This window comes from Cnephaeus nilssonii (assembly GCF_951640355.1).
Source record: "Cnephaeus nilssonii genome assembly, chromosome: 4".
NCBI classification, from domain to species: Eukaryota; Metazoa; Chordata; class Mammalia; order Chiroptera; family Vespertilionidae; genus Cnephaeus; species Cnephaeus nilssonii.
The window spans coordinates 69,965,715-70,176,447 of NC_137075.1; the positions used below are offsets into that span (position 1 = coordinate 69,965,715).

A 210,733-nucleotide genomic window follows, 5' to 3' on the forward strand; every position below is an offset into this window, starting at 1 on the left:
GAGGAGCAAGATGGGCATCATCATTGTCCTAGCTTACTGTCTGGAGAGGTTCCAGGCCACAATAAAGGAAGAGGAGCCCAAATAGATCCCAGTGGTCTCCCTGAATTGAGCTGGCAGAGGGGAGAATTTAGGGAGGCCAATGTAATGAGTTCACTGGGCAGAGTACCAGAGAGAGAGTGCTGTGCAGAGCAGGAGGGAGGGGGAGAGGAGAAACAGAGAGAGCACACATACGGTAGGTTCTTCTCAAGTCCGAAGCTGAGTGCTGATCAGCATACACATGTGAGGAAAGCATTTGGAGCTGGGGAGAGAACTACAAGAAAGGAGCAAAACAATCCCTGGAGCTCACATAGGGCCAGAAGTAGTTTGTGTTTCCACCAGCTAGAGTGAAAAGACCTTGCACTCTGTGGGCATATTAAGAAGTTCTCAGAAGGGCATTTTCCAAGACTGACAGTTGCACCGGTCCTGCCTAACAAAGCTGAAAAAGCAAGCCTTTTTTAATATTGAAAGAAAAGTGCTGTTAACTTAAAATTAATTTTATAAGAAAAAAATTAATTTTATACCCAGCAAAAATCTCTTTCCAAAAAAATTGAAAGAAAGACTTTTTCAGGCCTGCAAGAGCTGAAAGAATTCAGTACCAGCAGATCTACACAAGAAATGTTAATACAAGTCTTTCAGGAAAAAAAAAAACACAGGAAAAACTTTATGTGCATAAAGAATAAAGAGCCTGTGAAATGATAAATATGTGGGTAAATATAAAACACAATTTTTAATATTTTAAATTCTTTTAAAAGTAATTGATCATATAAAGAAAAATTTAAAACATTGTATTACAGAGTTTATAATATATGTAAATAGTAAAATGTATGACTGCCTTAGCAAAAAGGCCAGGACAGGGAAATGAAATACTCTACTGTTATTTCTTGTGCTATATTTGAAGTGATGTAAAATTACTTGAAGGTGGACCATGATAGTTTAAAGATTCATACTATAAACTCTAAAAGTAAAGAGGCATAAGAGATAAAATAAAATAATTACTAAATCAAAAGAAGGCAAAGGGAAGGGGGGAGAACAAATAGGACAAGTTAAAAAGAAGTAGAAATTTGGTACATTAAAACTCAACCATATCAATAATCAATTAAATGTAAAATTCACACAGACATTTATAAGAAATAGCCAAGATTTTTTGGAAATATAACCCAATGAGAACATATTTACTTTTCCAAATGCAGAGCACACTGTAGAGTGTCTGTTATTAATGATACTGACTCAAGGGTTGGCAATTTTTTTCTCTAAAGAGCCAAATAGTAAATATTTTAGGCTTTGCAGGCCAAGTGTTCTCTGTTGCAACTACTCAACTCTGCCTGTAGAGCATGAAGCAGCTATAGATAATATGGAAACAAATGAGCATGGCTGTGTTTCAATAAAACTTTAATTATCAGTCAGGAGGCTGACTCAAGACACAGATTGTGATTTGCCAATCCCTGATTTAGAGCAACATAATAGACCAGGAGCAGACAGTATGTAAGAGGGAATTTAGGTGGCATCAAATCATAGGGGAAAGAATGGATTATTTTATCGTTCAGAAAAATGATCTGTACTTTTGAAAAATAAAATTAGATCTCAACTTTGTACCATTCACAAGTATAGTTAAATAAAGAGCTAAACATTAAAACTATAAAAGTATTATAGGGCAATAAATAAAAATATGTTTATAAACTTGGAGTGGAGAAAAGAGAAACATGTACTATGGTCTGTGTCAAATAAACACTGGCACAATCTTATTGTGGCACAGTATGAAGCAGTTAAAAATAAGTGGTTTAGAAGTACAGACATTAAAAGATCTTTATCATATGCTGTTAAGTATGAAAAAGGCACAATGCCTTTTTTCACTAGTTATAAAAATAGATAAACTATGTAATTATATGTGTGTGTTTTAAGGTAAATAAGTGCATGAAAAATGACCTTGAAGGACATCTAACAAACTAAACTATGGGTAACTGAAGAAGGGAGTGATTAAAGACAGGGAGGAATGGGGACTTGGTTTGTTTGTTTATTTCTTTACTTTAACTCCATATTCTTCTCAGAAAAAAACCAGAGACAATGTAGAGAATAAAAATACTGTAGAGAAAACAACCTATTATTAATATTCCCAGAGATATAGAAAATATTGCACTCAGAAAATTGGAAAACACTGCTGGTAAGAGCTCTTCAAAATATGATAGCCAAAATAAATGTTCCAGTGGAAGATAAAGGAAATCTCTCAGAAAGCAGAACAAAACATCCAATGGTAGATGTTAATATACATGCATACAGGCAAGTAGACAGCTTATGTGCACGCATACATTAAATGAAGAGGAAAACTTACAAGAAAAAATTTCAGAACTTGAAGACATGCATTTGCAAACTGAAAAAGAAATGCAAGGAATGCCTAGAAAATGAGTGATAAAGACTAATCCAGGATACTTCATCATAAAATTTTGAATACTAGAGATAAAGAAAAAAAATCCGAAAAGCTTCCATATATTCCTCCGACCCCTGTTTGGTGTTTTGGTTTTTGTTTTTTTTTTTGTTTTTTTTTTTGTTGTTGTTGTGTGTGTGTGTGTGTGTGTGGTTTTTTAGACTACTTTTTGAGAACAGTTTAGGTTCACAGCAAAACTGAGGGGAAGGTATAGAGATTTCTCCATGTACAGAGGTTTCTTGTATACTCTTTGCCCCCACACAGAATAGGTTTTTTAGAAAAAGGAAGGATGGGAGAGGGGAAGGAAAGGGAAGATAGAAGAAATAAATTTATATATAAGCAATCAGGACACAGAATGGAATCAGTGTTTTCAACAGTAACACAGGAAGCTGGAAGACAATGAAAAAATGCTTTAAAAAATTCTGAGGGAAATGATTTTCAACCTAGAATTATATAACGAATAATCAAGTATAAAAGTGCAATAAAGCCATTGAAGTTTTTTTAAAAAATTATCTCTGATAGATTCATACTCAGAAAGGTACTCAAGTATGTGCTCCCACAAAATGGGGGAGTAAATCAATTAAGAGGAAGTTAGATATGAGATCCAGTAAACAGGAGCCCCAGTACATGAGGGAATTGAAGGGAAGACACAGGTTTAAAGCTGAGCAGCCAATCCACATAGGAGCAGGGAAATGAAAGGTTCCAAGAGGGGTATCTCGGTGGGGAGCGGGGAGAGGGGTGGGGTCAGGGGGAGATGAAATAAAACTCACAAATCACTCAATGCATTTGACCAGGTAGATTTAGTAATGAGAGGGGTTTTATAGTTCTGTGAAGAACATGAGAAATTTTGATGATACTAGTATATACATAGAATAACTGAACAAACTAAAAGAGGAAATTATTAACTCTGAAAACAAAAAATTGAAGAAAAACATAATAATAGTATCTAAATGGGCTCAGCAGTGAACACTCGCACCATCATAATGTAAACACTACTGTAATATCGGTTGAATAAAAATATGACATAACTATTGGGAGGAGAGGGAAATTCTATGTGTGGTGGAGAGTGAATGTGTGAAGAAATGCTAGCTCCTCATCTTCAGTAGGAAATTGACAGATAATATTCCAAACTGAAAAGCAGTATACAAGGGTTATAAGAATGTTACTTAGAAATATAGAGGCAAAAACTTTTCTTCTGAACCCAACTCAAGAGGTGAAAGTGTTAGGGTCTGTGGAGGGAAGGGAGAAGAAATTACTCTTTGTTGTTGTTGTTGGAGGCTATAGTACATTTGAGTTTCAAATTATATAGATGTATTACTTTTTTAAAAATATTTTTTATTGATTTCAGAGAGGAAGAGAGAGGGAGGGAGAGATAGAAACATCAATGATGAGAGAGAATCATTGATCAGATGCCTCCTGCACGCCCCACACTGGGCATTGAGCCTGCATCCCGGGCATGTGCCCTGATCTCGAATCGAACCACGACCTCTGGATTCATAGGTGGATGCTTTACCACTGAACTACGCCAGCCGGGCAGATGTATTACTTTTTTAAAAACGTTTTTAAATTTATTTTCAGGATGACAAAAATTATTCCAGTCACCAGCATAGAACCCTGGGCTCCCAGAGACCATAAAGAGAGAAGGACCAGCAGATGGAAGCCAGGTGTGTTGAGCAGTGGGCTGTGAAATGTGTCTCCAGTGAACAGAATACATGGGGGCCGAGCCCAGGGGGAGGACTGGAAGAGTGAGGCCGCTGTTCCTTTGGAAGTGGGCTCCTACTGACAGCGCATGCAAGCTATTCCGGGAGGTGTTGAGATATTAATGAAAAGAGCTTTGGGGCACCACGAGGGAGTTGTGTGTAGTGACAGCGCCAGAAGCGGGGAGGACCGCTCTTGTTCCCTGCACACTGGGAAGTGCGGGGCTGATGCCCAGGGAAAGTGATCTGGCTCTCGTTTCCCCGGTGAGAACAGCCAGCAGATGGGTGTCTGGTAACCCAAAGCCTTTACTGAACCGGCCCACGTCCATTGTTCCACCAGGCAGGAGGCCGGGGCTGACTTAGGTTTCAGCCGCAGGCCCCTGGGGACTGATGACAACCTGTGGGGCAGACGACGGAACCTGAGGCCTGGCATTGGAGGAGCGGGTGGAGACACAGAGGGTGTCAGGGTGGGGGGATAGCTAATTAGGGGGCTGTTCTTCCGTCGATCCCTAGTTCAAAGGTTCACAAACCCAAATGATTAGCAGAAGTTCCAAAGAAGCTTTTGAAAGAGATAGCTCTATCTCCCGGCCTCACGCCACACTTGCTGATCAAAACCTCCAAGGGGGAAGCCCCGGACTCTGACACACCCATTCCTTCTTCTAGCCACTCCTGACCATGGGCCAGGTCCAGAGCACTCCTGCCTGTGGCCCTAAAGCAACCAGTCCTCTCCCCCTCTGAGCTGTTCTTCTTCCTTCTTTGTAAGCAGTTCAGAGGCAGAGAGAACGTGCCGAAACTCAGATGTAAAGGTCTGCTTTCTGCCAGGGGTTGGCAGCATCTGCCAGTTATGAATTTGGGCTGCAGGAGAGCAGGTGCTTCCTGGGAGGGGTGGGAACAAAGCTCTTCTATAGATTGTTGCTGTTTTTCTGCATCATGCATCTTCAGTGAGAACCTCTGAAAGATCTGAGACGTGGGCAGGGGGCCATCGGGGCTGGCCAGGCTGCTGTGCATTTTTTTTTTAATACATGTTTTTATTGATTTTAGAGAGAGAAGAAGGGAGAGGGGTAGAGAAATAGAAACATTGATGAGAGAGAAACCATCAATCAGCTGCCTCCTGCACGCCCCCTACTGGGGATCAAGCCGGAAACCATGTGCGCTGACTGGGAATCCATCTGTGACCTCTTGGTTCATAGGTCGATGCTCACCCACTGAGCCACACTGGCTGAGCAGGCTGCTATGCTTTTGTTCAGCACCAAGAGATGGAACCCACAATGGCAATGGCTGGATGGGCTGCATGCAGTTATGGAAGACATGAGCTCTGCTTTCAGAATCCATTTCTTCTTCTCACCCAGAACTGGGATAGTGCGAGAGGAATGCTGGAGAGCCAAGGGGATCCTAGAGAGTGAACAGAAGCTCTTTCCCCTCAAAAGTGGGCATAAAGTGGTGGCTGGATTTTATTTTATTTTTAAAATCTGAGCCACTAGGAGCTGTATTCAGGATGTTGGGGCCTCCGTAGCTGATTTTCCCATTGGGTTTAGGTATTTGTCGTCACAAAAGCTTCCTCACCAAGGCCATGCTGATCCAAAATCTTAGACTAGGTTTTCTAAGATGAAGATACGTGGTAAACTTAGGAACTGAGGAAGTTTCAGAGAACCTAATCTCGAAAAACTGCACCAGGTTATATACTGCATGAGGGCAGAGCGATTTCTTGTTCACAACTGTATCCTGAGGCACCAGCATCATGAGAACTAGGAAAGGGGCTTAATGAATGTTGAGCAACGAGTGCAAGTTCGGTAGCCATGGACCATGGTGCCAGGTAGGCTTGGTAAAAACCACAAGGAGGTCCTCTCTACCTGAAACCCTCTTCCTCTGGTCTGTCTCTTCACCCCACCTCCAGACCCCTGGACACCCCACCTGAAACTGGCTTCTCCATTGCACCTGTAGCCCTGGTCATAATCTCCAACTCTCTGACTCACTATTTCATTTATACATTGTTCTTTGATTTTCTGCCTCCTACACCATAATGTCGGGATTAGGGCGATGACCTCATGCACTCACTAAGCCCTCCCAGAGCCCCTAGAATAGGTGCTTGGCACAGCAGCATTCCATGAATTTGAGTTGAATGAATCAAGTAGGAGAGAATTTTCTTAATTTTAAAACATGCCTTTTATTGATTCTAGACCTGGGCTGCACCTTCCAGTGGGTGTGCGTATTTGATATCGGATTTTGCTTCACTCCTCCCCAAAAAGCTGTGAGTACATCAGGGGGCTCATGTTGTAGGTGGTTCTTAGCACCAACAAGAACACACAAGGGTTCTCTTAAGCAGAGCACGAAGCTGCCTCTAATTCCAGGATGCTGTTTCTGAGCAGTGAGGAGGAGGGAGGAACATCAAAGGGAAAAATAAGGGAACCAGCGCCCAGAAGGAACTCGAGCAGGAAAGGCACTGGGAGCAGGCAGGGCGGCCTGCTGTGGTCTTCATCCTGCAGGGGCATTAAGAATTCTCCTCCACCGCCAGCCTCTTCATCCCACGTCTATTCACGCAGCCAGGAGTAGCTGTGTCCCCTCAGGATATACATCTGATGGCCTGCAGCCCTGAGGACTCTGCCTGAGTCCTGGGCGTGGCACGAAGCCAACGGCTCTGCGTTGGGACTGGCCCCAGTTGAACATCTGCTTAAGCATCATCTGTTGAAGTGTGGTCCTGCACCACCTGCAGCAGAACCACTTAAGAGGCTGCAGAGAATGCAGATTCCTGGGCCCACTCCCACCACCCCAGAATTGGCCTCCACAAGCAGGGCTCAGAGTATGCTTTTAAAAATAAATATATTTTTATTGATTTCAGGGAGGAAGAAGAGGGAGAGAGAGATAGAAACATCAATGATGAGAGAGAACTTGTATGCATGCATATAAGCATAACCAATGGATGCAAAACTCTGGGGGGTGGGGGCATATATGGGAGTGGGATGTGGGGAGGGCAATGGTAAGATATGTACACATATAATACCTTAATAAAAAAAAAAAAGTAAAAAAAAAAATGATGAGAGAGAATTATTGATCGGCTGCCTCCACTGGGGATCGAGCCCACAACCCGGGCATGTACCCTTGACCAGAATCGAACCCGGGATCCTTCAGTCCGCAGGCTGACGCTCTATCCACTAAGCCAAACCAGCCAGGGCTCAGAGTCTGCTTTTTAATAAGCTCCTCCCTTCTCCCCCTCCATGATTCTGAGGTGCGTGGTCCCCAAACTTAACAAATGGAAAGGAGGGGATGACTTACTTGGGGACTAACTCAACTCCCGGCAGCTTCTATTGCAAATGGGAAAGGAATCCCACAGGCCACTTGTTGACTCAGCCTGGCCGAGTTGGGGTGAGCTCGCTGGCACGTGGGGCGGGGCCTGGGGGAACATGGACAGCGCTCTGCTTTGGGGTGTCCACTGTCTGTTCTTAGCTGCAGCCTGACCCCTGGTGGTCAGCGAGTGGTTTGGTAGGAAGAACCCAGAGCCTCTGACTTTTTGGTATTCTGGGGAAAAGTTATACCCTTATAAACTCCACCTCCAATTGCAAGGCTCAGTGGCCAAGCCTGGGATGATCCGAGGAGGGAGTGATGTGCAGGTTATGGATTTTCCAAATTCCTTGTTTTGTCTCCATTATGTACTCATTTGTTGGCACGTGTACCCCTGAATGTCTGTAGGTGGCACTTTAGCTGCATGTCTGCATCTCATCTGAGGGAGGAGAGAGAGAGAGGGACGGAGAAAGAGAGAGAGAGACAGAGAGAGAGAGAGAGAGAGAGAGAGAGAGAGAGAGAGAGAGGGAGGGAGAGAGAAAAGAAGGAGGAGGGGGAGGAGAGTGTTTTCAAAATACATTAATTTTTATAAAAGTTTTTTTGGGGGAAGGTAGCCAAGGTGAACAAACTGGCAACCAGACACAGGTAAGCTGTGGCTTCTGCCGGTGACGCTGATTGGTGCCTTTTCCTCGGTCCAGACCCGTCTGCTCCCCTGGCTGGCGCCCCTGAGGGTGGAATGGGCTGCTCCCCTGCTGCTCCCCTGTCCCTCTGGGTCTGGGTCTCAGCATCCGGACCCTGAACCTGGTCAATCAACTTCCTAAAGCTCAGTCCCGCCTAGGGTGCTAGTCGATCTAAAAACAGGCAATTTAAAGACGCCTCTCCAGTGATCACCTCTCTTTTTCCTTCTTAAATCTTGGGAATTTGGATTCCATTGGAATAGATCACCTGACTTTAATGATGAATAATAATATGCTTTTGTGTTTTCAGAACTGAAGACAGGCATACCTCAGAGCTATTGAGGGTTCCATTCCAGGCCGCCACCATAAAGTGAGTATCACAATAGATCGAGTTGTTTCTCTTTGCTGGTGGAGTCTTTTGCCTTCAATTTGTAAAAAGGGCAACATCTGTGAAAAATCCTGCAACGTCCGTGAGGCGCAATAAAATGAAGTGCAACAAAGCGAAGTGTGCCCGTATAGAGCCCAAATCGGGGAGTTGTTATTCTTTGGCCTAGTGACCACAAAGAAAGATTAAGTACTGTCACAGGGTAGCAAGCACAGCGAAGGGGCGGCTGGACCGGGAGAGACTGTGGTGGAAGGGAAACGCCTCCGAGAGTCGGGAGCCTGAGCTGCTGTCGGGCTCACGCTGCGCAGCCCATTTATCCAGGCATGGAACCCCCTCTACTGGAGCCCTCCATGAGGCAGGCATTGAACTGGATGCCGGGAAGACAAAGAAAATAAGACATATGGTTCCTGCCCTCGAGTTATTTTCAGTTTTGTGGGAGGCAGTGGAAAGACATCTAAACCAAAATTTGTCACACTGTTTGGGCCGTGAATTTAACTGGCATATTTAGCTTTTTGACTTGCTGCATGATCATCAGCGTCACTCATTCATAGAGTACGTAGAATCATATTTAATGCTCACAGTCACCCTAAAAGAGAGGGGGAGCCCTATTATCTCTCCATTTTATAAATGAGAAAATCGAGTCCTTAGGGAGATCAGAGTGTACCAAGGTCAAATCGCTGCTCAGTGATGGGACGGTAGCCGAATCCAGGTCAGCCTGGAATCCAAGCCCCTGCTGCTGCCCAGCGGTGGCAATGTCCTGCAGGGTCTTCCACCTCTCATCTTGGCCCTGCTGTTCTCTTGTTTAGAGTCAGCTCCTCACCCTCTCACTTACAAACTTATCTCTGCCCACCTACCCATCCCGGCACCCTTTCCTCCAGGCTCGGGGGCTAAGGCACATCCTCTTGTCGAAGCTCACTCATCACGCCGCACATCTCCTCCAGCCCTCCTAGGACTGTGTCCACTCGTCTCCTCTCTCCTGGGCTTTCTAGTACTTACCCGCTACTCCCTCTTTCTCTGCAGCCCATAAACATAAACATAAAGGCTCTCCTTTGCTAACGAAACCCATAGACAAATAAAACAACAAAACAGAAACTCCCTCTGCCCTCTAGCCAGTTCAGCCCTGTCCGGTCCCCACCCCACCGGCCACCATCCCCATCACCCATCTCTCTCCTCCCCTTCTCATCCAGTGCCATCCAGAAGGTAATCCGCCTTGACCGTCTCCATTTTCTCAACGTCCCTTCACTCTCCTGTCCACTGCCACCCCCTTCTGCAACAGGGTGTGGGGCGTGGCAGTCTCCCCCTTGCCGGCCTCTTTGCTGCATCTGAACCCATTGAATCCTTCTTCCTCGAGGGTCCCTAATCACGTAGTGTCTCTGGCAATGCACTTCCCTGCTTCTGCTTACACCTCTCTACCATTCCTCCTGTGTCTCCTTTATGGATGTCTCTTTCCCTTCTGCTACTTATCCCTTAAATGTCGTTGTTCCCAGAAATCTCTTCTTTACCACTGCTTTTCTCCCTCTTCACTCCGTTCCAGGACAGTCTCCTCCACTCTCCTGGTTTGAACTGTACCTGTCTGTTGCTGTCTCCCAAATAAATACTGCCAGCCCAAAGCCTTCCCCAAGCTTCCCCTGTGTATATCTGCCTGCTGGTCGTCCCCACCTGGATGTCCTTGGAGCACTTCAACTCAACAGGCACAAAACCAGTTTTATCACCTTCCTTCTAAGGCAGTGGTTCTCAACCTTTCCAATGCCGCGACCCACACGTTGAGAACCACTAGCAGGGTCGCCTAAGACCATCGGAAAACACAGATATTTACATTACAATTCATAACAGTAGCAAAATTACAGTTATGAAGTAGCAACGAAAATAATTTTATGGTTGGGGTCACCACAACATGAGGAACTGTATTAAAGGGTCGCGGCATTGGAAAGGTTGAGAACCACTGTAATCTAAGTCAATTCTTCCGGCTGCTGCCATTCCTCCTATTCCTGTGGACTAGAAACTTAGAGTCACTCTAGATCCCCTGCATTCAGTTGGTTGATAAGCTCTTCTTGAGTGAGCCTTGTAAACGCTCCTCTCTTTACCGTTCCCACTGTCCTGGTCAGGCCACCATCATTTCTTGCCTGAATTATTGCAGTCGCATCCTAGCTAATTTCCCTACATACAGGAATATCCTTCCTAAATCTGTCCTGCACCTTAGGGGTTCTATTTAAAATATGAACCGTCTTCATCAAACTCTTCTGCGGTTGTCCATCACTTAGAGCAGGAGCCCTAGCCTTTCAGTATGGCACACTAGGGCCCTATGTCCAGCAGCTGCCTATCACAGGGCTGTTTCTTCAATAACTCTGCAACTCACTCTCTGGCACAGCAGAACTGCCTATGCCATGGACGGCATTTTGCTCTTCCTCGCTTTAGGCAATCAAGACATTCTCTTGCTTATAACGTGAGATTTATGAGCTATGGAGGAGGCTTTCCAAATGCATGAGGCTCAGTAATATGCTTTTTATAAGCCGTTTAGCTTCTATGTGAGGAGGTAGGACGTGGAGAGAAATGATTGCCCTATTTGTAGAGGGGCTACATGGAGCCATGGCTCTGAGACTAGGCAGGATGCCTACAGCCCAAGCACAGGTGTATCTGAAGTGAGATGGAAATTAATTCCACTCCCGTATTCCTTTACTGGCATAACAACAAGAAATGATGCCTGCAGTGAACATGCAGTGGCAGAACATGGGAACAATGTGCCCTTGCCGTTGTGGGGAAAGAGCTAAGGAATGCACTCACACTTCGTGGGAGGAATTTGGTGGTTTTAATGTGTAGTCAAGGTTCAAATAAACGCTGGATCAGGAGCAGAGACCCCTGGCCTAACCCATTTTGAAGTTAGAGCTCTGACAAGGATATGGCCACAGAAGGAGCAACAAGGCCAAGTATAAACACCAAGACGGCAAATCTTACAATTTCCAACCAATTCTCCAGGTTCTTCCCAAAACAGTCTCCCCTTCTCCCACTGTCTCCTGAGCCTCCACAGAGTCTCCTTTCGTGATCTTTGGTGTTTCTGTACCATTTTAAGAGTGAGGCAAGCAACTTTTAAAGCACAAATGCATTTTCATCTGATTTGAAGCAGGCCTGACTTCAGACTTCCACTGCCTTGCTAGCCTTTCTCTTCTGAAAGAAGAGAGTCTTGTGCCATCTTGTGGTGGAGGGCCGCCACAACAACAGTTATGCACCCACAGCATCCCGCCCAGTCCAGCACTGGGGTTCCCGGGTGTAAAGCTCTAGAAAGTGTTTTGGTTTAGGGGCAACAGCAATCAGAGAATGCACCTTGGAGAGGCACTAGGGGCTGAACTAGTCATTAATAGCATTGGTTTATGGTCTAAAGAGATTTTTCCTGGTCTCTCACTAGTATGATTTCATCTCTAGGTGCCATTTCCCCCAAGTTAATAAATGAATTCTGATTCGTGGTGTTTCTTTATTTTAAAAAAAGGAAAGAAAAAAAAAAGACCTTGCACAGTGGCAAGAACACCAGAATGAGCGCTAAGACCCCTGGTGCCCCATCACCCTTCTGCCACAGACAGGTGAGCTAGCAACAGAATACAATAGAAAGGGCATTGGCTTGGGGCCAGGAGGTGCCTATCCAAGCGCTGCTACAAAGTAGTGTGTTACCTTACTGAGGGAAACTTACCGAGTACTTTCCTGGTGCCAAGTGCTGTCCAAGGTACTTCTCATGTTTCTTCGGTTTCTCACAGCCAACCTACAGGACAGTGGCTCTGTAAGTGAGGAAACTGAGGCTCAGCAAGGGGGAGTGAGCTGTCCAAGGTCACAGACCCAGTGAGTGAAGAGTCAAGGTCTGATCCGAGATCTGACTCCAAAGCATATAGTCCTTCTTTTTCTAAATGTACATACTTTTATAATGTTTTATCCTGTGGATGTGTGTGTGTTGGTGGAGGGGCAGGATAGGGGTGTTCCCACCCAAGCCAGATAGCTTGAATGTATTGGGTCGCTTGCTGATCGGGCAAGCTGTCTCCACCTGAGTGCTCAACAAAGCTACGGACGCTACGTTGGTGCTTTTGAATTCCCCGTGTGTTCTCATTTCCCCCCTCATCTGACGTTGCTTATAAAGGCATCTTAAGAGATGAAAGTACCTAAGCTTGAAAACTCATGTTCTTTGATTTCTGAACATAAAAGATACAACCTAGAGAGAGAACCCTGACTGAGGGATTAATAGGAACATGAAGTCCTTTCCAGGGAGGACGAGACGCCCTACTGGCCATTGACGCTGAGCTTCTCTAAAGGCTGTCGCTGCTGGGTCTCACCTGATGCACCACCTCCTTGAGATGTTTATTATTGTCCCCGTTTGGCCCCTGAGGGAACTCAAGTATGGAGAGTCTAAGAAACTTGTTCGAGTTCACACAACTATGATTTAAACACAGTCCTTTTTATTTTATTTTTAAAAATATATTTTATTGATTTTTTACAGGGAGGAAGGGAGAGGGATAGAGAGTTAGAAACATCGATGAGAGAGAAACATCGATCAGCTGCCTCCTGCACACCCCCTACTGGGGATGTGCCCGCAACCAAGGTACATGCCCTTGACCGGAATCAAACTTGGGACCCTTCAGTCCACAGGCTGACGCTCTATCCACTGAGCAAAACCAATTAGGGCAACACAGTCCTTTCTAAAAACAACTTTAATTAAGTATAATTAACATACAGTGGAGCTCACATGAAGTAAAATTTGGTAAATTTTGACAGGTGTAAAATGATAAAACCATCACTACAATCAAGATAATGAACATATCCATTATCCCCACAGATTTCCTCAGTTCTCTTGGGGGTCCTTCCACCTTCCCCACCCCCAGCTTTCTCTTCACCCCCACACTGCCATCCCCTGACAGCCATTGATTTGCTTTCTGTACTATAATTTTAATTTTATACAATTTTATATAAATGGAATTATTTATATGGCATGTACATGCATTCCTTTTGTTCTGGTTTTGTCCATTCAGCATACGTACCTTGAGATCCGTTCATGTTGCTGCGTGTATCACTAGTTCATTCTCTTTTATCTCAAGGAATATTCCTTTATATGGATAAACCACAATTTATTTATCCCCTGATGGTAGATACTTGGGTTATTTCTCTTTGGGACTATTATGAATAAAGCTGCTGTGAACATTTATGCCAAAGTTTTTGTAATGGACACGGGCTTTCATTTCTCTTAAGTAAATACCTAGAAATGGAATATCTAGGATAGAAGAAAGGTATGTTTTTAACTTTTTAAGAAATAGCTAAGCTGTTTCCAAAGTGCTTGTACATGTCGCATATCAGCAGTGTATGAGACTTCCAGCTTCTCCACATCCTTGCCAACACTGGGTATGGTCAGTCTTTCCCATTTGACGCATTCGCATAGGTCTGTAATACTATCTCATCGTGGTTTCACATTACAGTTTCTTAATGACTAATGATGATGTTAAGTGTCTTTTCATGGGCTTATTAACCATTCATACATCTTCTTTAGTGGCGTGTCTGTTTAAATCTTTTGCCCATTTTAAAAATTGGGTTGTTTGCTGATTATTGAATATTGTGAGTTCTTTATATATTTTGGATATGAATATTTATCAGAGATGGGATTTTTCAAATGTTTTTCACATTCTATAGATTGTTTTTTTTCGTCTCTTAATGTCTTTTGAAGAGTAGCCCTTGCCTGTTTGGCTCAGTGGATAGAGCCTTGGCCTGCGGAAGAAAGGGTCCTGGGTTCCATTCTGATCAAGGGCACCTACCTTGGTTGTAGGCTCCTCCCTGGCCTGAGCCTTCATTGGGGCTCGTGCAGGAGGCAACCAATCAATGTGTTGCTCTCTCATCAATATTTCTTTCTGTCTTTCCCTCTCTCTTCCACTCCCTATAAAAATCAATGGAAAAATATCCTCAGTGAGGATTAAAAAAAAAAAAAAGAGTAGAAGTTTTAAATTTGATGAAGTCACAAAAGTTCTAGAGGTTTTATAGTTGAGGGCTTTACTTTTAGGCCTGTGATTTATTTTGGTTATTATGATTTTTTTAACCAAAAAATGATATGAGATATATATTGAGGTTCTTTTTATTTACCCACCTTTCTTTTCTTTTTTTGCAAATGGATGGATATTTAATTATTCTAGCATCACTTGTTGAAAAGACTACCCTTTCTCCACTGAATTTCCTTTGCACCTTTCTTGACTATCAATTGGCCAGGTATGTGTAACTCTATTTTCATAAACTCTATTCTGTTTCACTGATCTGTTTGTTATCTTGATGCCAATACCATACTGTCAATCACTATCCTATATAATAAAGATGTAATATGCAAATCAACCATCATGCCCTCACAAGATGGCTGCCTACAACCAGACCGGCAGGGGGTTTAGTGAGGGACAACCAAACGACTGAACAGCAGGCTGCATGGGGCGACCAGGCTGGCAGGGGGTTTAGTGAGGAATGACCAAACAACTGAACAGCAGGCTGCGTGGAGTGACCAGGCTGGCAGGGGGGCCATGAGGGGCAACCAGGCCGGCAGGGGGGGCAGTTGGGGGTGACCAGACCAGCGGGGGGTGGGGCAGTAAGGGGTGACCAGGCTGGGGGGGGGGCGGGGGCAGTTAGGAGCGACCAGAATGGCAAGGGGGGCAGTTAGGGGTGATCAGGTCAGCACACAGAGGCAGTAAGGGTCAATCAGGTCGGCAGGTGGGGGGCAGTTATGGGTGACCAGGCAGGCAGGCAGGTGAGCGATTAGGAGCCAGCGGTCCAGGATTGTGAGAGGGATGTCTGACTGCCGGTTTAGGCCCGATCCCCGGCAGTCGGACATCCCCCGAGGGGTCCCGGATTGGAGAGGGTGCAGGCTGGGCTGAGGGGACACCCCCCCATGCACGAATTTTGTGCACCAGGCCTCTAGTAGCTTTACAATAAGTCTTGGAATCAGGTCATTTAAGCCCTCCAGTTTTGTTCTTTTTTAACCTTTTGCACTCGGATGTCGAGTGTGACTCGACACGGTTAGCATTAGAATAAAAGAACTGAGAAAAAAGCAAGCGAGTGCAAAGGGTTAAAGTTGTTTTGACTATTCTTGGTCTTTTGCATTTCCTTACCAATTTTAGAATTTCCTTTTCAATTTTTATAAAAAAAAGGACACTTGAGATTTTCTTTAGGATTGCATTGACTGTAAGACTCACCTCATTTTTATTTTATTTTATTTTTGTTACCATTTGTCAGGAGTTGTAGTCCTTTGTTCCCTAGTGTTTATATTTTAAAAACCACTGTTTCATTTTTTTGTAATTTTTTTTGGCTGTTTCAGACAGGAATTGTAAACCCAGGATTTTTATTCCATCTTCTCTAGAAATGGTAGAACAACAAACCAAGGCCTTTGACCCCCAAATCCTATGTTTTTTCCAGAAGAAGCCTGATATAAGAGAGGGTGGATGTAGTCTCACCTTAAAATATATACATAAAAAATTGTTTTACTCCTGTTTCTGCCTTCAGTAAATGCTTAAAACCATGCCCCCCCCCGCCCCCCGCCCCACACACACACACTCCCTGACAAGATTGGGTCACTACACATTAGTTTTTAAGTTTCCAAGTTTTGATTCTCATACATTCAATTTATTACTTTTATCCATTTTTCTTTTTAATTATGGAAAGTCACAAAAAACCTGATTTGGTGGCAAATGTACTCATTTGGAGAAGATGGAGAAGGTGCTGTGTCCTCTGAAATTTTGATGGTTAAGTGATTTCCTGGTGTGGAGGACATAGCCATTTAGTATGTATCTATATACATAAAAGCCTAAGCGACCAAATGACCAGACGACCGGTCGCTATGATGCGTACTGACCACAGCGGGAGTGCCACTCAGCAATCTTACTGAGCGGTGGTGGCAGGCGCAGCAGGACTGGGATGAGCGGGAGCAGCTCAGTGCCTGGCCTGGGCTCAGGCTCCTCCTCAGTCGCCTGCCACTTCGTGCATTACTATATCCCCCGAGGGGTCCTGGATTGCGAGAGGGTGCAGGCCAGGCTGAGGGACCCCACTGGTGCACGAATCTGTGCACCGGGCCTCTAGTATCCTAATATATAAAAACCCAGGGTCCGTAAACATCCAAAATGACCGAAGGCTCAACCAACCGGAAGTCAGTCCTGCAGTCAGTGCTGGGTTGCACTTCCCCAAATGGAAAGTGAAATCCAGGGCTGTGGGGTGGTTGTACACAGAAGCCCTAATAATCTACCATATGTACTTGTCTTCATTAACTTTTTGGAAATGAACCTGTTGGGAAAGCTAATCTAATGTCATCCATTATATAAGAAAAACAGAAATTAGATCATTAATGTGAATGTGCTGGTGCCAAGGCAAAAGTAATGAAAAATGCCTTATGACTATTCCTTCCTTCAAAGCAGCCCTTTAATTAAGATTTCTCCCACCTGCAAAACTAATTTCATGTGAAGCATTTCAATTCACACTTCCAGAAAGTAACCCTTTTGCATTACAGGAAATTTATGTTTATTATCCGGGAAGGAAACGAGGCCTAAAGGCACAGGGAGATAACTCAGCGTGGTGTGAACAGTAACATTTTCAATTCCTTGGACTAAATTTAGTCTTACTGATTTTTCACATCGACAGTCAGCCCAAGAAATATTGTTGGAGGTTATGAGGCTGGCTGTGGGTTTTATCCTGCCCCCCCCCTCCTTGAACGTATTGATGAAAATAGAAGCCTGAAAACCAGTAATGCTGCCAGTTGCCAGCTTCCATGAAGATGGGGCCCCATAAGCGCGATAACCACTCAGATTATTAATTATTCACCCTGACAGCCAGTGATCACTAGAACATATAGTACTGACCCAGCTGCTCAGCTCTCTTAGAAATGACTTAATTGCACAGTCAGAACAGCTGCTAGCGCCAGCCAACGACACAGCGAAAACAAAAGGGGGGCGGAGGACAGTTTAAGGAGAAACAAGGCAGGATTAATTTGTGGTCTAGCTCATTAAGATCTCCTGCTGTCATCCTCTGCTGAGCCGCCGAGCCTTCGTTTTAGCAAATGATCACCTCCCTCCAGTTACATTTATTAGTTCCCTTGATTTTGCAAAAATCATAGCAACCCGTAGGAGTCATTAAAAGTACTCGGAGCATGTAATTCTTTCAAAGTGGGAAAAGCTTACCCAAGGAGACCAGGGATGGTCCACAGGCTATAGCCCTTCTCTCTGGTGGGGTTAAACCTCCCCTTAGAAATGGCTACATATGCCCAGGGTACCTCTCACATTCCTTCCATTCTCCCCTCCCCCTTTTCCTTCCCCTCCTCTTTCCATCTTTCCTTTTCTCGTCCCTTGTCACCCTCTGGCCACTGGAGTGAACTGGATGGGGTATCAGGGACATGGATCTGTAGGCCACTGGAGTGAACTGGATGGGGTATCAGGGACATGGATCTGTAGGCCACTGGAGTGAATTGGATGAGGTATCAGGGACATGGATCTGTAGCTGCTGTCACTACACTTACAAGCAGTGTGCATGCATCATTCATTTAATCCTCACAATAACCTTAAAGGAGGCGTTTCTCTCCATTACACAGGTAGAGCAATTGAAGCTTAGAAAGGTTGTATAATTTATCTAAGACCATTATACTGGTTCTCAAGCAATTTCTTCCTGTTTCAAAACCACTCTTCTGTGCCCTCTGAGACAGGGACTCTGCAAACCACCTTTCTGCTTTGTCAGTGGCTCTTTGTTGGCTAGAGAGACGTGAAGGCTGGAGAAGGTGCCTTGCCCTATTTGCTTCCTGGTACTATCACCACCACCCCCAGTCATGTTGTGTCACCTCAGCAACAGCAGCTTTCCACATCCCAGAACCAGCCCCTCAGACGTACGAGCGCTGGTCAACCAGCACCCTCTTCCCCGAGGTCCAGGTCCCAGTTATAAAGGGCCCTGCTCGGAGCCTCCAGATTCTGAGCTCCTCCTCTTGTCTTTGTTTCCACTTGTTCAGGGGCAGTGGCTGCTTCCCAAAGTTACTATCTCTCTGGTGGCCCAGTGACCCCTTTTTACCCTTTTGGGTCTCTAATACTCATACTCCAATCCCCTCTCTTAAATTATTTTCTGTTAAAATGACTGGTTTGGTTGCTGACTAATACACACACAGGAGCAATGGGATTCAAAAGTGAGTCTGTCCGACTCCAAGTCCAGAGCCCTGTTCCTCCTCTGTGCTGCTCCCCCGCCTCATCTGCAACCTGCTGACGAAGATGCTTTGCTTGACCAGACTTTCCTTACGCTCCTGAGCCTTCTCCTGGGGGCATCTGTGCTCTGCCTTGAAAATCAAGTTTAAGCAAGAACCTTGTAGTCAGTTTAACCAGAACCCCACCCTCAATAACTAATCAGGTTCCTCCTCCCCGACATTCCCCAGGTGATGTTGGCCTGTCTTCAGCAAGAATCCCCTTAGATCGGTTTAGCCAGAACCCCCTTCCACCCCTTACCCCTGATGTTTCCTCTTGGTAACTTTCCATCCTCTGCTCTCCCCCTCTCCCCCCTAGCTATAAATTCCCACTTATCCTCGCTGCATTGCAAGCTGAGCCCTCACTCTGTCCCCCATGGCAAGATTCCATGGCAGTAGTTCCCATACCTTCACAATGGCCTTGAATAGTCAGCCTTCCCACCTTTAACGAGTGCCATGAAATATTTTTTCTTTAACACGGACACGTGAATAATACTTTGAATCAGCTGTAACTGAGAACTCCAGTTGTAGTCTTCCGTACATTTCTTGGGGTAAGTCCTAAACATTGTTGTATTGATAACTGAAGTTTCCATCCACTATTAAATGGTTTGGGAAGCACCTGGCATCGTAGAAGCAAATCTAAAATCCTCAGCTAAGTAAGGTGGGAACTCTGGTGAATCGATTCCTAAAAAGATCAAAGAAATGACGCATTTGCAAGTCATAGGATTAAGGAGAACTTCACAGCCCTCTGAGTTTGGATGGGAAGAAATCTCATTTCTCTAAAAGCACAACTTACATATTTCAACCTTGTCTTGCTGGTCATTTCATTATGCAGAGGAAGAGGAAGAAACAAAAGGAACTTCTCTCCTAGATTTCATTCTGACCTCCCAGGAAGAACTGGCTATTGAAGCAGAAGAACAGGGACCCCAAGGGCTGGGAATCTGGGAGTGTCTGTCACATGGGGGATTAAAATGACCACGGGAAACCATTCTGAAGAGCCTCTGACAGGGGTTCTGAATGTCAGTACACAGCTCTCAGAAGTGTAGTCTAATCCTATAAACCAGACACTCTGAAAAAGAAACCAGTATAAAGAACTGCAGGATCTCAAAAATAAAATCCTGAGGATACAAGAGGGTGGCTCTTGATAAGGAGGGAAAGGGATTGGCCTCCAAAAATGCCAGTGTGACTGCACAGAGAGCAGTTTAATGAGCTTAACTCTCCAAGGCTGGGCAACAGATGGGGGAAGTGCACAGCTCGTGACCTGTGGGTGCCGCTGTTTCAGAACTGTCTAGCGATGAACAATCCAGCTTGCTGCCTTGCAGATGCTTCCGGTCCTCGGAGGAGACAGACAGTACACCAATCAATAAACCAATAAATGTGTGAAAGATGACAGGTAAGTACAATGTGGTGAACTCATTAAAGTTGACAATATTCTACCATTTTTGACCTTCAAAAGTGGCAATTGCGTGCGTTGCAACCTACTGTGTTGCGGGGAGGGTGAGATTTTACAGGAGTAGCGAGAAGAGGCCTCTCAGAGAAGGTGGCATAGGATCAGCAACCTGTGGACAGTGAGGGAATGAGCCATGCAAAAATTCTGGGAAGAGTGTTCCAGATTTAGGAGGAAGTACGTTTCAAGACTGTGGGGTGGGAATGCTGGGTGTGTGTTAGCAACCTGTGGGAGCCCAGTGTGGATCCAGCAGAGGTCTGGGGGCAGAGAACAGTGAGAGAGAAGATGAGAGTGGCGACAGAGACAGCTCACAGAGAGCCTTCCATGACCCGCAGGTCATGACAAACTCTTGGAGCTTTCATATGGGAATAATAGGAGAAGCCCTTAGAGGTATGAGAACAGAGGTGATGTGATTAATATTTTTTAAGGATCAATCTTGGGAACCCTACAGAGATGGGACTGTAGAGAGGTAGGCATGAGAGCAGGACACCCGTTAGGAGGCCGTGGCCGGAAAGAGCTGGCGGTGACAGGGAAGGTGGTTAGCCAGGAAGGAGGTGAGGCGTGGTAGGCTTTCGGGTGTATTTTGAAGATAAAAGTGACAATGTCTGCAGATTAAATTAGACGCAATAGCTGAGAATAAGGGGTAGAAGATCATAATAAGAATTCGGGCCTGAGCTACTGGATAAATGGTCTCAGTACCAAATTGCAGGGCATTCCAATAGTTACCCGAGAGGAGCTGTCAAATTATGCCTCCACGTCCCAGTTCTTGCCACAGCCCTATTTGAAAGAGGGACCTTTCAGAAGGCATAGGGGAATCTGGAGGAGGACCCACAGGAGAGTCCTCAGGCAGCATCCGTTCAAATAAATATGATGCTCAACTCCAGAGAGTCCCTCCCTCCAGGAGAACGAGCCCCGTGCTACCACTGCCCCCTCCACGGACATGGTCAGCTCTACAAACCAAGCATACGCAGGTCTGTCACCCAGATATATCAAATGTGAAAAAAACCTGGCCTTTCAGATGGTATGTATGTGTCATCACATAATAATTTTTGCATGGATCATCTTCAAGATTCTATTTCTTCCGTGGGTGTATATGAGAGCTATAAATTCATCAATAAAATGACAGATCTCAGTAGAATTTGGATAGCTAGGGGATAGTATTTCCAGGTGTTCTTGAGGGGGAAAAAAAAACACTGGACTTTAAATAATTAAGCCAAAATGATTGCATTAATTAATTTATATCCTTAATCACTAATTTCATTTTTTATATTTCCCCTGACTTTTGGGGGAGGAATCGTCTTGGTCTCAAAAGCAGACTTTAGTGATCAAAGGGTTTGAAAATCCACCAGAGATAACGAGTCAAAGATATTTAAATGGAAGGAAACATGCCAGCAATTATTCGGTAATTGAAAGTTTTTCCCATGTTGGCCCTTGGTTAGCGCTTGGCCTGCTGGGCTATCAAGTGGGCAGGGAGAGGAGCGGCTTTGTTCCCTCCTTTCTTTGGCGGTACTGACGAAGTAATTTTAAAGTTTTTATTAAATTAAAACACTGTTATAACAAAATCATCTAACAGAATTAAAAACCTGTTATGCTTCGGTAGAAGAATTTTCTTTTTAAAAAATTTTAGATATAAGTAGCATATAACATTGTATTAGTTTTAAGTGTATGACGTGATGATTTGGTACTATTGCAAAATGATTACCACAATGAGTATAGTCACCATCCATCACCACACAGTTACAAAATTAATATTTCTTGTGATGAGAACATTTAAGATTTACTCTCTTAGCAACTTGAAAATATACAGTAGAGTATTGTTAACTATAGTCACCATGCTCTACATTATTTATCTTATAACTGGAAGTTTGCACCTTTTGACCATCATTACCCCCTTCACTTGCCCCTTACCCGCTACCTATAGCAACAACCAATCTGTGAGTTCAGGTTTTGTATGTTTTTTGTTTTAGTTCCACATGTAAATGAGATTATATTTTGTTTGTCTTTCTCTGCTGACCATCCATATCATTGCAAATGACAGGATGTCCTTCTTTCTTATGGCTGAATTATATTTTTATCGTGAATATGTGAATATCTGTATCTTTACATCTCACATTTTAAAAAAATATTTTTATTGATTTCAGAGAGGAAGAAAGAGGGAGATAGAAACATCAATGATGAGAGAGAATCATTGAGAGAATCATGTGCCCTTGACTGGAATCGAACTGGGACCCTTCAGTCTGCAGGCCGATGCGCTATCCACTGAGCCAAACCAGGTAGGGCTACATCTCACATTTTTAATCCATTTTTCCGTCAATGAAAATATAAGCAGTTTTCACATCTTGGCTGTTGTAAATAATGCTGCTGTGAGCATGGGGATGCTGATATCTCTTTGACATACTGATTTCTTTTCCTTCAAGTATACCCCCAGAAGTGGGACTGCTGGATCATATGAGAGTTCTATTTTTAAATTTTGAGAAATTTTCATACTGTTTTTCATAGTGGCTGAATATATTTACATTCCCACCAAAAATGTACAAGGGTTCCCCTTTCTCCACATCCTCCTCAACACTTGTTATCACTTGTCTTTTTTCTAATAGCCATTCAAACAGGTGTGAGGTGATTTCACTATGGTTTTGATTTGCATTTTCCTGATGCTCAGTGATGTTGGACATCTTTCCATGTACCAGTTAGCTATTTGTATGTCTTCTCTGAAAATTTAAAAAAAAAAAAGTCTATTCAGATCCTCTGCTCATTTTTTAATTAGATTATTTTGTTCCTACTGAGTTTATGAGTTATTTGTATACTTAGGGTATTATTTGCAAGTATTTTCCCCCATTTCCTAAATTGCCTTTTCTTTTTGTTGATGTTTCCTTTGTTGTACTGAAGCTTCTTAGTTTGATGGAGTCCCAATTGTTTATTTTTATTTGTTGCCTTTGCTTTTGATGTCAAATCCAAAGAGATTGTTGCCAAGACTCATGTCAAGAAGTTTACTCCCTGTGTTTTCTTCTGGGATTTTTATGGTTTCAGGTCTTATGTTCAAGTCTTTAATCCATTTTGACTTGATTTTTGTTTATGATGAAAAATAACAGCCTAGTTTAATTCTTTTGCATGTGGCTGTCTGGTTTTCTCAACACCATTTATTGAAGAAACTTTTTCCCATTGTATATTCTTCACTCCCTTTTCATAAATTAATTGACCATATGTGCATATGTTTATTTCTGTGCTCTCTGTGAGGTATTTTCTAAGATAACTCCATGTGAAATTAGGAATACATTTCTACTGGCATAATTTATTGGTGGTAGCTATATAATTCCCACAGAATGCAAAATGAGGGGTGGGGGAGCATATTATCTTGGTGCAGAAAATATAGATACTGCCTGGTCTTTGTGGCTCAGTTGGTTAAGCGTTGTCCCATGCACCAAGAGGTCGCTGATTTGATTCCAGGTTGGGGCATGTGCGCAGGTTGCAGGCTTGATCCCTAGTCGGGGTCGTGCAGGAGGCAACCAATTGATGATTCTCTCTCATTGATCTTTCTCTCTTTTCCTCTCCCTTCCTCAAAAAAAAACATATATTTTTTTAAAAATGTGGACACCTCCATCGAAACATTGACAATCTAACTTTCTTAGTTAAAACCCATACAAAATATCTGAGACTATTAAAAAATGGGTGAAAATTGTGTGCAAAAATATTTTATAAAAATTGAACTATTATAATATGGATGTGGAATTTTAACTGAATTATTCTTGAATTCTTCTGCATATCCTACCTAATAAAGAGGGAATATGCTAATTGACCGTCACACCCTCACAAAGATGGCGGTACCCACACCCACAAGATGGTGGTGCCCAGTCCCTTCAGCCCCGCTGGGGTGGCAGGCAAATGGCACAGCCTGCCTCCAGAGTCCCCCAGTCCCCTCAGCCCCCCACCCCCCCAGGGCCGGCCCGAGGTGCAGGCAAGCCTCGGATGTCGGCTTCTCAGCCGCCCAGGGTTGGCCCGAGGGATGACCAAACTGAACAAGCAGGCTGCGTGGGGCAACCAGGCCGGCAGGGGGGTTAGTGAGGGACGACCAAATGACTGGACAAGCAGGCTGCATGGGGCGACCAGGCCGGCAGGGGGACCATGAGGGGTGACCAGGCCAGCAGTAGGGGCTGTTGGGGGTGACCAGGCCAGCAGTGGGGGGGCAGTTGAGGGCGACCAGGCCGGCAGGGGGACAGTAAGAGGTGACCAGGCCGGCGGGGGGGTGGGGGGCAGTTGGGGGCTATCAGGCTGGCAGGGGGGGCAGTTGGGGGAGATTAGGCTGGCAGGGGGGGCAGTGAGGGGTGACTAGGCCAGCGGCGGGGGGGGGGGGCAGTTGGGGCAACCAGACCGGCGGCGGGGGGTGCAGTTAGGGGCAACTAGGCCAGCACAGGGGTGTAGTTAGGGGTGACCAGGCCCGCACGGCAGGGGGCAGTTAGGGGTGATCAGGCCAGCATGCAGAAGCAGTGAGGGGCGATCAGGCTGGTAGGGGGGCAATTAGGGGCGACCAGGTGAGCAATTAGGAGCCAGCGGTCCAGGATTATGAGAGGAATGTCCAACTGCCAGTCTAGACCAGCAGTCAGACATCCCCCAAGGGGTCCCAGATTGGAGAGGGTGCAGGCTGGGCTGAGGGACCCCCTCCCCCCCACACCATGCACAAATTTTGTGCACCGGGCCTCTAGTTTTTTATAATCGATATTTATGGACAGACCACATTGTAAAACCTTACATGGAACTAGGTAATGTTTCTGAGTAAGAAAGTAACCTTGTACTCTGTAATCATGTATGCATCTTATAATCTTGTATACATTTTACTAATAAGTATTGATATGCATTTTAATCACATTTCAAATTAACCAAATTAAAGCAATAAAATTAAAGTTAAAGATTTATCAGAAACCCTTCAAAAGCTGAAATATCTGCCAAAAAAACACACAAAAAAAACAAAAAAACAATCTGAGCAGACTTGTTTTGCCTAGTAGGTTATACTTCTACATTTAACATTTCTGAAGAATGAAGTCCTTTATTTTATATCTTTAGTGCCGTTACAACCAATCATTAAAATAAAATAAAATACTCCTCATTAAAAAGAAGGCCAAAGGATGATATAGCACAAGCCCAAAAATAAAATGAAAGAATGTTACCCTAAACTTCATATGTTATAAAGACTCTCCAGGGGTCATGGCAAGGGGCAGGAGGAAGTCTTTACACAGCAAGGAAAATAAAAAATAAAAAGAATAGGAAAGAAAACACTGTCAGATTTTTAAAATATAGGATAGAGAATTGATATCTCACAAAAGATGATATCCAAATGGCCATGCAATATATGAAAAGCTTTTAAGTTGCATTTGTCCTAAGAAAAGTGCATATTGTAATACCACTATATACTACCAGTATTGACTATAGTGTTAGTGATAATGTGGATAAATATCTAGTGTTAGTGATGATGGGGATAAAACGGAATCTTTGGCATTACTGATGGGTTTGTAAATTGGCACAACCACTTTGGAGATCTGTTTGGCATTCTATTCTAAAGTTAAACATATGCACATTTTTGTCCCCAAGCATAGCCTCTATTCCCTACTATTAAGATAAAGGGAAAGAAGAGAAGAAAACAAACATTAGGAGGACCTTTTGGGGTTTAAGCCAGACTCCCTAGGACCATGGTCGGCAAACTGCGGCTCATGAGCCACATGCGGCTCTTTGGCCCCTTGAGTGTGGCTCTTCCACAAAATACCATGGCCTGGGCGAGTCTATTTTGAAGAAGTGGTGTTAGAAGAAGTTTAGGTTTAAAAAATTTGGCTCTCAAAAGAAATTTCAATCGTTGTACTGTTGATATTTGGCTCTGTTGACTAATGAGTTTGCCGACCATTGCCCTAGGAGAATCTCGACCAAAGGACTGTAACATGCTATCGGAAGTGGGTCTTTGATAACTCTAGAGTGGACTATCTTAATGGTGTAAGTGTTAGCCATTATGACGGTGGAAAACATTCACTTGATTTTCCTTTGGGAAATTCAGTCACATTTGTGGAGACTTATTTTGGTAAAATGACTAGTTTTCAGCTCCAGGCTTAAACCAATGAGCATCTTCCATATTCTCTTGCCACCGTGATTCATTCAGGTGTGAGTGTCTGACGTAAAGAGACAGAGTAAATATGAGCCAAGGCTTGTAGAAAAGAGATCAGAAGATTGTGAAAATGGGCCTGATGATAAAGGAAAAGCCAAAAACAGTATGTTCAGAACGTTTTCAGGAGGATACACACAAAACATGAAACTTACAATACAGTTGCCTTTATGGAAGGGCGCAGGGAGTCTAGAGGAGGAGGAAGACTTAATTTACATTGTGTGTGCATATGAACTGGTATTTTTTGTTTGCTTTTTACTATGTATGTACGTCTTTTTCAATTAAAAAAAAAAAAGAAGCTAAATTTTTAAGTGAACATGTGTTTGCCAAACTTAGGGCTAGTTGCATTCAAATCACCTCCAGGAAAAGACAAACAAACAAACAAACAAACAACAAATCACATCCAGGAACTAGTCAAAATCCCAGTTTCTCCCTGGAGAATCTGACTCAGTTGGTCTGGGACAGGACCCAAGAACCCATACCTTTTAAAGTTCTTCAGCTGATTCTGATAGCCAACCAGCAAGGACATCCTGTTTCCCAGCCCTGGCTGCACACTGGAATAACCCGGGAGAGCTTCTAAAAGTATGGATGCCTGAGTCTTGCCCCAGAAGAATTACATAAGGCTCTTGGGGGATGGTATTTTTAAAAAGCTCTTGGCTAAAATTTTTTAAATTAAATAATATCAACTATTGGAGATGACATAGAGCAGCTGGAAGTCCTATACATTGCTGGTAGGAATATATATTGATACAGTCATCTTGAAAAATGTCTGGCAGCATCTACTAAAGCTAAACACATGGCTTCCTTATGACCCAGCGCTTACACTCCTAGGTATATGCCCAAGAGAATTGGATAAATATGGCTTCAACAGACATGTCCAAGATTATTTATTCCCAGAAGGTTCATCCATAAGAGCCTCAAACTGGAAACAATCCAAATGTTTATCAACAGTAGAATAAATTGTGATATACATTGGAATACTACACAGCATATATGATATAAATTATATATAACTAGAGGCCCAGTGCATGATTGAATCATGCACGTGTAGGGTCCCCTACACGCTTTTGCTTTTCGCGGTGGAGCTGGGTGCCTGTCCGCTGGTGCACCAGGCCTGAGCAGACAGGCACCCAGCTCCCCCACTTTTGATGGTCGGCGGCCGCTGAGGGGGGCTGCCGTGGACACCTGGCTACCCTGCCATTGAGAGGCGCAGCTGGGTGTCCGCGGCAGGCCCCCTCAGCGGCCGCAGATCTGGCTGTTGAGAGGCGCAGGGGGCGGGAGTCCCGCCCCCTGTGCCTCTCAACAGCAGGGTAGCCCCCCTCAGTGGCAGCGGATCCGTGCCTCTCAATGGCTGGATAGGCCACCCCGAGTCCCGCCCCCAGCCTCCCGCCGCCCAATCATGGGCGTAGCGGAGTGATGGTAATTTACATGTTACTCTATTATTAGATAGGATATGAAAGCATAAATAACATGTACAACAACATTGATGAGTCACACAAACATCATTCAGTAAAAGAAGCAGATCATAAGAGTGCATATTGTATGATCAAATTTATATGAAGTTTAAGAACCAAGACATTTGTCCCAGTGATAGAAGTTAGGAGCATGTTACCTCCAGGGAGGTCCGGGTGGTGCTAGAAGTGTTTTATATCTTGGTCTGATGGTGTATACAGGTAGGTGGCCTGTAAAAATTCAGCCAGCTTTATACTAAGATCAGTGCACTACACTGAATGTATGCCCTATTTTAATAAAAAGCAAAAGTGAAAACAAACAGGGAGAAATGTCCCTATCAGGACTGAAACCACTGTTTTGAAGCCTCCAGCTTCAAATGGTATTTAACAAATAGGTCACACTCTGCTTTGCTAATGGTTTGTACCTCGGCTCCCTTCTTTCAGTGGACCCCACTGAAACTTGCCTTCTTATGGGTTACTCCCCCCTGGCCTGGGGGTGGGAGTACATTAAATGCTGTAAAACTACTTCTCTAAACCTCTATTTTGAATTGTAAGAATTTCTTATACAATGACACCACTGGAAAGGATAACAAATCCAAAATTCATCTGGGTATTTTCCGGTCCTGTGATATTTTCTAAGCTGCAGTATGGATGAGTTGCTTTTTAAATTCCGTGCAGTAAAGAGGTTTCTTAGCAGCCTAGGCTGAAAGTACAATTTATCTCAAAATATCTGTTCCAGCCTTCAAATTCTGCTCACAGCTATCTGACTAGGAAGCCAATTACATTAACAGTATTACAGCTCCAGTTCCACCTCAGGAGGGAACTAGTGTAGAGCTGCTATTCCTCGTCCAAGGCTGGCCGAGGCGTCTCCATTCTTGCCCAGTGCCAGCATCTGAAATGAAAACAAGAAGCCACATTCTACCTTGAAATGCCCATTCAGTTTCTGGAATGAACAGAAATCCTGTTCAAGATGGGAATTATAACATTCTTAAGACTCCCACTATTTAAAGCTGGCTGTATCACAGACCCTAGAAAATACCTTTTTCCTTATTTTAGCAATAAACATTTCAAGCTACTTTCTGTAAAGCACTATGGTCAGAATACAAAGCAGGTAAGGCCCAGTCTTTATCTTGATGTGGTGTATCAAGGAGGAACACGTGCAATGTGCAAATGTAAACATACTATGGTACAGATTATGTCAAGGGTTAAAAAAACAAAGTTTAAACAAAGTGCCTTGAGGGTTCAGAGGTGGCCGAGATCATGGCAGATTGGGGAAAATAATCAGAACTCCCTCTTGCCAAGTCTCTGTCCACTTTCTACATTTAAATAAAGAGCAGTTAGAGGGCAAGAATAATTATAAAGAAATTCAAACCCTACTGGAACCTCTTGAAGAGTTTCAAAGGGAACACCAGAGATTGACTATAGTTAACTCTGTGTCCCCTCCATTTGCCTCTATTTCCCACATACTCTGGCTCCAAGAACCAAGCTAGCAAAAGGATGGAGAGTGGGAGAGATAGCGACAATGCTATGCTAATACTCTTACCCTGTAAAAGATGGCTTATGTCATTCCCCACCTTTGATTTTGTTGCTCCTTCCTCTCTGCCCATTGAAACAATAAAAATACGAATATCTAGTACTTGGCTGATACTAATGATATGGTTAGTCTAACTATTTTGTCATCATTTAACTTTCACAACTACTCTGTGAGAGGTAGATGTAACTCATGTCCATTTTATAGAGGAAGAAACCAAGGCACAGAGGAATCAAGTAGCTTGCCAGATTCACACAGCTGGTACATGGCAGAGCCAGAACCTGAATCTGGATCCTGAGCCCATGCTTCATAACCTCCAGATTATATTCATAACCCAAGGCACTGCTCTCGAGAAAAGCTTCCATGACAATAGGAGCTCACTGCCCATACTCTCACTTAGCCTCAAAGTATCTCCTAACGTTAACATGTCATCTTAAGCCAAAGCAATCTTGAGTTAGAAGAACAAAGCAGGAGGCATCATACTGCCTAATTTCAGAATATACTACAAAGCTACAGCAATTAAAGTACTATGATACCAGCATAAAAGCAGACATTTAGACCAAAGGAACAGAATGGATAGCCTAGAAATAAATCCATGCATGTATAGTCAATTCATCTTTGATAAGATGCCAAGAACACACAATTGGGAAAGAATGGTCTCTCCAATAAAGGCTACTAGGGAAACTGGATTTCCATATGTAGAAGAATGAAATTGAACCCTTATCTTACACCATATACAAAAATCAACTCAAAATGGATTAAAAGACTTAAAACTATAAAACTATTAGGAGAAAACACAGAAAAAACTTCTTAAAATTGGTCTGGCCAATGAGTTTTTGGATGTGACCGTAAAAGCACAGGCAATAAAAGTAAAAATAGACAAATGGTACTGCATTAAACTAAAAAGCTTCTGCACAGCAAAGGAAGCAATAAAATGAGTGAAAAGAATGGGAGAAAAGATTTTCAAATCAAATATCTGATACAGAGTTAATATCCAAAATATATAAGAAACTCAAATAACTCAAAATAAGAAAATAACCTGATTACAAAATGGCTCAAGGACATGAATAGAATTTCTCAAAAGAAGACATACAAATGGACACCAGGTATATGAAAGATACTCAACATAACCAATCATCAGGAAAATGCAAATTAAAATTATAATGAAATAATACCTCATGCCTATTAGGGTAGCTACTGTCAACAAGACAAAAGATAAGTGTGGAGGATGTGAAGAAAAGAGAACCTTTGTACACTGTTGGTGGAAATGTAAATTGGTACTGCCACTATGGAAAACAAAATGTTCCTAAAAAAAATTACAAATTGAATTACTATATGATCCAGCAATCTCATTTTATTGCAGCCACATTCATAATAGCCAAGATATGGGAACAACCTAAGTGTCCATTATGGAATGAGTGGATAAAGACAATGTAACACACACACACACACACACACACACACACACACACACACACACACACTGTGACTATTATTTATCCCTTTAAAAAAAAGGAAATATTTTCATTTGTGACAATGAACATGAGGATTTATGCTAAGTGAAATAAGCCAGACCCAGAAAGACAAATATTGTATCTCACATATCTAGAATCTAAAGGAGTCTCACTCTTAGAAGCAGAGAGTAGAATGGTGGTTCCCAGGGTCCTAGGGGTGGAGACATTGAAAAATGTTGGCCAAAGGGTACAAGTTTCAGATATGCAGGATGAATGAGTTCTGGAGATCTAATGTACAGCAGGGTGAGTATAGTTAATAACACTGTATTGCGAACTTGATATTTGCTCAGAGAGTAGATTTTAATTGTTCCTACCTTCCTTAGTCACTATGTGAGATGATGGATATGTTAATTAGCTTGACTGTGATAAACATTTCACAATGTCCACACATATCAAACATCACATGGTACATCTTCAGTATATACAAGTATTGTTTGACAATTAACCTCAGTAAAGCTGGAAAAAATATGGGTAAAATGAAAATGTTATCTATTTATGTCTGTGTCATCTCCATATATATATATATATATATATATATATATATATATATATATACCTAAGCGATGCTATGACGCACACTTGACCACCAGGGGGGAGACGCTCAACACAGGAGCTGCCCCCTGGTGGTCAGTGCGGTCCCACAGCCAACCTCCTGGGTCGGCCAACCTCTCATGGTCCCCCCCCCCCCTCTCCAGATCCCCCCAGATAGCCAGCACTAATCACCCAGATCAGCTCTGATCACCGGCCAGGCTGAGGGATCCCACCCGTGCACAAATTCGTGCACCAGGCCTCTAGTCTATATTATAAGCTATTGAGGACAGATTGTGATCTCCAGGTTCCATTAGAATCTAATATTGTCAGGGTGCCTCAGCCAGCATATGGGCTTAATAAACATCTGATTCTCTTTTCCTATATCTCAGCCCCGCTTCCTCAGTGCCTAGCACAGTTCTAGATCTATACTTCATACTACAAAGACACTACTTGAAAAGAGTAAGAGCTCACAGTTACACTACTACCACTTTCATCTCTCAGACTACACTTTGAATATTTTGTGCTGTAAAAAAAAGAATAAATAATGGCAGGAAAGCTTATTACAAAATGTCCAGATAAATTATGGCAGACTAATAGCAATAGCATCTGAACTAATGCAATGGTATGATTACTCTTAGCCTCTGAGTGAATTTAAATCTTTTTTTTTTCCTTCCTCTCACTCTTTGTGAGAGCAATGATCAACCTGTTTGTGTAAGAAAGGACCTGGAAAAATAAGACTCGCAGCCACAGAATATGACTAATGGTCAGAGAGAGAGAATAGCAATACCCACAGAGGTCTGTGCTCAGCTCCCAGTTCATTCCTGCAGCTCCGCCCCACTCCCCTCCCCATATGGTCTGTGCTTGGGGCTCTGCGTTCTGTTGTGTGTAGCAGGAGCTGCTGGATTCCCTGCACAGGCTCTGCAGCTGTAAATCATGCCTCTCAGGGCGGAGTGTGCTGTGTGCCATGATTGGAATTGCCAGTACCCAGAATCCTGCAGAAAGCTTCTCCTGTGGGCTTCTCCTTTGAATCAGAAAGGCGCTCTTGTAAGAAAGGGTACTTAAATATTGGGGTCCAAGGCTTGATAGGATAAAGTTGAACCACTAAAAAATTAGGAAAACTGAACTTTAGATGATTTTTGAGATTACCTTTTAGTGTAGAGGATATGGAATTCCAACTTTACAGAAATAGGGGTTCTGTCTTAGGGGGAGCACTTCCTGAAACTGACAAAGACGGCACTCTCCCCTAAAATATTCCTCACATAATCAGCTAAGTTGAGGCATTTTGGTGCAAGGGTGACTCCATAGGGCTTAAATGAATCCTTTCCTCTAACACCTGTTGCCTGGAACCTAAACCCGAGGCCCAGCCTGAGTCCTCTGTGCTCTGTACTAACTAAGAACTAGGTCCACCATTAGTGTTTTACTAATAATAGATAAGATTTATGAAGCACTTACTGAAGCCAGGCAATGCTCCAGCACTTCATATCCACTCACTGAATTCTTACAACAACCCTATGATGTAGGATGTATGCTCCCACCTCCTAACTAAGGCTTGAACAAATTGAGAGACAGAGGTATATAACTTGCTCAAGCTCAAGGGTAGGTAGGTGGTAGAGTTGGGATTTAAACATGGACAAATCCAGCCCTGGAGCCCACCCCTTAAACACTGTAATGTGGCTATCTTAAGTTAATGTTGGTAGAGATGGGGAGAATAAGGGGAGAAAATACATGGAAGAAATGAGATGGCCCAGAGAATTAAAAATGGCCACAGGGCCCTTGCTGGTTTGCTCAGTGGTTAGAGCATTGGCCCGAACCGAAGGGTCTCAAGTTCGATTCCCAGTCAAGGGCTTGTACCTCAGTTGCAGGTTCCCTCCCTGCCCCAGCCAGGCGTGTACAGGAGGCAACCAGTAAATGTGTCTCTCTCATCTCTCTCTCTCTCTCTTTCTCTCTCTCTCTCTCTCTCTCTCTCTCTCTCTCTCTCTCTCTCTCCTCCCTTCCTTCCACTCTCTCTAAAAATCAATGGAAAAAATATCCTTGGATGAGAATTAAAAAATAAAAGAATAAAGATAAAGATGGCCATAGGGTCTTTGCCACCCTTCCCTTCAGGAAATGGAGTATCCCTGGGCTGGCCCTGCAACTTGCTTTGACCAAGAGAATGTGGCAGAAGTGAACGTGTGCAGGATACAGGCCTAAGTTTTAAGAGGCACCATAGCTCTGCTTCCTCCTGTTGGAAGCCAGATGTAAGGAAGTGTCACAGAGCAGGAAGTGTCCGTCCATCTGGTGCTACAGAGCCAAACACTAGACACGGAGAATTGCAGTGGAGAAATATTGGCTATTTTATTATGAATGCTTCCATCGAGGAGAACAGGCAGCTAATACTCAAAAGCTTGAACTCCCTGATGGCATGTGGGTTGCAGATTATATAGGGAAAAATCACAAGACACCGTGTGTTAGGGGTTGGGGGTCATGCTACAAGCTGATTGGTCCGAGGTGAGGTAAGGGTAATGAATCATGTCTTGAGGACAGCTCTGAGGTCTGTTCCTACATCTCTGTCTGGTTTCATGGGAAAGAAGCCAGGGGGTCATTCTACCTTAGGGCTCAGGAAATGAAACATAACTTAGGTCAGGATGTTGTGTTCAGCCTGCCATAGGTCCCAGCATGTGACAATTTGTCAGGTCTCAGCTACTGTCTTCTACCTTAGGGGTTGCTAATTAACCAGGGGAAAGGCTAGATTTCTGAGGGATATATATATATGGAGAGAGAGAGAGAGAGGTGATTTCTAGAGCTAGGGCTTAAAACTCAATTTAATTAAAGTCATGAGGACCCTTCGTTTCAGAAGTCCAGATTGTCCCACTGGGGAGGAGGTCATGTGGAGACGCCTGAAGGAGAGACAGCTCTCAGAGGGAGGCATGTGGAGGAGCATGGTGGTGCCCCAACTGACAGCACAAAGCCCCCAGTCATCTTTTCCTACATCCACTACTTAGCTGACCTCAGTAAGTCCCAGGGTATTAAATACCATCCCTTTGTTGATGACTTGCACATGTATATCTCCAGAAGTCTGACCTCCAGGCTTATTAGTAGATAAACAACTGCTTACTGAGCATCTTAAATATCTAAATAGGCATCTCAGACTTTTCATTCCCAGAACTAAAGTGTTCATCCCTTACTCCCGAAATGCCCTCTCCTCACAGTCTTGTCATTTCAAGAAATGGTAACTCTTTTCTTTCAGGCCAAAAACCAGGGCAAGTCATTCATGACTCTTCTTTTCTCACATTTCGGATTTTCATCCACAAACTCTAATTCTTTTAAATGTTTTCTAATCCTAATTATTTCTCACTATTCCCACTGTTTACCGTCCATGTTCAAGTCACGGTGCTCTCATTCCTGGACATTAACAAGAGCCTCCTAACTAGTCTCTGTGATTCCACCCTGGTCCCTCATGGTCTTTTCTTGACACTGTACCCAGAAAGGTTTTTCGCAAAGTCAGACCATGTTAATCCTCTGCTCACAATCCTCCAGTGCCTGCCACAGCCTGCAAGGCCTGGCCACAGTCTCTGTCCTTTGCCCTCAGCTTTCTGATTTCATCATACCACTTTCTCTTTAAAAAAATATTTTTATTGATTTCAGAGAGGAAGGGAGAGAGAGAGATAGAAACATCAATAATGAGAGAGAGTCATTGATCAGCTGCCTCCTGCACACCCCACACTGGGGATTGAGCCCACAACCCAGGCATGTGCCCTCACCGGGAATCGAACCATGACCTCCTGGTTCATAGGTTGACATTCAATCACTGAAGCTACACCAGCTGGTCCACTTTCTCTTTTCTTACTCCAATCATTCACTCCACCCTCTTTGCTATCCCTTAAATACTCCATCACAGTCCTTCCTGTGCACTTGCTAGTCTCTCCTCCCAGAACACGCCCCTAAGATAGCTCAGTGGCTCCCTTCCTCACTTAGGTTTCTTCTCAAGTATCACAGGATGAAATAGGACCTCCCTGACTTCCTGTGGCTCCTATAATGACCACAAACTGGATGACTTAAATCAACAGAAATGCATTCTCTCATACATCTGGAGGCCATGAATCTAAAATCAGTATCACTAGACCAAAATCAAGATGTCCGCAGGGCTGTGTGTCATCCAGAGGTCCTAGGGGAAAATTGGTTTCTTGCTCCTTAGAGCTTCTGGTGGCTGCTGGCAGTCTTAAACTTGGGGCCACATCACTCCAGTCTCTGCCTCTGTACTCACATTGCTTCCTCCTCTTCCGTATGCAATCACCTCCTTCCTCTCTCATAAAGACATTTATAATTGGATACAGGGCCCACCTGGATAATCCAAGATATTCTTTCCAGGTCAATAGCCCTAACTTAATCACATATGCAAAGACCCTCCTTTCAAATAAATTAAAATTAACCAGGTTCAGGAATTAGGATGTGGATATCTTTAAAGGAGCATTGTGGTTTTTTGTTGTTGTTGCTGTTGTTAGTCTGCCTCAGTTCACCCTGTGGCCCCCAAAGACTCATTTGCCTCCCACATGCAAAACACAGTCACCACATACCAACATTTGCAGAAGTCTCAGCCCATTGAAGCATCAGTTCAAGACCAAATCTCAACTAAAGTTTATCAGCTCAAAAGTCCCATATCTCATCATCTAAATAATCTAGACCAGCACTGGGGGACACTCTGTGTCTGACCCTTCCTGGTATAAAATTTCTCTCCATGTGGACCTGGGAAATAGGAACGTAATCTGCTTCAAAATACAGTGGTGGGACGGACATAGAATAATGGCTATGGACATTCCTATTACAAAGGAGAGGAAATTGAAGGTAGAAGGGAGTCACAGGTCCTGAGCAATATTAAAATCCAGTCAGGCACATTCCATTAGGTTTCTAATTAATCCTGGGAATAATCTTCTGTGGCTCAGGATGTGCCTGTGGCTCTGCCCACCCCCACCCCCACAGCCCACCATGGCCAAGGTTGCCTCACCACCTTATCTAAAATAGCACTCCCAGTCACTTTCCGACTTACCCTGCTTTCTTTTTTTTTCCGTAACACTTGCAACCACCTGGCATATATTTATTTGTTTATTGTGAGTCTTCCTCCTCCCCCAACCATGACTATTAGAACCTAAGCTCATTGAAGACAGGGACTTCGATACTGTAGATATAGTACATTCATGGATGAGCAGGACTTAGGCTGATGGTGGTGGGACTGAGAGATGTTCTGGGAAAAAGAGAAAACCTTATCACAGAGTTCAGAACCCAAATTCTATCAAGAAAACTTGTTGAGCTGGGTGGGTACTTACTATGTTGTGAAGGTTAAACAAAATTGCTCTCATGATAGCATCATAGCATCATTGCTGGCACAGTGCCTTTTATGTGCCAGGCACTGTGCCAGCAATTACATTCTATCTGTCTTCCTTGGCCTATTTCTGCACGACTAGCATTTCTTTTGACTTGGATTAAAGCATGAGAGATATTTTTTTAATAGAGAAAGAGTTGAAAACTTCTCATTAGAGAGTGGACAAAATATTAGCCAAACCCACACCAGGCTGGAGTTGAATAGAGCCAAAGAGATTTTTACAGCTCTGAAGTCTTTTCAGGGTCCACCTGAATTCAAGTTCTCTCTGCTCTTGTATCTTCTTTCAGATTTGATAAAGTTATTAGAAGTACCCTGCTCACCCTAACAGGGTTCTAAAGTGGTCACACACATGCATAGACCATGTTCAGCTGTGCGACTACAGAAAAATTACTTAATCCCCGGGTCCTACCTCCTCATCTTTAGAACAAGAATTACAATAATGATATCTACTATACAAAGTCATTGTAAGAATAAAACATGATGGCACATATATAGTACCTAATGCCATGCCAGTAATAATTCATATATGTGTATATATACATACATACACACACACACACACACACATATATATATATATATTAAACAAAAAATAGTAGTATTTATTTGTGATGCTATATTTAGGACTGAAAACCCTTATAGTTTCTGCATTCAGACCCTTGCTCCCATTACATTGTGTTTTGTTGTTTTGTGTGTTTTTTTGGTTAAGTTTCTTTTTTAATCAAATTTGCAAGCTAGAATCTGTCAGATATGTTGCATTAAACATGAGGTACTTATTTATTAGGGAAGAATGTCCTGTATCTGCTCTCACTCTAGTTATCCATGCAATTTATTCATTAGATGCACAAACATGTATTGAGTACTTGATTATGCTTCACTGTGCTGGCTCCTGGCCACTCACAGAGGGGCACAGATCTCAGAAAAGGCGAACACATTTAAGTCCCCTGTGGTGATGTTCAGGGTGAAAGTGAGCATACGTGTCTGAATATGATGCCGCTTACGAAGCAAGTGTAATACGAGAATAAATGTAAGAACATAACCCTTCTTAAGAGGGCACACCTTGCAGAGAACCTCAAAGGCAAGGCGGCATTTGGTAGCTTTCTCTGGAACATACTCTCAGATTGTCTCACCATGAGTGGGTGAGGGACGTGGCTGTGTCTCTGAGACGTTTTAAGTTCATTTTTGAAGGATTTGCCTTGGCAATGGTGCGAGACTCATGCCATCTTCGCAAGGACTAGAACCGGCAGCGTGTGTTTAAGTTCCGAGTCCCTAAACAATATTTTGGAAGGGCTCTCTTCTAGATCACAACTAAGAATGTTCTCGGATTAAAGTTTTAGCGTGGGGGTTGAGGGGGTATACTGCAGAATGTTTGTGGACTAATTCAGTGACCTCACACAGGGTACCCTAACTCTCTCCAAGCCCCCTGCACAGTTCAGCTGTATGCAACAATGGGCCCTTGAACAATGAAGAGAGGACGATTTATTTGTGATTCATGATGGTGCAGGAGGGGGGGGGCAGTAAAAATGGTGGCATTTGCTTAGCCTCCATCATTTACCCACTGAACCCATATTTTTGAGTGCCTTTTATGTGCCAGGCACTGTGCCAGCAATATGAACCTGGTAGGTTTGAAGGCATTCCTTTCCATTGGGATGAAATGACTCCAAGACGTAGTACTAATTAATTAATTAATTAATTAATGATTACTATTTGCACCAACCACAGCTCATTCTCAAGAGTCCCCATCTTTATGGTACCAGAGGGGGCTGGGAGAGGGTTGGGGGTCAGGGAAATACCGACAGCAGCAGCCCCAGTTCCTGTTACAAAAGGATCACTGATCTCTCTCCCTCAAGTCTTTTTTTTTTAAAAATATATTTTATTGATTTTTTACAGAGAGGAAGGGAGAGGGATAGAGAGTTAGAAACATCGATGAGAGAGAAGAAACATCGATCAGCTGCCTCATGCACCGGAATCGAACCTGGGACCCTTCAGTCCTCAGGCTGATGCTCTATCCACTGAGCCAAACAGGTTAGGGCCCCTCAAGTCTTAATGGAAGTGTGAGTGTTAATTCTCAGTGGCTCATTTCCCCCTACAGCCCTATCAGAGACAAGATCATCTGTTATTATTGGCTCAATTTCTCTGCCTTACTTAGGGACATCAGTTTATCAAAGTGTTCTTTTCCCTGGGTCCAGTAGACCAGGACAAAATCAACACTGGCCTCAGGACAACTTTTGAGCTAAACCATTGTCTGAATCTAAAGCTTCTCCTTTAAGAGGGAGGAAATAGTAATATTCCATTTGCAAATGCTAAATCCACAGGCTGATGCTCGATCTACCTTTTCCTATAAAAAGCTAGAGTTAGATAATCACAAACAAAACTTTTGAAAATACCCTAATTATCTGTAAAGTAGCTTTCAGGGCCAAGAAACCAAGCCCCAAACTTAAACTGCATTAAACAATAAAGGAATTGACATTGCAGGAGCCAGGAAGGGCGAGGTTCAGGCAGCCGTCAAGGGTGGCTGATTCAGGAGCAATAATGCTACAAGGAGCCAGGTTAGGTGTGTCTCTTCCCCCCACCATCAGGGCAGTGGCAAGGTGACTGCAACAGTCCCAGGTACCAAACCTGGACATGATATTCACAGGAAGGAGAGAGAGGCAGACTCTTCCTGCTGCTTTATCAAAGGAAATGTTCCCCCAAAGCTCCAACAGATTTCAGCCCCCATGCCTCACGTTCCTTAACTCAACACTGGCACGGGCGATGGGACTACACTTGGCCAATCAGTGCCACCCCCAGAACTGGAGATGAAATCAACATCACCCAAGGCACCTAGCTGAGTGGGGTGAGGGATGGATATCTAAATAAAGTTGGGGTTCTTCTAGTGAGAAAGTGGGGGATGGTTGCTAGGGAAGTTATATTTACTTATTAAAAAACAAAACAAAACACTCAGCTTATAAGGGGCCAAAAACTTATTTTTCTCTTATAAGATAAACTAGAGGCCCAATGCACGAAATTTGTGCAAGAGTAGGCCTTCCTTCCCCCGGCACCAGCTTCCCTCTGGCACCTGGATCCCGGGCTTCCCTCGAAGCCCTGGCTTCGCCCAGAAGGTCATCTGGAAGGACGTCTGGTCTAATTGGCATATTATGCTTTTATTATTATAGATTATTGTATTAGCTGGCTACTGACATTGATTCAGCAGCTTGATGACATCATGGTTAGAAACTTAGTGATGCTCTTGACCTTTCCCTCATGTTTGTCACTCCTTGGAACCGAGGTGACAGCTCGAGTTCCATATATCATGTCTGGACTCAAAGCAGGAAGAAAGGGGAAAGGGCAGAGGGTGTATAAAGTATGGTGTGCTGGAATCTGCAGGGCAAGCGAGAAAGATTCAATCACCCTGTCTTACAGGGTCCACTTTTCACAGGGGGAGACAAAACTCACCCTAGGAACCACACACAATGTCAGTACCAAGAGAAGTATGTAGACAACTATATCAGGGATAATAGAAAGGGCGTCATGGCTGCCTGCCCCTCACCACCACCACCACCGCCCCCCCCACCCCCCCGCCGCCGCCAACTAGCGCCCCCCACACACACACAGATCTGGTTCACAGTCCTGCTGTGTCACTGGACTCATTTGGGTTCCAGGACAGCTTCCAGAAATCATGGCCTGCACATCTGACGTGAGCAGATCTGTGTCTACTTGTCCTTTAAATGGACACTTCTTTTCTGTTGGGAAGACAGATACATGTACTAGAGGCTCTGGGATGACAGTATTATCCTGGCAGGGGTCCAGGGCAGCTGAGAATAGAGAGCGTTTAATGGGTCTGGCAGCAGAGCAGCTGAGGTGTGACTGAACGGAATGGAGGATAAGGACCTCTTTGGCAGTGACATTATCTGAGCTTGGGTAGGCTCTCAGCTCAAGTTTCAGATGGCCAGGCATCTATTGCTGCCGCCATCCAATGGACACGTTCCAATCTATGAGCATGAGTGCAATTGGGAAGAAGTTTAAGAAAAGTCATTATTTTTTAGCTAGTCATTTGGCTGTCTCCCATAACATTTGACATTCAGGAAGGTCAGGAAATGCATATCTCACCTTTATGCCATTTTCCTACCCTCCGGCACATGTGGGTTTCCTCTTGACTTTAGGGACACACTCCTGGACCTTAACAGTGCATTCACATCACACTTTCCCCTCTCCCCACTCCCATCTTCTTCCCCATTTCTTCAGCTTTTCTTCCTGCCTCGCTTGCCCTGCATACACAGACTGGATAGAAGGTCTGACTCCTCAGTGGTGCTTCACTCTTACTCTCCATAGCACTCAGCACCATTAGCACTCAGCAGTTCTCTCTCCCTTGGCTTCTGGACCTCACTCTCCTGACTTTTGTTCCTTAAGAGATTCTTCTCGGGTGCCTCATTAAATGTTTGTTTTCTTCTGAGCCCTGTCCCAGGCTCCTGGCTATATTTCTCATTCTCTACATCCTCCCTGGTCCTTCGTCTAAACTCACAACTAAAACCTCTGCTTCTGTCTCCAGCCCCATCTCTCTCCCAAACTCCTGCATCACATCTCCACTAGGATAGCCCACAGGTACACTGAACTCAACGTGGCCAAGACTGGAGACAACCATTTGCCCCCAAATGGGATTTCTATCTTTTTAAAGGACGCCAGATCTATGATCCAAATCATCCTAGAATCCTTCTTGTGTATGCATTTCATGAAACATTCACCTTTATTAAAATATGTGACGTAATTAGCCTTTGCTTCAAGCCTTCCATCATGCATGTCATTATTTGGTGTCCCTCATGTGAAATATGCCCCTCCTGCCTCGTCCCTTGTAAGCCAGTCTGGATTAGTTGCCCTGCCTCTGGGAACCCAATCACACTTAGCCTCTTCTTCTACTGTAGAACTTATGATTAGATATTTTAATTATGTGTTTCCTTCTTCATCACCTTTACTGGGCTGTGGTTTCCTCCAGGGCAAAGACTATGCCATAACAATTTTTGAAATCTCCAGCAACCAGCATGCATAGGGCCTGGCACACTGTAATTACAAAATCAATATTTATTACATGAATTATTTGAAAAATGGCTTACAACATTTTATTCTATAAAAGTTCATTAATACATTTTGATCCACATAGAAGAGAAAAAAACTATCTACAGTCCCACCACCCAAACTGAATTATAGTCACATTTGGGTATATTTTCTTATCTTTACTTCCATAGATAACATTTATTTTTACCTAAGCACAATCATATTGTACTTGTAATTTTGAATCTTGTTTTCCACTAAGAATATCATAATTTTTTTATATTCTATATAATAAAAGGCTAATATGCAAATTGTTCCCTCGGGAGTTCGACTGGGAGTTGATTGCTGGCTATGACACGTGCTGACCACCAAGGGGTGGCACGGAACATGGCAGGCAACCAGCGGTGGCAGCAGAGTGCTGAGGGAGCGAGGGAAGGAGAAGGCGGGGAGGCTGGGAGGTGGGGAACCTGATCGGCCCTGATTGCCAGCCAGGCCTAGGGACTGTACCTGTGCACAAATTTTGTGCACTGGGCCTCTAGTTGTTAGATTTTTTTTAGTTTATCGAAATATAATCAACATATAACATTGTATAACTTTAAGGTGTACAATATGATTATTTAATATATGTGTATATTGCAAAAATGATTACCACTAAGGTTAGTTAACACCTTCATCACCTTACAATTATCTTCTTTTGTGTGTGGTGAAAACATTTAAGATCTACACTCTTAGTAACTTTCAAGTATGTATATAATGCAGTATTGTTAACTATAGTCATCATGCTGTACATTAAATCCCCAGAATTTATTCATCTTCTAACTTGAAGTTTTACCCATTTCTCCAACCATCCAATCATTCTGATGTTTGTTTCTATGAGTTGGGCTTTTTTAGATTCTACATAAAAATGAGATCATACAGTATGTGTCTTTCTCTGTTTGACTTATTTCACTTAGCATAATATGCTTGAGTTCCATCCTTAGTGCAAATGGCAGGATTTTCTTATTTTTTTATAGCTGAATAATATTTAATTATACACACACACACACACACACACACACACACACACACACACTACATTGCCTTTATCCATTCAAACATCAACAGACACTAGATAGTTTCCATATCTTGCTTATTGTAAATAATGCTGTAAAGAACATGTGGATGCAGGTATCTCTTTAAGATAGTGATTTCATTTCCTTTGGGCATATACTCAGAAGTCGAATTGCTGGATCATATGGTAGTTCTATTTTTAACTTTTTTGAGGAACTTTCACATTGTTTTCTATAATGGCTATACCAATTTACCTTCCCACCGACAGTGCACAAGGGTTCCCTGTTCTCTACATCCTCATCAGCATGCATGTCTTGTCTTTTTGATAATAGTTATTCTTACAGATGTAGGATGATATCTCATTGTGGTTTTGATTTGCATTTCCCTGATGATGAGTAATGTTGAACACCTTTTCATGTACCTGTTGGCCATTTGTGTGTCTTCTTTGGAAAAATGTCTCTTCAGATCCTGTGTCCATTTTTAAGTCAGATTATTTGTTTCTTTGCTATTAAGTTGTATGACTTTCTTATATATTTTAGATATTAACCCCTCACCAGATATATGGTTTGCAAATATTTTCTCCCATTCTGTAGTTTGCCTTTTCATTTGGTTGATTGTTTCTTTTGCTATGCAAAGCTTTTTAATTTGAGATAGTCATATCATAGAATGTTAAAAAGCAAATATTTATGGTATCATTATGAAAAAAACAGAGGCCTGGTGCATGAAATTCATGCACGGGTAGGGTCCCTAGCCCTGGCCGGTGACCAGGGCCAATAGGGGCCTTCTGGCTACCGGCTGGGTCCTCCCTTCCCCGGCTGCCGGCTGCTGGCCGAGGCATTCCTTCATTTCACACCACCCCCTGGTGGTCAGCACATGTTATAGCGAGCGATCGAACTCCCGGTCTCCCGGTCAAACTCCCGAGGGGACACTGCATATTAGCCTTTTGTATATATATATATATATATATATATATATATATATACACATATATATATATATATGTTTCTTATTACAAACAGATATCTAGTGATGGTAGATAATTTTATAAGTACAGAAAGTATAAAGAATAAATAACAATCAATAATAACCCCACAGTTATTAATATTTTACATATTTTATCATGCTCTGTAAAAATGAATTTTTTCATGGCTGAACTATATTTTATACTGTTGCAGATTCCTTTAGTCATTATGAAATCGGGAACAATTTTCTGTTTCACTTGAAATATTTCCCAAGTAATTTTTAATGACTGCATTAAAATCCATTACATGGCTGAAACCGGTTTGGCTCAGTGGATAGAGCGTCAGCCTGTGGACTGAAAAGTCCCAGGTTCAATTCCGGTCAAGGGCATGTACCTTGGTTGCGGGCACATCCCCATTAGGGGGTGTGCAGGAGGCAGCTGATCAATGTTTCTCTCTCATCGATGTTTCTAACTCTCTATCCCTCTCCCTTCCTCTCTGTAAAAAATCAATAAAATATATATATATTTTTAAAAATCCATTACATGGTTGCTTCATAATTTACTTAACTGCTTCACTAATGGTGGTCTTAAAGATTACCTCAAAAAATTGTTAGAAATTATTGTAAATAACATAACATTCTCATATATTCATTTGTGTGTGTTTCATAATAGAAATTCCTGGTAATTGAATTAATCTGTCTAAGGATGAATATTTTAAAGGCATTTATTATATATTGTCAAAACGCCTTCCAAAAGTTTTTACCAGTTTTCCCCCCACCAAACATAAGAAGGCATTTCTCACTTCACTCTCCCACAATCTTGAGATGTTATTGTCTATCAGACTGTCAAATCTTAAAAAAAAATAAAAAAGACCTCCTTAGATCTTTTTATTACTTTTATTTCTAATGAGATTGAAGCTTTAATATTTATAAATTGGGTTATTTTATAAATTGCTTGTTTATGCCTTTGGGGTATTAATTTTTTATAGAAATATTGCTATTTTTTATTGACTTAAATAAATTCTCAATATCAGAGTAACTCTTATTGATATTTCACAAACATTTTCTTAGCTTATTGTTTACTCTTTAATTTTATTAATATTTTACTTATAGACAGATTTTGCTGTTTATGTAGTCAATTCCATATTTTCTTATAGGGTTTCTTTAATTGATTGCAACCTTAGAAAGGGCTTTTCTATCCATAAATCAGATATATATTCAGCTTTTTCTTTTCTAATAATTTTATGTTTTGATGGACTACATTGAATGCTTCTATCCATTTATATTTATTTTGGCATGTCAGGTGAAATAAAGGTCTAACTTGATTTATTTCTCCCCAGAGTTAAGTAGTTGGATAAGCATCATTTTTGATAACATTATAATTTTCTGCATGGTATTGAATTTCAAGACAAGATTGCTAAAAGGAAATCAGGATAATGCTTCTGATGAAATTAAACCTCAAAATGTAATTTAGAATATGGGTAAAGGGTATGTTTTGCCAGGAGGCAGAGGCAGGGTGTGGCCAAATTCGAGTTAGGCCTTGGAAGCAGAAAAAGTCCCGTTTTTGGAAGTATCTTCATGCTGGTGCAGGTGCAAAAGAAAAAGTAGGAATGTGCCTATGAACCTCAGCCCCAGGGGCATGCATGCATACAAAGGATCAATTTAGCAATGCCTAGGTAAGATATTGCACTTCCATTTCTATGGAGGTCTATAAGAACAATGAGATGGGAATAAGAGAGAACAGAAGGGAAGGTATTATTTTAATTTGTATCACTTCATACCCAAATCTCCATCTTGACCCTAAGTTAAAAAATAACTCATATCTCCACAAGTTCCTAATATTTTAAAGACTATCAGCATACTATATAAACTGAATGCAAATTTTCAAAAAGCTAGGCTGCCATCATTAACATGTGCAATTCATATGTTTATTCAAAAGTCAGGGTGACTTTCCAATAGGAAAGGAATCACTGAGACCACTCCCTCAATCATGGGTGTGGATCAAGAGTGTCAGTACATAGAGCGGTGATCTGCTTTCACTGAACAGATCTGGTTTTATTTGTAAACTCAACTACGGCACCTAGCACCAGTTGCCAAGTACCTCTGCTTGGTTTGTAGGCCAAGGTCAGCTCATGTGCCCATGCACAGTACTGGGAAATTTGCCTTGTGCCCTTTGCCATCATCATAACAGAAAGACTTTACTTCTCATAATATCAGCATTATCATTTTGCAGAACTGAGCGCATCGGAAAAAAAAGAGAGAAAATGTTGCAGCTTGCATACACACACGTTTGGCACAGCTTCACTGGGGTGAGCTCTTGACTTAGAAATGAAACAATTTTGTAATTCATGCAATTTAAGAAACTGACCCAAAAAAATGAAAAAAAAACAACAACAACACACCACTCAATAAGTAGTTGCCAGAGAAACATAACAAACCCTTATGTTATTCAGCCACAGACTATATACAAACTATCCAGATTTTTTCTCCTAAAAATGGTAGAATATTCACCCTGGAAGGAACTCAAACGGTATTGCAGTGCAGTTTCTTGTCTTACCTTTTGAGGTTTCCCACTTGATTTTACAATGCTTCCTATCCTTTTCTGATTGCTAATAACTGCTTAGCTTTCTTTCCCAGCCTGCTTACAACTCCTTGAGCGCAGAGGCTGCGTGTCTTTGTTGCATGGCTCCCAAGCCCGAGTGCCTGGTGCATGAAAGATGCTCAGTAAATGTTGAGGGCGGCCCTGGCGCTTCACCCACACCTTTCAGTACAACCCAGGTAAGAAAATACCACACGTAAATTTATTCCATGTTGTCTGAACAAGACAAGCTTTAATCATAGTTAATATATGATGGTGGCAAAAATAACTGGTGTCTGGCAAAACATGAGGTAATTAATTCATTATTCAAAATAATGATCCAGTTTATGGCTCATCCAGGCCTCTGGCTTTTTTTTAAGGGGAAGTGAGAACAGAGGAATGCAGACTTTTCTGTCTGGGTGTTAATGCCAGTTCCTTTTATCAGTCTGGTCAAACACAGTGTTGACCATCCTTGTGAACTACTTGAAGTTCCCTGAGGTCTTTTCGCTCTGTGTGTAGTAAATGATTGGTCCTGGGGGTAAGGGGAAGCGTGGTCATTTCTTACACCATTTTTGAAAGTCTTTACTCATGTTTTATTTCTAGCAATTAACAATGGAAATTTGGTTTACTGTTAATTTCAAGAACTATGAATTAACTTTTTTTGCAGTTTGGTCAATTTATAATGAAAATAATCAGCTTTAGAGCATTTTTATCTCCTCAAAGTTTCCTCACGCCCATTTACAGTTAATCACGGCTCTCACCCCCAGCCCTAGGCAACCGCTGATCTGTGTCTCTAAATTTGCCTTTCTGGCACACTCCACATAAATACAATCAAACACAATATGCAGTTTTCTTCACCTGGCCCCTTGACTTAGGATAATGTGTTTGGGGTTCATCCCTGCTGTAGCACGAATCAGTAATTCTTTCATTTTAATTGTTGGATGTTATTCTATTGTATGAGTCTAGCATATTTTGTTTATCTATTCACCCGTTGATGGGTATTGGAAAAGTTTCCAGTGTGTGTGATTATGAATAATGCTCTTAGGAACAGTCACATCTGCATCTTTATGTGGACATATGTTTTCATTTCTCTCGTAAAGATTCCTAGGAGTAGATTCGCTGGATCATATGGTAAGTTTATGTTTAACTTTGTAAGAAACTGCCAAAATGTTTTCCAACATGACTGTATCGCTTTACATTCGTACCAGCAATGCACGAAGGTTCCAATTTCTCCACTCCTTACTAACATGCGATGCTATCTGTCTTGTTGATTATAATCATTCTGGTGGGCGTGGGATGGTATCTCATTACGGTTTTAATTTGCATTTCCCTAATGATGAATGATGTTGAGTATCTTTTCATGTTCTTATTTCCATTCATATATCTTCTTTGGTGAAATGCCTATTTAAATCTTTTGCCCATTTAAAAATATTGGGTTGCCTTTTTCTTATTGAATTGTAAGAGGTTTTTTATATGTTATTTAAAAAAAACTCAGTTTTTCTCTTCTTTTGTAGGGAAAAACCTCAGTTCCGTCTATATCCTGTGTTTCTTTTACTATTCACACAAAACACTTGACTTCCGATACTTCTGGTCACCACATGTGCATGGGTCCTCCCCTCCCCCCTCCCCTAATAAGCAAGTCTCAAGCACCAGCTGGGTGCCCTACAGTTTAACTCCATTCTGACACTCCCTACCTGTTGATAGCAGCAGATTCCACAGGTGCGAGGTGCAGGCCCACAAGACCATTCCCTGCCTTCTTCAGAGGCCAATTGCAAGTAGTAGGTCCCCAGGTTGCCCACAACTTCTGTCAGATTTGGCTACAAATCAGAGGTGCCCACAACCCCCCTCCTCAGGTTAGATTGATTTGCTACAGTGGCTCATAGAATTCTCGGAAACACTCATTTATGCTTACTAGTTTATTAAAAGATACGATAAAGGATACAGATGAACAGCCAGATGAAGGGATTCATAGGATGAGGTCTGGGTGGGTCCCAAGTGCAGGCGCTTCTGCCCCCATGAATCTGGGGTGTGTCAACCTCTCAATGTACACATACTTGCCAACCTGGAAGCTCTCTGAAACCCGTAACTTTGGGGTTTTGTGGAGGTTTCATTACATAGGAATGATAGATCACTAACTATTTTCAGCCCTTCTCCCCCTTTTTTTTAAATTAAAAAAATTTTTAAATGTGCCTCAGGCATGAGACAGCTCTGGCCACCAACACCATCAAGCTAGGATGAACTAAGGACTGCATGTCTGCTTTGCCCCTGATTGATATAAGAGCAACGCCACCAATCAGGTGCTCCTTTCTTTAAAAAAGAATTTATTGATTACAGAGAAGAAGGAAGAGTGTGAGAGATTGAAACATCAGTGATGAGAGAGAATCATTGATTGGCTGCCTCTTGCAGGCTCCCTACTGGGGATTGAGCCCGCAACCCGGATATGTGCTCTGACCAGTGATCAAACCATGACCTCCTGGTTCATAGGTTGATGCTCAGCCACTGAGCCAAACCAGCTGGGCATCAGCCCTTCTAATCATGGCTGTGTATCAGTGACCAGCCCCCATTCAGGAGCTATCCTGGATTCCACCCAGAGTCACCTCATTAGAACAAAGATGCCCCTATCACCCAGGAAATTATGGGTTTCGGGAGCACTGTGTCAGGAACTGGGGACAGTGACAATGATTATTTTCTACCAGAGGCCCGGTGCATGAAATTTGTGCATGGGGAGGGTCCCTAGGCCTGTCCAGTGATCAGGGCCAATCTGTGGGGCGACTGGTGAAGTAACTGGGGGAGGGCCCACTGGCACCCCCCTTGGCCGGTCTGGCGCTGCCCACTTGCCAGCCACGCCCTCCCACCACCACCTCCGGTCGCCTCCCTCTGCGGGGCAATGGGGAGGGGGGCCCACTGCCACTGGCCTTGGCTGGCCTGGGGCTTGCAGGCTGGAGGCAGCTCCTGCGTTGAGTGTCTGCCCCATGGTAGTCAGTGTGCATCACAGCGACCAGTCTTTCTGCTGTTCGGTCTATTTGCATATTAGGTTTTTATTATATAGGATTATCTCACAATTGTAAATACAGGTCCTTTACAAAGACACAATCTGGCCCTGCTGACATGGCTCAGTGGTTGAGTGTCGCTCTATGAATTAGGAGGTCATGAACAATTCCTAGTCAGGGCACATGCCTGGGTTATGGGCTCAATACCCAGTAAGGGGTGTGCAGGAGGCAGCCGATCAATGATTCTCTCTCATCATTGATGTTTCTTTCTCTCTCTTCCTCTCCCTTCCTCTCTGAAATCAATATAAAAATATATTTAAAAAAAGACACAATCTCTAAATATTTTTTCTCAGTCTGTGGCTTATTATTTTCTTTTCTAAATGGTGTCCTTTGGGGTACAAAGTTTAATTTTGTTAAGGTCCAATTTAGCAATTTTTCCTTTTAAGTACCATGCTTTTGATATCAACTGTTTTTTATATTGTCAATATATAAATTTTTACATATATATATTTAGTTGGGGATAAATGTAAATGCATAATATATTATCTTACCTTATAATAGAGAAACATGCAAATTGACCGCACCTCCGCTATGCCCACGATTGGGCCGGCAGGAGGCTGGGGGCGGGACTCCGGGTGGCATATCCGCCATTGAGAAGATCAAGATGGCGGTGCCCAGTGGCCGGGCCCATGCCTCCGCTCCCGGGGGTGCCTGGGGCGATCGGCACCCGGGGGGGGCGTGGCCGGGCCCATGCCGCCGCTCCCCGGGGTGCATGGGGCGAGATCGGCACCCCGGGGGGCGTGGCCGGGCCCATGCCTCCGCTCCCGGGGGTGCCTGGGGCGATAGGCACCACGGGGGGCGTGGCCGGGCCCATGCCGCAGCTCCCCGGGGTGCCTGGGGCGATCGGCACCCCGGGGGGCGTGGCCGGGCCCCTCCCGGGGGTCCCGGGGGCGATCGGCCACCCGGTGGGGCGTGGCCGGGCCCCTCCCGCCCCTCCTGGGGGTCCCGGGTGTCGATCAGCCACCTGGGGGGCATGGCCGGGCCCATCCCGCCCCTCCTGCTGCGCACGGGGGTCCCGGGGGTCGATCGGCCACCGGGGGGGGCGTGGCCCGGCCCCTCCCGCCCCTCCCGGGTTTTCCGGGTCGATCGGCCACCTGGGGGGGCTTGGCCGGGCCCATCCCGCCCCTCCCGCCGCTCCCGGCGGTCCCAGGGGCCGAGGCTTTCCGGGCCTTGGGCACCAGCGGGGAGCCTGCACCGATCGCAGGAAACCACTGGGGGTTGGCTCCTGTGATCGGTAGCAGGAATGCTGGGTGCGGTGAGCCCAAGGCCAGGAAAGCCTGGGGCGGAGGCTTTCCCGGCCTTGGGCACCAGTGGGCAGCCTGCACGGATCGCAGGAAACCACTGGGGGTCGGCTCCTTCGATCCTTAGCAAGGATGTTGGGTGCCGCAGAGCCCAAGGCCACCGCCCGGGGCCAAGCCCAGACCCTGAAAAAGGCAGAAGGCGGTGGCCACAGCCAAGGCCTGGGTCCCTGGTGCCGGCAGAAAACTGGTGCAGGCAGCCAGGTGAATGAAGGTCTATTGCACGAATCTTCGTGCAAAAGGGCTACTAGTCCTATATAATAAAGAGCTAATATGCAAATGGTCATCACACCTCACACCGTCATGCCCTAACGGCTCAGACACTCAACACTGGGAGAGTGTTTGAGGATGGGGACTAGCCAGGCACAAATGAGCTCACAAGAGAGAAATGGGGACCAGCCAGGCTGTGGCCTGGGAGAGGAACAAGCCACCTGCCTTGCAGTCCCGGGTGCCTGCGGCTGTGACCCAGGTGAAGCCACCTACCCACAGTCCCCTGCGGCTGCGGCCAGCCCAGGTGAAGCCAGCTCAGGTCCTGGGTGACTGTGCCTGGCCAGAGGGAGGGAAGCCCAGGTCCTGGGTGCTACGACCTGCCAGAGGAGGGAATCCTCGGTCCCAGGTGTGGGGTGAGGCAGAGGCGGTTAGGGGCAATCAGGCTAGCAAAGGAGCAGTTAGGGGCAATCAGGCGAGTAGGGGAGCAGTTAGGGGCGGTTAGGCAGGCAAGCAGAGGTGGTTGGGGCAATCAGACAGGCAGAGGTGGTTAGGGGCAATCAGGCAGGTAGAGGTGGTTAGGGGCAATCAGGCAGGCAGGAAGAGGGGTTAGGAGAGATCAGGCAGGCAGGTTAGGAGCCAGCGGTCCCGGATTGCAAGACACAGTCAGACATCCCCGAGGGGTCCCGGATTGGAAAGGGTGCAGGCCGGGGTGAGGGACCGCCACCCCCCCCCCCCCCCCGCACAAATTTCATGCAATGGGCCTCTAGTTTTATATAAATATGTTTACTATTATATTAAATAAATGTATGTTATGAGAAAAATTAGTACCAAACCTTTTCCTGTTATTCCTCCTGACCTACTTTGTCTTTTGAATAAAAACAACAGTATTCTGTTATAAATTAGTGTTAAGGATTTTGAAAGTCACAATGAAAGTAATTGACTACACATCACCTAGCACTGGAGACCCAACCTGACACCTGGGCCACAGTACAAATGCAAGCACACTTCCTGAACAAGCTTTATTTAATTGTCTCAGTTGAAAAAACAAACTACACAGATGCTCTTCTGTCTGCCTTGTTGACTTCCTTCCTGTACTGTGCTTCCTGTGTGAGTTTTTGTCATTTTCCTTCATTTTTCCCCCCCCTGCCTCTGCTGGAGATGTCACCATGTGAATAGGAGACCCTCAAATCCCCTAATAACTGCTTTCCCAAAGTGTTGCTGAATTTGGGTTTGGTATTTCTCCATTGTGCTGACAGAACTATGTGCCTGCCTTTTGTTGAGCAGTAATTACATGGTGGCAGCAAAAATATGATAAATATAATGCTTTATGCTTTGGAGGCAGCTTCCTCCTTAGTGCCTAGCATACTGAGCAAAGAAGTCCCGGTCCAGAAATAAAGAAAAGTGCAGTATTAAGCATGCAAGCAGAGTCCCTACGTATGTGGCATGACAGGAGGTAAAGAAAAGAAAGAAAGAAACAAGAATTCTGAATACCAAATTCAAAAGCCCTTAAAGTTGGCATCTGGAAGAATTTACTCCTCCTCCTGAATCTGCCTCAGTGGGCAGCGAGCGTTGACAAATGGGAGCTGCGGTTGTACATGAATGAGCAGTAGGAAATGAGGGGGAGGCAGAGTCTAGAGGGATTAAGAGTTGAAGCAGAGCCAGCAGAGAGAGGATGGTTGCAGGGGTATGGAAAGAGCACATAATTCATTATGCTAAGTGCCAGCTAAGTGTGGCAACTCCTGTGGGAGGATGGAGGCATTGGCCTTGAAATGAGATGAAAGGATAAAAAGGAAGAAAGGGTGTGGATACAGATAAAGCCGTTATTTTGGGTGGAGTATAAAACTGAAAGAGATCAGGCCTGATGGAATCAATATTACTTGATGAAGAAGGAAATGAGGTCATCTGAAGAGTTCAAGCAGGGGAATTAGAACCGAGAAGTTTTGGGATTGTCAGTGAGGGAGATGGATTCTAGAGAGAACCAAAGATAAGCTAGAAGGCTGATGAATGAGCACACTAGGATGAGTCATAGAATGATAAGGCTATGTGGCTTTCTCCAGCGACACTTGATGGCTAATATTTAAGAGCAATGAGAACTTGGGTTGACACAGGTTTGAGGTTTCCTGGGGGAGGAGGCTGACACAAGGATACAGAGGTATATCCAGGTGGGAGGTACAGTTTGGGTGATTAACCATATCTTCCAGGATGAGTAGGAGAGAACGAGAGGTGAGAAGGTATTGATAGAAGTGGTTTTCAAACTTATCGGTACATAGAATCACCTGAGGATCTCTTAAGAACTGCAAAGCCCAAGCCACATTTCAGGTGAATTAAATAGCAATCCAGGGGCATGGGACACAGGCACAGACATTCATACTCTCTGAAGATCCCTAGGTAATTCAAACATGAAGAGAATTGGGAAGCCACTGGGCACATACACCAGGACAATAGTCCTCAAAGTATGATCCTCAAGCCCACCGCATTAGCAGCAGTCTTGAACTACATCCCTTGAGTCAGAAATTCTGGAGTTGGGATTCAGCTATGTGTAGCTTAGCAAGTCCTCCAGGTGATTCTGATGCTTGTTAAAGTTTGACAACCACTGAATTAGGAGAAAAAGGAATCTTGGTCCTGGTAATCCCTTGAAGAGTAGGTGCAGTGAGAGAGCTGGAAGGATCCTCTGATGTCCAGCATTTCCAGACGATGACTACCCCAGCTAAAATGGTACAGTCACGTGGCCTAAACTTTGCTGGAGTTTACACATGGTGGAAAAACTGCACCAGGGAGTTGGGAGACTCCTGACCCCGACACCTGGCTCCTGTCTAGGGACAGTGGCAGCCTCCACTGGAAAGGGAACAAGAGGACGTGCACTGCTGGGAGAAGGTAGGCTTTAATTCATGGGGGTGGGAAGGAGAAAATGTTGAAGGGTTTCTTTTCGGCGGAATGGTGGCTTCAGAGGGCCTGATGGAAAGGCTCAAGGGAGAGAGGGGTTGAGAGTGGGAGGAGCAGAAGAAGGGTGCAAAAAAGCTGAAGATGAGAGAGAATAACACAGGATAGAAGTTTGGGTACAAAAGGATGGGGGAGGGCAGGTACCATTTGTATTTAGGGCGGTGACCATGGATTATGGGTAGGAGAGGCCTTTGTAGAAATGATCAGCTTCCTCTACGTGTGTTACTTAGTCGCAGACAGTCTCGTCACCATACCCAGGGAGCTGAGTCACCTGTGGTGAAAGCCACTGCCTCTGGCGAGGCTGCTTCGTGACAGGCAGAGAGACCACAGCCTTGGGAAGCAGCCTCAAGGTGGATGAGCAGAGGGCGGGCCTGGTCTGTGATTAGCTCTTTCACCTGGGAGAACTTCCTCCTGCCCAGAGCTCTGGATCTTCTACCCAGCAGGATGTGCCTGCCTGAAAATGGTTCCAGGGCCCAATTGTTATCGTAAAGGAAAGCAGAATCAGAAGAACCTTGAATACTCTTAGATATTGCTTATCCTGGCTCTGACCGATAAACGAGGCAGGATGAGAAAGGGAGGAAGAAATTAATCAAGATGACAACACAAGCAGAAGAAAACAGGTCCTTTTTGCTGGGCTACGGAGTTTGGTTATGTTTTCTGTCTGACTCGTGTTCTCACTGAGGATTCTGGGATGAATTATACCCAGGTATGAATTTAACTGCCACAAGATGTAACTTAGTTTACAGACAAAAATGATTGGTTGTGCTGATTCAAAGTTAAATTGTGAAGCTGGTGAAATTTGTTTCTGATTGTATGTTATTTGGGGCCTTTTTCTCATCCAAAAATCCTTCTCCTTTGGTTTTCCCGCTGTAGCCCTTGGCTCACCCTTTCTCAAGAACGTCCTCGGGGCTCAGGGCTAGGACAGATGGAGGAAGGCTTGTTTTCCTCCTCCTATCTAAGATTCTGATGTGCAATCATTACAGATCCTCATTCCTTAAGGCTCTTAGCCCACTGCCACAGTCGCCAAATACTCCTGTCACAATTCTTGGGGATATCAAGGTTCACCATGATGGTGAGCCTCTTAATTCCTTGGATTTAGGAATAATATCCACATTATATAACAACGGATAGAGCAAAGGCACTGGTCATTCACAGACACCAGCTGTAAACACTTCAGTAAAGCATCAAGGTACATACTGGCTCAGTAGCTGCATCCTGCCTACCCAGCTCTCAGTCTTCCAGTGGTCCTTTCTGCCCCTGCTTGAGCTGTCCACTCCCGTGGGTATGTCCTTCTCTGCCTCAGCTGTCCCCTTGTCATTACTATCAACAACGACCCCCTTCTCCAGTCAGTCATCATCTGCGGACCTTCCAGCTTATTCTCCTACTTCAAAATTCTAACAGTTATTTAGCACATCTACAAGCTGTTGATTCTACCACCTTTTCTCTATGCCTCCAAACCCCAAACCCTCATTCTTTTCTTATCTAGCTCAGATTCCAGAGCTCATCATTATCACCCCCTCACACTCTCATCTCTCACTCCATCATACTCATGTGGCAACCCGCATCCTAGTTAAACCCAATGGATCACATATTACAGATTCATGTTTGCATAGCTTCTCTGTCTTACCATGTTACAAAGAAAATCCCTATTTTGATCCCACACCACCCTCCAGCCATTAACCTATTCCTCTGCTCCCTTTTACAATAAGATCTCTTGAGTTGTTTTTCTTCATTGTCTCTGAACTCTCTCCTCCCATGCTCTGTTAAAGTCACCCCTATCAGGATTTCACCACTCTAACAACTCTGCTCTCATCAGCACCACCAGAGACATCCATTGCCAAGTCCAGTGGTCAGTTCTCAGCATTCCTTTTATTTGATCAATAGGCAGCATTTCATAGCTGAGCATTCCCTTCTTCTTGAAGCACTATTTTTTGTAGGATTTGTAGGATTTTTTGTAGGACTTGTAGGATTCCCCACTTTCCTGGTTTCTCTCCTCTATCATTGGTTATTCCTCCTCAGAGTCCTTTGGTGGTTTTTTGTTATCTTATAGACCTCTACAAGGTGAGGTACTTCAGGGCTCAGACTTTGGGCCTCTTCTCTTCTCTGACTATACTTAACCTCTTACTGAGCTCATTTTATCTCACAGCTTTTAATACCATCTTTGCCTACTAGATGAATCCCAATTTTCTATTTCTAGCAAAGATCTCTCACCTGAATTCCACTCTTATAAATGCCAACTGCTTGTTGAACATCTGTTCTTGGTCAATAATAGGCATCTCATATTTAACAAGTTCAAAATGGAGCATCTTACCTTCAAATGGTTCCTCCTAAGGCTCTTCCAGCTCAGTAAATGCAATTTTATCCTTCCAATTACTCAAGCCGAGAACCATAGAGTCATCTATCTGTCTTTGTTTTACCCTCACACCCTACATCTGATCCATCAGCAAAATTGTTGGCTCAGTTGTCAATATATATCAGAATTAAACCACTTCTCATCACTCCAGTTATTTCTACCATGGTCCAAGCTGCCAGTATTTTTGGCCTGAATTATTGCAACAGCTTCCTAATTGGTCTCTCTGCTTTCCTCATTGCCGCTCCCCCAGTCAAGTCTCAATACAACGGCCAAAGTGACTCATTTCAAACATCACATGTCAAAGCTTCTCCTCCAAATATCCTCCCAAAAGTACCCATTTCACTCAAAGCACAACCTAAATCCTCAAAATGGCTGACCAGGCCCTAGAGCATGACCTGTGCCTTCCCCCCATTCTTCTCTGACCTCTGTCCTACCACCCTCTCCTTCGCTCATGGCACACAGTGGCCTCCCTGCTAGTCCGCAAATATACCAAACATGTTCCGTCCTCAAGGCCTTTGTACTTGCCATTTCCTCTGCCTGGCATGTTCTTCCTCCTGACATCTGCTTGTACTTCCCCAATACCAAACATTGTTCAACTCCAATAGCGTTGAAGTCATATTCCCAGAGACCTCTGTACTTAATATTTCAACGTACCTCCTCATCCTCTGTTCTGCCACTTTCTGTCCCTCTTTGCTTTAATTTTTTTCCAACACCTAATCACCATCCAGCATAGGGTATTTATTTGTTTATTGCATGTGTTCCCCAATAGAATATATTGTTCATGAGGACAGAACAGGAATGATTACTTATTTAGTTCACTATGTTGTTCTTGGTAATTAAAGCAGTATTTGGCCATATATTAAGTGTCCAATAAATATTTTCTGAAGGATGGTGGTTCTCAGATATTAATCTAAAGTCAGATTTGACATAATCTGGAGAAGCCCTAGGATAATTGAATTACCTAATGGCTAGTGCCAATGTTGTATTGCGTTCAAAAGAAATCACAGTCTAACATCCAAAAGTAATTTTTCCTCCAGTTTTATTGAGATAGAATTAACATACAACATTGTATAAGTTTACGGTGTACAGCATAATAACACACCTACATCTTACAAAATGACTACTACAAATTTAGTTAACATTCATCACCTCATACAGTTACCAACATTTGTTTTTCCTTGTGATGGGAACGTTTAGTATCTACTTACTATCTTAGCAACTTTCAAATACACAATACAGTATTGTTAACTGTAATCACCACTAGAGGCCCGGTGCATGAAATTCATGCACGGGGTGGAGGGGGTGTCCCTCAGCCCAGCCTGCACCCTCTCCAATCTGGGACCCCTTGAGGGGATGTCCAACTGCCCGTTTAGGCCCAATCCCGGATGGGCAGTCGAACATCCCTCTCACAATCCAGGACTGCTGGCTCCCAACTGCTCGCCTGCTTGCCTTCCTGATTGCCCCTAACCTGTCAGCCTGATCACCCCCTAACCACTCCCCTGCCAGCCTGATTGATGCCTAACTGCTCCCCTGCCAGCCTGTTTGTCCTTAACTGCCCTCCCCTGCAGGCCTGGTCACCCCTAACTGCCCTCCACTGTGGGCCTGGTCACCCCTAAGTGCCCTCCCCTGCAGGCCTGGTTCCCCCCAACTGCTCTCCCCTTCAGGCCTGGGTGCCCTCCAACTGCCCTTCCCTGCAGGCCCGGTCACCCCCAACTTTCCTCCTCTGCCAGTCTGGTCACCCCTAACTGCCCTCCCCTGCAGGCTTGATCACCTCCAACTGCCCTCCCTTGCAGACCTGGTCCCTACCAACTGCCCTCCCCTGCTGGCCATCTTGTGGCAGCCATCTTGTGTCCACATGGGGGCAGCCATCTTGTGTGTTGGAGTGATGGTCAATTTGCATATTACTCTTTTATTAGATAAGATATGTATATTACATCCCCAAGACTTATTTATTTTACAAGTGTAAGTTTGTACCTTTTGACCACCTTCCCCATTTCTCCCAATCCCCAACCCTACCTTGGCAAACACAAATCATATCTTTTTTCTATGAGTTTGGTGTGTTTTTTCCCTAGATTCCATATAGAAGTGAGATCATACATTATTTGTCTTTCTCTGTCTGACTTATCATTGTTGCAAATGGCAGGCTTTTTCCTTTTTTATGGCTTAACGTGTGTGTGTGTGTGTGTGTGTGTGTGTGTGTGTGTGTGTGACATTTTTATCCTTTTATCGATTGATGTACACGAGGACACTGTTTTTATGTTATAGCTATTATAATTAATGCTGCAGTGAACATGAGGGTGCAGCTATATCTTCAAGATTAGGATCCTTGTCAGCATTTATCTTTTGCCTTTTTGATGCAGCCATTCTAACAGGTGTGAGATGATATCTTATTGTGTTTTGATTTACATTTTCCTGATTATTAGTGATGTTGAGCACCTTTTCATGTATCTATTGGCCGTTTTAATATCTTCCTTAAGAAAATGTCTATTCATGTCCTTTGCTCATTTTTAATTAGTTTTTTTGTTATTGCATTGATAGTTCTTTATATATTTTGTACATTAACCATAATCAGATAATGATTTACAAATATTTTCTCCCATTCTATCAATTGGCTTCTCATTTTGTTGATTGTTCCTTTTGCTGTGCAGAAGTGTTTTAATTTGATGTAGTTACACTTATTAATTTTTTATTTTGTTGCTTGTGCATTTTACGTATAATAGCCAAAAGAAATCATTACCAAGGAGCTTTTTCTCTATGCTTTCTACTAGGAGTTTTATGGTATCAGGACTTACATTTAAGTCTTTAATCCATTTCAAGTTAATTTTTGTGAGTGGTGTAAGATAGGAATCTAGTTTCATTCTTTAACATGTGAATATCTAATTTTTCCAGTACCATTTATTGAAGAGACTGCCTTTTCTCCATTGAGTATTCTTGGCTTCTTGTCAAATATTATGAGCATATATACACGGACTTATTTCTGGGTTCTCAATTTTGTTTTATTGGTTTATATATCTGTTTTCATGCTAGTACCCTACTGTTTGATTACTGTAACTTTATAATATAGTTTAAAATCAGGAAGTGTGATGCCTCCAGCTTTGTTCTTCTTCCTTGGGGTTGCTTTGGCTATTGGGTGTCTTTTGTGATCCCATATAAATTTTAGGATTGTTTTCCCGAAAAGTAATTTAAATACTTCTGAACTCACAAAGAGGTTCCAACATGTAGCATAGTTCCTAAACATTCTCTTCACAGTCGAAATTATTATTTTCAAAATGAAAACCACAGTTCTTGTACAAATACACAGTGAGCATGTGTCAAAGCTTTTAACTCATTAAAATGTTGTGGAAGCCAGGTCAAAGGATAATAAGAGAATATTATATATGGTTAGTGACAGCAAAAAGGAATGAGGGAGTAAAATTATTACTAGTAGTTAGATACAAAATTAATTCATTTACTATAGGAAAAAAAACACATTATATTTAGGGTTATCTTTTCTACTTTGAGAAATAATTTGCTTCTTAACAAGGCAAAAATTATTCTCTGTGCATGTCTTAATTAGCTTGGACTGCCACAAAATACCAGAGACTGGGTGCCTTAAATGACAGATATTTATTTTCTCAAAGTTCTGGAGGCTGGAAGGTCAAGACTGGGGTGCCAGCATGACCAGTTTCTGGCTAGACCTCTCTTCCTCATTTGTAGATGGTCACCTTTTTCCTGTGGCCTCACGTGACAGAGAGAGACATAGAGAGAGAACTCTCTGGTGTCCTTTCTTAAAAGGGTACTAATCCCATTCTGAGGGCTTTGTGCTCCTGTACTCATCTAACTATAATAATCTGCCAAATGTTTTATCTCCAAATATTATCACACTAGGAGCCCGTTGCACGAAGTTTCGTGCATTAGACTTTTCCTTCACCTGGCTGCCGGCACCAGTTATCCGCCAGCAGCAGTTTTCCTTTGGCCACCCGCCGATCAGAGCGCCTCCCCCCAGCACTATCGGTCACCTCGAGAGGAACTCTGATCAGGAGGCGCTCCGATCGGGCGGGTGGCCAGAGGAAAACTGCTGCTGGCGGAAAACTGGTGCCAGCAGCCACGCAATAGGCCACCCCGAGTTCCACCACCAGCGTCTTCCGCAGCACCGCCGGCCGGCGCCGTTTAAGCTGGCGGGAGGAGCGGGGGTCGGGGACTCGCGAGTCCCCGCCCCCCACTCCTACCGCCAGCCAATCGGCCACCCGGAGTCCCGCCCCCCAGCCTCCCGCTGGTCCAATCGTGGGCGTAGCGGAGTGATGGTAATTAGCATATTACCATTTTATTAGGTATGACTAGAGGCCCGATACACGGAATTGTGCAAGTGTAGGCCTTCCTTCCCCCGGCTGCCAGCACTGGCTTCCCTCGCAGCCCTGGCTTCGTCCGGAAGGTCATCTGGTCTAATTAGCATATTACGCTTTTATTATTATAGATTGGGGGTTAGGCTTCAACGTATGGATTTGGGGAGGGTACACAATCCAGTCCATAGCAACAGGCAAAAAATTTGCATCTGATCACTTTTCTGAAAAGTTTAAAGGCTACCCTTATGGAATTATAAAATGGTCTAATAAACAGTTGGTAGAAATTAGAAAGACAACTTTACACCCTTCTGAATTCAGGTGACCCTTTAGGAAGGCTTATTAGGCAGGGCCCTAGCATGACAAGGAAGTCATTTTGCCTTTCGGGGTTTGGAAAATTTTTCTTAACATCACTCATTTACAGTATTTCTCTTTAAATCCACTCAAGATTCAGATTTATTAGGTCTTAAGTTTATACAGTTTGGGGGAAGGGTGCTCTGTGTGAAGAAGAACATAAAATGAGCATGTAGATGCAGTGCTTGGGTCCCAGGGACTTAGAAGGGGACTGTGCTGGTGAGAACTTCATGGAAAACTCATCTCATCCACCTTCGGTCCTCTTCCTAGCAATTTCTATACCCTCCCTCCCTGCCGCCAGATCTCTCTTCTCTTCTAAACATTCCATACAAATCTTCATCTTCCTCTGATTCTTTCCCCCTATTCCAAACTCTTCTCCAGCTCTCCTTGGCCCAGGAATTTCTTCTAATGTCTTTCTCAGATGAAATATTTTAACCTCACCAGGCATCTCTTAGTTCTTGCTACCCATCAAGAGACAAAAAAGTGCCTTAGAACCTGGGGTTCTAAGATTGTGAATACAAATATACATTTACTCTTTTTTAAAAATATATTTTTATTAATTTAAGAAAGGGAGAGGAAGAGAGAGAGAGAAACATCAATGATGAGAGAGAATCATTGATCGGCTGCCTCTTGCACACCACCAACTTGGAATGGAGCCCACAACCCGGGGCATATTCCCTGACTGGGAATCGGACCGGTAACCTCCTGATTCCTGGGTCGACACTCAATCGCCGAGCCACACTCAGCTGGGCTACATTTACTTTTAGGAAAAGTCCAAATGCTTTTTTACACTAAAGTGGAGATGACTGGGGAAGCTTCATGCATATATTCCCTGGGAGTTTTTAAATAATGGTCAGGATGCCCTAATCAAAGGAATGAAAGCCACTATTTGTGGAATTTCAGAGTGGATGAGAGGATGATATGATATTTGAAGGGCAACATTGATTTTTTTTAATTTTTTTTTTTAGAAAAGCTACCAGGAACACACATTCTATAGAATATTACTCACTCCCTATCACTGCACCCAGTTTATCACCTCATTCCTGTGTGCCATCTGCTGGGATGATGAATGCAATCACCATCACATCACAACCACCACCACTTTCCCTGCCATTTTTTTTCCTTTTCTTTTTTTTTTTTTTTTTTTTTTTTTTTAAATGATGTGGGTAGTATGGGAGATGTGGGTAGTATGGGAGATGCTGTGTTTACACAGCTCACAGTCACTGGCTTGAGATCCACTTGAAAAGAGCATGAGAATGCCTTTAAGGCACCCTCATCATGCAATATGTATCGTGTTAGAAATGTGCTCCTCCTCCCTGGACAATGATTGGAGGACTAACAAAAATGGGCAAGAAGATCTGCAGAATGTTGACTTCATTCAGAAAGTGAATGAAATAAAGACCCCACTGAGGCTTGTGGAGAAGGCAGAGGACGGGCATTTCAGGGCTGGGAGGAAAAAGGAAAGCAGAAATTCTCTCAGAAAATCCTTGTTTTCCTGTTAAGTAGAAGGATGCAAGCATACCTATTTTTCTGTGTATAAAATATCCCCCAGAGCGCGCTCACACTCAGCACGTAGGGCCTGCGCAGCCCTGTGAGTGCCAGTGCTGAGATGGTCTCCATCCCCTGGCTGGCCTCCATCCCTGGCCTGGCTCCCTGTTGAGGCCAGAGCCACGCGGAAGCTGGAACTTCCCTGGTGAATGACCACAGAGCCTGTCCACCAGCTGGGAGACAAGTCAAGTGCTAATGTTACTCCCTCCAGAGGGTAGCAAGCCAGAAGGAAGCCTTCCCTCCCCTGTGCAATAACAGGCCTGTGCCCCCGTGCCCTGTGGAAGCCCCTGCCACTGGGTCCTAGGTAAGGAAAACATGCCACTGAGCCCTGGGGTTGTCAAAGCCCCTTTCATTTTCTAGGAGAGTCTGTTTTCATGGGGAGGGGAGAGGAGAGCATAAGGGATGTCATCTAAATGGATTCTGGGAACACAACGAGGGCTGTAATAAATGCGAAGTTACTGGGTACATGGCCTGAAGTGCTCATTAATAGATGCAAATGTTCTGGAAAAAGATTTTCTTTTCCATTCCCTTTAGGCTTGCAGTTTATTTGTGCTATGTCCAGAGAGACCCATTTTTCTGTGCACTCTGAGTCTGAACTCTTTATTATATGCCTGGTGTAATGATACCCAAATGCCCACCCAGTTACTGTACATACACATACGGATAAATTTTGTGCTAAAAAGAGCTGGGGACTCTGATGGTCAGCGGGGACTTCACCAAAGCAGTAAGATGCAAATTAACAGAGGGTGATTGCTATAGAATTAGGCTTCAGCCCCCGGAATTATTACCAAGGCTCAGCTTTTTTTATTCTCTCTTCCTCTCTCTCTCTCTCTCTCTCTCTCTCTCTCTCTCTCTCTCTCTCTCTCTCTCTCTCTCTCTCTCTCTCTCTGAGGAACTAGCAACAAAGGAGATGCGAGAAAGCTTCCAGCCTAACCTGATGTTTATAAATGGCCTGGCTCAGCTGAGGGGAAGAGGGGAGCCAGACTCTGTAATTACCATGTGAAGCAGGAAGGAACACTGTCTTAATCATATTGGATAAGAGACAGAAAGTATCAGAAAATATGAAGCGGAGAGAAAGACTAAGCATCCGTTTTTTTCATTGTTTCAACATCTGAACCTACCTTCTTACCCCATTTTTTTTATTCTAAGAAGGAGAAAAATTACTTTTACATCCAGACCCCCAGACCTGCCAGCTCTCTTTACCTGGGATATTTCAGAGCTCCAAGGCTCTGGGTAGATAGGATAGCTGTTTTCAGACTGTGCTCTGTTCCGCCTTCCTCCCCACAGCGCCAGAATACCCCCCTACACATACACACACTGGTTTGCAGTGTGCTAATCCAGGCATCCCAAGGTCTAGCCCACGCCTCCTGCCCAGGCTCCATGCTTCTCTACAAACACTAACACAGATGCACCAACCTTACAGGAGCATCCACTCCTGCTGCTTACCTACAACTTCCCAATAAAGGAAAAGCCCACATTGATGAGGCCCCCAAATTGTCTTCCTTTCAGAATTGGGAGTAAATACAAACATATAACAAAGTAGAACATCTTAGCCAACGTGCTGTAGTTTTTTTCCTACACCTTGTAAGTATTCATTTTGCTGCTAATCACCAGCTCTCTTGCTGACAGACGCTTAAAAGGAAGCACTAATGTCCAACCTTGGAAATTTCAGGATGAGATGCTCTCAGCTCTGTCACTAATTAACTCATCGAGTGACCTTGAACCCTTCATCGCTCTATTTCCTTTTCTAATAAATGAAAGAATGCATTTTACCGGATTACTTGGACAGCCAAATGAGATAATGTATGTGAAAATGCTTTTAGAATGATAAAAAGTCATACAGCTATGTTTTTATGGTTACCTCAGTATATCCCCTGTCTCCTCCCTCTTCCATAACTCTAATAAGCAGCAGTATCCCCTACCTCACTCTGGGTAACATGACCAAAACATATCAACTCTAACCTATTTCTCCTTCTCTGAGTGCAGGCTCCTCTACCACACTTTTTTTTTTTAAATCTTTATTGTTGAAGGTATTACATATGTCCCTCTTTTTCCCCCATTGATCCCTTCTAGCCCACCCCCACCCCCCAACCCAGGCCTTCATCACCCTATATTCTGTGTCCATGGGTTATGCATATATGCATACAAGTTCTTTGGTTGATCTCTTCCCATCCCCCATCTTCCCCCGCCTTCCCTCTGAGATTCCGCATTCTGTTCCATGCACCCATGTCTCTGGATCTGTGTCTCTGGATCTTAAATAGATGGACCTGGAAGAACATTGTAAGGCAAATTTATAGGATTATCCACTCCTGCCTCTAAAAACACAACTTCCCAATAAAGAAAAGTCTCAATGCCGACCTATAATAAAAGCTTGTCTTGATAAACATAGTACATAATTAACAGTATTGAGTGTGGTGGCAATTACTCAATTATTAAAACAGTATTATTCTGTTAAGCAATCTCATCTTAACATTGATGAAATAAAACAAAAATTAATTGGAAAGCTGTTATTAAATATACCCCATTTTATATTGTTTCCCATGCCTAGACTTGGAAGAATGAAAAAAAGTTGGATGAGACTAAGAGCTAAAATTTACTGGACACTTACTGTGAGGAAAGCACTCTGCTAACTGTTGTCAGCTGTGCAGTTAAAAGCATGACTCATTCAACTATAAAGTGAGCACATGTCCAAGGCTTTTTAACTCATTAATGAGGGAACCAGCAAGATGGTGCAAAAATAATTAGAAAGGTGGAAGTATTTATAAAAACAAAAAGGAATGCTTGAATAAAACTTGTAATTCAAATACAAATCTGAATAATGAAAATTATAAACTGTTGAACAAAAAGATAGATACAGAGATAGTAAAGCATCAAACAGAATGTCAAATTACAGCGGGAAGTTTAGGGAGAGGTGGGGGAGATAAGAGATCAACTGAAGGACTTGTATGCATGCATATAAGCATAACCAATGGACACAAAACTCTGGGGGGTGAGGGCATGTATGGGAGTGGGGTGGGGGGGCAATGGTAAGATATGTACACATATAATACCTTAATTTAAAAAATGAAAAAAAAAATACAAATCTGGTTCATGTCCCAGACGGCAATAACACTGTAATCTTGGGGTTGTTTTCATCTCTTCTGGGCAGAAAAGAGAGAAAGGGAAAAGAGAAAAACATCCATGTGAGAGCAACACCAATGGCTCCCTCCTACACGCACCCCTACTGGGGATTGAGCCTGAAACTGGAGCATCTGCCCTGATCTGGAATAGAACCAGCAACCTCTTGGTACACAGGACCAACTGAGCCACTCTGGCCAGGCCTGTTTTTCATTTTAGAGGAACCCACAGTGCATGAGGATTCCTTTTCTCCACAGCCTCACCAACACTTATTCTGTGCTGTGTTTTTGATAATAGCCATTCTGACAGGTGTGAGGTGACATCTTATTGTGATTTTGATTTGCATTTTCTTGAAAGTTGGCGATGTTGCACATCTTTTCATGTGTCTGTTGCGAATGAGTGACACACTAACACACACACCAACATGCATGGATCTCCAGTACATTATGCTGAATCAAAGAGGCCAGATGCAAGAGGCTACAAGTATATGATTCCATTTATTTGACAACGTCATTGGGATAAAAACAGATCAGTGATTGTCAGGGACCAGAGGTCAGGGGAGGAATTAACTGCAAAGGGGAATAGGAATTTTGGGGAGGGTGATGCAGCTGTTCTTTGTCTCGAGTGTGGTGGCAATTACTCCGATTATATGCATTTGTTAAAACTCATATAACTGTACTTTGAAAATGGTATATTTTGCTATATGTAAATTATACCTTAATGTTTTTTAAAGACAGAAAAAATGAGATGTACCACAGTCTTGTACAAAAAAACTAAACAAAACAACAAAAAAGCCCTTTACTGTCATTGTCATTTAATTACACACAAGGAGTCTGAATATGTGCAGAACCATGCCTGACTTCAGATACAAGCCAATGATTACATTTCTGGGGCTAGATTGCCAATAGTCCTGAAACTTTGGCCAGTGGCAGGATGCTCTGGGAGGACTGGTCTTTGCTTAATTATCTTGCAGGAGACAATAGAAATGTGCTGCACTTGTTTTGCATTAATTACTTACTTAATGAGTAAGTTATGAAGAACTTAAGAACTCCATAATTCAGGGAGTTATGAAGGACTCCAGAAGGTAATAAAAATACTTGTAAGAATGGGCAAGGTGAGCATCTCATCTAGTTAAATCGTTGCTCCACCTGGGTGGCTTCATCAGTGGCTATGCATCATTGCCAGAGTCTGTACCACAGCCTAGGAGCATGCCACCGTGTCTTCTGCTGTTCCTCACTCCAGATCTTTCTTTATCCCTTATCATTGTATCATTAAGAAACTTCATGTTCCTGTACTGTGTCTGTTGACATCTTTCCATCAATCATGTTCTCTGTGACTTCCATGAAATGTTCCTCACAAAAATCTACCTTCAGCAGAAAATCAGAAGTGGCTACTTGAGCACATTAGTCTGCCCCTTCTTATTGGGCACAGTCTTAGTTCTCCACTCCGGATGCAAAGCCCACTGTTCCCAGTTCCTGACCTCTTGAGGGACTCCTTTTCTCTGTAAATGTCCCTCCTTTGTCTTCCCCCATCCACTGTCTCCCAATGTTCTCAAAGCTTCTGCATCTTAGTTTTACTCCTCAACCTTGTTCCTGGGTTGTCAACTCATTCCATTGCCTCAGGACTTTTTCTGGAATAGAGCTGAAGAAGCTTTGGATCCAGCGAGTAGATGAAGAAAGAAGAAGGCTGTCTTTGCTCTTCTGCCCACAGGTCAAGCATCCAGGAAACTAGGCTGACTTTCCACACCACTGTTAGTGATTGGCTTTTAGCATGACTCCTATGCTTATAGCTAGAAGACAGCCTTCCATTTTCTTCTATGTAAACTACATTATATAAACAAGTCCCTGAGAGTTCTCAGACTCTGTGAGCCCTGAAGCTAGGTTCAGCTGCACACACGTACAGTGCCTGAAAGATATTACCTCCCACCATAGCAAACAGCCCTCATGTAGCTGATAATTTTTTCCAAGAGTAGAAGTCACAGACAGACCCTGAGAAGTGACCACAAATTCATTATCTGAATCCAGTCTAGTAAGTAAGAAGATGGGCAGCTCCAGACAGATCCACCATTAGTAGGCAAATCAATCAAAATCTACAAAATCTGAGTCTTGCCATTTTGAGACAACACATGATAGGGAAAGCTCATGTGTGTAGGAGCCAAAATTTTAATTTTAAGTTGTGGTTCTTAAATGCTACTGCATGAATCAGCTGCAATGGCCCCTTTCCTCATGGACTGAGTCAGAATCTGTCCTTTAAAATATCTCCCCAGATAATTCAACCTTTCACCCAGGTTTGGGATGCCATGCTTAGAGGCTCCACCAGGAAAAGAGCCCCTCACTATTCTCTATTAATTCATATAATCTTCATTATGGTCCTATTTTAGAGATAAGAACACCAAAGCACAGAGAGGTCACAGCTAGTAGGTACTGGAGCCTGGATTTGAAACCAGGTAATCTGTCTTCAGAGCCCAAGATAGTATTTCAACGGCACTATTAAAAGGAAATTAGTGTGTAGTACCCTGGAGCAATGGGCCAACTTTTACTAGTAGTTCAAAAGGAAAATGCTTAGATTCATCAGAAATGGGGATCTTCAATGATATCTGTATTATTTTCTTACTATAATAAGTATTTGTTATAGAAATAAACACAATTATGGAAATGTTAAATAAAACAAATTATTATACATTAAATATGTTTAATAAACATATATAACTATATAATAAATTATTGTTAATAAAAGGATAAAGTTGAGCAAGCAAAATATTAGGACACATGGAAGAAAAAGAATGGGAGGACATGAGAGGCAAATGAGAAAATCATTCTCTTGGAATTAGGACATTATTGTGAAAAGCACACGTGACTTCCAGCCTGCAGGGGTAGGTACAGATTCAAGGAAATGCTTTTCTTCAGGGCTGTACAATGGTCTTAATGACAACCCCCAGACAATGCAAACTCTGTCATGAAAAAGGAATAAATTATGGCCTGTAGACTGTACATGAACTATATATTAGTACTAATATATTTGAGAAAGGTGTTTAACCTGAGTTGACTCGTCATCTTAGCACCCAGACTGTCCCAGGCGGAAAACATGCTGATCTCTGAACATTCTGCTGAAGGAAGTTTTCACTCCACTGGATGCTATTTTCCTATTGTCTAAACGGCTTCCTTTCTTGTCTAACCTCGATGGACACCATGACATCATGCTGATTTGCCCTTGCCTGACCTAAACAGTAATGAAACTGAGGTCCTTGAAAACCCTCCTATTCAGAGCCAGGACTCTGTAAAAGCTTATTCAGATATGAGACAATTAGCTTGATAACATCTAGTCTAGACAGAGGGACTCGTGAAAGAAGGTACCATTCGAATCTTTCAGTCTGGAGCTGATGTCTTGAAATATGTTTTCTAAAAATCTGATTTTATATGTGTTCTTTTTGGAGAGAAAGGGAGAGAGCAAACATCTTTCCCAGGTCTTCACCAGAGCAGTTAATGGTGTACCTTCTGCCTGCATCTCCCAGAGCTGTCCACGTCAATAACTCAGCCTGTGATTGGCAGGTAGAATTTCTTTGGCCGCAGTCACGGGGCTCTGCACAACTAAACAAACCTGCTGAGAAGCTGGCCACTCACTGTCGCAGCACAGGCATAGGGTTTCCTGAGGTCCCACCAGAGTAGTCACGGACCTATTCAGGGTCCAAACTTAATCTAATCAGATGGCAACTCAGTCTACATTGCTAGAAGGCCCACATGTGACCCTTTCTTTCAGAGAGCACAGTATTTATCAGAACTGAAGACAGGGAAAAAATTCCTCTTTTTCTGCAGAACTCTGCTGCTAATCTTGGTGCCACCAAAGTAGCAAACCGAGACGTTGCAGCAAAAGACCCACTCATGTTATTGTAAAGCGGATGAGACCAACTTAAATTATAGTTACCCGAACTATTTCAGGTGCTTCTAATCAACACAATTCTGACTGTCAATCCTAGGGAAGGTCTTTGGGGCAAGGAGAGAAAAGAGATACTGCTTTTGTATTCATGCAAACGAATAATGATTGAGGGGGCAGATGAAGGCATGCCATCTACTCTGGTTGTTTTACTCTTGAGAGTAATCCTCATCCCTTCTTTCTTGCTCTTCTCCCAGACACTTGACTGTTTGGTGCTATGGAAACCACTCAAATATTTTGTGTCTACTGTGCTCTCCCCTTCCACCCTGCTCCCTTTCAAAGCTTACCCTACAGTCATGGAACTGTTTCTCCCAAATGCAAACCTGATCATATTAGTCCTCTGACTAAAATCTTCGATGGTTGAAATGCTATGGAAGTACTTCCCAAACCAACACCAGCCCACCTCTTCAACCCACAGTGTACCCCACCAACACACCCTGGCCCTGTGCCCCCACTGTGCCAAACCATTCATGGTTTGCAGAATAAGCCATGCTCTGTCCAACCCTCATGCCCCTGAGCAGGCAGTTACCTCAGCCTGCAAAGTCCCCTTTTTCTTATTTGGCCCTAGGCTGCCACCTCAATTACTACCGCTGTTCTAAAGACTCTCCTGGTAACCCAGGCACAATATATCGATCTCCTTGCTATGCCTCCTCTTCTCAGTTTCCCTGTCTGTGCTCCGACAAGGCTGACCCCGCTACTTAACCAGTTTAATTGCAGACACTCAACTTGTTGAAGTAAAAACATGGACCTATTTTAATCTTTCAGATGACTACTACCAACTCTGTTCAAGTCAGCTCTCCCTAGGCAGCAAGCTCCCTGACCGATGTTCATTCTATCCCATAACTCTTCAGTCACTTCTGTTTGTTAAATCCATCTGGTCTTGTTAACCATCTCCTCTTTGGTTCAAAGCTCTCTCCATCTCCTCTGGGCAGACTAGACTAGGGCACATCTGCTCTCTGACTATAGTGAGGTGGAGAAACAGGAATCACTTTTCTTATTGGCTTCTGTGGTGGTGAGGTTGCTGGCAATCTGTTGTTTTTCACAGCTGGTTTGGGGTTGTTGTATAAAGAGTCAGTGCAGCCAGATGGAAGCTCCAAAATCCCCATTGAAGAAGACTCAGTCCCAAGAAGGTCCCCTAAGCATTGGTGGTTCCTCCCAGGAGAGTCATATGGAGCCAATCACTTTTTAAATTTTTATAATTTTTCTTTTTTAAAATATATTTTTCATTGATTTCAGAGAGAGGAAGGAAGAGGGGGGAGAGAATTAGAAACGTTACTGATGAGAGAGAATCATCAATTGGCTACCTCCTGCACGCCCCCTACTGGGAATCATGGTGGAAACCCAGGCATGTGCCCTGACCCAGAATTGAACTGTGATCTCCTGGTTCATGGGTCAACACTCAACCACTGAGCCACACTGGCCGGGCAAACTTTATAATTTTAAATAATAAACAAAAGTCCATGTATCTTTAAATTAAATCTGGACAGCATATTCTCAAAATAAGCTCAGAAGCACTAAGAGATGTTCTGTCAAGACATTGCTCGGTGATCAGAAACATTTGGAAAATGTGATCAATACTATCGAGCCTCCTCCTAGTGTCACCTTAGATATCAAAAGCTGTGAGAAGTTCTACAGTAAATAAACCTACCATTCTTAAACCTAAGGTTTTGCAAAAGTATTTGAGCTCTGAATTTCCTGCCCCAACTTTTTACCTTGTGTGACATTTATTGACCCAGTTTAGAACATGCTGGCTTTTGTGATGAGGCAATGTTAAATGCCAGAAAGAATATTAAGAAATAGCAGTTACATTGCCTGGCTCCATCGGCTTCGTACCCTAGACTACCATAGTTTTTATCTCTAGGGGCCATTCTCTGGCATCTATAAAACGGGCTACTTTAGCTCATTGCAGCTCCAACTTCCCACAAGGTAGGTGTTCAAAAATGACCTCGTGATTCAGTTTCCGAAAATCAACAATGCAATTAATAGTAAAAAAATAATAGTGCCAGTTTTTCAGCAAACCTATGGAAATTCTTCTTGATTAGGTTTCTAAAAACCTTTATATGAAACTGTTGTCAAAAGGCAGAAACATTTGTCAAAAGACTGAAACAACACATTCATTTTAAACCACTTAATTCTAAGATTTGATGACAAGTCAAGAAGGTAAGTTATCAACAATTTAGTTTTTGTATGCATAGAGGGTAATACAAAATATGTTTTACATGCCAGTGTTCTTTATAGATATTACTAAACATAGGTAATACCCAGGCTTTGAAAACCATAGCAATCTGGATTAATCAAATTTTGGCATGTAGATTTATCAGGGTGTTACAAATCAATTTATAAAATAGAAAAACAACTGCATTTTGTTGTTGGGTAGAAATAAAAATTCAAAAATTGTTGGATAGAAATAAAAATTCATCATCAAGCAAATATTAGAGCATTTGGAAACTTAATTCTAAAATCTTTAAACTATACAAATAAAAGGAATTCTTAAAAATGTCCATGAGGCCTGATTTTTTTGTTTTGTTTCCAATCTAACTCAGTTCTCCCTCTCCAGTTAAATATCTCAGATTTCCTCTCAGTGAGACGCAGGCTGATTACTAAAGGGCTCTTGCCACCTGAGAATGGCATCTGTCTCCCTGTCACCATGCCAACTCCTCCAGCTACAAATGAGGGATTTCCCCTGTTTTTTCCAGCCTTCCCTTTAATGAGGGAGAGACACACTCAATCCTTCCTTGGGAAGAGCTCTATTTCTAATTACAATTGTTTCCTTTCCTCCACTTTTGTGTGAGAAAAAAAAAAAGGCTTGAGATGAAATCCTTTGTCTTTTTAAATATGATTTGTGTTTTCTCACCATTCTTACTGACGTCTTTGTGTGGTGCAGTGGATGGGATCCCACTGCATTTACATGGCAACCAGGAAATCAGTCATGCAGAGTTGCCATGGGAACAAGAGGGGGAAGGGAGGAGAAGTCCATTTTATCAGAGCCGGCTGTGTCCCTTCCTGGAAGCCTACAGAATTTTTAGACAGAGGTTATGATGAACACAATCACAATGAAGATGCCCGTTGGCATCAAAGACCAGTGTGTGCGAGTGAGCGGGTGGCAAACATTATAAGAAGATGAAGGGTGTTGCCTTCTCCCCCATCAGAGCACAGAGGGTGCTGCTTGGTCCCTAGCAAGTTGTAGCCGCAAGTCTGTAAGCATAAGCTCCACACTGCATTGCCCTAGGCTTCAGGTCTGCAGAGGAAAAGCAGGTAACCACTGATGTGCAAGAGAGGGAGTGTCTCCGTTTGGGTGGGGGCACAGCTCTCCTTTTAAGGTAAGAAGAAGCCGTGAACTGCAGAAGTAGGACAAAGGGTACTGTCCCAAGAAAAACGGAAGTGTCTGTTAAGTCTTGTTTCCTGCCACATCTGCTCAGAGCTGAAGGTTGTCAAAATTCAAATTTTAAAAAAAGAAAGTCATGTGAGGTTGGCCAGTGAGATTATGTTTTACAGGCATGATCATTAGAACCCTCACTCCATAGGCAGATTGTGTTTTATTACCAGAAAATAGGGCCCGTGGGCCCAGAAACAGACTTGGCCCCTGGATTTATTTAGTCTGACCTTTTGGGGAGTCAGAACTGACCCATAACTGATCACGTTTATCTGCAAAGTTGAGAACACTCTACTTGATTTTAAGTCTTCTAACGACAAGATTCTAATGGGCCAGAGATAGAAATGTTATTCTGTGATGGAGATCTTTCTCTTCGTAAAGTGAGAAAAATCCTTTCATCCTCCTTTTTTTAATTTTTTATTAAACAGCAGAATGTTACCCTTTTTCTCTTTTGAAGATAAAATGAAAAAATTCTTGATTTCCACTCCCTTTTCCTCCAAACTGCCCCCCTCGGTTCCCTTTTGCTCATTTCAGTAAATTGCTCAGTAGGGTGTTCCTTACTCTTACTTTCTTCACATCCAATTTAGCAGCAATTCTTACAGGTCTGGTTTCAAAATACATTCCAAATTCAACCTCTTCTCTCTACCTTTATTACCCATCGTCTCTCTAAATTCTGAAAGAGCCTGATTACTGGTCATCCAGTGTCCATGAGCTCTACCTATATCCTGGCCTCACAATGTAAGTTAGATCATGGCACACCCTGTTCAGACCACTCCCCACCCACCCCATGGCTGTATGTGACACTCCGAATACAACCAGGGCCCACAAAATTCTCCCTGACTACCTCTCCATCCTCCTTCCCTAACACTTTCCTATTCGTGCATACCACTCTACCCACGCTGACCATCTTGCTGTTCTTTGAACACACCAAACATTCCTTCATCTCAGGGTCTTTGCATTTGTTGGAATACTCTTTCACACATGTTAGGAGTCCTCCTTCCCTCATTTCCTTCAAGTCTCCAAATACCCTCTCCTACAGAACGCCTTCATATCCGAGTGGCTCTTGGCATAAAATAGAAGCTACACAATCTTTGGGAGAATGAAAGGACTAGTTACAGAGGTGTGTGTAGGATTAGGGAAACTAACAGCAAAATTCAATGCCATGTCTAGGCTTGGAAGGGACAGAGGGAAGAACAGTGTTGTAGGAGCAGGCCTAGAGATTCAAGGGGCTGCCCAGAAAGAGCTGTGGTGACTGAGGGAGAAAACCGGGGCCAGAGCAGCATAAACACACCGAGGAATAAATACACTGACCTCATTTTCTGCACACTGGCCAAACACAGCCGGAAACCAGAGTCCGGGGAGTCAGGGCAATGGAGTGTTTGGTACTATACAAGTCATCTATTGTTGCAAAACAAATTACCCCCACATACCGTGGCTTCCAACAATAAACATTTATTATCTCTTACAGTTTCTGTGGGTCAGGATATCGGAAGCAGCTTATCTGGATGTTATCATGAGATTGCAGTCAAGAGGTCAGTTATTTGAAGGTTTGTGTAGAGTGGAGGATCCACTTCCAAGGAGGCTCACTCACACAGCTGGTGAGCCTGTTGCTGGTTGTTGGCAGAAGACCAAAGATCCTCCCCATATGGGCCTCTCTGAAGGGCTGCTTGAGTGTCCTCACAATATGGCATCTGGCTGCCTTGAGAGTGAGTGATTCAAGAGGCCAAGATTGCCCTAGCCGGTTTGGCTCAGTGGATAGAGCGTCGGCCTGTGGACTGAAGGGTCCCAGGTTCGATTCCGGCCAAGGGCACGTGCCTGGGTTGCGGGCTCAATCCCCAATAGGGGGTGTGCAGGAAGCAGCCGATCAGTGATTCTCTCTCATCATTGATGTTTCTATCTCTCTATCCCTCTCCCTTCCTCTCTAAATTCAATAAAAATATATTTTTTAAAAAAGAGGCCAAGATGGATGCAACAATGCCTGTTATGACATAGCCTTGAAAATTCTACACTGTCACCTCAGCCTTACTCAGTTAGTCACAGATCAGTTCTGAGTTAATATCCACGAGGAGACCACACAAGGGTGCTAACAGCAGAAGTGAAGAATAATTGGGGGCTATTTTGGAGATACCATGGGGTACAGAGCAAAGCAAAGCAAGGTGGAGAATGAATTGAAACAGATGAGGGAGGGGTAGAAATCAGAGAATAACCAGCACCCTTCCTTAACCATCCTACTTAAAATATTGCATGCAGCCTGGCCGGTGTGGCTCAGTGGTTGAGTGTTGACCCATGAACCAGGAGGTTGCTGGCTCAATTTCCGGTCAGGACACATGCCTGGGTTGCCGGTTTGATCCCAGTGGCGGGGGGGGGGGGGGGGGGGGGCATGCAGGAGGCAGCTGATCAATGTTGATGTTTCTCTCTCATCGGTGTTTGTATCTCCCTTTCCCTTCCTCTCTCTCTAAAAAAAACAATAAAAACATATTTTAAAATATTGCATGTACACCCACCACTCTGTTCCCCTTTACCCCATTTGATTTTTCCTCACAGGAATTAATGGTATCTGATACATCACATTTATGTATCAACTATTTTATTTTTTTATTTACTCACTATCATATAAACTCCATGAGATAAGAGGCTTAGTCTATTTTGTTTCCTGCTGGCACCCAATAAGCTTCCAATAAATACTTGTATATTTGAATGTATAAGTTATACCCAATTTCAGGTAATCAAGATAAGCACACAGCTATCTTCTCAGAAATTTAGGGGTAGAAAGGTGTTTATGTTGTCCCATCTGATGGTCATCATAAATAGTGGGTCTTTGAAGGATTTCCTTTAACTATTGCAGAATAAAATGTCTTGCTAATGGTTAAGCAAATCTATTCATTCTGAACACTTTAACTTCTTCCTTGAAAACTTATTTTTCTCTAGTGGTGTCTCCTCAGCTACAACATGTGGAACTTCTTTCCCTCTTGACTGTATTATTTGAGATTATTGCTCTCACCTTCTTCAGCTATAGAATCATTCGTCTATGTAATCCTTAAGTAAGGGTGAAGGTAATGTAGTTTTCCACTCTAAGGCAGCGTACCAAGTGTGTTTATAGTGTTTTGGTGGGTTTTTAAGTCATATTTATGCTGTCAATTTTCAGTTAGTATAACTCTACTTTCTAGATGCAGACATTTGGGGGTGGATAATTGTGAGGAATGTACATAAATATTTTAATGGCAAGCAAATGACTTGCTGTGGTCTGGGTGAATTCCAGTATTTTGAGCTGGGAAAGACTCAGTGATAATAACTGATCTTGTGCAAGTAACTTACTCTTTTCATTTGAAAACACAACCATACATGAGGATGTATAAAGAATAACAAACTTCTTTACTAACAAACTATAGGATTTAATGATTTTTTTAAATTATAAATAAATGGCCTGGCCAGAGAGGCTCAGTAGCTGAGTGTCGACCTATGAACCAGGAGGTCATGGTTCGATTCCCCATAGGGGCACATTCCCGGGTTTCAGGCTTGATCCCCAGTGTGGGGCCTGCAGGAGGTAGCCAACCAATGATTCTCTCTCATCATTGATGTTTCTATCTCTCTATCTCTCTCCCTTCCTCTCTGAAATGAATAAAAATATATTTAAAAAATAAACCTACAGATGTTCGGCTTATAATTTTTCTCCTAAAATTAATCTCTGTGCTTCACCTGGCATGCTTTTGCTTCTATTCATACATGCAACAAAAATTTATTGCACACCTACTATGTGCTATTCACTGAGCATAGTGAGAGGTACTAGAGATGCAACACTGAGTAAGACATTACCTGTGTATTCTAGAATTCCACATATGGTAGAGGATAGAGAATGGGAAACATGCAGTAACCATACTGTGTGATAAGAGCTATAACCAGAATAAGCAAGAGGTGATTTGTGGAGAAGGGGAGATACACATAACCCAGCCATTTTCTTTTAGAAAATCATATAAGTAAAAATAGCAATTTGCTAATGAATCTTATTGTTTTTGCCAAGTCAATAATTTGAGATTCCCAAATTTACTATACACCTCACAATTCTTCTCTGCTGAAATTTCTCTGTCTAACCATACAATTAATACTTAAGGAGTGCTGAATAACTTTTTACTAAAGCAACTGAAGTCATTTTTGTAACATTTTATAGGAAGTTATATCAAATGCCTTACCAAAAATGTACCTTCCAAGTTTACATATTTGGAAGAAGAATAATCAATTGACAAAACTTTATAAAAGCTTTCTACATATAGTGGGGTTTCGTTATAACTAAGTAAATAACAGATTTTTCCTCCTGGTTTAATATTATTCCTTCGGCATCTTCCCTTTTTAACATCAATATTACATTTTTCTCCTTTCCACATCTTCTCTTCATTTTTTTCTGATTCTCAAGGGCATTTTTGTAATATTTCAAGAAGCCTTCGTGGTTTGTTTGCTCATTTTGTAAAATGTATGTTCTTGTCCTTTCTAAGTGGCCAGTAATACAACTCTCTTCCATGGGGCCTAATTATTTAGGCTCACTTAAAGTTACCAAACACGTCCTGAGCACACACAACATGCCGAGCACTGAGTGAGGTGCTGGGCACACAGATGTCAGACACGACCTCTGTCCTCAGGGAGCACTCAGCCTAGTTACTAGACTCAAATGGACCTAATAGAAGAGGCAGATTCACCATCCCACTCTCAGCACGATTCCCTCCTCAACTCCTATGGTTCTGTTTCTGAAGTTCTATCATAGGAAAAAATCAAAGTGAGGACCTTAAAAGTTGGGAGAAAACAGAGCTTTGAAGATCATAGGCAAACCTGTGGATATTCAACAAAGACAGGATGCCTCCAAACACCTTTCATTCTCTAGACTTTTGCCAACCTGTTTACTATCAAAATAGATCACCCTGTCTGCTCAGCATTATCTGGCACAGAAAAATCAAGTCTTGCCTTTCTGCCTTACATACAAATGATTGGAGTCATTATTCTATAGCTTTTCTCCCAACACACTTCAAAATGATTTATTCCTGTGATATTAATCTCACTGATTCGTATCCTTTAATTTTGACATTCCTTTCAAAGGATTGTTTTTCCAAGGCTTTGCTTGTGCACAATGTTCCCTCATCTCTGTCATGCTTGGTTCCTGACTCCCAGTTTTTCTTCTTTTTTAAAATATGTCTATTGATTTCAGAGAGGAAGGGAGAGGGAGAGAGAGAGAGAAATATCAATGACGAGAGAGAATCATTGATCGGCTGCTTCCTGTATGCCCCACTCTGGGGAATCAAGTCCAAAACCCACAGATATGCTCCTAAAGGGAATTGACCATGACCTCCTGGTTCATAAGTCAAAGCTCAACCACTGAGCAATGCTGGCTCGATGCTGACTCCCTGTTCTTGATCTCATTGCTCGTTTCCTGTTGTCCCTGATATTCTGTGTGGATCTCCAGAGCCATTTTAGAGGGGTCAGGTAAAATTCCTTTTTGCAGAATTCCTTTTGTGTTTATGGTAGCAGTGCATTTGGTTTAAATTCTTCTGTTAACCTCGGTGACAGTCCAGCTCCACGTCTGCTGGTGGAGGATTTGGAACACTTCCCACTTAGGGGAAGACCAGAACTTCAGGCACACAGCCAGCAGTCTCCACTCAGGGGGTGTCTAGCCTTGGTTCCTACTTAAGCTAGCCAAACTCCCCCTGGGCACAGCTGTTTGGATCCACATCCACACCGCTATGGCTCTTTCTTGCCTACTAGTGCTTCCAGCTCTGGTCTGCCTCCCTTGCCATCTCCTGCCTTCTTCCTTCTTGTGTCCTTACATACTCAGTGTCATTGATCATTGACAAGACCTCGCGCTCACAATGAACCCACCTCCAGCCCTCCCAGCTTTTGCCCACCCTTGGCCTCTGAGTCCATTCCCTTCCCCTTCCCATCAACACTTGTATTTTTCTCCTGAGGTGTTAGGAAAGCAAATTTCTCGAACTTATTCATCACCGACAACCTCCCAAGGCTTAATGTATATAACACGTACATATACACATTTGGGTTAACAACCCCAATGACTTCAGTTTTGGTGACATTTCAGGCCATATCAGAGAATTGGGGGGCTTCACACTATTCCACTTAATCCTCTAGTTAGCCTGCCCAGGGCAGAGGGAAAGAAAAACTCTTGCCTCTAACACTGCCCTCTCTGGAGGAAGAGTTGGCCATCACTCTGCAAACCCCTTGACCTACTAGCTTTTGTGCTGGGCTCTGAGACAGAGACTGGCCATTTTCATTTGTGAGGGTCAGCACCTCTCTCTGAGAAAGATTAATTCTGCTCACCCTACCCCCTGACTCTCTTTAAACCAGATAAGATTCAGTCTTTGTGGCTCCTAACAGCTGGGATTGGCTCAGATGTCTGGGGGAGGGAATGACTCTATGACACACAGATCAGATCATGATTATGCCTCGTTTTGAAGAAGTCTTCAGAGACACTTCTATTCCCTTGAGTTGATCTAAGAAATGCCTGGAATTCCATTTGTTGTTTTTTTCTGTGATAAAATAATAGCTCAATGATTTACTTATTCATTTTAATGACTACTTGGCACAATTAAGCAAGCCATTAAATGTATCATCAATGTATATAAGTGGGCAAGATTTATTAGTATATGAAGTCACCTTATTCCCATTTCACTTTTCCCTGTTCATCGCAGCCCACACATGTGCTCAAGGAGTGCATTGCTGGGGTAGTTTGCAGCTCCTCTCTGATAAATAGAATAAGAATGGATAAAGAGAGACCAGAATTGAGACATCGACAGAAAAGTAGGGAGGTCTTAGCCAGAGAAGGCAAGTCAATCAAAATGGTAAAGGACTAGCTGGGCATGGCAAGGGGGGAGGAGGGAGAGAGGAATAATATCATAGAGAGATTAGAGGAAGAATTGGAGGATTTGACATATGAGAAGCTCTGGGACAGCTGTGAGGTGGCAAAAGCTGGAGAGTGCAGGAGGGTATGTGAAAAGTGTTTCTGGCTTATAAATTCATCTCTTTAAAGTTCATCCACAAATGCAAATGAAAAATAGCTTTCTTTCCTTTTTTTCTATTTATTTTAAAAATCTATTTTTTTAAATTACTTTTTATTGCCAGACTATGCTTCTTTATAAACAACTCACTACAGAAATGGAACCAGGAGTTGTTTCAGAGTCTTTAGGCCTAATCTCTTTCCTGCATTATTAGACATTCTAACTGGATGTTCCTTGGAGTCTTTAATATGAACATCTTCCAAATTATAGATATTATTTCATCTAAAGCTTGTTCCCCTTTCAATAGCACCATTTTATTGAATGGTTACCTATATAACAAATATTTAGAGTTTGGTATGCATGTGCCATGGTTTACTTCAGACAATTTGCAAAAAAAAAAGAAAAGAAAAGAAAAGGGGGTGGTGGTAATTGTTTCTTATCTTATGACCAACTTCTCAGATCATAAACTTCCTTTTTACTTTCTCCTTAGTCACCCAAAGGAATACAAAAGCAGTTTTGGAATTATTGCCAATGATGTATTTTTATTATACAAACATCTGTTAACTAGTATGTGACAAGCAAGGATGAATAAACTACGGCCCTAGTCTTAAGACGCACAAATACTAATGAGTGAGGTGGACATATAACCACTCATTAAAACAATGCGGTTAGTGCAGAAATGGAGATAGAGGGAAGGAACCATGTACCCACAGAGCAGGACACAACGGGCTCTGCCTGTGTGATCCGGGAAGGCTTCTAAGAGGAGTGGAGTCTGTCAGGATAAGGAGGCGTTGCCAGCAGACAAAGTGGAGGGAGGAATAAGGGCATTTTAGGCAAAAGGAAGAGCGTATGGCAAGATGTAGAGGAGAAAAGAGCATGGCTCCACCAGAAACCTGCCTTAAAAGTGGATGTGGGTTGGGTTGACATGGGGTAGCAATAGGCTACATAGTAACCTTAGAGGGTAGTTGGGTGACATTTCAGAATGCCTTGTATGCATTCCATGCAAAGGGATTAAAATTTGTATCCTGTAAGTGATGGGGAGGGGAGGTACTGAGAAATTTTATCAGGGCAGAGTGACATGCTCAACTCTTCATTTCAGATACATACTTCTAGTGGTCCTGGCTAAGAAGAAAAGCTGGAGGCAGGAGGAAGTATTGCAGTCACATAGGAAAAGCTAAGCAATTTATGTCATAAGACAATAGCAGAGTAATAGAGGCGGGGCAGTGGTCAAAGAGATAGTTTGGTGGTGGGAATGAAAGGATGAGGAACTTTAAGTCAGACATAGGGTAACAGAGATAATGGTGCTGATATTATTCTGATATTTCTGCTGTGGGCAACTGGTTTATAGTCCTCATTCAATAAAATGATGATATAGAGAGGGGAACAAGCTTCAGATGAAACAATATCTATAATTTGGGGAGTGTTCATATTAAGGAACTCCAAGGAACATCCAGCTAGAATGTTCAATAATGCAGGAGAGAGAACAGGCCAAAATTATGTTCTCTTTATTACCACCCGCCACTTCTATCAGGTAGATAAATGTAAGAAATACAAACAGGGCCATTGATGAATATTAGATACTAGAGGCCTGGGTAAGAAATTCGTGCACGGGGAGGGGGGTTGTCCCTCAGCCCAGCCTGCACCCTCTCCAATCTGGGACCCCTCAAGGGATGTCCGACTGCCCATTTAGGCCCGATCTACCAGGATCGGGCCTAAACGGGCAGTCGGACATCCCTCTCACAATCCAGGACTGCTGGCTCCCAACTGCTTGCCTTCCTGCCTTCCTGATTGCCCCTAACTGCTTCTGCCTGCCAGCCTGATCACCCCCTAACCACTCCCCTGCCAGTCTGATTGATGCCTAACTGCTCCCCTGCCAGCCTGTTTGCCCCTAACTACCCTCCCCTGCAGGCCCAGTCGCCCCCAACTTCCCTCCTCTGCTGGCCTGGTCACCCCTAACTGCCCTCCCCTGCAGGCTTGATCGCCCCCAACTGCCCTCCCTTGCAGGCCTGGTCCCTCCCAACTGCCCTCCCCTGCTGGCCATCTTGTGACAGCCATCTTGTGTCCACATGGGGGTAGTTATCTTTGACCACATGGGGGCAGCCATATTGCGTGTTGGAGTGATGGTTAATTTGCATATTATTCTTTAACTAGCGTTCCCGTTGCAGGAAAAATCCTGCAATAGGGTTTCCTGCTGCACTCTACCCCACTCTGCCTGCTCTCCTCCCTTGTCCCCCGCCCCACGATCTCCGCCAGCCCCCCTGCTTTTCTAACTTCTCTGCCAGCCTGCTCTCCTTCCTTCTTCCCTGGCCCCGCCTCCGCTCCTCCCTTCTCCCCCGGCCCGCCTTCTCTGCCAGCCCGCCTGTTTTTCCCTTCTCCCCCGCCCCGCCTCCGCTCCTCCCTTCTCCCCCCGTCCGCCTTCTCTGCCAGCCCGCCTGTTTTTCCCTTCTCCCCTGCCCGCCTCCGCTCTTCCCTTCTCCCCTGGCCCCGCCTCTGCTCCTCCCTTCTCCCCCGGCCCCGCCTCTGCTCCTCCCTTCTCCCCTGGCCCCGCCTCTGCTCCTCCCTTCTCCCCCGGCCCCGCCTGCTCAACTTCCTTCTCCCCCGGCCCCGCCTCTGCTCCTCCCTTCTCCTCCCCCCCCCCCCGCTTGCTTGCTTCTCTGCAGCTTTGCTCCCTTCTGCAGCTCTTGGCTTCTTTCTACACTGTCGTGATATGCAAATTAGCCGCCATCTTTGTTTTGATAATTTGCATATTCGTCCTGATTGGTTGGTGGGCGTGGCTTGGCTGGTGGGCGTGGCTTGGGTGTAGCGAAGGTGCGGTCAATTTGCATATTTGTCTATTATTAGATTAGATTAGATAGGATAGAGGCCTGGTGCACGGGTGGGGGCCAGCTGGTTTGCCCTGAAGTGTGTCCCAGATCAGGGTGGGGGTTCCCTTGGGGCGTGGGGCAGCCTGGGCAAGGGGCCTGTGGTGGTTTGCAGGCTGGCCACGCCCCCCGGCGACCCAAGTGGAGGCCCTGGTATCTGGGATTTATTTGTCTTCTATAATTTAAACTTTGTAGCCTTAAGCAGAGGCCAAGGCAGGCCAGGGCAGGCGGAAAGCTTGGCTTCCTCCATTGCCAGGGAAACCCAAGCCTCCTGCTCTCTCTGTGGCCGCAGCCATCTTGGTTGGGTTAATTTGCATACTCGCTCCTGATTGGCTGGTGGGCATGGCTTGTGGGTGTAGCAGATGTATGGTCAATTTGCATATTACTCTTTTATTAGATAGGATTATAGGCCTTTGTTTTATGCATTGATGAAATGTACTTAGGATAGGTTCATATTTAGTTGCTGATGGCATGAACTGTTAATGGTGAAATGCAATTTTACCTCCTAAGTAATGAACTCTCTGCAGATAGTATGAATGCTTACCACACTTCTGTTAAGAGCTCTGACCCGGATTAAATCTACTCTCTTGGCCAATCTATACCCCCACATTTTTGTTTTCTCTCTAGAAAAACCGGCTATTGGGATCACTTGAAAGCAATGAAGTTAATGACAGGAAGAGAAAGATCTTAAAATCTAGTTTTCACTTCCCAGCAATGGTCAAGTTAACCTACGGAGAGTTTTGTAAGGGCCAGAGATGAAGAAACAAGCAGCAGGCAGACAACATCCTACAGGTGTTATTATCTGAGAGAGATTTTCCTATGTAGACAGAAAAATAAGTACCAACCACTCTCTGATGGCTGAGAGGAGAGTGAGAAGGGAAGAGAGAGAGAGGATTAAAAAAATGAAAGAGACCTATTTGAATCCAGAGTTAATGCCAGAATCCACTAGCTAAAATTCACCAAAGATTTGTTTCTCTAATCTTTCTTTCCTTTTTTTAAAGAATATCCACATTTTTATTTTTTTAATATATATTTTTTATTTCAGAGAGGAAGGGAAAGGGAAAGAGAGATAGAAACATCAATGATGAGATAGAATCATTGATTGGCTGCCTCCTGCATGTCCCTTACTGGGGATCAAGCCTGCAACCTGGGTATGGCCCTTGACCAGAATCAAATCTGGGACCCTGCCCTGGCTGGTTTGGCTCAGTGGATACAGCGTCGGACTGTGGACTGAAGAGTCTCAGGTTCAATTCCAGTCAAGGGTACATGCCTGGGTTGCAGGTTTGATCCCCAGTGGGGGACAAGCAGGAGGTAACCAAATCAATGATTCTCATCATTGATGTTTCTATTTCTCTCTCCCTCTCCCTTCATCTCTGAAACCAATAAAAATATATTTTAAAACAAAAAACAAAACAAAAAACCTGGGACCCTTCAGTCCGCAGGCCAACGCTCTATCCACTGAGTCAAACCAGCTAGGGCTATTTCTCTAAATTTTCCAACCATTAATAATTGTGCTTCTCATTTTTCTTAGACTTGATATCACATATACATATTTAAACTTTTGTATAACAGCTTCTGATAATCCTTGGCACCAAGATTCCTGATTTAGAAGTAATTTATGTCTGATTTTCATTGAGTTGCAGGAGGCTGTGGGAATCCATGTCTAATCCTCTCCCACTACCGCAACTCTATTTGCTGGTGATTCAAAAGCAGTTCCTCATTGTTCATCTTAAAACAATCCATTTGTAACTTTCTAATGTTAGTGAGTTGTCACCAGGGTCCTTTTTGATAAAAGATTTCCAGGAAGAAATAAAGAGACAACGTTCATGGGACATCGAAGGAAAACGAAGGGTGTCCTAGGACTATCTCAGAACATTTCATAGAAATCGAATTCTGTACCTTCTGGGTTAATGTGCCGTAGTCCCCCAGGTGGTTTGGGAAGACTTACTTGGTGACTTACCTGATGATCTAGTTATCCTGCATCAGCCCCAGATTTCCAACATTTCCTGTTAGTTGACTTGCTGGAATGGTTAAGGTGAGGCTGGATTTGAACAGGGGAGTTGGGGGATTAACTCTGTTGCTGGGGAAAATGAACTTCCCAGCCCAGCTGGTGTGGCTCAGTGGTTGAGTGTCCACCCTTGCACCAACAGGGCACCCATTTGATCCCCAGCAGGGGGTGTGCCGGAGGCAGCCAACTGATGTTGATGTTTCTATCTCTCTCCCTCTCCTTTCCTCTCTCTCTAAAAATCAGGTAAAAAAACATATTTTTAAAAATATTTTTAAAAATTAACTTTCCAGCCCTAACCGGTTTGGCTCAGTGGATAGAGCGTCGGCCTGTGGACTCAAGGGTCCCAGGTTCGATTCCGGTCAAGGGCATGTACCTTGGTTGCGGGCACATCCCCAGTGGGGAGAGTGCAGGAGGCAGCTGATCATCTCTCTCATCGATGTTTCTAGCTCTCTATCCCTCTCCCTTCCTCTCTGTAAAAAATCAATAAAATATATTTTTTTAAAAAAATTAACTTTCCAGGCACTGATTCTTAGGGAGAGATTTCCAAGCAGAGCAACCTGGACACTGGACCCCCCGTCATCCCCCCCCCCCCCCCCACACACACACACACCACCCATCCCAGCTTGTGCTTAATCTGTAGCTTCTGCAAAACACCTATGCTGTTATTGGAGGAGAATGACTTGCAAGCTGAATAAATTGCCACCAGGAGCATCAGGGTGTAGTCACGAATATACTAATTGTGGGGAATCCACAAACCAAGTACTGGTCCTGGTTTGGCTGCTGACTGTAGACGTCACGTGCCTTTTCTGAGCTTCATCTTCCTCTAAAAGTATTAAGAGCTAATATGTGTTGAATACGAATACTTCCGCTGTTTCAGGAATGATTACATTGTTTTTGTGTACCATCTCCTTTCATCCTCAGACATCTGCTGTGGGGTGTGACAAAACGTGATTTCCCTTTTGCAGGTGAGGAAATCGAGGCAAGTAGAAATGAAATAAGTTGCCCAAGTTCATGCAGTCAGTAATGACAGCTTGGATTCAAATCCTGGTGGATGAACAGACTTCCTGCCGTCTCTACCCTTGTCCATAACACTGCACCACCTCCTGAAGTGACAGGCAGGGGACTCTGCTGGTCCTTTCAGTTCTACCAGTGTGTGTGTGTGTACGAGCAGTGGGAGGGGGGGTGGAGGAGATGGTGGGGGCGGTGCAGGAGAAAGTTCTCTTTTGGGGCTGGGATTACCAGTATATCGCAAGGACCTATGACCACCTCCTTCCTTCCCACCATCAAGTATCTTGGGAACATGTGTTCATTGTTAGGCTACAGGTAGCATTGCAGGACTTGGTTTAGCTCCAATGCCCCACAAGAATACTTACCAGGGCCATTCTTTTCTGAGTATATGGGTTAAGCAAGACTTCAGTGATAGCGGGGCCTTGGAGAAATTGGGCGTTGGAATGTTGGCAACAGAGAAAAATGCTGCAGCAATGTGTTGCAAGCATCCAGCTAACTCATTTGAAGGGGACTACAGTGAATCAGAAGGAGCCATGGAGGCCAGGGCTGGATCTCTGGGCCAGAACCTGGCCAGGGGCTGTTGACCCTCCCTAAAGAACAGCTGTAGCCACAGCCACCACAGCAATGAAAACAAGCCAAGTTCAGGCTAAGAAAGCAGACGGTGCGCTGGCCTGGGGGTCCGCAGGTGAGGCCATGGCTGAAGGCGGCTGCGGAGATGAGGGGGAGGAAACAAAAGGGACAGGAAGGAACAGAGCACCAAAGGGGCTGCGAACAAAAGGGGACTCTTCTGGTCAGATTGTGTCAGTAGCCCGGGAAAAGGCGAGACCCCTGGTGAGCCCTGAAATGGAGTGAGAGGGAAAGAAGAAAGCCGCTCGCAGCTACCAAGAGGAGGAGGAAGTGGGAGATGAGCTGCTTCCTGTAGAAAAAGCGATGACTGGAGACAAAGCTGGGTGGGGACTAGTCCCTGGGCTGCAGGCGCTGCTGCTACACATACACACACAGCCGCCACTCCGTGGGCAGCTCCTACTACTGCCGCTGGGCTGGGCTGGGCGGGCTGCGCGGAGCTCGCTGCACACACACCTCGGCGCGGAGAGAGGAGAGAAGCCACTCTTCTCTGACCAGCCTCGGAGCCAAGGTAAAAAATGCTTCTCATGTGGCTCCTTTTGAAATGGGTAACATGACCGGCGCCTGTGGTTTTAAGGGCAGATTTCTTAGGGCAGACGGACATTGTTTCGGGGGGAAATGATTAGGACGGGTTCTTTGAGAAGGGCTTTTTTTGAATGACCACATTGGCTTTAAAAGAAAAGAAAGAAAGAAAGAAAGATTATTAGTGCTTCGCTTCGGTGACTGGTCAAGAAAACACAGTAAATGAAAGAAGCTGTTTGCACAGTTCTCTTTGGAAGCAAAGCAGGGCTGGTTTGAAATCAGTTGGAGCTGTGGAGCTGTGCGCTGATCGGAGCGTCGCAGTCCTGCTTTGGGGGTGTAAGTGGTGTAAAATGTTAATTGCATTATCTTTCCTACTCATTGTGCCGGCGTATCATTTGTTTTGCAGCATAATGACTGTGATTTGGCTTTTTTTTTGGGGGGGGGGGATGGGGTTTAAATCCTTTTGTACTCAGAATTTGCCAACAAAGGCTGTGGAATTGCGTTTGTGAGGGGCAGTATTTACCATTAAAAAAAAAAGAAAGAAAGAAAGCGTGTCTTCCCTCTGCTCTGTAAAGCTGCTTTCAGGATAACCTCAGAAACAGCTACCATTTGCCAGTAGGTCTTATCCTAAAGTTGCATCCTTTCTCGGGGGAGTGTGGCAGGTTTAACTTGCCTCAAATAAATACATGGATTTTATGTTTATATGGATTTTTTTTTAATCTCTAGGTGAAGATACATATTAATTGCAGTGAGAGATTAAATGTCTAAGTGTTTCTGGGCTGTTTCCTTACCTGTATACATCATAGACAGACTGAAATAGTAAGATCGGAACGCAATTTTTAGTCTTTGGTTTTCTTGAGCAACGGATGCTCTTACTGAGAGGCTGTGCCCATGACTTGTTCACATATTTATGAATGATACGTAAACGTGCAGTAACTAGGTCTAGCGGATAAGAAATGAGATTGTGGATTCTGTTTGCATCATATGTTGGAGAAAGCGTGTAATACCCTAGTGTAGCTGGTTTAAAAAATTAAGCTTTGTCTCCAAAAGAAAGTGCGGTTGAGCAATAAATGGTCATTGATTAAAGGTTTTTCTTGAATTATTAGAATGAAAGGAGATACATATTCAAAGGAAAGAAAGAATTGCTTATAGTAGAGTAAAAATAATATAAAGGCCACATTTACCTACTAAGAAATTCTTAAAATATAGGTTTTTAAACACTAAATAAGTCACTGAGAGTGTATATGCCTTCCCATTTGTCACCATTCTCAATTATGAGGAGCTATAGGGTTTTTTTAAATGCCATTTTAGGAAATTGATTTGGCTCCCCAAGATTTGTGGTGTAACAGCACATTTTTGAGAGAGAAGAATATTTCGGTGCGGAAGGAAAAATGTCTACTTTTCCGAGGTTCCTCATTAAATGAAACCTGTGCGATATCTAAGAGGCAAAATGTTGCTGGTGTTGAAACCATGTAGCTCCCCTGATTCACTGCATTGAATCAAAACAAGTCACGCCACGCATTCCGCAGTTCCACTTCCCGTTTGCCTCCTATCGCAAACATAAAGATATCTGCCAAAGAGGGGAGCTAGGCTGGACCTGGAATCCAGAATGCCCCTACCTGGAGTTCTCTGATCAAGCTGCCTGCCAACAAATGAAGTCGTGAATGAATGAATGAATATGTGGCTCACCCTCGGGTACTTACTCAAGTATAGGCTGTATTCACTAGATAATGCCAACACTGCTTTGTTTGGGCGTGTGTAGACAATCTGCGTTCCTCTTCTTTGGGTGTTTCACGCAAGAGTAAGAAAATAAAACCTTGGCCCATAGGCACTGGAGAGTCTAGGGAGCCCCCTGCTCTCTTTCAGAAAACGAAGAGGTGCCTGTTTTCTGCACAGCACACATTTCCTTCATTGTTAAGTTCCAGCTTGAAGCACAACAATAGTGAGGAACAGCAGATCAGTAATTACAATGGTAGAAGGTTTAGGGGAAAAGATGAAAATGCTCTTACACTGTAAAATGAGACTGTTTCTACTTATCCTGGCCATATGGACTATTGAAAGACATAATGCAAAAGCCCAGGGTACTCAGTGGCTTTTGAGGGAGTCGACCAACACTGAAATTTTAATTGAATGTGTGTGTGTGTGTGTGGTGTTTTTTTTTTTCTGCCATATGGCCAATGGCTGGGAGGAAATATGACTCTTACTTCATAGCCAGCCCTGGGCCTCATATGGTAGGCACGTAGTGAATGTATTTGGTTGACTGACTTTTTTAGCCCACTTCTGAAGGCAGGCCTAACTTTTAAGTACAAAAGCTCTATGGTCAAAGCAGAAAGCCTGTTCAAAAAGACAGTGTGGGAAGAAGAATATAACGCCATGAACTGAAAGGAATGCAGGCTTCCAGAGTTGGCAGATGTGCCTTTGAATCCGACCACTGGTTTTCACTATTTGACCTGGTATGTTAACTTAGGAACCTCAGTTTCTTCATTGTAACGAGGGGTTAGTAGTACCTAATCAAGGTGGTGGGGTTTTTCGTTTGGTTTGGTTTCATTGATTTTTATTTTGTTTTTGCTTTTTTTGTGGATATGTGAGTGCCTGGGACATGGTAGGTATTCAGATGACTTTTTTTTTCCTTCCTAAGTAGCATAAGGGAAAGTTAGCATATACTTGGTCTTTGTCACTATCACAAAGGTTCCAGGAGACTTTTTTTTATTGTAGTAAAATATACATATATTATGAAATTTCCCATTTTAACTATTTTTTATATATACTTTTATTGATTTCAGAGAGGAAGGGAGAGGAAGAGAGAGATAGAAACATCAATGAATAGAGAGAATCATCAATCGGCTGCCTCCTGCACACCCCCCACTGGGGATCGAGCCCTTGACTGGAATCGAACCCAGGACCCTTCAGTCTTCAGTCCAACACTCTTCTATCTGTTGAGCCAAACTGGCTAGGGCCATTTTAACTATTTTTAAGTGTATCCTTCTATGACATTAAGTATATTGATATTGTTCAACCACCACCACCAGTCTCTAGATCCATTACATCTTCTCAAATTGAAACTCTGTTCCTATTAAACAGTAACTCCCCAACCTCTCCCTGCCCCAACACCCCAGCCCCTGACAACCACCATTCTGTTTTCTGTCTCTATGATTTTGACTATTCTAGAAACCTCATATAAGTGGAGTCATATAGTATTTGTCTTTTTGTGACTGGCTTAATTCACTTAGCACTTGTCTTCAAGGTTCATCTATATTGTAGCATGTATCAGAATTTCCTTCCTTTTTAGGCTGGATATATTCCATTGTATGTATATACCACATTTGGTTTATGCATTCAATGGACACTGGATTGCTTCCATGTTTTAGCTATTGTGAATAATGCTGCTATGATCATGGGTGTGCAAATATGTGTTCAAGTTCCTGCTTTTATCTTGGTTTGGGTACTCAGAAGTGGAATTGTTGGATCATATGTTAACTCTATGTTTAATTTTTTTTTTTTTTTGAGGAACTACCATGCTGTTTTCCACAGCAGTTGCCTGCATGATTTAACATTCCCAATAGCAGTGTAAAAGGGTTCCCTTTTCTCTACATCCTCAACAATACTTGTTATTTTCTGGAGGTTTTGTTTGTTTGTTCATTTGTTTTTTATAGTAGCTATACTAGTAGGTATGAATTGGCATCTCTTAGTGGTTTCAATATGCATTTCCTCAAGGATTAGTAATTTTGAGTCTCTTTTTATGAGCTCATTGGCCATTTATATATAGTCTTTGAAGAAATGTTTATTCCAGTCTTTGCCCATTTTTCACTTGGATTGTTTTGGAAGAGACATTTTTAAATGGTGGGATCTCTTAACATAGTGTGTCATAAAGATATGAATATAACACTTGCATTTAATCTTCTGCATACATCAGTATTATTCCTGCCCAAGTAGAATACTGCTCTCAAAAATAACTCTATAGAGAAGGGCTGTAGTAGTTAAACAGCAACAATAGGTTTCTGAGACAACAGGTTTCTACTAATAAAATGTGATTCTCATCTAAATTTCATGTTCAAAAATAAAGAATCTTTCTGTGTTTAATTTCCCACTACACATTTCACTCCTGATACCCAAACTGGTGAAGTAGGGTATACCTGGGGCCGAGGAGAGCTGGGCAAGAAGATTACGGAGGACTCTATTGAACAGGGACACTATCTGAGCTTTATGCTGTGGTTACAGTCACTGACCTTGAATGGTTTGAAGAGTTCCTCAATGATTGTATGTTAACTTTTTGTAATGCACTTTGTGTGTGTGTTTGGGCTGGGGGATAGAGAACTGGCTGGTAATGACCCCTGAGTTTGTTTACTTCCCAAATCTATTCATTTTACAAGTTCTGGTTCTATGGATACCCAAGGAAGAGAGGAATTACAGAGCTATATTAAGGCTTAGTCCCTGGCCTGAGACATCGGGAACAGTAGAGCTGAAAATGACTTGGGAACCAATCTAGCCTGTATCAACCCCCCATGACTGATAATGAAATGGGCTCAGGATTCAGTTATCTGTCCAAAGTTGCACAGTTGATTAACACCTCACCTTCCAATTCTACCTCTAGTTCACTTTCTTCCATAATAGGGCCAATAAATAGAGAAAGTCTTTATACTTGGTCATTTTTAAAATTGTTTATAAGACCAAATTATTTTGTTTAAAAAGAAGAGCACAATGTTTACATTTAATACCCTATGTAAATATGAAATTTTTTTTTGTTCAAAATTGTTCAAATGTGAAGATGCCACTGTGGAAATGAAATTCGGATTTTCAGGTAAGAGATATATACATACATATATATCCATATATATAAAAATCCTGGGACCCTTACCAACGAAACAACCAGAGGGACAACAGAACAGGCTGTGTGGGGTGACCAGGCCGGCAGGGGGGTTAGTGACGGACGACCAAACAACTGAACAGCAGGCTGTATGGGGCAACCAGGCCGGCAGGGGGGTTAGTGAGGGACGACCAAATGACTGAACAGCAGGCTGCATGGGGCAACCAGGCCATCAGGGGGGGACAGTGAGGGGCGATGAGGCCGGTAGGGGGGACAGTTGGGTACAACCAGGCCGGCGGGGGAGGGGGGGAGTTAGGGGCTACCTGGCCAGCAGCAGGGGACAGTTGGGGGCAACCAGGACAGCAGGGCTGGGGGGCAGTTGGAGGCGATCAGGCTGGCAGGCAGAGGTGGTTAGGGGTGATCAGGCTGGCAGGGGGGGCAGTTAGGGGCTATCAAGCAGGCAGGCAGGTGTGCAGTTAGGAGCCAGCAGTCCAGGATTGTGAGAGGGATGTCCAACTGCCAGTTTAGGCTCAATCACTGGGATCGGGCCTAAAGCAGCAGTCAGACATCCCCCGAGGGGTTCCAAATTGGAGAGGGTGCAGGCTGGGCTGAGGGGACTCTACCCCCCATGCATGAATTTCGTGCACCAAGCCTCTAGTCCTATCTAATAAAAGAGAAACATGCAAATTGACCATACCTCTGCTATGCCCACCAGCCAATCAGAGCGAGTATGCAAAGTAACCCAACCAAGATGGCAGTGGCCACGGAGCTGGAGTGAGCAGGAGGCTTGGGTTGCCCCCAGCAATGGAGGAAGCCAAGCTTTCTGCCCGCCCTGGCCGGCCCTGGCCTCTGTTCAAGGCTACAAAGTTTCAATTATAGAAGATAAATAAATCCCAGATACCTGCTTCCAGCCAGCCCTGGCCTTCGCTCAAGGAGGCGCTGAAAAAAAAGAAAAAAGAAAAAAAGGAGGGCTGGGAGCTTGGGTTGCTGGGGGCCATGGCCAGCCTGCAAACAGCCATCAGCCCCTCACCCAGGCTGGCCAGGCACCCCAGCGGGGACCCCCACCCTGAAGGAGGTGTGGCTAGCCTGAAAACAGCCCTCAGCCCCTCACCCAGGCTGACCAGGCACCCCAGCAGGACCCCCACCCTGACACCCTTCAGGGCAAACCAGCCGGCCCCCACCCATGCACCAGGCCACTATACTAATAAAAGGGTAATATGCTAATTAGACTGGGAGACCTTCCAGGAGACCTTCTGGACATTCTTCTGGACAAAGCCATGGTGGCAGGGCTGAGGTAGAGGTGGTTAGAGGCCAAGAGGGGAGGGCAGTTGTGGGTGAGCAGACCAGGATGGGACGGCAGTTGTGGGTGATCAGGCTGGTGGGGGGCGGGGCCATTGGAGGTAAGCATACCAGCAGGGGGGCCAGTTGGGGGTGAGCAGGCCATCAGTGGGGGTCAGTTGGAGGTGATCAGGACAGTGGAGGGCAGTTTGGAGTGAGCAGGCCAGCAGGGGGGCAGTTGGGGACAAGCAGGCCATTGGGGAGGGAAGGTGGGGGCGAGCAGGCCAGCAGGGGGGGCAGTTGAGGGTGAGCAGGCCAGCAGGCAGAGTGGTTAGGGGCAATCAGGCAGGAAGACAGGCAGGTGAGTGGTTAGGAGCCAGCAGTCCCAGATTGCGAGAGGGATGTCCGACTGCCGGTTTAGGCCCGATCCCTGTAAACCAGCAGTAGGACATCCTTTGAGGGGTCCCAGATTGGAGAGGGTGCAGGCCGGGCTGAGGAACACCCCCCCCCACCCCATGCACAAATTTCATGCACTGGGCCATTAGTATATATATAAAGAGCCAGTGACCGAGATGCCATAACGACTGGAACGACCAGTCGCTGTGACACCCACTGTGGCCAGTGAACCGGCCCGATCAGGGGGTGGGGCTTGCTGGTCAACCTCTCGTGGCCCCTCCCCCCGGCCGTCCTGCCCCTGATCGGACTCTCCCACCCTGATCAAGGGCGGGGCCGGCTGGCCAAACACCCCCCTCCCCACTCTTCTCCCCAGCCGGCCCCGCCCCTGATTGCACCCCTCCACCCCAATAGGGGGTGGGGCCAGCCAGCTAACCTCCTGCAGCCCCTACTCCCACCCAGCCCCACCCCAGATTGCCCCCCCACCTCGATCAGGGGCAGGGCTGGCTGGTCAACCACTCATTGCCCCTCCCCCAGGCTGCTGGCCCCCGATTGGCACCTCCCACCTCATTCTGGGGAGAGGCTGGCCGCCCACTGCCCAGAGCCCCTCCCCATGGCCATCCCCGCCCCCAATCGGCCCCCAAACCCCAATTGGGGGCGGGGCCCACTGGCCAATCACCTGTGGCCCCTCCCCTCAGCCAGCCCAGCCCTGATCAGGCCCCAATTGGGGTGGGCTGGCTGGCCAACCTTCCGCCATCTCCTCCTCCTGACAGGCCCAGCCCTGATCTGCCCTGATTTGGGCTGGGCCGGCTGGACACCACCCATGCACGAATCCATGCACTAGGCCTCTAGTGTATGTATGTATGTAAGAGTAATATATACACATAAACATATATATATATATATATATATTAGGTAAGAGTATCCTCTCTAATAAAATCCTCTCTAATAAAATGGCAATATGCAAATTAACCATCACTCCGCTACATAAGCCACGCCCACCAGCCAAGCCACACCCACCAGCCAATCAGGGCGAGTATGCAAATTAACCCCATCCAAGATGGCTACAGTCACAGAGAGCAAGGTTTCCCAGGTAACAGAGGAAGCCAAGCTTTCCATAGCCATTGCAGGCCTAAGCCTCCACTCAAGCTACAAAGTTTCAATTATAGAAGGTAAACAAATTCAAACAAATGGCGGCAGAATGGAGCTTGAGAGAACAGGCCAGGGTTGCCGGCGGCAACAGGGGAAGCAAAGCTTTCCACACACCCTGGCCGGGCTCACCCGCTTAAGGCTACAAAGTTTCAATTGTAGAAGGTGAATTAACTGCCACAGAAATGGCTGCCGCCCCGGAGGGAGCAGCAGGCTTGGCTCCGCTCCAGGCTACAAAGTTTCAATTGTAGAAGGAAAATAAATTCCAGATACCAGGGCCTCGCTTGGGTTGCCAGGGGTGTGGCTGGCCTGCAAACCATCACAGGCCCCTCGCTCAGGCCGCCTCATGCCCCAAGGGAACCCCACCCTGATCCGGGACACCCTTCAGGGCAAACCATTTGGCCCCCACCCCTGTACCAGGCCTTTATCCTATCTAATAAAAGAGTAATATGCAGATTGATCATCACTGCAACGCACAACATAGCTGCCTCCATGTGGTCAAAGATCCTGCCCCCATGTGGACACAAGATGGCCACCACAAGATGGCCAGCAGGAGAGGGCAGTTGGGAGGCACCTGGCCTGCAAGGGAGGGCAGTTGAGAAGGATCAGGCCTGCAAGGGAGGGCAGTTGAGAGGGACCAGGCCTGCAATGGAGGGCAGTTGAGAGGGACCAGGCCTGCAAGGGAGGGCAGTTGGAGGTGATCAACCCTGAAGGAGAGGGCAGTTAGGAGTAACCAGGCTGGCAGAGGAGGGAAGTTGGGGGCAAACAGGCCGGCAGCGGAGGGGTTAGGGGGTGATCAGGCTGGCAGGCAGAAGCGGTTAGGGGCAATCAGGAAGGCAGGCAGGCAAGCAGTTGGGAGCCAGCAGTCCTGGATTGTGAGAGGGATATCCGACTGCCCGTTTAGGCCCGATCCCTCCAGGAGTCCCAGATTGGAGAGGGTACAGGCTGGGCTGAGGGAAAACCCCCCGCCGTGCACGAATTTCATGCACCGGGCTTCTAGTTTTATATATATAAAACTAGAAGCACGGTGCATGAAATTCGTTAAATATATATATATATATATATATATATATATATATGTGTATATATATATATATATATATATATATATATATATATATATATACAGTATATATGTGTGTGTGTATATATATTTCCCTAAAACTTTTATGTTAAGGAAAACAAGTTATATTTAATGAGAGTCAGTATTCAGACAATCTCTAGAGGACGTCATTAAACATTAAAAAAGAGGGAGTTCAATTCTCAAACTTAAGTGATACCATGTTTCTTAGAAGTGGTAGCACTGTATACTAAGGTTCAAGATAAGACAGAATCAACCCTTTTATCCCTTAGCAAATGTGTGTAAATAGTCAAGCTCTTAATGGAAAACCAGTTACTTGCCCCTGTTCCTTTGGAGTTCCTGGCCTTCCCTTGTCGCCCTGCCAGCCTGGTTGTCAGGGTCAGACAGTCCCATGATCCTTGCTCTCAGGTGCTGTCAATCAGAGCTAATGGAGAGGGCCTGGGACCTGGGTTGATGGATTCTACTCCAGATTCATTACAACACAATCCTTTTACAATCCTTTTCTTCTTTCTCTTTTTATTTCACTTTTTTTTCATCCCCTGTGCATTTTGATGAAAACCATTAAATCCAAGTCCCTATTCCCTTTATTCACTACAGATGACCCACCTCAACCTTATTCCTTACCACTTCAAGGTTTCTCTGTCTTCATTCTCTTCTCCTTCCTTCGTAGGTCAAATTAACAGAGTCTTTTCTTTCAAGTCAAGAGTAAACTCTCTATTTGGACTTTCCATTCCATTTCCTTTCACTTTCTAGGGGGGCTGTGTTCTAACAATAATTCTATCTCCTTCCTACATATTCGGTTTCCTCTCTTTATTGGCCTTTTCCTCCTTACCTGCAAGCAGGCTTAGTTTACACACTTATATTAATTAAACAACCCTGCTGCCATCAAGCTTCCCCTGGACTTTTTTTAACCTCTCTTAACCTGTCCTCCTCCTTCCTGTAGGGAAGGAAAAACAGTTTTCCTTCTACCCTTCTAAGTTCTCAGCTGAGCACCCTGTAACAAAAGACAGATCAATATGAAAAAAAAACACACACACACACACAAAAAAAAACAACAGATGTCTATTAGCATGTATTCCTCATATATACAAGGGAGATACCCAGGGAAAAATGAGTAACTCTCAGAGGTGGTTTAGAAATTCAAGCTTAAATAACATCTTCAGCTAAATGACAAAAGGGAGGAGGAGAAGGAGAGGAGGACAGTTATGGGGAGGTGATCAGGAATTGAGATTGTTATGCAGATTTAAGTTGCTGCCTCTCCATAGACAAGAGTCACTAGTTATGTAGCTATCCTCCTCTGCCTGTTTCAGAGAGGGAGACACCTTTCAAATGGAGATTTCCTTTATAAATGTAAATTTTCCTTATAAAAGAGGGAAGTTCTAATCTGTTTTCAGAATTTCTCCTGTGTATGCTGTTTCCCAAAATAATATGCTCAAAATAATCCTTATGACAAAGAGGCAAATTTTGAGGTGCATATTCTGCCACCCTCATTCCTCTCTGAAGCCTCCCAACTTCCCCATTAACTCTTACGTTTCCTCTAAATATGACTGTTCTCAGATTTGATTCTTAATTTAGTTCCTCTCCCTTAATCAAATCCCTTCCTATGATTTCAGTCATTGTTTCTGTGTGGTCAGTCCCCAAACTGATTCTCCATCCTGATCTCTCACCTACTCTCTAAACTTACACATCAAGCTCCTGGCAAACTTCCCAGAACATCCAACCCACTGACAGTGAAACTCACATGTCCCAAACAGTGCTGGCCATCACCCTCCTCCATTCCTCAAAATTAGCTTCTCACCTGATTCCATGACTATTAATGACACTCATTCTCTCAGTCCCTCAATTATAAAAATTCAATTTCACTATTTTTCTCATCAACAACACAAGTTGTAGTCAGTTGCATAGCACTTTGCACTGTCATTGAAAGTATATCTTGCATGGCCGACATGGCTCAGTGGTTGAGAATCAACCTGTGAACTAGGAAGTCACAGTTTGATTCCCGGTCAGGGCACATGCCTAGGTTGTGGGCTGGATCTGATCCCCAGTGTGGGGCATGTAAGAGGCAGGCAATCAATGATTCTCTCTCATCATTGATGTTTCTATCTCTCTCTCCCTGTCCCTGCCTCTCTGAAATCAATAAAAATATACTCAAAAAACAAAAACAAAGAAAATCTATCTTGACACTAGCTACTCTTTTCCATGTTGATAGCTCTGTTTTGGTTCAGGCCCTCCTAACCCTCAGCTGGACTGGTTTGTTGTTTGTGTTCTTGCCTCTCCCTAGAATGACTTTTCTGCTTCGCCTTCCACATGTCACCCCCACAGTCTTTCTTCTCTAAATAGCCAAATTTCACCTTCTCCCTAAAGCTCAGTTCAAATGCTACCTTTTCCATGAAACCTTGCTTGCTTTCTTCCCTTCCCTTCCCTATAATCAGCAATGTTCACCTCCCTGGAAATCTTTTGTTCTTTCATCACAGCAGTGTGCACATTCTAATGTGTATAATGGCAATCTGAATTTTTTTTTTCTTTTGCAAGATCTTTGAGAAGAATGGTCACACCCAGTTTCATCTTTATCTTCCTTAGAGCACACAAAACACTTTGAGTTTTCTTTTGTTTGTTTTTTACTTCAGCTTTATTGAGGTACAACTTTATAGAGGCTTGGTGCATGAATTTGTGCACAGGTAGAGTCCCTTGGCTTGGCCAGTTATCAAGGCCCACTAGGGGGCTGGCCGGCAGGTGGGGAGGGACTGTGGGGGTTGGCCAGCCAGTCATGGGTGAGGGTTGGGGGGACAGCCAGCTGGGTGGAGGGACTGAAGGAGGTTGGCTGGCCAGCTTGGGGGAGGGGCTGCAGGAGGTTGTCTGTGAGAGCGCACTGACCACCAGGGGGGCGGCTCCTGCATTGAGCATCTGTCCCCTGGTGGTCAGTGCGCCATAGTGACTGGTTGACTCGTTGTTCCAGTCGTTCTGGTCATTCGGTCATAATGGCCGCTTAGGATTTTATATAGATAGATAATTAATACAATTATAAGATATTTAAAATATACATCATGGTGATTTGATATACATACACACTGTTAAAGATTACATACTCCTGTCTAGTTAATTAACACATCCATCACCTTATCTGTCTATCTATCTATCTACTTATTTATTTTTATTTGGTGAGAACATTTAACTCCTCAAAAGCATTTTGTTTATCACGCATTCATTTAATGAACTCTCTTGAGCCACTTACTATTTGATGCAGAGTGGGCTGGTCTAGGAGCCCACTCATAAACTACTGGGGAAACAGACAACAACTGACACAATTATAAAACCGTTAGTCAGTTTGTCCACACGTCTTAATTGAATGTCTGCAATGTTTCACATGTACTTTGAGGGGCTAGGGGAAGTTGAATGAACAAAACAGGCCAGTCCTTTGTTTTCTTGGAACTTACATTATAATGTTGGGAGAGACCCAGTAAACATATAAACCAGTGTAAACTGGTGATTCTTAGATCTGGCTGCACATTGGAAATCACTGAGGGGTACTTTAAAAAGCATACCTGTGTCCCAGCCTCAACCCATACTCATTAGATCAGAATCAGCCAGGATTGGATCCCATTGACGGAAACAAATTGTATCAGGTGGTGGTAAGTGCTGAGATGGATTAAAATCGAAATAGGTTGAATGATAGAAGTTGTGTGTGTGACAATGGGGGAGTTTACTTTTATTGGGTAATACCTGAAGGCCTCTCTGAGGAGGTGACATTTTCATTGAGACCTGTATTATGGTGAGGAGTCAGCCATATGAAGATCTGGGGGAAGAGGGCTCCCAAGCAGAAAGTGCTGGGTTCTAAAATAAAGATGAGGTGAAATTTCAGAGGAAGTGTGACCTTTTCACATATATGTATGGTAATCTAAAAATAATGTCTTTCATCTACGAAAGAAGCTTTTTAATTAAACTAGGCTGACTGCAAATGTGAAACTTGGCTGTTCTATTGAATACTTGGTCTGGGCTGAATTTTATAGATCCATTGACTTACCCAGTCAGGAAGATGACTCTGTAACTCTATTTTTCTACACTGCAATCAGTACTACAGGGCTTGCTGTCTGAATTAAACGCCAATCTCCTTGTTTAAAATAAACTTAGGTACTTGGTTTTGTCACTTCAGTAAATAAATAGAGAAAGCAGTAACTTCTACCCTTAATTATGGGGCGGGGGGGGGGGGGGGACGTGGGGAGCCAGGGAAAACACTCAGGAGTCATTCAAACAGCGTCCACTTCTCACTCATGTTTGAATGAGTGAAGATCAACACGTTTCAAGAATCAAGTTGCAAACTAGCATTTGTTGTACATTCCATTTGTGATGAGAAGAGTATCTTATCAGAACACTTTGGCTGCTAGTAAAAGAACACCCTACCAAATGGCTTAAACAATAGGGAACTTATCTCAAAACCTCCTGATAGGAGGGTAAGTCCAGAGTTAGTCATAGGTGAACAATGTTCTTAGCAACCTGAATTCTTGCTTTCCTCCCATTCTGACATCCTCAGCAGGTTGGTTCACCCACCTAAGCCCACCCTGCAGTGCTGAGATGGCTACTACAGTTTCAGAATTATAGGCAGATTTCAATGTCTAGAGGCACAGTGGTGTGGCTAGTTTCTTCCTCTCTCTCTCTCTCTCTCTCTCTCTCTCTCTCTCTCTCTCTCTCAAATATATTTTATTGATTTTTTTTTTACAGAGAGGAAGGGAGAGGGATAGAGAGTTAGAAACATCGATGAGAGAGAAACATCGATCAGCTGCCTCCTGCACACTCCCTACAGGGGATGTGCCCACAACCAAGGCACATGTCCTTGATTGGAATCAAACCTGAGACCCTTGAGTGCACAGTCCAACGCTTTATCCACTGAGCCAAACTGGTCAGGGCTCTTTCTTTCTTTCTTTGTTTCTTTGTTTCTTTCTTGCTTTCTTGCTTTCTTTCAGGTTATGGGTAAAGCTATCTCCAGCAGAATTCCCCTCACAACTCACATGCTTGTCTTTTAGTGGGTAGGTAGATGACCGATGTGATTGGCTAATATAAGAGTTTCATCCTGAAGCTTTGGAGCAGTCCACCTTTCTTAAGAACAGTCACCAAATCCCAGAAAAAAGGATTGATTCTATTAGCAAGGAAGAAGAGGTTGATGTTATCGGGTAGATAGTCAACAGAGTCTGCCAATAATAATATTTCCATTTTATAAGTGAAGATATCAAGGCTCAAAAAGGTTAAATCACTTATCAAGGTCACACAAGTTTGAGTCCAACAGTGATTCCATGGATCTCTCTTTGAAACCCACACACATACACACATCCTTGTTTTGCTTGATGGAGATGATCTAAGTAGATTGGAGAAAGAATCCTGGAAGAAAATACAAAATGGCTGATGTCAGACTAAGTCAAGAAGACGCTTCTAAACAAATTATTCCAGAAGAAAATACATCAGCATCTATACAGCAATAAGAATAACATTTAATTTGGACAACCAGCCCAGCATGTCTGCATTGTAAAAATATATAATTAAATTGAGTCTTTACAACTGGTCGATTAAATCAATTTGATTGAAATAAAATCCACCCTGGGCCAAGAAATGAGCTGGAGAGGCCAAGGTTCTGTGTGCAGTGTCTGCCGGACTTAAAGGAAAACCTTGCTTTTTCTAGACAGGGATGTATTTTGTTGATTGCAGCACCTGTAAGAGGAGTCATCTCTAGAATTTTCGATTATGAGTTATTTCACAAATAGGTTTTCACTTTCTAACTCCGGAGGCAACCTGCAGTTTCATTCTTGTTGCATTTTTTTCTTGGTTCCTACCTACCACTCTGGTGTTATATTTCAGAGGCTGAATATGTGAAGCAGCAACAGTGAAAAAGGGAAATTTCCGGGAATTGACATTACTTCAGTGTTTTGACTGCTCATCTCTAAGTGTATTTCTGTGCATCCTCATCATTACAGACTAGGTATTCATGGTAGGAGTACCTTCTCTGTAATAAATGATTGAGTGCTTCCTACTCTTATATTTGCATTTTAAAACAGAAAGTAAAGTTAATTTTTAGGCTTTGCCAACAGAGCTCTGTTTGAAAAGGGAATTTATCTGATCTGTGCAGAACCATATAAAAAAATGTGAAAAATTTAAGCAGGGAAAAAATTCTCTCATTTTTGAGGCTTTCCTTGGAAAACTCAATTCGTCCTTTGTTATCTTTTTAAACCTCATGAATAATGGTTGTGCTTAGGGAACTCTGTTATGTATAGGCATTAAAGACACTTCACTAACAGTTTTAGTTAACTGTTTTAGACCTCTCAGAGAGGGAAGTCCCATAGCCATTGTGTTGACATAGAACAGCCTCAAGATTTATTTAAATTAAAATAACAAAACATTTAACTATGCAAAGGTGAAAAGTCCTAGGGGAAAAAATGGTACAAATTGTCTTTCATTATATCTTAAAATAATTCTAAAATACCATAGTGTAGAAAAAATAACATCCTAAGGCTTCCTACACAGGAGAACATGGTAATTAAAGAACATTGGAATCAGAATTTCTTGGGCAAGTTGCTTAAAATTTATATGCCTGTTTCCTCATCTATTAAATGGGAGATTGTAATGGCAATACCAACTTCACAAAATTGTCAGGAGACAATGATATCATGAATAGAGAATATTTATTTAGCATGGTGCCTGACTTAAAGTAATTATTCAGAAGTGTAGCTGTTATTAGTACAATTGGTACTGTTACCACAAGCTGGAGTAGGGCGTCTTTTATTCTCTTCGCAGAATTCTGACCAAATTCTAGCAGAAATGATTATGGCCCAACAGCAATCACAAGTGCTCAGAACTTGGGGTAAGGGATCATTGAAGGGAGCCTATTTGTGTGGGATGGTCACATGTTGATATTCTGACTTAGTCAAACATCCATCTCAAGCATGTGCTATTTGCTCAGTAATCCACGTGCTTAGTCATAAATATTTCCAGTTTTCCTTCCCAATTCATGATACGTTTATGCTTCTCTGTCCACTGTAGTTAGGTGTCACCATATATCGTACATTGGTCAGTGAAATGTGAGCAGAAATGACATTTATCACTTCTAGGAAGAAGCTTGTGAGAACCAGGGTATAAGCACATTCCTTGGTAACTGGCAGTCATGGAGGCACAGAAAGCGTGGCTGCTCTCTTAGGCCTGAGTCTTAAAGACTACACAGAGATAGTCCCTCCATGGACCCATGATGGACATGTAGTGAGAGTGAGAAATAAGCTTTGCTGTCTTGAAACACTGAATTTTGGTTGTGGGTTTTTTGTTGTTGTTACCACAGTATAACCTAGCTTATCCTATTGGATACACTCAGGTTATCCCTTTAAGCTCTAGAGAAAAAATATAGTATTGGTAACAGTACATAAAAGACGTAGCTGTTTGGAGATAGCAATTTTTAGTGACTATTTTGTGTGTGCATGCATATTATATGTTGTATTGCACATAAGCATCAGGAAACTTAGACTTTGAAGTTAAACAGATTTATATAAAAATTTTTAGCTAAATTTCTTGTAAAATAAGATTTATCTCCACTTCATACAGAGGAAATCAACAAACTAACATTACCAGCATTTTTTTTTTTTTCTTCGAGGGAGTCCACCGTGATGCTAAAGTCAGGACTCTGAATTCTAGGCCTGATAGAATCATTAGGTAATGGTCTCTCTCGCCGAGAGCGTATTCAGAATGGTGTCTTGTGAAGCAAAGGGGCTGAGAGGAGATAATGCACTCCGCCATGCCCTGGCTCTCATCTCTGGTAATAAAATAGTCTTCCCTAACCCCTAACCGCTATTGCAATGTTCCAATAAACACTGATGCTTATATATAGAAGGTCTTAAATAATATGTATTGAGTAAATAAATGGAAGTAGTTCTAAATGTGCTGGACTCTTTCATGTCTGCATTTGAAAAATAAATGTCTTTATTTTGGACATTAATTTAAAAACATCTCCGTATTAAGGTATTTATTCTTTTTTAATACTTTACATATGACCGACCATGTAGCCACAGATTTAGGCTATTTTATTTGATATGTTTTACTCCTGATTATTCCACTTGGGTCTCTCAAACTATGTTATGAAATCCCTTAATTATTTAAATTGGGAACAGATTAATTATCTCCAGTGTACAAACTCAAATTAATTTCACTATTAACTTGAGTTTTAAATTGATTAATCTTGGAGTGTTTAAGGAACTAAGTGAAAATTTTTTTTTCATCCTTAAGGAAAAGGGCATATTTGACTTGATGAAACTCTCCATCATCCCCATTATGCTAATAGGAGTAAGAAATTTATCAGAAAACTTTGGGTAGATTTTATAAACCAGCCAGAAACCTGTGTGTCTGGAGCTTCTGGGGGAACAATCTGTGAGTCATTTTAAAAAACAAACACACTCATCATCACAGTGCATGTTGTTGCCATGGTGATTAATCCTGTGGCGTTGGCTTGCTTGTGTTCCAGTAAAGGGAAGAAGGGGAGAGAAACTGAGAATTCAGAGCTTTGACTGTCAGCTTCAATTATTGCAGGAAGGAATATAGGGTGTTCTTGAGAGCATATTGGCACAGTCATCGTCAGAGGGAAGTAGAGAAACCCTGGCATCCTGTCTTTGTTGTTGAATATGAGTTAGCCATATTAGTGTTGAGTGTTGTGAGTCACAGGTGAGAAAAGGACCATTTGGTATTCTCTTGGGAAGAAGGGTTTTTAATCTGATATATAATCCTATATAATAAAGAGCTAAAATACTAATTAGACCAAACAGCAGAACAACCATCCGGATGACCTTCTGGATGACCATCTGGATGACCTTCCAGACAAAGCCAGGGCTGCGAGGGCTGGCCAAGGCTATGAGGGGCTGCAAGGGCCGAGCCCCTTGCATGAATTTCGTGCATCAGGCCTCTAGTTCCATATAAACCTCTAAGGCCTGCCTGGTGAACTGTCTCTTATGCAGGTGCACAGGGCTTTAATGATCCTCTAAAAGGCACGAAATGCCACTGGCATAACATTATTGCAGATTTAAAGGACCCTCAGTGCCTTATTCTAATATGGTTAGAGACTGGTCTGAGTGAGGCCATTGTTTCAGATGTGATCCCCAAGTAGACCAGGTATCTTTCCTGTATTTTGTGGAGTAGATGTGACTCCTTTATCTTGGACAGTCATCTTATAATGCAGGCCCCTAGGTCACAGAGGAGACCAGGAGGGTTCTGTGAGCTCTGCCAAATCTGTCCCCCCTCCAGGGGAAAGTGAAATGAAAAACACTGTTGATGGGCAGTCAACAGAGTGATTGGGCCAGTGGAATTGCTGCAAGAGTGATTCATTATGATTCATTATGGGGAACAAACAACACCCTGAAAGTAAAGGTATGAGTTAGTGCACATTTTTAAAAGAATGTTTCTTAGTTCACTTTGAGAAGTCTATGTAGCCTCTTAAATGGATATACAGTAGTCCCCCATATCTGGAGGGGAATACATTTTAAGACAACCCCCCCCCCCCCCCCCCGCCGCCGCTCCGCAGTGGATACCTGAACCACGTATGCTTTTTCCTATACTTACATATCTTTTCACTTAAAGGAAGATTTTACATCTTTTTTGCATATCTGAGTTGCCAGCGTCACTATTCTTGTGCTTTAGGGTCATTCTTAAGTAAAATAAAGGTTACTTGAACACAAGCACTGGGTTACTGTGACAACCAATCTGATAACTGAGAAGGCTACTAAGCGACTAATGGGCAGGTGGCAAAGACAGCATGGATACACTGGACAAGGAGATGACTCTCATCCCAGGCAGCATGGAACAAGATGGTGTGAGATTTTATCACCCTACTCAGAATGGCATGTAATTTAAAACTAATGAGATGTTCATTTCTGGGATTGTTCATTCAATATTGTTGAACCATGGTTTACCGTGGAAAGAAAACCATGGATAAGGGGTAAGTACTATAAATACTTGTCTACAATTTTATTTTTTTAGAGTGTTTCTCAAGCAGATTTTAAAGCAGATTTTATTTGGAGTTAAACAACTTTCCCTATTAAAACTATTTTTCAAAAGGGTTCAAATAAAGTGCCATGGGGTGTGACTAAGGGTCATACAAACTCAGGGAGTTTGTGTGTAATCTGTGCACTGGCATGTAATAACTACTTCTCATAACTACAGGTTTCATTTTTTCTCATAGGTGGGGGTAAGGTACATGTTGCCAAACTTATTCTGTGCTATCTTAATTTTCTTTTTTTTAAATATTTTTATTGATCTTAGAGAGGAAGGGAGAGGGATAGAGAGATAGAAACATCAATGAAGTGAGAGAATCATTGCTCGGCTGCCTCCTGCATGCCTCCTACGAGGGGATCGAGCCCACAACCTAGGCATGTGCCCTTGGCCAAAATCGAACCTGGGACCCTTCAGTCCGCAGGCCGATGCTCTTATCCACTGAGCCAAACCAGCTAGGGCTAATTTCCTTAACATTAGTAAGCAAAGCTTAACTTATAATTTTCTTCTGATGATCAAATTAATTCATGGTGATTATTGAAAATTTGGAAAATGGGGGAAAAATTGGAAAATACTTAAATTGTAAAGAAAAAATAAGAATGACCCTTTCTATTAATTAGGTTGTTGGTTGAATTGTGAGTAAGAGACCTGATTTGATAGTGGCTGACACATGCTAGGAGTTACTTCCCTTTCCCATAACAATCCAGAGGTGAGTGGTCCAGGGCTGGTAAGATAGCTCTGCTCCACAAGATCGAGGGACCCAGACTTCTGCTATCACATTGTTCCATCATTCCTAGCATGCTTCCCTTGCTTTATGGTCTAACATGGCTTGCCATAAGGACCCCACTATAACCATCAAGAAGGGAGAAAGTTGAAAGGGGAAGGCATGACCCAGAAGTTGCACATATCATTTTTGTAGCCATCCCTTTGAACTTTGACTCATGGGCACATAGCATTAAGGGAGGCTGGGGAAAGTAGTTATTTTTGACGTGTATATGGTATGCACTAGTTTAGAATTCAATATAAGCGTGGAATAAAAAGAGAGAGGATATTGGGGCATATCTAATAATTTCTGCTACTTCCATTATTCTATACAAAAGAGATAATACACTGTTTACATTTGTGTGTATCTCTTTCTAATATTTTTTCTAGAAAAAAACTATCAGAAAGATTATGTATAATATTTACTAGAAATATTACATAGTATATGTTAAATGAATATTACATATGAAAAATACATAAAATGTATTAGAGCTATGATTTAGAAATATATATATTAGAAAATTAGTTGAGGTTATACTATATATAAAATGTGCATTTTTTTATCATTGGAAAAATTTTTTATTCACTGTTTTAAAAGTTCTATCATGTAGAGTTTCCGTTTTAATAGGTTGTATTTGATATTTAGTCTATTTTTAACATATGGTAATAATTTACTGTCTACAATTTTGGATTTCATTTGTTTATTTTTGAATAAAGTCAAGGAGTAGCATCACTAAGAAAATGACTGAGAATATATTTGAGGATCTTGAAAAATGCTGCCAAACTGCTTTCCAAAGAAGTTGTGCTGATTCATGCTGCTGCCAATAACACATGAGAGTGCTGGAGCACCCTGGACAGGCTCATTTTGCTAGTCCACTAATCACTGTTCTCTCTAGGGTTCATTCTCTGAAAATAGGTTGTTTTTGCCTTTACCTTGTGTTGTGTGTTTTTTATTCCTGTGCTGTCATTAATCATGGTAATAGTTTCCTAATAATGTTAGTTTATTTAAAAACATATGATTCCTTAAAGTCATCTGGGACTGGGATTGGTTGGGTTGAGACTATAGCACATGTGCCAGTCTTAAGTGATGTGAGACTCTAGAGACACTGATGTTCATTAGGATGCAGTGTGAATTGGGTTTGCACCCTTAGTCAATACTTTATTTTATTTTATTTTTAATATATTTTATTGATTTTTTACAGAGAGGAAGAGAGAGGTATAGAGAGTTAGAAACATCGATGAGAGAGAAACATCGATCAGCTGCCTCCTACACACCCCCCACTGGGGACGTGCCCGCAACCAAGGTACATGCCCTTGACCGGAATCGAACCTGGGACCTTTCAGTCCGCAGGCCGACGCTCTATCCACTGAGCCAAACCGGTTTCGGCAGTCAATACTTTAGATGTGAGGCACCTCTTTGTTCTGAGATGCAACAAAAGAGGAACTGTAAAGCACTTCCTGGGCCTCTTCCCTTTGAGCTGGGTGCTGGGGAGCTTTTCAGCAGTAAAGAAGCTCCTGAGCATAGGAACTTTCTTAGATATGCACCATATTTGGGCAGTAGGCAAAATTAGGCCACAAATCTGCTCAACATCCTCAGAGGTCACTAGTGCCTTGGTGTATAGGAATCTCTACTTTTAAACAGCTCACAGAAGCTTTGGATGCTAAAGATGCTTCTAAAACCACTAACTCGTCCACCCACCCTCTCAAAGTGCTAGATACACACAAATGGAACTCCAGCTCCACCCTCAACACCTGGAGAAGGAGTGTGCTTGTCTCTGCCACTTGGGTCCTGCTGGGAGCCAATGGGTTAGGTGAGGGGGAAAGCTTGTTTTTATTCATCTCACTGGTACACAGCCTCTGTCACAAAGAACTCTGCTCCCCCCAGAACCCCCAACTTTGTGTTTTCATGTTTTCTTGCAGGCTAGGGATGTTCGCAAAGAAAGGATCTCCTATTTTCACAAATATCTCTTAAAAGAAAAAGAGTTAACAAGGTGTCTGCTTCTTGACTCAGAAGTATAAACCTATCAGACCTTCCTGTTCTTCGAGCCATGTGGCCATCACCACCAAATCCCGCTTACAGAAACTTTCATTTGCTTGTTCAGCTTGTATGTATCATGTTATTTCTCCTTTTTCTAAACAACACATTTTCCTCTCTGTTTTCTTGACAGCCGGGATCACCCAGGGAGCCTAGGCTTCGGGCACTGAAAAGGTAAGGCTTCTGAAGTATTTTCCTCCAGGATCTTGAATCTCACCAGAAGTTCAAGAGGAAAATAAGTGTCCGAAGTGATGCTATAGAGCAGTGGTCGGCAAACTCATTAGTCAACAGAGCAAAATATCAACAGTACAACGATTGAAATTTCTTTTGAGAGCCACATTTTTTAAACTTAAACTTCTAACGCCACTTCTTCAAAATAGACTCGCCCAGGCCGTGGTATTTTGTGGAAGAGCCACACTCAAGGGGCCAAAGAGACGCATGTGGCTCACGAGCCACAGTTTGCCGACCACTGCTATAGAGGAAAGCATTGAACATGTGATATTTATCAAACATTCATAGCATCTGTAGCAATATTGACTTGACTTCAGGATTTAAAGGGGGAAAATGGCTTTCTTTGATAGTTTAAACCAGATTTCTCACACAGATTCCCCGATTTTCTTCTTAAACCCGAGTTGGAGAGACTTTGCGGTCACTGCCTTAATGAAATGTATTTCTGCGGCACTAAACAAGACGACGTGGTTTCAGCCGTTGAGAACATGCCCTGGGAAAGGGAGATGTTAGATAGATCAGAGATTATTAGCTCAGAGAGGGGTGAGCCCTGTTCTTAACAGATTCGTGTAGACATTGTAAGGACATTTCCAGAAGCAACAACAATAACTACATTAAAAGGGCAGTTTAGTGCTGGTGGGGTTTCTCCTTGAAGAAGCTGACTTGGCTTTGAAACTAGCTAAAGCCATTGTAATCTTTGGGTCTCCATATTGCTGAGAGGGGGTGATAATGTATGTGTTCTCCCCAACCAATATATACAGTTTCCTCTTGTCAGTGACTTGGATTGCCATCCTCTCTTTTTAAATTTCACTTTATTATGAACAATTGCAAGCACATACCCAAATCAAGAGAATAATATAATGGCTGTCCGTAGCCCTATTCACTTAATTTTAACTATTATAAACTCACAGTCAGTATAATTTTACTTATACCCCCACCCACTTCTCTTCTTTTCCCATTGGATTATATGACAGTGGCTTGAATTTGGTTGTTGAATCTTTAATATTTATTGACATAATTATTTTGTGGCTACAGTAAAATACTAATAAGAAATAAAACCTACTTATAACCTGACTTAGTTTACTGGAGCTAGTCATTCATCCATTTATTCTTTCAGCAAGTATTTATTATTTACTAGTGTCATAACCTTCTTAGAATAAGAGAGCCAATTTTCCCCACCTCACATTTATGAAGTCCTCAAATTTGGACTTCTGACATCTCCAAATGAGGTTATCTGTCGGAGATACTCTGACAAAATTAAAAGATGACACTCATCATATAACTTTAATTGTTAAATGTAAACATTTAAAATGTGCCACAATTTTTAAAACCTATGTTGACATTTTTTTCACTTCTGAATATACTGGAAACTTAAAAACATAAAACACTTTTCCCAACCATCTCATGTACCTTCTTATTTTAACATAAATATTTGTTCAGTTACCTGCCTCCCTTTCAAGAATATAAGCTCTGAGAAAGCATTTTGCCTTTAGTGTCTAGCAAGGTGTCTAGCACTTGTTATACACTGAGTGGCCAGATTATTATGATCTCTGAACGCATAATAATCTGGCCACTCAGTGTATGTGTGTGTATTATATATTATAATATATATTAGAGACCCGGTGCATGAATTCGTGCATGGGTGGGGGTCTGGCCAGCCTGGCCAGGGGGAGGGGACATGGGCGGTTGGCTGGCCTGCCTGCTGGCTGAACTTCTGGTCGAGGGGACAATTTGCATATTAGCCTTTTATTATATAAGATATACACTGAGTGGCCAGATTATTATGCATTCAGAGATCATAATAATCTGGCCACTCAGTATATATTTAATATAGTTGTTCAATGAATGAACATATGAGTGAATGGCAGATGCTGGGAACATGAAGATGAAAAACACACAGGCCTTGCCCCAGAGTTGCTCAGCCTCATGGGATAGAGAAGCTTGCAAATAGGAGGTCTCTGAGCAGAGTGCTCTGGGTGAGAGAGGAGAGGACTAATGTGGTGGGGAGTTTGGTGAGAGGCTTGATGGACAAAGAAGCATTTATTTGAGCTAGGACATGAAGTGCCATCCATCAGAAAAGTTATAGAAAGGAATTCTGTGAATAAGGAATCGCATGAAAGTACACCAAGTCCCCAAAGAGCACAGTGGAACCTTTAGAAGTTTACAATGGCCTTGGCATGGTTGGGAAGTGGCCTACTACAGAGATGTGGCTTGAGAAGCAGGCCGATGAAGTTTGGGGACTCTAAGGCCAAGCTCAATAGTTTGAGTGGGAAGACAGAGAAGGGCACATAATTCTTTTTAAGGATAATTCCTTAGGCTGCAGAGTAACGTATAAAGCTGTGGAGAGAGACTAATGGAAGGGAGGCCAGTAGATCTTGGGTTTGGAAATGAAGGGCTGATATGGGAGAACTGATGGAATTGATGATTAAGGATGAGAAGTAAAGGAAGGAAGACATCTGGAGTAACTGCCAGATCTCCCTTTTGGGAGATGATATGGGTTGTGCGTGATAACTGGGCTACAAATACAGGAAGAGGCTTCAACTCCATGGAGTGGCCACGTCCAGGTAGCTATGTCCAGGAGGCTGCTCATAGGTGGGTACTGAGCAGTGGTTCCAGTCCTGGCTGCACATCAGAATCTCCAGGGAAGAGTTTCAGAGTTCACATGCAGACCCTCCCCAGACCAGGCAAATCAGAATCCTGGGGGCAGGGGCCTGGATAGCTGCAGTTTCTAAAAGCTTCCCAGGTATTTTAATGTGCAGCCAGGACTGAGAATCTCTGGTTAAGACCATGTATAGCTTTTGCTACTCCATAAGGAGGTTCTTTTGGAGTTCAGTATTTAATATCTTACAGTTGAGGGTTGAATTGTCCCTATATTCTACCAAATATTACTAATAATGAAGACTGTTATGTAAGTATTTGATATTCTTTGTCTAATAATCGGGTTGATTTCTTCCAGGCTAATACATGTTTTTAAATAGCTTAAATCAATCCAAGCAGGATTTCTACCCTCACCTAGAAGCATTTTTGCTCCTTGCAAAATTATTGGTTTCAGTTATGCTAAGTGGTTCCTTAGGTAAGTGGTCTCTGTGGCGAACAAACTAAAGGAAGAAACTAAATAAAGTAGACGTGTAAAAGGAAGTGGTGTTTTGTACTGTTGTAGGGATTGTGAGCATATTTGCTCCAGTACTAAAATCTATTTTTTAAGTCTATGCAGAGAAGCAAAAATGAAACACTAGGTAAGCAACAGTCAAATATTGGGGTTTAAAGCAAAATACTACTAAGGCATCATGCAAATTAAATAGCAGCAATGATGAAGAATATTTTTATTTCCTGTCGCTACTGTAACCAATTGTCACACACTGGTATAAAACGAGACCATTTTATTATTTTACAGTTCTGCAGGTTCGGTTGTGCAGGGATCTCACTGGGCTAAAAGCAAAGTGTCAACAGAGCCGAGTCCCTTTCTGGAAGAATTCATTTCTTTGACTTTTATGGCTTCTAGGGTCTGATTTCCCCCATCTTTAAAGGCAACAACATTGCATCTCTGTGTCTTTCTACCATAATTACATCTAATTCTGAACTCAGCCAGAAAAGTTATTTATTTTATTTTAAAGACCCATGTTATAAGATTTGGAACACCTGGATCATCTAGGATAATCTCCCCTTCTCGGTGTGCTTCATTAATCACATCTTCAAAGTCCCTTTATCCACATAAGGTTACATATGGATGGGTTTGAGGGATTAGGACATGTTCTTATTTGGGGGCTATTGTTCTGCCTACTCCAAAGTAATTAATTGTTCTAATCTCTTTAGAAGGTAGGAATGCCTCAGGGAGCAGAGATAAGATGATCTAACATTTTATTGTTTGGGATGAGAAGCCTTAGGGTTCCTAAATTGATGAAGCAGGTCCTTGTCTCGATTCTGCAAATCTTGTTTTCTAGATAGAGGCACTGAAGGCTTTTGGTTTTCTTGGAGTGTTTGGCCTGGGGTCAAGTGGACAGGTTGAAGTCCAAGGGCTCCATTCTTGGCCAGGCTTTCTGGTACTCTCGGTGTGGCCTCTGGAGAGTGCTGCTTTTGGCACTTCTCCAACTCGGAAAAGTTTACCTACAGTGTGCAGGTTCCAAGGTCTTTGAATAGCAGCAAAGAAATGTGAGATTTTTATTTTATGCTGTTATGTCTGCCTGCCATCTTATACTTTATTTATTAGGCTCTAAAATGTGAAAATTGAAGGAAAAAATAACATACTATTTCAGAACCTCACTATAGCAGTATTTACTAATTTCTAGGGATGGTTTCATTTCCTCCATACATTAGATAGGTCATCCCCAACAACGTAAGAAAGCATTTCTTAACCTAGTGAATGAAATGAATCTCTGGGTTAAATTTTTTTGAAAACCATCTCTGGAATAGAATGTGGTCAGAGTTTTCTTTTTATGGAGATTTAAATTTTTTTTCACCTATTTTGTAGCAATCCCCTTTCTATTCATTTCTAGACCCTTCAGCAATGCAGATTTGAAGGCCAAAGCTAGGGCTCGAGGTAGAGTAACACACCACCCTTGTTTGCTGAACTGAGGTGTTCCCTGCTCATGGGACCTTCAGTGCTGAAACTAAGAGAATCTCGGGACAGATCGGAACAGTTGGTCAACCCAGATGTCTAACACATGGCTCTGGTGGAAAGTGGCTGTCATGTTGATGAATTAAAATAGAAATGTTGATTGAATTAAACAATGACAACAACCCTCAAGGTTTGGGTTGACAATAAGGCTGAATCTAACTCTTGGAAAATCTGTATCCACATATATGTGTTTGCCCATATCAACTTTAAAAAAAACACTAAGATTCACAGCTAAGAACAAGCACCATTTTTGAAATACTATATGTCATAGCCTGCCCTTGCCATTCTCCAGTGTCACCAGCAAACTCCTGCACGATGTCTCTGATGATCACAGCTTTGATGACTTCATTATTGAGGTGACCACTGGACCTCGTTGAATCTTTCTCAGCAAGTCAGCACGTATGGAAATTATATGATCCAAGATTCCCAAAGCATCATAAAGCTCTCTTACTTTAAATTCTGCCTTTTGTAGAACTCCCCTTTTCCACCCCCACAAGAGACAGCATAGACTATTCATTCAGGAAAAGACAAATATTAGGAAGTTTAACTTGAATGCTCCCAGGGGAAAGGATTGGAATGGATAATGTCTTGGAGTCTTATCCAGCACCAAGAACTGGGTGCTTTCTGACCTCCCAGTTGCAGATCATAAACGTCTTAGTGATGTAAGTGGCTGTATCCATAGCAAAGTCAGCCTGAGAAAACAGGAATACTAAAGGTCCGAGGCCCTCATCCCTTACATTTCTATGGCCTCCATAGAGATTTTTGCTCTCTAAGCCATGGGGACTAAGCAGAGGACTGTAAGTGTACCTGAAAGCAATAAATTAGCTCTTTCCAGAATAGACATTTGACTTTTAGAGTTGATGGTGATTTGTGTATGTATATATATATATATATGTATGTAGGTATGTATGTACGTATGTATGTATTTGTCCCCTATCTTCCAAACTGTCCTAGTTGAAAGGTACAAAGGATTCTCTTACAATTTTTCATCCTTTTTTTTTTTTTTAGTCCACAAAAAGATTGAGCACTATCAGGGTAGGATCTGGGTTTCTGACAAGGGTAGGTATTGGATAGAATTGTGAATTATTTTCTTATTCTCCTCAATCCTTTTTTGGGGTTCTTTACTTGTAGGACTCCCAATCATGATTTTATTTTAAGACCAGCCTCATTTTATCTTTGAACTTCTGCTGTGTTTTTGTGAATCAAACAAGTTGTAGCAGAAGTGAAAGCAGGTCAAATCATGATGTTGTCATTTAAACTGAATTTTTTATTCTTTTCTGAAGAGAAATTAGAGAGTAAGTATAAATGAGATCCATATGACTACTCCAGGTACAGGGTTTCTTTGGGACAGTGGAAAGGTCTGGAAACTAGATGGAAGGTCTGGAAACAGCTTTGTGAATGTACTAAATGCCTTTGAATTGTACACTTTAAAATGGTAAATCCTATGTGAATTTTCCAATTAAAAAATATAAATTGAACTTCAAGGGATTTTTTTTTAAGAGACTGTTTCTCCTTATCTTAAAATTTTGGAAGAAAAATTTGTTTTTTAAGTAAAACAATTTAAAACAGTGGACTTTCTTCCACCTCTCTTGGGATAGAGGTTTTGTCATTGAAGCTGGAAAGTTTTTTAATATCCTATAGTAGCAGATCACAATTGGATATGATAACATGGAAAGATGTGGTAACTTTAACGAAGTGTGAGCATGAAAACAAATTTCATATAAAGAAATGTTTTTAGGAAAATATCTCCTTAGATAGGCTCCAGGGCTGTCACCTGATCAAAGTCTGATGGCAATTCGCTTAAGGGATGACTCTACTGGGTTTCTACATACAATCTTTGGTTTAATGAGAAACGTTAAGGTTTTTTATTCCTTCTAGATTCAGAGACAACAATTTTGACCTTTCTACAGAGATGTAACTAGGCAACCAGTATAGCACTTAGCCAGTGCTTAGCATCCAAACTTCGTAGCCATTGCGTCATTTTGAAAAAATACTATTTAAATCTGTCCTTTGGCTTTGGCCTATGCTGCTATATAACCTTTAATTTCTTAGAAAATATCATGCAAACCCCCAGATATAAAATAGCATGGTTCCTAGAAGCCCAGCATCCTCTACTATTTGCAAGGAAGTGAGCTTCCAAGAACAGTGGCAAGAGCTGTGAGGCAGCCACATGCACTGTGCTTTATAATCGGGAATTAAGAAAGTAGGTTTTATTGTTAGTGTGTGAAGGTGTAAGAATTTAAAACCATCTCCTCAGCAGGTGGTAATGAGCATTCCTAACAAAATGATTAATGGAAAACACACATTCACAGAGATGAAAGCTGGCTTTTATTCTAGGGAAGTTGATTTTACTTTGCTGAATAGATAGTAACTAGAAATACCCAGTATGATCAACAAACAAGAATGTATTGAAAGTTTTTGATGTTAGACACTATACTGGGTATGTACTATATTTATTTTCTCTGATAACCATGCTTTTAATTGTTTATTGTGAATTTATGTGTAAGACTTTAAAAATTCAGGTAGTAGACATGGGAATAAATGAAAACCAGAAGTTTCTTTCCAAACATCAACTTCTAGCCCCACTCCCTAGAGGTGACCACTGTTAATAGTTTCTTATGTGTTTCAGAAATTTTTTTTTCTCCTGGTTAATCCGTATTGGAAAAGTGACTATGATAAGTGCCATTAAACCATCTGTTCCTGCCCTAACTGGTCTGGCTAAATGGCTAGAGCATCGGCCTGCGGACTGAAAGGTCCCAGGTTCGATTCTGGTCAAGGGCATCCGGTCAAGGGCATGTACCTGGGTTGTGGGCACATCCCCAGTAGGAGGTGTGCAAGAGGCACCTGATCGATGTTTCTCTCCCATCCATGTTTCTAACTCTCTATTCCTCTCCCTTCCTCTCTGTAAAAAATCAATAAAATATATATATTTTTTAAAATAAACCATCTGTTCCTGAGCTTCTCTTCTGAACGACATCTTTTAATTTGAAACTCTCCGGGAGACTTCTTTTTGAAATGTGTCTTTTAAAACTGAAAAAGTAAAAATGTCAGAACCAACGTGATGCTTTCAGAGGGCTGGTGGTAGAGAGAGCCGTAACTGCAGAATGGCAATGTGGAATTTTGGTCTCCCTAGAACTTGCATGCAGAACTTAAGGAATAAACCTTAAGGTCGTGCTTTATGATTTTCCAAGCCATCCGGAGCACATTATCTGCCTTTATCCTTTTGATGACCCTGTGACGCAGCAATTGTTTACTTGACTTTACCGAGGAGGAAGCTGTGGTTCCAGGAGGTTAAGTAGCTTGCCCACAAGCACAGCTGAAGAGTGACAGGCTCAGGACTAGAACACGAGCCTTTTCCAGGTTGTACTCCCGCAATCCACACTGGTAACTGCGGGAAGCGCCAGGCTCAGGAACACGCTGTGGCTCCAGCAGTGACCAGCTGCGAAGAAAAGGGGAACCACGCTGAGCTTGCAGTCCAAAGATCGCTTATGCAGTTGTTCTGATTCTGTCCCCTGGGCAGATTGTTTAATGAATACATGCAAATTAGGGTGGCTGGCTCTCTCCCCACAACTTCCTCACCGGCTATGACTCTTCCTGTTTTGTTTGTTTGTTTGGGTAATACTGGCCACAGGGGCGGGGACTTGACCCAGGCCGGGGAAGCCCCGACCACAGGAGCTGGTTCAAAGGGTAGACAATAGGTTCTTCCGCTGGAATTTTCCAACTCAAGTTGAGGGAAGAGAGGTTCCAAGACAGTAAGAAGCACGTAAGGCCATGTTTCAGTCTGTTGAGAGAATGAAATCTAATGCGCAGAGGGGAAGAGAGACAGAAAGACAGATAGATAAAAGCAGAGAACATAGTAACAGAGTCCATGAATCCAGTTGATGTGAGCCAATACATTTCCATATTTTTGCTTAAGCTAATTTAAGTTGCAACTAAAAGAGTCTTGACTAATATCTCCAGGCCTTTGTTTCCTTGTCTGTAAAATGGGCGGCGGGGGGGGGGAGTTTATAATATTTGCCCTGACTACATCTGAACTACAGTAGTCCCCACTTATCCACAGGCACAGGGGACCCATTCCAAGACCCCCGGTGGATGCCTGAAACCTCGGATAGTACACAATTTTTCCTTATACATATGATAAAGTTTTTGAATTAGGCACAGTAAGAGATTAACAACAATAGCTAATCATAAAGTAGAACAATTATAACAGAATACTGTAATAAATGTTATGTGAATGTGTTCTCCCCCTCAGAATATCTTTATACTAACCCTTCTTGGGATGATATGAAATGAGACTATGCCTATGTGATGAGATGAAGTGAGGTAAATGACATAGGCATTGTGACATTGAGCTAGGCTACCATACAGGTTACTTGAACACAAGCACTGTGATACCATGACAGTCTGATCTGATAACTGAGACAGCTACTAAGTGACTAAGGCGTGGGTAGGTATACAGTGAGGATACTCTGAACAAAGGAATGATTCAGGTCCCGGGTGGGATGGAGCTGGCTGGCATGAGATTTCATCATATTGCTCAGAACAGTATGCAATTTAAAATTTATGAATTGTTTACTTCTGGAATTTTCCATTTAATATTTTTAGATTGCAGTTGACTGGGAGTAACTGAAACTGTGGAAAGCAAAACTGGATTGGGGTGGAGGGGGCTGCTGTATTGTAAAGATCAGTTGAAATAATAAATAGGAGAGCACTTTGTAAATTGTAAAATGCTGGATAAATACAAGATAGTATTATTCATTGATATGTTCCATTGAGTTAGAAAAAGTTGAAAGAATGAAATTAACACTCATTTGGAAAATAAGGAGAGCCTTGTTAGAGCCATCTGGAGCTATGCAGAATTAAATGGAAGCTGCCAGAATTCCCTAGATTTCCTTTTGAAATACTCTTAAGTTCTTACAGATACTCATAATGAATACAAGCATGACTCTTACCTTGCTGACTCAAGTTAATTCAATGAATTTCTCTTTTCTATCTGTGGCCTAATCTAAGGCAAACACACACACATACACACCAAACAAAAATAAACAAAGCACCATATTAATATTTTAGTATTTTAGCTTTTTTACTTAAAAGAGTTTTACATATTCATGCTAAATGACATTTTGGCTTCATCAGAGAAAAGTCACCAAAGAAAATAAAACAAAGTAGCTATTCTAGTTATACTTCATTTGGGAGTGATATAGTTGGGGTGATTCTGGGGATGGGAGGTTAGTTGTTTTAAGCTTAGATGGGATCAAGATCCATTGTTTTCATTAAAGGACCTGTATCTTTTTAAAAATATATTTTTTATTGGCTTCATAGAGGAAAGGAAAGGGAAAGAGAGCTAGAAACATTAATGATGAGAGAGAATCATTGATCAGCTGCTTTCTGCATGCCCCCTACCAGGGATCAAGCCTGCAACCTGGGCATGTGCCCTGACCAGAATCAAACCGTGGCCTCCTGATTCATAGGTTAATACTCAACCACTGAGCCATGACAACCAGGCTCTATATCTTTGACACAAGCTCTAGGAAATCAAAACCTACTTGAGATCATAATGTATTCATGAACAGGGAGCATCAGTCACTTTCATAGCATTTGTACTACATATGAATACCTCTCAGTGAAGGAAAACAGGTAGTACCTCTGAAACCTGTTCTCTCTCGTAGATTTGCCACTAGGCAGTTTTTGTTGTAGCAAACGTCTCTTTCTTCACATTTGGTAATTGAAACCCCCAAAGTGGGTTTAGAGTCTCAATCTAAGTAGAATAGCATATGGAGAAAGTTTGAAATATGATCACCTTGGAAATATGATTTGTAAGCATGAGGAAGCATAACATAGCAACCTGAACATGTTTCACATCTCTTAACATTTTAAATCTGAGAGACGTATCCATTACCTTTACTGTTCCTGTAAATCCATGTGAATATGCCTTCGAGCTACACAGTGGCCAGTGCAGTAAGGTTGAGTCACTGCTGTTTGACCACACTTTATCTAACCATTGTTTATCTTTGTCAGGGTGTGACATGAACCCCATAAATGTCAGTGTTTTCATATCAACTGACGACTTGGGGTAAGTTCATTTTCTGAATGGCCCTCAGAAAATGTCAGCAGCATTGGAAACAATTGGCAACTTCAAATTGATTGATTTTAGCAGAGCTTAATAAAGAGAATGCTTACAAACACAAGGAGAAAGTAAAGGGGAAGTGCAAGTGAGTGCTTGTCTCTAGGGCTCCTTTACCACCAGTTGGCCTGAAGGGACGAGGCCTGGGAGGAGAGGGCCTCCTGAGTGGATCTGCAGCCTCCAGGAAAAGGGGAGAGCTGGATTATAGGACACTTCAGGCAGGGATCCCAGAAAACAACTACCCTGAAATGATTCTCCTCTCTCCTTCCGATTTGCTTGTGTTCCCATTGACCAAACCCAACGGGAAGACAAGGAACAAGGTAGCCTGCTGCTGAGCCCAGACTGTTTAGTCTCCTAGGGCGTAGAACTGGGTGGAGCAGAATGGGGGCTGAATCTGGAAGGGCAAGTGGAACAGACAATATCCAACACAGTTGACCTTCATTATGAAAGTCTTGCGTGAAAGAAATGGCACCCTTTCCTTCCCCAAATCTAACTCTCTTGCAAAAAGAAATTGTTTTAACCAACTTTCACTTTTTAGTTAATTTTACTTAATCCAAGTCATAGCTCACGTTCAAATGGGCCTCAATACAATGGTAGCATTTGGGTGGAGTTCAGTTGTTTATGAAAGATAACCTGGAGGAGGGAAATCACCCTCATGCTTGACCTATTCAGAGATGAGCTGACAGCTTCAGCTTAAGTTCAAGCCTGGTGAAAGGATCAGCAAAAAGTAGATACAACTCTGAATAGTCCACATCCTTGGGTCTCCTATAATCAAAGGAGTGACTATTATTCCAAAGGAGTACAATGCCCAGCTAGTGGGTTGAATGGCCAGTTTTTTTGTGTGTTTTGTTTGTTTTCTTTTTGGTTTTGTCCAGCTTGCTTTTCATCTCAGATTAACTATTGTCAGTCCTTTGACCCATGGACCAGGGTAACTTGCCTTGATCTAATCCAGATTAACCACTCTGACCCGCTGAAGGTGATTAAATCAACTGAATCAAATAAATAGCCATAATTGGAGAGGTATTTGTGGCAGCATATGATGATGGGCAAAAGAAAACAAATTTGGAATGCCACATCCTAAATTGTGAACCTATTCTATGGCTCCAGAAAATCCCCTGACTTTGGAAATCCTGGGGTTTCAGACCCAGGGACTTCAGACCCAGGGATTTCAGACAAAGGAGTTGGGTCTGTAATAGGAACTGTGAGAGGCAGTGTGGTATAGTGAAAAGAACATGGATTTGGTTGTTAATAAGAGGTCTCAGCTTAATACGGACTGTAGCCACCTTGGCGAATTACTGAACTACCTCAATCTCAGGTCTCCTCATGTGCAAAATGACAATACTTTGACTTGTTATAAAATTAATTGAAACCTTATATGCAAAATGAAGGCAGTGGTTTTCACACAGTAGTCATTCAAGCACTTTTGGAGGGGGTATGCTCACTTTTTAAGTAATGTTTCTTAACAGCTTTATTGGGCTATAATTAACATAAGATATTATTGACATACAGTAAATGATACATATTTAAAGTTGATGTATTTTGAATGCATAAACCCATAAAACTATTGCCACAATCAAGATAATGAACATACCCATCCAAGTTCCCTCTTGTCCAATAACCAGATCTCCTTCCCAACCTCACCTTGGGCAACCGATCTGCTTTGTCACTTTAGAAGAATTTGCATTTTCTAGAATTTTATATAAATTCAGTCATATATTGTATTATAAAATTCTAGAAGAAAATGGCTTGTCTTTGCTCAGCATAATTACATGGAGGTACATGTAATTTATTTCTTTTATTACTGGGTTGTGGTCTGTTGGATGGGTGTATCACAATCTGTCTATCTGTTCACCTATTAGAATAAATTGCTCAATTATGTCTTAATTCTGTTTCTCTTCTTCTTTTCTTATTAATAGTATGAGAAAAAAATTCACATATTTCATGTACCAGAGCTGACATTTCCATTAACATCCTTCGGGAGTAGTACAATGTACAAGAATTGGGTATAAATGCAGATATAAAAATAATTGTGTTTATTAATCTCTGGCTTAGGCTTCCTAGGTTTCTTTTGTTCTCTACTATAAACAAGCAAGCTGGAGGCCATACCTCAAATACCCATCGCCCGATGAATGAATGAAATTATGGTGAATCTCTATAATAAAATATTATTTGCCATAAAAATGAAATATTGACTCATGCTTGAAATACTGACTCATGTTTGCAACGTGGACAAACCTTGAAAAGATTATACTTAATGAAAGAAACCACACACAACAGTCCACATTATTATTTGATTTCTTGAAATGTCCAATGTAGGCAAATCCATAGAGACAGAAAGTAGATTACTGGTTGCAGGGGATACGGGATAGGGGGCTGGAGGATAGGGAAGTGGGGGGTGGGGAATGACTGCTAATGAGTACGATTTTCTCTTGAAAATGTTGTGGAATTTGAAAGTGGTGATAGATACACAACTCTGTAAGTATTCTAAAAATTCCTGAATTGTATACTTTAAAAGAGTGAATTTTATAGTGTGTGTACTCTATTTCAACAAGGCTATTACTTTTAAAAAAGCAATCTGTGAGACTTTGCTTGGATAAAAATATTCAAGAGCAGCAGTAAATTTAGTTTCTCTCTTTTTGTTTGCTAAAGGGAAAACTTACAGCTGTTTACCTCATTGATTTGCTGCCCCTGCATTTCCAGGTCTTGAGCACAAAGTGGAACTTGCTAGCATTAGGAAGTACGAAAGTCACATCTGCAGTGAGTGGTATTTTGGGAGCTAGTTTAGTATCATGTTATTCTGACTTACTTGAGATGATAAAGGGCCTGTAGCTACCCTGACTTTTTGTCTTTTCCTTTCCTTTTAAAAATAACACGTATTCAGATTATCTAATCACCCCTTCCTCCAGCTTTAGTTAGTTCAACTAGATACAGGATATCCTGTCAGTAAAGCATCTTAGCTAAATCAGATTATTTACTAAATCCTAGCAGCAGTAGAGTTAAGTACAGAAGTTCAGATACTCAAAATAATCCTTGGAAAGGAAAAGAAGCCAGCAGCTCCGAATTAGTAGTGGTTTCACACAGCTGTGGGGGGTGGGAACAAGGATAGACTTCCTCCCTTTCTAATGTCTTCCTTCAACTGGTGAAACACGGCCCTGTTCAGAATGCTCCTAGCTGCTGAATCAGGACCCGCATTGTCATATCTGGAAATAGAGCTCCACCTGGTCTATTCCCAAGAAATCAATGTTTCCTGGGGCTCAGGTTTGGTCATTGGGAAAAGGCTGCTCTCCTTCCCCGCCCCTTGCCCTGCTCTTGAAAATCTTACTAGCCAAAGTTTGAGTTTGGGTGTCATTTAGTTGAAATCATTAAGTGAATATAAGGTATTAACCTAGAGTGAGAGCAAACTCTATGTAATGCTACTCAGAAATATTACCTTTGATTTTTGCTATAACTTAGCAAATAAAGCTTCCCAAGGTGACTTGACAAATTTTATTTCGGTATGTGTGTTTATCTTGGGTTTTCTGTTATGTTGTCTACAGCTCCTGGTGCACTATAAAAATGCATTACAGAACTTTCTGTTTTATCCTGGCCCTGGAAGAACATGGCTCCGAGGGATGTTCCTTTGAGTATTCCTCTAGAAATACATCTATTCATTTATATGTCAAGCATCTACAATGCAGAGTATATCTGGAAGATGGTTAAGTGGCTTCTCCTGTAATAGGATGGGCTTTGTAGGCACAAGTCAACATTGACCTACATTCTTTCTGTGTATGTGCGTGTGCATATATGCATGTGTAAAATTTGCTATACATACATTCATATACACACACACACACACTTAAAGACTATTAAACAAACACACATATATTCCTTGTTTTTTGCCCCCAGTTTTATCGATCAGTATTGCTTAAAAATTGTTTTTAATTAAATTTTTTGTTTAATATAGTTGATATAAAATCCTGTATTGGTTATATTAGTTTCAGGTGTACAATATAGTGATTCAACATTTTTGTACCTTACAATGTAATCATCCCACTTATTCTAGTAATCATCTGAAACCATGTGAACTTATCACAGTATTATTGACTATGTTCCCCTTCCTCTTTTCACCCAATTCATGAATGAATAAAGAAGATATAGGGTATGTGTATGTATATACAGTGGAATATTACACAGCAACAAAAAAGAATGAAATCTTGCCATTTGCGACAACATGGGTGGCTCTAGAAGGTATCATGCTAAGTGAAATAAGTCAGAGAAAGACAAATACTGTATGGTTTCACTTATGTGTGAAATCTAAAGACAACAAGCAAACAAATCAAAAATAGTCTCATAGAAACAATGATCAGTATCACTTTTTAAAGACTTCTGTTTGCCTTCTCCTAACCCCTTCTTCCTTTCTTCTCCTTCCTAGAAAGGAGACTTTTAATTTTTCATTCTCCTGCTTTTTCTTATATTGCTCAATGTGGCTGTTTTTGAAATGGAATCATGTTTTTTCTCTGGTTTGAATTTTTACCTAACATTATGTTTTGAGATTCATCCAGATAGGTATGTGTAGTTATTGGTCCCTCCTTTTTACCATTATCTAGTATCAGCATATCAGTATTATTATTCCACTGTGTGAGATATACCAAAAGTCAGAATTCAAAAATGACTTAAGTTTCTCTAAATGATAAGAAACAAGATCTAGGGCCACAAAACAAAGGCCACCTAGTAAAAATGGCAATATCACAATTAAGAACATTTCTGCAAGTAGTAAAGAGTTTACAATGAGAACTGCTAAATAGTTAATTAACAATGTGTGCTTATTAAGTACAGAATGAAATACAACATTACATGGCTTACGTAAAAGTGAGTAAATAATGGCAGACCAAAATGACTCATTTCTAGAAGTGAGTACAGTGTTTTAACTTAGAAATAATAAGAGTACATGAGCCAATAGAAAAAAAAATAAATTTTAAATAATCAACAATTTAAAGTATAAAGTGTTAGCCTATCAGTGGAAACTAACATCTAGAGAAAGATATAAAGACATTATTTATAACATTTTCAAATTTCAGTAAGAAAGAAATCTAAAAACATCTGGATGGAAAGGCCAGATAACACTCAAAATACTGCTTTCAGATGTAGCCACAATTGAGACCATGAACTCCCCAAGGAAATGAAACATCTGCAGTTCTTTTTATGGAAAAAATTATCTAGGCAAGATGTCATTCATTTGGGAAAGCTAAAGAAATATGTTCACATATCCCACCAACCCTAAAGAATCTCTGATCTGACACTTTGGGTCCAAAACAGGAATTTCTTTATATTGTGGCTGATTTATTAACTCTCAAGATGGGAGATTAAAAACACTAGATAGGAAGGACCAATGCTTCTGATCACAGTCCCATTGCAGAATTAAATTGTGATCTAAAACTTAAAAGGAAGAGAAGAAGGGGACCAATATTTAGGGAGCAGCTACTATGTATTACATTTTTTTACAATAACATTATTTCACTTAATCTTTAAAAAACCCTGGTGGTCTGATCCCCTTGTTTCAGATGGGAAAACAGTCTCTGAGAGGTTAAGTAACTTGCTTTGTTAAGTAGTAGGGTAAGAATGTCTTTCTGACTTACAAGAAAAACTAGAAGTTTCAGAATAACAGTCCAGAAACTGAGAATGAGATATGAAGGCGAAGGGCTGAAGCCCATATTCAAGTGTTTTCTTTTACTCATGGAGAGAAGCCTAAGAATTTTGGGTTTATTATGACTATAACTAGAAACCAACAGGAAAAAATGTATTTGATGATTGTCACAATTGTGTATATGTGTGTATTGGTGTTTGGATTTGGGTTAAGTAGAAGTAGGTTTACTCAGTGCTTTCCTCCAAACGTATTTCAAAAGAAAGGAGAAGGGAGTACATATACAACATTTAATTAATACCAATGGCATGTATTAAGCAAAAGTAATAACTAGTAAAAATAAGAGGAAATAAAGAATGATAAATGATTGCGCAAACGTAATAATCCTAACAGATATAAACTTAATTGTGGCTCAAAACAGACGCACCTAAACCAAAAGGTCATATATTAAAATACTAGTAGCCCTGCGCATGAATCCGTGCGCCAGTAGCTCTCTGTGGGGCCTGGCTGCTCCGTGCCCACTGCCCAGAGGCTCTCTGCGGCCCAGAGGCCCATCCGCGGCGACGAAGCAAGCATTCCACCAGGCTGCTCACACTGCCCGCTCTCAGCGGCCGCCCCCCCGGGGCTGGGGGACTCCGGTGGGGCTGAGAGGACTGGGCGCTGCCATCTTGTGGCTATGGGTGTCGCCATCTTTGTGATGGAGTGATGGTTAATTTGCATATTACTCTTTTATTAGCTTGGACTCATACATTAATGTAGCTCATACATTAATGAAATATCATAAGGACACTGAGAATAATAATATCTGAGAATTAATTGCACAACAAAGTGGGTAAGGTGGAAACGTATAAACAAAAGGAACAAGCAAATAGTGTTAAAATGTGTAAGTGGTGATACCAGGGTGGAGTCTCTCCTTTGGGGGGGGGGCGCCATTCTAAAAATGAAGGTTGACTTACTAGTATTGTGTGGTGTATTCCAAGAACCCTTAGGGCCAGGGAAGAGCTTTGGCCTTTTGAGATTTAGAAGTATATGTTGTGCACTCCTGATTTACTAACACCGAGTAGAGTGGGACAGTCAGGTTTAATCTGGACTGAGATATAGTGGGGTCCCAGCATTCACTCATGCAGAGAGTAAGGAGATGTGTGAGTTCCTTGGCTTGATGATCCTGAAGAGGAAAGAGGCTTCCTCAGGTCAGGCAGCTGTAGAAGTGATGGCTCCTAGAGCTCACTGGGCTGGAAATAGATGTAGGAGTCAGGGTTACCTCTTTGCACAAGTCCAGGGGAGTTGTGGGAATAAATCGGTGGTGTAAAAAGGATGTTAGAAGTAAGGTGTCAGAGGAGCAGGTTATAAAGGTGGAACCAAGTATCCCGTTGAATCAGATCTCTTCAAGAAGGAGAAATAAACTGAGGAGTTTAATTGATGGAAAAGTTATTAGGTGGTGAATTAGTGATCAACTTTGCTTTGCAGAGACATAAGCCTATCTGTAATGGTGGCCTGTGGTCCCTTCTTGTCTGGTTCTGGGTGGGCAGGGACCTCCTTTGGTGAAAGGCCAGATGGAGCTGAAAGTGACCTAGTAGACAGAGAATGCAATTGGCCTGCATGCTTGAGGCCATGGTCCCCTAGGAGGTTATGACAGCCACAGGTCCTCTATGTGTGAGGAACAATGTCTTCAAGGAAGGCCAAGGGAAATATCTGCATGATAATCACATTCTTTTCAAGCTCTGCCTCGAAATGAGGTTGCTGGGAGGCAGGCCAATAGGAAAGGGGCTCTATAATCAGAGAACCCTCTGACTATGCAGTTAACACTCTCTGGCTGTTTTCTAGAAGATTCTTGCTCTCTGGGTATTGTTTTCATTTCTTTTCCATCTGTGGCCTGGGCTGCTCAAATAAATTGTCTCTGCCCTGTGGTTACATATGTTGGAGACCATAGATTCTAGTTTACAGAGCTCATATTCTGAAAAAATTGGCGTGTTTTTATTCCAACCACTTCCTGAAGCTGTCTTTGAGACTGATATTATTGCCTACAAATGATTATGAAATATTTAAATTATACAGAAAAGGACATAGGCTTCCTTCCCTCCCTCCCTCCCTCCCTCCCTCCCTCCCTCCCTCCCTCCCTCCCTCCCTCCCTCCCTCCCTCCTTCCTTCCTTCCTTCCTTCCTTCTTTCCTTCCTTCCTTCCTTCCTTCCTTCCTTCCTTCCTTCCTTCCTTCCTTCCTTCCTTCCTTCCTTTCTTCCTTTCTTCCTTTCTCTGATGTAGATATGTGTTGAGGTACATGAAGGAACAAATGCTGCAGACCTGGCCAGGAGAAAAGATTGCCCTCATAGTTCTTTGTTTCCTCATCCCTGTTCAATAAAAGTAAAAATACCCAAAGAAAAGTAACATGAAAGAAAGCTAAAAAGATTACATTAAAAAAAGAAAGAGAAAATTATTAAAATAATAGCTCCAGCAAAAGACCAATGGAACAAACAAAATAGCCACAAAGGACTGGGAAAAGCTCTTTGTCTGAATGAAAAATAACTAAAACCAGTAGAATATGCATTGAATACAGATGCGTGTTGTATTGCAGAGCCTCTGGCTCTGTCACTGCAGCCTCTGATAGAGGGGGCCTCTGCCACCACAGGGAAGAGCTTCCCTGACAGCTGCTTCTGGGGCCACGTCATGGTCCCTGACTTCCCTGACAGTCCACTACAGCCCCGGGCCATTCAGGTTCCGCCACAATATCACGAGGATTTGGTGGAAATAAGTAGTATGAGCCAGACCACTCATTACTAAAGCCCTTAAGTTCTGATCTATTTCCCCTTCAGCAGCAGTGAGGAGAGATGGGCAAGAAAGGGAAGGAAGGGTGCTGTGATAAAATCTCCGCCCCTGGGAGTGCCTTGTCAGCTTTCTGGAAACCCGGCCCTACTCTGGGATTGACCTTCAAGGACTTGTGTCCAAGCCTGTTTGTGAGACCTTCCCCCATCTCTGTGGTGTACTTCTGGTCCTCACAATCTTGCTGACAATTAAGAGTTTGCTTCTGGGCTCTTTGGGGGAAACCCGGTGTTTTTCCCTGTCCCAGTTCATTTCTGCCCCTCAGCTCTTGTTTGGCCTCAAATCTGCCAATGTCCAGCCATTCTCTGTCAGCCAGCAAGCTCTGAACAAGCCCCTTCCCTCAGCATGGGGCCATCCCCAGCCCAGGCCTTCGTTGGAACTGACATAAGAATGGTACCAACAGTAAGGCAGAATTATGATGTATATCAAAATTAAGGGTAGAAAAACCACATCTGGTTTTTTGTGGTGTTTTTATAAGGTTTATTGTTTCTTGAAATTGGGTAAAGTACACATAAAAGAATTTACCATTCTAACCATTTAAAAGTGTATAGATTAGTGGTATTAAGTACATTCTTACTGTTGTGCAACCATCACCACCACCCATCTCCAGAACTCTTTGCATCTTACAAAACTGAAACTGTACCCATTAAACAATAATGCCCCAATGCTCTCTGCCCCCAGCCCCTGGCAACCACCATTTTACTTTCTATGAATTTGACTACTATAGGTGCCTCATATAAATATTTAAGTACAGTATATTTATTACGTACAAACTTTGTCCTTTTGTGTCTGGCTTATTTCACTTAGCACAATGTCTTCAAGGTCCATCTGTGTTGTAGTATGTGTCAGATTTTCCTTTCTTTTGCATTACTTTGATTAATAGTCCATTATATGTATATACCACATTTTATTTACCCATTCATCTATTGATGGACACTTGGTTTGCTTCCACCTCTTGGCTATTGTGAATAAGCTGCTATGAACATGTACATACAAATTCCTTTTCAAAATCCTGCTTTCAATTCTTTTGTTGCTGTTGTTAATCCTCACTGGAGGATATTTTTTCCATTGATTTTTTTTTTTTTAGACAGAATGGAAAGGCTGGGGGGAGACACACAGAGAGAGAAACATTGATGTGAGGGAGACACATCAATTGTTTGCCTCCCACATGTGCCCTGAGCAGGGCAGGGGATCAAGTCTGCAACTGAGATATATGCCCTTAAACCAGAGACCCTTCAGTCCTTGGGCTGACACTCCAACCACTGAGCCAAACCAACTAGGGCCAATTATTTTTGATAAGTACCCAGAAGTGGAATTGCTGAATCATATGGTAGTTCAGTGTTTTTACTTAAGAAACCACTATACTGTTTTCCACAGTGGCTATACCAATTTACATTCCTATCAACAGTGCACAAAGGTTCTCTTTTCTCCACATCCCGAAAAAACACTTGTCTCTTGTCTTTTTGGTAGTAATCATTCTAACAGGTGTGAGGTAGTATTTTGTGGTTTTGATTTCCCAGATTTTAGTGACATTGAGCATCTTTTCATGTGCTTATTAACCATTTGTATGTCTTTTGTGGAGTAAAGTGTATTCAAGTCCTTTGCCCATTTTTTATCAGGTTTTTTTTTTTATCATTCAGTTGTAGGAGTTCTTAAATATCCTGGATATTAACCCCTTATATGATTTGCAAATATTTTCTCCCATTCCATGAGTTGCCTTTTCTGTTCATTGTGTCCTTTTATGCACACAAGTTTTTAATTTTGGTGTAGTCTAATATATGTGTTTTTTTCTTCATTGCTGTGGAAAATATTTTTCTCTCACACACATAGGAAGTTATAAAAATGTATTATCTACTTAAACACATGGAAGTTTTTAGTAAGAAGTTTTAAATTAACCCTGGCTGTTGTGGCTTAGTTGGTTGGGAGTTATCCAGTGCAGCTAAAGGTTGCCCGTTTGATTCCACATCAGAGCACATGCCAGGTTGTGGGCTCAATCCTAGGTAGGGGACATGTGGGAAGCAGCTGATGGATGTTTCACTCTGGCACTAATGTTTCTCTCTCTCTCTCTCTCTCTCTCTCTCTCTCTCTCTCTCCCTTCCTTCCTCTTTCTAAAAATTAAAAAAAAAGATATCTTAAAAATAAGGAACTAAGAAATCAGAAATTATATCATCATGTCATATTTTGTGACCATAGTATAACTGACCCACAAATAGTTGTAATAAAAATAACTATCCTATCTAATAAAAGAGTAAAATGCAAATCGACCATCACTCCAACACACAAGATGGCCACCCCCATGTGGTCAAAGATGGCTGCCCCCATGTGGACACAAGATGGCCAACACAAGATGGCCGGCAGGGGAGGGCAGTTGTGGGCAATCAAGCCAGCAGAGGAGGGCAGTTGTGGGTGATCAGGCCTGCAGGGGAGGGCAGTTGGGGGTGACCAGGCCTGCAGGGGAGGGCAGTTGGGAGGGACCAGGCCTGCAGGGGACAGCAGTTGTGGGGGACCCAGGCCAGCAGGGGAGGGCAGTTGGGGGCAATCAGGCCTGCAGGAGAGGGCAGTTGGGAGGGGACCAGGCCTGCAGGGGAGGGCAGTTGGGAGGGAACCAGGCTGGCAGGGGAGGGCAGTTGGGGGTGACCAGGCCTGCAAGCGAGGGCAGTTGGGAGGGACCAGGCCTGCAGGGGAGAGCAGTTGGGGGGGACCAGGCCTGCAGGGGAGGGCAGTTGGGGGCAATCGGGCCGGCAAGGGAGCAGTTAGGCATCGATCAGGCTGGCAGGAGAGTGGTTAGCGGGTGATCAGGCTGGCAGGAAGAAGCACTTAGGGGCAATCAGGCCGGCAGGCAGGTGAGCCGTTGGGAGCCAGCAGTCCTGGATTGTGAGAGGGATTGGATCGGGCCTAAACGGGCAGTTGGACATCCCTCGAGGGGTCCCAGATTGGAGAGGGTGCAGGCTGGGCTGAGGGACACACCCGCCCCCCCGCCCCATGCATGAATTTCGTGTGCCAGGCCTCTAGTATATAAAATAATTTGGTTATAAACCAGCAGTACAACAGAAGAAGTATATTATTTCAAGATTGCTCTATTCTTCATTTCTTTCTTCCCTGGGATAAAGAAACTGTTAGTTGGATAGAGAAGAGAAGGAGTCTGCTGCGTTTGAGAATGGGAAGAAGGAAACAGATAGTATTTTGGAGTACCTGCCAACTGACAGGTGACTTGCATATGTTATTTTATTAATTTTTTGGTAGGCCTGCGAGGGAGGCATTATTGCTGCCAGGTCATGGGCTAAGACTCAATCCCTTGCGCAAAGCCACAGACTTTCTGAGCAGCAGAGCTGGGATGGGACCCCAAAGCCTATTTTTTTCTGACCCATCACCAAGTGAGCTAATAGTTAACTAATAGTTAACCAATAGTTAATAATTTCAGTTGAAATATTGATCAAACAGTTCATGGAATATAACAAGATTATTCTAAAAATAATTGGTAAGAATTAACTTTAAAATTATCAAGGAAAGAGAAATAATCAAGGATGATTAAACATGTATTATAATGTCTCACAATTTAAAATGGCATGATAGAGAATTAAAAAGGGAAACAGATTATTGCGGCAGAACAAAGACCTCAGGAATAGTCTTCATACACTTGGGCTTTCATATATAACTAGAGGCCCGGTGCACAAAATTCGTGCATGGGGGAGGGGTGTCCCTCAGCCCAGCCTGCACCCTCTCTAATCTGGGACCCCTTGGGGATGTCCAACTGTTGGTTAAACCAGCAGTCAGACAGCCCTCTCACAATCTGGGACTGCTGGCTCCTAACCACTCGCCTGCCTGCCTGCCTGGTTGCCCCCAACTGCCCTCCCCTCCGACCTGGTTGCCCACAACTGCCCTCCCCTGCCGGCCATCTTGTGGCAGCCATCTGGTGGCAGCCATCTTGTGATGACGTGAGGGCAGCTATCTTGTGGCGGCCATCTTGTGATGTCACACAAGGGCGTGATGCCACCTATGCTTTTATTATATAGGATACTCTGAGCTTACACAATCATCAGGGGAAAGTGACTCATCATTTTATCAAGGCTGAGTTTACTATTAATCCATATTTAGAAAAGGTCATAGACCAAAGGGCCCCATGCTAGCCAGAGGTGCATTTGACCAGAGGTGTATGGGTGTGTGTGTGTGTGTGTGTGTGTGTGTGTGTGTGTGCATGTGTGTGTGTCTGTCCAGATTTGAATACTTCAGTGTGGGACATCCAGGCTACAATTTGCCAGAGAATCTACCCTTCCTTATAATCCTCATCTTATCAAAACTGCATTTCTGTATCTGCCTGGCCCCTTTGCCACTGAAGCTGTGACTTCTGATGTACACTCATTCCAGGGGAGGGATTCTCATATAGTTGAGCATGCATCAGAATCACCAAGAGGTCTTGTCAAACAGATTGCAGGGCCCCACCCTCTGAGTTTCTGACTCAATAGGCTTGGGGTGAGGCCCAAGAAGCTGCATTTCTAACGAGTTCCCAGGTGGACTGTAGTCCTTGGACCTGAGATAAGGACATAAATTGAGAGTAAGCACTGAGAGACTGTTGTATACAGATCATGTATCCTAGACATGTACCCTTGAGACCTATACAATCCTATTACCTAATGCACTCCAATAAAAATAAAAAACAAACTATTTTGCAAGTATAAAAAGAGAGAGAGACTATTATGCTTTTAAAGGAAATTATTACGGAGTAGTTTTGATGTTTGGATTCTATTGAATCTGATCATAAAATGGGTTTACATTTATTATTATTTTTTATTTCATTTTTCTAGAAATATATTTTTATTAAACTTTATAAAAGCATTGGTCCACAGGGATTGGAAATGAAAAACAAACAAGTGAACAGAAAACATATCCGCAACCACTGACCAGCTAGCATTTCCTTGGTGGAATCACGTGATCTGAGGTAGGCCACAGCCTGTCAGCCTAGAAACTTGAGTTCAGAGAGGAACCAGAGTCACAACACAGACACACGCTGTCAGGCTCTACAAAGAACTGGACTCTAAAACCACAAGCCAGTGACAATTTCTCAGTTTGCAAGGAAAAACAAAACTACCAACTGGGTGGGTTACTCATGTTGGCCCGACACTGAATCATTTCTTTGCCTGGGAAACCAACTTATAATCTGGAGGTTACCCCATGAGCATGGACATGTCAAAAGGGGAGCTAGATATACGGCTTGTGTGTTGGTGACAGCAGGCTGTTAACCTACTGAAGGCAGGGTACAGCTGCTGAGTGGACCCTACATCCCCTAAGCCTAGAGCTTAGATGGATGGACATTTACGAAGGAAGCATCTTTTGCTGGTCCACCAATTCCCTTCCTGATAGGTGATGGAATTAATTCTGCCAGGTCACTGCCATCAATCTAGTCAGCCCTCTGGAAGTAATTCTGTCTTTGACGATGTCTTGGCAAATCTCCATTGTGAAGCATTAAGTTATGATTGTCAAAGTCAATTTTGAAAAATGTTAAGAACATGAATTTTATACAGATACACAGTGAGCACATCAAAGATTTAATGAACTCGTTAAAGGAAACAGTGAATAAAAAACCTAATTAAAGAATACAAGGAGTATGTATATAGTCACTGAAATAGTATTGCCAAGTTACATACAAAACTAGTTAATGCCCCATACGGTTGTAAAGGCATAACCTTTTGGGTTATTTTTATCAATCAAATAATGTGCATTTCTAGCAGAAAAAAAATAGTCTGTAATTTATCAGTCTTCTACAAGTGAATGTCTAGCTTTGCAGGGTCTGGGCCCTAATCAATAGTAAATTAAAAATCTGGCTGTCTACAGCGTCAGATGAAGTTGGGCAAGCTCCTAGTATGACACCAATAGGGCACACAGTAGCCTCTCTGCCTTATTTTTGAGTTTCAGAATATTTTTCTTAACAAACTTAATAGTTTTACTCTCAGAGAGCAACCTTATTTCCTTATTTCGATGTTCTCTAGAATAGGGTAGAGATAGGTCTAGGGAAAATCAGAGTGACTTGGCCTTAAAGGGATTTGGATCTATTGGTTGTCTCATTGCTGGAAAGAGTAGCTCAGTATTTAAATGCTTTTATTAACAGACTTTGGAATTTGTTTATACAGGTTAGATATTCAACCAGTGCGTACAGCTGTGGAGCATTTAAGGATGATTCCAATGTGTCCCCACATCCTGCCAAGTTGACCACCTAAAATACTTGAGAATGTGTAGGATCAGTTATCTAAGCAGGTGTCAAATCTGCAGGAATTACATTTCTGAATAATCATTTCATATAAAGCATGCATTATGTGTTAAAATACTGAAATGTTTTCATATCAGTTAGGAAAGAGAAATTATCTTGTCATTGGCATTGTAAAGTATCTAATGATGTCACCCATCGGTGGCCCTGGAGGTGGTAATGGACCTGGGAGGGGTGCCAGCACAGATACGGGTAGCCCCAGCAGCCACTGAGTGACCTGGGAGGCAACAGTGGAGGCGTGTGCAGCCTCCGCAACCTGCCCTAGAGCTGCCTGGAGTTGGCAGGGCAGCAAAGCAGGCCCAGGCCCTCTGGGTGGCACTGGGAGCCAGACATACACCTGTTGTGTGTGAAAAGCCGTCAATATGCCCAGCTGCACCAAAGATTCTAAATATTTAATGTCTGTCAATATATGGTGAAGTCATTGATGTGGTTCTTATGGGGCATCACTTAGCTAGGTAACAGCATCATCACAGCAAGTGATGTAAAAATCAACAAGTGATTTGGAAATTTCAAGAATATTTTGATGAATTATTTTCTCCATAATATTTCACTTGTGAATATATTAGGATGTCATTAATTCATAAAATAAAAGGAATATTAAATATATTTTGGTTAAATATTTTGGCTTATTACATTATCTATTAATATTTTTGCTTGCCAGTTGTTAAATAGTTTGAATATGGTTCATTTCTGGCTATATACAAATTGAAAATATTCCGTCAAACCATTAAAACTAAGAAAAAATGAATGGCCATATAATAGGTAAAGAATTATTATTTAAATATACATAATAAAGTGTTTATTCAAAGCTAAAAAGACGCCATAAAGCTCCAATTGCATTTTAATAAGGCAGTTTAGGTAAAGATAGGCAGAGGAGAGGGTCCCCAAAGGCAGGGACACTATTTGAAGTGAGCTTGGCCTCCTGGTCACCTGGAAGAGATTGTGAAATGTTAATCGGCGAAGTGAATGACTAAATCTGTATAAGAAAAAGCTTTTTATCCTCACCAATACTTAAGTAAATACAAACTAAACCAGTCATGAGATATAATGTCATCCTATTAAGTTAGTGAATTTAAGAAGTAAAACCAATGCTGGAGAGCCTTCGGGGAAAGGAGAAAGCTGTCACCACTTCTGAAAGGACCTAGTTAATTTACTACTAGCCACCAGGGATGCTCAGCTTCTTTGTCCATTTAGAGGATTCAGCCTCCGGAAACAACATTCAGGAAAATGAAAACTTTCTTTAAAAATGTTTATAGTAGAGCTACTTTTAATAGCAAAAATGGGAAGCAATCAAAATATCTGTCAGCTCAGTGGAATAGTATGCACTTGTTTAAAATGATACATGTGAATGTAACAGAAGTTTAGACGAAATCTTAACTAAAATGCATAGTCTGTCTGCAGCCATGTTTAAAAACAGCACATCTACCTCTTGGATGAAATGCTGTTGGGTGTCATTGTTATTAAGTTTCCTTGCTAATGAATAAATAGATATTCTTAAAGAAAAACTGACCTCCCTTACAGATTCCTAATTTAGAAAGTCACTACAGATTATTATTAGCACATTAAAATTTGACCCAGATTTTATTTTCCCAAAACCAAAGATTGTTTTCTCTCGGCAATTTACTTTACTCCTCACAGATAAACTTCATTCAGACGTGAGTTATAGTGCTGTTGGCCCCTAGGTCAATGTTAATGAATCAACAATATATATTAAATAAGGTGTCTTTAAACAGAAACACACATAAAGCAAGGTTATGTATTGATCCATTAACCAAATGTTATGACCAAAGACTCCCAGGAACCTAACCCTATATTTCTAAGTGCAATGCTTCAGCATTTGCTAATTCAGCGTTTGCCGCAACTTTACAGAACATACCTATCACGAGTAATGAGAATAGACCATATGTGGTTTCAGTAGGGGCATAGACAAGTGTTCACATCTGGTTGAGTATCTCTGTGATCTTCAAAACCATTGGCAAGGCAGAAAAAAAAAAACCCAACTGTTTTTATAGGCTCTTGTTTTTACTACCCCATTGCAATGAACAGACCTTCAAGACTTTCATTTTTAATGGAGTTTTTCAGATCCTTTATTCCCTTTTTTCTTCTAAGACAACAAAAATATTATTGTTTAAGCAATGGAGATCAGCACAATAAATCCTAAGAAAATGGTAGGAACCTGATACCTCCAATATTTTTACTTATGTCCCCACAAGATCAGAGGTTAGTAACTACTACCAATTCTATGGTTTGGGAAGAATTCAGATAGTGATATGATGGCTGTGACCCAAATCCTAATCAGATAGCCCATGCTGGACATAAAGACTCAAATCTATGTTCTGTTCCCTAGTTCTACCCACTGTGGGCATGATTAGTTACCAGGAGTCAAGTTTTTCCATAGAAGAAATTTATCAAAAGGATATGTGATGCTGACCAAATCTCTGGGAGAGCTGAAGAATCTTGGAGGATGGTTTGTCAGAAATAACATCCAGCCCTGGCTAGTGTGGCTCATTTGGTTGAGCGTTATCCTGTGTACCAAAAGGTCACCGGTTCTATTCCAGGTCAGGGCACATACTCAGGTTGTGGGTTCTATCCCTGGTCTGTGTGCATGCAGGAGGCAACTGATTGATGTTTCTCTCTCACATCTCTGTTTCTCTCTTTCTCCCTCTCCCTTCCTTTATCAATAAGAACATATTTTTTAAAAAAGAAATAACATCCAAATCATACAGAACTGGTCTAGAGAAGACTTAGGGACATTGGATTCACTTTCATTACCTTTACCTTTTCACTTTGAACCATAGGCAAGTTCAGAAAGAATAGAAGCCAAATATGTCACAGAAATGGGTAACCGATAGAGGGGGTATTCCTTGGTAGGGTGCCTTCAGATATGACAGAGACTTAAGACATACAACATTTTCCTTCAGCCTTCTAAGCAAACTTTATTTCTGTCACTAGTCCACTGAAGTTTCTAGACTCTTCCACATGAGGCAGGAGCTTCTATTCCCTGCCTTTCCTACCATGTGGCCCTCAAGGGCCCCGCTCTGTTCCTTCTTTCCTCTTCCTTCTTTATTTACTATTCCATATAACTTTTTTGACATACTAGGAATTACAACAATATGGTACATTTTATGTACCATACTTAATGTAAATGAGAATGCTCTTTTTGTTTAAAATATATACTCTGTAATGCAAATTTATGCATAAAGCATGATTTGCTTTAATCAATGCACTGAATTTTCACATTCAGGGAGTGGGTAGAACTGAATTAGATTGCAGCTACGTTTCAGTGGAGAACGAGAAAGAGCAAGTCTTTTTGAAATAAAATTTTACAAATCTCAGTAATGGAATATTATATAATGGGAGCTATACTTTTCATTTCCATTGATTAAGAAAGCTATTAATTGAAGAGTACTTTTGAACACATTTGCATTTGATGTATCATGCTGTCATCTACTTATATTTGGAAAATAGAAGAACACATATATATTGAATATGTTTTATATGGAGCCCGTTTGAGAACCCCTTGCAGGGACTTCATGATTTTTTTTTTTTTTTACTAAGCCACACGGGAGACGCAGGGTGACAGTTCCTACATTTTGCGCCGGCTGGCAGCCACTGCCCAGGCTCCTTGGACCACGCTGGCAGCGAGTTCATGGTGCCTTGGCAGAGATTGGTTTCCCCGGACATGCTGACCATTCTCCCTGACCTCCCATTGATTTTTCAGGTGGTGGTTCATACCCAAGTTGTATTCAGTTATACAAAATGTACCGTACATGTGCAAGCCATTTTGAAACAGAACATAAAAGCCGTTCCTAGAACTACTTGAACAGATGCTTATGGCTGGATGAAAAGCTATCGAAAATAAGAGTCTCGAGTGGAAACACACCAACACTAATAGCAGAAAAGACTGGAACAACTATGGAAGCTCACTCCCCTCTCGACGTTATGCAGAATGAATCTACTTATGAAAGGAGTCCATTTCTTCTTTCATCAGAGATCCCACTGAGCAAGGAATCCTGGGCTGCTTTTTCAGCCGATGTGTCCTTTTGTCTTTGTTAGGGATGTTCTCTTGTGACATTGACTATGAACCACTGCCTGGGTCAGGAAAAGTAACAATTCTATTGGGTCAGATTAAAAAGGCAGAAGTCTTTTAAAAGGCACACGGTTTTAATTTGAAAGTTTGAGGCCAAATCAGTTCCAGGTGCCCTTATCTCTGGTGTCTGCCCTTGGATTCAGTCCCTTTCCCCTCCTCATTGGCGGTCCCTCCTGAGGACAGAACACAATGCCCTATAGTGACTTTAGGCGCTGGTGTTTACCAGTTTGAGGTTGGTGCAAAGCAGGAACCAGTGTGAGACTGAGTTTAGAGCATAACGATGGTAACTTTAAAAGGCTGTATGTACAATCTAATGAACAAAATAAACTGAGGAACAAAATAGAAACAGGCATGGGTACATGGAACAGACTGACGGCCGTCAGAGGGGAGGGGAAGGGGGCGGTGAATGAAAGAAGGTGAAGGGATTAGCCAAAGGACATATATGCATAACTCATAGACACAGACAACAGTGTGGTGATGGCCAGAGGGAAGAGGGGGCGAGGGCTGGGTGGAGGTGGACAAAGGGAGGGAAAAAGGGGACATCTGTAATAGTGTCAACAATAAAAATAAAGTTTAAAAATAAGTAAAAGGCTATATGTGCAGATTGGGGAAAAGGCACTAAAAAGTATATACTGGTAGTGGATCCGGTCCTGTATTAGTTATCTATGGCTACATAAAAAACTAACCCAAACAGTGTCTTCACACAGCAGACGATAATTCTCTAACAGTTTCTGTGGTCCCAGGGGTCGGCTGGGTGGCTGTGGCTCAGGTGTTCTCTGGAAGCTGCAGTTGCGGTGTCAGCGGGGGCTGCAGTCATGGGAGGCCTGGCTGGTCGGGAGGATCTGCTTCCAAGCTCATCCGTGTAAGGCGTTGGCAGGAGGCCTCAGTTCCTCGCCACAGGGGCCGCTGTACAGCTGCTCTCACGTGGCTTCCCCCAGAGCCAGTGATCTAGGAGGGAGAAAGCCCGAGATGAAAGCCATGGACTTTTAGAACTAACTTTAGAAGCAACAAGCCATCATTTCTACCACATTCTATCGGTCAAACAAGGGTGTGGATACCAAGGGTCAGGAATTATTGTAGGTCATCTTGGAGGCTGGCTACCACAGTCCCACTGACCAGCTTTTCTAGAAACCATGGAATGGGTTAGCAGTATTCTTTGTAAGTCTGGTGCTGTATCTGATGACAGCCTGTTGATCAAGTGAATAACAATGACTTTTTCAAAACAAATTTTATGTTTTTGCTTAAAACTGTAAACTTGAATATTATTCAATTGAAATAAAATATAGTCACAAAGCCTGTAAATAATAGGTAATAGTGTACAATGTAGAAATTAAAATTTTCATGTAAACTTATAACCATAGTTAATAACATATCTATATATCACTATAAAATGCTAGAGGCCCAGTGCACAACATTCGTGCATTCGGGGGGGAGGAGGGTCCCTCAGCCCAGCCTGTACCCTCTCGCAGTCCAGGACCCCTCGGGGGATGTCCGACTGACAGCTAGGCCCACTCCCCGCACCCTGACCACCAAGGGGCAGCTCTTGCATTGAGCGTCTGCCCCCTGGTGGTCAGTGCGCATCATAGCAACCAGTCATTCCACCATTCGGTCGATTTGCATATTAGCCTTTCATTATATAGGATACTTAATGAACACTATACACTATCCTGAATCTTTTTCCTTTTTTAAAAATTTTATTTTATTGTTTAAAGTATTACAAATAGTAGTACATATATTTCCTTTTTTTTTAACAGTATATTGTGGATATCTTTCAATGTCAGTATATAAATTAAATTTTTATTATCTGCATATTCCTTTATTGAATGACAGTAGCAAATAGAATAACTGTCCAGAATTGTCTAACCAGTCCATACTGTTGGACAGTTACATTTTTCTCCCATTTTTAGACAAAATGAGAATCATGTTTGAAGTATATCTGCTGTGTAAGAATTCTTCAGGGTAAAATTTCAAAGTGAATTATTGAGTGAAGAGTATGTGCATTAAAAATTTACTAGATATTGCTGAATTGTCTGCAAAAATATTGTACTTACACTCTTCCCAGTGGTGACAAAAGTGCCCCAAACACCTGGCTTCTAATGACACACCTTGCTGCCATTTTGTAGGAAGGCATATGGCATTGTACTTGGCAGAGAAACCTAAGACAAAAAAGGGGAACGGCCAGTGTGGCTCAGTGGTTGAGTGTCGACCCATGAACCAGGAGGTCTATTCATTCCTGGTCAGGGCACATGCCTGGGTTGCAGTATGATCCCCAGTAGGGGGCGTTCAGGAGGCAGCCAATCAATTATTCCCTCTCATCATTGATGTTTCTATCTCTCTCTCCCTTTCTCTCTGAAATCAATAAAATATATCTTTTTAAAAAAGAAGAAGAGGGAAAAAGGCTGTGGTGAGATCAGAGTAACATCAGAGAGAGTGAAAAGGACCCTGTGAGTGGTTGGTTCTAGGCGGCTGCACCCCACCAACCCCCAGAGTTCTGCATGCAGCTCGAGCCCAGGTGTGGCTTCTTTGCCTTCAGTATGAACATTGGGATGTTTACCCAGCTTTCCTCCTAGCGAAATAACTGATGTCTTCAGGTTTCTATGCATCAGTGAAGGCAGTCATAGCCTGGATGTGAAGATAAGCGGATTGCAGCAAGCCAGCTTCGCCAGTTCTTTCCAACAGCCTGCACAATTCCTTCCTGAAAATCTCACGATTTCTTTGCCTGACACCTTGGACTCAAGGTCCTTTAAATAGCACACATCGTGTCTGAGAGAAGTAGTACATTGATGTCAGCCACTAATGTGTAAACAAGGTTAATATTTCACATTATTTGATGAGACCATTCATTAACGCATGGCTTCATTCGATATGTAATAACTATTGAATACCCACTGTAGGCTAAAAGCTATCATAGGCTCTGGGTATATAATGGTGAGACCAAGCAGGCACCAACATGGAGCTGCCAGTCCAGTGTGGGAGAGGGACAATAACCAAATAATCACAAATATATAGTTACAAACTGTAATTATGTCTACAAACGAGCAGTATTTTAGGGACCCAGGAAAGTGTAAATCTAAAGGATGAGTTTGAGGGCAGTAGGAGAGATGCTGGGAGACCCAGGCCAGGCAGAAAATAGCAAACAGCACGCTTGCCAAGACTTGAGGTGGGAAGCAGTTTTTTCAGAAATGCTGAAAATAGCCAGAGGGGATCATAGCAAGAAATGAGGTTGGAGAAGGGGCTGGGAGCCAGAGCAGTCAGGGCCTACATATTTTGCTGGAAGAAGCAGTTTGTAAAAAAGGAATTCAGGATTTGGGAATGTTCAAAAGGGCAGGTACGAAGGGCTGGGGGCAAAGCGGTGGAACTTGGGCTGGAAGGATGAGATGTCAGCCGGGCAAGACAGCCCCAACGGCTTCATTAGCCACGGACCTCCTTCCCCTCATTATCCACCTGGGCTTCCTGGGGCAGAATGGCCTTGGCTGGGACCCATTGTTGCACCGGCGCACACTCCAGGGCCCGCACAGCCTTGCCAAGGCCTACCTTTCTACCCTCACAGACTTGAAAGTCTGTGCCCCACTTTGCCTTTCAGCCGCCTGGGAGGCTTCCAGCAGAAGTCCATGCCCCATCCTGTTAATTGAATTACAGAGGAAAAGGCCCTAGTGCATTCAGCAAACCGTAATCCATCTCCACGTTACCTTTCAATGTTGAATGTTTTAAAAAGCCCACTGCGCACGCCTCTACAGCAGCCCTTAATTGGCATAATATGGGTCACCTGTCTACATGGAATTAGCTGTGGAGCTTCCAGAACAACCTACTTTCCCTCCCTTCTGCCTTTAGTTCTTGAACTTAATGCATCCCTGCTGCTCAAGTCAGTTCTGAGCCATTATTTAACAAAGAGGTGTACAGCTGAGAGCTGTGCTGCTTGCTTCAGAATGTGCCCAGCAGTGCCATTGGGGGAGTGAGCAGGGAACCGGGTCAGGGCCTTGGGAGCTGGGTCAGGGCCCTGTCAGTGCTGCTCACCAGGATGGTCAGCTCAGCTTTTACAATCGTGTGAAAGAAAAAGTGTAAATGGCTTGGTGCCATGATTTAATGTTTCATGCTCTTAAGGTCAGGCTTGATGAAAACTCTGTGTGTGTGTGTGTGTGCACACGCGTGTGCGCGTGTGCGTGTGTGTGTGTGTGTGTGTGTGTGTGTTTGGGAGGGGGAGATGCATGAGAGTAAATTGGTTAAGGAGCAGGATGTGAGAATGAAATAGTCCCTGAGCATGAACTTGGTGTTGCTGTGTCCCGATTTGGGAAGCCTCAGAGCCGAATGGCTGAGTATGTGGCCTTGGAGACCCGCTGCCTAAGCTCAAAACCTGGTACCACCACTTACTCCCTGGGGAATTCTGGAGAATGAATGAACTTATTTGAGCTTTATTTTCTTTGATGTAAAATGGGAGTAATGATAGTTTTCTCTCATGGAGTTTTTGTCAGGATTAGAAGGTTTGAGGCAGGAAAAGGCCTTTGTAGAACGTAATTATTTAGTAGATTTAAATATAGCTAACAGGGCCAGGCTCTGTTCTAGGTGCCTTAAACATATTAAGTTATTTAATCTCCACAAGACCCCAGGAGGTATATGCGATTGTTCTTATCCCCACTTCCCAGATGGGGACAGGGAGGCACAGAAGTTAAGTAACTTGCCCACCATCATCCAGCTAGTAGATGCCAGAACTCAGACTCAGCCTTGGATGGTGGGGCTCAGAGTCTTAACCACTTTGCTACACTGCCTCTCAGCCATATAGAAATGTTAGCTTTAATTATTGCTGGGAGAGGGGGGAAGAAAATTGAGGTTGCTTTGGCTCAGTGGTTAAAGCATCAGCCCATGGACTGAAGGGTCCTAGGTTCAATTCTGGTCAAGGGAAGATACCTCAATTGCGGGCATGTTCCAGTTGGGGTGCATAGAGGAGGCACCAATGATGTGTTTATCTTTTTCTCTCCCTCCCTTCCACTCTCTCTAAAATCAATGGAAAAAATTAACAACAACAAGAGAAAGAAAGAAAGAAAGAAAGAAAGAAAGAAAGAAAGAAAGAAAGAAAGAAAGGAAGGAAGGAAGGAAGGAAGGAAGGAAGGAAGGAAGGAAGGAAGGAAGGAAGGAAGGAAGGAAGGAAAGAAAAGAAAAGAAAGAATGGAGGAAATATAGGAGGAATAGCCAGAAAAGGAAGAAGAAAGCACTAAGATTCCCTTCTATCTTGGGCAGGACTGGGAGCCTCTCTGCCTTCCTCTCCCCACTCCTACCCCCACCTTACTAACTCTGTCACCCCAAACCCTTAATTCCAGTGGCTCAGACGAAATGCTGAGTGTGTCCTGAGAATGTTACACCCTCACTGAAGCCTCCTGATCCCAGTTAGATGAGGGGGAGATGGCCGCTTCCTGCTGCTGCTACAGCTGCCCTGCTTAGTGAAGGCTGCCAGGGGTCTTGGCAGGGCACCTGCCACCGTCGCAGGGCAGAAGCCCTCTTGTGGGTTGAGTCCTGTTCACTTTCATTACCACTGGCTTCTTCAGGCACCAGAAATCCTCAGGGGTGACATTCTCAGAACAGAATTACATGATTGACCAGATCTGACATTCTAGAGGAGAGTTGTTCCCTGCAGGATTACCAGCCTAGATTCTTTCTTCTAATAAGTCACCACACCAGGGAACAACATCATGTGGGCAGTCCTTTACAAAAGTTTTACACCAGACACTATGCTGTAGCTCAGGGCTCTGAGACCTGGCTTCGTTGTGCTTTGTTTCCTTGAGGTGGGAGATTGCCTGGGGAAAGCTCAAATAAATATTTAGGTAAAACTGCTGAAGTTCACTGACTCCCTGGGAGTTGGTTTAAGCTGTAATGTTAGTGCTCTGCCTTTAAAGGGACGCTACTGCGGAAATGTTCAGGATGGAGTCTAACGATGTCTGCTACCCAATTTCACATGATGGAGAGAGACAGAGGGACAGAGGAAGCAGAAGGGACATTTGGTTAGTGTATCGGTGTTTATTGTTTTACTAGAGGCCCGATGCACGAAATTCGTGCAAGGGGCTCAGCCCTCGCAGCCCCTTGCAGCCTCGGCTTTGTCCAGAGGGCCGTTCTGCTGTTTGGTCTAATTAGCATATTAGCTCTTTATTATATAGGATTCTTTCAACTTTTCTGCATGTTTACAGTTTTTTAACATAATACGTTGTGGGAAATAAAAGCATTAAGAATAAGGTTAAGGAGAAGAATTTAAAAAATACAGTTGCTATGGATGAGACCTGTACAATGGGAGTATAATATAGGATTAGTGGTCCTTTTCCCCATGTCATCAGCCACAGGAGCAGGAGAGGTTGGAGGGAAGGGCAACATGGAAATATGGGGAAGGCAAGCTCCAGAGAAAGAAATAAGCATCACTACCTGCAGAGCTCAAAGTTACTGTGGGAGTGAAGGTTACAGCCTTTAAGTTATATGTGTAAGTCTAATATTAGGATTGAGGTAACCCCTGTATTCCTTTGAAACTGATCCAACAATAACAACAGAAATGTTGCACATATATATGAAATATTTTTCCACATGTTTCATTTCATATGTATATAAAAAATAATGGAAAGAACATTCCTAAATTTTTCTCTAAAAAGTACACTACAGATGATTTTTATATTTTTCATATTACCTCTCTGAGCTTTCCAGATTCTTTTCAAGTGACATATTTTATAGTCAGGAAAAAGGCAGTATTTTATAAGACAAATGTTATGTACATAGTATCTCTACTTAACTTGTTTTCTGTATTTACCACATTAACAACTGCATCACATGGAATTTACTCCTTTTATCCAGAAATTAACATTAGACATTTTCATATCTAATAGGGCTTATGTCCTGTATCTTAACAGAAGTTAATGAATAAACCTTGATGGCTTTTATTCACACTTTTAATTTTATGAACTTTGACCACCTTAATAACTTGCCTAATTTCGAGTTTTTCAGATGTAATGATTTGAAAAGTACTTTGGCCAATAGTTCCACAATTTCAGTCTTGCTTTCTTTAAAACTTGAGTAGAACTGTCCTGAGTGGTGACTTATCTCCATGCAGTTCGTCTGTTCAAGAATGCGATGTGCATTTACCGTGGCTTGATATATTTGCTTAGACATTTCTGTTTCCCAAGATTATTTTCAGATGGGAATCTCTCCAGTAGCTTCCTGAGTAAAGACCAGTGCCAAGAATTCATTTAGTGTCTTGACAAACGTGTTTTTATTCCTAGGCCCATATTATGTCCACAAGTAACCAAATGATGTTTTTGAATTTGCATGAATGAGTTTTATAAAGGACACACAAAACTCTTTCTGATCTAATTGAAAAATGTTATTCAATTTGCCATATTTACTAGGCCTACTTGGGTAGGAATTTCCCATTTGTGTGTTCAATACTAGGAGTCACTGCATCAAGTATACAATTCAAGGTTTCTTTTTGCTCCTTTGCTTGCTTGCTTTTTTATATACTTTTGCAGAAGGGACTTAAGTTGCAATGATCGTCTCTTTCTTGAGAAGGTAGTGGTTCCATGTTGGTTCTTGTGTATGTGTGTCTCCACTTTCATTCCAGCTAGAGGCTGCCAGACATGGTAGTGCCCTTGCGTAGGGATCACCAGGCAACATAACAGACATCAGGTCAAGGCCGATGGAAGAGGACCAACACCTGGGGCAGCTTTGTTAGGCCCAAAGAAATGCTGCTGAACAAACACTGACCACAGGAACCCTAGCTCCTGCTTTCACCCTCTCTTCCTGAATCTTCTTGTAAGAGCCTTCCTGCCAAGAGTGCCCTGAGTGGAGGAAGGATTAGAATGAATGCAAACTGTTTGGGCAAAAAGGTTTGGTAAATCATCTTGGGTGCTAAGCCCCGTGTAATGTTTTCTGATAGTAATGAGATGTCAGCATTTTTTTTTATCTATTTAAGGCTTTAAATAGACCACGTGGGTAATGTGCTTCAGGTGCTTATCACTAATTAATTCATTCATTTGTAAGTGAAATACCTAATTAAAGCAGTCTAAGCAAGCTCCTTTGCAGCCCTGATCTGGTGGGTCCAGTAACCGAGAGAGATCTTGGCTGATGAAGCTTGTTGGATGGGTTCCCTGGGGGCTAGTTAACTTGATCAGATTTTATGTGAAGGGTGTTTGTTTGTTGAGTGTAATATAGGTTTAAACTGATCTCTAATATTGACCAGAGTCACTCACATACTCATAGCTTGGGAAGAAGCCAGAAGGTTGTATGATTGGGAGCTCTCTTGATAAAGCAGGGGATATACGCGTGGCTGATGGCCTGCCTTACTGCCTGCACACTGCCATCAGGAAGGGCCACAGAGCCTGTCACGGCAGGAATTCTCCCTTGGGTTTAACTTCAGGGACATTTTGTCTACTTATGGGTGTGCTTTGCCTTTATCTTGTCAGAAAACAACGTAACCCAACGTCTTCACCATTTTGCCCCAGATATTGAGACATTTTAGTCATGTTTAGTACTCCGATGTATTAATCAGTTCAATTATCTGTTCCCTAGTCTCTCTTTCATCTTCTTTTGTTGTTTTCTCAGAATAAGGGCATCATCATGAAAGGAAAATAGCCTTGTAAATACAGTGGATAAAAGTAATTTTCGGTCGAGAAAGTTTTATTTTATGATACTGAACCTCTGCTCTGTAATGAGGGGAAAGGATACATTTGAGTGTAAGAATTATGACTGACTCATAACATAATGTTTTGTTCTTGTCAACTGTCATAGCCTCAAATAAAATGGATTAGAACAAAGAGTATAAATGAATTCATCCAAGACACCTAAACTGCTGTCGGATACAGGACAGATTTAGAGAGGCAGCAGGTAAATGAACTTGGAATAAATGGGTAATTAGGGGGGAAGTGATACATTAGAAGCCACCAGTTACCTTCTGTAGACTTGTCAGTATGGGGTCTGTCTCTCACACAACTTTTCAAACAAACCCCAATTCTTGCTGATACCACCCATCCCCAATCAAAGTTAACATGTATTTTTTATTTTTAAAACAACCTTCCTCTATAAATTGTAAGCCCTTAAAAAAATGTCTCTGCAATGGTAATTGATATTCTTCTAAAATGTTTTGTGAGATAATGCTATTTAAAAAAAGTGGCATTGCTCTAAATTAGTTATTTGAAAGGAGTATGCACTTAGCAGGAAATACTCCTTTTGGCCCACATATAGGAAGTAAAGGTATGTGTTCAGAACTTTGTAAACAGAGGTTGTGGTCTTTTCTCAGGCAGAAACATAGCACAGAAGACCACATACAGGCTTTTTCATTCTCCTGTGAGTGTGGCAGTAGGTGACAGGTGACAATATTTATAGTAAGACTAGAGGCCCGATGCATGAAATTCGTGCAAGAGTAGGCCTTTCTTCCCCCAGCTGCCGGCACCGCTTCCCTCTGGCACCCGGGACCCCGCTTCCCTCACAGCCCCGGCTTCATCCGGAAGGTCATCTGGAAGGACATCCAGAAGGACATGTGGTCTAATTAGCATATTATGCTTTTATTATTATAGTTTAACTATAATTACTGTCATTTTCAGAGACAGAGGCATTAGGAATACAAAGGATAGAGTGGGACTATAAAATATTATAAAAGTCAACCTCAGAAATAAATTGCTTGAGAATGGGACCTCTTCCTGTTTAATTCTTTGTTCCCTTTTGTACAACATACAACATAGAACAAGCACCGAATGAATAAAGAACTGTTGATTCAATTAATGAAATCATGCATCATTCTATCTACATAATCATTTTATTTCTGTATGAATTTCCCTTATGTTGACTGGTAGCTGATAGTGGCTAACGAAGGGCTAATTTTAGATGGAAAACCATATTTTAGATCTATTATTATTCTAGCAAGGAGAAAACACAAATTGAATGGATGCTGGGATAGACCCACTATTTGCCCCCCGGAGATAAATGGAGTAGTTGAGAATTGTGCACCGTTGGCAGAACGTGGTGGGAAAATTTGCACATTGGCTTCCCACAAGGACCTATTTTGTGCTATTATTTCATATTTCGGTCTCTAGGATGCCAATATTATAACATTTTAAAGTGCTGAAATTTCACCACCAAAATAATTCTGAAAAAGAAAATGGAACTTAATCAAATGAAGCACACTCTCCTGGGGAGATCGGGCTTTGTAGCTAGTGCATCTTCATCTGGGACCAGTGAGAAGGGAGGAAGCCTGGAGCAGAGGAGGGGGCACTGGGAAACCCAGCTGCCTGCAGTGTGGCGGGACTCCTTGGACCACACCCAGGTTAGTGCAGGCATCCCGGGGGTGGGGTGCCACGGACTGGGAATTACCATTCTGCCAGCTTTGAAGCTACCTCCTATCTAACAGCATTTAAGATTCTGGGAGGAAGGCCTGGTCATTGAGGGCTGAGGCCTGGCAGAGGCCCAGCCAAATGGGCAGAATGCAGAGAACATGACCTGGGTGCCCGGGTGTTCCAAGCTTTCTGGCTATGTGGCTTAAGAAGCAAAATCTATTTCATAACTCACCCATTGCTGGAGATCTGATTTTAAATGCACTGCAGGCTTGTTCAGGGCCGACTCAGGTACTGGCTAGACAAAGCCTGCTAAAAAGCAAGGTATTGCTGGAGAGAAGGAGGTGGTGGCCAGGAAAGACGTGGCCTAATGATTTTCCTTAAACCTCTGGTAGCACAAGGCATGGGAATGTATCTCCAGCTGTCCTCCCCCCCCCAACCCTTTCAAAATGATTTCTCATTTCCAAAATTTCTTCTATCAAAGTAGAGACAGTCCCCAAATGCTCTGGGGTCAAGACACCCAGTCACCACCCTTCCCAGCGAAACCCAGCCACTGCTGAGAAGATAAAGAAGGAGCAATTTTTTCATAGAGGCACTAGCTGAGCTCTGGGAGGAAAGCATAAGAAAATTGCATCCCATTTGTCAAATGGCCAAGACAGGATTGGTTTCCTTGTCCTGCAATCTCTTCTGGAATCTTCCTTCTAGATGCAACATGCTCTAGGGAATTGGCGCCTGAACCTTAGTTGGTGTCTTTTTTATTACTTAACTTCTAGCAAATGCTGTGTTTTAAAATCAGAATTTCCTCTGATTAAGGAATTCAGAATTAATCAAGAACGTTTTTTTGTTCCCTGAAAGTAAAAATTGGGCTTTTTTTTTTTAATAAAAAAGATATACCATTGAGATATTTATCCATGATTATTTTAATCATAAAAGCACATCTAAATTTTTTTATCATTTCCTTATCAATCATCAGACACATTATATTATTTTAAACACGACCAAGCAATCCCTACCTCCCTCTCCAAAAAAAAAGGAAGAAGACTAAAGTTACAGAGTAATAAGCCAGAGTGATAAGGGGCAAACAGTGGGATAGAAACGATTCCCCAGAGCATTTAAAAAAAAAGATAGTTTTATTGACTTCAGAGAGGAAGGGAAAGAAAAAGAAACATCAATGATGAGAGAGAATCATTGATCGGCTGCCTCCTGCACACTCCTCACTGGGAATCGAGCCTGCAACCCAGGCATGTGCTCTGTGCCCTGACCAGGAATCGAACCTGTGACTTCCTGGTTCATGGATCGATGCTCAACCACTGAGCCACACCGGCCGGGCATTTCTGACAGTGTCTCAGACACCTGCAGAGGTTGGGGCCTAATAAGATTTGGCTGTGGCACCAAGGTGTGGTCACGCACACTGCTGAGCACTGCAGTGTCCACACTGCATAGAGCCGCTGCCCGCAGTTCTGCTTCGTTGTCCTTACATCAACAGAAGTCCCCAGAGGGAGCCTTTTTAAAATATAAAGGTGACTTTTATCTCTTTCATTTAAAAAGGAACAGATTTTGCAGTTTCATTTTGATAAGATGAGGCTAAGTGTTGAATCCAAATTTCAAAAAATATCTGTCCATCCTAACTTACACACAGGTATTTTCTACAAATAAAAATGTAGTTGTTCATCTCTGGCATGGTCCCCATGAGAGAGCACTTACCTTCTGTTTGGCAGGCTCTCTTTTTGATCATTTATGCTTCTCCAAATAAGTAACATATATACACAAAAATAAGACAGATTTTACTTGGATCCAGCTATAAAATAGAAACTAAAGCAGAGGATCACTTAGGCACAAAGTTAATGCTACTGACTTGAATGTTTTCTTCATTGTGAAAGAGTTACAAGTGTTACACTTTGGGGAGAAATTCTACATAATTGTCAAGGAAATAGAATTTAGAAAACTGCTTATAATTCAGCTAGTGTGAAAAAAATTGTTCATTTCGATTCCATTAATTCACAGTTTGTTTTGTTTCAGATAGCGACTGATTAACGTTAATTTTACTCAACAGACCTTTTCTCTGTGGATAATAATGCAAGTGATTATAATATACTAATGCGTAAACAAGGTTGTAAGAGTAATGTTTAAAATGTTAAAAGAATTATTTGTTTTTTTAGCATCCTGAAGGTCTTTTGAAATAGCTCTTTACATATAAATGTGCAAGTCAAATGGGAACGTGCCAAACACAAATTATTTTTTCTAATCTTTCAAGCAGGTCCCCAAAGAAGTATATTACAGCAAACTCTGCTCACCTACTTTGAGTTACCCTCAGAATTTAAAAGTAATGCATTTCCTCCTAACATATTCCATAATTTACATGTTTCGGACTGGTTGTCTACTTAGTTTGATTATCAAGATTTAACATTATAACCAGTCCCACCCTGTAGGTTCCTGACCCTGAATGAAAGGTAGATTTGTAAGCCAACTAGACTTCTGCTGATGGAGACTTTGTCCTTTTGCACATGTTCTGCTTGAGCAGTGGATGTGGTCCAGGTAACGAGCAGTGAAGAACAGAGGTTTATTAGGCAAAATGTAGAGCAGCCTAAGATCATCTTTTAACACTGTGTTTGCTGCGTCTTTGGTGTAAGTCCATTGAACAAATATTAATTGCGCACCTAATACATACCAGGTTCTAGGCAAATAAAACAGATTTAACCCCTGTCTTCCTGGAGCTTACAGCTAAGCTGTGACACGGACACATACCACTCTCTGTACAATTACAAACTGTGACATAGAAGGACTCTGGAGGATAGGAGAAGGGTGCCGTGAGATGCAATAGGGAAGACTTTGTTTTTGTTTGTTTCCATTTTATTGAATTTATTGGGATGACATTGGCTAACAAAAGTATATAGGTTTCAGGTGCACAATTCTACAACACGGCATTTGTACACTGTATTGTGTGTTCACCAGCCCAAGTCAAGCCTCCAGGGAAGACTTACTTTGGATAGAACTTACAAGTGGAAAGGTCCAGGAGAGCATCAGGGATTTTGCGCTCTTAGAATAGTGTCCCTTGAATGGTTCTTGGGTCCTCCTTCCCTCTCATCTTTTATAACCTACCAGAATGCCCCAACCATGAATTTTGCTTTTGTTACTGCCATTACTGATCTTTCTTAACCAAGACATCATAAATTTATGTAGGCTTGACAAGTAGCAACTGTTGGGGCCATGATAATATGGGACGAAATGTTGCCTAGTGAAAAGGGTACTGGGAAACCTGAATTCTGAGGGAAGACCGTGAGAGAAGAGGCCAACACGGACACATTTCCTTAGGATTAGAGTGATCTTGGTTCTGCTCTGGACTTTCTAAGAACTAGCTGTGTGTCCCAAGAAAAGTCACCTAACTTCCATGGACTCATTCTTTTTCCCATAAAACAAGAGAATAAAGATGAGATGATGTCTGAGGTCTTTTTAGATCCAAAGTCCTCAAAGGCTGTATGGTATAGTGACAAAAAGTACAGACTCGGGAACCAGATTGTGGGGGTTCAAATCCCAGCTTTGTCACCTATTGACTGTGCGACCTTGGGAAAGCTTCTTAACCTCTCTGTGCATCCATTTCCAAAAATGTAAAATGGGGGTAATATTAGTACCCACCACATAGTGTTGTGAGAATTCAATAAATGAATCTAAGTAACGTACTTAGAACAGTGCCTGCCTCGTGGTAAGTACTTAAGTGTTACTATTATTGTTAATATCCTGAAAGGAGGTCACCTCCTTGAAGGATGGGATTCCAATAGATGCAGAATGCTCAAGACACTGGAGCAAACATGCGAACAGACTAATCTGTGGGAGCCAAGATTTACAATCCCACGATTCCTACCAAAGCTCCCTTTGTTTTAAAGGGACAGCTTTTTATTGCTGGTAGAGGGGCAGTAACTATTTGATATCCACAGGGACTCTCTTCCTCCTTAGAACACAGGCAGGTAATTAAGTCCTCGGTATGGGATGTGTACAGGATATTAAACTAGTGCTTGCTTCATAACGTCGTTAACCTGCGGCCAGGGCCGCAAAGCTGCGCAGATCAATGCCATCACCAGAGGTGCTGAGATGTGGGTTCTCTCAGGGCAATGAGTTTTTGTTCTTTTTAAGCAACATAATGAGAGCTCACAAATTAAACTTGGGAAGGATTTTTCAAATCATGAGAAGTTCTTTAAAAATGATAAGAATTCATTTCAGCCGATGCCTGCCTACTGTAGAGATTCTGTTTTTAATCAAGCTAATAAAGAATTGCGATAAGCATCATTTTCTCACCATTTCTTAATGAATCCAAATCTCTAAAACCCCACCATTTTTTTCTTTGTACTATTTTCCTGGGCATTTTCTTCATAAGTGGTAGTAGCTCCTGGATTTAGTGAGATTGTGATAAAATTTTATTAAATGTTTAATTAATGAAGGATAAATTGAGGCTGTACTATATATCTTTGGTTTCTGTGGGGGGGGGGGGGGGGGGGTACACATGTGTGTTTAATCATGTAACAGCCAAATAAGTCAAATTGTAAAACTCTAGCCTTTTTCTGTATACTTATTCGGATTCTGGGATGTCTGAAATGGTTTAGGAGATTTTGCTTCTTTAGGAAAAGAGGGGGAAAAAAAAAAACCCTAGGATAGTATGATGGGAAGAAAATTGCTTGAATCTTGTAAAATATAAAATGTAGCTGTTTAGATAAAAAGAACAGGAGAAGAAACAAATAAAAAATTAAGTCTATTCAGAGAACACCTAGTTCCCTGAGATTTCTCTGGAGACCAGAGCGCTAAGATTTCTGCGAAATGCTCCTTGCCTGGATGGATCCCTTTCTAGGGGGAAAGTGGTTGTCCAGCCAACTGCTCTCAGCAGTGACCCACCACCTTGACCCCACTCCCTATCTGCCACCGAACCCTGGAGCTTTAGCCTCAGAAAGGGCCTGGCACTTGCCACTGGCCCTCCTTTGCCCCCCGGGAGCCTCCTTCCCCTGTCAGTTTCTCCTCCCTCTGCAAAGGCTGTTCAGAGGAGCTCAGTGTTTCCTAACGAGTCAGGAACAAAAATGTCTTTATGTGGGAGTCTGTTTAAGGAATAACCGGCTCCTGTTCATAAAGGCCCCTTTCATTCTGTTTGCTGGTATGTGCTTCCTGGGCAGCCGCGGGTGGGATGCTCCATGGAGCCCAGTCAGAGATGCAACTGCTAATTTCCAAGGCTGTGCGGGGGCGGGGGGCGGAGTGTGCAGGGGCCACGGGATGCTTCGCACCAGCGCCCAGGGCTCTGCCTTCAGCAGGCCAGCATGCATTTTGTCAGCAGAGCGGTTCTTTCTGCCAAATACCTTTCTTTGTGGCTTCCCGTGCACAGGAGCAGCGAAAATAACAGGCATTAGGTAGGAAATGAGTGGAAGCTGCCTAAGGTTTCTTTCTATGGCAGCCGCAGTAAGCCAGTGTGGCGCATTTCCTGTTGAAGCCATCAAAAGGATGCCCAGAGCGAAGTGGGGCGATTCGGAGAGAGTCCCTGCTTGGTCGTGGGTCTTTGGTGGAATTACAGAAAGGTCTCAGGCTTCCAGAAAATTGGAGTCTGAATTGTGGCAGTAAAGAGAGGGCTGACTTAGTGATTCACAACCATTTTTGAAGCTATGAAATCAAAAGGGTAGTTTAATTTTCCCCATATATACACAAATATATATGTATATGATTTATATTACATATGTGACATATCCTATATAATAAAAGAGTAATATGCAAATTAACCATTACTCTGCTATACCCACAAGCCACGCCCACCAGCCAATCAGGAGCGAGTATGCAAATTAACCCAACCAAGATGGCTGTGGCCACAGAGCGAGCAGGAGGCTTGGGTTTCCCCAGCAATGGAGGAAGCCAAGCTTTCAGCACACCCTGGCAGGCCCAGGCCTCCACTCAAGGCTACAAAGTTTCAATTATAGAAGATAAATAAATCCCAACAAAAATGATGGCAGCCACGGAGCAAGCAGGAGGCTTGGCTTTGCTCAAGGCTACAAAGTTTCAATTATAGAAGATAAATAAATCCCAGATACCAGGGCCTCTGCTTGGGTCACCGGGGGTGTGGCCGGCCTGCAAACCACCACAGGCCCCTCGCCCAGGCCGCCCCACGCCCCAAGGGAACCCCCACCCTGATCCAGGACACCCTTCAGGGCAAACCAGCTGGCCCCCACCCCCACCCATGCACCAGGCCTCTATCCTATCTAATAAAAGAGTGATATGCAAATTGACCATCACTCCAACACAAGATGGCTGTCCCCATGTGGTCAAAGATAGCTGCCCCCATGTAGACACAAGATGGCCGCCACAAGATGGCCAGCAGGGGAGGGCAGTTGGGAGGGACCAGGCCTGCAAGGAAGGGCAGTTGGGGGTGATCAAGCCTGCAGGGGAGGGCAGTTGCAGGGGACCAGGCCGGCAGGGGAGTGCAGTTAGGGGCAAACAGGCTGGCAGGGGAGCAGTTAGGCATCAATCAGGCTGGCAGGGGAGTGGTTAGGGGGTGATCAGGCTGGCAGGCAGAAGCAGTTAGGGGCAATCAGGAAGGCAGGCAGACGAGCCGTCCTGGATTGTGAGAGGGATGTCCGACTGCCCTCTCACAATCCAGGACATCCCTCAAGGGGTCCCAGATTGGAGAGGGTGCAGGCTGGGCTGAGGGACACACACCCCCATGCACAAATTTCATGCACTGTGCCTCTAGTTATATATATATTTATATGATATAAATTTAAATGAAAAGACATCTGTTTGTGGGACTCTTAGTGGACTTCATAGCACCTTCTTAAACTGGGATAATGCTACTATATACCAGGATTAATACAGTAAAAGTTTCACTCTGTTTTATTTTTACATAAAAGTAAACATGGAATTGAGTGCAAAATGTATAGGGTGTTTGAAAGTATTGCAAATCAGAGGAGAGAAGGAAGAAGAAAGAGGTGAGTAAATGCCAGAACAAAGTTCTGCCCTGCAATTCAGCAGAGGACCTTGCGGTAGACTCCTGATTGCCTATAAAGGAAAAAGTCCATAGATGAGATCCATCTTAAATTGTTAAACAATCCCCAGGACACGGACTAGGAAGTTCTGAGTAAAATATTTCTCAAAGCAATGACCTATCAAAAGTGTAAATAATTGAAGGTAAACACTGGTTCCACTTACCTTTCAAAATCTGTAATCCTCGTGTTTGCTTCTCATGATGCTGCCTGTCATCTCTTCTGTGGTGTTCATCATCCTAGTGATAGCAGCAGTCATTAGGCAAGTACTAGATATGGGGCACTATTCTACCCTGTACATGAATCATCTTATTTTATCTTCACAGCAATCCTAAGAACTAGATACTTGAACACTCCCATTTTACAGTTGACAAAGCTGAGGCTGAGTATTGAAGTAACTTGGCCAGTTAGTATATTTGCCATATATTAACTTGTCAAGTTACTTAAATACTAGATAGTGCAACTATAGAATTGAGTAGATACTGTGTCTCCTTGTTGTACTTCCTCCCAACCCACGGCATAGCCATTGTAGGTAAAGATAATTATAATGAGCAGAAGACGGAAACACTCAGAGTTGGCTCCTCTGACCATCAGAGGACACGCCCTTCTTTGGGACCAGCACTCAGATTCTCTTATGCAAGACTTGACCTTGAAACTTTAAATGTACTTGGACAGGTGAGGACAGAGTAGGCCCAAATGGAAAAGACTCCAAGGAAGTGATCGGTTGTGTTGCTGTTTTGTTTTCTAAGCTGAATAAGGGTTTGAGAAGAATGAGGTGTAGGGACATTGAGAACACAGAGTGTCATTTAAAAAAGTGATCTGTAGTATTTAGTGAGCTCTTAAATCTGTCGTCGGCCATGATGAGATACATTGATTTGTTCTGTCTCCCAGATCCCCCTGAAATCATCAGTTTGACATTGTTTACTTCAACACCAGGCTTCACCAAAGTGCATCTAAGTTTATTTGGAGAAAGTCAGGAAGAGCAAAGTAAAATAGTGGCTTTTTCATCTTACCTTTAAAAAATACCCTATCTCTTCCCTTCTAAATTTGACATAGAAAGTACATTCATATGTTTTTTAAAAGGCAGAACGTTTATATCTGACTCTTGAATGAGCTTTGGACTAATTTTTTCAGGGGCTGGGAGTGCAGTAGATAGAAACGTAGACAAAAGGTCAATGCTCCCACATGCTGTGATCTACTCCAAACCACCACTAACACAGGAGAATAGTGGCTCCAAAACCGTTCCCTGTCTGAGATTTCTAATCTTTTAAATGATTATTTGTGTTATTCTTTACCCACTCTTATTTTTGAAAAGTCAATAAAATAAACGAACATTTATCATAGTCTAGGTATTAAAATTACCATAAGACAATCTTTTTGAAAAAATACTTGGCTCTAGGTACCAAATACCTGTATTTCTCTGTTTTCAGGCTCATTCAGATCAAATGACTTTCACTTACGTCTTGATCAATAATAACTCAGGATGTAGGCACCTTTCTTATGCTCTTCAGTGTTCAGAGAGAGGAGGCTCGTGGAGGCAAGTGCAACTGTCTGACTTGAGGCAAGTTGCCAAACTCGCTTCAACTGGCTCCTTCTCTCGGGCTATTAATTAGGAGAAGAATCTCTCCTCCTTCCTGGGCTGCGCTGACCTTCTCGTTTTTTTGTCTCTGACCATTAGCAGTCCCATTTGGTCAGATAATTCCATTTGAGTGCATAGTCGATCCAGCAACATGGTAAATAATTTTGCCTGGGATCAAATGTCTATTGCTTATCTGGAGCTGATGTCATTTTAAATTACAGTCACCATATGTCTTTTTTCTGACCTCTTCTCCCAATTTAAGAGCATTAAAATGCAGATTTTTTTTTTTTAAGTCAGGGTCTCTAGTTCCACTAAGACCCATCTCCCACTGTGTGAAGAACAGTAAATAACATTAAACCTCCCAAATCAGTCACGCCTGATTCTTTATGTCATTGGCTCAAATTATGATTCCACATCATTGAAGTCTGTCTTGATCATGTGACCAGGGATCAAATAAGAATTCGTCTCCAAAGCCGGAGAAAACTGTTGGTATCTTTGTTTTCGGCTTCTGTTGTCAGCTTTTGTCGCATATTTAAATTGAGTTTTTTGCCTTTTCACTGTCACTTGAAACATTTTGTTTACCTTGAAGTCTGTGACTTGAACAAATCATATCCTGTGCACTGAGCACTTAGAGCTTTGCATTTATTAGCTAGAGATAAGTTATTATTTTTGTACTTCACTGTTTTATTATTCAAGATTAAACCACAGTTTCCTTTACACGGGTATTACAAAGAGAGTTTACAGCAGTGTTTACTTTGTTTTCCCGGAGGACTCTGTGTGCACCAGATTCTTCTTTTTTCTCCCAACTTCATTGAAATATAGTTAGCATATAGCACTGTGTAAGTTTAAGGTATACAGTGTGATTATTTAAGACATAATACATTACAAAATAATTACCACAATTAGGTAAGTTAACACATCCGTTACCTCACATAATTACCACCGTGTGTGTGTGTGTGTGTGTGTGTGTGTGTGTGTGTGTGTGTGTGATCTACCCTCTTAGCATGTTGTCTTAGCAGGACTTATCTTATAGCTGGATGTTTGAACCTTTTAACCAATATCCCCCATTTCCCTCACCCCAGCCCCTGGCAACCACCATTTTACTTGGAGAGAAATTCTTATTTAACCTAACAGATCACTGTATTTAGTACTATAAACTCTTTTTTTATTTCTTCCTCTTTCTGGAAAAAAAAAAAGGGGGGGGGTTAGGTGCCCCTCCTAGGTACTTCCTGAGCTTTCTCCTGTCTTAGCACACAGACACCATGTTGAAATTGCCCCTTTGTGGGTCTGTCTTTACCTTTAGAGGATAAGCTCCTTGAAAACTGGGTTGTGTCCAGCTCCCCGTGTTAGCCTTGGCACCCAGCACCACCTGGCTCATCAGTAGGCAAGCTCCACATCTCTTGATTACACTGAGATCTGAAAGGAAAGTAGCCACAGAGGGTGGTGGGATTCTGTTTAATTGCCCAGTTAGATTAAATAAAGCCACACAGGTGTTTAGGAAGAATGATCTGTTACATAAGGAAGACTGACAGTTTTTAAAACTAAGTCTTTGGGTGTGTGTTTTTTTGGTTTTGGTTTGTTTTTTGTTTTTTGTTTTTTTGTTTTCATTTTTGCAAACAATGGGAGGAAAAGATGATTGATCCCCTGTGTAATTAAAATCCTAAGGTTTTGTTGTGACACCAAAACACTTCATAAAAATACCAAGTCTCCTCTGAAGTCCCTGTTGGGTGTCTGCCTTTTGTCCGTCTTTGAACCGTCACAGTACCTCCTGTGAACTGAGCCATTGTCTCATAGCAGTCGTGGACTCTCTTTGTTTGCACTACACCATAACTATAATAATTCTAAGAGACTTTTACTAAAGATTCTGTTCTGTCCTTTGTGTATATGTGGAACACTTAGGAATAAAAAGTATTTTACAAGCAAGTAGGATTACTGACATTAGGGTGTTTAGGACCGATTTCTAGGAATTGTAAATGACTTTGTAACATCAGAGTATTAATTAGACCTCTGTAAAATGAATTGGGCTCTTTCGCTTAATCAGGAGTCACCTGCATGACAGGCCCAGCAAGTAAGCTGGCTCAGAAGCAGGGGTGTGTATTGTTTCTTTCCCAGCTGTTTTAAATAGCTGCTGCGATGGGGCCACTGACTTTTCATTCATCCCATTCCTATCCACCCCAATGGTGGGTACAGCTCAGCTGCACGACCCATCAAACATTCGCTCAAGAAGGGAAAGATGTTGAGGATGCTAAGGAACCAGAATCACTCACTAAGCAGCCTTTCAAACACAAAAGGTTTCTGAAAAAGGGTATCTACAAACCACAGAATTCTCTAGCAACTGCAGCAGAATTTGCTTCTGCAAGCAAGGCAAGAGGTAAAGAAAGAATACCAGACATTGTCATAACTGTAAGCCTTATGTGCCAGAGCCAAAAGCAATTAGGTGTGGGCGAGATTAATGAATATCCAAGTGTTGAAACTAAACATAAGTCTACCTCTGTTTCCTACTCAGTTTTGGTTTGATTTTTCATGGAAATATTGTTCAGGATGAGAGAAGACTTGCCACAGGGACTCTCTGGATCCTTCCATGCTTGGCCAGGTGGAAAACACAGGAGGATGTGAGACTGGCGTTGAGAGGAGAGGCTGGCTGTAATAATTAGCGTAGGTTGCTTTGATGCCAGTTTGACAGATAAATGAACATTTTTATAGAAGATTCAATGCCTCTGGAAAACTATTTGCTAGCATGATAATATCTGTTCCCACCAGCCAGAAGAAAATGTATCATCCTCATTTTAAACTCACCTGTAATGACAGCATCTATCACCAGGGCTTCTAGAATATGTTTCTATACAGACTACCAATCACCACCCCTATCTGTGAAGTGGCCTGTTCACCTTAGCCTCAACCTGCATGACACTCTAACCCTCAGCCAAGCGAGTAATGCTCTAACCAGGCGTGAATCGCTCTTATGGCTCTTTTGTGTGTACTTCCTGTGGTGTATTTGGTTAGTACACTGTACAAACATGTTTTGAACAGTCTTATTTCTCTTCAGCAGAATCAGCTTTGCTTTATTCCAGGGCCACACCATGCTTGTTCAGCCCTGTCCTGCCATGTTTCTTGGTGATGGGGCCTGGCTAACCCATCACCACCATAAGCAAAATGTTTCTGGATGTGAGCTCCATTCCTGGGTCCTACTTAATGAAGGGAATGAGTCATTTTCATTGAAAAGATCTACTAAGAAAAGAGATTCTACTTTCTGGGGTTTTCTAGTGAAAGTACCAGTTCTCAGAGACATAAGAATTGGCTCGTATCTACCGTCTGTGAGCTTGGTCAGGTCACTTGCTGTCTCTATTGTTTCTTCATCTGAAAATCTGTTTCTGATTTGCCTCAGACGTGCTTCCCCCAAACAGAGGGAAATATAGTATGAATTCTTGAAGGTAACTTTCCACAATTATACCTACCATTCTATGTTGATGGCCTAAAATTAAATGAAACAAATGAGCCTTAGGTGTATCACTTAGAAGTTAGCATCAAATCCCCTAACCTGTATAGGTAAGAACAATATTTAGAGGCCCAACAGGAAACCTGTTTTGAAGCTAACTTCCTGTAAGGTATTATCTATTTATTTATTTACCCTCACCTGAGGATATGTTTTTAAGAATTTGAGAGAGAGAGAAATGGGAGGGGGGAGTGAGAGAAACATTTATCGGTTGCCTCCTTTACGTGTCTAACCAGGTTGAAAAGTTACTGTGAAAATTAACTTGGTTGTCTACTGGTGGAAAGATTATAGGGGATTTTTTTTTTCTGAATCTCTGTGTTTTGAGGGACAGTGAAGAAACAGCAGGCTCAATAGATTGGTGTCCTGGATTCTTAGAATTGAAGTAGAGTGGGAGTGATCTGGAAAGGTAGGAAATGGACATGAGAGAATGGAAAGCTTGAATTCTGCTTTCAGCCAGCTGGGGTCCTCTTGGTCTTAGGGCTTTTTTGCATATTTACCCACTTTCCTTAGACATTTAATTTTAGAATTTAGGCTGAAATTTAACTGTGTTGAGAGAGTCCCAGAGCTGTGAGATTTCATGATACAGTAACAGGAATGGAACTATGTTAATATCTCTTGAACAACTAGCAGAAACCCATAAAAGGAATCAAGCAATCATCCACCTCAATTCTCTCATTTTATAGAAGGGGAAATCGGGGCCAAAAGGGGTAAAAAATGACTCACTTATGATTATCCAGCAAAGTTGAAACTCAAATCCAGACCTCCAGCCTCAGATTGCAGTACTCTGTATTATTCCACACTGATTCTGACATTTCTTCATGAACATTGGTTCAGTACCTTGGGGTAGCATGACTCAGCTCATTGAGCATCCTCATGGCTCTGCTACGTCCACAGACCTCTGTCTTTCCCTTCAAATTTCCATCAATCGAACCACATTTATTAAAAAGAGATGACTTCTAAAAACTCCTTAGGGATCTACATAATTATCTGTTCTCCTTCCACACAACATCGAGCCTATTTTATTAAAGTGCAGGGATCTGCTTAGCAAATACAATTCACTCACTAATCAGGGAAACTGCAGTCAAATTTGCTGGTTATCTACATTCTTTGCAAAAAAATAACTAAGGTGGGAAAATCAAGTCCAATTCCTCTAATCCAGTGGTCGGCAAACTGAGGCTCACAAGCCACATGGGGATCTTTGGCCCCTAGAGTGTGGCTCTTCCACAAAATACCATGGCCTGGGAGAGTCCATTTTGAAGAAGTGGCGTTAGAAGAAGTTTCAGTTTAAAAAATTTGGCTCTCAAAAGAAATTTCAATCGTTGTGCTGTTGATATTTGGCTCTGTTGACTAATGAGTTTGCTGACCACTGCTCTAGTCTAAGTGGATCAGAATGTCTCACTGTTGAGCAGTGATCAGCATAGGGAGGGGTCAGCGGAGAGAGCAGGCTATTGCTTTGACTTCATTGACTTCCTTCTCCCCTTCCCCCACTTTCCTAATAGGTTTTGCCTAGTAGTGACCACACATTGGGGGTGGGGGAGCAACTGAGTAAGAACCTGAATCTTAATAATAATTTAGGGAGTACTAAAATGTTAGAAATACTCAAGAAACAGTAAAAAGTGCATCTAACTTTTGAACCAGGATTTAAGTCCTTGATTCTGACACCAGGTTATAGCTGTGTGTGTTTTTTATTTTTTATTTTCATTATTGAGATATATCCCTCATCCCACCCCAACCACCCACCCCCTTTGTACCTCTCCAGCTGGCTCCTCCCCTACCCATTTTTTAAAGGCAATTCATTTAAATCACTCTGGCCCTTAAGATTTTTTCTTCTGTGAAATAAGGATCTTGGTTCAGTGAGTTTCAAATGTCTTCTCTTTAGCTTCTCGTCAAGCATTGGTGGCATAAATTTGCAGAGGAGCCATTTCCTAACTTGCTCATTCCTAGAAAAATCCTGAGCTCTTATCCTGGAGAGGCCTCCTTTCATGAGCCCCTCAGGACCTGCCCAAACTGGCCCAAATGTTAAGTAAAGCACAGTGCCACTCTGGACTCTATACATTAAGAGGTATTTTCTAAACGTGTGTCACAAGTGATTAAAGGGTATTGAATCAGTGATTAGATAGTTCTGCAAGATAACTCCTGGGTTCCGCCAAACTCTGAGATTTAATAACTCTGTGAATTCCAGAGTATATTAATTAAGGTCAGTCCAGTTCATAGTCTTTGCTTTCTCAGAACTGCGCTAGGTACCTGGGGATTGATCTCAAAGGTGTTCATTCCAGGAGGGCAGGCTAGGAAAGGAAGAAAGTGAGCAGCCAAGGTGGTTAAGTAGCTCCTGAAAATAGTGTCTGCAATGGAGGTGCTCTGGGGACTATATATGCACAATTATCACGCCCTTTCATCGGCACACCAAAGCGGTGACATTGAACGTGTATGTATAAATTACACCTAGATAAAACTTACTTTACAAAAAGCATCTGTAAGATGAACTTCCCAAGTCAACATTTCAGACAAGTTCCTTTCACCCTTTGGAGATGGCAAGTAAACAGCTCTTCTTGCCTCTCCTCTCCTGCCATCCAGGGTGCTTCTGACTCGTTGTGGGCAGTGGTTGTCTATGTCCTTACTTGGTGACAAAGTGAAAAATAAAGGTTACTTTTTTCTTCATCTTTAATTTCTTACATTTTTTCTCTATTCACTCCTTATGATCAGAGGGATAATGGCATGGCAATTTATTTTTTGCACCTAGAGCATCAGTTTTAAAAAACAACACTGTTTAAAATAATAACAAAACGGCTCTGTATGACATATCAGAGATATCTAATAGCCTTAAAAGATGGACACTTGAGTAATGGGGAAACATTAAGATGACTTCATTCTCTTAAGAATGTTGGGCGGAGGAGGAACAAATCTTGCAGCGTGGATAATGAGAAAATATCTCAGAAGGCCAACATTTATGCAGGGCCCAGCAAATGATTATGTATATTAGTTAATATTATCTCCACAGCATGATATTACACACCCAAAAGGCACTTGAAAAGTTACTGCGAAGATTAACTTGGTTATCTATCAGAAGGATTAGAGGAGCTTTTTGTTTTCTAAGTCTCTTGTGTTTTTCAGTTTTCCAATAATGGCGATGTATTTGTTTTATAAGAAAAACTCTTTTTAAAAGCGAATTGGGGGGAAATGGGCCTGTGCTTTCCCTGACAATAAACTAATAAAAAGGAGACGAACCCGAGCCGGCTTTGCTCAGGAGTTAGAGTGTCGGCCTGCGGACTGAATGGTCCCAGGTTCGATTCCAGTCAAGGGCACATGCCAGGTGGTGTGCAGGAGGCAGCCAATCAATGATTCTCTCTCATCACTGATGTTTCTAGCTCTCTTTCCCTCTCACTTCCTCTCCGAAATCAATAAAAATATATTTTTTAAAAAAAGAAAGGAGCCGAAACTGGTTTGGCTCAGTGGATAGAGCGTCGGCCTGCGGACTCAAGGGTCCCAGGTTCGATTCCAGTCAAGGGCATGTACCTTGGTTGCGGGCACATCCCCAGTAGGGGGTGTGCAAGAGGCAGCTGATCGATGTTTCTCTCTCATCGATGTTTCTAACTCTCTATCCCTCTCTCTTCCTCTCTGTAAAAAATCAATAAAATATATTTTAAAAAAAACATAAAAAAGAAAGGAGACGAGGCCTTGGGTGCTGTGTTTTTGAGCTGTGGCCTCACACTGGGATTCTGTCTGAGATGAGTGGTCACAGGTTGGTGGAGGGAGGGGGGATGGGAGGCCAACGTTACAGAGGAGCTTTCAACGTTGGACTGATGTTTACGCTCTCAAACAGAGCATTTGTGTAACTTTGCAACTGGGAAAAAGTATTGATGCTTTATATTTTGCCAAAAACAACCCAGAATGCATCTGGTCCCTTGAGGATGTGTCCCTTGTTTGCAGGAGCCGGGAAATGGTAAAAGGGAAAAAGGTGCAAGTCACAAGCTTATCTTTTGCCCCAAGAATGCGGGGATACTTGCAGATCAGAGGAGATTTAGAACCTGGGAGGTACCCTTTGGGGGGACATGCTTCATAAGCACATTTGCTACCAACCCAAAGCCATTGTTAGCAATCTGTATCCAGAAACATTTGGTGGGGCTACAGAGAGGGGCCCGCATGATGCTGTGCGCCAGGTACCCCTCCTCAGAAGTAACAGACACTTCCCGATGCATCTAATTAATATATGTACCCAAGGCCGGGTGCTGGGGTGCTCAGGACTTGCATCCGTTTAAAATATTGATTGAGCTCTGTCTGTAAACACAACAGACAAGGTCTTTGATGTGTTTGCATGTAGAAGAGAAAAGAGACTGATGATATATAAATTAATTCAGTGACTCCAGGTTATGGTGATGCATTGGAGAAAACAAACAGGGTGATGTGCTGGGGAATGACAGGGGCGGACGCAGCACTCAGACAGTGTGATCAGGAGGAGAGAGCATCTGACGTAGGTCTGCAGGAGAAAGCAGCGGCTGTGTGCGGCCCCTCCCAGGGAAGATGCAGCCCTGCAGAGCATTGCAGACCTCGGAGCAGCACGCACAGGAGCCCGAGGGTAAAGCCTGGCTTGACCTGTCTAACCAGCGAAGACAGAAAATTTTAGAGCAAATTGGGGGATAGGAGGGCACGTTTTATAAATATCTATGGGAGGGACTCTGGACAGAATACTAATAATTGATCATACCAGTCGGCGTGCAATTTTAAAAATAGGCAGAGGGATGGCTTGTTTTCCGCTAGCACTGGCTCCCGGGCTGGGGTGGGCTGGAGGGACTGAGGAGGCGGCTGTAGTTGCCGGGAAGGTTTCTCAGAGGACGAGAGGCTGGAGCCGGGCTGCTGTCAGATACAAGCGTACAGGAGGGATGAGAGATGTGGCAAAATCATGGCCGCCACGGGCAGGAGCTGTGTCGGGAGAACAGGGAGCAAGGCTGCTTTGGCTGAAGACGAGGGCTAGTGATGCCGGCAGCAGCAGGCAGGGGAGGTTTTGATGGAAATGCTCGCTGTATGTGCACAGATGCTCTGCTGGCCTTTACATGCGGGAGATCGGCCAGAGGAGGAGGCAGAAGGCAATTAGCCTCAGGTGCTAGGCTTGCAGGTTTATTCTGTAGCTACTATACGCGGATGTGAGCCTTTGCCTCCAGAAGATGCCAATGAAAGAAAGTGCCTTCCTAGAATTATTGGGTAGCGCATCTGCTCGGTGGCTGGTTTCCTTAGAAACGCTGTGTGTAACCTGGGCATGTGCTTCTGACTCGCACACATGAAGCACTCAATAAATCCTTGTTTGCTAATTCCGAATCACAATTGATTTTCAGATCATCTCCATCTCTTCCATGGGTTGTCAATGCAAATCAGAAAGTTCAAAACTGAATGTAAAGTTTTACTCATCTCCCTCCCCAAAAGGATTTCCTTCCCTTTGGATTTTTTTTTTTCTTTTGAGTTCTTGCTTATTATTAAGTTCTCACTTAATAGAGTCACAGTTGGACATCATCATAGTTTTTGTTTTGTTTTGTTTTGTTTTTTTCCCTTTGCCTTAGTCCCTTACTCCTTTTCTAGGTTCCTTGTTGTGAGCATTAGAGGTTATGCATGTCATGTCTTGGGTCACAGTGCTTAGTAGTTGCTCAGTAAATGGTAGTGGTCATTCTCTATTCATGCCTGCTTCTTGTGTAGCACTCCATTAGTTATAACACGCTATGACAAACATTAAGCACACCCATGCAATCCTGTAATTGTTATTTCCATTTTACAGCTGAACCACCAAGCTCCAGAAAGATTAAATGATTTTCCCACTGTAAAACAGCTTGAGAATGTCAGAATTACACTAGAATTCAGATCTCCTATCGCCTAGTGCCTGTTTTTCCCTCTTGTCAGTTGTATCACTGGGAATATTCCCAGACAACACAGTGATAAAAAACAAACCTGAATGGAGGAGGTCCGGTTCTTACTGGGGGGTAGGGGGCTGTGTTGAGGAGCTCAACCAAAGGACTTCCGGTGTTACCGTTTTGTAAGCCTAAGGGGCCATTGGAACAGTGGCAAGGAAGCGCGGACAAACTCCGGGGGTTTGTCCGCGCCTTGAGATCCACTGAGAATTCAGAATTGAAGCAGTGGGTTGTTGTTGTTTTTTAAGAAATTAATTAACCAATAGATAATTTCCTACAGGGAGGCAGAAGACCGCAGCCTGTCAGATCCCCTTTGCCTGCTGTTGCAGAGCATTAGACATCAGGAGGTTAACAGAGCCATTTCTATGGAAACAAGCTCATTATTTCTCTTTTGTTGGAATCCTACTGGTTCGTGGTCTGGGCTTCCATATTTAAAAAAAGAAAAAAGAAAAGAAAGAGAAAATCCAACATATGCCATACAAAATACTAATCCTTTTTCCTTGAACAAAGCCCATTTAACATCTAAGAATGTCAGCCCCATTTGTGCATAACAAGCCGTTTCCTTAGCCAAGGCCCAGATAAAAACGAAAAGCTTACATGTCATTTTTAAGTTGCAACATGGCCTATTCATTCCTGTTTCATTTTACATAATCTGTAAAAATCCATGACTTTGAGTCAACATTGTTCAAGGGATGTGTTTTTGTCAAGGTCGTTAGGAGCAGCTAACCAATGATGCTCTCTCCAAGAGTTAGGCTGTGTCTCGCAGAGAAGCTGTTTCAGAGCAGCAGCTTACTGGAAAGCAGACACCTGCCATCTCAAATCACGGTTTCTGGCAGCCCAGTGGAATGGGGGAGCTGGGCTGTGTCTTACTCTCCACCTGCACAGCATTGATGGCTTCCACGCTGATTTGAGAGAAATCAGATGGGATCTTGTCTTTCTTCCGGTGGGCAAGTGGCCACATCCCAGCAAATCCTCACAGAAACAGTACAGAGTGGACTTTAAGTTGATGTCACTCCCTTGGTCCCTTTCCTTCCCTCGTGGCACACTAGCCCTCACTCCCACTTGCTCTCCCCGAGCTACAGAGACGGTGAAATTTGCTATTATGTTTGTGAAATAGCCAAACATATACCATCGTCCCCAGATTAGGATTGGTCTGCTGCCTCTAAAAATGTGAATTGAGAGGGCTGGAAGGAAACCTTCCTCCGGGGAGCATGATTCAGAAACACTAATGTTCCGACTTCATCTAAACCTCAGTCTCCTGCAGCCAAGGGATGCAGTGGTTACTTGCTTCCCTGGAATCGTGAGGGTTAAATAGGATGATGCTCTAAAGCACTCGGCCCACTTCCTGGCACACGGCAAGCTCTTGGTTTACAAGCTAATGTTCATTTTTAATATGAGTTTCTGGTCCTCTGGTGAAAGAACAGAGCTTTTGGCCTGTAAAATTGAGTTCCCGGAAATGAGAAGCACTAAAAGATGGGGGAGGTGGCGAGGTACTTAGAAGGCCCCTGTTTTAATTTGTTTACAAATCCATCTTTCACCTTCGCCAGCTTGTGGTGTCCAGCTCTGTGCATCCTGGCTGCCTGCGAACTCCCTGATGCTCCCCAGGGGAGGATATCTTGCGGTGCCTCCTTCATCTCCCTGGACCCCCTCCCGTCCCCTCCTCTTCAAATATCAATCAGCACCCAGTGGAGTTCAGTATCATTTCATACCCCTTATCCCCAAGCTCCCCCATGCCTAAGTCTGTGTGGATATTTTCTACCTCCCTCACTGTCCCCCCCACTTGCCCCATTCTCATCTCTGTTTTCATTCTCCTCCAGTCTCCACACTGCTGCTCAACTCTGAGCAAAGGCAAGGGAGGAGACCAGCCCATTGTGATCCCCAAAAGATATCTTGATGACGTTTCCGATTTTTGAAACACAATTGGGAAAGAGTAAGCATCCAAGATGGACTCCAACCCTGAGACTCTGGGGCCTGGAAGTGTTGAGGGAGAAGCAACACGCTTCACGAATAAATCCCTTATTGATTGAAAAGATCCCTAGTGGCTGGAGCACCAAAAAGAAATTAGTGTGTGCTGATTAGTACGGATTGAAATGTGCTATTTTGGTATCAAGTCAAAGTGGCCAACTGGTAACAGAGAGAGATGCCTGACAAAGAGCGACGCTGAAGCCTGGCAGGCTATCCTACAATCATTATTCTTCACACTGCAGCTGCTACGCATACATTCACTGGCGTTCTGACTGTTAAAGCCCTTCGCAGGATGGATATTAACTGTACCCTTTGTAGGCGTAATCTAATCAATTCGTGAGGCTGTCCTTGCTTGCTGAAGAATAAATTAGAGTAGGGATCAAAACAGATGAGTGGCAAAATGACCAAGCTGAACTTAGGTTGTGGTGTGAACAGGTAACAAAGATATTTATCTGGGCGACTAATGTCGAAGCTCAGAAATAGTTTTAATTAGAATCGTTTGAAATTAGTCCTCTAATTCAAAAGCCCTCACCAATGAATGATATGGCTAACTGACAGATGAGAATCCTAAAGGTATCACCAGGTGACTGAGAGACTATAAACCTCTCATTTGTTTTCTAGACCGAAAATCGTTTGTGTTATTGCCAATGTAATCTGAACCTGTAAATATACAAAACAAATAAATCAAACCGCCTTAGCACCTACTGCAAATATCAAAACACAGTTCTGAGAAACACACGGTTATAATTAAAATGAAAGACCATAGGGAAGCCTGCTGGAGGCCAGGCTGCCGGGCTTAAAGAACACCACTAGCGTAGTAATAGAATGGGATCCTCCACAATTAACCTACACTCTCTAAGGCAAAAATCCCATTACCAGCACATTTATTTATCTTTGTGTCACAGAAATAAAGGGTTGTGTGTTTATTCCTAAGCCTAGATGGCAAGAAAATGTGTGTTTTCTTAACAGAAAAGTTCCTCCTGAAAGAAACTTAAATGCTGGATGTATCATTAGAAAAAGAAAGCTCATCGAATGCTTATTAGTCCATGACAGGCCTATCTCTCCTATTGCTGGGGTGGGGGTCAGGGTATTCCTCTCATCAGCTGAAAACAAAAGAAACAAACAAAAAAATGCCTTCTGTATTATTCTTGGGTTTGGAATTCAGGTAGGATAATTAGGACATTCTTGCGGAGTCCTGCCAATCTGTCCTACACAAGCTTTATTATTGTTCTAGGGGGTTTTGTCGTTTGTATTCTTTTTGCTCGCTGGCAGATAAAACCCAGCATAATCTCATTCTACCAGCACATTGCAAGAAAGAGACTGTTCTCTTTTTTATTATTATTATTTTATTTCTAATCTTTATTGTTGAAGGTTTTACATAGTTCCTCCTTTTCCCCCCATTAACCTCTTCCAGCCTGCTCCGTCCCTCCTCCCGCAGGCTCTCACCACCCCGCTGTCTATGTCCACAGGATATACATGTATGCATGCAATTTCATTGATTGATCTCTTCCCACCACCCTCCCCCGCCTTCCCTCTGACTGTTCTCTTTTAAATAAACAGGAATCAAATGTCCATAAAGCATAATGCTAATGAGAATCAAGAGCACTTAACACTTATTCATCGCTGGAACGGTAATAGGGATCATAAGACACAAGTATAAAAGCCCAGTTAGTTGCAACTTTCCTCGCAGAGTACTTTCTTTGAGCGGATTTTTCATGCATGGCTCTCTCTGTAGCTACTTTGTCAGTGTCCTTTCCCATGGAGAGTACCATGGGCCTTTTGAGCAGCCCACGTCATTGTTGCCTGGCACTCTGCAGGGCACAAGAGCTTCTGCCTCTGCTCCCTAAATGCCAGGAGCATCTCTAGTTATTAGCATAACCCAGACCACGCCACACATTTCCAAGTGCCTCTGAAGGCGTGGTACCTCCGCTGATTGAGAAACACTGCCATGAATCTAGTGAGGCTTGGAGAATAGATTGAATCCTATTTGGACATTCCAGTGGGTAAATTATTAGAATTTTTAAAAGAGGTTTTGGCTATAGAATTCTGAACGAATTGGTGTGCAGTATCATATCCTCTAATTAGAATGTAGAGATGTGTGACCACCGTACTCTATGCCGTAACTTGTTTGCCAAATGATACAACACTTGATAGTGCTACCAGTTGCTGGGCTCAGAACAGCTTGATGGACCAAAGAGTGTCACTCTAGTACTACCCAACCTTTGCTCATCAACCCAACTGACTCCCAGAAATGACCTCAGGAATCCAGAGTTTCCCCAAGAGAACCAGATTTGGACTCAATTTCCTTCTGCTCCACCGATTTTGAGGAGAAGTAGAGTCCACCGCTGGGTGAATCTCTAGAGTGGCCCTCTGATGGCTCCAGGGCCAGGCTGGGCTTCGGCAAAGGCAAACTCCAGTGCATCACAAGGCAGTCCAAAGACTGGGCTGATGGGGTCAGAGAGGAGCAAGGCATAGAGATGAATCACCCTTTATTTTTAACCAAAAGCTTTTAGTTGTTCTTAAGAGGTATGTATATTTTAAAGCTTTATCTGACTGATCTTTTCAGCAGAATTTCACTTTTTCTCTTAGCTATTTTAGTTTGTGTATTCAAACAATTTCTTTCTCTCTTATAAAAAAAATCATTTCTGCCCAATTTGGGTTACATGTAAAATAAAACAGGAACATTCGTCAAGAATATCTGATGTGTGTCTGCTTCCCTGTTGAAACTGCCTACGCCTCTAACAGGGCTCTGTCAACACTTTTCTTGGCCCCATTATGTCCACAAGGTGCAAGACCCTTTGCTCAACAACACTTCTCACAGCAATTTCTCTCACAGCATTGAAAGGCAAAAGGCTCCCTCCTCCCCATTAAAAAAACAGTAATGTAGCATTTCTATACACTAACAATGAGCAATCTGGAAAGGATAATAATTGAGACTTTCCATTTACAACAGTGTCAAAGCAATAAAATACTTAGAAATTAACTGAGAATTGAATTAATTTAGGAATAGAATAGAGAGCACAGGAAGGAACCCTCACATATATGGTCAAATGATTTTCAGCAAGGGTGGCAAGACCACTTAATAGGGAAAAGACAGTCTTTTCAACAAATGGTGCTGGGAAAACTAGATATCCACATGCAAAAAAAAAAAAAAAATGGTGTCGTACCATTACCTAATGCTATATATAAAAATTAGCTCAAAATGTATCAAAGACCTAAATGTAAGAGCTAAAACTATAAAACTCTGAAGAAAACATAGGGAAAAAGCTTCACAACATTGGATTTGGTGATGATTTCCTGGATATGACAACAAAGGCACAAGCAACAAAAGAAAAAATAGACAAATTGGACTTCATGAAAATTAAAAGCTTGTGTGCATCAAAGCATACTATTAACAAAGTGAGAAGGCAATTCATAGAATGGGAGAAAATATTTACAAGCCATATGTCTGATAAGAGATTAATATATTCAGAATAGATAGAGAACTCCTAAAACTCAACAACAAAAACACTATTTCAAAAAACAAAAACAACACTATTTCAAAAATGGGCAAAGGATTTGAATAGACATTTCTCCAAAGAAGATATACAAGTGGTTGGTAAGTATAGGAAAAGAAGCTCAATATCACTAATCATTATGGAATAAAAATCAAACCACAAAGAGAAACCACCTCTCACTTATTAGGGTGACTACTATCAAAAAACCAAACAAACAGAAAATAACAAGTGTTGGTGAAGATAACGAAAAACTGGAACCCTTGTGTACTTTTTATAAGCATGTAAAATGGTACAGCCGCTGTGGAAAACAGTATGGCTGTTCCTCAAAAAATAAAAAAATAGATTTACATGTAATCCAGCAATTCCACTTCTAGGGATTTACCCAAAAGAACCAAAAGTAGGGTCTTGGAAAGATATTTATATATCCATGTTCATAGAGGTGCTATTCATAGTAGCTAAAACATGGAAGTGACCCAGGTATCCATCAACAGATAAATGGATAAGCAAAACTTGCTATATACATACAATGAAATATTATTCAGCCTTAAAACAGAAGGAAATTCTGACACATGCTACAGCATGAATGAACCTTGAGGACATGAAATAAGCCAGTCATGGGAAGACAAAAAGTGTATGATTTTACCTCCATGAGGTATCTAGAATAGCCAAAACCACAGAAACAGGATGTAGAATGGTGATTTTCAGGGCTGAAGGGAGAAAAGAATGGGAGTTACTGTTTATTGAATATAGAGTTTCAGTTTTATATGATGAAAAGAGTGTGTGTGTGTGTGTGTGTGTGTGTGTGTGTGTGTGTGTGTGTAAGTATAAAATGTTTTTTCCAAATGCCTGAAGCTTAAACAATAGGCCAATTTTTTTTTCTTTTCTTTTCTTTTTTAATATATTTTATTGATTTTTTACAGAGTGGAAGGGAGAGGGATAGAGAGTTAGAAACGTGGATGAGAGAGAAACATCGATCAGCTGCCTCCTGTACACCCCCTACTGGGGATGTGCCTGCAACCAAGGTACATGCCCTTGACCGTAATCGAACCCGGGACCCTTTAGTCCGCAGGCCGACTATCCACTGAGCCAAGCCGGTTCGGGCAGGCCAACTTTTCTTATTTACCACAGCCACTTTTTAGGAAAACACATACTTCTTTGGAACACTGGTCTAGGACTCCACAGTTTTTAGTCTTCAGGAGGGGAATTTTGTCAGTGCTTTTATGGGAAAGCAGCTGGATGTGAAAAAGGAAAATGCACAAAGCGATTCTCAAAGTGGCACTAGACCTCTGTTGGGTCATATGGTAAAACAAGAACATTCAGGATGTATCTTCCTAAAACTAGGAGCACAAATCAAAGCCTATTTTTATTTTTTCTCTTAAGACTTAAGTCCATTTAGATTTCAACCATGTTCTCTCCCAGTATGTCTAGACTGGCATCCTGCCCCATTCCTCTTCTTTTCCCAACTCAACCTCAACCTTCCTACTTCCCTTCTCTGCCTGCATAGAGGTCTCCTTCTATGGTAAGAAGGATAAAGTCCCCCAAAGATGTCCATGTCCCCATTCCTGGAACCTGTGAATATGTTGTTACATGGCAAAGGGGAAATAAAGTTGCAGATGGAATTAAGGTTGCTAATCAGCTGACCTAAAGATAGGGAGAGTATCCTGGGTTAGCTGGGTGGGCCCAATCTCGTTAGGGGGCAGAAGAGAGTCAAAGGGAAATGTGACTGGAGAATATGTTAGGGTGATATGACATGAGAAGGACTCAATTCACGATCGCTGACTTTGAAGATGGGGAAAAGGCCAAGAGCCAAGGAATGCTGGCAGCCTCCAGAAGCTACAAAAGGAAAAGAAAGAGCTTTTTCCTCAGAACCTCCAGAAGAAATGCAGCCCTGCCAGCACCTAGAATTTAGCCCAGGGAGACCTATTTAAGATTCCTGACCTCCAAAACTGTAGGATAATAAACCTCTATTATTTAAGTTACTAAATATATAGGAATGTATTACAGCAGCAATAGACTTTCTAGCTCAGTCTCCTCAGGACATCCACAGCTTTCCTGGGAACTTGAGCAGGCATTAGGACATAGACTTTCTTAGATACTCAAATGAAAAGAAGGGGTTATGTACTCAGTTAATGGCAGATATGTTAGCCAATAGCAGAGAAACCCTTAATAATGGTGATGGAAACAAGATCAGTGCTCATTTCTCTTCACATAGATGGTAACCGGTTCACAGCTGGTCTGGTGGCTCTACCATGTCAGTAAGGACCCAGCTCCTCCCTGCTCACCCTGGAGTGCAGCCTAGAGGTTCAAGATGGAGCTCTATGGTCAACATGACTACCCTCCAGGCCAGTGGCAGGAGGAAGGGGAGGCAGAGGGCACACCCCCTCCCTTCAAGGATACTTCTGCTTATATCTCACTGGGCAAAGCTTAAGTCATTTAACTAGACTGAGCTGCAAGGGAGGCTGGGGAATGTATCGTTGAGCTTAATGTGCCCAGCTAAAATTCAGGATTCTGGTGGAGGGGAGAAGGGGAGTCTCTGTAAAATATATATATATATATATATTACTAATGAAGAAGAAGAAGGAGTATTTGGAAGCAAGCTGTGATCTTTGTAATCTCATTTATATTCAAGGGCATAAGAATAGCTGACCAGAATCCCAAAGCTCCCTCAAGCCCCATGAGGACTGGGTAATTCTATGATAGTCTGTATCCTAGTGTGATAAATTTTAGGTTGGCTTCACAAAACAGTGTCCAGGGGCTTGTAGATCATGGCTGCTTCCAACTCTGGATGAATGGAAGAGTTAGGCTACTCTGCCGGGTAAGTCAGTATTCCATCTTGGCCCTGTAAGGTTTTGCAAACTGGTTAGATGTTTGTTTGATTTAGGGGCATATGCTTAATTTCTCTGTAGGACTAAGATTGTTGGATCCCTAACCATGCTGATGAAATCATAGTTGTTAAAGCCTCCTTTTATTTATTTTTGTGTTTGTTTTTACATGTTTCTTGATCTTCAAGCATATGAAAGCAGAGTCAGAGATCGTTGTGGCTTTAAAATTCCTTGCATCTTCCTTCCCACTTTATTCTCTCCAAAACCTTTGAAAATAAATTGAGAAAACAGTTACCTTATCTTCCAATTTATTTTTCAGTATTCTTTATAAAATAGCACTCTCTAGAAAGGGACTTCTTTGTTTACAGAGAGTCATACATAATTTTTTTTTGTCATGAAGAACTAGATAACCTAAGGAAATAATTTACAGTCTTTTGTGGTTTTTGTTTTGTTTTGTTTTTTTGGTAATTAAAAATTATTTCTTGATTTTAGTAAAAAAAAACAAAAAACCTATGTGTTATTCTTCCTTCCCCAGGTTTTTATTTGCTCTTTCCTCTTTTATTTATTTTTTTTTTATCCCTTCAATACCAGAGATATTGTTTACCCCTGACTTCTTTAAGGGAAACTGAAGTTTTTTATCATCTGCTGTAGCTGTTCTGTGAACTACCTTCCTCTTCCTTTTTTTAAATTTTATTTAATTATTGTGTAAAGATTTACATATGTCTCCTTTTTCCCTGCTTAACTCCCCCTCCCCCAGCCATTCCCACCCCAGGTAAGCCCCCACCGGGGCAGTGTCTGTGTCCATTGGTTATGCTAATGTGCATGCATACAAGTGCTCTTCCTTTTTTAGATGGCAACCTGATTCCACTTTATCTGTAGATAAAAATATTCCCCAAAGCTAGCAGAAGTCATGGTTTTTAAAATAATGTCTTCAGAGTGTTATAATGCTTCGCATTTCCTGAGTCATGCAGCTCTCAGACAGTGCTAGTTAAATTGCAGACAGTGCTTCGTTATTGGGGGTCAGTGACCCCAAGGGGCACATTTACACAGATGGTCCTGAAATAGCACATGGCATTTTGGCAAGAAGCGAGACCTGATCAGAAGGCGGGGAAAATCGGCACTGAAAATAAAATAGGATGCATTCCGAGATGAACAATAAGAATAAAGTGAGACGGTGGGCCAAGAAAGAATTAGAAGAGGAATGAAGTTGGGATAGGAAGTGGAAGGGGGTGGGGTCAAGGATAGGAGGGGGTCTGGCAGAGCCTGGGCAAAGAAGCCATCTCACAAGCTACATAGATACAGGGCTCCACTCTCTAAACATTTGTCTTCTATTTTCACATTTTAAAAAGTAATGTCTATTTTACTTAATGTAGAATGCCATTCGTGAACTCATTGACATAATTAACCATTTAGACCTGGCAATCCCTCCCCCTGGACATTATAGATGTGTTTCTGAAGCATTGTGAGGGAAGTGTGTAGTTGTGAAGAAAGCCATATTTCAGACAGAGTGAAGAGAAGTGACTATTTAAAACAATGCTGGATCGGGACACTGCAAAGCCACACCTCCCATTGCAGTGTCTCTGCAGTGTGATAGGCTAGGTGGTTAAAGGTAACCAAAAGTTGGTGTTTGAGCCCATCAGGAAAACATGGTAAACTCGGTGTCTTTAGTCCTGAAGGATTATATAATTTCCCATTCCTCTCTCCACCTGCCTTTCACTCATCCTCCCAGGGCACTTAACACAGAATCTGACAATAGTCGTACCCTATAAATAACAACAGTAACAATGTGTACACTCAACCCTTATTATTTTGAAGTTATTTAATAAACTATGATAATGTTAATAACTTGCTTTATTAATGTGGCAGCACATCTGATTAGGACCGACTTGGTAACAGACTTCATTTTTTTTGCCCCTAAATAAAGGCAAAAGGTCAGGGGAGTTGGAAAAGCAAACTCCATATTCTGGTCCACCTGACAGTCTGAGGCAGAGCTGGACTGAGGAGCTAGAGGACTGGACTAGCCAGGCCTGACTCCAGCCACTCTTTTGAGATCCCTCAGTTCTGATGAATTTGTGCACTTGGCAGCTCCTGAAGTCTCTGACGCATTCTTCCTCCTCATTGTCTTTCTCAGGGTGTCTGAAAAACCCACCCGGCACCCCAATGGCTAGCAACAACACTGCCAGCATAGCGCAAGCCAGGAAGCTGGTGGAACAGCTGAAGATGGAAGCCAACATCGACAGGATAAAGGTAAGGCCAACAGAACCCACACAGCTCATCTAGCCCTGACTATCAGGAGCATGCTCGGCAGCAACCTGTCATGTACTCCCTTTTCCATAGAGAGCAGTGAAACCAGTGAGGATGGAAGAAACACTTCATAATTAGGCAAAAATTCTTTTTTCTAATGTCTGCTTTCTCTAGATTTCTCCAGCATAATATGATAGTATAAATTGAAATTGGCGATGCATGTAGAATTAAGAACAAAACAATAACAACAAAACAGAAATAAAAGATAGGCTCCTGACCGAATTCTAGCCAAGGAAATTGAAGAATACAGTCCACCAGGACACCTCCCTTACCTTGTAGGATCCTCTTCTTATTCGGGTTTTAATTTTTTTCTGTCCTGATTTAAGTTCTAAGTTTAAGTTGTCCATCTTTCATGTCTAATCCTTCTAATTCACCATTGTAGGTTATTATTGTATTTTTTTAATCCATCACACATGATCTCCCTGAGAAGTCAAATAGCCTAAAGGCTTAATGGAAGATAATAGTCTTTTTTTTTTCTTCTTTCTTTTACTCCCCATATCTAACCTGACAGCTTTGCCTTAAGTTGGGCCTAATTCATGGAACCAAGACTTAAAATTCAAACTCTTTGTGATCACATTTTAAATGTAAAATTGACCTACACAGCGCCATTATTAGCAGGTAGCTACTGCAGGGTTGGTAAAGTGAATTTTGTCAACTACCAAAACTTCACTTCCTCAGAAGACCCAACATCTTATGAAATGGACCTCAGAAACATATCTTATTTTACTAAATAAAACTAGGCATTCTTCCAAATGCCTTTTTTATAAACTAGCATATTTTTTCTACTTTCTCCATTCCTGACTTACTTCCTTTGGAGTGTGTTTGTAGAATAAGGAGCAATAAATTACAACTCATGAGCGAGATTCACCCTACTGCCTATTTTTATAAAGTTTTATAAGAACACAGTTGGGCCCATTCATTGACATATTGTCTATGGCTACCTTCACACTAGAACAGCTGAGTCGAGTAGTTGCAACGAAGAACATGTGACCCACAAAGCATAATATGTTTACTCTCCGGCCTTTTATAGAAAACTTGGTGGCCCCTGGGTCTAGGCAGGGGTCCTCAAACTTTTTAAACAGGGGCCAGTTCACTGTCCCTCAGACCGTTGGAGGGCCGGACTATAGTTTAAAAAAAAAAACTATGAACAAATTCCTGTGCACACTGCACATATCTTATTTTGAAGTAAAAAAACAAAACGGCAAAAACACCCACATGTGGCCCGCGGGCCATAGTTTGAGGACGCCTGGTCTAGAGCAATGGTTCTCAGCTCATCTGTACATTCAAATCACTCAGCGAATTCTATAAACAGACCAGTTCCAAGACCACATTCTAGACTGATTCAATTAGAATCTCTTGGGGTATGATTCAGGCATGAGCATATTTTTTTTAGTTATTAGTTAATATCATTGTATAGCTGAGGCGGAGGACCTGGGTCCTAGGGAAAGGGGTTAGCTCCTTTTAACTCCCATCAGATTTGTGCCAGAGAGTGGTGGGAGAGCTGGTCTTCCCCTTTAATAAGCTCTTCCATCTATCCTAAATCTCCTTTGTAAAATCTGAGTCCTGCTAAGGGGCCACAAGATATAGTAAACAGCTTCTACTCTTCTTGTAACAGCTTTCATTCTTCTTCTTTATTCCCAAATGAGATAAATAAAGGGCCTTCACCATCTACCTCGCTCCTCTACCACCTTCCTCTTCTCCTCTTTCCCCTTTGCCTCTTCTTGCATACTCCCTTGCTGAAAAAGCACAATATAGTGGTGGGCACAATAATTGCTGCGAGAAGTGAGGAGCCCAAGGATTATGGCATCAAAAGGAATTTTGCAGCCCTAGCCAGTTTGGCTTAGTGGGCAGAGCGTCAGCCTGAGGACCCCAGGTTTGATTCCAGTCAAAGGCACATGCCTGGGTTGCGGGCTCAATCCCCAGTGGGAGGTGTACAGAAGGCAGCTGATCAATTATTCTCTCTCATCATTGATGTTTCTATCTCTCTCTTCCTCTCCTTTCCTCTCTGAAATCAATAAAAATAATATTTTAAAATCATCCTACATAATAAAAAGGCAATATGCAAATTGCATCACTCCGCTACGCCCACGATTGGGCCGGCTGGAGGCGCGGGGGACGGGACTCAGGGTGGCCGATTGGCTGGCGGTAGGAGCGGGGGGCGGGGACTTGCGAGTCCCCGACTCCCGCTCCTCCCATCGGCCGTTAGGCCAACGCTGCGGAAAGACCCATGGGGCCGGCGGAAGATGCTGGTGGTGGCCGATTGCGTGGCTGCTGGCAGCAGTTTTCCGCCAGCACCAGTTTTCCTCTGGCCACCCGCCGATCGGAGCGCCTCCCGGATCGGAGTTCCTCTCAAGGTAGCCGATCGCGCTGGCGGGAGGCGCTCTGATCGGCGGGTGGCCAGAGGAAAACTGGTGCCGGAAAACTGCTGCCGGCAGCCAGGTGAAAGTCTATTGCACGAAACTTCGTGCAACGGGTTTCTAGTTTTTTATAAAAAGGGAATTTTGCAGTTCTTTTTGTCTGTGGGTTGGGGGGTCAGTTTCTGCTCATAGACCTTCTGAAAAAGTCCACTTTGTCTTTTGGGGTGGCCCAACTAAGATAAAAGTGTTGGTGAAGAACCATTGTGGATGGCCATTTTCTATTACTACTCAGCATCCCCAGGCCTGGCTCCTGAAGGAGGTTCTGATAGTGTTTCTGGTGATGAAAAGCTGACAGTGGGAGGAAGAAGACAGATATAGGCCTTTTCAGTCAAAGGTCAGACCTTTAAAATTCCCACCTGAACTATTAACTGCAAGGGTTTCTTCTAAGCTGTTCTCTGAAATCCCATCTCAATTACCCTTCATGTTGTTGCCAAAGAAAAATTTCTATAAGAAATATTATAGCCCTAGCCAGTTTGGCTCAGTAGATAGAGCCTGCAGACTGAAGGGTCCTAGATTCAATTCCGGTCAAGGGCACATGCCCGGGTTGCAGGCTTGATCCCATTGTGGGGTGTGCAGGAGGCAGCCGATAAATGATTCTCTCTCATCATTGATGTTTCTATTGGTATCTCTCTCTCCCTCTCCCTTCCTCTCTGAAATCAATAAAAACATATTTTTAAAAAAGAAACCTCATTATATTCCCCTCCTACTGAAAATCTTTTTGTGATTGCCATCACCTGAAAAATAAAATTCAAACTCTTCTTTTAAAACTTATTTTCCAATCACAGTTGCCATACAATATTATATTAGTTTCAGGTGTTCAACATAGTGATTAGACATTTGCACATCTTACGTGTGATCACCCCTATAATTCTAGTACCCATCTAGCACCATACATAGTTATTACAATACTATTGACTATATTCCCTATGCTGTGCTTCACATCCCAATGATGGTTTTTGTGACTTTCAATTTGTGCTTCTTAATCCCTTTCACCATTTTCAATGTCTTTCCAAGTACAAGTCTTTTACCTCCTTAGTTAAATTTCTTCCTAGGTATTTTATTCTTTTTGATGCAATTGTATATGGGATTGTTTTCTTAATTTTTCTTTCTGATTGGTTTTTATTAGTGTATAAAATACAATCAATTTCTGAATATTAACTTTACATCTTGCTACTTTACTGAATTCAGTTATTAGTTCTAGTAGTTTTGGGGTGGAATCTTTAGGGTTCTCTCTATATATAATATTATGTCATCTGCAGATAATGACAGTTTTATTTCTTCCTTTCCAATATGGATGCTTTTTATTTCTTTTTCTTGTCTGATTGCTGGGGTCAGGACTTCCATTCCTATGTTGAATAAAAGTAATAAAAGTAGGCATTCTTGTCTTATTCCTGATCTTAAAGAAAAAGCTTTTAGCTTTTCACTATTGAGTATGACCTTAGCTGTGGGTTTGTCATATACCAGTATGGCCTTTGTCATGTTGAGGTATGTTCCCCCATCCTCACTTTGCTGAGAGTTTTTATCAATAACTCTCATGTTGGGTTATGTCAGATGTTTTTTATGCATCTATTGGTGTGATCTAATCATTTTTATCCTTCACTTTGTTTGTGTGATGTATCACATTATAAAATTCAAATTCTTTGGCAGAGTATGCAAGGTTCTTCTGGACCCTTCCTATCTTTCAGCTTTACCCCCTTCCTTTTGCCCATATGTTATACTGAACCACTTCATTCCCTTGGTGGGAATTTCAAATGCCTGGAACACTCAATCTCCTCCTCTCTACCTTTCTGTTTTACTAACTCCAGTGAATTTATAGTTCCTTGAAGACTCAGACCAATCATCACATCCTTCAAGAAGCTTCCTAAAACCCTCCTCCCAAAGTTGTACTTTTGCGTTTCTTCAGTTGTTCATTTATTCATTTATCTAATAAATGTCTTACTAAGAGCTTTCTAAATTGCCAGGCCTTGTTAGGTACTAGAGATACAGAGATGGATACAGATGAAGACATGATGCTTGCCCTCAAGGATCTCCTTGTCTAGTGAAGGGTCACACAAAGTATGACCAAGACCTATCAGTAGTGCCAGTAAGATATCCAAGGAGCATAATTACCAAGTATCATCAGAAAGAAGCCACAGCACACCTGGTTCCCTCTGTATGCTACTTCTAAAGGGACCAAATCAATCGCTGTTAAAAGAGAGACAAAGCATCAGCCTAATCAACTGAGCGCCGAGGAGCGGCCTTCTTGGGTGATCTTCTCATTCAAATCTACGAATCCCTCGTGACGTCATTATTAAATTGCTGGAAATGCTGCAGCAGCCTGTATCTCAGCATTTGCTCTGCACATCAGAGCCAGGCCGGCATGCTGTGGTGAAGTGTCAGGTTATTTTTAGTTTAGCTGTTGGATCAAACTGCGGCTGTGTTGACAGTTGTCAGCTAGCTGGTTTAGGGCTTGCTTATCTGCCTTTAGGGGTCCCTTCAGGGCTTCTGAGCGTTCAGGCTTCAACACCTGCTTTCAGTGCAGATACTGTCAGCAGGAAGGGGCTTCTCTCTGAAGAGCCCAGGTTGTGATTTTCTAGTCTGAGAGTGACCTGTTCGAGTCATCATTTCTGGCAGCAGGGGCTTTACATACATCAGTTGGAGCCTACTGTGGCTGAGGCCACAAGGAGCAGGGGGTCAGAGATACAGCTGGCCCTGGAGCTGCTGAGGGTCCCTTAAGCAGGGAGTGGCCTTATCTCTCACGTGGCTGCATAGAGTAGCCCTACCATAAAAGGATCTGAATAGCATATTCATTTTTAAACCTTCTTGTTTCCTATCTCTTTACATCACAGATCCTGGGAGATGTGGGCTAAGGAACCCATTATCTATTCATAAGCTGCAGGCATATACAATTATACTCCCAGCCTTTCTGTGTTTCTTTGTTAGCATTTCATTCAGGAACAAAAAAGTAAAATCAAAGGAAGCTGGGCAGGGGTGTGGGGAAGGGGCAGAGAGGGTGTTGTGGAGACCGTGCCACGCAGATATGTGAAACAGCAGTATACTCACACTAAGGCAAGTGAAAGAAACCCTGTCCTGAGAGAACGAGCTGAGAGCAAGCATAAACGTAAAGGACAGCAGGACTTGGTGCATCTATTTATTCGTCACTATATTAGGAGTCTTTGGGTTTCTAATAATAGGAATCTAACCCAAGCTAGCTTAAGCAAAAAGAAGGGATTGATTGTAAAAGACAGAGAGTATCTCAGGATCCAAGAGCAGACATGTAGCTGGGTCAGCAGCGGACATGAGAATTGAAAGGCCATCGGGAACTGTGGGTGCTCGGCGACATGTCTCCGCTTCTCTCTGTGTGTCTGCCTCTTCCTTTTCTGAGGAAGCATAGATTTCTCAGCGGCTATTCCATGTGGCAGACGCAAGATGACTTCCCCTGGCTCCCAGGATCCCATGTCACAGTTCCAGCTCCATGAGGAAAGAGATAGATGGATTCAACCCCTTTTAGTCTCAATTCCATATTCTTGGAGTGGCATCTCCGTTCTAGCAAGAATGAGCCATCTGCAGCTACAGTCAACGGACCTTAACGTTGAACCACATTGCACAAACATGGCTTCTAGGAATTAACTCATCCATCTGGATGGGCAGGGGATGGATTTTTAAGGAGGGGAGAGAATCATTGTAAACTGGAAAAAATGTTATATCATGAAAGATAATGTAGATGTGAGAGCAAAAGAAAGCGAAGGCCAGGAAAGTGGGTGAAGTAATTGCTTCTTTACTAACTGGATGCCCCATAAATTGACCCCACATAAAAATGTCAAATTGGTTCCTCATTTGTCCCAAATGAGCCCAATAGACCTAATTGGCTCTATTAGGGGTCCGCTCAAATCCTCGCTTGTCCGTGAATCTTTATCTCTATTCTGACCATACTTACTAGTCAATTTTCTAATTAATTTTACCCTCATCAGATAAATTTTTCCAACTAAACCATATAACCCTCAAAGCCAACGACCATGTTATTTATTTTTTTGCTGCCTTCATGGTGCTGAGGTCTCCAGGCATTCAGGAAACACTTACTCAGTAGATAGTGTTAACTTTATGTACTAATAGTGTCATATGACAAAACACTAGGAACTGTATTCTACGTGACATTTCCAATTTTATCTATGGTTTGGAAATTCTGAAAATTAAGGTAATTGCCAAATAAAACTGTGGTAATAGGAGAAAATGTAATGAACTATAAAAAGGAAGGGCAGAATTGACCATTTTACAGATAAATAAAGTGTATCATGTCATGCGTATGATTATAAGTAGCCAGTATTTAATAGTATGTCTTCTTTTTAAAACAGTTCAACATAAAACGAACAGACTGATTTTCCTAGCTGGCAAATATGTGTAACTTATTTAACCAAATATGAACATTTCTAATGATCAAATCATCTTTCTGGTGATTGGCTCATGACAGATTGGAATTGAACTTCACAGAAAGCTGTACTGAGAAATGGACCAGTTAGTCATCATACTTGGTACTAGAGAGGGAACATACCTGGTACATCCCAGGTTTGGGACTTTTTAAGTATTTTTCCAGTACTGAATTGAAAGTTTTAACATTTCTTTCCTCAACATGCTTGCATTCAGTTTGTTAGACAGAATGAGATGGAAGCCTCCTTCTAGGCCAATGGAAAGTATTTTCAGGGATAATAAAATTGGCATAGTTTATCAAAGACTTACAGAGGAAAGGGCTGTGTTCAAAGCTGGCCAGTTCTAATTCATTTGATTTGCTGAAAATGAGGCAAAAATTTAAAAATGCAATCAAGTATACATTAATAATTGAACATAAAGCTCAATTTTTATGAGAGTTTATATAATTTTTAAATTTTTAATAGGTACTTGTTAAGCACCAAGTACGTGCTTAGTTATGCATTGTGCCTGGAGCTAGAGAAATAGTACTGTAAAGCTTTGATAATTTGAAATCTCTGGGAAATAAATTTTTCTGAATAGCTTAGTGTTCAGCCCAGATGGTTTCTCCCTTCTTAAAAAAAAACTATTTTGGAGGGTAATTTTGAGTGTCTTTCTTCTTTTATTAAATAGAGTAAATTAAATATAAGGTACTTTTTCTTGATGACTGATGTTTCAAAAATTAATTCTATTTCCTCTTTTAAAATATCCTATTGAAATGTACCATTAATTTAATATCACCTTGGAGTCAGACCACTCATTTCTCCTACTTTGAAAAGTCTGTCATCTCTTCCCAGAGGTTCTGCGGTTTCTTTTGCCTTAACCTATATTGTCAGGCCTGTGACAATGTTCAGTGTTCAGTGTAACGTCGTCCCATTTTCAAGCCTCCATCTCAGTGAAATCTTTGAGCTTCTTTTAAACAACAAATTAAAGTTGTCAACCTGCATGGCTCCATTACTGCCAGCAACTCAGGAAAGAGCTATTGAATGACGATACCCTTAATGCCAACAACTCCCCCCATGCACAGGCAGTGGCAGCCTGTCAGTGCTGACTTCTTTGCCTGATGGCTTGCAAGCATTTTGCAACAGCAATTTGAAGATGTGTCTCAAAAGATAGACTGGGGTGGAATTACATCATTTAAGGCACCTTAAAAGAAGGAAAAAACCTGTCTCCATTTTAGGATGTAATGAAGATAGAGCTATATCCGAGCATACCGGTTATGTTCTTGGGTCTGATTCTTATGCATACAGACAACTGCTTCTCCTCAGAGCTGTCAGGGTGTCTGCCTGGAGTAGGTTCCTTTTGTTTCTTTCTTTCTTCCTTTCTTCTACTTTTTTTTTTTTTTTTTTTTTAGAGCCTAACAACACAGTCTGGCGGCCTTTATTGGGACTATCTAAGAGTCCCCCTTCACTTCCTCCTGGTTCTTAGCCCCAATCTGGTTTGGTGAGGCTGCTAGATAGCAGGGTCTTAGCAGTTGCCAATCTGGGGAGATCCTTGCTGTTGGCAGAAGTAAATTCCTTCACTTGCCCGTGAATTTCGTCTCCTTAATCAAGGACATGCTCCAACAGTTCACCCCTACCACCTGCCCATCCTGAATAATTTTGGCTATTTCATCATTCCCAACAGCATACAAACATGATGTTCATTCTCCCTCTTAAATAAAATGTACATTTTCCCTCTGGAATTGCCCACTTTCTCTCCCAGCAACTGCCTCATTTGTTTGTTCTGCTGTATAGCATGACTTCCTGGAAAAGTTGTCTGTATTCGCTGTCTCTAAATTCTCCTTTCCCTTTCTTTTGAAAAATTATTTATACTCAGGAAATAATATCAAAGTTTCAGGAGAGTTTCAAATACAGTGGAAAGAATTTTTCCCCCCTGAACCATTTGAGAATAAGTTGTCAACAGATGCCCTATCCCTCTAAATACTTTAGTGTGTATTTTCTACAAGTAAGAATGTTCTTCTATAATCAAAGTACAATAATCAAATCAGAATTAGGAAATTAACATTGATACATTACTACCTTCTAAAATTCAGACCCCATGTAAGTATTGCACATCACCCCAGTAATGTCCCTTTTAGCAAAAGGACCCAGTTCAGAGTCATGTGTTGCATCTAGTTGTTAGATGTCCTTGGCTTTCGTGACCTTGACCTTTTGAAGATTACAGGCCATTTATTTTGTGTATTGTAACTCAATTTGGGTTTGTCTGATATTTCTTTATGATTAAATGTAGGTAACAAAACTGTGCCATTCATATATTAGAATTGATGGGACATTCGTCTCATTAAATTCTGTCAGTGGAGTATGATTTCAAATTGCCACTTATTAGTAATGTTAACTTTGATTATTTGATTAAGGTGGTGTTTTCCAGGTCTCTTCATGTAAAGTTATTCTTTTCCATTTATATTAATAAATATTTGGAGTTTGGGAGAGGGAATTTGAGACTATTACTATCCCATTCCTCATCAAACATTCTAATTTTTAAAATTGTATTTCATTATATTGATAGGGATCCATGGTTTCCTCTTTTATTCAATGGTCTATAACCCACTACCATCATTTATTTTGATGTTGAAAGCTGGCTTCTGTGTCCTTTTGACATGCCCCCATCACTCTTGGAGTGCTTTCTTAATTTTTGGCACAAAAGGATGTCCTAGGATCCTCTTGTTATTTCCCTGCCCCAGCCCTGGAGTCATCCGTTTCTCCAAAGAGCACAAGGTCCTTTGAGAATGGCCTTTAGAAATCATGTTGTGGCAGGAGGCGGCTGATCAATGGTTCTCTCTCATCGATGTTTCTAACTCTCTATCCCACTCTCTTCCTCTCTGTGAAAAATCAATAAAATATATTATAAAAAAAAAAAAAGAATAAACTAGGTTTAAAAAAAAAAGAAATCATGTTGTGGATGTCAGGTGTGCTCATTGCTGAAGTGTTGTTGCTCCTACTTCACCTGAGTGGACAGAGCTGGAGAACACACACACACACACATTTTTGCATCTATATTTATTTATTTCACTCTATATATGTGTATATGTAACCTTGTCTTCACACTAACACCAGGTCCTGTCCTACATCGCAGGATTGATCCCAGCTTTCTGCTTTCCGTATTTGAAACCCCCCTGCAGGGAACCATGCTCCCGCTCCACAACCTCTACTCCCACTCAGGCCCCTATGCTCCTCCCCAGGTGCCCCCTGCACATGTGCTCTCCTCGCCCTGCTGGAGCTCTGACATCCACCCTGGCCCCTGCCCTAGGGCGCAAACCTACCTTGCTTGGTCCACCCAATGCCTTTCAGATTGCATTGAGTTGTTGAGGAAGAAGGAGGAGGAAGCCCCATTTGCTCCTACCCCATTTCAGTGAGGCCTTTCTCCCATCATTGTACTGAAGCTTCTCTCATCAATATCGCCAATGACTCCAGATTTCTAAATCTAATGGTCAATTCTCAGTTTTTATCTCACTTGACCTTTTGGCCGCATTTGATATGGTCAACGTCTCTTTATTCCTTGAAGCACTTTCTTCACATGGCTCTCAGTACTCTCTACTCTCACAGGCTACTCCTTCTAAATTTCATTTGCTGATTCCTCTTAGGCTCCTCAGCTTCTTCTATTGAAGTGTTCCAGGGCTTAGTCCTTTTCCTTCTCTTTTTTATCTAAATTTACTCTCTTGATGATCTTGGTCATTCCCAAGGCTTTATGTACCTTCTATATGGCCTCCACTCCAAAATTTATAGCTCTAGTCTTGCTCTCTCACAAACTGTAACATTGTATAGCTCACTGATTGATAGATGTTTCCATGTCAACCTATCCAAAACTGACTCTTGATCTTCCCTACAAAAACCTCTCCCTGCAGCCTTAACCAAAGGAAATGATGCCAACTTCATCTTTTCATTTGCTCAGTCTGAACACTTAAAGTTATTCTTCATTTTTCTTTTAGATTTACACTGTACCTCTAATCCATCAAAAAAAAAATCCTGGTGATTCTACATTGAAATGCTGTTAATTCAGAATTATACAACTTCTTACCACCTCTGCTGCTATTACTGTATTCTGAACCACCGTCACCAACCTCTCACTTGGATCAGCAATAACATCCAGGGTCGTCTCCGCTTCTACCCTTGACTTCCATAGAGTCCTGTTCTCAACACAGCATTCAGAGTGCTCCTGTACAATATGCCAGCGGCTCCCCATTTCTTACTGTAACTTTCATTCTGTATGTTTTTACCTAAAGATTGATTACCTTCTCAATTGATTACCTTCTCAATTAAGTAACCTGTTCCTCACCATCATCCCCAAATACACTCTCAATCCCTTTTACCCTACTTCACTTTTCATTTTCTTATAAAACTTAGTACTTTCTAGCATTATCTATAGCAATTTATCATGTCTTATTTTCTGTTCTCTTTATTTTCCCACTCAAGTACCATGTAAGCAATTTGATTATGCTATGCTTTGGAGTAGTTTGATTCATGGTTCTTCATTTAGGGGTTGTTGATTACTTGAGACTATGGGTTTGCAATTTTCATCAAATTTGAAATTTGGAAAATTTTCCACCATTATGTCGTCAAATATTTCTTTCCTCTTCTCTACCCACCATTTCTCTTCTCTCCTTCAGAGATTTTCAACTATACGTATTTTTGGGTCACTTGAAGTTGTCTTCTTTCTCAGTGTGTGCTGTTTATTTCTTTTCAGTCTGTTTTTGCTCTGCTTCATTTTGGAGAGTTCCTTTTGTTGCCTTCAAGTTTACTAATCTTTTCTTCTTCAGTATCTAATCTATTGCTAATTTCATATAGTGTACTTTTCATCTCCAGAGATTTGATTTGTGTCTTTTTAATATCTTCCATGTCTCTTTTTACCATGTTTTCTTTCCTCTGTCTTTTTATATCATGGACAACATTTACAATTACTATTTTAACATTATCTTTAACTACAATGTCAGGGTTTTTTCTTTGTATTAATTTTTCTCCTCATTATGGGAGAGATTTTTTTTTCCTACTTATTTCATGACAGGTCTTTTTTTTCCTAGACATTGTGAGTTTTATCTTATGGCAAGCTGAAGTTTTTTGTATTCCTTTAAATATTCTGTTCCTTTAAATGTTTTAATTTTGTTCTGGGGTGCAGTTACATTACTTGGAAACATTTTGATCTAGTCAAGGCTTACTTTTAAACTTTGATAGGTGAGTCCTCAGCAGCCTTTAACCTATGCCCATTTGGCACCACTACTGAAGCAAAACCCTTCTGAGGACTCTATCCATCCCCCCATTTGTTGTGAGGTTTTTCTACTCTAACCAATGGACACAAAAACTAAGTGGGCCTTGGGTGCTGATCATGGATTGTTTCACTTGGTCCTTTCTGGAATTCTTTGCACAGCTTCCAGCAGTTTTTTCCCACATGTTTGCTTATCAGCGTCCAGCTAAAGACTCAAAGGAATCCTCTGAAGGCCTCCAGAGCATGAGTGCTCTCCACCCACCCTCATCCTTACCCCCACCACTACCACCACCATCACCACCACACACACCAGATCTTTCTTCCCTGTTACTTTCACCTCAGCTCAGGGACATTTCTGAACTCTGTTTGGTACTCCCTACCTGTGCTGTGGCCTGGGTACCCTTTCAGGCAGTTAGCTAGGGCAATCCTAGGGCTTGTCTTGTGTTCATTCTCTCAGGGATTACTGCCTTGTGCTGCCTCTTATATAACATTTAAAAAACATTTGTTCCTATATTTTGTCATATCTTTATATTTCAGCAGAAAGGTTTAATTGGTCTCTGTGACTCTATCAGAATCAGAATTGGAAGTCTGCAATACTGCATAAGTTCCACAAAGACAGGAATCTTAGTGAATTTCATTCCCTAATTCCAAGCCCCCAGAACTGTGTCTGGCATATTAGGTACTCAGTAAATATTATTTGAATGAAACATTTGTTGAATAAGATTACGTTTGAGAACTCCTTCAGCAATTATTTGAGTGTCGACTAGATGCCAGGCACCAATTACACAGTGGTGAATAAGGCAAAGACAGTTCCTGCCTTCATAGAGCATCGTGCTTAAAGAGAAAGGCACATATCAAAAAGAAAACAAACAAGCATGATCATAATAATATACTGTGATAAGTGAGGTTCTATGAAGGAAAAGAATGGGGTGCTTTGAGAGAGAATAATGAGGAAAGTCATTCTTGGGTGAAGTGTTCAGTAAAGACTCTACAAAGAGGCAATATTTCAGCTGCCCCCTGAAGGAAGAGAAAGAGCCAGCCTGTTGAGGCGATGGGGAGAAGAATGTTTCAGGGAATTGTATGTGTGGAGCTCTGAGGCAGAAAAGAACTTGGAGATTGTGTGAAATTAGAGGAGACCTGTGCGAGGAGGGAAGAATGCCACACATGGAATTGGAGCGGTGGGCAGGCCCAAAGCAGGCAGGACCCACAGGTTGTGTTATGATGCTTTAGTTTTCTATAAAGTACAGTGGGAAGCTATTGAAAGTTTTAAATAGGGAGTGATAGGAGTCAATTTATATATTTTAAATGTCTTTCTAGCTGCCTATGGAGAATACTATTCCTGGCACAGTTAAAATTCTTAAACATTTTTTGTGCCCTAAACCTGTTGGGCTGCCTGTTGAAGAATATGGTCCCTTTCTCAGATTAATGTTTTCAAATTACAAATGAAACTAATTATATTGAAATATACTTCATCAGAATATTTTTTAGAAAAATATGTATGGTATGGTTATATTATACTCTTCTATTAGCTGATTACATAAGATCTAATAGTGGGACTGTAATGATAAAGTGGGTGAACATAAATGGAAGGTTGAGATGTTTGTAATAACTGTACTGTGAGGGAAAATATCTAATTTCTGTTGGTGACTAAGTCACAGAAATTGCTAATGCTACTGTAGTGTGCTGTCTATATCTATAATGGAAAGAAATGCTAAATTTCCATTGAGGTTAGTGAAAATAAAGATTTAATTTTTTTAATCATTGAAGTTCATAGACTACCCCCTGAATTCTACCCATGGACCCTGTGTTAGTCTGTTTGAGCTGCTGCAACAGAATACCGTGGACTATGTGGCTTATAACCAGTAGAAATATATTTCTCACAGTTCTGGAAACTGGAAGTCCTAGATCAAGGTGTTAGCAGATTTGGTGTTTGATGAGGATCTACTTCCTGGTTATAGAAGGCTATGTTCTCACCATAACCTTACATGGGGGGAGGGGCAATGAAGCCCTTTTCGAAGGACACTAATCCTGTTTATGGGAGCTCTGCTTTCATGAACTAATCACTTCCCAAAGACCCCGACCTCCAAATACCATCACAGTGGTGAGTAGGATTTCAACATATGAGTTTGGGGAGACACAGTCAGTCTATAGCAGATCCCTTGGGAATTTTAAGAGGCTATTTCACTAGTCATGAAGAAAAAATGTGGAGGCTTGAACTAGAGTAGTAGTAATAGAGAAGACAATAGGGGACAATTTTGAGATATTTTTGGAAGAAGATTCAACAGGACAGAAAAGAGAGAGATTACCTAGAGTTATTGGGGAAATTTTCATGGGAAAATGAGGCTTAGGGATGTAAAATGTAAAAGAAGCTGTGTAGAAAATGTTAACAGGGATAGTCAGAAAGCAAGATTTGACAGGCAAATTATTGCTGTGAATCACTGTGGGTAAGGAACAAAGATGACCGCTATGGGTTAGAAAAGAAGAGTGTTCATGAAGATTAAGTCAGGAACACTGAGACCCAGGGCTCAGCCACTCATGAGCGTGAAACCTAGGGCAAACACTTACCTAATGAAACCTCAACTTCACATATTACAGTTGAGGATAATAATAGCTTGTTGTAGGAATTAAATGAGATACTGTATGTAAAGTGGTTATCACAGTTCTGACACATGGCAAGGGCAGACAAATATTAGCAATTATTCTAATTACTGCTAGGATTCTGACATTGTATTGGACTATCACCCACAGGAGATTGCAATCTAGTTGAGGAAACAAGATAAAACACATAATATATTTTGAGAAGGAAATCATTCAGAATCAAGTGTTCCAATACAAGAAATGAGCAATTCTCAGCTATTAATCTTTCCCAGAATGGCACTTTCTGTTTCATAACGAGATTTTGAGAATTTCTGCCACATATTTGTGTGTGAGCATTGCAAACAAGTAATGATGGTGCTGGGTCTCTTCTTAACAAGTGAGTTTTAGATATTACTTGCATGACCTTGACCATCTCCTTCAATTTTGTCCAATTTCTGCTGCTTACAGTTAAGCTCCTGTTTGGTGTAATAATGGCTATGGCTCAGACAGTAAAAGGCACACAAAAAAAGTAATCAAGATTCTGAAAGTCTGTTCTTTGCTTTCATTTAGAGGAGCTAAGACAAGAACAGCATGTTTCCTTTCATTCTGTCATAGTAGCATTTCACAAAGATGCACAAAGAATTTTAATCAACCTTTAGAACTAGCCCTACGGTTGAGTAGTTTGTATGTGGATGGCTGTGGCTTAATGGCAAAACATAAGGGTCCAAGTTCTTTTTCTGCTGTCCAAGTACTTTGCTATATGACATTGAATAACCCATGCAATGTGCTGAGCCTCAATATTTCATTTGTAAAAGGAGGGTAACATTTTCTACCTCAGATTATTGTGTAGATCAAAAGAGAAAACTTAAGTCAATGTCTGGAACAAAATAGAAGCACAATAAAAATATTTTATAAGCAACCTAATGCCTATTAAAAAGTGATTTTTTAATCCAAAAACTATAACAAGAGACAAAGAGGGTCATTCTATAATGATAAAGGGGTCAATTCATCAAGAGGATATAACAATCATAAATATATATGGACCTAATATTGAAGCACCTAAATATATTAAGCAAATACTAACAGATCTGAAGGGAGAAATAGACAACAATACAATAATAGTGGGACTTCAATATTCCACTTTTAACTATGGATAGATCTTCCAGACAGAAAATTAGAGCAAATGTTGGACTCAACCTTCATATTAGACCAAATGAACCTAACAAATGTATACAGAATATTTAATCCAACAGCAGCAGAATACACATTCTTCTCAAGTGCCCAGGAAACATTTTCCAGGATAAGTTCAATAATAGGTGACAAAACAAGTCTTAGCAAATGTAAGAAGATTGAAATCATACCAACAATCATTTCCAACCATAGTGGTATGAAACTAGAAATCAATAACAGAAGGAAAACTGAAAAATTCACAACTATGTGGAAATTAAACAGCATACTCCTGAACAACCAGCCAATGCATCAAGAAGAAATAAAAAGGGAAATTAAAAAATATCTTGAAACAAACCAAAAAATGGAAACACAACATACCAAAACTAATGGGATGCAGCAAAAACAGTTCTAAGAGGCAAGTTTACAGTGATAAATGCCTACATAAAGAAAAATATATATATATATATCTAAGATAACCTAACTTTACATAGCCCTGGCCAGGGTGGCTCAGTTGGTTGGAGCATCGTCCTGTACACCTAAAGGTCTCAGGTTCGAGTCTCAGTCAGGGAACATAACTAGGTTGCGGGTTCATTTCTCTCTCTCTCTCTCTCTCTCTCTCTCTCTCTCTCCCCCCCTCCCCCCTCCCTCCCTCTTAAAAAAATTGATAAAGACATATTCTCAAGTGAGGATTAAGAAAAAACACAGATTAAGCACAAAATTAGCAAAAGGAAGGGGAAAAAAACAAAGATTAGAGCAGAAATAAATTAAATGGAATCCAGAAAAACAATAGAAAAAGATAAATGAAACTAAGAGCTGGTCTTTTGAAAAGATAAACAATATTGACAAACCTTTAGCCAGACTAATAAATAAGAGGAAAGACTCAAATGAGTAAAATCAGAAACGAAAGAAGAGACAACTGACTCCACACAAATACCACATAAAAAAAAAAGTAAGAGAATACTATGAAAAATCAAATGCCAATAAATTTGGATAACTCACTCTCAGGGCTGTACAAATGCAGAGTTGAGACTTGCATGACCTTGACTCTGAGCGTCTCCTTCAATGTTGTGCCCTAAATGCCTTATTTCCCTCATCCTCCTCCTGGACCTGCTTGCAACAATCCTGTGAGGTCAAGATCATCAACTCCCTTCCTGGCAGATGGGAAACAAAGGCTTATGGAGATTGAGTATCTTGCTTCACTTTCACTTGAGCTAGTGAGTGGTGGAGTTAGGATTTGAACCTGAACTCTTGAGGGGAGTTGGACACCAAAGCCTGGGCCTTGACTGGCTGCACCTGCATCAATGCCTCCTCTGAAGTTTCGCTTGTTGTCTTCCTTTCCAGGTATCCAAGGCAGCTGCAGACTTGATGGCCTACTGTGAAGCTCATGCCAAGGAAGACCCCCTCCTGACTCCTGTTCCGGCTTCAGAGAACCCATTCCGGGAGAAGAAGTTTTTCTGTGCCATCCTTTAAGTCTCCATGAGGAACCTGAAGAGCCTCGGGGCTCCTGGGACACTGATGTAGAGTTTTTAGCAAAGTGGGCACCTTTCTAGTCCACAGCATTTAAATAGAGGGAGGACAACCACCCCGGAAACTCCAGGCTATGCATGTTTAAAGAACTGGTCCCCTTTATGACAATGAAAGCCAATCCACACCCTGAGTTAAGAGCTCTGATACCTGCAGAACTGCCTGGAGGAGGGGACTGTGTAAATTTAAAATCCGCGTCATTTCTTTCCTGCTGTCCCTCCCAAAACGTTCTATTTCTGCTTCATATTTAAAAAAAAAAAAATCAAACAGACAGCTGAACTGAGCGAAGATATGTATGACCTTCTTGGAATGAATATTGCCTTTAGATACCCTTTGATCAGCTGAGTTGTCCAGTGTAACCGAGGTTCGGTTTAATGGCGTTGATGTCTAGTCCGTGTGCCTTCCGTTTCCTTTTATCTTTCTCCCTGACCCTCCCTCTCACCCCTCCCCATTAGAGTAGGACAGAGGAAAGGCTGGACTTGTCTGTGAGACTGAACTCCAAGAGCGTATAGGGAGATATTCCCCGTGGTTTATCCTCATGGTGATAACAAAAACAAGGCCGGTTGTCTGTGTTCTCTTATCACTATTCCTAACATTTGTACATGATAGCTTTGATTCTGCAAGTTAAAGTAAATCATGTGTTGTGACTGGTGCTTTCATATATTTGTGACAATTTTTGAGTAATATTGCATGAAAATGTCCGTGTTAACATCCATTCAGAAGTTTTGTTGTTTTTCTCTAACGTTTGGAAAAGGAATGAGCGAGAAAAGAAGCTGGGAAGGGAAAAAAAACTCAGTATCTTGAAAACTGAGATCACTCTCGCACCTAAGCCATGCCCAAAACACCTCCTAGTTCTCCTCCCGGTGTAAACGCCTCTCCAACATGATTTCCAGAATCCAAAGCATTTGGGTTTTTTCTGGGATGCTCTTTATCCAAGGCATCCCAGATAAAAACCCAAAGCAGGAGAGGTAATCCATCGTGGTTGGGAGGTGCGTTTGTCATAGAGTAAGAGAAAATTCCTTCTTTCCCTGAATCTCAGAAATTCTAGATCAAAAGAACTCCTTCTGTGCTCTTAAGAAAAACGTGCCCCTCTCTTTTTTTCAAGTATCAGGAGAAATGAGCCCATGACACCTGAGAAAACCCATTCTCAGAATCCCTGCTGTTTGCCCTCCTGGGAGGAGAGGCAGGTGTGGCCTCAACAGCCACCTCCACCAGTTGAGGGTCTGGCTTCTTTTTCCACTGAGATGGTCTTTGGGTGCCACTCGCCTATTTTTTTTTTTTTCACTAGAATCTTTTCTTTGTTTTTGTTCTCCATCTTGTTTGTTAGCGTCTCTCGGTCTTTATTTACAACTTCCTTGCAGCTAGAGCCCTCTCGTCCCAAGAGGTGGCGTTGAACGTGACTTTTCATGGCAGCTCCAGCCTCCATCGGTAATGGGAGGCCCTGGAAGCCTTTATCGCTTTTTTTCTGTGCCATCTCCAGGCTAAAGAGAGCCTCTCTTACATCTCCTCGTTTGCTTCAAAATCCCAAAAGACCATTCCCAAATTAACTGTATTCTCCTCTCTTTCCTTACCCCCATTAAAAAACAAAGAAGGATGGAGAGGAAGGAAAAGAGAAGATTAAAAAGACTTACTACACCAAGGACAGGCCTAGTCTGAATTCTATGTTGCCTATGAATGACTTCAGGGAATACAGATATTTGAAACAGACTTGGCAAATATTTCCCTTAGTCCCTCTTTATGGGCATGCTGGTAAAAGAATAAATGCATCCAATTAAAGCTCACACCTGGGGTGGGCAAAGAGAATACTGAAATATTTGTGAAAGGAATGAATGCACTTCTGCTCTGTTCAAACTTTGGGATTTTGTGATAGTCAGTAGGACACAGATGAAGATTTAGAGGAGAAAAACCCTGGTGGAGTACGTATTAAACTACATTGTTGTACCATTAGCTGAGTAATACCGTGGAATCAGCGAAAACCATATCCATTTGTAATATGAATCAAAATATGAACTGAATATGTAGTCACATAAAAACAAGTGTGAATAAGCACTCTTTGTTGGTGATGGCATCTTTATAAGACCCTGATGATTTTCATAATCCATGCCATTTATTTTTCTCAGAAGGACTTTTTAAATTTTCATGTAAATCTAGATCTTTAGAGCAATGAAAATGGAATGAAAACTCTAGGAAGCACAACAAAACAGCTCTGGTAATTCAAAGTAAAGGAAGTTCCAAACTTCACGTGACCTTGGTTCGGAAAGGAGAGAGAAGATAGCAAATACACAGCCCATCTAAGTTTAAGGAAAGTATTTTGGCTTTTTCATAATGGCATGTCCCACAGTATGGGATTATAATACCAGAGTTTTTATATGAGTTTTGGCTTATTGATAGTTTTACTTGTTAAGGGGGGGAAGCTTTTTTTATTACTTATGCCTCTGAAGAGCTTTAATTCTTTTAGAAATTCAACAATCATTTTCACCAGCATAATTTTATCTGAAGGGGAAACTTAGTTTAATTATTAAAGGTCCTAATTTCTGTGTATAATGTATTGGATAGTAATGAAATCTGCCATAGAATTAGTTAACCAGTAACAATAACCCTCATATTTAATAAAACAAATTTTTGCATCATTCTCAGTATTAACTCCAGTTTCATTTCTTTTAATTTTAAACCAAATATTATTTTATTTAAATCAGAGGTTGTAAATAAGTACTTTGATCTGAGGCTAATTTGATAATAATATTTGAAAGAGAGTGCTTACCAAGGAAAAATTTTAAACCATTTCTTCATACACTCATTCACAAATAGAATTTTGAGAAATCAGCATGCTGTCTTAAGGAATATTTGTACTCTCTTTTAAAAAAAATATTTGCTTCTAGCTGCTCCTGGCAATGGTGAATTGTTACATTGTGAATATACATCAATGTTTTCCCAGCCTAAAAATTGTTCACATTTTTCCTACATAAGATCCATGGAGTGTGTCTTTCAAAGAGAGGGAAATACAGAAATGTTAAAGCAGGGAAACCTGAATGTGATGTGTACATTTTCATCCAACATGGACCATTTATTTGTTTTAATAAATGGAATTTTCAGACTCAATTCATTTGCAGTCAATTTTATTGCAAAGGCCTGTGGACCACCTCGCCCATCTGTTAATTTGACACATAATGTGAATGTGGAAACGGGAATTCATTTATTTTCTTTAGGGTTTTGTTAATAGAGCTGCCCTAAGGAACAAAAAACACGCACGAGGCTCTTTACAAGCCTTTCTCCCTGGTGTCTACAGCTCAGGTACAGGGCATGGGCGCAGAGGAAGGCGGTGGGGATGCATCAGGGCTCTGATAGGCTAGACCCGTGGTCGGCAAACTGCGGCTCACGCGAGCCACATGCGGCTCTTTGGCCCCTTGAGTGTGGCTCTTCCACAAAATACCACGGCCTGGGCGAGTCTATTTTGAAGAAGTGGCATTAGAAGAAGTTTAAGTTTAAAAAATTTGGCTCTCAAAAGAAATTTCAATCGTTGTACTGTTGATATTTGGCTCTGTTGACTAATGAGTTTGCCGACCACTGGGCTAGACCATGAAGACAGATGAGCTGCATTCATACTCTAACATGCTGTAGGTATGCCACATGGGGATTTTTCTTAATAAAAAAAAATTTTAAAAAAGCCCTGGCCAGTGTGGCTCAGTTGGTTGAGCATTATCCCATGCAGTTTGACTCCCCAGTCAGGACACATGCCTGGGTTGTGGGCTCGATTCCCAGTAGGGATGCAGCCAATGGATGTTTCTCTCTCACATCCATGTTTCTCTCTCCCTCTCCCTTCCTCTTCCGTCCTCTCTCTCTCAAATCAATAAAAACATATAAAAAGAACAGAAAGTGTTGTTCTCCATTAGCTATTTATGATTGACCCTTGAACAATGCAGGGGTTAGAGGTGCTGACTACCCCCTCCATGCAGTCAAAAATCTACATATAACTTTGCATTCCCCCAAAACTTTACTGATAGCCTCCTGTTGACTAGAAGTCTTATCAATAACATAAACAGTCAACTAACACATATTATGTATGTTATATGTATCATATACTGTATTCGTACAATAAAGTAACCCAGAGGGGGCGGGGGGGAATGTTATTAAGAAAATCATAAGGAACAGAAATGTAATACTGCAATACTGTACCTATTTATTGGGGAAAAAACCACGTAGATCTTTGCAGTTGAAACCCGTGTTGTTCAAGGGTGAAATGTACTAGGTAGCTTTTCATAATGCCCAAGGAAAGACACAGCCCATTTGAATATGCTTGCTCTAACTCCCACAGCGCAAGAAGTGGCGCCGGGGAGGGAACGTGTAACCACGGGTGAGAATGTGGGCAGCTCCTGGACCTGAGATGCTGAGGAGGAAGCTGGTGGGTTTCAGCGCTGCTCCTGTTCTGTTGACCCCGTGGGAGGATTGCCTCCAGCCCTGGTTCTTTAATAAGCTGGTCGCGTTTTAGCGCTCACCATGACGTGGGAATTGGAGCTGGGTCAGCTCCAATCCACAAATTGCAAATAATTTGCCAAGGGAAATCCCTTTCCCTTCGGTTCTGCCCCAAATCTACATTTCTTCTATTTAGAACCAGGAGACTCAGGCAGAGTTTATTTTTAATGAAGGGGGTCATGGGCTCCCGGGCCTTTCCTTGGTAAGAACTCCTACTGTTTCTCTGTGTCCATGAGAGCAGCCTGGGGGAGGGCGTGCATCTCCCGCTGAGGTGACAGAAAGATCGGGCCTGGTGACTCCAATCCCTCCAAGCAAACATGAGCTCCTCTAGCATGAGCTAGACAATCAGAATCACACCCAGAGTTCCCTTGTGACCTGAGGCAAGTCCTTTAACCTCTTCTTACTGTAAAATGGGGATAAGAATATCAGATTCACTTGCCTCCAAACCAAATGAAAGAGCAAGAACAGGGCCTCATGAAGGAAGAGATGATGAGGAATCAGTACACACTGCCGTATAACTTTCAAAGAGAGGGAAAGACTAGATAATGCCTTCTCACCTCTTGACTCACCTATTTTTTTTTTTTACCTCCATTGAGACCCTGATTGAGACCCTCAAAGCCTCATGTCTGAGTTCCAGCCACAACTGGCTGGTGTGACCACTCTGACTCTCATCTCCTCCACTCTAAGCCACCCCACTTACCACTGTATACATTCATCAGGACCCTGTTGGTGGCAAGTGGCAGGAAACTAACCGAAACTGGCTAATGACCGGATGAGCTCTGAAATAGGTGTGACTTCAGGCTCAGCTGGATCCAGGTGCTCAGGTGATGTCATCTGGTGCCTCTCTCATCCCTTGGCTCTGCTTTCCTCTGTGCTGGTTTAATTCTCAGACACACTCTTTCCCTGCAGCATCAGGATAGAGTCAGCAGCCCCAGGCTTACATCTCACTGATTTAACAATCAAAGAAGAAAGATAACACCTCGGACAAAAGTCCCTGGCCATATCTGTGAAATGCTTCCTAAGACTCATGCCCATCTAACCCTGAACCTAAGCATAGAAGTAAGGTCACTGTGCCACACCAGCCCGATGGTGGTTCTCAGGAAATTGAACTGCTCCTATTGGAGGAGGAGAGATCAAAGGTTAAAGGCAAAAACAAGTGGTGCCGAACACATCTGGCCAGACCCGCTGACGTAACCTCAGGTTTCACTATGCTTAGAGGCACAGAGTGTTCTGGCTCATGGTGCTCTTATCACCCCATAACATGGGTCCCCCCGCAAACACCTGGCTGTCGAGGCCCACCCTACTCACCCTACCTTGTTTTCTAAACTCTCTTCTGATTCATCTTGCCTTCTGTGAGTATAACATTTATAATCCTTCCTCCATGCCTCTTCTTATGATGTTACCCCTCCGGAATGCCATTGCTCAACTCCTGGCATTCCAGAGGGGTAACATCATAAGGGCATACATAAATCTTGCCCATTTCTCAAGGCCTAGTCTGAATTCTATGTTGCCTATGAATGACTTCAGGGAATACGATCTCTTTCCTCTCTTAACTCCTGCTTCCCTTGTTATCAGCCTCAAACAGTTTAGTATTTGACTGTGTTTGAGGTCCCTGACTTCGTGGAGCAGTAAACAAGTAAATTGTCGATTCCCAGTGAGAAGCTCGCTGGAGGACCAACCGGAGAAGGTGCTGTGGAAGTTAACGGCTCATTCTATGAGAATCTTGTCTCTCACTATAATCTTCTAGGGAGAGGAGAACATCAGTTGGACAGGCCTCTCTTTCATCTTCTGCGGTGGCCAGCACAGCGCTTGGGATCACAGTAGGTACTCAGCAATGATCGCTCATGGGTCGTGAGCACAGGACAAATGCCTGCAGAGAAACGGGACAAGGCAGAGGCATAACTAGTAAAAGCTGACCTTGTGAGCTTGCAAGGCCAGCCCTCCCCAGCACAACCGTTAGCAGTCGCTCAGTGCATATAACAACGGGCCAAGCCTTGGGGAGCTTGAGGCCTCTCCTCCCCTAGCGGGTACCAGCTTTGTGTCCCCACAACTTTATGCTTCTCAGCCAGCAGCCCTTGGCCTCAGTGATCCCACCACTCTTCAACCGGGAGTGAGATTTGGTGGGCTTAGGTCTAGATAAAAAACACCACTGGCCACATTGCCTTCATCTTAGCCCCAGGAAAGGGGTCCTTTCCACTCACTATGGTGTTTCACTGGGAACACCATCTCTAACTGTCCTCCACTGTGTCTGCATGTGGCTATTTACATTGAGACACAAATTAACTAGAGTTGAATAAAATTAAAAACTGAATTCCTCAGCCACACTAGCCATATTTCAAGTACCCAATTAACCCATGCAGTTAGTGGCTACGGTATGAGACAGCGATAGAGACTACTTTCATCATTGCAGGAAATTCTATTTGTGCTATTCCAGAGCAATGGTTAGCAATAGTTTTTCTACCCCATACAACTGACCAAATATGACTTTTCCTTATGACCAAATTTCAATACACACACACACACACACACACACACACACACACACACACACACGGGGAAAGTAAAAGTACTATAATAATCTATATATATAAAAGGCTAATATGCAAATTGCTCCCTCAGGAGTTCAACCAGGAGACCCTGGGAGTTTGATTGCTCGCTATGACGTGCGCTGACCACCAGGGGGCAGCACAGAACAAAGGAAGGCCCCGGCCAGCAGCTAGCAGCCAAGGAAGGAAGGCCCCGGCCAGCAGCTGGAAGGCCCCAGCCGGCAGCTGGCAACCAACAGCCGGGGAAGGAAGGCCCTGGCTGGCAGCTGGAAGGCTCCAATTAGCCCTGATCACTGGCCAGGCCTATGGACCCTACCCATGCATGAATTTTGTGCACCGGGCATCTAGTCTATATAATAAAAGCCTAAGCGGCCATTACAGTGGAACGACCAGAACAACCAGTTGTTATGATGTGCACTGACCACCAGGGGGCATATGCTTACCGCAGGAGCTGCCCCCTGGTGGTCAGTGCGCTCCCACAGGGGGAGTACCGCTCAGCCAGAAGCCAGGCTCATGGCTGGCGAGCACAGCGGTGGTGGCGGGAGCCTCTCCTATCTCCACAGCAGCGCTAAGGAGCAGCAAGCTGAGCGGTAAGGAGCAGTAAGCAGGCAGGCGGTAAGGAGCGAGGGGTCCCAGACTATGAGAGGGTGCAGGTTGGGCTGAGGGACACCCCCCCACACCCCATGCACAAATTTTGTGCACCAGGCCTCTAGTCTATAATAATCACAACAAATGGCCAGAGGTCATGGTCAATCATACAGGCTGTGGCATGGAAGAAACAGGCTGTGGGTTATGTATCATTCCAAAAATGTTCCCTTGTCTCTCATTCAAGAAAGTGCAATGGTAATAATCATGATGATAATAATAATTATAGCAGTAGCAGCAACAATAAAGTGAGCATTTATTAAGTACTTAGCTATGTGCCAGGCACAACACTAAACCTTTTACAGATATTTTAGTGAATACTCACAATAACTCTATAATATGGGTATTATTTATCTCACGTAGCAGGTACTGTGTCTCATGTCACATCAGGTGACCCACTTCTGACTTCAGCCACAGCCGCAGTGGAGACTTCTGTACAAGCTCATTCTTCGCCCTGGGGAAATTAGTGCCCTGGGGCAATCCTCAGACAAGGAGGGACAAATGTCTCAGGCACCTACCGTGAGAGGATAATTCTGGAATATATTTTATATGTTTTTTTCAGAAGGTCTCTGGAGGGATTGAGACTCAATTATCCAGAATAGTAACCAGCCCAATAATTCACCATATTGGTCTTTCCTCTTAATCTGTCTCATTTTCTTTCTTCCTACATCTCTGCTTTCTGGGATCACCCTCACCACCATCCCCAAGTCCTTGACTTGGGCTCTGCATTGGGGGAGACTCAAACTAATTCAAGCCCATTTTACAACTGAAGAATTTGAGATTTAAACAGGCCTTTCCCCAATTTTCCATTGATACTCAGTGGGAGATCAAGGATATGTACCTAGCTGTGTCTTGATTCTAAAGATTTAACTCTTAACTACTATTTTATAATAAACGTGAATGCAAGCAGGGAAGAGGGAGGCTATAGGAAAAGTTTTGAAGCTGTACTTATTTATAGACTAGAGGCCTGGTGCACGAAATTCATGCATGGGCAGGGTCCCTAGACCTGGCCGGCGATCAGGGCCAATCAGGGCCTTCCAGCTGCTGGCCAGGGCCTTCTTTCCCCAGCTGTTGGCTGCCTTCCTTCATTCTGTGCTGCCCCTTGGTGGTCAGTGCACGTCATAGGGAGCAATCAAACGCCCGGTCAAACTCCCAAGGTGAGACTTTGCATATTAGCCTTTTATACATATAGATATATTTATATACTAGAGGCCCGGTGCATGAAATTCATGCATGGGGGGGGGGTCCCTCAGCCCAGCCTGCACCCTCTCCAATCTGGGACCCCTCAAGGGATGTCCGACTGCCCAGTTAGGCCCGATCCTATGAGGGAAGTCGGACATCCCTCTCACAATCCAGGACTGCTGGCTCCCAACTGCTCGCCTGCCTGCCTTCCTGATTGCCCCTAACCGCTTCTGCCTGCCAGCCTGATCACCCCCTAACCACTCTCCTGCCAGCTTGTTTACCCCTAACTGCCCTCCCCTGCAGGCCTGGTCACCCCTAACTGCCCTCCCCTGCAGGCCTGGTCCCCCCAACTGCTCTCCCCTGCAGGCCTGGGTCCCCCCCAACTGCCCTTCCCTGCCAGCCTGTTTGCCCCTAACTGCCCTCCCCTGCAGGCCTGGTCACCCCTAACTGCCCACCCCTGTAGGCTTGATCGCCCCCAACTGCCCTCCCTTGCAGGCCTAGTCCCTCCCAACTGCCCTCCCCTGCTGGCCTGATCACCCACAACTGCCCTCCCCTGCAGGCCTGATCCCTCCCAACTGCCCTCCTCTGCTGGCTATCTTGTGGCAGCCATCTTGTGTCCACGTGGGGGCAGCCATCTTTGACCACATGGGGGCAGCCATCTTGTGTGTTGGAGTGATGGTCAATTTGCATATTACTCTTTTATTAGATAGGATCGAGGCCTGGTGCATGGGTGCGGGCCAGCTGGTTTGCCCTGAATGGTGTCCCGGATCAGAGTGAGGGTTCCCTTGGGATGTGGGGTAGCCTAGGCGAGGGGCCTGTGGTGGTTTGCAGGCCGGCCATGCCCCCCGGCGACCCAAGTGGAGGCCATGGTATCTGGGATTTATTTATCTTCTATAATTGAAACTTTGTAGCCTTGAGCGGAGCCAAGCCTCCTGCTTGCTCCATGGCCGCAGCCATTTTTGTTGGGATTTATTTATCTTCTATAATTGAAACTTTGTAGCCTTGAGCAGAGGCCAAGGCAAGCCAGGATTGCAGAAGCTTGGCTTCCTCCATCGCCAGGGAAACCCAAGCCTCCTGCTTGCTCTGTGGCTGCAGCCATCTTGGTTGGGTTAATTTGCATACTCACTCCTGATTGGCTGGTGTGCGAGGCTTGTGGGTATAGCAGAGTGATGGTTTATTTGCATATTACTCTTTTATTAGATAGGATATCGACCGCTTGCTATGATGTGCGCTGACCACCAAGGGGCGGCATGGAATGAAGGGAGGCCCTGGCCGGCAGTCAGAAGGCCTCAATCAGCCCTGATCACCATCCAGGCCTAGGAATCCTACCCAAGCACGATTTTCATGCACCAGGCCTCTAGTATATAGATAAGCAGATTGTTTGTTAAAACTTCAAACCTCTGAATCATTTCTCTGGAATGAACAAGTCAGTGAACTCCTTGTTAATATTTACCTTTTGTTCACTGTGGTCACCTGGTACCTTGAGCAGAGCACATCATCTGGTATCTAGGAAACAGTACAAGGAAAATCAAGAAGGGTGATTTTAGCCCGTCTGGTGTAGCTCAGTGGTTGAGCCTCAACCTATGAATCAGAAGGTCATGGTTCGATTTCTGGTCAGGGCACATGCCTGGGTTTTGAGCATGATCCCAAATAGGGGGCATGCAGGAGGCAGCCAAGTGATAATTCTCTCTCATCATTGATGTTTCTCTCTCCCTCTCCCTTCCTCTCTGAAATCAATAAAAACATATTCAAAAAGAAGGGTAACTTTAACAGGGATGGTCTAGAATCTTTTTTCCTTCAGGACTTTGGGAAAGAAAAGTTTCTTCCCTTTCCAACAGCTGTTCCAACACCTGCTCTGTCATCTCAGAGCTCAGGGACCCTCCAGGGTCAGAGTGGGGTCTGAGTGGCAATGGAGGTTTCCATTTGAAAAGAGGATCAGGAAGAATCTCAGGACAAAGGCCCTGCCAATGCAGCTTTGAGGTCTTACCCTGAGCTTCTCTGGGAATAGATAAGAATGGTGCTCATTTCCTTCCCCCACCCCCACCCCATTTCCTGTCCTCAGCACTGTGCAGTATCCCACCCCAGCCTGTCACACAGAATCCCAGCTCAGATACCGCTGCACGTGCATAACGCGCATACCACACTCAGGAGGAAAAGCTTACTGTTCAGAGTGCTCGAGAAGGCAAATGGGCACTCGGAAAAAGGGTCAGAATGAGGTCATGGTCAATCACAACAAATGGCCAGAGGTCATGGTCAATCATACAGGTTGTGGCACGTCTCATCATCAGAAATGACAACTCCCACCTGCAGCTTATCTTGGTTTACTTAGCAGTTCTCAGAGTGTTTCAGGAAGTCTTGAGGGTCCCTGAGATCCTTATTTTTTAGGGGGAAGGGGGGTCCTGCTAGATCACTATTTTTATAATATACTATGTTATTTACCTTTTCTACTCTTATGTTCTTATCTTATGAGTGTACAGTGGAGCTTTTGGAGGTTAAATGATACTGATGTCACAACAGATGAATGCAAACACACATATGGGAATCCGGCAGCCTTCCAGTAAGCCAGTCATTAAAAAGAATTGCAAAAATCGAAAACAGTACCACTCTTCTCACTATCTTTTTTAGTTAGGGAAAATATATTTATTTTTCATAAAAATATGTTAGTTATGTTAACATGTAATTGGTTTGTTGTAGTTATTTTCAGTGAATTTAAAAATGCATATTTTTTAAATCTTAGTTTTCATTTCTAGTTTGGTAAATAGCAATAGATATGTCCCACATGAACCGAAAATCTTAATAATTTGTGGGGATTTTCAATAATTTTAAAAGTGGGAAAAGGTCCTTAGACCATAAAGTTTGAGAACAGCTGCCTTAAAGACAGTTTTCTAGTTCCACCCCCTATTTTGCAGATGGGAAAATGTGTCATTCCAAATAGCATAGCTATTTAGTGACAGGGCAGTAAGAGAAGATGACTCAAAAGGGCAAGACAGAAACGTTGTCATCTTGGATGCTGTTCAAGTGTTTTCTAGGAAAACATTCCTGAATACAGTTTCACAGTTAAAGAGCATGCTAAGAGAAAATTTTCCACAGAAGTAAAATCTTGACTTTCCTACAGGTGTAAAATGAACATATGTCACTATTAATAAGGAAACCAGGCAGATGTTATAACTGGTTCAAATCAAAAGTCTAAAATCAGACACGTTTTTACATCAGGAACAGTGGAATGGATTTGCAAAGGGATGCAACACTGGCTTCTTTCACAAAAGGGGAGAGAAGGCATGGAACCTCCATTAGACAGAACTTAATTGCATGACTAAAGCAAGAACTACTTCATGCCCCCCGGCCAGTGAGGCTCAATGGTTGAGGGTTGACCTATGAATCAGGAGGTCACAGTTGGATTCCCCATCAGGGCACACGCTCGGGTTGCGGGCTCCATCCCCAGTGTGGGGTGTGCAGGAGGCAGCCATCAATGATTCTCTCTCATCATTGATGTTGCTATCTCTCTCTCCTCCCTTCCTCTCTGGAATCAATAAAAATACTATATATATATATATATATATATATATATATATATATATATATATATATTTTAACACAAGAACTTTTCCACACTGTATCAGTTATCTACACCTCACAGAGTTATAAAGTCACTCAAAGGCAAGGAAAGGCACAGAGCCCCCATGGAATCAGGATCAGGTAACGTGGAAGCGTGTGCAATGCATAGCTTCCCCTTAAAGCACAGGTTTTTCTCTACAATTGAGATTCCCTTAGGTGACAGACACCAAGCTAAGCTAAGTGAGTCAGAAAAAACAGGAACTTGGTGTGTACCCTGCTCTCAAGGATTTTACAATCCAGTCTATTACTATATGCTATAGACAGGACGTTTGTATCCCAATAACAGGCATATGTCAAAATCCTACCCCTCAATTTGATAGTATTTAGAGGTGGAGACTTTGGGAGGTGATTAGATCATGAGGATGGGGCCCTCATGAATGGGATTAGTGCCCAAAGAAATCTTTCATCCCTTCCACCATGCGAGGACACTGCAAAATGACAATCATTTATGAACCAGGAAGTAGCTCCTCACTAGACACCAAATCTGCTGGTACCTTGATCTTGGACTTCCCAGCCTCCAGAACTGTGAGAAATAAATTCCTGCTGTTTATCATTAATCCAGTCTATGCTACTCTATAAGAGCAGCCCAAATAGACTCAGATACCATATAACCCATTACTAAAGTTGGAGTGTACCCCTTTTCTCATACATAGATGAGGTATTTCTCAGGATTCATCTCTATCCTCTGGGTAATAAAAGCTATCATCTATTTAATGCCTAGTATGTTTCAGGTTCTTGACATCCTCCCTAAAGCCCCATCCTATAGCAAATGTTACCTCCTCATTTTGCAGATGAGGAAAGAGAAGTTAAGTCCCAGACATACCCAAGATCTCAATCAGTAGGACTCTGGGTTCACACCCTGGTATAACTAGGCCCACTTTCACGCTTCCCCTAGTTCAGTGCTGATCCAGCAGAGCTTCTCGGGCAAAGCATGCATTTTGCAGTCAATATGCACACCAGAAAGAGTATTCATTATGTTGGCTCTTGAGAATCATGAGTTTTTATTAACCCGAACTCAGTCCAAAATTTTTTAACAGCTCTCTGCTCAGTAATAGATAGAGTAATGACCTCCAAGAGATGTTTTGGTTCCTTCATCTTTCATAAGCAGGAGTTGGCAAATCACAGGCATTGGGCCAAATCCATTTGGTTTTGTATAGCCTACGAGCTGAAAATGAATTTTATATTTTTAAAGGGTTGAGGGGGGAAAAAAGAAAGAACATGATATTTTGTGACCTGTGAAATTTATAGGAAATTTAAATTCCAGGGTCCATAAATGAAGTTTCATTCGACTACAGCCACACCTGTTCGTTTTGTATTTCCTGAGCTTGATTTCAAGCTACAAGGGCAGAGGTGAGAAGTTGTGACAGAAACTGGCTTGCAAGAGTGAAAATATCTATTATTACCAGAAAATAATTGCCAACTCCTGGTTTAGAGTGACTTTCTACGCAAATGTTAAGAATAATTTCTCAGGAACCCCAGAATAAGTCGTTCTGAAGCGCTTCGGGATGGCACGACCTAAATGTGTCAGGTTTCAGAATTACTTGGGGGAAATTCTGTGATTGCAGGAGTCTCCGTAAGAAGGCAAAACGAGGCTTGTAATCCTCTTCTGAGCACCACTTTGGGCAGGTTTTCCGCTGGGCTTCCCACTGTTGGCACCTCTGTCACTCCGTGGCTGTTCTGGTTTATGTCCTGTGGAAGCTCCGCTTGCCTTTACCATTAATTACAATAATTAAAATTAAGTGGTTCCTCCTGTGTGGGAATTTTCCAGTCCCTGACAGGAAGAAGCGTCCAAATAATTCTTCTTTCTCCAGAGCACCCTCTGCTGGTCACTTCTCAGAAGGCACCACCTCGGCGTGTGTTTACATCTGCAGGAAGACGCCAAGGCAATTTTGATCTAGAGCCAAGTATTATCTCCATGCCTGGTCAAGTTTTTCGCAGTGCACGATTATCAGCATCTGAAGATACAGAGCTTCTTCATTGTCTAAGTTGGTGAGAGAACAAAACTCCCTTTGAATGCAAAATAACAATCCTCCTTAGTCAGGCTGGAGAGGTCTGGGGAGCACAAAGCCTTGTTGAATGCTAGCTGGCCAAACCAGCTGTTAGTAAGGCAAAACTGAATGTATTGCCTACCACCATAAGGAAGTCTGAGTCTCCATAAGGTAAGGTGACCAGACGTCCCGCTTTTGGCGGGACAGTCCCGATTTTTAACAATTTGTCCCGCGTCCCGCGGCGTTTTAAAAAAGTTCCGAGTTTTGGAAAGAATGCACGACAAGCTAGGGAACGGCGGGAGAACGGGAAGGGAATATACGGTTTTCGGCGGCCATGTGGCTATTTAGCCAGGATATGAGTTTTATATTTTTGTTAATTTTATAATGTTAAACTTTAATAATAACAAGTAATTGTTGAGAACTGCTTATCGAGAACTGCTTATCAAAGTTCGCATTGTTGATCAGTTGTTAGAATTCGACCACCATTGTTTGGACTTAATGACCAATGGCATTTTTTGGGATTGGCAACGACGAAAACATTTTGTAACTGTCTCTCAGACGATACACATCGTACTGCATGCTAGTAAGCTAGTTAAACAAGTGATGTCATTACAAATCAGCTATTCAGATAATTTAGGTAAGTTATTTATTTATTTCATAAATACATACATTTTCTTGAATTTAGCAGACAGTACTCGTATTATTTATATTTTATAGTGGCAGCAAAAAGTCTAGCGCCGGCCTTGAAAGTGACACTTACGACTTATGTTATGGCAAATTCATGACCTTTTAAACGACAGCAATCTACTAAAAAAAATTCACTCAAATGAGAAATATGCCAAAGAATAAAATAATACTATACATAATTTTTATTTATTATATTTGTAAATTGTACTTATGTTGAAATTTAAAAAAATATATTACAATACTATTTTTTGCGTTCTATGAAAATTTTTGTTGCTCCATATAGACCAAATTTTTAATCAAGAACCCTCCCCGCCCCCCCCCTCCCCCCCGCCCCCGTCAATGGTGTCCCGCTTTACCAATGTTAAAATCTGGTCACCTTACCATAAGGGAAAGGCAAGGTGTGATTTAGCAAGAGTTTGAGGTCTGGTTTACAGCAGATCTTTTCATGTTGGAAAAGGGATTAGGATTGGTAAGGATCGTGATGTAGCTGTTTAGGGTTGGTGGACACAAGTAAGCTGAGTCTAGGAATGTCAACTGTCAACTGATAACTTGATGAGACTTTCTAGAAATTTCTACAATGAAATAAAGATTTGCAAGTTTGTTTTTCCAGAGTAAGAGTCTCTGAACTAGTGAAGTTATTCTAATGAGAGGGGGGGAATAGTATGGTTATGTTCATGTAGACAGTAAACTGTGGGGGTGAGGAGATAGAGGGTTTTGATTCTCAGCCTCTTAAAAATGGTTATTGTGGTTAAGAGGCTTAGTATGGATGGGATGTGGGCATAGCTAATGCCCTAGAGACTGAGACGAAATGTTGGGCCTGTTCTGGGCTTCCAGATTTGTAGGGGTGAATAGAACTGTGTCTACAACTTTCATGTTTGGGTGTTGGGACTTTGTGGCTACAAGGTAGCCTGTGAAGGAAACCAGAATATGTCACCCCAAATTTATATGCCTCTTTTGTTATAGGCTGTGGGAATGGCACCAGGTGTCTGCCCTATGGGGTCAGACCGGACCTGGGTTCAGCAACCTTGGTACTTGGTTTCTGGCTAGGAAAGAATTCAAAGCAAGACCCAAACTGTAATAGAACATTTATTGGGTAAGTTACAGAGGTAGGAAAAAGTAATTCCTAAAAGAAATGGGCTTAGCAAACAAGTTCTAGAGGTAAAGGAAGGGCCCTTAGAGATTGGGAGTGAGGAAGCTAATGGTAATGTGCCGGAGGGGAAAGGGGGTGGCGGGGGGGGGGGGGGGGCGTGCTCCCGGAGGGAGAGCACACTTCGTCCTCCATCCTAAGGGTTTTAAGGGCAGAGATTTTTGGGGAGGTCCCAGGGAAAGACCTTAACAGAATATGCAGCAGTTTTCCAGGTGTGTCATTTCAGGGCTGTGGTCTCCACTGGTTGCCTGGAG

The 210,733-nt window shown here is 42.5% G+C and overlaps 1 protein-coding gene across 1 annotated transcript; it reads left to right on the forward strand.

Moving 5' to 3' along the window:
- Window positions 1–86,634: 86,634 nt before the first annotated feature.
- GNG2 (G protein subunit gamma 2) lies at window positions 86,635–197,292 on the forward strand. Its single transcript, XM_079769479.1, has 4 exons — window positions 86,635–86,766; window positions 108,415–108,455; window positions 176,700–176,815; window positions 194,017–197,292. Exons 3-4 carry the CDS (start codon window positions 176,729–176,731, stop codon window positions 194,143–194,145), a joined length of 216 nt encoding a protein of 71 aa, XP_079625605.1. The 5' UTR covers window positions 86,635–86,766; window positions 108,415–108,455; window positions 176,700–176,728; the 3' UTR covers window positions 194,146–197,292.
- The last annotated feature ends 13,441 nt before the right edge of the window (window positions 197,293–210,733 follow it).

Excerpts from the sequence above, each read along its gene's own strand:
- GNG2 (XM_079769479.1), top strand. The coding sequence starts at position 176,729 with ATGGCTAGCAACAACACTGCCAGCATAGCGCAAGCCAGGAAGCTGGTG. Across the intron at positions 176,816-194,016 it reads CCAACATCGACAGGATAAAG|GTATCCAAGGCAGCTGCAGA; the intron begins GTAAGGCCAACA and ends CTTCCTTTCCAG.